General features: G+C 50.8%; 7 protein-coding genes across 14 annotated transcripts in view; 2 read left to right on the top strand and 5 right to left on the bottom strand.

Annotated features, from left to right (window-relative positions):
• Positions 1–108932: 108932 nt before the first annotated feature.
• Positions 108933–132508, bottom strand: MICALL2 (MICAL like 2). Its single transcript, XM_082064361.1, has 17 exons — positions 132266–132508; positions 126012–126060; positions 122637–122778; positions 120470–120630; positions 119885–120006; positions 118839–119516; positions 118460–118635; positions 117552–117627; positions 117118–117233; positions 116455–116604; positions 113678–113733; positions 113050–113173; positions 112370–112460; positions 111916–111989; positions 111580–111694; positions 110521–110567; positions 108933–110429 (listed from the first exon to the last, which is right to left on the bottom strand). Exons 1-17 carry the CDS (start codon positions 132406–132408, stop codon positions 110350–110352), a joined length of 2400 nt encoding a protein of 799 aa, XP_081920487.1. The 5' UTR covers positions 132409–132508; the 3' UTR covers positions 108933–110349.
• Positions 132509–141709: 9201 nt separating this feature from the next.
• On the bottom strand, positions 141710–170702 carry INTS1 (integrator complex subunit 1). Of its 2 annotated transcripts, none has more exons than XM_082064877.1 (47): positions 170606–170702; positions 169699–169989; positions 168923–169119; positions 168545–168682; positions 167679–167838; positions 167214–167319; positions 166755–166941; positions 166471–166616; positions 166024–166165; positions 165495–165671; positions 165132–165240; positions 164486–164606; positions 163748–163825; positions 163071–163228; positions 161795–161891; positions 161286–161377; positions 160929–160989; positions 160352–160549; positions 159965–160094; positions 159601–159780; positions 159360–159509; positions 158613–158792; positions 158325–158429; positions 157321–157488; positions 156850–156961; positions 156240–156398; positions 155010–155156; positions 154489–154587; positions 153991–154115; positions 153039–153293; positions 152194–152353; positions 151446–151586; positions 150870–151050; positions 150663–150786; positions 150005–150123; positions 148862–148949; positions 148050–148276; positions 147075–147198; positions 146443–146576; positions 145870–146062; positions 145478–145605; positions 144881–144993; positions 144189–144302; positions 143238–143308; positions 142626–142717; positions 142400–142509; positions 141710–142317 (listed from the first exon to the last, which is right to left on the bottom strand). In XM_082064877.1, the coding sequence occupies exons 1-47, from the start codon at positions 170661–170663 to the stop codon at positions 142202–142204; spliced, it is 6561 nt and encodes a 2186-aa protein (XP_081921003.1). In that variant the 5' UTR covers positions 170664–170702; the 3' UTR covers positions 141710–142201. The 2 variants fall into 2 exon arrangements, with proteins under 2 accessions (XP_081921003.1, XP_081921002.1); XM_082064876.1 differs by having other exon boundaries at positions 156240–156401.
• A 614-nt stretch (positions 170703–171316) lies between these two features.
• Positions 171317–186669, bottom strand: LOC309445815 (lysosomal alpha-glucosidase-like). 2 transcript variants are annotated; one of them, XM_082064935.1, is made up of 20 exons: positions 186542–186669; positions 180094–180631; positions 179748–179893; positions 178661–178826; positions 178063–178159; positions 176907–177026; positions 176543–176661; positions 176343–176474; positions 175448–175558; positions 174552–174665; positions 174301–174385; positions 173841–173958; positions 173355–173488; positions 173080–173231; positions 172761–172909; positions 172529–172670; positions 172298–172396; positions 172008–172172; positions 171782–171928; positions 171317–171561 (listed from the first exon to the last, which is right to left on the bottom strand). In XM_082064935.1, the coding sequence occupies exons 2-20, from the start codon at positions 180619–180621 to the stop codon at positions 171499–171501; spliced, it is 2787 nt and encodes a 928-aa protein (XP_081921061.1). In that variant the 5' UTR covers positions 180622–180631; positions 186542–186669; the 3' UTR covers positions 171317–171498. The 2 variants fall into 2 exon arrangements, with proteins under 2 accessions (XP_081921061.1, XP_081921060.1); XM_082064934.1 differs by lacking the exon at positions 186542–186669 and adding an exon at positions 182301–182407.
• On the top strand, positions 184772–199073 carry MAFK (MAF bZIP transcription factor K). 5 transcript variants are annotated; one of them, XM_082064936.1, is made up of 3 exons: positions 184772–184906; positions 193039–193118; positions 194179–199073. In XM_082064936.1, the coding sequence occupies exons 2-3, from the start codon at positions 193083–193085 to the stop codon at positions 194611–194613; spliced, it is 471 nt and encodes a 156-aa protein (XP_081921062.1). In that variant the 5' UTR covers positions 184772–184906; positions 193039–193082; the 3' UTR covers positions 194614–199073. The 5 variants fall into 5 exon arrangements, with proteins under 5 accessions (XP_081921062.1, XP_081921063.1, XP_081921065.1 ...); XM_082064937.1 differs by lacking the exon at positions 184772–184906 and adding an exon at positions 185791–185839; XM_082064939.1 differs by lacking the exon at positions 184772–184906 and adding an exon at positions 186770–186903.
• A 2518-nt stretch (positions 199074–201591) lies between these two features.
• Positions 201592–207304, bottom strand: TMEM184A (transmembrane protein 184A; the record flags this gene model as incomplete). The annotated part of the gene is made up of 8 exons (XM_082064818.1): positions 201592–203229; positions 203647–203844; positions 203941–204110; positions 204509–204600; positions 205200–205275; positions 205364–205454; positions 206255–206420; positions 207080–207304. 8 exons carry the CDS (start codon positions 207302–207304, stop codon positions 202979–202981), a joined length of 1269 nt encoding a protein of 422 aa, XP_081920944.1. The 3' UTR covers positions 201592–202978.
• Positions 207305–211940: 4636 nt separating this feature from the next.
• On the bottom strand, positions 211941–215725 carry PSMG3 (proteasome assembly chaperone 3). 2 transcript variants are annotated; one of them, XM_082064326.1, is made up of 3 exons: positions 215670–215725; positions 214760–214977; positions 211941–212485 (listed from the first exon to the last, which is right to left on the bottom strand). In XM_082064326.1, the coding sequence occupies exons 2-3, from the start codon at positions 214973–214975 to the stop codon at positions 212333–212335; spliced, it is 369 nt and encodes a 122-aa protein (XP_081920452.1). In that variant the 5' UTR covers positions 214976–214977; positions 215670–215725; the 3' UTR covers positions 211941–212332. The 2 variants fall into 2 exon arrangements, with proteins under 2 accessions (XP_081920452.1, XP_081920453.1); XM_082064327.1 differs by lacking the exon at positions 215670–215725 and adding an exon at positions 215395–215567.
• A 40889-nt stretch (positions 215726–256614) lies between these two features.
• Positions 256615–283142, top strand: part of ELFN1 (extracellular leucine rich repeat and fibronectin type III domain containing 1) — a 103871-nt gene continuing 77343 nt past the window's right edge. The window contains exons 1-2 of the mRNA XM_082064595.1: positions 256615–256753; positions 278112–278224. The gene's annotated coding sequence lies outside the window, so the exon portion shown is untranslated. The remainder of the gene's footprint in view (positions 256754–278111; positions 278225–283142) is intronic.

Here is a 283142-nt window from a genome sequence, read left to right on the forward strand (position 1 = left end):
CACAGCAGCTTTACTCACAGCCACTGTTTTCTGGGAGCAGAACCAGCACATACGAGTCTCTCTTCTCTTCATGACAGAGGCAACAAAGAGAGAGGGATGATACTTGCATGGGGTCTAGACCCCAAATGTGTCTAAACCCCTTTCATCTGGGACCAGTGGCAAATTCTAGTTTTCAGACCTGGATGTAAGACAGACCCTTCCCCAAGGGCGGGGAGGTAGAGATGAGTTGCCGGACATGAACATTTGTGCTCAAGGGAATTTTCCTCTCTAAAAGGTCATTAGGTCTTATTCCTACTGCAATTGGGGACAAAACTCCACTTTGACTTCAGGAGGGTCTGAGGGACGTTCAGGAGCTGAGCAAGTAGCAGAGGGACCTGGGCAGCTGGAAAGGATCAGTGATGGGGTCCAGGGCTTGGGGGAAACCAGAATTAACCAAGTACAACCCAACCTCTGTAATAAACCCTAAAAGCCAAAACCCAAATCCCTCAAACCTTACAGGAGAGAAAGTGCCATCAGGACTAGCTCCCCACTAGCAACTTGGTTGGACAAGGAGATATATATGTGCGAAAACTGAACTAATTTTCAGCCTCTCGGAGGAAACAAAATGACTGTTGCTATCATGGTGTAGCGTGAAAGCCTGGGTCACGGGGGGACGGGAGACAATCCTTTGTTCCAGCAGTCCCAGGTGCATCATGTACTGGGCAGAACTTTAGCTTACAATTTGGGATTAAAGTAAATCCTAGTATTTTTCTGCATGCCTGCCCGCTCCCTGGCTCCCGGAGACTGCTGGGTAACTGCCTATTATCCCGTGGTTCCACTTCAGTGCCCTCCCCAATAAAACTTTTCATATCCTTATAAACGAACTAGATTGCCGTGTTATAAACATTTACACTGTGCTAACAGATCATCTCCGCACATCAGAATTGGCTAAATTCCCTTTTCCAGATGAATATATTGAAGGAGATTAGAGATATGATAGCTTTTCAGATTGCTGAACCCAGAGAAATTAGTTTAGTGAGCATTTACAGAGGCTAAATTGGAACCATTAAATAGTGGATTAAATTGATGGTACTTTCATTGTCTGTCCTTCGGTACTGCTGTAAAATCAATTAGCCGTCACTATTCCATTCTCCATATAGTGAGATTGTCAGCCTGGCTAGGAGCTGCAGAGCCTCACAGCAGTAGCAAGCAGTGTGAAAATACACCTATTAGGTGATGTGGCATGAAATAACATCATAGGGCAGAATGTCCCAGTGAGATTTATCCCAGCCTTATCTCTACTTTAACAGAGAGGGGACAGACAATAGACTCTGGTGACACTCTTATCCTCCGAACATGTGCACCAGGATGCTCTCTGGACTGACAATTATTACATCGCCTCTCGACTGTCCTGAATTTTGCATTGGAAATCCCTGCTTTGCCCCCCTCTTAAACTGGCAGTGTCCCACATTAAGAGCGGAGGATTTGAGCAGAGTAGGTTTGCATCTGATTTGGAGGAGAAAAGAAGAAATACCAACTTTCTCCCGTTTACTTTTGTTACGGCGGCTCTAAGTCCTGTTAGCTCACTGATTTATTCGCACGTCTCCAGCCTGTTTCAGGGATCAGCACAGCTCTGCCACAGACAAAGAAACTGAGGCACAGATACAAGTGTCCCATCACGACACAGTGCGGAGTTTTGCTGCTGAGGACCACACCAAGTCCTTGCCAGCCCTTTTCAGGTGCTGTTACTTGTTTTACGCTGTTTCTCACGTGGGGAAAAAAACAGAAAAGGGTAGATAACTTGGTCCCAGGTCAGGGGGTGAGTCAGTGCAGATGAGGTCTCTTCATCCTCAACCCAGTGCCTTCCCACCACCCCTGCCAGGAGCAGAGTAAAACCCTGGGGCGTCGTTTGCACCCGCTGCATGCAACTACCTCCTAACGGGAAAATGGAACTATTCCCCAAATTTGTGCTATTAAACTCCTCTCTTAAAGTGTGAAATTAAAAAGTAATGAGTCGCCTATATTTAAGCTTTAACCTTTTGACCTTGCTCCTGCAGTTTTTCCTCCCAGGGGAGGTCTCAGCCCTGTTTTGAAAAGCTATCGTCCCTATCGTCAGCCGTGGGGTGAACTGGAGGAGGTTTTCCATCCCCAGAGAGCTTTCCTTTCAATCTTTAAGTTTTCTATTGAACCTGGAAATGGAAAAAAAAACCCCACATTTCCAATAAAACTGCATCCAGTTCCAATTTCTTGCCTTGACGTGGCAAAGTTTTTAAATCCCTTGTCAACGTCTTAGTTATGCTTCACGAAGGAACCATCTGGAGCTGCTGGCCTTCGTATTAAAGGTTTGCTAGGCTTGTAATACGGACACTCCTCTGGTTTTAATAGTGCTCCTCTTTTCAGGGGCGAGATGGGACCTCAAGTGCTCCTCACTTAGTTGAGTGTCCTAAACTTGGAGGATGTTCAAACTTCTCCTTATCCTGAGCAGGATGTGGGTGAAGTGGTGATTTCAGTGCAGTTGTGTTTTATGTAGCACTCCTTTGCCTTTCTCTTTCCTGGCTGAAGTGGATGCACAGCAGTATTCCCATCGAGATCTGTAAAACACCATGCACACTCATACAAGTGCATATTCCCCAAATCTCCATCTCCTGAGTCCAAAAAGATGTCCTCTCTGTGAAGACCATGCAGCAAATGTGGGCTAATGTTCCCACACGTTCTCAGCTCATGGAAGTGGGGGGAGATGTGGAGGGTGACGGGTAATTTCAGCCCAAAACTGTCGCCCAAGGTTTGGCCATGTTTACAGAGACACCCTCCACTAATTCTCTAATGGGTCTCACTCTCCTCCAGCCCAGGCAGCAATCAGTGCTTCGTTATCACTGGAATCTCATTGCTAATTGAGGTCTGAGAGCCTTTATTTCCTGGGCATCTCATGCATGGTGAGGGCATCACCTTTCAGCAATAAATCATGTCGTCATCGTTTGGCATCACCCCCCTTTGCAGAGGGCTGGGATCACAGTAAAAATACTTGTTTCCTTGAAACCATGCTTAGAGCTTCCCCCCTTCCACTGCTTGGCCCTCCACAGCTACCTTGGGGTTTCCAGCACCTCTCTGTGGACAGAGCTGCCACAGTGGGTCTCCATTTTCAGTCCTGGAGTGAGTTTGTCATGCAATGGGTAGCTGCATACATGCAACAGCAATTTCCTTACCTAAATCCATGTATAACTAGCTTGTTTTTGTTTTTGTTTTTGTTTTTTATTTAATGCACAGCACCTTCTGCTGTTCGTCTTCTTCTTGTAATTACTACGTCTCTCTTTCTGTAGGAAACATCTTGCCTCTTCTAAAATCCTGCTGCTCTGACTTTTCAGTGATTCCTGGCTGCAGCTGCTGTAGGGACAGATTTAGTGAGTGCGGGGCAGCCTCAGGATGGTGCAACACATGCTGGTGCCAATCGCACGTTTCCATCTTTTCCCAGGGAAGGAAGAACTGATGTGACCATGAGAAAGTCAAGCTGCCCAGCTGAACCATCTACTGGGATGTACATCAGGTACCTCAGAGAAAGGTCTCTCCTGCCTGCAAACAGTTTCTTCTTCTCTTCCTCCTTTGAAGTTGTCTTTGCTTCTCCTAAAATTTTTAATTGCATGTGAAATCCTCTAAGACTCTCTGTCTAAGTTCACGTTATTTCTTATCTACCTTAAAACTTCCACCCCGCGGCTTTGTCAGTCCCTCGTGTCCCCCCAGCCCAGCTGCATCACTGCCCAGCTTCAGCCTTGCCTGTGTTGCTCACCCTGACATGCAAAGGAGACACAGCAGAGCAACAACTTTACCTTGGAAAAGTATAGTTTGGCAAACTACTTTCTTAAAATTGCTCAGCCTGGTGACTGCCGTGGATCCCATAGCAAATTGTTGCAAGTCACACTTTCTGACTCACAAATTCACCCCTTGCCGCTGACGGAGGGTGCTGTTCCTCAGCCAACAGAGAGCTCCAGCAATCAGCCTGCGAGATAGATCTAACTGCTTCTGCCATTGCCCCATTTATCTTCATTTCCATTTTTGCGTTGATGGGTATCATACACCACAAAGAGCCAGCCCAGCCGTGAAATGACACCGGACTGGCAACCTTATAATTATCTGGGCTCACGTATCAATTCTCTTCAATCCCTTCGTGACACTCCATTGCTTCCTCATAACTTCCTCATCTGACAGATCAGCACTGTGCACCCGAACCGCCTGAGAGCCCCTGGCTAATAGCCTCAGGGACAGAGTTAGCCCTGGCAGAAGTGGGCAGACGCTTGTTGGCTTCAGCGGGAGTTTTGCTCACTTTGTGCCAAGCCTGAATATTGTCCAGCCTCTCTTCCATGCACACAAAGAACCTCAGCTCCCTCATCTACTGTAGGGGAAAAGTGTTGTGGGCTATGATAGCATACAGGGAAATCCCTGGCTCATGCAGAATCTTGCAGATGGCTCCTTCTCCACGTTTACTGTGACGTAGTCTGTCTTAAGGTATTCTTGTCTCTAGGCATATTAATATTTTTCTTCCATATTTTGTGCTAAGACAACACTGAAAGGTCTCCTGGGGCAGGACAGGGTTGGTGCTGGTGCAGTGCACACCAGCTTATTGATAAAGTGCAGAAAGCCTGAGCTCCCCTCTCTGCACCCACCTCCAGAAGGTGGTAAAGGAGAAGAGGGTTGTCTGCCTTGGAGAGCAAAGGCCACCAACCCCCAGGCTGGAGCAGCACCTGGACCTTGGCCCAAGGCTCATCAGGGAGCTGCTGTGGATCTGTGTAGTTTCATACTCTTAATGCTGGGTGAAAAGGCAGAACCGGGGCCTTTTATATCTGCTCGTGGTCCTCGCTGGTTCAGGGGGTGCTCCTCTCAGGTTCAAGGTTGAGCACTGCAGGGACCCACCTGGTCCGGAGCTGAGACCCCGCTTGCTCAGTGAGCCCCAGGGATGGTTTACCCTGACTCTTTCTTTTTCCTCTCTTTGGGATGCACTTAAAACTCCCCTGGCCATCCAAAGGGATTGTACAATAGGTTTGGACGTGACACAGCCTGGCTGCATCTCCTAGAACATCTCCCCTGTTTTGGGGCACAGTGATTGCAGGATGAGCCACAACTGAGAGCACTGGGGTGAGCTCTGCAAGAGGAGACTCGCTCCATCCCCTTCAAAGAAACTGCAGTGCCCAGCAGCAAAATTCAGCCCCAAAACCTCCTCAGAGATGCTCCCCCTTCACAGCACCCAGGCAAAATGCAACCCGTGGACCTGCCGTGAGCCAGAGGAGAAGGGGTGCTGGGCAGAAAGCTGGCAGCAAACCCTTGGAGAACGGGGGACTTTGACTCCCGCTGCTGCTCGCGTCCTGGGGGCAGGAGAGGAAGCCGTGCTGGCTCCCGCGGTGCTGGCAGAGCCGCGCAGGCAAGCTGGGCAGTGGGTGTTGTGCTGCCCGAGCCCCCGCTGCTCCAGGCAACTGCCTTCTGCATCCTGGGCCCCTTCTGCCCGTCAGATAGGCACAGCATGTGTCCCCAGCAAGGGGGGGACGAATCCTGCCATCGGGGGAAGAGGATGGCTTGTACAAGGCTGCGCTCAGCCCGGTGCAGGGCTGCTGAAGTCAGGGAGAGCCTCACCACTGGTTTTTAATTTGCTTTGGATTGTGGCCATTATCATTAGAATAATCTCAAGCAGGTGATAGGCAGGAGTAAATTAATTCTGAATAAAAGCGTTTGGGGGTGGGTGCCAAGGAAGGGCAGGGGTGGGTGCTGGGTACTGCCTTCGTGGGGCAGTCATGGAGGGTGTTCGGTGACTAAGTGGACTTGGACTCATCTTGGAAGGAGTGTATTTCTCCTCCAACGCTACATTTGTTTCTGCTTAAGATTCCCAGATCCAAAATGCACAAGCTGGTGCTTAACAATGGATGCAGAGGGTGGTGGGAGCAGGGTTATTTATATGATTTTTTTTTAATTTGCCTTGTCCACTGAAATCATGTGCATGAAAACAATTGAAAATAAATTATCTCCCATCTCCAGAATGAACCTTTCACTGTTGTTCCTGGAGCCACCCGGACACATGAACAATTAATCCTCGACTCCAGACCCAAGTGACTCAACCAATAAAACAGCTGTCAGCTGCCGATCCTGGGGAGGTGCTGCCTAATATCCCAGGAGAGGATAATTATTCTTATCTGATTTGGCTCTGGAATGAAATCATAAAAAGCCTCGTCCCATTCTGTAAATTCAGTTCTTCTTAGCAGGTTAAGCAGAGCCCAAATGACTAACATTTCTGTCAGCACCGGCTCTGGCTAAGGGCTAATATACCATGAAGAATAACCCAATAATAAATCTTATTACAGGGAAGGAAGGGGGAAAAAAAAAGAGAGAGAGAGAGAGAGCATGCAAGAGTGTGAAACCTCAGAGACGACCTGGGAGGGTGCGAGGCAATTTCAGTGGCTGACAAAAATGGTTTCAGGTTGCTGTTCAGAGGGAAATTTCAGAGTCATTTTATTAAAAATACCTCAGGATATTGACCCAAATCTGAATGTTTTGAGTGGAAGTGTTTCTGGAGCCAGACACTTATTTTCTTGTTCTTTGGGTGTCTTTTTGCTACAAGTGATGCCTCTTGGTGTGCGATGACCAGATATTTTAAAGATCCGCCTGCACAACAGAGAGAGACGCTTCCTTTAAACGTGGCAGTGATTTAGAAACACTGATGCCCCACCAAGCCTACAATGCTCCCTGGCATGGAAAATCCCCCTGGAGCCCAGAGATGGAGAAAAACAACGCTGCATCCCACGTCTCCCTGGCTTTGAGGTCGCAGGTAGACCCAGGTCCCCTGGGCTCAGATGCTGAAGTCGGTGTCTGGGAAGGACCTGCTCTTTGGGAACGGCGAGCTCCCGCTCCCTCATTGCAGCAAGATTTACTGCAGGAGTCTAAAGTGCTTTGTTGGGGGGATGGGGCATGGTGTTGAGTTTAAAGTTCAGGACGACCTTTGTTGTTGCCTTTCATACCACCAGTCAAGAGGCTCCTGGAAATAATGACCGTGCAACTCAATCTGATGTCCCTGGGTCTCTATTTCCACCGGTCCCCTTGGCAGGCAGTTTCCCAGGCGAACAGGTTGGATGCCGTCTGAAGCATCGTATGCGGGACCCCAGCAGGGTGTGGGGTGGCTGGGAACAGAGATCGAGGGGCGCGCGGGGGATCTTGAGTTTGGGAAACCGCCAAGAGGTCTGGCGAGGAGGAGCTCTGCAGAAGATTGATGGCAGAGCTCTGATGCCACCAAAGTATTCCTGCAGCGCCTGGGAAGGACGTTAAGGAAAAGGGGGGACCTGGTGGCCAGGATGAGCTGGAGAGGAGCCTCAGACGTCAGCAGGGAAATGCTGGTCGAAGCCAAAAGAATCATGTGCACTTTTGCCTTTGGTTTATTGCTCCTTCGCAAGGAACTGGCAGTGGCTGGACACTTGCGGGATCACAGGGACAGGGACAAAGAGCGGTGAGAAGGGTCAGGAGATGCCCCCAGTGCCAGAGGGACTTAAGACCCATCTCAGCTTTCCAGGTCTGCCCGGGGCTGCTGCACCATGACATTGCCATTGCGAGGCATGTGATTCTCCCACGCCTGGCTGGAGGGGCAGCCAGATACAATTTCAAGGAGACGTAAAGCCGGGGCTGGGGGTACCAGCGGGTCAGCAATGCTGTCCCTGGGCTGAGGAGGAGCGAGGAAGAGCACCACGATACAACTGCACGGGGAGGGCGGTGTGTGCCCAAAGCAAGAGGGGCTGCAGTGGGGGTTTCTCATGAACCGGCATGACCGGCGCTGTCCCTACAGCACGAGGTGTTTCGGCCAGGAACAGAGCAGCTGTGCTGATGAACAGCAGATATTTACAGCAAGAGGGACAGAGCCCACAGATGTCACCCAGATGTGAGGTTGTCTTCAATCCCTCCTGGGCAGAGACTTCAGCTTTTATGGCTCTTTCCTCTTTGGAGCTGCCTACGACCATTGCACAGGGACCAAGGGTGCAGCAAAAGGCAATATAAATACCACACATCACTTGCATCCAGAGCGTCTCTGAGTCAGGCTAACCAAATCTCTAAAAAGGTGGACAAATAATTACTGAGAAAGGCTCTTCCAGGCCTGGCTTGGATTCAGGCTGGTGGCTGAATTGTATGTATAATCTAGAGAAGCAAGGCCTGGGATCTGGATTATTTTAAAAGAGAGATTTATCTGTTTATGGAAGAAATATTAGGACTGCTAGAATGTGCTACAATCCCTCAGAAATGAACATAAATCTGGGGTGGAAACATAGTATATAAATTTCGATAAATCACATAGTCTTTACTACAATTTGGGTGCAGTTACATAATATTGCACTAATAAAGCTTTATACAACTAATTTTAATCCTTAAAAACCCTCTGACATCCTGTTTCTGGAACAGATTTGATTTACACCTCGTTTTACTTTCCAGTGATTGTATCTCCATCTGGTGGGAGTGAAGGACTGGTAAGACTGACCTGCACAGATCAGCTAAGAGCCGTGTGGGAACAACAGCTTCAGCCAGAGGTGAGCTTTACTGTTTACTATATGAAGATCTAAAGAGAAAGACACAACTGGTGATATCACCCTAGGACAATAAATTAAGCCACCTCAGAGATGGGAAAGCAAAACCAAAACAAACAAAAAGGAGGAGAGAATTGTGACCACATCAGGGATCTGGTCTCCATCAGGGGAGGCAGAGAGGGGTCCAGTAGTGCTGATAAAATCAAATGCCCCTTGGAAACTGACGTTTCTATGATGAGGAAGCTGTGAAGATTCAGGAATGGGCTCAGGTGGCCCAAAGGCAACTGTGGGTTGCCCTGGTCCGATGGAGGGAGAGGATGGCCAAGGATGGGAGAGGCTCAGCAAGCCCTGCTGAGATGGGCAGGGCCTGTTTGGACACGGAGATCAAGACAAAGAAACAAGGCCCGAGAAAGTGATGGATTGACAGCAGTTGTATGGGGAGCAGGACAGCAGAAATTGCCTCCACTGTGAGTTGCAATGCAAGGCAAACACCTTTTACAGCTGAATACCTAACCTGATGGTCATGTACAGCTGCTGCTTGGAAGAATATTCCAACTTCTCCTCTCCGCAAAGGCAGATATTTGCATGTTCATCCATTAAATTTACCCATGGGAGATCTCGGTCCTGTGTAGCTTTGAAAGTGTTCAGACCTGATTACCTTATTAAGTCCAATGCTCGTTTTTAAGCCACTATCTGTAGAAGACATCATGCTCCAAATTGTACCTGGCTTAGCTTTTATCTCAGATGCCTGCTTACCATAAAAGCCTGGAAAGGCAGTACAGTAACTTCTCCCAATGAAAAAATTAAAAGCTGAGATTTCTCTGGCCGAGGGAAGCAATCAGTCAGCGATACTGAAAGATCCGTCATCAAAGTATAAGGCAAGGAATGAATAGACTTCTAAATCAGTCAAACACTTTAAACATCCCTTTAGTAATTGACAATTTTGTAATATTTATTCACAACAGATCTGATTGCTGGATTCCCACTGGCTCCCCTCAGGAGGGTTTGCGTGAAATCAGTTTGAAATGGTGTGTCAATTTTTTTCTGAAGTCACCATCTGGCTGATAGACTTGAGTCTGTTCTAATACACTGACCCAGTGAATCGCTGCTAAACAATTCCCAGGGGTCTCCCCTCCTCTCACAGGCAATCCGGGAGAACGCTGTGAGGAGAGAGCGGGCCAGACAGGCGTATTTTAATGCGTTACGTTGAAGGATTGTAAAAGAATTTGATTTATGTAAAGAAACAGAAATCTCGGGATGGTCTCATACGCTCTTGCGCCCTCGTGCTGGTTTCAAATATGACGGGAGGTGCAGGAGCAGCACTAATGACCTGAAACTACCTGAAATTGTGCTGGGGCCGGGGGAGGAAATCACAGCAAATAAAAACCCACGAGAGGCCCCGTCCCCAGTGAATAGCAAGGAACCCAAATGTTTGATAGCAGCAACCTAGCCCAGCTGGCAAAAATAGATATTGGACCAAATACATCACACATCTATTTCAAATATGTGACAGTATATAGATGACACTGGAGTCCCGCAAAATCAGCCTCATTCTGTATCACCAGAAATCCCTGGGATGAAATACGGTCAAATTGTCCGTGCTTAAAAACAGATCAGTTTAACTTACGGTGTGAAGTGAGGCCTCAGCGTATGTGTTCTGTATGTTTTTCCGTGTACCAGCCATGAGTTCATATGACACATGTTGATAATTAGATGTTTCCTCTCATCATCCCTGTGCACAGTATGGCTACCACCCTGGTGAATTATATTTTCTACTGTGCAAGAGACTCTTTGACATTGTGTTCCCCAGCCCCCGAGCATTTGTACACACTCCTGTCACGGATGCAGCATTACATATATACCTATACATGTGTGTTTGTGTACATATCCACATAAGCTTGACATAGTTCTAGGATGACTAATTTTTTTTGACAGGCGAGTAAATCACCATTACAGCATTTGTTTTTTTCCATTACCATCAATCATTATTGTATGTGTGATCAAGTAGAATTTGTCTTTGGCTGCTTAAAATTTTCCTGATTGTTTTTCAAGGCTAAATATCATCTCTAGATAAATAACACTCACTGTACTAATGTGCATGCTAAAGAGCTGCTCCAAACCCCACTGAAATCACGAGCAGGGTATTGGCTCAATGGACATTGATTTAAGTTCTAAAGAATAATTTGTTTCTCAATAGAACCCCAGTAAGAGACTGAACGTGGAGAATGTTTGAGAGGGTTTGATTAATTCCCTCTTCTACCAATGGAGTAAGGCCACAGCATGTAACTACTGATCAAGGTAGAAGCACAAGTGGATATCTAAAGCATGTGAAAATATCTAAAGCATCACAAGCTGGTGAAACATGCAGAGAAGTTTTCTGCAAATCTGTTCAATTTTTAGATGAATTTGCTTCAGCTATGCTGGGGTCCATTCCATGGGAACTTGGAGAAATGAAGTGTTTGGAAGGATGGTCACGGAACAGCAGGAAAGAAGGCTAAATGGAGACCAGGAAAAACACTGAAGTGTTCATCCAAACCCACAGAACAAGGTACCAGAAACAGCGAAACAAGTGTCGACGGGGTCAGGACACCTCCAGGATACCTTTCCTTATTGCCACGTTTGAAAGACCTTGCCTGGGGGCATCCTGGGATGCTCTCAGACACCTTGGTGTCTCTACACCCAGCATCCATCAGGGGTTTCTATCATCAGAGGGCATAAAACTCCCCCAAGAATACATCCCACCATTAAAAATGTGGAGAGAATCAGAGCTTGCCAGGACTTGACGGCAAGCACTCTCTGCAAGCATTGTAATTAACAGTAAGAGTAATTACACTTTTAACACCGGCTAAGCTCAATATCTAAGATCTGGGGGTTAATGTAGCAGTTTTCAAAAGGACAGGAAAATAAAGTAGTAATAAAATAAAATTAACACTGCAAGGACTCTGAAGAATGTTTGTCCTCTGCACAACCCAGTGATGAGCGTGTCCTGGGCTTTTTGGGCTGCAGGAAGCCCTTTGTGCTCCCTGCCTGCCCGTTAATTATTCTGTGACCGTGGGGCCGTGCAGGTTTGGTCACTGTGTGGATCACAGACCCGGTACCGACCGCCTGAACGACAGGAACACAAGCTCTGAAGCAGCTGCAGAAGAAAAGTGTTTGCATACCGCTTTCTCTCCCCGTTTCTGGCCTTGCAAACCAGGGAGAAACAGATGGGAGGGAAATAAAATTGACAGATGAACGTTCAAAGTTTATCCTCATTTTTAGTGGGTCGTAGTGGAGACCATTGTGGCAATGCTGTGCAAGATGTTCTTGTGATTCTTTTTTCCTTCTTCTTCCAAGAAAGTTCAGTGACTCTTGGGTTATATATAAAAAAAAAGAGAGAAACAGAACTAAAACTGTCCTGTGCGGCTTGGGTGGGTTTGGGGGTGATTTACCCTCGTCAGGCTTGTGGGGCTGGTATGAAGGAGCCCTGATTAAGGGAGTGGAGCATCTCCCTTATGAGGAAAGGCTGAGGGAGCTGGGGCTCTTTACCTTGGAGGAGACTGAGGGGGGACCTTGTTAATGTTTACAGGTATATAAAGGGGGAGTGTCAGGAGGATGGAGCCAGGCTCTTCTCGGTGACAACCAGTGACAGGACAAGGGGCAATGGGTTCAAACTGGAACACAAGAGGTTCCATTAAAATTTGAGAAGAAACTTCTTCCCGGTGAGGGTGGCAGAGCCTGGCCCAGGCTGCCCAGGGGGGTTGTGGAGTCTCCTTCTCTGCAGACATTCCAACCCGCCTGGACACCTTCCTGTGTAACCTCAGCTGGGTGTTCCTGCTCCATGGGGGGATTGCACTGGATGAGCTTTCCAGGGCCCTTCAACCCCTGACACTCTGGGATTCTGTGATTCTGTGCAGAGTCCTGGGTGCTGCTGGGCAGGAGCGGGGCAGCAGCACCCATGCTGGGGAGCTTCCCTCTCTGCACCTCGAGTGCCAACAGGTTTAGGAGATCATGTCTTCCTGGGCTCCCTCCTCCCACCCCCTGTCACCTGTCTCTGTGGCAAGGTGCCCTGGCTGGCACAGGTAACTCTCAGTGCAAGGCCGTGTAGGTGAGGGACACACATCTGTCTAGTCTTTGTCACATCAGGTCACTTTGCCTGTTTTTTTTACCATTTTTTTCCCAGGTTGGATCTAAAGAGAAAAGCATTTTTCTCAGGAATAGGCTTTTTGTCCTTGAAGGATTCTGCTCGTGGCTCCTTATTTCTCTTAATTGTGTAACCCTAAGGTATGCCTCAGATTTACACAGCCTAAATCCGGCCTTATTTGACTATATTTGTCATTATTCCAATTAATTGTGCATCAACTAATTGTGTAACATGGCTATTTGCATGTCAAATCGGGGTCCTCATGCTGTTCTTTGCAGTGTAATTGCTCTGGCTAAGTGAATACCAGGAATATTCCTGAGGTTTCAGCCATTAATCAAGGTCTGTTGAAAGGAATATTAGCACCCTGGGAAATAATAAAAAAAAGATGCAAAATATCAATGAGATTTTTTAAATTACAAGGAAGCCTTAAACGCAACAACAAGATGAGTATGAAGGCCAAGAAGCTCCGGCCAGGCTTACAAAGACCATGTCCTCTGGAGGTCTGGAGGGTCGGCATGTGCTTACTGTCAAATGAAGGGGCAATGGTTGGGCTTTGTTTTCTTGGTGCCCATTTTGGGGGTTTTTGACCAATGGTGGTAGGACTCGAACAGTGTGTAAGCAGGGAGGCCAGATGTCAGTGGGAAGGTCTTTGGATGTCTTGAAGAAGCAAAGTAAGGGGCTGTTTAGGGCAATCCCATGAAAGTGGGGAAATCGTGGGCTATTCTGGATGTGGAAAGACGAGGTGCTGCTGCAGGAGACGAGACTGGGATGGGGGGAAGGAACCTGCCACCGAGTGGAGCGTGGTGGGGTCGTTCCTGTGCAGAGACATCCCAGTGAGCAGTTCCCTCCTGGGTTGAACACATTGCTCCCTGAACTCTTTACTCACTACCCTGGCTGAAGAAAACACCCGGAGGGTTGAAGCTCCCACCAAAGCTCTCCAGGTAACCAGTTCTGAGACAAATCCAGGCCTGGGATCGTTCTCCTTAAAGCATCCTCAGGAATATTTTGGGAGAAATGAAAGAGATGAACCATGGCCTGCTTCCAGTCACCAACGTGTGTCCCCAGAACAGCAGAGGCACCCAGTGACGAATGGTCCCTTCCCTTTGGGGAAGGATGGATTTCCATTGTCAACCCTGTTTGCCCTGGTGATGTATATAAGGTTGCTGTGGGAGAAACCAACTGAAGGCTGCAATGATGGAAAAGACTATTAATATCCTTGATGAACTACCTCTAACTTAGCCAATGGGTTAGTGACAGATCCAGTACTGAAACTCAACCGCTCCTGGATCCCAGACCAGCAACTGGTCCATTGCATTTTGCTGCTCCACATTACATGGCTTAGGTGTCCCAGAAAAAAAAAGGAGAGCATCAAGGATGCTGCTCAAGGATTTCCAAGGATAATCAGGATCCTCTTGCCCATTCACAAAGCATGGAGTCGGCAGTGAGGACACAGTTTTGGCCACATTTCAACACGTTTTCCAAGCTGGAGGGGAGGCTTGTGAACGGCTGTGGGTCCCGCGCTCGGCTTGTTTAACCCGGGCTCCTTGGGGGTTCAGGGCTCTCCCCACTCAGCTGTTTCCCATCCCTCATGCTGCTGGTTGGGCTGCAGCTCTGGTTTCTGCGGCTCTGTCCACCACTGAGGATAAAGTGAAAGCAAAGCTGGCCCTGGGCTGCTGTTTGCAAACAGAGATGAAGACAAACAGATGAGTTCAAGCTGCTGGAAGGAAAACAACCCTGGCAGCTCCCCGGCTTAATGGTGGGAACCTGGAAGTGTAAACAAAACCCTGGGCAAGTCCTCCTCATTCCCACCGGCCCTTGGATTCCACTGGTGTTTTTCAGTCTTTACCTTCTAGAACCAATTGATTTCGTGCCAGCCTGTAACTTTTTACTGATGTTGTGGCTGTTTCAGTTAAAGACAACCAGGTGCTGCATCCCTTCCCCCTGCCCAGCGCTGGGACCTCTCCTGCCCCCGTGGTCTCGGACCCGGAGGGGTCCCTGGCTGCTTTTTCACCACTGGGTCCACGGCCATCCCGCAATCACAGCTCTGTGCCTGCTGGACACGGCCAAGGAGGGGGCGTGCTGAGAGTTTTACCATCCTCCTGAGTTCCTGACACTTTTTGCTCTCTATTGAGTGACTGTCCACTCCCTTTAAAACTCAGAGAAAGGCAACTTGCTGGTTTTCTGAGTAGCAAGCAACAGGGCAAGGAGGTGCAAGTCCTCAAGGCATTTGCTCCTCGAGCCCCATCAGCAGTGTCACAGCTATGGGGACATCCTCTGAGCATTCATGGCTCAGCCACCACCACAGAACCACACGTGGCAGAGCCCAGGGATGGACAGAGAGCAGACAGATCAGTTTGGGCAGAGAAACAGAGACGCACCTGGGTGCAGAGCAAAGTCCAGCAGCGCTTTTGGGGAAAGCGCCATCAGGCAGCGCTGCAAAGCCGACCCGACGCTGGTGACCAGCACAGCTCCCCTGGAATTGCGGGAGGTTTAACTCGTCAGGCTGCTGCGTTTTTCCCTGTGTGTCAAGTCAGAGAAGTGAACGCAGTATCTCAATTCCCTCTGGTTTTTTTTTTTTTGCCTTCCTTTTTTCTGACAGTTCCTTAATTAGCATGAGATTTCACAAAATCCGCCCAGGCAGCCATCCATCTGTTTTGCTGACTTCCAGTAACAATATTTATCATTGCGGAAGTGTCAAAACAATAAAACCAGATGACATTTATGCAAAGGGCTCCTAACTACTTCAAAAAAAGGCCCAAACCTCGAAAGCCTCCTGCAGGATTTTGCTGGGAACTGTTTGCAGACACAAAGCTGAGAGTAATTCCTTCTGTACCAGCATCAATATTTTCAATAAGCCACAGAAGAGTTTTCCAAGGGAGGTGCAAGAATGGCACGTGCTTCTCCGGAGCAACTTTGTTCCAAGCAGCTGGAGAAGAAGAAAAGAAATCTCACGCTTTTTCCTGGTTTCACCCCCCAAAATATCAATTTTGGTGAATACTTTTCACATTTCAAAAGAGTGCTATATAAATTAGTTCATGCCAGTGACTCTTCTTAAGAATTTTAACCTGATCTGCCATGCAGTAAGACGGGGGAATTAAAAAAAAATCTGCTTATTTAACTTTATGGTATTTAAACCAACACATAAATGAGAATTAATAAATCTGCATTTCCCATTGTCAGCATTAGTTGATTACAGCACTGTGGAGCCCTATCAAAGGGTGCATACGGCACGCTAACTTCTGCAGCGTATTTAAATTATCCATAATAAATTTACCTAACAAATTCAAGTGTAGCTGCTTTTTCCCCTTGTCAGAAGCTGGGAACACTCTTTACACTCTGGCTTAATGGATCCCTGCGCACGTGAGAGAGAACAAGCCCCTATAACCCTGGTTTTGATGGATTTTTGCAGGGAAAGTGGCTTTGTTCAGCTGAGAGATGCCCTCAACTCGATCTCTGAACGCTGCTCCCCCCTCTATCTGATCTCTGGCAACACGAGGTTTTAAAGCCATTTTGTGCTCACAGCATAATTTCTGGAGATTTTTCTCCTGCAGCTCTTGGGTGCGTGGTGTTAAGGGTTGCTGAAGGATCTGCAGGGGCCAACACCAAAACGGAGTGGGATTCTGGGGTATGGATAAGGTACCACAATAGATTGGGGTTTGTATGTGAGCATCCCAGCAAAGGGCCAGCAAAGACATGGGGTAGATCCGCTCCTGGAGGAGCTTCCAGACATGGTGTTCTGGAACAAGTTGGTGGTTTCTTCCTGGAGCTGGGGACAGGGAGGCTGGACGCGGCGGGGCCGGGCTGAGCTCCACGGTGATCGCACGCATCTGTCTTCTCCTGACAGCTCCGCCTGTTAGTGGAGCGAGTATCCTGTTTAATTTACCTGACTTGTTAACAGCTCCCTGTTTTGAAGTTGTAGGAAGTAGTTCATTTCACGTTTACAGTTGGAGCATTGAATTCCCATTGGGTGGCTAAAATTCACAAATAATCTGGTAATTTGTCCGCTGCCTCGGGAGCCTGTGGGGATGCTGGTCAGGGTATATCGCAGTGTATATCACCACATTTTGGTGAAAAGATTGATGAGCAAAGAGGAGCATGGAGCTGACTGGCTGCATTCCAGGAGGAGCTATCGAAACCGAAAGGCTCAGGGAAAATTCTGCCAAGGAAAGAGTGATGGAGGGTTGCACAGCCCCCCTTGCAGACCGGTTGTAGAGGAGGGCGGTGAGGGGGTCACTGGCTCAGACCATGCAACATGGGGGCAAGAGAGAGCCAGTGCAGAGCTGATCTCTTGGAGGGGAAATTGGCTCTCAGGATCATCACTGCAGACAAATATCACACCCGATAGCCACAAGTGGAACAATGAATCTTTGGATTCTCTCATCATTAATTACTCACCTTCTCCATCATTCAACATATCAATAATTGGCAGCCCCAGGAACTGAAGGAGAGGAAAACACTGCGTGAGGAGCCTGGGGCGTCTCAAGACTGCACAAAGGTGGATTTTGACAGTCAAACTCTCACCGAGCACATTCAGCATCCTTTGCATGACCCATCAAGGATCCTGCAGGGAGCTCTGGGAAGGGGCAGAACCTCTGCTATGCCCAAGTCCCTTCTCCAGCTGCTACAGCAAATGCAGAGCAAGCAGCCTCCAGGCTCAGACCCTGACTGTCTTCTCGTGGAGCACAGACCACTGCATGCCTGAGCTATGGAAAGTGCTGCAGCCCCCCCTGAAATCGGGCATGCTGGATTTGTAAACGAGTTTGGAGTTAGGGAAGGCAGGCTGCAGCCATCCCAGCAGAGCAGCAGGTAATCAGTAGGCTGTCCTCTACGGGGAAGGTGTTAAATCCTTCTTGGAGTGCTGACAAAAAGAGTTACAGCCCATATGCTTATTGCCAGAAAAATAATAAAAAAAGAGCATTGGTTTAACCAAGTCTAACTGCCATCAAAAGGTTTAGACATGTGCTCTGCCCTGGAGGGTCTGTGAGCAGGGGAGGGGCGGGAAATGTTTTACCTTAGCATTGCCATCGAACGACCGAAGTCAAACCAACAACAGCCACCAGCCCAAACTCCCAGTGATCCCAATGGGAAAAGGGTAAGGTGGGAAAACTGAATGTGGGGAAATCCCCGCTGCAAACCTTGGTGGCTCATGAGCTCCGTCCCAGGTGATAGGTGTCTCTGCCTTCCTCCAGCGACGCTCCTGCTGCGCCTCCATCCCTGGCTGTCACCTGCTGCCAGCTGTCCCTGCGCTGGGATGCTGCTGTGGGGCTGGTGGTGACGTGGGGTCTCTGCGAGCCAGGTCCTGCATCAGGCTGGGCTTTGTTCCAGTGGCTGCTCAACGCTGCTGCCCTCTGGCAACACCAGCCCTGCTTTGGTAGGTTCTCCTGGGGCTTTGGGGCAGCAGTTGGGTGCAAATGGCTGGAAAATTTTACTATTAGAAATGGACACATTAATCTCTTGAAGTCCGGGCATGATGAGAGGGGAAGATCCATCTTAAAATTATTAGACTTATGAGACCTCTCTAACTGAAAGAATAGGAAGGACTTTGTTAAAAGATGAACAAGTGCATGAAATCAGAGCAAAGGGGAGGAAAACCAAACTGCAAAGTGGCCCAGGCAGCGCGGCTCAGCCAGGCTGGTGGTGCGGGGCAGCCGGTGCCAGGCTCGGCTGCAGCGTGTTCTCGTTTGTTTTAACTAATGCTGCTTGGCATCACGTAATGCGTTATTGTTTTTATTGTTCTTGTTGTAAATACACCTAGAGGCATTTTATAAATAGAATTAATTATAGTTGTTTAATTCATTAGCTAAGTACACAGCACATTCTGCTCGCTGGAGAGGCATGGGTGGCTGCGGTCAGGGCACACAACATACAAATCAATGTACGGTCATGTTCGTTGTGCCTGGCCCTGTAGAACCAGCTCTCCAGATGTTCCGAGCTTCCTTCTCAATACTGTCCTTTTTTCCCAAAAGCTCATGTCAAAATTCAACAGTTGCAAGGAAAGTCTGGAAAGATTGGCCTACAGGGGACAGCACAAAGGGCAGCAAATGTGGGTGAAAAGCGCTTGAAACCTTTTCAGAGTTGTGTGTCCTTCCTGGGGATGAGTCTCACTGGAGCCAGCGGTGGTCCCACAGAGCTTGGGCCACCACAGTGAAGGAGGCACCCATGAGGACACATGCATGTGCAGCAGCCCCGTGAAGGGGCACTTTGTGGCAAGCGGATGAGTTTCCCAGTGTAGGGACAACGCAGGCAGCAGCATTAGAGTGAGGATATTCAGGTCATCCTCTGTCCTGCCTCTCCAGTCCAGCTGGGTGAAAACCCAGCCCTTGGGGAGCATTGGAGAGAGGAAGAAGTGGCTTGCAACCAGGTCACCGGCTACCCTGTGACTTGTGCCTGTTCAACTTGGCAGCAATGGAACCCAGCTTCCCACTCCTCCGGTGCCGTGGAGACTTCTGTCCTCCCTTTCCATCTCTCACGGCTCACAGCGGAGTTCTATGAGCTCACCCTGCCCAGGTTGCCCCAGCCCGGAGCTGCCTTGCTTGCAGGAGCAGACCTGCTTTTCTCTAAATCACAACACAACTGAAAAAACACAGCGGGTCAATACATCACAGGGCACACACTTGAAAGGGAAGAGGCATAAAATTCATGTCATTGATGCAGAGCAAACCCTGCTCCCTATTCCCTGATGCTTGGGACATCCCCAGGGCTGGGAACTTTCCTGGCCTGAAGATGCTGATGGGTGCTCAGACACTTGCTAAAGCGTGGAGAGAGGTGAAGGAAAAGCTGCTGAATAACCCCATGCAGAGCAATGGTTATGACCATTGGACTCAGGAGGAGCTGGGATCCAGTGTTGGCTCTGACACTGCTTCACTGAGTGACATCGGGCAATTCACCTCCTTCCCTCTTCGTTGCCTTTGCCCCAAGGCCTCCCTGGCACCACCAGCTCCATGCCACGTGTTTACAGAACACAGTGCGATGGTCCCCAGCCTCTGCCAGAACCCATGGTCACGACTGGACCTCAGAGCTGCTGGCAGGTGTCTGTCCCTGCCCCACTGAGTCCCTGACAGACTGAGTGGGCAATGTGATGCTCTTCTTCTCCTCCTCCTGCAGAACCGGTACCAGCCACAGTCCCAGCACACCACGTGGGCTGCAGCATCCCTATCACCCTCCCGAGGAGCCAAGTCATCCACAGTGGGCACAAAGCCCAGGCCAGGACCTGAGCACCTTGCAAACAGGCCAAGAGAAGTTCATCTCTGGCAAAATAGCAGGATGGTGGAGATTTAAACTCCAGCAGGAAGGAGGTCAAGGCCGGTTTTGGTCACCAGGCCTTGTTCTGCACTAATCTCACCTGGAAGGAGCAGAGATGCTGAAGAGCTGGGTCGTGTAACTCAGGCAGCACTGCCATATCTGGGACCAGAGTAGTTGTTAAGAACACATCCCACTTCTCGCTCGCATTAAGGCCACTGCAAGGATCTTCGAAAGGTGTTGTTGCGTCCTTCTGCAGGCAACAGCCTCTAATTAGTGCAGAATGGGAGACATTCACAACAAGATGGAAGAAAAATAATAATAAAAGAAAACCCAGTGAAGCCCCATGTGATAATAAAGGCTGACTCTAACTAACAGTTGTTATTCCGACATTGTTAATGATATTATAAGCACTACCATGTGCTAGACAAGCTGTGACACGCACCCCGGTGGACATATGGATAATAAGATCACATGCCTATTTCAATCAAAGCCATAAGTACGAACTCGATCTGAATCGGAAGAAAGCCCAAGCTAGCGGTAGCTGGGGATGTGCTTTGGGAAAGCAAGCTCATACAGTTAAGAAAATAAATAAAAGAGGGAATCACAGGCCAGAGCACCCTCACTGTGCATGAGACAGCCCAGCACAAATACGCTCAGCACCGCTCAGCATCCCGGGGGCAGAGCCTGGCCCTGAGCATCCGCAGCGAGGGGCTTCCAGCTCCGGGGCATCGCTGCCATCTCAAGAGCTAAACGCACCCATAGCCGTCTCCAGCAGGATGTTCCCCCTGTGCTGACACACCAGGGCATTGCTCTAGCTCAGGGACAAGACTTTTGCCAGAGTTGCTAAGGACAGAGGTGCGTGAGATGCTTCACCTTGACTCCCCTCCTCCAAAGAGCCGGTTGCACACCGCAGTGCGGTGCAGACACGGCTCCCTCCAGCCCACACCTGAGCACAGCCAGTCAAGCCACAGGCAGCTCACTGTCATTAGAAACACTGAACATAATCACCAATTTTAATGCCTTTATCATTGCTCAATGGATCAGTGAACAGAGGAGCTAAAAGAAAGACAATTAGAAGCATCAGTCTATGCTAAAATTTTTTCCATTGCCTTGCTTTTGTCTAAGGAGTTATTCATTCCCTAATTGTGAAATGTAATTTTGTTTGGAGGATTTTGTTATATTTGTTTTGTTGTGTGGCTAATGCAGTTATTTGCCGCACACAGCCTCTTTTCTCCCGCTCAGCGTGTTTAATGGAATTCTTCAGCAGCTTTGATTTAAAACCATTTTGGTTTAGTGACCAGGACACTTCTGGAAGGGGAATCAGATTGTTTCCCGGATTTCTGAGTCATATTTTGCTCAGCAAGATTCACTTTTTTAAAACGCCTGTTTTCATGAAGGCCTTTAATCTGGCATTTTTGGCTTCAGTGGAGACAAATGTCAGCAAGAAACAGCATCCCCCCCTCCTAAAGCCCTCACCCTGGGTTGGGACACGAGGGGCTCACACACAAATGCTCCTCGCACCCTTGTTATGAGAAAACCCCAAGAAGCGACCCCCTTTTGTGCCCTCCCTCCCCTGCACACACATTCCCACTAAAGCCCAGGCTTTTCCTTCCCATGAAGGAGATCCAAATGATCGCTGGTGCCACCTCGGCCCCAGTGAGGCTCTGGGTGCCCAGGACCCTTCGTTATCTCTTGGAAATGGATGTGCACCATGCAGATCTGTTTTCGGTACGTCAAAAACCACACCTGAAAGTTGTTTTTTTCCACTCTAAGTGTTTAACTAGAAGACCTCCTACAGCTCTAGAGCCCTGCTGAGCATGGATGGCAATGCAGGGAGTGAGTAAATTGCCCTTTTAGCACGTTTTTCTCCGAGAAGAGGATTTTCAGTCCCAGCCCCACCCTCCCATGAAATCCAGAGCAAAGGAAGACTGATTTAAAAGCAATCACTAACACTTATACACAACTCCTTATTCGAGCATCCCAAGCTTCGTCTTAGACTATTGAATCAATCCTGTCTTCACTGTCGCCTTTTCTAAGTAACAAACCAAATCAGATGATGGCACGCTCTCCTCTAATTGAGCTGCATAAGTGTATCCACGTCTCAGGATGTGGGCATCAGCCATGCTATGCTGGGGGAGACAAAGCGCTTGAGGATATCAATAAATCCCAGGCCGAGGGAGAGAAGAAGCAGGACCGGACCTGGGCATCACGGTCCAGCGCTCACAAGGCTGGGGGCTTCTGCAGGGGGAGTACAGCTTGTGGGGGGCACCCAGGTTCAGGCGTGAGAAAGTTGGGTGTCTCCTCCATGCCAAGATCATGCATGGCTTGTGGAGACATGATCTGCCAGACCGTGACTCAGTACGTGTGGATTTAAGACCATGCACAGGACAGGGCAGCTGGCCTTTTGGCTGCATCTTTTTCACCACAAACATTGGGATTCAGTTGGTTTTGCAATATATTTTCACCACAAAGCCACAGTTCTAATGATTTTTCTGCCGAATGGAATTTCCAGCTCAGTTCTGCTGGACTCACCGAAAACACCTCCATACCCTGTCTGTTCCCCTTTGGGTGCTCATCTGTTTCTCCCAGAGTCAGCTCTTGGATCACGTTATTTCCAAGGTGGACAAACCCAAGACATTTCCACACCAGGGCTATCCTGGGCTCCAGAGGTGCGGTTACCAAGGGACGCCCTTCTCCTCTTCCCTCCCCACTACTTGTGCAGGTGACATGGACATCAGCATGGTCACCTCTCTCCCACCCTTATCCCCTCCCACGGACCGGGAGGTGAAACCTGCAGCACCCACAGTTGGCAGCTGATGTATGGGATGGGACTTTTCACCAGCTTTGTGGAGTTCCATCCAAGTTTTGGGCCCAAATTGAGAAGACTGAGGACCCTCAGTCCTGCCTTTGAACAGAGCATCATTATTAGTTAAACAAAAGCCCCGGTTCCTCGCACCCCTACCTCCTGCATGGCTCTCCCGTTGTCCCCACGCCCCAGCTTCCTCTTGCCCCTTTTGTCTTGTGAAGATGGGCTTTCAAGCTCCCAAACATGTGTTGAAGACATGCCTGTTAATAAGCGTCTTCAGAAAGAAGAGGGGGTAGGGAGGAGAGATAATGAGGAGGGAGGAGGAGAAGCTAAACAGAGCAGGCATCCTCATAAATGAATTTCCCTCGCAGAGCCTAAATTATGCAGCAGTTGCTGCTGGTCACGAAATCCAGGGGCAGTCTAGCCCTTGGTTCCCCGCGTCCTGGGAGGGAGCTGTGCTGTGTGGGGCTGGGGAGGGGGACCACTGGTGGGGGGGTGCCCATCACCGTGCTTTCGGGGCTGTGCATGGGCTGGCTTGGGGAGAAGGGTGAGGGACCAGGTATGAATGTGCCCTGATCGGGAGATTTACCATGAGGGGCTGAGCAATGGGCTTTAACCCTTGTGGGGTTGTGCTCTTCAGAGAGGAGCGATGTTTGCCTGTCTGCCAGGGCTGGTATTTGATGACCTCTTAGTGGCAATGCCGGGGCCTGGGATGCTGTTGGAGTGAAACATTCCTCGTTTACCCCTTCAGAAACCTTTCCCGTTTCTGCAGAGGTGTGCGCATTACCGCCAGCTCTTCCCCCATCGCCCTGACTTGGATGGAGCTTATCGCATTGATGCCCTTGCAAAGAAAAATCCCAGCCCCACCAGGAACTGCCAGCTTCAAACCAAGCCTGGGCTCTGCAAAGCCTTCAACAACCTGCCCGCTCAGCCCGTGCCCTGAAGCGCCCGGTCCCCGCGGGCAGCACCACGGTGATTTAAAGTCTCGATTCCACGAGGCGCCACTGGAGAAGTGAACTCACCGATTCGTGAGGCTGGGCCAGGAACAGGTGTGTGAAAATCAGCACCCAGGCACCCGCTCGAACAACGTTGTTTTTTCCTTGCGTGCCATAAATCAGTGCACTAATCTTTCACCGTCCGGCGAGATCTCTCACTGGGAGGGTGATAAATTGCCCTCCAGCCCCTGACAGCTGCTGGGAAATCACTCATGGCCCGAGACAAACCTCTAAATCTGACATTATAGAGTGTTGAAAGGAAGAATGTCTGTTTTTATAACCTACCTCAGTTATAATAAATATTTAAAATCCACATTAACATCCTCTTATAGTTACAATCTGCCCTCTATGGAACAGTGTCCAACTTAGATTTAATTAGCAACTGAACCTTTCCAGCCCAAGCTCCTAGTTAGGCTGAAGATCCAAATCTCCAGTGAAATGTCTCTGTTTTCTTAAACTACCTGCACTGTAATAAATATTAGCCATGTCGCCAGGCAGCCCTGTTGGAGACAGTGCTCTTTTTGTCTTCTCAAAGGCTAACATTTAATTTAAATGATTGGGTCTTTCCAGACTTGGGGGGGAATTTCTTTCCTGCTCTCCAGAAATTCTGCCGTGTTTCACCTCCAAGTGCTGGTGTATTCCTTTGGCACCAGGAGGACACAGGAATGGAAACACCCCAATGCAGGTATGGGACTGGAGGGACAAAAGTACAATCCAGGTACAACTGTTTTGGCTTCTGGTTGTGGACCCGTGATAGAAACATGGAGCAGAGACCTCACCTTCTGTCAGACTCGGAGAATTTGGGAGCTGGATCCCAAACTCCTGCAGTTGGCTTCTCTTGGAGAGAGGGAAGAAAAGAATCCTATCCAGAAGTTTTTGCACGTTCACTCTCTTCCCACTTGCTTTTACAGTTGCCTTGTTTTCTCATTTATTATTTTACGCCAATTGTTTTTCAGAAGGCAGCATTCATACTTGCTTCTATCTTCTGTTCTGACCAGTGTTTAATCAGTTGTTTTATTTTGTTTGTTTGTTTGTTTTTCCAAAACATCACAGGAATAAACGCAGGCGAGGCGTTGGAAAGAACAAAGTTTCCTTCATCTCCCGTGACTAAAAATCCTACACCCATCTGGTTTGAATTTTGGTGGTTTCCTCCCTGTCCTGCCAACCTGCCACTGCTGCACGGCTGTGCCAGCCCATGGCAGAGGGACGAGCGTTACAGCCAGAAACCAGCCTGGCCCATGTCTGCACCCCCCAGCTCCAGAGGTGCCCTGGAGCTGCTCCACCAGCCCATCGGGCGCTCTCCTCCGGGTGGGCTCTGGGGCCAAGGCAGGAGAGAGGTTTGCTAAAGAGCCTGGAGGTGGCAGCCACCTTGCCAGCACTCTGCTCCGGGGCTGTGGTTGATGGGTCAGGAGGCTGCAGGCAGGATGGGGGGGCAGGACAGCCGTGGTCTGCGCACACGCTCCCCCTCAGTTTTGTAATTGGGCGCCCTGCATCCAGCCCAGCTGCCACTTGAATCAATAGCGGCATATCAGTCAAGGCATCCCAGAGGAAACCCGCTGCTCACGCAGAAATAAACAGACATTTTCCTTCTGCATGTCACAGAAAGCCACGGACGTCTCCTGGTATTGTCTCAACTAAGGGTAAATGGGACGCCGCATCTTCAGCTGCACCATCAGAGAGAAGGTTATGGAAGCCAGAGTGTATGTTATGTGCATTGGATATGAATAAATATGCAGACACAGCTTGGCCTGTGTTAAACAGACAGACATGGACTTCTGTTTCATTTCCAACTCTCCAAATGATGGCAGACACCCAAAAGCGTACGCAGCTTTTAAAAGAGCATCCTCCAAGCCCTAATATTTTGCCTCCTGTGTATTCCCAGCACTGGGAACTTAATCCAGATGACCCCAGCAAATACAGTCTTTGTGAAAGCAACACCATGGCCATCCTGGTGGCACCTGGGTGACCTAATGCCCTGATTGGGAGCTTCTTATGTCTGCTCTTGCAAAGTGCATTGGGTTTCCCTTTTTCTTTCCAGTTTGCTTCTGGCTGTATCAAAGGATGCTCTTGGTCAGGGGCACAGCAGATCTCAGCAGGCAGTTCAGGTGAGTCTCAGCTCTGGTTGGGGGTTGTCAAGCCATTGCTAAGTCATTGCTGTCCTGCCATCCTCCAAGGATGGCAGGAGATGAAAGTGTGGCTGATTGTCTCCTCACCCACCATCCCAGGCAAAAGCAGAGCTGGCTTTGTACCTCTCTTCACCCCAAATCACTGCCGTCCTGCCATCTGTTTGCATAGCTGCCTGCTGTGCATCTTGCTTGAGTTTGTAGAGACAATGTCACCCCCCCTGGGAGACAGCCGCTGTGTTTTACCAGGAAACCTGCTGTTTTACAAAAAGGGTTTACCACCACTGGGTCCTACCTCTGAGAAAAGTTACATTCTCGGGCATTCAAGGTTTTTTTTGGATTATGTGGGAAGTGGTGTGAATGGAAGTCACAGAGCCCTCAAGGGAGAGAGGTAACATGAATCCCCAGCAGCTTTCTTAACCTTCACTTTTGCAGATGTTTTCAGCTTTGCACAAGGAGCTCCCAAGAAGCCTCTGATGCAGAGCACGGGGAAGGAAAGATACTAAGACGTTCATGCTTCAGTCAGTGTTTGCACCGTGCTGAGGTGGCAAAGACATTAGAGTCTTCCTCCTCTGCCCACCCAAAGGAGCAGAGAGGGGCTGCACAGCGCTGCTGGGGTGAGCAGGGAAAAACGTCTGGAGGAAACTGCTCTCAAAGCTGTGGTCTCTTCCTACGGGAACAGAAGGGTTTGCCAGCTCTTCCTAGACACCAAACTACTATTTCTTACAAAACTGATGTCTGAGAACATACACCATAGGATAACCCCAGTCCCAGTCAAGCAGAAAGCAGCAGCCTCCCCCAGAGACAGCACAGCGTGGTGCATGGACCTTCATCATGCACATACTGGGGGGTGGGTGGGAGAACAGACTCCTCAAGGACCACATCCAGGCAGCCTCAACTCCAACTAAGCTGCTGTGCTGAGCATTTGTCATGCACAGCTCAGAGACCCCCAAGAAGGGCTGCTTGGAGCTACATGTCAGATGTGTCCTGTATTGTCCACTGAGGACGAAAAAGGACTCAAGGTTGAGCTCAAGTCTCCAAGCCATGTTCAGGTTTCCTTAGGATGACAGATGTGAAGAGTTAGACCACAGAAAGAACTGGGTCCTGCAGCCTTCCCTCAACCTCCTTGCCCATGTGTCTGCAGTTGCTGTTATGCAGAAGGGTGGACTAGATCAACTCATGGTCTCTTCTAGCCTCAGTCATCACCTGTGGAAGCCCAGGAAGGAGCTAAAACAACAAAGAGAAGAAGGAAAATCATCTTTCCTGGCAGAAGCAGTGCTTCAGTTCCCTAAGAGATGGTGCTTTGCTTGGTCCAAAGCAGAGCCAGCTTGGAAAGAGGTTGGTCCCCAAGGAGTAGGGCGTCTGGGTAGGCTGTCCAGAGGCTGAAGCCAAAATGCCAAGTGACAACAGGCGAGCGGGTGGCAAGAGCAGGCGGAGCCGAGGTGTAGCTTTGAAACTGCTACAAGCTGCTTGCCAATTTTATGTCTGAAAGCCTCTTGCGGACAGTGGGCGACTGACTCATTGTGAACACTGGTGCTCAGTTCCTTTATATACAGCTATTCCCCGCAGATTGCGCCCACCGAGCCGCTTGCCAGCGGGACAGAGCTGTGTACCATCATTAATCAACGTCATCCTTCCAGAGAAATGCTGAGTTCATTCTCAGTGTCTCCTCAGACCTCTGGGGACTGACTTGTCTCTAGCAGAGGCTGGTAGTCACCTGGAACAGTTTTCCAGCCCCCCTAAGCAGCAGGAGTGTCCATTAACTACCACGGATCGGTGGGGACGGTTTGTAAACTCCGGATGCATACGGAGGGGCCCGGGCGCTTATTGGCTGGTGCTTTCCGCTCTCAGAAATGGGTCATTTAAACAGAAAACTGTAAAGTGTTCATGCCTCTGAATGCAGAGAAACTATCAAAACAAGCTCCCGTCTCCGTGCCACAGACCCGGCATTCAAACAGAGACTCAGGGCATGTTGTATGGGAATGATCCAAGTGGTCCCAGCAGATTCCTTTCCTTTTTCTGATATTTCACACAATAAACATTTCAACTCTCTGGCATGAGAGCAGACCTACCCTAATTACCAGGACAGCTTGTTTTGTTTGGAGTAATAGTTAAGGGTCCCATCCTGCATCCCCGAGAAAACTCTCCTTGCCCCCAGTGGGCCTGAATCCAAGGGAGCCCCATGGTACATTAGAGACACCAGTGTTACTAGGAGGGCATTTTTGCCTTTCCTTACGGAAGCAAAACCAGTTCAAGCAACTTCTGCTACGGCTCCACCTACACAAAGGTGGAGACATCGTGGCTTCCCAATGAAATGCAAGACAGAAGCTGGCATCACTGAATGATGCTGCTATAGGCTGATCAGCGATGGCAGGCCACCACAGTTTCACAGTGTCCTACAGCTGACTGACCTTTTGTCCATGTCACTTGGACATCTGCAAGCCAGAGAGCACTACTGCAGTCCCTGGGGTCTCGGAAATCTCAGCTCTGCAGGGCTACAGCTCAGAAAGGTGGAGAGGAGTTAGAAAGAGACTGGAAACCTTTAATATTTGGAAATTAATGCACACTAAGAGAAAAAAAATGTATTTGATTTAGTCAATGAGATCTGAACAAAACCAGCTTGCTAGTAGTTGTTACGTTCGGTATGGGCATTATACAAATGTGGGCTGTTTTTCCCAGCATGGGTAGAGGTGCATGTCTGGGAAGTTCAATGATGGAGAAGTGAGCTGCAAAAGCACCAGAGAACAAGGCTGCGGTGGTTCAAGGAAGTCAGGGTGCTCAGCCAGGAGCCACTGTCCGGCCTGAGGAGGCAGCCGGGGGCAAGGAGCGTGTGATGGGAACTGAACCATAGGACAGGAACCCAACCATAAGATAGGAACCCAACCATAGGACAGGAACCCAACCATAGGACAGGAACCCAGCCACAAAACACATCTTGGTGAGTCACCATCCAGTCCTCCTGGGGCACATGGTAATAGAGGCGCTATTCTTGGCCCACAACGGCAAATAGCGAAAAGTCTTGGAGGGCCTGAAAAGAGGAAATATGCAGCTATAGCTGCTCCGAACCCAGATGTGCCATTTGAGCAGGTACAGTGAGAGCTCTTCTGTGAGTAATGTCTAGATCATTCAAACTCCAGGGATACACAAACTCCATCTCTGCCTTGTCTGAAGGCTCCAGTGAAGCCCATCAGCTCACTCATTTACCTTGTTAAATGCCATCTGTGCGTTATCAACCGCGTGTCACATCCAGTTATTCCTACCAGCTCCATCACTGCACTCGGCAAAGGTACATCTATATCTGAGTATTCACGAGTGAGATGAAGTCCATCTGCCCATACTACGAACATATAGCTTGTCAAGGCAGCTCCTGTATAATCCCACCTTCATGGGAATACCCTCTGAAATATTTGGAGTTACCCCCAAGCAATCCAATCTACCTTGTTATGGACTTGAGAAGGCAACACCCCTTCAAGAGGAACAGTATCAAAAGAGAGTATAGAGGTCTATGCTGTCAGAGCGTCTCAGTGCAGAGGGACTTCAGGACTTTCCTCCTGTCTTTTCAGCCCTGAGAGTATCCCAAAAATACAAAATGTACCCCTTGCAATATCCCATCTAGCTGGGCAGAGAACCCACTGGCTGTGACGTGGAAATAATCTACCATTGAACTTCTCTCTGATCCCGTTCTGGTTTCACATTGGATGGGTAAATAAATGTCATGAAGACCCGGCGCACCCGAAAACTGACCGATGTCTTTCACAACCTGCTAAAAGGAGAAGAGCTGGTGGCTTCTTGAGCCTCCAAGCAATTTAATTGCTACCATGGGGCTGACCCTTCCTCAGGCAGGAGCACAACTCCCATGCTGCCTTCAGATTCTTCAGAATCTGTTCTCAAAAATGGAGGGGCCAGTATATTTTCAAAGGGAAAAATGTATAGCAAAATAATTTTTAAAATAATAAAAATATTTCCACCTTTCCCCAATGTTTTCTTTTAATTTTTTTTTTACAGGCAAGAACTATTGTAAAAATTTGTCCCAAAGCCTTGAGTGTTTCTAAACACCCCCCAGCAACATTCTTTACGGAGTCTGTTATTGCTAGGAAAACACCTGTCTCTGTAGAGGTTGGGTGAATGGCAGGACCTGTCTGGTTCCCACCATCCGTGCTGAACAGGGAAGAAGTGGGGAGCCCGATGCGAAATGCCTCGCTCGGCCTTACCTGGAGGGAATCACACCGCTTGGCTTTGTCACACGAGCTTTGGGTTTAACATAAAACTCCTCTGTGGCAGTGGCCGGAGCAGATGCCATATGTGGGATTCAATCTGTGCATGGCCTTCACCCTCTGATCCTTGGCAAGATGTCAAGCTGGTCACCAGCGCTGGTCCTAAAAATCTTGGAAAGGATGAACCCATGGTGTCCTAAACTGACATAAACCCCACTGCATGCAGGCTCTGGGGCCATTTCTGCTTATTCTCCATTGCAAAGCAATTCTCCCAGCAGTCTGACCTGCAGCTCGCTGCTGTTTCCTTTCACCACGTGTGTTTTTGCACAGGGCTGGAGCTGCTAGGTACCCGGGAACCCCAGGGCTGAGCACCCTCCCCAGCACCTCTCTGCCAGCACTGTGCTGGATGATGGCGTGTTGATGAGCTCCGCAGCCCCGGTGGTCACAGGCGAGCGGGACGGGGACAGGGACTGATGGTTTGGACGTGTCCTGAAGCCCATCACCTGCTCACCCACACCTTTCCCCACCACTGGCACTGATGGAACAAGGGGGCCGAGGGCTGCGCTCCCCAGCACGAGCTGTCAGTCCTTCTGTCCGCCCAGATCCGTCTGCCTTTGTGCACCTTTCCTTGCAAGCAGCAATTCCTGACAGCTAATATTTCACAGAAACCAGAGCCAGCTCTCTCCCTCCCTCCTTTTTTTTCTCTCTCTCTCTCTTCTGTTTATGAAGCTGAGGGTAAGTGTTTAATTAGTTGCCTAATTGCCTGGGTAATTGGTAGACATACTCAGCTCTCCAAGTAATCAGTCTGAACAGGCCTTGAAAATATCTGGCCCAATATTCATTAGTGCAGTTAAATCGTTAAACAGTTACTGTGTTTGGTTCCTGACAAAGCCCCACGAACGGCTGTGTTGGCTCTTGCAGGGTGGGGGACAGAGACTGGGAGACCCCGCGCCCCATGAAAATGGCTCCAGCTGGGGAGGGGGCTGATGGAGGGGAGGAAATAAACAACAAATGCAGAGGATGGTGGAAGTGGGAGGTCTGTTCTCTTTTCAGGGGCTATTGGCGATGGGATGAGACACCTCCTTTCCTCTCCATCCTCTTGCTCCAGCCTTCCCTTTTCCCCTCACCGGCAGTGCTGGTCTCCCCTGCACGCAGGCGGCCGCCCCTCTGCCTCTGTTGGCCACCGAGGGTTTGGAAGCCGGTTTTACCATTAGTCTGAGCATCAATGTGAATATTGTCTCGGCAGGCTGCCCTGGCCAGAATAACTCATTAAAAGGGCATCGGTCGGTCCTGCTCTGGCTCAGTACAAAGGCACCGTTCTGCCAAGTGCTGCCAACCCACTGCCTGCCCATCCGTCCGTCTGTCCGTCTGATCTCCCACTCCAGTAAGGAGCCCAAGCCTTGAAGGTGGTCTCCAAAGGGCTCCTCTTCCCCACAGCTGAGCTTCAGTCAGGGTCTAACAGTAACTTCAGCCTCATAGGAAACTCCAGATGCAAATTCCAGCACAGCCATCCAAGAGGCCATACTGCAGCAAGGAAGACGGCATCGATCTGGCTGGCTTTGGGGGCAAAAGACTTGAGACTTGAGCAAAGCCAGAGGAGGAACCGGCTTCCCTCTACCTGCTGCCTTGGTTCCTGTGGGGGATTTTTTGGACAACATAAGGTACCACAGAAGATGCAATTAAAAGCAAGTGAAATGCAGTTGTAGCACGATGTAGCTAGACAGGACTGCTGGCCAGGGAGCTACTCCACATCTCCCATATGGCTCCAAAACACGTTAAATAGCTGAGCCCCCAAACACTACACCCAGCTCAGCAGGAGGTTGGCCAGGATATATAACCTCAAAGTTATTTCTAGCAGTGATTCAAGGAAAATGCTCGTGTTATGAATCGGACCCTCGTTAAACGGTTGCTTGGCTGCAGATCCTGGTGCAATTAAGTGCAGCGGGGATGGGAGCCGGCGCTGCCTTCCCGGCCGAACCTCTCCAGCCAACGCACTCCTCCTTCCCCTCGGTGCTGCCAGAAGATTGTTCCCAGCAGCTCTGCGTGCTCCATTTTCCACTGAGCTGCCTCATCTCTCTTGCCAGTGCTATTTTGAGTTCACCTGCTTGGGGTGTGAGTTCATGAGTTATTGCTCCTTACCAGCTCCTGAAGCTCCCCAGAAACCTCCTGTGGGACAACCTGAAGAAGGTACCAAGGTCCCAGGCAGTGGCAGAGGGGGAGATGGCAGCATCCAGGCAAGCAAATTCCTAATCAGATACCACACCTTGTTTTTTGCCAGGAGAACAGTTGGGTTCCTGGCAGATGGGATGTCGACCTGAGAACAAGGACAGGACGTGCTCCACCAGACTCCGGGTCAGCTGGGCAGCCCCGTGCCAGCACTGCCAAGTACCAGCCTCCCCACACAGAAGGTGGGTGGGATTTGGGGCAGGGCAAAAAGGGAATTGGAGAAAGGCACAGAAAAAGTCCAGGGGCAGTAAAAGGGAAAGAAGGGAGAATTTGGGTGGGCTTTGACCCAGGGGTGAAGAGGAAATTGGAGATGGTGAGTTAAAAAAGGGAAAGGATGCTGAAGAGATCAGAGAAGCTTTTTTTTTCTGTGCAGGAGACATTGAAAACTGGAGGAGAAAACTTGAGATGGTAATATAAGGATTTAGGGGAAGGTGAAACACCCTGATGTGCAGGAAAGTCAGGAGATGTGCATATACTGTTCTGGTGCTACCTGAACTTGAAGGCCCAGGAGACGTGGCAGGGAGCACCTTGGGGTGGCTGTGCCTCTTGCAGGAGCCGCATGCAGGGACATCTTCCTCCTGTGCTCTTCATCACTTGCCCATGTGGCTTCTGGGGTTTCCAGGAGAACATTCCATCCCTTTGGGGGAGGGTGGACAGTTTCTTGAGACTCCCCCTGCTAGGAATGGGGGTGACTCCCTGCCCGAGGGAAGGTTTTTGGGCACCGGGAAGCACCGGGCGAGCCCCAATGAGCCTCCTGGGGAAGAGGGAGAGTGTGTAGGGGGAGGAATGTCAGAGGTGACTCAGAAATAGGTCTCCATCCATTACTCTGCCGGGCGGTCCTTTCGAGTCACTGGCGGGCTTTGTTCTCGCCAACATCTGTAAGAGATTATGGATGCCTTCCTAGCCGAGGACATGGATGGGATCTATAAATACCGTGAGGCGGTGGTTGCTGCTGTCGGGGACAGCTCTGCCTGGGTGGCCAGGCGGCCAGCCGCAGGCAGCGGCCATGGGAAGGCACCCTGGGGAGAGGTGACCAGTGCGAGGTGGGGACACCACAGGCAGGGTGTTCCCAGGGCTGTACTGGTGCTCGGCCAGCAGCAGCTGGAGACGTGGCCGGGCAATGGGAGTACAGGGCGTGCGGGTCCTCAGCATCAGCCTCAGCATTGATAGCAGCTCCTCCCGGGCCTTGAGCAGCTTATATAATTTTCCAATGAAAACCAGACTAACTCCTGCAAGAGGACAGGGGTTATTCAGTTTTGTTGTTGTTTTTTGTTGGCAAGGACCTCAAATAGCAGTCCCCTGTAAAGCTGAGATAATACATGCCCAGACACCACGGTGATGGGCACCCTTTAAGGAACACAAACAGAGCAGAGCTGTTAATGCCTGATCCTCCCGACTTCGCTGTGTCAACACCACTCCCCTGAGACCATCCTCTGATTCCTGACTCCATCCCAGGCTCTCGCTCTGAATGTCGCGAGACTTTGTGTGGTTCACGCAACCCTAACGCTGTCCGGCAGGAGCTGAATTCTCCAGTGACTAATTGCTTGGGAATGTCTTTGTTTGCTCAGCTTTTCCCGCCGAAAAAAATACTGATTTTATAAGCTGCTAGAAGCCTGGAGATCCAGCACTACACTAACATGTTGTTAGCCACAATTATCCGCTCTCCGACAAAGGATTCCTGATTAGGGCTGTTACATATTCATCCATAGACTGCGCCAAGCCTGGCTTTGTTTCTCAAGGTCGAGGATTGCATTTCTCTGGATTCAATTCCCATCCTAGACGTAGATTACAAGGCAGGCGAGAAAGAGGCAGCTGAGGTTGCTGGAAGCGTTGAATCCTTCTGGTATTGCTCAAAACATTGACAAGATGTGTGTCAGACATGCCATGAGAACTACCCGTCCTCACAACCTTTCTGGGCTTAGTTAGGCCAGACAAGCTCAAAGGCTGTACCTGGTTGCAGGTCTGTCACATTGAAGGCAAAGGGTGGGGAATCCCCCGGTGTCTCTGGTGCAGAAGGTGGGTGCTGGGCAGGGATTTCAACTGAAAATACGCTTCCAGCAGTCGAGACCTCCTGAGCTCCTGTTTCACATCCTCCCTGGGGCCCTGTCCCATCGTCACCATGGGAGAAGGGACAAAAGCAGGAGTTAGCCAGGAGGGAACATTTCACAGAGGAACTTTGGCTGCTCTCCCCTGCTGATTCCTCCACTTAAAAAAAAATAGAAAAAGGGAAGAAAAGGAAAAAATAATTACTTCTCAGCCTCTAACCTTTCCAGCAAGTGACTTTGTAATAAATAATCCACATGTCTCTCCAGTGCAATCCATCAGCAGGAGCGCCTAATTACTTTAGACTCACTTTGAAAACCCTTCCAGTGCCACTTTCAGATAAATAAAAAATTAATGTGGAATTAAAGCAGTGACCTGGAGGAAGTTTCCCTGCCCTCCCCCAGTTCTCTCCAAGTCTGGGCTGATGCCTGGAAGGCTCAATGCCCAAAGATGCTTCCCCTGTCATTGAAAGGTGAGCTTGGGCTGCAGTTCAGGCAGCAGGGAACTCAGCCACGGAGTGTCCATAGGGACATCCATCCTCCAGACACGCAGCGGCTTAGAGAAATAGCTGGAGACGGACCCAGTGCAACCACTGTGTATGAAGAATTTTTTTGCTCAATCCCCTTCCTTGGGAAGTTTCTGCTATTTGTTTCTAAGAGTGTCTTTTGGAGGCAAGTAGGCTCCAATTTCCCTCTTGGAGTAGTTCATTGCTCCCCAGTTGCTCTGTCTTCGGCAACACCCCTTTCCTTCTGTTCCCAAGATTACAGATGTGAGAAAGGCACCTAAAGGCTGAGAAAACTTGCCCCTTTTGTACTCCGTGTCATCCCCACCAAGTCTAAGGGGCACCAACCGTGCGTTTTCGCAGGCACAGCTGCCCCAAGCGCTGCGCTCCTGCTCAGCATGCGGGGCACGCTGCAGCACGAGGGCTGGGACAGACACCGCAGAGGTCACTCGAGAAATCATTCCTGTCATGGGTCTGTCCTCTGGCAGGGACAGGAGGAATTCCCAGTCTTCCTTGCCTGTTTCCAGCTGCTGCATCCAGCGCGGTTGTGGTGCGGAGGGATGCAGGCATGGACACAAATGCCGTGTTCATCGCTGGAGTGCACCAGGAGTGTTCAAAACAGAGCTGGACACCAACAGGCAGCACTTCTAGAGAGTTTCTTTGGAAGGGAGTAGAATAACACTAAGCAAGCCAGTTACACACCCACAATAAGGGTGGTGGGCACAGGAGACAGCAGGAGCAGCATCTCCAGAGCCATGTAAGGATGTGCTTTAATGGAGATATTACCAAAGCAAATGGGGTCTTGCTGTAGGACTGTTAGAACAAACAGAGATCATTAATCAAATGGATATTGTTACACTGGAAGTGAACTTGTTCTGGTGAAAGACCAATCCAATCACCAAAACAGATGTTGAAAGCATCCCGTCGCAGTTATCCTTAAGGGAACTGATAGTGAGAAGGGACACGCTCATGTGTGGTTGCATGAAGAGGTTCAGTAGTTGCGGGTGCTCACAGCACCCAGAGGCACAGGGGCTCTCCCCTACCATGCTGGAGCTGGTGACAAGGAAGCAAGGGATGACTAAGGACTGGAGGGCACAGGGTGCTGGGGATGCTGTTATGGGCACCAGAACTGAGTCCCTGCACGTTCTGGATATGCTGGTGCTTTTACTTGTAAACTGCACCTATTTGTCACAGATACCATTCATCCAGGCAACCCAGATCGTGGTGGTACAGCTGCTTCTATTGGCAGCCCAAATTGCTATTGGATCCTATTAATCTCTGCAAGGTTTTTTTCACCTAGAAATAAGAAAAATACCCATTTCTTGGTATTTCTAGAAATAGAATTAATATAAAAAAAACTGCCCAAGTTTTGTTTTGCAAAGACTAAGAGCATCTCATGCCTTTAGCATGTGAAAGTCAAGATATTCTAAGACAACATTGTCCACCTCTTCTTCCTCATCTTTGCACCCCATTTCTGCATTCTCTTCTTTCTCTTCTCCTGTCTGTGTGCTTAGGGCCCTGGGCAGGGGCCGACGAGCATTCAGAAACATTCAGAAACAAGAACAACAAAAAGAAGCAAAATTAAATATCTGAGCAAAGCGGGTCCAGAACCAATAAGGTCTGATTTCACTGCAGGTTACGGCAGCCGAGGCAGCAGCGTGTCAGGGGAGGAAGATGCTTGAAAAACCTCCACAGGAGAATTAATTAAACGAATTTCACTCTGCCAATTGTTTGTTATTTTTGCTGACCTCACCTAGCGGATTAATATTTAATTAGCCTTTAGGAGAAGTGGAAAGCACTTATTAACCTGTTATGTCAATCTGTCAGGCCTGGGGTCTCAGGACAGGCACCGTTACCATGAAACATTAGAAATATCAAGGTCTGTTTCTCTCCATCTTGGCTGTTATTTCTGTTGCAAAGGGGGGAGATGAAGAGAGGGACCCACTACAGCTATCTGAGGAGTGTCTAAAAGTGAGTGCCCCACATCTAAGTGTCTTTTAGAGGCCAGAGCAAGAGCTTGGGAAGCCATATGTGATGTTCCAGGCACAGGTGGGAAGCACATATGGATATATGATCCCCTTGGATGTATTTTAGAGCTCAGCCTAGATCTTGCCTGATGTGATGCTGGTGCCTAGGGAAAGGTTTGGGCTTTCCTTCATTTTTCTTGTTTAAAACCACCGCTTCCTTTGTGTTGTGTTTACAGTTATCATAGTTCAAGGAGTGCTAAACTTGGTGTTGACACATCCTCATCAGTGGGGAGATGCAATGGGGCCCTGCAAATCCCCACTGAGTCTCCATTAAAGAAAAACTCTCAAACAGAAAAAAAGACGAACACAGATGGCAGAACAAGAAAGCTGTCCCCACTGGTGACAAAGACCAGAAGGACCCCAGCCAGTGCCTGAGCTCACATAAAGCTGGTGAGTCTCACCCGGGATGACGACCACGTCTGCTTGCTGCAGGGCTGGATCTGGCCCAAAAGAAATAAAACCTCAAGCACAATTGAACCCGTAGGAAACATCCTCAGCAAAACAGTGCGGTGAATATGGTGTGCAAGTTAGTGAGGCTGGGAGGAGCTTGGAAAGAGATTGCAGCTAAAGTGCTGAAGTGGATGAGTATCTTCTTTGGTGGAAATTCTCCCAGACTCTGGGCATGCCTGCTAGCTGACAACCGACTGCTCAGAGGGGAGCCGAAGTAAAGTGTCTTCTCCAAACATCCCCAAATCCTGATGGTTCTGAGCATCACACATGGGTGGGCATCTGCACTTTGACTTCAGCTTAGTGAGTCAAAACTAAACCTCAGGTTAAAATAACCCACTGGGTCTCTCTGAGGGTATTCGAAACCCCACCAGCAAACCCAACCAGCATCCACACCCTGGTTTTGTAGTCTAACAAGGATACTGTAGAGACCCCAAACCACATTAAGAGCCAACCTCCCATCACAGGCAGAAAGCTTCAGCAGACGGCAAAAATGACAAACCATACCCAGGAAAATATGGGGCTGTTGGCATCAGCTGCAGGCTCACGAGTCCCTTGCAATCCCTGCACAAAAGAGGTAAATGAGCAAATCAGAGAGGAGCAGGAGAACGCAGAGACAAGCCCTGAGCACACAGCTTCATGCCGCCTGCCCAGGAGGGTCATGCCCCCCCAGCAATCTGTGCCAGCTCTTGCAACCCCTGCCCCATCCCAACCCAAGCCTGGCCACCTCCTGCCACCTCCTGCTGCCCTCAACGGACCAGGTGCCGTTACCACCGCTCTGTGACAGGCCATATCATTTATTATTATTATTTTTTTTAAATTAAAATCCTCCTGAGCTTTATTAAATAGGGATGCTGATAGGTAATTAAATCGCAACTTAATTAAATCTGTCTGCTCAATCCAACCGCGGCACGCTGGCTACTCTGCAATCCCTGCGAGAGGTGCTGTCGGTGGAGAAAGGCAACGTGGATTAAACAGGATCACGTTTGTCACGGCCACCTCCCCACCAGGCACAGCCGGGAATGGGACTCGTGGGTTCTTTCACCCATACAGCAACCTACAGTAATAGGAGGAGCTGGGGAGACTCCATGGGGGACCTGACCTGACTTCATAAGATCTTTTTGGGTACAGGTTGACTCCCTCCAGTATGGCAGGACCAAACCAAGGTGCTGGAGGCAGGCTGGAGGGTTTATGACTAGCTGCTTAACACAACATGATAGTGTTGGGCATGAAATGGTGGGCAGGACTTCTTCTTCTCCAAAAAAAAAAAGCCCAAATGGCAGCAGCATCTAAGGAAAGTCAAAACCCCAAAGAGATGGATAAGCTACAGGGAGCCTGTTCAAAGGCAACTTTCCCGCAGAAATCTTGGGAGATCAAATTCCTAATCTGCTTCCACCTCAGAGGTGGAGGAGTGAGAGTCCTACTGGGATTAGTGTTTAATGCTTGAGTTGGCAGGTGATGCCCTGTGTTGGGATGCTTGGGTTCCCTGCACTGCAGCTGAATGAGACCAGTACATGAGCTCAACCACCATCCATTCCGGATATTGAGGATGACCCTACACTCAGGCAAAGGTCAAAGAAGGGTTGCCAGTCCAGGATTCCCCACATCATTTCAAAGTGTTGTGCGGTGGGGCTGCAATAACAGATGAGTTGTCCTGTCTGTATCTACCGGGGCGTGTGAAACTTCAAACCTCCTAATTGTTTTAGAGCCACTGAGGTGAGCTGCTGGAACACAGCATCGGGGAGGGTGGCTGAGAGAGAAGGCAGCTCATTCCCACCGCTGGCCTGGCATTTCTGCTCCTGGTGAGGGCACATGTGGCAGGGAATTGCTCTGCTGGAAGCCCATACATGGCAGCCTCAGCTCCCATGCTCCCCACCGAGAAGAGACAGGGATGGAAGGAGAGATGGGTCAGCTGCAGAGGGACAGAGAAACACAGCTTGGGAGATGAGAAAAGGCCCTAACGAAGATAAAAACTTAGGCAGACCCCAGGACACACAGACAAGTAGTTATAAAGCATGACTAACTCTCTGAAATAAAGGTCATGTTAACAGTGCCACCTGTGGAGAAGGCTTTATTTTATCTGCTCCTCTGCTACTAGAAGACTTTCTCAGTTGGCAGTAAATGGCTTTAATTGTGAGGGGCTGCTTTGAAGGCCAGACAATGGCAGAGAGATGGGGACAGGAGCATCTATGACTAGGAAAGGCTTTTTGCTCTCAGAAAGGGGGAAAAAAATGAACTGCTCATGCTCTGGGACTCCTCCACGCATGCTGCAGCATGTGCAGACATCCCGTTTGTGCTTCCTCTTGAAAGAGGTCTGTTGGGAGTGAAACGATGCAAATGTGGGTGGCCACTCACATTTACACTCGATCTCCTTTTGTATTGCACACCTGCCTCCTTCCCATAGAAGTTTCCCAGATCTCTCCCTGCTTTCTGAAAGTGGCCTGTCCACTGCTGTTTTTTGCATTTCCCTAGACAGCTCTTTAAAAGTCACCCAAGCTTCCACACATCCACAGATCATGGGAAGGTTTCCAAAAACATTTTACATAGGTTCCCAAACCCTTGACTCTGGGGCAACTACTCACCTCCAGGTGATGAACGGCCAGTGGGTTCTCAGCAGGTTCTATTGGCAGTTTCTTCAGGAAAGCAATGGCAAGTACCAGGAGCTCTGCTCTGAGCAGGTGTCCTACTGTGCTCCGAAGCTCTGGGAGATACTGGTGATGAACTTTCTTCTTCTGTCTCTTGAGAACAGATGTGTGCAGAATAGCTTGGACCTCTACGTGGGAAGACAGAGAGGCAGTTGATAGGCAGTAGATGTTTGCTGAACTGCACAGCCAAAAGCTTCTTGAAAACAGGGTGCTCAAGTCACACTTTTGGAATAACAAAGTTCTGATCTGCATGTATATGTCACTATTGTCCTATCGTGAGAGGGCAAATCTATTAAATCCTGACCCAAGAGTGTGGACAATTAGGGTTTTGGTCCAGAAAAGAATCTAAATTTGCAGTGCAACCCTTGTCTTCTTTGACAGATTGATAGTTTTTTGTTCTTTCATGTGTCCCAGGTGGTGGTGGGACATGTCAGACCACAGGGCAGTTTGAAGTTATGGGATAAACCATAGGTAATTTGGCAGGAGAACATTAAAAAGCAAGAGGAGGAAACTATAAATTCAGAGTGTAACCACCATAAAACATTCCCTTAATTCCCAGCCAACCTCTTAAAAGCACAGATAGCTCTTTTCCCTACCCACAGGATGCCTTTCCCTCCCTGTAGGGTGTCGTGTTATGACTCGGACAACAGAACACCATGGGAATGGTGACCCTGATGGATTTCACATGTGTTGTAAGACCTAGTGGTGGATCTGCCCTTTCACATGCTGGACTTCTATGCAATATCAAAGGTTTGGCATCTCATGGCCCTGTTTCATTCCTCACCCTCTGCTGAAGGGCTTCATCTCATCCCTCCCCTTCTGATTCGTGAAGATGAGCCATCTGCCTTTAGAGGTGGGAACGAACCATAACCCCGAGTCCTGAATTGGCTGTAACTCCCATGGCAACATCTAAGAACATTTACAAGGCTCCTTTCTGGAAAAATAACTCAGATGAGCCATCAAACCTTTTCTCATGTCCTACTCGTGTCCTCCCTTGGTTATGGGCCCTGAAGAAGTTGCAGATGAGGCTGAGATTTGCTTTTCAGTAAGTTGTGACTGCCAAAATGTCCTAACAAGTAGTTAATGGAATTGCTTCATTTCTGTGTTCCTTCTTAACCAGAAATTAATTTCTTGCACCCAAAAAGCTCTAAAGTGCTTAAATCACATTTTCAAGAGTCACAAGCATTTATGAACCCAAATCTCATAGATTTTCCTTCCAAATTGTTGCCCTAACAATACCCTTTTCTCCCAGCTAGCCCAGTCTCTCTCCTCATTTGCACTTTCTCTCCATTTACCCCCTTTCTGGTTATCTTTTAACCACAGATCGTTGGCCAGTTCTCATTCTTGGTCATGCTTTAAGGGCCAGTGTTCGCTCCATGAGGAGGAACAGGAAACACTTAGTCCTTGTCCCCACTTAGCTGGTCACTGCCCAGTGCCCAGCTGAGCCAAACCAGTGCTCTCCTGTCCTGCAGGCACATCTGCCTGCTCCTGTGACCATACGGTCAAGTGCATGGGAAATCAGGAGTATTTCTTGTGAACTTCAGAGTATGAAAAAGAAAACAGGTTTCTGAAGGAAATTTCTCATGGAAATCTGTTTCTGGTTTTGCCTCAAAAATAAATGATGAGTGCTAACTAAAAAACAAAACCAAACCTGCAGTGGGATTCATTAAAAGAAGGTTAATTTTTAGGGAAATTTGACAGTTTTTTTCAAGAAAACACTCCACTGACCTGGCCATCCTGTCTCACTACTGAATACTACTGGTGAGCCTTTCATTTCTGCTTCAGAGCCTGTTTATCTCCACAGCTGCTCTTATGGGCAAGCACCTCTGATGAGGATTTAGTTCTAGTGTACAGATTGTGGAAAACTCACGTTCAAAGTTTTCTTGTAAATGTATAGTTGTTTTAAACCTACTCGTACAGCTGAGAGGACGTTTTCAGATATCAGGTATCAGCTCACATTACAGAATTGAGCATCTACACAGGGAACACCAGAGGAATGAACAAAGTCAGGGAAGAGTAAACTGAGGGGGTCTCTTCGAAAGCCAGAAATAGCTGGGGCCAAGCACAGAAGAGCAGAAGGACACTGGTGCAGGGAAAATAGAGCACAATGTGAGAAACGGCGATGGGAAAATGAAAAAGGGACCTGGCAGACTAAGGGGAGACTAAGAGAACAAACGGATAGAGTAGCCAGAAACAAGAAAATAGAGAGTAAGTCTGATCTTTGTTATCTGTGGAGAAAAACAAAGAATTTGCTCCCTGCAAAGCTATTTTTGAGTGTGGGCATGTTGCAGAAGGAAAGGCAATATGCCTGAGTAGCACTAGTAGAGTGACGGAGTGGTAGATGAGTGTTATCCACATAGGGGCTGCTAGATCTTGAGGTCCCAAAGCACGTCAGGATCTCGGATCTCCTGTTTAGCTTGTGTTACCTGCGGCCATCAATGGTTTTGGCATTGCCGAGCCCCTGAACCAGCTGCTGGCAGCAGGGACTGCCGTGTGTGTAGAGCACAATGTCTCACAAACCATGAAAAACCACAGTGGCCTCCCAGCTGTCCACGTGCACAAAGCATGGTCCTTCTCCAGCACCGATCCCAAGGGAAACAGCCAAGAGGAGCTCCGGAAGGTCAAAATGCAATTAAAACCAATGAGATTTTCTGCTACTTAATGGGTGCAAAGGAAAGAGGGTCTGCCTCTTGGGTCATGCATCTCCCACCCATGCTGGCTACCCCAAGCGCTCTCCTCAGTCTCTTTACCCGTTGCACCTCTTATGGCCCTTCTGATGCCCACATCCAACAACTGGGGGACAATTAGGTAAATGTGTAAGTTTGGAGGGGAAGGGGTTTACACCTCCTGTTACCCTTGCAATGAATTACCAGGGCTGTTAATGGGCTGGTGCCCCAGTGCCTCGTAAATCGTGTGACTGAGGCCGAGCAGTGACGGGTGGCTTTGATCTGGACACGCTGCCCTGCCATGAACAGGAAAAGGAAGAGGTGATTTTTCATGGGTTACTACTCGCTCCAGCCTCCAAGTTTTCCACTCTGCTGAAACTTTGACAGTGCCTAATAATACATCAGTGAGGCTTTCCTTGCTCTGCTTCCACTCCATTACCACCTTCATGCTCCCATTTAGCTTCTTTCACACGGACCCCGGAAAGGTTGACCGTCTCCCACTCTTCCAAAGCAGGCTGGAGGACGGGAGCAAAGGCTGGGGTCACTCCACTTGTTTTCCCTGAGGAGAGGAGTCAAAAAGTAGATGTTGAGATGAAGGGAAGGAGCTAGCTCATGTCTACAAAGCTGGGAACAAACGTTCAGATGGAATCTAATGCCCCATTACCTGCAGGGATAAAGGCATCACCTTCAACTCCTGAACCAGGTTGATTCTTAACCCGGTGCCATTTTCCCAACCCTTAACAACTTGCCCTTCACACCAGTAGATCTTTGGACAGGGGTTGTATTTTCCCCATGTATAGCAACAAATGCAGTGCAGCCTGCGCCCTTTGCTCGCAGGACTGGGCTGCCTTTGTGCTTCCGAGAGGAAAGGGCGTCATAAAGATTGGCCCCACGGGCTCTTCTGAGAGCTGCATGGACAGAGACAGGGGGCTTCCCATCTTCTGGAGCTCCACCATCTGCAGCTCCTACTCCTGAGCAGTCCTTGTTGTCCTCCATTCCCTGGAGAAAGCTCTCCTCTTTTCTTGCATCTTGCTGCTTTGGAGATGCCAGTATTTCAATTAAAAAATACTGGAATCTGGGTGGTAAACATCACAGAAAAAAATAGCATCACTGATTCACTGACTGACAGTGGATGTGTCTCTAGACCGCCATGCCTAATGGGGAGCAGTAATGTTCACACCTTCTGAAGAGGGACCACCTGGGTTGTCAAAGCAGTTGGAGTTGGTAAAACCCTGAAGCGCCTCAGAGGAAAAGCAAATAAGAGGCTATCATCTTCGCCGCTGAGATGTCACCTGATGAGAGAGGGCTAGATCTCTTAGAATCCATTTGAGATAGTATCTGCCATGCTGGAAGAGCACGGGTTTTCTACAGGTCTCTTGTCACTTCTTCCAGCCACGCCTGGTGTCTCAGGTACTTTAAGATGTCTCAAATAGTGCAATACATTTGGGTACCTGAGCAGAGTCTCCTGTCACCACGTTTTTTCACAAAGAGCTGCTGCTTAGATTTATTCTCCAGGCTCATATTTTCTCTTGGCAGGTCCTTCCTTCTAACTCCTGTCTATTAGACCAATACATCGCATGCGTTCAATTCTGCACCTTCCGCCTTCTGAATGGAACCAAATCCTTGGAACTGCACTGTTTTCTTAGACTAATGAATTCTTTGAGAGGGGTAAAAACCACCTCAGTAATAAATCCAAACTGTGAAGCCTTGATGTATCTGTTTTTCTGTTCGCCTCCACTGCTGCTAGACACAATTAGCCCTCACCTAATACACAGCGCAGACTTGATACAACCTTGTTTAGCACAATTGGTTTGAATCCATTATATTGACAATATCAATTTGTGTAATTCCTGCATTAGGATTTTGTACTAAACTGTATTTGAAAGGAGCTGTTGACCTTGATTAGCTCTTTAATTGTGGTTAAAATCCAAACTAATTCAGATATCAGCCTTGACTGTGGAAGGAAAGGGCCACGCCATGTGACAATGCAGTCAATAACTGCCACGGTCCCCACGGAGGCAGCTCCCGTGTTTTATAGGCTCTGGGTCTCACCACTACTTTAGTGCATCCATTTCCCTTCATTTTGACGAGAACCCTGGGGCTTCACCTCGTGGGGTGTGTTGTAACAGCAGGCACTCAGGGTATGGTCTCCTGGACACATTCCAGCTGAGCCATCCTTCTGGCTCACACCACCTCTGCTTTTGCTTTTGTGGGGTTTTTCTTTGCTTTCCATCCTAAGCAGAGCCGGGACAGTGCTCAGAAAGGGATAGGAAGGGACCTCTCTATCTGCAAAGCTAAATCTCAGTTGCAAATGCTGCCTTACTCACTTTGTGGTCTCTTAGCAGCAGAAAGAAGAGTGTTGCTATAGCCCATTAAGAAGCCCACATCTGCCTGTGGGTGCCCGGATACCTGCAGGGGATGTGTAATAGCATCATGAGCACCACAGAGAACCTAAGCTAAGCTGAAACTCACTGAAACTCACCAGGAGCTGGGTGCCTGGTTCTCCCAGATCTTCAGGAAAACGCCAGCTGTGCGCCTCAAGGTCTGCGCTGCTGCGGCTGCTCTGGGTGAAAAACGGCAGCAGGAGAAACGGCCATTTCCAGGACTCCCGTGCGCCAAAGGGGAAAATGGACGGGATGAAGCCTGGGGTGGGGAGGACCCTTGTAAGTCAATGAGGAATTCTGCCAGAAAACAGCAGAAGGAGCAGTTCAGCAGGAGTTACAGAGAAGAAAAAAAAATCTGGCAAGAGATATTGCTTGAAAGATGGAGCACTTCATTTTGGGCAAATTGAACGTTTCAATTAAAAATGACAGAGCTGCGATCCTTTAAGAGCAGTCAGATTTTAATAAAATTTTCATGACTGGAAGCAGCCTGGATCCCAAAGACCTGACAAAGTCTATGCTCTTTGGGCATCATGTGTTCTCCTGGATCTGTGTCTTCCTGGCATCAGATGGGATTGCCAGTCACGGATCAAAGACAGAAAGCAGAAAAAGGCTCGCCGGGCATCTTGTGCTACATATGTGTGCAGAATATAATGTGCAGGGGGGAGACGGATGCCTGGTGCTACGGCAGGGAAGGAGAGGGATGGGAAGGGAGAGTAAACCAACAGCCGAGAAGAAGACACACAGAAGGAAGAACAGGCTGTGAAGAAAACTAATATCAAGGAGAGGATTTGTGAAAGACGAGAGTAGAGCAGTGAAAGAGGAGACAGGAGGGAGGGAGAGGGGGAGGAGGAAATGTACCCTCTGCGCCTGGGAAAAAGACAATAAAAGCTGTGGACTCCTGTCACGCAGGACAAGCCCAGCACTATTTACTGTTTGCTCATTTAACCTGGTTAATTTTTAATAATGTTGAAATTTTCATTTTAATAATTTAGGTAAATTATTTATTAAACCACAGGATAAAGGGATCATAGCAATTATGAATTGACAGTGTTACCTGAGGCTCATGAAAAGGTAAGGGGTTTTGCAAAGTCCTTGTTATTGGATAAACATTAAATGAGTAACAACTTCACATCCAATTCAAATTACCTTCTTTCAAGTCTAAGATTGCTCTTGGTTTCTCCTGGGAAAGAGTCCCGCGGGCAAAGAGGGCTGTGGGGAGCCAGGGACGTCCTGTGGAGAGCTGGAGATGCTTCTCCTAGATGTCCCCAAGGCAGGGCTGAGGCAGCCTTTCCATCAGAGGATGGCAACAAGGTGACATTCACTATTCTGATAACGTAGAGCACGTAATGATTAAAAAACCCCAATATGTTAATAGGGAAAGATGGCTGGGTGGGTCTTGCCTGGCCATGACTATCAGAATGGTGGTAGCTTTCCTGGTACAAAAAATGTCAACAATAGTGCTCAGGCACTTCCTACCTATTGCAGAGCTCCTTGTTGTATTTTGGCGCTGCAGCCTCCCAAACCAGCTCACCAACCACAGGAACCGACGGTCTGATGAAGGGTTCCTGAGGAAACACAGACCCGGTCCTGGAAGATCTCAGGGATGTTCTGGAGATGCTCGTGTAGGAAACTACAGGCTGCCCCTTGAGGAAAGCGGCCTCTGTTGAGCAGGAATCGGCGCCCTACAGAGAGACACGGCTCTTCACTTAGAGTGACTGTATCGGGATTGCAAAATAAAGCCTTGCATAGTTCAAAAGGTGGAACTGATGAGCTTTAAAAACAACCAGGGAATGTAGCATGCAGGTGAGGGAGCAAGAAGTTTTGCTTTGGAGTAGAAATTTCAATGGAAGATGGTGAGAGATGGAAAAGGGGAGGTTAAGGACAGGGTCTGTTGTCCTCGGTCAGTGAAGTGCTGAAGCACTTGCCCAGCTTTCAGCATCAACATAGACCTGCAAAACTCAAAGCAACCATCTCCAATGTAATAGCGATCCCGGATTTTAAGTGTTATAATGAATCAGAGCCAAGTTTGCATTTTCATATTTTGTGATGTTTAATTTCCAAGCATTTTGTTTTAATTACCAGTTTCCAATCATTTTTATGTTAGCTTTGAGTGCCTTTCCTACATTTTCTTCTCAATAATTAAAACTTTTTAATAACGTTACTTTCAATCAAAGGATTTCAATTTATCTTCTAACTTAGCTCTATCCTAATAAGGATTTTTTTTTCCATGGGAATTTCCTCACTTTCAGTAAAGGAAATAAGCATTTCTAAAGAGTTATTTTTTTCCTTCTAACATATTGAGAGCTCAGTTGTCTTGAAAAAATTCTTTGGAAAAGCATCAAGACACACAGAGTTCTAAATATTTGTACATAAGATGTCTCAGATACAAATCTGTCTGTCCTTTCTGGCTTAAATAGCAATAGCCAATGACCAGCACATGAAACAAGTTGATGAAGAAACACATCCCATAGATTTGTAAAAACACCCTCTGAGGTTTTAAAATCTGTTTTCGATCACATTTTTGAATCGTGACTAACAGGTGAGAAAAATAGAACCTATTCACTGAGAAAATAATATTGAATGAAGTGTACAACAATGAACAAACCTGTAGTGCAACTGGAAGGCCTGCCCAGGTCGTAATCAAATAAAACAGCCTCATTAAAATAAACTGAAAACAAGTGAAAATACAATTCTTCAGAGTCTCTAAGTCCCACATGAGTCTAAACTTGCCCATCTCCAGGGTTTATAAATTGTCAGAGTTTCTAAACTCGGGAGAGCTCAGCGAAACCTCCCAAGGGATGCAGATACTTCACAAATGAAGTCACAGAGAAACCTTAGAAATTCATAGCTAGAGAAGACCTAGGAAATAAATATGAATCACTGAGATCTCACTAATATGCTAAAACACCATTTGGCATTGTGGACAGTCTATTACACCTGGATCAGCATGTTCCTGAGAATATCATAGTATCTAAAAGCAAACAAAACCACCAAAGCACCTGCTGTGGGTGTCTCAGCTCTCCTTCCTTCGCCCTCACCTCTGCCTCAGATTCTTCCACCAGGAGATCAAGTGATAGATTTCAAGTGTAAAAACATCTTTTTCCTTGTGAGTCAATGATAACAAAAAGATACCAGAGCTGATCAGCTTTTCACCAGAAAATGCAGACTCTACAAAGACCTGCAGTTTGCTAGGAATCCATCAATGTGCTGAATTTTTAAATGAAAACTAGTCAGAATCCTTCATTCCAGTAAGGTCCAAATGCATGTTTCAAATTAAGCAATTGTTTTAAATTCTTCTAGTGCATAAGAACACTAATGCACAAGCTCTTTTAAATGTCTTCTGAGATCATGATACTACAGGTTACGTTAAATCTGTTCCTTTCATAGTAAGCTTTTAAATTTTAGCCTTTTGTTCCAATATGAAAACTTCCTACAGCAAGTCTGAACTTCTATTTCAAAACCCAAGTCCACAATGGGAATGACATGACAAGCTGCCAATGGAGCTCCAGCCTCTGGAAGCTCCTCATGATCCAAGGAGCACCCAACAACCGACCCTCTGAAACCACAACTGATTCGGCGTAGGTTATTTACAGCTTCTTTAACTTCTTTTGTCGAAAACTTCAATCTAAATAAAGACAATTTGGCACCTTCAGGTGTTCCCCAGCGTCTGGGTGGTTAACAAGCCAGGATGGAACGAGGTGCCCCTTGGGTGGAGGTGCCCATTGGCTCCCAGTGGGATGGATGAGCTCCTCTCCCCCCAAACCACCACTGTCTCATGTGCTTTTTCACAGGCAGTGTTTTCCCTGCAAGGCTGGAAGATTTTGCAGGCTCACAGCTTTGACTGAGTACATTGCATTATCTGACATCCTTTCTGCCACCAAGCAGAGACCATCAGCTGTTCGGTGGAGCCCACACTAGGATGAACACGCCAGGGCAGGAAGCAATTAATAACAACAACTGATTACTTAGAGCAGCTCTTCCCAAACTCCTCCTTGGCCAGAAATAACAGAGGCCTCTACCTGCACTCATCCATCTCCCGTCAGTGCTGCCATCGCTCTCAGATACCCAAGTTAACAGTTATTATTTTTCAGGGATGAGGTCTGCTCTGCAGCCTGATTGAAGACAAGAGGAAGCCTTTGATGGACACCGCTTGGCTTTGGACCACTCCTGTTGGTAGGAGCACGGACACACAGAGGAATGCAGATGCTTGGAGTCCACGTTCAGGAAGAGCACACCCTGCAACCAGCCCATGCCTTTGCCGCAAGGAGCTGCCGAAAAGCCCAGCGTGGCCAAAGCTGTTGTCTCCTGGGCAAGGGGCCCTGTTCTCCCGCATCTTCCACCATCCCTCCCATCCGTTGCTCGGGCAGGCCAGCAGAGCCAGGCAGGGACACTGCTCATGTTTGTCTTTATTTTAAGTTACCAACCGTTTCCCTCTGCCTTTATTTTTTTTGTTATTAAAATTTTTCAAAAAGGAAAATAAAAAATCCCTCCCCCTTCCCTGTCCCTCCCTGCCATGTTCCCAAGGTGCCAACTAATCTCCGATGCCCAGCTTGTACACAGCCACCTCTAATTGCTCCTGCATTTTCATCTGGTGTAAGTTCAGCCATCGCTACAGCTGCCCCTCCTCCCCCCGGGAATTCACACCTTCATTATCACTCTTTACTGCAGAGCCGTCCACAGGCTCCCGGCTCCCAACAGCAGCTCCGATAAAAAATAGAGCAGCTTTTCAGTGGTTTCAATTTTAATTACCAGCATCAAGGCAGCTAGCATTCTCGCCAGGCTGTTTCGCACTAATTAAAGTGAGGAGGAGTTTATGGAAGGGACACCAACTCCACTTCGCTCCCTCATCTATTATTTACAGACAGTAATACAAATAATTTCCAATTTAAACAGTCTGAGCTGGCCAGCAAAGAGGAGGGAGAGATGGGGAGAACGCTAAGCAAGGAGAAACTCAACTAAAGAGCAGAAACTAAGAGGAGGGGACGGAAAATCAACTCCCAGTGCCCTCTAGTGGGATGATTTCCTGACAGGTCCCGGGGTTGGAAGTGTGAACATGCCCAGGGGGCACAGTGAGGTGGCAGACATTGGTTTCTCCTTGCACGGCCTCACCAGTGACCTTCAAGATGTGACCAAGCAGCAGCAAAAGACAGTTTGGACAAGGGTCCAGTTTGCTCCAGCTCTGCAGCCGTGCACCGCGTATGGTCCCATGCTGTTCATCACTGGTGGTGCTTCGTCTTTGCCATGGCAAAGTGCTGGTGGAAACGGGCTCTGAAAAGCCAGAGGCACCGGCCCTGGTGGGGTGTGAACCTGGGGTAACCTTGAGCTGCAGGTCATGAACTGTTTTTTCTGGGTGTCATGGGAAAATCCCCCCATCCAGAAGATGGGCTCTCCACATGGATGACCAGCTGTCAGTAGATATGGTTTCCCAAGGCCAGGATTGTTTTTCCTGCTCATTCTCTCTCTTCCTGGATGGGAAATATTCTCTGCCCCTCAAACTGCCTCAAATCGATCTCTCCCAGTGCAGCATTTGCCAAGCCTGGAAGTTTTATGGATTTGGAGGAGAAACCCTGAGGATGGGCCAGCATGGGGGTAGGTGGTTCCCACCCCCATGAAAACAATGCTTATAAACAAGGAAGGCTGAAGACCCCACTGCGTAACAGATTTTACCATGTCAAGGAACTGAAACACAACCGTGTCTCAGCCACATTGCTGTGTTTGTTCCCATTGGCATGGGTGAGGTGATCAATACCAGTGAACTTGTGCTATAGCTCTGATCTTTACAGGGCCCCGAAATGACGTCATGTGTGGGTCACATTCAGATTTCATTTAAACCAGCGCTGATCAGGAATAACTCCAATAAGAACAGGGTTACCCTGGATTTACACCAGGCTAAGGCAGATAAGCCTGAAGATCAGTAACTGAAAGAGAAGAAGTTTCAGCATAAATGATATTACTACAGAAAAGTAGCTTGATTGAAGCATAGGTGTTGAATGTTAATCACTGTAGGCTTGATCCAGCATCTATGTAAGTCAAAAGCAATATCCCATTTACTGCAGCATCTCAGGATTAGATCAACAGCAGGTAAATACTCAGAGACTAATCCATCTTTCTCTTGTACCATCTCTAGACAGTGTGAAGTGCCTGGGACTTCAGTGAGGACATTGCTGATTTGTGCCAGGATGCAAAAGAGAATCAGGCCCTACCTTCTGCTTTTTGGGTGCTTCCAGGGAACAATGATGGCATTTTGAGCAATTTTACCTTGAGGTCATCTATTCAGACCCAGGCCAGTTTGGCTGCCAGCAAAAGTCATTACCAAAGGACAGCCTCCAAAATGGGTGGTGGTCTTGGGTGTGATAACAATTTCCACTGGTACAAGAACAGCAGATATTTCACAGGTCCTCTTAACAAAAACAAACGCCAGATTGCAGCTCAGGGTACACTGCTGCCTCCCCTTTGGTGAAGATGAGCCTTGGCATGGATGCTTGACTTTTGTTAGAAATGTGTGAGCTCAGCCCTGGTGAAGTCTCTTTCCTTCCAGGGTGGGGACTGCGGAGGCTGTGTCTGCAGCCACAGGCAGGGGCTTTGGCCAGGGTGGACAAGGAATCATTTTCTTCCAAACTTTGCAATTCCTTTGTGGCATTGACTTCCAGTGTCTTTGCTGTTGGCCTGGACTGACAGTCTCACTTGCTCCACAAGGGAGATGCCGAGGGGGTATCAACACGAAGACACAACCTCTTTCACCTGAGGGATGGTTTGCAGGGGCTGAGCTATGCCACACCAATCGACAGGAGCCAGAACGTGTGCTGAACCCAAAAGGACTTCACCTTCCAGACCTGTCACCCTCTTCAGGCCTAGTAACCATTAAAGATTTTGGATAATCTACATGACTTTTAACCATGAGCTTAGTGCAAGTACTCCGATAGCATCGTGTTGGACACCGACTCCAGCCGTCATAATTTCTTTGCTGTCACTGCCTCACCCATGCCCCTGCACCAGCACAAAAGACCCTGGTATGGACCAGAACTGGACCTAACCACCCACCTCCATGATACGCAGGTGTGCTGCATCCCAGTCCCTTGAGCACTTCAGAGCATCTTAGCCAGAGTAACACGTATGGCAAAAAGAACCAGCCAAGCTCAGTCTCTCATTCACGTGTGTGGGTTGTTAATGGGAACACTGGCAGGACTTAGACCCCGTTGCAGTCTCCCTGCAAGGCTGAGCAGCTTTCGTGCTGGCAGGGGCTCCTGTGACTGGGTCGGTGGGTGTCCCTGGGGCCTCAGGGTCAGCCTCCATCTATCTTTTGCTCCGTGTCTGACTGTGCCTGTCTAAAGAGAGGGGAACGGGCTTGCTCACGTGCCATAAGCAGGTCAGACCCTACACGACGCTCGCTCCACGCACGCTGGCAGAGCCCAGCTCGGCTCCAGCACCTGCCAAATGCAGCTGGAAGCACAAATCATTTCATAACTGCTGGTGTTTGTACGGCTGCGCCTGGGTACTCCTGTGGCCAGGCCTGTACATCTTTGTTACGGGTAACTATTTACACTTAAAAAAAAATATACAATGTCATATTTGCTCTCATCTGGATTCATGAGATGGATTTTCTTACGTTCCCTGTGGTGAAAACTGGTCATTCGTGTCTGCAAATAAACACTGCCGTTCTGGCCTCCACCAGCTCATCTCCAACAGCATTAGTTAATTGTACTTCAAAATCCTTTTTTTTCTGTCCTAAAATGTGCTTTCTGATCATCCTCTCAGTGCAAATATGGTAAATAACTAACCAATACAAACAGCCACAAAGCCATAAACATTTTACAGCTGTTAAGCCAATGTCCGTGAACACAGACAAACGTTCCTCCTCTGTTCCCAAACTCCAGCCCCGTGCAAGCAGCCTGGGGAACAAGCAGCCTGGGGAACAAGCAGCCTGGGGAACAAGCAGCCTGGGGAACAAGCAGCCAAGCAGATGGGTGCACCACAAATGTGCCCGGTTGGTAAGAAAGGGCTTTTCACCACAGATCACAGGGAGCCCCTTCGTGGAGCTCAAACGCCTTTGCACCAGGTCGCTCGCTCCCAGCCAGAAAGTATCTCTCTCTCTGATGAGAAAAGGGGTTTTTCTAATTTATTGCTTTTATGGGATTGTTCCTCCACAGAGGCACAAATAGCAGCATATCAATAAAGCCAGTCGTTTGAAGTTGGATATTTCCACCTCTGTCACAGCAAAATAATTAAAAAAGGATTCACAAGATCATAAATTGCATGTCACCAAGGACACAGCCTCCTTAACCCTTTAAAAGCCAGGCCGTGCCCACGCCTGGCCCGTGTTCCTCAAGGCATGAAGGCACATTTGTTATTTTTAGCATCTCAACCACAAAGGTTTTCTTGTCTGGAAAGAGATACACTAAGGACCCGTCTACTCTGGGAATGAGCTGGTGGGATCGCAGCCCAGCTCTGGTACACAAATGAACATATAGATTTGATTTTGAGCCAGGCAAATGAGAAGCTGTGCTGCAGACTCTGCAATAGCCAAGCATTTAGTCACATCTAAGTTAAAACACGTTGCAAACACATCAGGCGTTGGGGAAAACACTTTCAAATCTATTTGAAGAGTGGCAGCATGGAGAGGGCCTGAAAACATTTGTTCTCAGTTAAAAGCTTCTCTGACTCCAGGTAGATAATAGAAAAGGATGGAACCCATCCGGGTCAGAAACTCGGGTTATCCTGCTGATCCCTCCCCAGCACAGACACAGCCAGAATGTATCCCAGCTCACTGGAAAAATATACATTAATGCAAGAGAAGAGAACGCATGTTATTTTCTAGGCAGGTTGCAACTTAACTCCCGATCCAACAGCCAGCTTGAGCTCCAGCCTAATTTGATCACAGTCAAGGTTAACAACCATTGTTAAACTCTGCAGGTCGAATCCTGCCCTCTTATAAATCCAGGACAACTCCAGGGAAAGGGCTGGAGGTGTAAATCTCCAGGCGCGAGTCCTGCTGGCACGGGGGGGCTGGACGCCCCGGTGGGGCAGGACTGGGCAGGGGGCACAGAGGGAATGGCGGGTGTGCTGGGCTGCGGGCAGAGGAACGAACCGGGCCAGCGAGCCCCTGTTTCTGGGGAGTAACCCAAACCCCAGACAGGCGGCAGGTCATCGTTTTGCTTTCAAAAACACCACTTTCTGAAGCATGCGGGGGTCTGCAGCGTTAGGAGAAGTCCCTCTGGAGGTGGATTAGTGAGAAGAATGGAGCTGAGATAAGTATGTTTTATCACAGGGCAGTGTATTATATTACACATATCCCATGGCTACATCCCCTATAAACAGCACGTGAGGGAGGGGTGTGCGTTTGCCTCCTTATGCTCTCCTGACGCAAGACAAAACCCCTGGAAAATAGGGCTTTTTCCTCTTCGTTACCCCAGGAAGAGGATGGTGGAGCAGGTCAGGGCTGGACATATTTTTGCCCAACCTGAGGTTTCTTGCGTAAGCTCCTTAGAAAAAGATGTAACGAAAATCACCCTTCTGGTAACATAACCAAAGAGTTTAGTTGGGAAGGACGCTTCAGGAAGAGACAGATGCGGGGCATGATCCCCCATTATCAGAAGCTCAGGCAGAAGTGACACCCAGCACCCAAGTGACACCAGCGGCACTCCTGGCCACGGAGCCCATGTGCGGCTCTGCAGTGCAGCTCCACATCTCCCAGTCCCGAGGCAGCGATAACTGGGACCATAAAGAGACATAAAATCGGACAGAGAGGCGTGATTCCCCTTTGCCCGCGCTCTGCACCAGCACAAGCGATAGCAAGGCTGGCTGCAACGGGCAGGAAAAGAATAAATATTGTGCTGAAGAACCAAACACACTTAAATGTTCTCCTTAGACACAACAAGGCTTTACTAGCCACGGGAGATAAAAATACATAGCACATAGGATAATACATGGTGCAGAGGGTCTAAAGCTAATTTTTTCCGAGTACAAGGTTGCTTGCCCTATTACAGATCCAGAAAGTCAAAGTGTTTACAACAAAACAGCATCAGTTTAGTACTGGCCAGCAACAAAGGAAATAAAATGAAAACCTTAAGCCTGGATGTCAGGAGCAGGAAAGCAGATGTAGAGTAACAGCGAGACTGGCGGGCACTCGGTTTCACTGAGCTCACCCTTTGCATGGGTGTAAAATCAGGAGCAGACCCGAAGTCCCTGGAGCCCTTCCCTGCCTCCCAGTCCTCTCTCTACATGACACCGAATTAGGACCCTTCAGTGGCGGAGCCGCAAACCAGGCAGACAGGGCTAAACGGCCCCTGGGTGTGGGATTACCAGCGCTTTACAGCTCCCTTCCTATCAGGACCAGGCAGAAAGGGCCTGAGGAAGAGGGAGAGCATATGGAGAAGGGCAGCAGCTGAGCCCTGGCTGGACATCCCGGGGGATGTGCCGGAGCGGGGTGGGAAAAGCAAAGGCTGAACAGCAGCGTCCGGAGCGGGACTGGTAAATTGATGCCTGTCAGGGAGGGAGAAGGTGGCTCTGGTTAAACAGGAGGAATAAAGGAGACAGAAGAGAGGACTTCTCTTCGGATTGATGCCAAGTATCTTCAGGAACAGCTATTTTTGCTGACCCTGCCTGATGCCACCATGGGAGGGTGGTGAGAGAAACCCTGCGGGTTTATGAAGGCATTAGGAGTCCTCCAGAGACACCAAACCCCTTTCCCGCTCCTGTCCTCGTGGCCTCCAGACTCCCGTGGGCTGCAAGGGGAGGTCTGCAGCAGCCCACGAAATAAAGCAAGATCCTTTATGCTCCAGAGCATCACATAAATAGACCTGTGCCTCAGCTGGAAAACTTCATTCAGGGACCCACAAACCAGAATAATTTAAAATCACAGTTTTATTCCTAAATGATAGGAATAAATTGCTGCCCTTCTAGATAATTTTTCTATTATCTATCCAAAATAAAGCATATAGATAAATAATGAGATCTTACAGTACCTATCAGACTAGCTATAATAAGCATTTTGAGCGGGGTGAAATACTGTCTTATTAAGAGAGCTGAAGGTGTGAAGTTTGCCACCAGCTCCAAAGTGTAGAGATGCTCATACGACATCTGTCTCTTAATATTCGTTAGAAAACTGACGGCTAATGTAACAGGGACCTTCACATTATCACTAATCTGTCAATAGTACTTGTGTGGCTCCCATCACCATAACACCAAGTGTCTCTAACATCCCTGCAGCATGCCTGTGAGGACCAGCAAGGTGATTATCCACAGAGAACCCATATAATCCATACCTGAGCACCTGAGCAAGTGGTGAGGAGGTCTGAGGGAGGGGAAAATCCTTCTTCTCTATGCGGGGGGGAACAGCCTCGATGGGGTCAGCTGGTCTGACTGCTTGGTGGCCTTCAAGCTGGATCTCAGCACCACCTAAAGTGGTTGTCCCAGGAGAGGGTTATCGGTGCTTCTGCTGCAACACCAACAGCCAGACCACGTTGGAACAGAGGGGTCTGAGAAAACCTGTGAGGAGATAAATGAAAAGAAAATGGAGTCAATATGTCTCTCCACCAGCTTTGACTCAGAGTGGTCCTATTTGGCCTTGGCATGAGCCAGGGGTGAGGGTGTTTTGCTTTGACCTTCCCATCACGAGACTTGAGACGACCACTGGTCGCTGTCTCGTGGCACACGGAAACCTCAATCAGAGCAGAAGTGGAGGAGCTGTAGCACCTGCCCTGTGCACCAGCAATGGGACCAGAGGGCCAAATCCTCGCCCATGATTTCACGACCCATGGACTCCCCAGCGGGGATTTCTCCAGGCTGGCGGGGGCCCTGCCAGCGGGACAGTGACATCTGCGCAAGCCAGAGAGCTCAGGAGAAGTGAAGTGGGATTCAGACATGGCCAGGAGCGTTGTCCTTGCCATCCTTGCCTGGCCACCAGAGGTGACAGCCCCTTCCTTCCCTCCAGGCACACCACAAGCACGGGTGATGGTCTACCTTTTAATTTAAAAATTAGCAAATTCTGTTGTACTGCAGCAAATCTCAACCGGCCTCTTCCATCAACCTGCCCTCCAGGAGCAAGGAGGGGGCGACACGAAAAGGCTTTAAAACATAATTCTAAGCTCCTTTCCCCACCTGCATCCACGGGAGGCAGTGCCAGGTCCCTGAAGGGGCCCACAGTAGATCTCCCCATACCAGGTCCCAGGAGGAGACAGCAAAACATCCTTTTCTCCCTCCAACCCTTTGAACTCTGCTCCTGAGTTGAGAGGAGACAAAGGAGAAGGAAAGGGGGGGAATTAATTCCAGGCAGTTGAGCGTGTTCCCTGCTCTAGCTCAGTTTGGAGTAGGTACACATAATAATAACTTTTTAATAATAATTTAATTTATAATGCGCCCCCCTGCCAAGGCACTCAAGGCACTACACAAACAATTAAAATATGATTATAATAAATAAACAACAATAATTAAAACATCATAAACCAGACAATATTAGAGCTAAACCAAATGCTAAAAAGCAAAACAAAGCAGCATCTTTGGAGGAAGGAGATCCTTGTACAATTCATCTTCCAAATCTCCTGTTGATGTTAGATTGAAATTCTCCTGCGAAGCTGTTTCTGCATCTGCAAAGATTTTGGCAGTGTCACAGTCATTAAAAAATGGATTTTATACCACCATAAATTAACTGGAGTTTTGCAAAGCTATAATAACGCAACATTTTGAATAAATTCAAAACTCTGTTTTCTCAGGAAACGCAGTTTATGGCGCTGGATTTGCATTGACTGCCTTGAGTTTGGGAAAAACGTACGTTCATTTTGTTTGCAGTCTGTAAAATGTGCCTCATTACAGAAACCAGAATGTTTCTATAGACACAAGGGTGGCGCGTTAAAGATGGAAAACCAAACCCCGAAACTGAAGAGCAGACCAGCCTTCTCCTGGCCGTCAGCTCCTTGAAGCCAATGGGACCGGCTTGTCCCAGTTTACATAACTGGAATCGAAAGATCTGAACTAACAAAAGCAGCAATCTTCCCCCAACACAAATGAAATTGCAACTCGTGCCAGGCACGAGCCGTGCACTGAGCTCTAATGATTAAAGGAGACAGGCGGAGGTGGGACTGAAACACGGCCAGTCGGACCCTGCTCTGGGTAGACCTGGCCCCCGGCCCTCAGACGTCACCTCCAGGAGCCGTCCACTCGAGCGCCTCTGCTGATCTCAGTGCTTGTGGCAGCGCATGAAGGGAAAATCCTCCTCACAAACCCGAACCGCGCAGGGATTGCTCCGTCCTAGGGAAAAAAGAAAACAAAACGCGTTGGGAAGATGAAGTTCAGTGGTTTTCTTCCAGCACAGGGAACCAGGGGGACGTTTTCCAGCTCATCCCCCTGAGGTTTTGTTCTCGCGGGTTTTAGTTTGAGCCTCAAATCCAAGCAACTCTTGAAAATCAAGGGAATGGCAAAAGAGACCATGTGGGTCTCACACACAAAGCCATCTTTTGGCCCAGGTTCATTCAAAAAGAGCCTTTAAAAGGGTTCGGGAACCTTAGCGTATTGTGTCCCATTTTCAAAGCAGGTAAGATGTCTGCAGCTGGAGAAATCACTGCAGATTTTGGGCACAGAGAGGGTGCTTTCATTTATTTCTATATTCTCCTATCAGCACTCTCACACTTAAAAATGAACCGAACTGCAGATTGCTGGTTCCCTGCATAGCCACCTCCGGGAACAGCCCCAAATTTTGCTCTAAGCATGTGCTGCAATGGGACCTCTTTGTGTCTGCAGGGGAAAAGGTGCTTTCAAGAAGAGGGCCACATTACCAGGGTCGGGATTTGATTGTTTTTCACCTCTCTTGAATGCAATTTGCTCCTCTTCAAGATCTCCTTCCTGTATGAAAGCTCTACTGTTTTTGTAGAGCTGGTCCTTCTGGATGCCCTTCTCTTGCAAAGGACTTTCCAAGGGTAAGGGAGCCCCATCACAAGCTCATGTTCTGGCAACTCCCTTTGTCTGGGCACCAAGGACCATTCGTGAATCAAGATTCCTACAGTTTTCCCAAATCTTTCACCCTGCATAGAAGTTGTTGAGCAAATTTCAAATTTGCATTCCATGGAGGTAACTAGAAATCTGTGCTTGTGGGGCTGCTCAATGGATACGGTGGGTCTACCTCCTCCTCCAGGAGATGTACCAGCAGATAACAGCGTTTGGACTCCAGCTCCCCACCAATAGTTCCTGTTTTCCTTGGAGATGGAGTGTGCTGAAACACAAAGAACATCAAAGTCTTCTGCTCTCCCTCATGCTGGGCCACATTTCACCAAAAAGATTCAGGTTTTGGGATGAATCACAGAAAAATTGCATTCAGTTTTCCGTGTCACCTTCCTACGAGTGTCCTGTGTGACCTTGAACAAGTGAATCAGACACAAACTGTCAAAAAAATGTCAGATGCCTTCTTTCCATTTGTTTCAGAGAGAGCCAAGCACCTAAACACTTTGAAGGATCTGGATTAGAGCTCTGTGCCTCAGTTTCCCCATGTGCTTTCTTGATCTGGATTAGAGCTCTGTGCCTCAGTTTCCCCATGTGTTCTCTTGATCTGGATTAGAGCTCTGTGCCTCAGTTTCCCCGTGTGCTTTCTTGATCTGGATTAGAGCTCTGTGCCTCAGTTTCCCCATGTGCTTTCTTGATCTGGATTAGAGCTCTGTGCCTCAGTTTCCCCATGTGCTTTCCTACCTTCCAAGACAGACTGGACACCAGTACATCAGCAGTTTTTCTCCTCAGCTTCCTTATTCACTTAGTCATCAGTATTTGCATTTTCAACTCAGATTTGGGCAATCGCACGATGACGATTCTGCCTGTGTCAGCATTTCACCCCAGCAAAAAAGCCCTGGCTGGAGCTTCACCCTGAATTTATACTCCAGATGTCGCTCAGGGTGCTGATTCATTTGGAAAGGCCCTTCTGAAGCGGAGGTCACTTCCAACAGCTCCCCCAAGGCTGGGGCAGCTCCAGCACAGGGGCTCGGAAGGCTCCGGGAGCGCTGGAGGAGAGCGCAGGCTGCCGCTCCAGAGCAGAAAGGAGAAGGCAGAGGTGGCAGAATTTATTTTATGACAAATCCTAAAAGGAAATTATGCAAAGTGATAAAATAAAGAAGAATTATAAATGAGGACGAGAAATGGGTGAAATATAGCATAAATTATGGGAAGATAGGAGGGTACAGGAGGAGAATTGAAGGCAGAAGTGCTGAGTTAAAGCATAATTGTTAGAAACTGGCTGGTAGATTGAAGAGAGTATCTGGATAGGGGGATTGGTACCTAAGGAAGCTCCACGATTTTGTGCACACTTGCATTAGTGAAGCATCTCCCTGTTCAATACACCCTAGGGGATGGTGTGGGGTGACAGCCACCATTTGCTACTGGGGTGAAAGCCCATAAATCTGTGCACAAGGTTGTTCCCACTTGGACCTACAAGTTAAAATAAGCCCAAACCCAGGAATAAAAGGATTGGGTGGTCATGGCCCAGACGGCATCGCATCCTCCCCTCCTCACAGCTCTGCCTCGGTCCCTTCCCCCAGCCCCACAGCACCCACTGGGGAGGGGGCTGCATGGGAGACACCCCCTGCAAAGCTCCCACCGCAGGTTACCCACCGAGAGCAGGAGGAGGACAGGGCGATCGGGCTGCTGGGGGGTTTCTGGGGAATCCTTTGGAGAGTTGGCGAGCCCCAGGTGCGGGGAGGGGGCGAGGGAAGCCCCTGCTCCGGCCAGGGACCCTCTCTGGGTGCAGCGATGGCAGGAGGAGCTGGTCCCAGGCCCACAGCCCCAGCTGTCAGTCTGAGCGATGAATTACATGCTATAAGAAGGTGTTGACAGGAGCAGCTGGACATCAGAGAGTGATGAAAAGGGAGCAAAATTCATTCCGAGTTCAGACAGACTGGCTCGTTAGGGACACAGGCGGCAGAGGCCACAGAAACACTGCTCCATCTCCTGGACATCTGCTGAACCGGCTCCCGAAAAAGCAGGGAGCCCCCAAAGCCCCTTCCCCATCCCGGGGTGCTCCAGGGGAGAGAATGGGGGTCCCCCCATCCCTGCACAGCCCGGGGCTAAATCTGCTTCACCCGGGGGGGTCTGAGGTGTCCCCAGCTCTAGCAATTTGGCTATCTTCGAAAGAAACCAAATCTTCTTGTCCCTCTTGTTTAAGGATGGAATTTGTATGAATTGTATGATGAGGAACAGAGGGAGGGGGCACGGACGGGACCATTTGGCATCAAAATAATTATCTCCATTTTAATGCAAACTAAATGACATGCTGAAGGGGAATTGTTTTGTACATATGTACAGCAAGTGAACATTAAACCATACGGCTAATAATTAACCGGCTTGACATTACCCTTGCTGTATTAAATACAAGGGTGTCCCCTTACATTTAATGTACGGGGAAGTTTGAGGACACGGAGGTCCCGTATGAGATTATTCCTAAAGCTGTGAAAATAACAAAGAGATTTTTTTCTAAGCCAAGCTACTTCTTGGCATTCAGAGAAGTTGGCAGAGAGAAAAAAGTGTCAGTCCTTCCCCCACCCCTTTCCTCCATCTCTCCCTCCGACTCTCCTCCCTTTCCCGACTTCCACTTCTTTCTGCTGCTGGAGAAAAAGAATAGCAAATTCAGAGAAAATTTCATTGAGGTTATTCAAAGAGTTTTTCATGGATTATTTACACAAGTGCTGTTCAAACAGCCTTTGTCTGAACATCCCTTGAAATCTGCACCCAATCCTTTCAGATTCAAAGCAATAGCTCAGGGGAGACAAAGGGGAGCGCCTGACATGGGTTTCCTCTGCAAGTGAATGAGAGGTCTGGCTAAACACAGAAGGGCTTTGGGATCACAGGCTTCCTTTCAGCCTGGAAAATAAACAGTAATCTGAAGGCGGGCAGCTGTACCTCCGCCTGGCCTGGCCCATCCGCCCTGCGCGGAGCGGGACACGCACCGCGCTGCTCACCGAGGGGCGCACAGCACCCCGTCCCCACCGCCACGGCAGCACCCCGTGCCGTGCCCCGCTGTGCCGCGTGTGCCACCACGGGGATCCTGCCTCCGTGATGGGGACTGGGACACCCAGCATCCCGAGCCACCGCACGCCCCGAGCTCCAGCCAAGGGACACGTTGGAGCCCCCGTTGGCCTCCTGGCTGTGATGGTGGCAAAGCCACCCCCGGTTGAGGGTGGGGTGGGCTCCCGCAAAGGCCGTGAGTGTAAGGAAAAAGATTCTCTCGGCAAAGAAAAGAAGGAGGGATGGTGTAGGGAAAGGGAGGGTGAACCGAGGCAGGCAAAGCAGCAACAGAAATATTACAGGGTGGACCCATGCTCAATGTCAATTCACAGCCTGCCCTCTATCCCAAAGCTCACGCACAGACAACATGCCCTTCCCCTCCAGCAGAGGAGCAGAACTTAACCTCCCTCTGACCTGCGAAAGCAGGCACTACAGGCAGACAAAATGTTGAAATGCACATAACGGGATGAATTACAATCAAGGGAGTAAAGTGAAATATGTAACAAAGTCCAAATTCTGCCTTAAATTATACCCCGGCGATGACTTGCCATGAGATGGGGGAGGCAGCACGGTGGCTGCTGCTGAGCAGTGAAGTCCCTGTTCCTGCCACACTTGCCCGTCCTCACTGTGCTGGAAGGAAACACACCAGTAAGCACGTCCTCTTCAAGTTTTCACAACTTTCAGTTGCAACTTCTTTTATACTAAAATGCAAAAAACAACCTACACAGATAGTCGGATCAGCCCCTCTATGTGATCTATACAGCTCTCCTTTGCTTACATCAAATTCTTCTCTAACTAATTTCCTGCACGACTGCTTCACAACTTATATTTGCCTGTTTCTGGTTTTCCATCCCAGAACCAAACACTATTTTTTTCCAGCCAAAAGAACCCATTTTTCTGCTTTGTTCAATATGTTGTCAAAGACTTGCCCCAAGTAACTGCCATTGGATTTCCGTGAGAGTTTCCCATCTACTGGCATTGACCCCCCACTACCTGTAGAAATAAATCCTTCTTCCTTCTCCATGTATTTCTTCTCCCATTGAGATCTTCTCCTTCCTCCCCTCTGGCTTTCCCACTGCCATTGTAAGAACAATATTTTCATCCCCTGTCGTATTCTCTTCCTTTCTCACTTCCATCTTTTCACTCTATTCTGGATGTCTCCACAGAAGTATATGAATGGGAACACATCACTCAGATGCCAACTCCGGATATAATAGCCCCATTTCCAGGTGCCCCAGCAGCCTCAGGCTCCACCTCTGCTCCATCACTGGAGGCAACAGAAGCTGATGCAAGAAACCCTGGTTTGGGTGTAACTTACCACCACATGAAGTCTCTTCCTAACATCAATGGTTGAGGGTTAGCAGAGTCCTGGTGCAGGCACCCGGAGATGCGCTCCAGACCCTTTCAAAGAGTGTTATTTGTTTGATTTTTAATAATAATAATAATAATAATAATAATAATAATAATAATAATAATAATAATAATAATAATAATAATAATAATAATAATAACAATTATTATTATTATTATTATTATTATTATTATTATTATTATTGTTATTATTATTGTTATTATTATTATTCTAACAACTCTGAGTATAGTTATCCATAAAAATGCTGAACATCCTTTTGAACTCTGTTGAGCTTTCAGCCTTCATGGCACCGTGGGGCAGTAGTTTCCAGCCTACCTGGGTGCTCATGAAGACATGATCATGTTTTAATTTTCAGCAGCTCTGAATTGATGAGATTTTCCAGTTTCTTTCATCACTAAGAGATGGAGGAAGGAGAGCCCCCTGCAAGGCTGTTTTATCCCTCTTTCAGTCCCACACAATCCTTGAGTCTCATCGAATTATCACTCTTAACTTTCCTGGAGTGATGCTGCTTGTGAGTCACCTTTAGTGCTGAAGAAGTAGCCTCTCCTAGCAAGAAGATTAAAATCCCATTACTTGTTATTCATGTGTTATTTAATGATATTTTTTCCATTATGTATTTATTTATTTTTAAGTTGCTTGCTTTGAATCTCGAGTTGGTGTTTTTAATATTAAGTGTAGTTTCTAGTTTGTTTTTCTAATTGGAACGAAATAAAAATAGAATGGAATTTTTCAGTGGGTACCTTTATATTTATTAAAGGAATGACAAAAGCGAGCTCCAACAACCGATGACCAAACCGCTATGCCAGTAGTGCAGATATAATGGTTAAGGGCAAAAAGGCAGCCCTTTGACTGCCAGGAGCAGAGCAAATTACATTAAACACAGCCCTGCAGTGCAACCAAAAGCCCCCAAAATCAAAAGTGTCCCTTGCAGAAGCCCATTACCTCTCTTAAAATGATTTGGCATCCAAGTGGTGATCATATAGACACTGTCTCAAGGACAGGATCCTCTTCTTACACAGGTATCGCTCCATCCATGGCGAGGGTGGGATGAAAAGAGACTTGCATGTTCCACATGTTTTTCTGAGGATGCCGCTCTCTGCTTTGGCGCAGGACACACCTTCTCAGTGACCGGACAGCTCTGAAGATGCAACGTCACAATCTCATCCAACAGAGATCTCACACCAGCAAGGAGATCCCTCTAAGACAATGATTTCAGGGTCTGAAAGGAAACCTGAGAAAAATGGCTGTTATTGGCGAGATGAAGAGCCAAATGGAAGAAAGGCAAAGAAAGATGGACTGGGAAGAGAAATAAGAAGGAGGAGGCTTCAGGAGGAAAATAAATAGTCAAAATAGATAGCCATGAAGGTAGATCCAGGCAGAGGAGTGGGAGGGAGTCAAATGGGAAATCGCTGCAGAAAAGAGAAGATATGGTCAGGAGCAAAAGGAAAAGAGAGATGAGGAGGGAACAGCAGGAGGGATGGACGAGGGTGGGAAGAGGCTGGGAGAGATGGGGGAAGCAGGGAGAGGATAGAAGAGATGAACAAAACTTTCCGCTAACTGCGGTGCAGGACTCCTGCATCTCTTGGATGCACTTAACAGGAGCCTGGAAGAATCTTCATTTATCAGGAATTCAATTAAGTGAAATAGTCGTTATTAATTTTGTAGGAATTATTTGTACAGGAGAGCCTGGAGCGAGGAAAGGCCTCCTGGAGCCATTTCTCCTGTCAACGCCCCGGGTCAGGTAGGCACTGGCAGCACAGTCTCACCAGTTGAGATATTAATGAGATGCCTCTAGGTGCAAATGATAGTTTAATAGGTGTTACTTAACGGGAGCGCCTCTCGCCTGCGCACGCGGCTCCTGACGAGGCTGCCTCCTTGTTAGAATAAGTAATTAGAATGTAGGAACACTCACTTTGACACTTTAATAAAGTGTCAGCCATCATCAATTTAGTATTTAATAAAAATAAAATTAAACATTTACTACATTTTTATAACATCATATTTAAAATACATATTCCTCAAATTTGGGGCATATAAAATGAGGTCCTGCTAGGATGCTGGTCTCAAAAAATAAGGCACACAATTTCTTGGGTTTTGTTTGCCATGGGGAGAAGGGACTTTGTTATAGACACCAAAACCCAGCAGCACATGGAGGGAAGTGTTCTCTTATGGAAGAAAAGGTTCCTTCCTCCATCTTCTGAGCCTCCCTGTGCTGTCTGGAGACTAAGGATGAACTGGACAGGTCTACCCCCAAGTGCCACTGCCAACGAGTTGGGAAAAGCACAACTTTATTCCTACTTTGTTGGTAAAAGAGCCTTGCAAACCAGATGTTGGAAAGAAAACAGAAGAAAATGCTGAAAATTAAAGTGTGCTTTAAGCCTGCAGGGAATGTAAAAGCTAAATAGCTGGAGTGAGTTTATTCCCTCCAGTTTCACCATCCCGTGTTTGCCATCCCTCCAGGCACCCACCTGGCCGAGGGGGCCCCACACTCATCTGCCGTGCTGGGACCCCAGGATGCAGATGACATCCCGGTCACAAAGCAGAACAGGCTGACCCACAAGATGCTCGGTGGTCCAGCAAAACAGCCGCTCCCCTCATCTCTGTTAAAACAAAGCAGAGACACGCGAGCCCGGATGCCGCGGCAGAGCAAAGCCCTTTTGGGGTGCAGACAGCGCACCCCCATGCACACGCACCCCGTCTGCACCCACAGAGCTGAGATGCACAGGGGGGATCTGCCGACCCGGGATGAGTGTTTTGGAAAAGAAAAGGCAAGGGGAAGGAGCAGAAGGAGGTGCAGAAAGTCCCTCCGGTCAAGGTGCCTTGGCAACAAGGGGAGGGAGGGTGTTCCCCAGATAGCCCCCTGCTAACGAGGGATCCTGTCTTGGAGACTAATGAATCACCAATGAAACCCTGGCAACAATTATTTAAATTGAAGCTGCTTGAGGATCCCTCTTGCTGTGGGAGCAGGGAGAGCAGCACTGTCCGCTGCCTTTGGGGGGGTCCCAGCTGGGCTACCTGAACGCTGTTTGCAGCCAGGTGTTGCTCTTTGGGGGCTGTGAGTGTTGTTGCACCCACCTTAAAGTCCTGGGAGACTTATCCAACATCACCAGCCACCTTGGGCCACGGCCAAGCTCAGCTCCTTTGTTTTTTCTAGGCTAAGAAAGCTCTTCCCCCTGGGCACAAGGCAGATTTTACCCCGGGCACCAGGCAGGGTTTGCTTGGGAAGGTGGCTGGGTGGCTCATGCTCCTGCAGTAGTTCGGTTGCATACCCATCTCCTGGACCCACAGCTGTCACATTTGGGTCCTCATCCAGTTTAGGGCCACATCCACCCAGAAAGAGCAGATTATATCCCCCCCAAAAGCAAGATAAAGCAACATACCTTCAAGTCACATATAGACAGTTCTCCTAGGATTAAAAATAAGGACTTTTACTTCCCTGGAAACTATTTTCTGGTTGGTCTATCCACAAAACATTGGTGGTGTGCAGGCGCACACACCCTGACACATGCTCTGAGCAGCTCTAAAGCATCCTCTGAACACTTCTGTGGGGCTGAGCCCTGGGATGGCTCTGGCGCTTGCAGGTCTGGATCACGATGCTCAGCAAAGCACCAGCTTTAGGTTGGAGGGTCGGCAGCCGGGGTGGCTGGAGCGGGGTGTGCAGGGGGGCGAGTGGGGCTGGGGGAGCACCGGGAGGACTGCAGCTGCTGGTAAGGCCAGGGACGGGGACAGGCATGGGGACAGGCATGGGGACAGGCTCGCACGGACACCTGGCACAGTGGTCTGGAAAAGAGTGCCACGCTGCGTCTGCATGGGGCCTTACAGCACACACAGCTCTGTGGGGACACGCAGCTCCATGGGGACATGCAGCTCCACAGGGAAACGCGGCTCCATGGGGACACGCAGCTCCACAGGGACACGGGGCTCCATGGGGACACGTGGCTCCACGGGGACACGCAGCTCAGAGGAACTGTATGTAAAACCAGCATATTTCCGCTCAAAGATATAAGAAATAAAATTAGTAAAATAAAATAAAATAAAGAAGGGTGGTTGTGGATCAGCAACAAATCCTCCTGTCATCTCATTGTCACCAATACAAGTGGGTTCAAACTGACATCTGCTTGTACCCTGCCTGAGGATCCCCAGGTCACATTTATTTTCAAGCTGCCCAGCGTTTCCCGTGCAGTCACTCATATGAGCTGCTTCCTTATCATCCCGTTGCACAGGGGCTACCTGTGGCTTCCTTGGGTCCTATTGACAATAGCTTGCCCCTACTCAAATTAAAACAAAACCATATTCTTGTTAAGGACTCAGCAAGCCCTGTTCCACCAGCAGCGTCTGTCATGGCAGCAGATGCGGCCGCTCTGCTGCCTCAGACACCTCAGTGCAGTTCATTGAAAGGTCTGTCTGATAGACAGGACACAACTAGGGAATAGCTTAGAGCTTAATTTGATGTTCTACTCCACCAAAGGCTTCCTGTGAAGCCTCTGAGCGGGCAGCAACACCCAGAGCCTCTAAGAAAACTAGATCTGCAAACAAGCCCTTGCTGGAATCCTTCATTCCCCACCAGCAAAGTGAGACCCACAGCACTCCTGGTTTGCAGGACACAGCCGAAATGTAACTCCCTGTGCTGTCTACAAGGTGTCACTGCCGTGCAGAAGCGAAATAAGGTCTGTTGAAGCCGGGTGGGACGGCAGAGGAGGGCAGGAGGGCGGTGGGTTTGAGCGGCCGTGGGCAGGTGATGGTGAGCGCTCAGCCCCTGGTCCCGTGCAGGAGGAGGATTCACATGGGAGAGCAGCTCTGCGCCCAAACAGCTCCGCAGCTGCACACGCGTGACTCGCAAACTAACACCACGTCACTTGTCACCGAGAAAAGCACCCGGTTGGTGAATGGGTAACGCTGGCAGCCTCAGCATCAATGTTTTCACAGGCGAATTCATACGCTGACCTCCTTGGTGCAACACAAAGCAAATGCCTGGAGTCTGGTTTACATCTGCCGTGGGATCCTGTTACATTCAGAACAACCCCTGTCAACACTGAATCTGTAACAATCAATAAAGACAGAGGGGTTTGTTTGTTCATGCCTTTTAAAAAAATGGTTTTGTGTTTGTAATTGTGTTATTTTGCCACTCCGAGTTTTGTAAGTTTTGTGATCACCTCCCCCCTTCCCTTCTTGTTTTCTTTTAGGACAAGCTGTCATCTTTTCGCATCTTTTCACCAGGCCACTGCAAATGTAAAACTGTAAATTGCAGGATTGTGCAAATAACACTAATAGCATTTGCATAAAAATTGGTTGCAAAGAGCAATTAGCACTTCATTAATAATCAATGAAGGGCCAATTTACACATTGCCCAAAAGCAAATTGTAAATTCAATTTTGTCTATAATTGAGCATTTGGTGCTGGGCAACTCTACAATGATGCCAGAAGAGACAGGCACAGCAGTTTCGGAGTCAAATCTCCAGTGACTTCAGGTTTCGAGTGATTCTCAACGTGGCCTTTGCGGAGGCCAAGCCAGCACCTCCTTCCCAATGGAAGGAAGCTCCAGGAGGTATCACAGTATCACAGCATGTTTGGGATTGGAAGGGACCTCAAAAGATCATCTAGTGCTACATCCATGTCAGAGAAAACCCTCCAATGTCTGCCTGCTACCAGCCTGGCTCAGATACAACCCCCTTGCCAAGAACACGCATGCTGCTTATATGGCAGAGGTCTCTGCCCTGTCCAAACATACCGTGTAGTGATGCTGTGAAAAGAGGAGACGCAAAAGGACATCAGGGAAGACATATCGCCACCTCGATACTCAGACCTGAACATCCTCCCATTGCAGTATCTGCTAATGCTCTACAAGTGACACCAGAGCTCTTCACCTCTAGGTAAAGCCTTGTGGGTTGAGTATTCCTACCAAGCCAATGCATCCAATCTCCCCATTGCCACCTCCATCTGCACATGACCCTTCTGGGTTATCCCAAACTTGTATACAGCCCTGGGGATCGGAAATAAAAAATACAGCCCTGCTTTACCCCTTCGACTTCAGTGTTACTGGGTCCTGGGTCCTGATTTGGGCATTGGGTGTTGTATCCCTCAGGCTTCCCCTCTAGATGAATGGTGGCATCCAGTAAACCAGGGCAGCTTAACCGCGGCAACAACTTTCCAAGCCCCAAATTCTTCGCTATCTCATCCTCCGCTTAAAAGGCACAGTCAGCTCCGTTTCATGAGCAGAGCCTGACTCTAAACCACTTGACATCTGAGGTTTTCTTATCACATTTTGCGTGGATCTCATGAATCTGGGGAAAAGCTAGACGATCATTTAGCAGGGCTTGGTCGCTTTATCTATTTTCCATAATAATTTGAATATTATTACAATGGCACCTTTCATCTGGGGATATACATGCACTTTACATATGTTACATTAATTTCACCGATGAGCTGGGGAAGCACTTTTTATCCCTATTGTGCAGATGAGGAAATGGAAGCACAGAGATGATATACCGCTTGCCCAGTATCACACGGGAAGTCTCTGACAGAGCCAGGAATAGAAATCACATCTCCCATGTCTTATGCAGAAGAATATCTTCATGTCCCTGCCCAGTAACTGAGCCCTTAATCCAGACTAAGACGCCCACACAGGACCCACTTTGCGAAGAGCAGCACAGACACGCAGCAATGGCAAGGGGACTTGAGTGACCCCAAATTTTCCCCACCAGGAAGGCTGAAGTTCCCTTTGCAAGCAGTGACTTTGGGAGCCCAAGGGGAGGGAGGCCGGCTCCGCGAGCCCTTTCCATCTGAAGTGGATGTTATTAGTTGGTGTAACCAGATGCTTAACATGGGATGCCCAGGACTTCTCAGTTTTCACCCAGCAACCTCCCTGCTCCCTTTTTCCTGCCTGTTCAATCCACCTTTACCAAGAGATTGAATTTACAATGGACTCGAACACATTTAAATCCATTTATTGCAAAATTACTTTTCAATAATTACATCACTGTGCTGACTGTGTTGCATAATGAAATTAGCATGAGAGATATTAGAAAGAATATAAAATTATAAGAAATATTGAAATACCTCTTTCCCTGTCTGCCTTAGCGCAGCCCATAGCTTAACTGGAAAACGAGCACTACTCCTAGATGGGATTTAAATGCATCAAGTGTAATTTTATAACGTCTTTTATATAAATTAATTATAATGGTTATTGCTGCTTTACATTATTAGATTGAAATTTGCCTCCACTTCAGTGCATTATAAGAAAGCTGCACCCATTTTGCTCAGCGATGCCCTGGAAGTTCTCGTGGCACAGAGCCATTCTCCCCACATCGACACCACCGACACGGCTCAAGTTAAAAGCTTTGGGGTCATGTTGGCATGTTGGTCCCAAACCCACAGCCAGGCCCTCAGGGGCAGGTGCTGGGACCCCCAAGGAAGTCTTTGCCTGGGATGGGACATTGCACCCTTTCCAACGCTTGCCTTTCCGTTTCACCTCTGTAGCAACAATAGGGATGCCTGGGCTGGTTTAAGCAATTCCACCCAAATTTTGTATCTGCAGGGAAGCAGAGGTGACAAAACGCATTGCAAATTCCATGCAGATGACACCGGTGAAGTGTTTAACTTGGAGCAAGTCCAGCCCACCAGATGACCACAGGCTGCTGTGGACAGAGCACGGCTGGGTGTTTGCAGGAGAATTGTAGAGGAGCTGGGGCCATCCTCATGCAAAGCTCTTCTTTAAATAAGAGTTCGGACACGGTGTAGTGCTAACAGGGAGATCCATTTTGCTTACCCTCGCTTTACATGCACAGTTGTTGTTTTTCTCTTCTAATAGGAGGGCTATTACGTGAAGAACCAGCACGGGAAAGCAGGCAGCGAGCTATCGGATACTTAACTAACCACTCGCTACGCTGGACAAACCACAGTCGTCCAAAGCAAAATGAAGACACAGCGATATGCTTTTACTGCTGCTTAATCCTCAATAGAAGTCTACTAATATTCAATTTGTGACATTATTTGCACATCGAATTAATCCAGAAACTAAAGGGCTAATGAGTTATGGAAAGTAGTACATGGTTTAATTGTAACAACAAGGGCCTGCTGGGCTCCATTCGGGCAGGAGAGCCTGGTTAACAATGCACTGATACACAGCAGATGGGCAGGGGAGCAGCGAACTCAACTATGCAAACTACCCCAAAGACTGTTCTTTTAAATGCCCTAAGTTTTGCTATTTTTTCACCCATGCTCCTCATAAAACACCACAACATTCATTAAGCACAGCACAGAAGGGCCAGCATGACCAAGAGAAAAAAGAGAGGTAAGAATTACCTCCAGAATTGTTTTCATTGAAAATAATTGTGCAGTTTCCTTAGACAGCCAACAGATCTTCAAGAGGAGCTGGTGAAAACAAGCAAAGACTCTTGAACAACTTCAAGAATGAAAAGGACAGTAGATATTTTCAGTGTGTGACACGCCGGCCCTCGACATGAGATGCTATTTTGCTGAGCGCGCTCAACCCTCAGTACATCACTCATCCTGGAGCGGGACCCCAGCCTTGCTCCTCTCCCATATGATTAAGAATTACAGCTTAAAAGTCTGGCTACTAAAAGGAAACAACCATAAAACTTTCCACCTTCATCAAGTACCTTCTCAACCAGCTCTGCAGGCAAACGTGGCTCCAACATTTCTCATCTTTCCGATGCCCTGGAACACCTGTATATCCCAAAGCTGTCCCAGCTTCCAAACAGAAGCACCGAGCACCACCACATTTCTGTCTATGCACACACCTGGTTTTGGGCCAAATAAACTGAAGGAAGAGGTTGCAATCAGTAATGAATCTGATGGAAAACAGGAGGAGGAAAAAGAGAGGACCAGCCCTTGATCCCACCCCACTTGTTCGCAGTGAGGTGACGGCTGGCAGCTCTGCTTCCTGCCCCCTCTGGTACCATGGCAGGAGACGTCAAGCTCTCCTCAAAGCCCTTTCCTGGGCAGAAAAGCCAGGATGAGCCTCATCTTCTGCATGGTCCCATAGATCCTGCCCCTTCCTCAAACAAGAGCGAGATGGAGCTGCCAGCAAAGAGGTTGGAGCCCCTCATCTCAGATACAGCCAGGCCAGGGTCAGGAGCTCAGGAGTTTCCACCATTTAATAGAAAAAGCGAATAAATCTAACCAGCACTTAATTTATTGATGAAGTAAGAAAGACTGTTTAATGTGGAAAACATAAGCAAGATCAATAGCACAGAGCACAAATAACTAAAGCTATTGACACGTTAGTATTTTAAGTCTAATTGTAGGCATATGCACTTTCTAAGGGTATCTCACCTTCTAATAGCACCCTCGAGATTATGGGGTTAATTGATGCAGCTGTTTACTCCTGGCTCACGTGGTCCAGACTGGGATTCCCTGGAGGATGCTATTAAACTGAAGTGTTTAATGAAGTGCTAAAGAGTAGAGTTTCTAATATTCTTCCCCTGAATGAAATTGAATAGAAATCTGAGCAAAGTTCTCTTCCTCAGGTAGAAACCACAGCTCAGTGTTGGAATAAATCGTCCCACGCTCCTCACATGGAGAACCTTGTGGTGCAGAGGAGAAAGATTTGTTTGGGGTTAGTTGGTAGATTGAGGATGTGGGGATACTCTTGAGTATTACAGAAATTAGCAGACACCTACAAAAATGCTCCATTTTAGCACCTCTGTTGGACAAGGAATCCCAGGATGCCAATGCAATTCACATCTGTGGCTTGTCAGATTGACTGTGCATTCAGCATGATACTGTGCTTCTCTCTTTTGGGGTGGGCTGAAAGGAGGATTTGGGCTCTGCCTGGGAAGGAGAACAGGTAACAATCCAATTGTGTCGTCAGCCTGGGTATTTCAGTTTGATGGCAGTGGGACAAACCAAGACAGCCAGAAAAGAAACACTTAAAACCAGGCTTATCCATTTATAATTTGGCCCTGGTCTGGTTTGGTACCTTTGAAAACCAGGTAGATGCCTAAGAACAACACGTTTCCAAGACTGACAGTCCTGGTAAGAACGCGCAGCCTCCCCGTACCCATCCTCCAGTGTACAACACAAACCTCAACTACCTTTATCTCTGTAATGGGAAGGTCTTGGCTCTCCTTCACCTCCATCCACCACCACGAGCTTCTCCCAAGAGAGGTCTGAGTGAAGCAAAGAAAGTAATGATGGAGATTTCACCTCTGCAACCCCTCACTACCACCTGGACCCTGCCTGGAGAGACCTCGGGGGCTGCTCTCCCAAGGTCCAGCCCTCCTGCCTAACATTTCCCCAGCCTCTCACTCTCAGCAAGGCTTGTAATTGCTGTGAGGAAGGAACTGCTTTCTCCGTTTGGCTTTTCCAGTCTGAGAGGGCACATGGACAATGAATCTGATGAGGACAAGGATGTCCCTGGTGTGAGGGACATGGTGCTGGGCTGCCCGGGTTTGGCAAGTGGGTCATGGCACTGATCTCACAATCTCCAAGGTCCACCTATGGAACCAAGTGCAATGCATAGACTCTTTAAAATCATCCTCTCCCTCCACAAGGGCCTTCCTACTGCAACTTGAGATTTTTCTTCTCTTTTAAAATCAATTAATTTGAAGTCACTTTACAGAATCTTGCCTGTGAGATAGCTATTCCCAGTGAAAATGCCCCTTCTGTTGCCTCCATCCAATCTGCACCTCCTTTGAGAGGGGCAGAGGGATGGTGGGAAGGGAAGGTTATGTTTGAAGCCCAGATAATGTTACTAACTCTACAGAATATGCTCCCAGAAACAAGCCATTCTGGTTGACACATCCAGGACGCAGTTGGGAGTGCACTGAGTTAACTAGATTGGTCGTTTCAATGTGTTGCCTACAGACTCCAGAGGGACCCATCGGGGTTGTGGGAGGTAACTGAGAAAAGCTGGTTGGTTGTCAGTCAGCATAAATTTTAAGCCTATGGAGGGGTCTGCACATGCACCTTGAAAACCTGGGTGTTCTGTGAATCCAAAAAGGCTAAAACCATGGGAAAAGTGGGTTTTGGGGCTGTTTCTCCTGTTTCTGTCCCACTCGTAACACAGAACTTGGAATGGCAAGAGGTTGTGTCTTCTGCAGTTGGATGGGGGTGATCTACAGGATAGAACCATAATCAGCCTCAAAAACGTACCTGTGTGTGCTCCCTCCTCCCTCGCGTCTGGGACCTCCATGGTTTTGGGAAGAGGCGTCCGGAGCTGGAGGACAGGAGAGCAGCGTGGGACACGGGCTGCCAGCACCCAGCTCTGCGCCGCGCCGAGCCGGCACTTCTGCGCAAACCTGGGCGGAAAGGAGAAATAATATGAGAACAGAGAAAACCCAAAGGGCTGGAGAGTTCAGCTGCGTGCTGAGGGACGTGCTTTGGGCTCAGTGCTTTGCAGAGGTGGACATCGAAGGGCTAAAGAGAAAGGAAAGGGGCTGTGTCCACAGTGTTTCCCCATCTGTTCCTTGAGTGTTGCCTCATCTTTTAGTAGATATTTCTAACACCAGGAACCCCCCAGTTCTCACTTCTCACACAAGAACTCCTCCGTGCCTTTCTGCTTTTACTCTACCTGCGATATTTCTGTCCTTTGTGCAAGATTTCCACCACCCCTTCACCCCCACCTTGTTTGTCTTTAGCCAGCTGTGCTCCCCAATCCCTTCCCTTGCACATCAACCCTCTAAATTTGGATCCTGGAGTCAGAAAAGCTCTTCTGGGTCATCTTAAGCACGTGCTGTACCCTTATTAACCTGTGTCACGGAGCAAAGTCAGTGTCAGCTCCTCTTCTCTCCCTGCTCTCTTGCAGCCCACCCCTGCCAAGGGACAGTCCCCAGCCCCGCCACCACCCAGCCCCAGGACACTACACCCCAAAATGGGCTGTGAGTCTGTGCCCTGGGCATGGGCGCCCACCCTCGCCTAGGGGAAGGCTTTATTTGCCTCCTTGCTGCCAGCCACATTTTGCTGGGTTTGCTCACACTGGCTCCCACACAGACCATTTTCCAACCTCCAGCATCGTCCCACACTCTTGCTGTGACTTTCCACTTGGACCAGCAAACCACAACTGCCCCTCCAAACACGCACGACATTTCTCTTCTGCTGGCTAAACCACCATAAAGCCAGGCTTAAGCTAAGCTGTTTTATTTCCCAAATGCAGCCGGGCCAGCATACAGCCAGACACTGAGGCTCTGCTGATATGTGCTAATTCATTAAATGGGGGTAATTTAATTGCCTGCAGTTGTCCATCCATCCTCTGAACTCGGGTGATCTCCCATCCCCAGCAGAGCAGGACCCGCAGCGGCAGGAGCGGCATCGCGCGGCCCCCAGCCCCATCAGCCCATCAGAGCCCCCGCGCTGCTGTTACAAAATCATTGGTGGTGCAGGAAAAACCAGCCAAAAGGCCACAACGGAAAACCAGGGAGAGAGGAAAATTAACTAAGAAATATTCAGCCTTGATGTCGATTTGGTAAAGAATATTTATTGTCCTCTCCTGCGTCGCTTGCTCTCCTAACAAATATATTTTTGAAGGGACTAGTCTCCCTTTCACGTTGCTGCCTCTCTCATGCCCTTTCTCTGTCTCGCTAGCTCCGTCCCTGCCTCTCTGATACCAACTCTGACAAACCGTGCGATTCTGATGGAAAATTCATTAGTCGTCCCTTTTTTTTCCTCTTCCCCATTTTCCCAGTCAGCTTCGCGCCTGATCTGTCAGCCTCTTCCATCCTGATTATCTGGAGACGCCAATTTCAAAGAGACATCTTAATAGTGATGTCAACGAATTAATTAGATGTGTTAATGAGCTAAAAGCAACCCAAATTAAATTAATGCAGTAATAAGCACAGACAGCAAAATTAGCTCCAATTTCTGTAAATGATTCTGAACTGTACACAACATCTCATCCTGCTAGAACATTACCATCCCCCAAAGCTAATCAAGAACTCCAGTGCAATTAACTGCTTAATTACAAAACACACACACAGCTCATAGATCCAGCAGCAGGAGGGGTGCGCCAGGCTGCGGAGCGAGCGGGGAAATTCTCTGCAACAAACACTGTGCGTTGGACCCCAGGAGAGGCTGCGCCCCCCACCAAAAGCATCCGCCAGGCTCCTAAAATGGGGTGATCCTGAGCGAGAGGAGAGGGAAGGTGGGTGGGTGGGCTCCTCAGGACACCTCTTGTGCCAGCTCCCACCATGGGACAACCAGGGATGCTCATGGGGCCATGGCCAGCGCGGTCCCACCACCAGCAGGGACGTGCCCATTGCCCAGTGCTGGTTATTGTGTTCATCAGACTGGGGGGCTGCGACTGCCCAGCTCTGCTCACCTCCCCAGGGGATGAGCGGGAAGGCACGGCCAGCTTTGCAGAGCTGCTCAGGTATCTGATTAGCTCTAATTGCAGCTGGGGAGACAGAGGAAAGGAGCAGGATAGCGCTGTGGATGGAGGGAAGGGGAAGACAGTGGTGGAAATGGGAAGAAAGAAAGGGCTGGAGGGGACGGGTGGGAATCACTGGGATGGGGTGGGGGCACACACGAAGAAGTAAACAGGTGAAAGGCCAATGGAGGAATGATGGATGCAAACAAGAAAGAACTAAAAGGAAAAAACAGGCAGACAAAGAACTGGAGCCAGAAACAAAGGGAAGGAAGGCGAGACAAAGAGGGCCGGCTGCTGCCAGGCCCGGCGGAGCGCGAGCGGGTCCGGCCACCAGCCCCGCAGAGCCGGGATGTGCTGGGCTTGGTGGGAAACGCAGCCACCACATCATGGGATGACAGCACTGATTTGCAGGTTGTGGAGTCATTAGTCCACCTAGCAAATGAGGGATATTTGCAATAAAGATGAGGGCAGAGATTCGCTGTGACAAATAGCATCTCCGCGTCTCTCTTTTTTTCCACCTTTTTATTGCAATTAGTTCGCTCTGTTAATAAGCAAAGGGTATTTTTAGTTAATTTCAGTTCCAGTTAATTGATTCAAAAGCGAAACCCAGCAACTAAGTTAATTGATCCATGTGTGTTATGGTGCAGTGGCGAGGTACTCTCCGGGCAGCTGCCATCGCCGCGGCTCAAACAGCACGGGAGGGTGGAGAGCAGGGCTGTGACGGAGCGGGGACAGCAGGGGAGGGGTGAACCCCACACCAGCAGCTGTGCCACTTGCCCCGGGATGCAGAATAAGCTGCAGGGCGACGGCCTTTGCACGCCCGGCGTGGGAACCGTGCCAGCCCCCGTGCGGGTTGGCGTTTGCGCAGTGCAGCAGAAACGCCCAGGCCAAAAAGCTTGGTCAATGGGACACTCACAGTATCACAGTATGTTTGGGATTGGAAGGGACCTCAAAAGCTCATCCAGTCCAATCCCCCTGCTGGAGCAGGAACACCCAGGTGAGGTCGCACAGGAACATGTCCAGGCGGGTTTTGAATGTCTGCAGAGAAGGAGACTCCACAACCCCCCTGGGCAGCCTGTTCCAGTGTCTGTCACCCTTACTGAGAAGAAGTTTTTTCTCAAATTTAAGTGGAACCTCTTGTGTTCCAGCTTGATCCCATTACCCCTTGTCCTATCATTGTTTGCCACCGAGAAGAGCCTGGCTCCATCCTCGTGGCACTCACCCTTTGTATATTTATAAACGTTAATAAGGTCACCCCTCAGTCTCCTCTTCTCCAAACTAAAGAGACCCAGCTCCCTCAGCCTTTCTTCATAAGGGAGATGCTCCACCCCTTAATCATCTTTGTTGCCCTACGCTGGACTCTCTCCGGCAGTTCCCTGTCCTTCTGGAACTGAGGGGCCCAGAACTGGACACAATATTCCAGATGTGGTCTCACCAGGGCGGAGTAGAGGGGAAGGAGAACCTCTCTGACCTACTGACCACCCCCTTCTAATACACTCCGGCTGACTCAGCCAGCGGCACGTCCAGCTTGGCAGAGCAGGAGAAGGGGTTTAAGGAGAGCATCCTACCCTGGCCACTTTCCATCCTCCTCACGCTCTCCAACACCCCAAGCTGTCTTGGCAGGGATGCTGGAGGGTGCATCCCTGCCCGGTGATTTTAGCTACTATTTATAAAGATGAGTTTGTCTAATCCCTTTTTCCTCCTGTAGCAACAGGTTTCCAAAGTTCCCTACCTGCTGTGTCCAGAAGTGCTTTCCTTTATCTATCTCAAACTTAGTCTCTCACTGTTTTCAATCAAGTGCCCCTTGTTCTTCTATTGCAGGATTTGGTGAATGACTGTTCTGTGTCCAGCTTATCCGCTGCCTTCAGGATTTCCTAAACCTCAGACTCTATGTCCTCAGCCTTTTCCACGCCTGCCTGGCAGGCAGCACCATTCCCTACCCACTTGATGTGTCTGCATCTTGTCACAAGGGACTGGTCCTTCTTTTTCACTGGAAAAAAGGATCTTCTTACGTGTTGATTTAAGTCACAGTCATACATACGTGGATCATACGTGACTTTGTAAGCTGGGTTCAAGCCCAGTGGCAATCAAGCTGATAACTTTGCAAGTTGTTTCCTCTAGCAAGGCCTGAGAATAACTCCCCAAATGCCTTTCTGAACCACCTCTTGGTATAGGTCTCCTGTGTTAATGTTCTTCTTGCCTATTCCTCCTGACAGCTCCCCATGTCAATTCACAACCACCTAATCATTTCCAGGGGAAAACCAAAACTCCTGGGGCAGATAAACCAGGTCTGTCAAACACTTGAAGAGCACAAGCCATAAACCGGATCTCACTGTAACAGGTACTATGCAAATGGAAGAACACATGGGCTGTGATCTGCAAAACTGGGTTTGAAACAAGATGCAAAAAGTGACAGTGATAAATGGAGAGGGACTTGGCTTTCTCTGCACTGGCTTGGGGACCAAAGAGCAAGGCTACAGAATCAGACCACATCAGCATCTCTCGCAGTACACGATGGCCGTGCCATGTACGGGCGCTCCACAGCAACTCACTTCAAGTAGACAAAATTTTTCTGGCAGCTCCAGGGCTTCAGAAAGAGATCAAACTGCCCAGCAACCCATCTTGAAGGCTACAGCAGAGGGTTTCTGAACATTAATTGCTTATGGCATAGAGAAATGTGGTTGTAAGGTACGAGCAGACAGCAAGAATGTGCTCTCGAAGCAGCCCTGCACCAGCCACCTCCAGCTGTCACCACTCCTGCTTGGTGGCCCAAAGTGACTACAAACTGAGCAACTCCATGCAACAGGGACACATCTCTGCTCCTCTCATGGCTCTGCCTTCGCACTATTTTCCAATCACCCTTCCGAAGCGATGGTGCAACATGTCACCCTCCCCAGGCTTTGGCGCGACTGTACCCTCACCTCCCTGAGAAGAAGCACAAAAGTTGTTGTTTTTCCTGTTGATGAGAAGAGCTGATGTTGGGATAAAAATGGCACATCACTGAACACACGATTTTGCACCTGGCCACTTCTTTACTGCTCTCTCACTTTGACTTCAATAATAGGAGTTACATTTTAAGACAAATAATGCACTTTCAGAGGGATGTTAAGGATGCTATTTCATTCTTTAAAGGCTACATACCACAGCAATGAGAACTAGTGACAGACAAATTGCTGGGTCTCTGCAGCTGCAGTATAACTAAGGATGTACCCAATGAAAGACCTGATAAAAATAAGATTTTTAAGAAAGTGCATGCTTAATCTATCTTTTGGAATAGAGCCTAATAACAAGCCCTGTGTGCCAGGAATATGTAGCTCATTATGATGTAGTTTCCTCTTTTCCTGTCTTTTAAAATGGGGTATTATGATGCACTATCCACACAGAAAAACCAATAGATGCAAAGTTGGGCAAGGAGCTGAACTACTTCAATGCGTTTGGCTCTGAGAGCGCTCAGCATCCCGCAGGACCAAGGTGCAGCTCGGCCAGCACTCCAATGAGGGTAAATCCTTCCCTGGTGAGAAGTGACGGGCACGGTTTGCTTTTAGTGCTTGTTGGGAAAAGTTGGAGGGACAGAGTGCTTTTCAATAATGCTGCAAACTACCCACACTTTAAAACACTAGTCCTTGATTTTTCTGCGTATTTTTGAATAATTTACAGGGGATTTGGCAGCTTGCTGTGATATACAGCGTAATATGCAGGTGGAGCACTTTAGAAACAGAAGTTCATACTTTTCAGGAGAATAAGGAAATAATTGTGTCACAACAAGCCTTAACCACTGAGGTTTACCTGTTTCTCAATACACATGAGTTTGCAGACATGATTCCCATTAAAGCAAATGAGAAACACGCGTATGAGTCTGTGCGCCTTGAGAAGAAAATACTCTTCACAAGTGCCTTTCTTGGTGGTGTATGATCAATCCACCATCTGCTTTTATTTATTCATGATTTCTCAGACTACTACAACAATATTGACATTAAATACAGCTTTGGCTTATTAATTTTTGTTCATTCATATGTATTTTAAGTAAATTCTATTGACTTCCCCTTGGCTTGCTCTTTTAGCTGTTTGCATGTTTTCCCGGCCTGTTACTTTGTGCCTTCCCTTACACCCATTTCCCACGTGTTCTTTCCAGCTCCTTGCTTCTGTTCCAGGTAGAGAGTAATTCTCTGTTCCAGGTGCTGTGGATAAGCTGATTTAAGATCTTGTTGACCAATTTTTCCCATCTCGAGCTGCAGGTTTGGGGCCGTCCTGCTTGTCCCAGGATCACTGATGCTCCACAAAGCTGCTCCCAGACCCTGTAGCTATTCCAAGGTGGTGGAGACCAGACATGCACATCCCAAAGAGACCATCAATCTCCCCCTCACCGAGCGCATACAGATGTGTCACTTGTTCTCAGCAGCTATTGTGAAACTCAGAACAATTCCCAGCAATATTTGTCTCCGTTCCTATCTCGTTGCCTCCCCAGATCCCAGGCCTGGCTGGGACTGCACATCTTCTGACAAACCACCTCTAACATAGACCTGGGACTTCACAGCTCGTCCAGCTCATCTCCACATCCCCTCCCTTCACCTCTTCACTGCCTCGTCCCAGGTTCAAGCCACACAGACCACATCAAAGCCACAGATGGCTCCCAGCTGAGATCCAAGTCTCCATTCAGACCCAAGCCATTAATTTCAAGGAAGATTTTGCCTGCAAACACACTTTTAGGTTTTGGATCTTGCTCCAAATGCACCATTGCTGTGAAAAAGGACAAGTCTTGTCCTACAGCACAGAAGTGATTCACAATCCTATACTCCCAAAAACCTCCATGCCCATTTTAGGGGGTATTACCAAGGAGTGTGCCGCTGTTTTCTGCACGATGTTTCCCCTGCCTCTCCAGTAATCTTCCTTTTCCTCTTTTTCCGCAGCTTTATCTTGCCCGTGTTCCCGGGCGCCTGTGCTCGTTCCTCTTTGTGCTCTGCTCTCTGATCACCGCTTCCCTCTCTTGTCATATTCTGCACTTGTGGAGTAACAACCTGTCATATTCATAACCTCTTTGCACCAAAAATGTTCTTTGATCTGTGTAAACTACATTTGATGCTGAAATCCTTGATATTAATATCTTTTGTTTGTGTGTCAATGTTCTCTAGAATCTAATTAAGCAATGTTTTGAGAGCATTATATATGTTTGAACAATTTGGCAGAGCAGACAATATGAGCTATTGACCTGCAAGAATAAATTGTGCTTGCAGATTCTAGGAATTCACACGTGCCTGCTTCTTTATGCTATTTCTTCTGAAATATGTGCATTCAGAAAGAGGCCTTGCTTTGTAATAATCTCTGCAAGGCTTAATCAAGTATCTGCTCAGACTCCTTACTGTAATTGCAGTGGCAGTTACAGCAGGGCAAAACAGAAGCAGGTTTAAGCTAGCCAACAAAAACAATAATAAAATAAAACAAACAGCAAGCTCTACCCAAACGCTAATAACAGAGATTATTCAATCAATAGCCTCTTGTTATGAATGAATAGGCTAAATTGCCTTTGAATGATGTAAAGATTGACGAGCCGTAGGTCAGCCTAATATAGCTACTTACCCTAATTTGACATCAGCACTTTGAAAGGCGGCGGCGGGGTCAAGGCGGCGTGCGCGGGGGCGGCCGGGGCAGCGGCGGCGCTGAGCGCGTCCCGGAGGGTGCGCGGGGAGCCTGCGGGAGACGGGGACGCTCAGGACCTGGCGGCAAGCGCTGTGAGGCTCTGCTGGACCGGACCTTGAGAGGGGTTTTAGAAGGGGGAGGGAGGAAAAAAGAGCGATGGCAAATTGTGGGAAGGCGAGGCGGGGAGACGGCCCGGCGGGGTGCGCGGCTGTGGGGGCACTCACCGCTGGCCCCGCGCGCTAGAAAAGCTCTTGCGGCTTCAGAAAATCGGGCCGTACTTCTGAGTTCCCCCCACCTTGAGAGCTGAGCCCGTGCAGAGGCAGCTATGGGGAAGAGCAGCTCCCAGCGCTGCGGTTTCTCCATCCCCATCACAGGTATTTGCTGTTGGATGGAGGATGCGACACTGTTACGGGAAGGAGAAGAGGTCTCGGGGCAGGCAGGCTCATTATGGAGCTGGAAACAAGAGAGCCCAGCACATCAATGATGACGGTGATACCCACCAAGTAGGACTGGGAACACGGGGGAACGGTGCCACACGACGTCGCAATACTGGACTGGAAACAAGTTAGAGATTCGGCTTGGAAACGATTTTGAGCTGTGGGAATAACTCACTCCAAACCACCCACCCAACCCTGCTGCGAGGCACAGATCTATGGCTGGAGCCATGAACGTGACTCTGCTCCTCGAGCAGCAAGTACAAACCTGCAGGACATATAAAATGAAGGGCACTCATGCACAGGAGAAGCTTAATAAAAAGAACAGACAGGATTTTACTGCCAGGAAGCACCCCCAGCATCACCCCATCCCTCACCTCTGCTGGTCCAGAAGGGCAGGAGCGCCTGGGCTACAGTCAAACTCCAGATGAGGATCAGTGGCTGACCAAGCTGCTCTCCTGGACAACCCTGCGCCTCCTGACCAAATAATCTGCTCCCCACAATTGATCTCCTCAGCCATGTACTGGCATAGTGCAAAGGGGTCTGATTTGCTTGCGCCTACCACAGAGGATACTGGGGAAAAAATATTCTTGATGAGAATTCAAGCTTTCCTATCACTGATCTGATCTGCAGGATGGTTTTGCACCCTTTTTCCTGTTAACAGATGATGTCCTGAGGTTGTGTACAAACACATCCACTGTGCACCAGGCCAAAGCAGCAGCACGGTGGGTGACGTGCTACAGGGAGACTTTGCCTGTGCTTTTGCATGGGGAGAAACTCCCCTGGAGCGCAAAGGCTTTTCCAGCATTTGGGCAGCCTGTGTCTGGCCTCCAGCGAGGCTGGGCTCCTCCAGAAACAGCACAGTGCCATCTGTTGGCTTCCTCACCCAGTGATGGAGAAAAACCCTCCAAAGTCCTGGGAAATGGGTAAAAACTGGGTGCAAACAGAAAAACGCTTGGGTTTACCCAAGCTGCTGCCTGCTGTCCTCTCTAACTCCTGCAGGCAGCGATCACGGGGCTGGCAGCACAGACGCTTTGCTTTCCCATCCGATGCCGGGCATTGCGTGTGAGCAGGGTCACAGCGCTGCTCCTCCAGCATTAACAGCGATGGTGACAGCTCAGTCCCACCGGGACACTGGATCATTAACCACCACCGCCACGTGCCGTGGCTCTTCCAACACACCTTCCTGGAATTTTATTTTTCTAGGTGGAAAAAAGGGATTTTTCAGGGATATGCAGATGTTGCGTGACCTTGCTGCAACTGTCGATGTCCAGAAACCGTGGACAGATGGACAGCACAGGCAAAATGTGCCTGGGACTCACCTACCTGCACAGTAAATCCTGCACGTCCGACTTCAGCACAGCAAAGTGAGCAGAAATAGGCATCTTCCAAAAAGGCTTCAGTTTGATGTGCCTCTGGGTAAAGGAACGAGAGTCCCCGTCCCACACCCGGGCTGTCTCGCTGTGTCCCCGTCCCGGGCTGTCTCGCTGTGTCCCCATCCCATGCCTGGGCTGTCTCGCTGTGTCCCCATCCCACACCCGGGCTGTCTCGCTGTGTCCCCATCCCGCGCCCGGGCTGTCTCGCTGTGTCCCCATCCCACGCCCGGGCTGTCTCGCTGTGTCCCCATCCCACGCCCGGGCTGTCTCCCTGTGTCCCCATCCTGGGCTGTCTCGCTGTGTCCCCATCCCACACCCGGGCTGTCTCGCTGTGTCCCCATCCCACACCCGGGCTGTCTCGCTGTGTCCCCATCCCACACCCGGGCTGTCCTGCTGTGTCCCCATCCCACACCCAGGCTGTCCCGCTGTGTCCCCATCCCGGGCTGTCTCGCTGTGTCCCCATCCCGGGCTGTCTCGCTGTGTCCCCATCCCACGCCCGGGCTGTCTCCCTGTGTCCCCATCCCGGGCTGTCTCGCTGTGTCCCCATCCCACGCCCGGGCTGTCTCGCTGTGTCCCCGTCCCACGCCCGGGCTGTCTCGCTGTGTCCCCGTCCCACGCCCGGGCTGTCTCGCTGTGTCCCCATCCCACGCCCGGGCTGTCTCCCTGTGTCCCCATCCCGGGCTGTCTCGCTGTGTCCCCATCCCACGCCCGGGCTGTCTCGCTGTGTCCCCATCCCACGCCCGGGCTGTCTCGCTGTGTCCCCGTCCCACACCCGGGCTGTCTCGCTGTGTCCCCGTCCCACACCCGGGCTGTCTCGCTGTGTCCCCGTCCCACGCCCGGGCTGTCTCGCTGTGTCCCCATCCCACGCCCGGGCTGTCTCGCTGTGTCCCCGTCCCACGCCCGGGCTGTCTCGCTGTGTCCCCGTCCTGGGCTGTCTCGCTGTGTCCCCGTCCCGGGCTGTCTCGCTGTGTTTGAACCGGAGGCGCCTACGCTGGGTGGTGGGTGGATTAATCCCCTTGCATTCCCTGCGTGTCACCTTCAGCATTCCGGGATGATTCAGGTTGAATGGCTCTGAACAAATGCAGATTATATTACCGCTGTACAGGATTAAGGAACATGGCTTTGCTTTGGAACATTTTTCATTGCATTAAAGAAATAATGCAAAAAAAAACCCCGCTAAAATTCCTAATGGAGGGAAAAAAATGTTTTTCCTTTTTGTTTTTTAAATCCACTTTTGTTCCTGGAGGTGAACACTTGGCAAGCGAATTCAGAGGTGGTGTGACGCAGCGAGGCAGTGAGGGACGCTGCCAGGGGCCGGCATGGCCAGGCTGCGGTCCTGGTCCCTCCCTCCTTCCATTCCTGCCTTGACTTTTCCACCTGCAAATGCAGATAGAGCTGCCGTGCCCTCCACCTCACAGGAGCAGCCCAAGGCTTCATTAGCTAATACCTGCAAATGGACTTGGAAGATTTAAAGTGCTCCATAAATGTTAAATATTATTATTCTTGCTACAAAGCAAGGAGTGGAAAGAGAGAGGGATAAAGTTCAGCCAAAGAGCTCTCTCATTACAGATAAAATAGTGTCCTGAATGGGGTATGGATAGCAAGCTTACACCACCTCCACAGAAGAATGCAATTATCACCTGGAGTAGTTTCACTCTCTAAATTACAGTAAGTTCACACATGTCCATAACAACCACGTTTAGTTTGCATGTGGCCTAAAGAGCATAGAGGACAAGAGAGGGTGACACTGAGGTGTCCCCATTTACATCTGTCCATCCCAGGAGCAGGGCTGGGGGCTCTCCCCCCATTCCCGGTGTGTTTCAGTAGCAGGTATGTGCTGCTCTCTACCCAGAAACGGTGTTATTCCACTCTGGAAAGTGTGACTGAGGGGATCCCTGTGAAGTGGCGCCGCGTTATTTAATAAGCACGGACTTAAGGATGCACGTCCCACAGATGTCAGCCCCGCCACCGCTGCTGAGGATGGAGATGACGGTTTGGGGGTCTCCGTCACCATAGGCTGGACACCAGGGAGCCGGTCTGAGGGAAATCAAAGGCTTCTGCAGTTTTCTACTTCCCTTACATTAAAACTAAGCGGAGGAAATGTTTGAGTCGCTATTCCTGAGCTGAGATGCTGCGGTTGTTTCCATGCTCTCCCAGGGGACGAGCTGGAGCAAACGGGGACAATCCGCGCATCAGCTCCAGCCAACACGGCGTGGCAAGGGCTGTTTCTTCCTGGAGTTTTCTTAATGATTTTTTGAACCCAAATAGACCCCAATTTTAAAGAAAATAATTTCCTGATCTACTCCTTCGCCACTACTAAACCCACAAATATTTTAGAAATACACAAAGGGCAGCAGCATCCAGTGGTCCAAGCTGTATTTTGGGAGCAAGGATGCTGCAAGCCAGGGTGAGCCTAAGCAAGGTAGCGGGCAAATCTGTGCCTCAGTTTCCCTTCCCATGAGATGCAGCATGACCCATGTGCAAAAAGCTTTCTAAACCTCGCATGAAAGGCCTTACACAAGTAGTTATTAATATTAATAATAATAATTGTTGTTGTTACTAAGCCAACTATAAAAATAATTTTTCAGAGGAACAAAGTGCCCCGTCTCCTGGTGATAGATTACAGCGATGCTAGAAATTACTCACAGTATGAAGCTGGTTTCCAGTCTGGTTCCTTTCAATAAATTATAGACCCAAGCCCTGTGTGCATGCAGTTTACCAAAGTAAATTCAAAGTAGGCAGAAAGTACATTCTCCCATCAATTTTGCTCATGATCACTTGGGGTTTTCTCCTGAGAAGGAGAAGTTAAATATCCCCCAGCGGTTTCCCAGCGCCTATTTCAGGGACTGGTGGGACGCGGCAGGACAGCTGGCCCTGGGCTGAGCACAAGGAAAGAGGGGTCCCGGTGCAAATGGGGGTCCCCATGCACAGGAGACGTGTTCCAGCCACCACATGCATCGCCACCCCTGGGTGCTGCTCGTCCTTCACGCGCTGCGCCCCACGTCCTTACCAGGGTGGCTGCGGCTCCCCCTGCGCCGTCTTCTGTTTATTTCGGATTTTTTAAAATTATTTTTTCATTTTCAGGTTTCGCCACCCTTATTTATCCGCTAAATTCCTTCCAGATGGGGCTGCCGCTTTTCCTCCTTCCTTCACGAGCGGCGCGCGGGGGCTGCCCGTGGGCAGGTGTAGGGCAGAGCGCAGCATATGCCGCGGGTTTGGCAGCGCCGGCTGCGGCGGCAGCTTCTGCGCGTGTCTCACCGGGCACCGCTCAGCTGGGACCTGGCGCCGCTCGCAAACACCATCTGGCCTTGGCAGGCCGGCCGCCCGAGGAGCCGCTCCCCGCGCGGACGGTGCCAGCGCCCGGCACGGCCGAGGGGCCGCGACGCTGCTGCGGACGGAGCTGGGAGAAGGGAGCGGGGGGGTTATTGCCGGGAGCCTGGCCCCGTGCAAAGAGGAGCCTTCAGCAACCCCCAGCTGTATTAAAACAGCTCAGGCATCATCTCCGTGGCCCCCGGGAGCCCCCCAGCATCAGGCAGTGGGGAGGTGGCTCCCCGGCAAAACGTGCTGGGTTCCGGCACATCGCGGTGAGGCGGCGGCCTCTGCTTCCAGCACCTGAACCAGCTCAGTGCAGGCAGGAGAAAACCACAAACAGGAATGATCTGCGGCAGAATGAATCCTCTGCTCAGGGGGGTTTCAGCCCTGAAAGCTGCTCTGTGCCTCGCACCAGTGTGATGCAGCCGGGACCGTGCGTTATTTGTGCAGCGCCCTGTCCCCTCCTTCCTCCCATGACATGTACCAGCACTAAGACCATTCTTGGATGTCTGGAGTAATGTGAAGGCACAAATTTAAAAAAGAGACATCTGAAGCCTGCACGACAGTCTGACAAACTCCACCATGCAGAGTCTATGGCTGCTACAAACACGTGCAGGACATGTCCCACTGTAGGATTTCAGGATGACACGAGTCCGTTTGGTTTGTTCTTCATGATGCTCATACATTTTGATTGCATCTTGATTGCAGCCTCCACCTCCCACGCACCCTCCAGAACCGCCCTGCTCCTACCAGCGCTTGCACAACCCTCCCCTCTGAAAGCAGCCAGGAAAAGGCTTCCACGGTCCACGTGATGGTCACACGGGATACACAGGAGACAAATTTTTCTAGAACAAGCTGGGATTGCAAACACTCTTCCCATGGAAAAACAAGAGTTTCCCCCCCTTGCCTCAGCTATAGCATCATCAGAAAGAGCAGCTGTTGTGAGTCAGCAGGGCGATGCATATTTTGGCTCCCGGTGGGATTCTTTTCAACTTGCTTACCCACATGAAGCCCACGTGAACGGCTGCACCAGGACCTCTCCTGTTCAGCAGTCATCAGCCTACTGCTTGCCCAGGGTGGGCAGCCTGTGCTGCAAGGGTTTATCCCACGTGCCCTACGTTACATCTTCTTGGAGGACACAGTTATCATGCTCCTTTCCATCTTCAATGAGCGGTGACTGCTCAGACAAAGGCTTGGATTGCAAATCTGGATCCATAACTAATACTAGGAAATCACCCACTGATGCCGTCGTGGCTTTCCCGTGCTGTGGGTCTGCGTCAGCTGGACCAGACGCTGCCTCCTCTGCCAGGAGGGCATCTGAACCCCTCTGCCATCCCTGCTAACAGCAGAGGAGCTGCACCACTCCTGTAGCAGCCCTGATGCCTTTCAGAGGATGAAAACATCCCCAGGAGCTGCATCCAGCTGACAGCACGAGCACGGACCGCGTTGGTTGTGAGCTCTCGCATGGAGAACGCACAGGGACCAGCTCCTTACAGCACCCCGTTTTTGCACGCATCAGTGATCTGATGATCCAGCAGATCAACACCAAGTGCTTCTGAGAGGACACAGTGAGCACATACCCTTCTCTACACAAGTTTCATGTCCAGTCACCCTGGCAATGAGCTTTCCTGCCTGCTTAGGCCCCGTAGGAGCTGTGGTGTTCTTTCCTCTTGAAGTTCCCCATGTCCACAGATCAAACTGCAGCTAATATTCTCAGGGCTGTCACTGGGCATCATCTGAACTACGTTCCTCCAGGCAGCAGCCACCCAGAGATTACCAAAAGATCTGCTTTTCAGTCCATTTGTGTGGATGAGGAGCTGTTCTGTGTCCAGAGCTGAGCAGATGGGGGTCTAGTCCCCTCTGTTAAGTCCCCTTCTGTTCTGCTCTTGGCTGCTCCTGGTCCATATCCCAGGCAGGTCCTCAGTGTTACCCACCCAAACCTGGACTCCCCTACAGCTGACCCAGCACGGGTGAACAAACTCCCTGTACAGGACTGCTGTGATGAACTATGGCTTTGAGATGGTGGAGCAGCTCCAGAGAGCTCAAGGCAAGGTGGGAAGAGGCAGGAGAGACGGCACCTAGACGAGGAGATGTAAAACAAGTGGTGACGAATCCATAAAGACCTGCAAAGCTCTGAGAAAAATGAAGGCAAAGTCAGAGTCTCCCCCTGCTGACACCCCCAGGAGATGAAATCACTCAAGTTGCTCTCACCTACCACCCAGCTGGAGCCCAGCAGGGAGGTGAAGCTCTGAAACTCTGTCTGTCTGTCTGTACGGAGGAGACGAAGTGGCTGCAGCTCCCACCGCAGTAATACAATGAAATGGCTCAGACCTCGGGACCTGCAGTCCTAGGCAAAGCAGCGCATAATCTGGGCCACTGAACAAGAAAGATGCAGGTAAAGTCCCAGCTGCAGTGGAGCAGAGCAGCTCACAGGGTCCATTGCTGCTATTTGCCAGCAAATTCTGGTTGCAATTACAATGACACAAAGCCACAAAATCAGTGATGTGACACCAGACCTCCCCGGTGCATCCATCAGGATCCATCAGTCTAACAAACCCAGAGCTGATTTCTCTTTCCCTTGCTCTTGAAAACTGTCTGATTTCCTCCTTGCCAGATCCTGCTCGCCAAACTCAAAGCAAATCAAGTTTCACCAGACCCTCATGTGCCAGACGCTGCAAACTCACAACAGCAAGGCAGGGCCTGCCCTGCAGATCACTCTGTGCAGCACAGCTTTATATATATATATATGTACACACACACACAGATCTGTGCTACACAACTGGTCATTTTGCATGTAGAGCAGCTTAAAGACAGGCTGACCTCAAACTTAACTTGCAGCACTGTAGCTCCCAGGCCTTTCCACCAGCGCGGCCGCCCCTCTGGGTCCGTCCAGCCTGGGAGGACGCTGACAAAGGAGAAAGAAGAATGACAGATGCTGCACGGAGGCAAATAGAGACGGGATGAGGGGAGAATGGGAGCCTAAAGGGGAAGAAAATGAGTGTGCATGCACACACACACACAAAGACAGGCGAGACAAAGGAAAGGGGGACAAGTGAAAGGAGCAGAGCTGGAGAAAACCACCCTTCGTGCTTGGCCAGGGCTGTTTGCAGCAGCATCTCGTGCTGCTTTGTGAGATCCATGCGGGATGCGTCTGCGCTGGTGAACCAGAATCCTGACACCAGTCCCTTTGATAAATATTTATCGCGCCTGGCTCTCTATCACTTCAGTTTCCACCAGATTAACCTCGATTCTTCCAACAGAAAAACGCGCTGATGTTCTGCCTGACACACACACGCCGCGCTGACCTTCCCTTCCTTCTCCAGCCTCCCCGCGGCCCTCGCTCCTGCTCAGCTACGGGGAGAACTCGCCCTCATCAATCAGAACCGGATTTCTCCCGTGCCATGTAAATAATTTAGACACACAAGCATCCATGGCACCGCTTCTGTGCAGCCCAAACCCAGTGCCAGGAATCTTGGGAAAAGGGCCCAATAATATTGTACCAGTCCAAAGTAATTAAAGTGCATCATTACATATAAATTTGTAATTAAACACTTTAACGTAATCATCCCGCACAGCACGATTCCTGATGAATTAATTAAAAGAACTCCAGAAATTAATGTTTTACTTGTCACCATTGTTGTGCTAGCTGTAGCCGTCTCCCCGACTATTCCTGCAGCATGTTGTGAAGTAATTATATAATTACTGGGGAACGGGAAGGCCCAAAGTCCCAACAGAGGAGAAAAACCTGAAACAAAGTGGAAATAGCAACCACAAAAGGCAGAAGCAGAGCTGGTCTCCCCACCTTCAGCCGCAGCAGAGGGGAGGTTATGAGGGAAGGGGAAGGACGGGGTTTCCACCGGCTCCATATCACAGATACGTTCGCCCAGGTGGGAACATCTTGTGTGTGCACGTGTGGGGGTGGCTCCTGTACCCCCCTGCAGTTTGTCCTTCACCCCATGCAAGTGTCATCACACTGACACCTTGTCCTTGTCCCTGAGAAGGAGGGTGGTCACACCAACAACGGCCCCTCTCCATATGTCTCCAGCTATTTCCCTGCCTCAGTTTCCCACACCTTCCGCACCCTCTTCCTACAGCTCTGGGTTTGCTGCCTGGAAGGGGGATCCTGCCGGCCCCACTCTTCATCCAACCCTCCTTCCACCCAGACCTCCTCAGATTCCCCCTTTGTGCCCTACATCACACTGACCTTCAGCTTCCTTTCTCTGTCTCCTACCTCCAGACACAGGTGAACCGTTTGGTCCCCCCAGGGCCAGCTCCATCCTTCCCATCTCGGTGCAGCTCCATCCAAATGCCACCAGCAGTGTGTCCCCTCCTCCCGATGGGCCCGAGTCCCAGGACGTGCCTCCTGCAGCGGAGAAGAGGTTACGGCTGGACTCAAATTGACTCGTTGGATGCAGCGGGTGTTGGTGCCCGTCCATCCATCCATGCGTGTGTGCATGCATATATCTACACACAGCGTGAGGCTTGCCGGCCGAAAAACACTCCCGGAGTTGTGCAGTGTGATGCACACAGGGTATTCCCACAACACCAGAGCCCCGGCTCTAAATTGCTGTTGCAAGGAAAATGTATAGATATACGTATATACAGACCCAAAGGTGCAGCCGTGCTGCTGCGGGAGCTGGGCGCCCATCAGGACGTGTGCGAGGAAGGGCTGATCAGCCGGTGAACATGGACGAGCCCCCGCAGGACCCAGCCAAGGGGGCAGGTGTCACCGAGCTGCCTTCGGTGTCCCTCAGCAGGGTGCCCTTGTTTTAACAGGATTTCCAGCAGCATCCAGACACGTGGGCTTCGCGTCCTGCTTTGCTGTTGGGGCTGCCCACAGTTCTGGCCATGGGGACTGTCAGATGGGGTCCATGCAAGAGGGGACCCCAAGGCGAATGTCTCCTCTGCTGCCCCACGAGCCAGGTAGGGAGCAGAAGGGGTGTCAGGGTGACCACGGTGGGTGCTGGGCCACATGCTCCATAACAGCATTACCTCTCCTTAAAAAATCCTGTGGCTGCAGCACCCTGTCTATAGGGTCTTATTGTCTCTCCTGTTGTGTATTTCCCATAAATGACATTCCCAATACTGGTTCCTACTGCTCCTGTGCCCCAGGAATATCCCTTATTCTCCTGGGCACCATCTCCATCTTACCTGGATGTGCCAAAGCTGCCATATCACGAGAAGTCCCTGCTTCCAGTCTGCACCTTGGCAGTCGATGGCTTTGGGTTTTCTCTTCCTGCTATTTTCTGCCCAGCTCAAAAACATGAAATACAGCTCGGTTCCACAGCATCAAGGGGACAGGGACCCAGAAGCTCCCTCACCCAGGCTCAGGGACTCATGCAGCATGTGACTCTGTTCCCTGTCTAGAGATCACACTTAACTGGGGCTGTATTAGTTAACATTTGTACAGCTCTTTGAAAAAGAAAAGTGTTGGAGGCTTTAAATACTGCCAGTGGGAACAGATCAACAAGATTTCTAACCCTTCTGAAAAATTAAAGCTTTTGCCAATTAAGCTGGCAAACGCATGGATGTGAATCTAAAAACCTCTTGAGCTCGAGACCAAGACCGAAGCCTCCTGAGAACGGCCTCTCCTGGCTGCTCCTCGCACTCCTCCCTCTCACCCTTGTCAGCAATATATCAAATAAGCGAGCTATAAGCTGTATCGGCAGACACATACTTGAAACGTAACCAGGCTACAGCTACAACTGCAGTGGAGCTACGGCTCGGACATTTAAATGGACACCATTAATGTGCAGATTACGTCTTCTCCTAGATTGCTTGAGCCGGTATTGCAAAAATGTCATAGTAAAGTGTAATTTCCCTTTAATTTTGCAATTAGCCCTGTAGTTTGAGTTGCAGCTTTGATGCCATAAGCTATCAGTGATCTCCATACGCACACCCATTGCCTGCGCCAGGGGACATTTGCTGCTTCGGGGGTTAAGTCACCGCTCTGGGCTGCGTCTCTAGTGAATGCGTGAGGTTTCACTCACCCCAGTGACTTGGAGAGGGACGTGGGCTTCTCTGGAGCCATGCAAGCCAAAGGAAAACAACATGGGGCAGTGGCAAAGCAGGCCAACAGCACAACGATGGATGGTGAAGCAAATCACTCAATACTTTCACATCCCCTTCACTTCCAGGCTCACGTCCACCCTGGGATGGCCCCACTGAGTTGGGTTCAGCCACAAACAGCTCCTGGGGGTTCATGTCCAGAAAACAAACACCCCGTACGTGCCCGGCGTGTCTCCGTCTGCGCGGGACGCAGCCCTGCGCCGGTCCCTTGGGCGGTGCTGGGGGAGATGTGCAGCACAGACACTGGTCCGCGGGCCCTGGGAGGAGCGCTGGCCCAGCTCTGCAGCGTGTTCGTCTCCAGAGTGTGGATGAAGGTGTTAAGGATACACTGGGAATGGTGGAAACCATGTATGTGCAAGCACAGAAAGCACGTGCGGTTTTGCTCACATGCCCAGCTCTTGGATAGACGTGGACAAGAGGGGACACCCACATTAGTATATGAATCACAAAAAGGAGAAGCCACTGATGACACTTGCATGCATGCAGTGGCATGGATGGATGGATGGATGGATGGATGGACGGACGGATACAAAACAGGCACACGTGCTCAAGCAGAGGTATCCGAAGCAAAGCCAAGGGGCACTTGAGCAGCAGTTTCTGGTGAAGCTGTTTAACCTATGCACTTAGACCTTGGTGCACACCCAGCATTGGTGCCACCGAGAAACGCAGCAGAGCACCCGTCAGAGGGTGGCACTGGGGACACACCGGAGTTTGGAGGTGCCAGCTCAAACCTCCACTCTCCGACCCACCTACGCAACCTGAAATAAGTCACCTGGTGTTCCCGTGGGGATAAAAACAACCCTGACATGGTTCTCCCTGCGTGGCGGGGCTGGGGTGCAGCCTGGAGGGGCTGCCCTGTCCCCTCACACACAGTGACCCCGGGAAGGGTCCGGCTCATGGAGCTGGGGGCTCCTTCTTCACCCTTCCCTGGTCCACAGTGGAACAATTTACCTTTCGGAGCAAGTCCAAGATATTAATTAAGATAAATCTACCTCAATTTTGAGATTCTCTTATCATGTAATTTATCAAAATTATGTTAATTATTTCTGTAGGGCAGCAAAATTATTACCTCTTCCATGTCTGATTTGTATTAATATTCATAATTTAATAATTCAGCATCCAAGCCATCTGGTTTGGGGAGCCACGCTCCTTCCCCTCCCTCTGCCAGAGCCAGAACGCTCCCATCTCCCCGCTCCTGCACCCATCCACGCAGCCCCCGACGGCTCCAACCAAAACTGCGCCACCGGCTCCTGTCGGCACCATCGGCGTCCCCCCCGGTCCCGCCGAGGGGTCCCGATCCCCGGGGGGGAGCAGCCCCTTCCCCCGCGCCCGGCTGAGCCTCTGTCACCAGCACTGTCTCAGCCCGGCAGGTGAGCACAGCTGAATTGACATTTTCCACACTTTGTGATTTTTACACTGTAATTTGACATAATTAATGCCTACATTACTGCTGATAATTTAGCTAGTTAATTAAACTCGGAGGAGATAATTAAGGAGAGGCTACTGCTTGGACTGCTAATTGTTTTTGTCATTATTTTAGGGGCCGACAGCTGCCAGCTGAGTCATCCTCCCCATCAGCTGATGGCCGCACGTGACCGCGGTGCCGTGGGGGCCGTGGGGCGCCGGGGGAAGGGGTTGGGGTGCCGCGGTTTGACCCGCCGTGGCCTGGCTGGGAGCCAGCGGCCGCCGGCTCTGCACCGCGCAGATGGCGAGGGGGGATCTGCAAACGCATGGGCCCGGTGCTGCTCCGGCCAACGGCAAGTGCCCCCCGGTTTGGGGCTAAAAGAGAAGCGGAGAGATGGCGAGAGGTGTTTGTCGAGGAAGAATTGGGTGGTGGGTGGCAGCGTGGCATCGGGTGTGCAGAGAGCAAGGATGCTCAGGGCATCAGTCCCTGAAACACCCCAGGTGCTGCCAGGTCGTGCTGCAAAAGGGTCATGTGGAAGTGGGGACACCGGCCACCCAGGCAGATAGCAGGGTCAAGACCTGCAATTCCCTGTGCAGCAGCGCCAAGTGCTCGCCCTGGCTCTGGGGAAAGCCCACCTGCCTGCAAGCCCAGGGGCAGGCAGGAGTCCCTCGTCCCCATATGGGTGGCTTCCCTCTTAGCCCCGTAGTGTTCAATTCAGCCGTGGTTACCCCACGCTGTGCTGCTGCAGCACGTGCCTTCTCCTTCTCGAGGCTTCACCTTTAACCGTGGATAAATCCAAGCATTCACTGAACGCAACAGCAGATGGGCAACAGACCTATCTGGTCCCCCAAAAGCACATCATCAGAGGGCGAGTCCCTGCTCCCCACCGTGTTCCTGGTCTCACAGAGCTCTGCCAACCCCCCAGCACAGCCCCACACTGTCCACCCAGAGACATCCCCTGCAAGATTTCAATCAAAGCTCCAGCTCCTCCAAGCGCCTGACACTGGCCCCAAATTCAAAATGACTTTGTCTTTGTGTCTCTTCCAAGCCAGGGCACTTTTTCCTCCATCCTGCTCAGCAAAGACCCAAAATCGGGGCGGGAGCAGAGGAGCCCAAGCCGGTTGGGAGCTGCAGCCCATCCCAGCCATTCCCCTCCCTCCCTGCAGCCCTGCAGGCAGCTTGAGGCACAACCATCACCTTATTTCTGCTCTGTAGCAGCTCGAGAAGCTTTGTCTGGCCTTCCTGATGTGCAAAGCCCCCACAGCTTCACGCGCCAGCCCCCGGCCGCAGTGCCGAGCACCCTCCCCATGGGCAGCCACTCCAGCCTGTTCGCCGCCGGGGTTTCTTTCCACCCTCCGGCTCCTGGCGAGCTCAGCGCTCTGAGCTGGAGGCTGGCTTGACATCTCAATCCAGAGATTAGGATGGAGACCGGTCACTTCCCAGTTCTGGCGAACACCCTTCAAATAATTTGATTAATCATCTTAGCCCCACTCAGCGCAGTTGGCATCCTCCAGAATCAAAGCCTCTCCTGAAATGCTGTGTCAAAAAAACCCCATAAAGCTGCTGTAAAGGTTCAACCAAGCATGGACCAAAGCAGAAGCCGGTACTCCAGAGGCTGTGCGCTGGGTTGGTTAAATACTCCCTCTAAATATCTCTACAGCTAGCAGTCAGAGACATATGAGATGTGTAACAAATTGCACAGGGACTGCTTTCCTTCTCTCACTGTTAGGAGATTTTTTTTTTCCTCCTCCATTTCTATTTATCACAATGCAAAAAAGAAACGTGCCAAAAGGATTTAAAATGTTCACTCGGAACAACATTTGGACAGCCCCAAGGAGAATCATGAAAGAGTAATATTTTTGCGCTTCTGTAGTCCCTTTCACCCAAGTAGCTCGCAAACATTGGCGTGGTCCTGCGGGGGCCCATGCACGTGGATCATCCCGCACAGGAATTGATTCCGCTGGGTTCAGCACATCAGGACCGCGGGGTTGTGGGGTTGTTCACCTTCACACTTGCCGAATCAGATGCTCCACCAGCACTTACCGGCACATCCTGAGCTATTCGTTGTTACTTCAGTCTGAGCTCCTGGAGTCAGGGGGTTGCGTCTCCATTCTTCAAACCCTTCTGCTTTGGCATCGCGGTGTAATCCTGTTGTGGTTTAACCCCAGCCGGCAACTCAGCACCACGCGACCGCTCACTTGGGAAAAGAGACGCCATAACTCCGAACGTCCCCCGCTTCCTCCTTCTTCTCCCAAAATATATACTGACCATGACGTCATACGGTATGGAATATCCCTCTGGCCAGTTTGGGTCAGCTGCCCTGGCTCTGTCCCCTCCCAGCTTCTTGTGCATCTCCAGCCTCTGGCTGAGCAGTCCTTGACTTGGTATAAACATTGCTTGGAGACAACCAAAACATCAGTGTATTATCAACATTCGTCTCATTTTAAATCCAAAGCACAGCCCTATACCAGCTACCAGGAAGAAAATTAACTCTATCCCAGCTGAAACCAAGACAAATCCCTATAACAGGAAGCCTAAAAGCCCAGAAAAATAAGACGAGCTAAACATACTCTTTCCAGCATGGTGCTTGTTTGCTGGTTCGTGTCTCTTTGGAGTAGTGCTTCAGGATTTCTGTATTGATTTTCACCAGAAGAGAGGAATTTCTGCACTCCAGTACTCATAAAAGAATAAACCCAGCTGATCTCAAACTGCTCAGGGAAAACTATGGCAGCGAGAGGCGTTTGCCAAGATCTGCAGCAGTGAAAAGAATAAACCACAAATGTCCTTGTTCCCAGTGCCTCCCCTTGCCAGAAAGACAATCACGGTCCAGACAATTGAGGATTTGGGTGGAGTTTCTGCTGTCATTTTTTTCTTGCTTAAAACCAAAAGGTTTTGGTTCTTGCTCCATCCAACGCCCCAAAGCCCCAGCAGGGCTGCGAGGCCAAGAGCCCCATGGGCAGCACCCACTCCTGCCCAGCGCCAGGCAGCACCAACGCTGAGGACAAAGCTCAAGCCCCAGCCCTCTTGCAGGGCTCCTGGGGGTCATCTCCCCTCAAATGGACACCTTGAGTGTCCCCCCCTTTGGCCTTGAGCTCAGCACCTCCATGGAGGACATACCATCGCTAAGAGTGAGGCAGCAGAGGACAATGAGCATCTGCAGCCCTGTGAGGTTATCGCTATGAGAGCATTTTTCTCTAAGCATGAAGAGATGACCCATTCACCTTCGCACAACACACCTGGCCTCATCGGGACACCACGTTCAGCGTAAGTGTAGGAACGGTGGGTTTGCAGAGAGCCCTCGATAAGCCTTTTAGCAAAAGGTTCTTCCCCCAGAGGTGCTGGACACTGAACAGGCTCCCCAGGGAGGTGTCACGGCCCCAACCTGACAGTGTTCAAGAACAGACTAGACACCGTCCTCAGACACACGGGGTGAATTTTGGTGTTGTCCTGTGCAGGGACAGGAGTTGGACTCCATGATCCTTGTGGGTCCTTCCAGCTCCGGACATTCTATGATATTCTGTAAGTTGTGCGCCACCGGGAGAGCTGGGCTGAGCAGGGGATGCCATCCACAGCGGCCCCAGACAGCACCGGGACTGCACTGGGCAACTGGGAGGTGTTTACAGCTGCCCTAAGGAGGGTGGTCCGAATTGCAACCAGGGCTGATGGCCCCTTGGGGCTCTTTTCTGCTCCTGGTGGGGCTTCCAGCAAACCACACGGCACCTCTGTGCCGCCGTTCCTTCCTCTGCAAGGAAGGACAGATCCGACACACTCGCAGATCCACAGCTGAGCAGCACGGCGGTTAAAATCCATCAGAGTTTCAAACCGCCCTCTAACCTCTCTTACCTCTGTGCTATCTTGCAGTGAAATGAATCTCTCATATCTGCCCAGTCCAGCATCTTCCTTCCAACAGAGACCTTCTCAGCCCCGCCGTCCCCGGCCCCGTTCCCTCGTGTAGGCACATTCGCGTGTGAAGAGCACCCTGAGCACGGGAGGGAGCGAGATGCAAAGGAAGAGCATTAGGTGGAATGAGAGATAGCAAAAGCACAGGCATATCAGACGTCTCCAGGCAAGATAACACGATAAATAATCAATCAATCCCTACAAAATCCTTAAGTGCTTGATGTATCCTCCTGCAAATTGAATCACTTCTCCTACCAGGAAGTTCTCTCTTGTAAATAAATGAGAGCAGAAATGGCCCATATTGAAAAATAATGTTGTTAAAACCACTGATTAAGTTTTACACAAGCATATGAGAGCAAACTAAAAGGTTTTAGCTTTTTAATTTAAGAAATGAGGAATATGATATAATTTCAATTTGTGATGAGATAAGATGTTCTCGATATTGTGGCTTCAATTGGATTATATCCTAATGTACTTTTATAAAGTGTCAGGCTAGCTGCAGATTAAGGTATGTGTGTAATATTCTTTATTAACAATTTAATGGACTTGCTTTCACTCTATCCATCTTAATCAGTGTTTCCAGTCCACCTGGGAGATCTAGTTAGTGCAGAACCTGAAACTCCAACCTGATGAAAGAGGGAACTCAGTGATCCGTCAGTGTCAAAATCAAGAGGGGAGCACTGATAAAAGACTGTTGAGGATCATCTTTAACCTCCTGTCATCAGCACCACTCCAAAAGCTCTCAACCACTGCTCTTGGAGTCACTCAACGAGACATATGCCCTCCTCGAATCTGCGCCCTTCCCCTGCCAAAATATTAAAGGGGCTTTTGGCAACGGGCAGAACTTCCCAGATCACACAACGCAGTCGCCTGGTCTCGAGAGACTTGCTCCTATAATCCTGTTTTACAGCCAAACGCCAGCGCAAGAGCAGCCTGGTTGTGAGGACTCTCCAGCGCTCACCTGCGTCTCCGCTCTGGCGCTCAGACGCTTCCATCTCATTTCCCTCTGAAATTTATTCATGACTAGTTTGTATCTGCATGTTCCGGTATCAACATTGGCCTTTAGCTTAACCAGCTCGCCTCCCTCCCTCGTGCTTATCTGCCTGTGCAATCACATCTCCTCTCTAGCCTTCATTTTGTCGGGCTAAATAAGCCGTGCTTGTTTAGACCCCTCTCATCAAGGGGCTTCCCAATACCTCCCCTCTCTCGTGACCCCTCTCTGCACCTCTTCCAGTTCTCCGGACTGTACAGAGCTCGCTAAGTCCCACCGTGCTTCTAGAGGAAATGCTTTTCCATCTCTCCTGGCAATGCCACCTCCCCAGATGGCTCCAACCACCCTTTGACTGGAGCAGCCGCTGCCCCCGCGGGCTCCTGCTCTCCAAGCACCCACCTCTCCCACCCTTGGACACCCCAGGAGGGGTAGGTCCACCACCCCAATCAAGGCCTTTCACGCTGCAGGGCTTGGTGAGAAATCGCTATTTCACACAGATGTTGACCCACCACGGGGTGACCAGGATGGCTCGTGATGCACAATGTGCTGCACCACGAGCCGGTCACCCAGCTCCCCCTTCCCTGCTGTGTCCGTGCACAAACAGCGACTCGGTGCACGAAACCGGGAGCAGCAGCCTTGTAAATAATGGCCAATCAGGGGGAAAAAAAAAAACAAAACATAAAAAATTGTATATACATCTCATCTCCTTTAATTCCCTTGCAATGCAATGATTCTGCAAGGGTGGATCGGTCGTAGCTGCAGGTGCTCCCGGACGGGGAAGAAGCACAAAAATGAAGTTGTTTGCGGCTTTTGATTCCATCCCTGGAATTATTTACAGCTGCAGGCAATATTAAACTATGTAGAGCAAGTGTCCTCATTTACATGCTAATTCATTTATACCCTCTGGATTGATTTCTCCAATTCATTTTCAGCCCACTAACTCTTCTGATATGAATTATATTATCACCTCCAGAACGGCAGCAGGGAAATGTGACGAAGCCACCCCAGTTCTTCTGATCTCTAATTGCCCTCGCCGCTCGGAGCCGGCGTGGCCAGCTGCAGCTTTGCCTCCCGGCTACCGGCACCCAGATCCTTCCAGCTCCCGGAGAAAAACCAGCCGTGCGGCTCGGAGAGAGAACCATCCCACCTCCACCGCTCCGTCCTGCTCTGGGAAGACCCAGCCGAGCAGACCCTGGGTTTGCTGCCTTTGGAAATCATCCCCTCTGTCTGCCCAGCTGGAGGAACCACCTCATTTCAGAGAGCAAAACTCAAGTCCATCTGTGTTCTATAGCGGGAAGTCCTGGAGCCGTAAGGAAATTGAATTAATCCTCGAATTCCCAAGGGCCTTTCACAGAATTGTAGGACGGTTGGGTTGAAGGGACCTTCAAAGCTCATCCAGTGCCCCCCCTGCCATGAGCAGGGACACCTTCACCAGCTCAGGGTGCTCAGAGCCCCGTCCAGCCTGGCCTGGGATGTCTCCAGGGATGGTTCATCCACCACCTCTCTGGCCAACCTGGGCCAGGCTCTCACCACCCTCAGGGCCAACAATTTCTTCCGCATATCCAGCCTGAATCTCCCTATTTTAGTCTAAAACCATTAACCCTTGTTCTACCGTAACAGGCCCTCCTAAAAAGTCTGTCCTCATCTTTCTTATAAGCCACTTTTAAGTACTGAAAGGCTTCAACAAGGTGTCCCCAGATCCTTCTCCAGGCTGCACAACCCCAACTCTCTCAGCCTGTCCTTCCTGAAGCTCTTCAGCTTTTCACAGCAGCCTCACACCGTACCTGGCAGACACACAACACATCCCCAGTTCTCCCTGCCTTGGGAATGAAGCACTCGCTGATGGAAACAACACGGTATCCAGGGGGTGGAGAAGACACCTGCCCATAAGCAGCAGCTGGAAGCAGTAGGGCTTTTCTCCCACCACTGTCACTGATGGATGAACAAGGTTTAGGGAAGGATTCCAGAAGGCATACCCGAACGCATTGGCCTCTCTGGAAGACCTGGCTGGTCTGCCAAGGTACCAGAGGAGAAAGGAGCCACCTCCTGCACTGACTCTGCCTAAGCAGAGGGTGAGTCTGCAGGGCCGCCGGTGGCCACGGAGGAGGGGAGAGAAGCCAGCGGCAATGGGGGGAGCGCACACGCAGCCATGGAGGGTGCACCCTTAAAATAGCTGCCAAGTTGTGCAGGCTGAACCTCAGCTTCCATAACGAGGTGCATTTCATCAGACAAATACCTCATTGACCAGCCATGACACCATTTTTAGTCCTAGACCAAATACACAGGCCAGATTTTGCTCAGAAATTCCATTAAAACCCTACCCCTCTGCAGAACGGGCCTTTCACTGTTATTCCTAATGACGTTTCAACATTTGACTTCTCTTTTCTTTTTTTACAAACATTGACAAAATAAAGAAACATCTGACTTCATATAACTCTGTATTTCTGGGTTGTTTGTCCCTTGATCCATCCCCTTTAGCATCTGCCCTCTGACCCAGCGTTTCAGCATGGACTTCATCACTGGCTATGAGTAAATTCAAAGTAAGGGATTGGGATATTCTCACTGCAGAGCACTCACACCTCTGCCCTCCCTGCAGCCACATTCAGGTGCATCGGTCCTCTAACAGCGGCGAATCCACCTCCTTGAGCTTGAGTGAGTTGTGGCAGGACACCAGGCAGGTATGTCCTCAATGTTCTATAGTTAATCAAGGTGCAAACCCAACTCCGGCACCCGTGCGAGTCCGCAGCTGAGGAACCCATCAAGATGAGGATGCTCAGCTGGACAAAGTATTTGAGCCTGGACCACTGTGGTTCATGCTGGCCAGATGTTTCCCTCTCCATTTGGCCCAAAGAGTCCTTCAGCCCAGAAACCCAACTTGGGAGATAGACACCAACACTGTGGTACGTACAGACACATCCAAACTGGAGAAACACACATGGCGTTTGGAATTTTAAAGACTTCCAGAAGCCTTTCTACAGCTTAACTCCCTCCATGCTCTCATACCCAGCGTCTTGTTTGAACATCACACAGCCAGGCAGACCTGCCAAAGGGACCAAAAGGCCCAGGACCGCTGCAAGTGAAACAGGAAAGGACAGCCCTCTGTTCCTGATTGACACCATCTGAAACAATTAACTGTGAAAGCCGAGATACCGTTCCCCTTGGCATCCAGTGATTATTATGCTTCAGAACCTTTCAAATGAGCACTTGAAAAGAAGAGGGAGCCCCTCTGCCTCCTGATCACTGGAGGGAGGGAGAAAGTTGTCCTAAATGGAACAACAGCCTGTCCCTTCTTAATGCCACTTCAAAGCTCCTCGGACAGGAAAATTGATAATTGCGTCAAGTGCAGTTTTTCTAAACTTCATCATTTAGCGCTGAAAACTGGGCTATTGAATTCATATAGTTCTTTGATCAAGACCAGTTAATTAAGTTATCCCCTTGATATGACTCTTATCACTTTAGTGCCAGACCTACATCACACTTATGCAATTCACATACGTGCTGTGATACACATCATATAAGCTTCCCAGCCCATAATCACGGGGTTTCTGTACATTCGCTGCTACCTTACCAGTTTCAGCAACAGGACGGGCTGCAGGTCAGCTATTGAGAGCCTGTGCAGCCCAGGAGGCTCCCGGACAAACCACAACAAGGGAAGTCACGGACACACTGAAACTAGACCAGCGATTTCTTCCAGAGCTCGTAATTTCCAGTTACAAACTCGCAGTGCCCTCCCCTATCTCCTTTTTGAAATATACCCAGCAATATTGATGAAAAGAATGTGGCTACATGTTTATTTTACTCTCATCAGCACGACAATGGAACCTGATCTGTCCTTTTGCTATTCTGTCGCAACAACATCACACAGTAAGAAAAGATGGTAAAATTGAGCATGAATTCTGAAATACAGCAAACCCTTCCGTGCACTAAGTCAGAGACATCTCTGTTGAAGCGTGTTTTCCGTGTTTTCCCCCATCCATTCCCCTCCTACACCCCCAAATCCCCTCCTGCCCTGGCCACCCCTCACACAGCTGTCCCATGGCCTCTCCTTGCCGCAGTGATTCGTTTCTCCACCCCATGAAGCTTTGGTGACCCCGGTCATTGCTTCCCACCCGACACCTCCTGACCCTCCATCTTCACAGGCCTCCTCCGGCCACCCTGGTTCTGACCAGCCATCCAGGGGCTCTTCCCGTCCATCCTCCTCCTCCACACTTCTGCTTTGCACAGGAGAGTGACAAGCTCCAATTTAGGTCTCCACAGTTCTTCTCGGGCTTATCCCCTTAAACCGGATTAGCGAACGTCTTAATGCCAGTGACACCAGTCACAGCTCACCATCTGATCCTGCCTTTCAGGATTTGCTGCATCTCTGCACTTCCCATTGCTGAACCAGATCCTGTGATCTTTCCTTCCAAGCCCTCCAGCTCCCATCACCATCACCCTGCTAGACTCTTCATGTCTCGGAGATGGCCAGATCTCCTCCACCTTTGCTCATCCAACACCTCTAGGGTCTGAACTCTTCCAACCTGCTGGCAGCTTTTGTGTTTGCCCTTTTTGACACCTACAAGTTTCTCTTTCAGGTTGTCTCCTTCACTTTGAGATACAGCCCCCCTGGAAAACTCACGGCACCCCTTCCTTGGGCCTCCTTTTTCTTCGGGATCAGATACAAAATCTTGAGGCAAACAATTCAAGGCCTCATTTCCACTCCTCTGACGCATTCTCACGTTGAACCTGCCTGCAGTCTCCATCCCACCAGTTTGACGAGGCCCAGCCCAACACCCTTGTGCTCTGGACTTTGTCCACTCTTCCCATCTCAGAGCTTCCTTCCCGACTGCCTTTTACACACGAACCAGCCCACGTGGTGACTCCTCTCGCCTCTTCTAAACCCCCTTAACAGACCCATGTCCTTCCCAAGCCTGCTGCTCACGCATTCCCTCATTCTTCACCCGTCTCCATCACAAGGTGGAGCCGCCGCTGCCGGAGCGCTCTCTGTTGAGCAGCACTGAGCGGCTGCATCATGAAGTTGTCTTCCTGCCATCTCCATCCCTTTCCTCAAAACCAGCTCATAAACACCTCAGGGTCAAACCAAGCGCTTCAAACTGTCTGTCCTGATCACCTCTGTGTTCCTGACTTTCAGCTGGTCCCCTGCTCTCCGGGTGGAGGTGAGGGACCCTCCTTAGCCCAGGAACACGAGCATTACAGGGCAAGGACCCGCCTGCAGCTCCTGACGAGGTTCTGTACCTGGCACCCACTCGCAAACAAGGGGAAGAGATGGTGTGAGCTGCAACTTTCCATCATGGCCCTTCCTTGCTGGGATGAGATGGAGGAACCATTGAGAGGAAAGGCCGGCAATGGTGGGCTCCATCTCCTTGCCCATTCACCACCATCACACCTCTAGGTGCCCCCAGCATCCCCACCACAACTTGCTCTGGTCCCCAGCTCATTGCACAATGCAAAAAACCATCATGTTCTTTGTATCGATCAGGCTGCCCCTCCCCACACATGTTCCCTTTGTCACCCCCTAAAATAAAACCCCAACCGAGAAGAGTCACCAGCTGGAGTTTAATTTCAGACTCCAAGGCGTATCTGGAGCCAATTTGCAATGCGCTTACTCCGAAAATCGCCCTCCCCTGTGACGCTTGACAGCTCCAGACCACAGTCCTGCTCTCAGCTCCGAAGGAAAAATGTTTTAATTTGTCACAAACCAATTATAGCGTCTCATCTATCCCTGAATTACTCATCTTGGCTACAGTCTAGGACAAAGGGCCCCTCTGAGAGGAGATTAGACATGGATATTAACAAGAGAAAAAGTGTCCACTGTCTCACCTTGCTGGGGACGCGGCTTCCAACGAGACAGGAAAAGGAAACCCCTCCTGCCTGACAGCCGGAGGGAGGGCCCCGTCCCGCAGCAAATCCCTCGCTTCGCGCGGAAGAATAGTCACGACAAACTCCGTATTCAAATAATATTCATGCATGGCAGATAACACAGTCACGGCTGGCAGAGCCGCAACATGAATATAAATAACCTTTCGCTCCCGTGGTTGCTGCTGCGGCCGTTTTGTCGCCACGCCGGGGTGCAGGTGAAGGGGCCGCCGGCGCGGTGCACGGGGCAGGGAGCGGGGTGGGTGCTCCAACGGGTGCAATGGTCTGGTCTGATCTCCATGTGCCACCCCGATAACAAAGCTCCTTTACCTCGGGCCCTGCTCTAGGCTGGGACGCCCTCCCATGGGCTCCAGCAGAGAGGTCTCTCCAGCCACCCCCTCCCGCCCCAGCTGCCAGGCGGAGTTGCTGCTCTCACAGGGCGCACCAGCATCCCTCTGAGTTCTTGCTTTGGACCAAACCTGGTTCACCAGGCCCCAAGTCCCTCCATATCATTGCTCCTTCCTTCCCAACCCTACGCTGGCCTCAGGTATCACCCTTCACCCCAAGAGCCAAGGATCGGGGTGTCACCTTCCATGCTGAGGATGCCTTGAGGATGCTTTTGGTCTGTCCTGTCTCCTGAGCAGCTCGGGTACCGATTCATCCAGCTGGAACGGAGAGGTGAACACTCAAAAGCAGCACCCAAACCTCTCACAGGCAAGAAGCACATTGCAGTGACAGTCACAAGCCCCAAGTCCCTTTGCTCAGCAGCAGTGACAAAGAGCTGCAGCTCTGCTGGCCTCCCAGCCAGCCGGGTATACTGGATGGGCCGCTGCTCCATCTCAAGTTGACTGGAGGCATCCCATGGCAGCCCCGACGCTCCCTTCCTCCCCGCGCCTGCTGCACATCAGCGTCTTCCTTGGATGAAGAGGGAGACAATGAAAGCCAATTTCCCTTTGTGCTCATGGCGAATAATTTGGAGAATTCCCCTTGTTTACTCAGAACTGTTAATGATGCGTCAGAAATTACCTCTGAGATGGTAATTAAAGAAAACGGCAGAAGAGAGAGAGACATACACACGCACACACTGCCTCATCACAGATTCCTCGGCAAGTTGTGAAGTGCTGGAGCAGACAGCAGCCTCCCCGTCACCCCAAGGTGACAGAAGGACCCCCGAGAGCATCCTAAGCAGCAGAGGCTCAGGGGTGCAGCCCCCAAGCCCCGTCCACCCTCTGTTCTCCTCTCCAGCTACAAAGCAAGTGGCAGCAGCACTCCGGGCATCCAGGAGCTGGAGGGGCCACGAACCTGAGCGGAGGCCATCAGGAAATGAGCAGGAAGCTCAGCCCCCTTCAAACCGTTTTGGAAGTGGAGCAGCTGACCTAGAGGAGTAATTAAGCTCTCAGTCATCACCAAAAAGCAGACACCCACATGCAGAAGGCAACCGATCAGTCAGCCCCCCGCCAGCCTGACCTCGGGGTTTGGCGTCTGGTGGGGCTGGAGCAGAGCACAAACAGCCCTTTCCCGCAGAGAACAAAGAGGAATTTGATTCCTGCTCGGTTACAGGAGGATGCCCCATCGCCCAGTTCCTCAGGGTGACTGCTATGGAGAGGCAGACAAGGGCCAGTTTCCCAACGCCTCCCTCCCTGCTCAGTCCCAAGGCCAAATCCTCCTGCTTTGCCTCCTGGAGCAGTTCCACGGGGTGAGCAAAGCTGCTTGTGCCCAGAGAGCAAATGGGGATGGGGGGGGAAAATCGGCTCAGCCAAAAGCAGCCAGCTGGAAAAAAGCCGTCCCCTCTCTCCACCTTAGCCAACGGCTCCGTTTGTCTAGGGCTCGTTTCAAGCCTTGGATTAGGAGAATGGTGGAAATGGAAATCCTTGGAGTCCCAAATTCAAGGTAGAGGAAGCAGGAACAAGCTGGCCTGTCCTCATGTTCACAACCAGCAGCCGTCCGGGTGTGCAGGAGCTGTGGGGCTGCGCAGGCTGGGCCGTGGCCATGACCGGACTGTGCTCCATCAGCACAGAGAAGTTTGGGTCCATGGGCAGGGTGGTTTGGATCACCACTCCACTATTTATCTGCTCATCTTTAGTGCAGCATTGAGGTCAGTCTTGAAGTTAGTCTCACACCAGTCCAGAACCTCCTGCTCCTGGCAGCACTCCTGTTCTCCACCTAGAGACCACTTAAACCTTTCAAACCCACACAGCATTTCCAGGTGAGCCTCATACCCCCCAGACCACAGTTACCATCTCCAACAGGCTCCAGATGGGAGAAGCAGCAGAGTTTTCCCTTCAAGACCTCATCTTGGAGGCAGGTGAGCATGCAGCAGCTTGCAGGTGTAACCAGCGTCTGCTTTCTGACAGCACTGTCTTCTCAGGAAAGCCAACCCTACAGCAGATCAAACCACACACTCATTGCCATCGCAGGGCCCTGGGGTTGTTGTTCAAGCACCTTGCGATCATGTTTCTGTGGAGACCCATCGCCCGTTTGCCTTCAAGATGGGAGAACGCTGAACTGCCCTGTGCCTCTTGGAGATGGAAGGATTGGATGAGTCTGGACGATGCTGCCACCCCCAAATCCATACAGACTAAACATTTTGTGGTTGGAGAATCTGAGCCTGAAAAGATGAAAGCCCAGCAATAACGACAGCCTGGGACAGCTGTAGGAGGGGAACCCACTCATCAGGAAGGGTATTTCTCTCCTTCAGCAGAGGTGGTTTCAGCTCCCTCTCAGCTGGCAGCCCATGCAGGCAGGTTTAATTCTGGGCATTTGCTGCTAATACCCAGGTTTGGAAGAAAAGAGCTTCCCGACAAGCAGACCGAGATGGCGAGGCATGGGACGTCAGCCCCTGTGGTCAGCATGTGCCCCAAAAACAGCTCGTCTTGCCCTCTGGGTGAGCACAGGCCAACACAGCGCTCCCATCAGTGTTTTACCTGATGAGACCACGGTTCAGCCACTTGGGTCACCAATGCCACAGAATAACCATGGCAGAACAGTCTCTGCCTCTCATCTTCTGCCCCAGGCTGCTGGCTCAGCTGGGAGCCCACAGGGCACGTGGATGTGTGTGATGCTAAATCAGAAAGGTGAAAAATGCACTTACCTGAGAGATGAGGGGAATTTGACACATAAATCACCGTTAAACCCCTTGGTGCTGCTGCTCTCTCAGGACCTGCAGCCGGTCTGCAAGCTCTGGCAGGTGAGCCTCTCCGTCCCAGCTACATCAAGCTCTTGTTACCACTCAGAAATCCAGAGAGGGATCATGAGCACCCACAGTGACCAGGGCAGCCCGCACCAGGAACCCACATCCAAACTCACGCTGGGACTTTGAGATTTGGTCCAGCAATTCTTTATTGGACAAAAGCGTACGCAGGTACAGGGTGTCCCACCACACGCACACACACACGGCACAGCCGGGAGGCACCAGGAACCCCCTCGGGCGCTTGGTACGTCATGGCGCACACCCCTGCGGTGCCCAGGGCGGCTGCCGGGGACAGAGAGTCCCACTGCCACCTCGTGGGTAAGGGACGCATCGCCTCCGCTTTGCCACCAGGCACAGCGGGCAGCAAGCCCCCTCCCCGCAAAATCCCAGGTCCTGCTGGAGAACAGGACGCAGAGAAACCTCAAAGTACCCGGTTTGAAGGGAGGAGGGAAGCCCACACATACCAGAGCCAGAGGTATCACAAACGAATCTGATCTTTCCCTGCCTGTCTCCATCCCTGCTCCCCAGGCTGACTGGGAAAAGAAGGACTCGCTGCCAACAGCCCAGGACCTGCTGGTACTCTCCTGGTCTCACCAAGGAGAATTGCAGCACCCTTGAGGGTACAGGCTGTGAGGGATGGAGCCTCAGGAACTGAAATATCAGTCCCACGCAGAAGACTCATGGGTGAGGCAAACCTGTTAATTCCCTTCTGCTCCCAGTTAGCACCAGGTTGTTAAAAGAAAACTCCTGTTTTCAGTAGAATGGGCCACAGACAACGAAAACCATGCTTCACTGTGCAGTCAGAAAAAAGAAAGAAGCTACAAATGTCCCCCATAGAGGGAATAAAGCAGTGAGCAACCTCTCATGGCTTTGAGAAACCAGCCTACAGCAACTCCCCAAAGGAGGTCTGGAAACAGAGCACTATTGCTGGAACCGCTCTGGTCTAGGCCATTCCACCCCGTAGATCAGAGGTGGTTCTGCTCTCTGCCTCCCCCAGCCTGCGGGGCCCACAGCTCCAGTCTGCACTGGAGTAATAAGATCTTCAACATCTCCTGCCCCATAGCACCTCCCTCTCTGCATCTCTGACCCTGGTCAAAGAGCCACAGCACATGCTGGGGGGAGGAAAGGAGGGAGAACAGCCCTTTCGCAGAGCAGCGCAGTGTCCTTGCTGAGTCCTGGCCGACAGGAGTGGGGCACCGTGGGGTGACACACAGTGACAGGCTCGTTCCGGACTCTAATGACTCAAGCAGTGGCTGGGCAAATGGAGATCTGCCCTCCTGAGCTGCCAACGAGGCTGGAGCCAGCTCTGAGCTAGATCCAAAGAAGTGAAACAGTCTCAAAAGTCCATCTTCTGGAAAAGGTATCCTGGGGCCCCACAGCAGGGCCAGAGGGGATTCACACTGTTCCTTTGGTCCACAAACCTGCAGCCTCCATGGCAGGGAGCAGAGAAGCCTCATGACAGTCCGCACGACTCCAGGAAAGCAGCAGTGAGGAAGGAACATACCTTTGACAGCCCTCCCTTGGCCTCTGTGCAAACATCACTCCTGAGTTTACTCTTATTTCTTCTGCTTCCATATTTTGGACAAGCGGAACTTGGTCTTCTTCCTCTCTGTCTCCTGGCTCTCTCGAGATCCATCTGTGGGAGAGGGAGCAGATACAGAGCAAGTTGAGACCCACAGCCCCAGTGCCACCCAGTGCTGCTCCATAAGAGCAGAAAGGGCCCTTACCCAACCTCTGGATCATGTCTGCCAACATCTGGTCCTCCTCTTGCTCTCTGCAATGGAACAGCACGACATTAGAACACTTTGACATGTTTCATGACAAGGTGGTGGACACCGAAAACCATGCAAAGACTACTTCGATTTTCCCAGTCAGAAATGACCACGCTCCAAAGCACACCCTGAGAAGGGTACAGGAAAAACAAACAGACAAAACAAAAACAACCCCAAAACCAACAGAAAAACCCCACAAAACAGAGGAGTCCTGGACATTAGCAAATCCCATGTGGTTCTCTCAAAATCAAGGGCCTGTGTGGGGATTTCCAGAGCGTGGCAGTCCAGCACTGCGGCCGTCCCCCAGCTGGCCTATGAATCATCCAACTTCAACATGTTGTAAGACACCACCACAGCCCAGGAGATGAATCAAGGTTCAGACAGCAGTAGCCTGGGGAGCTGCAGAGGTGCTGATGGCAGTGAGGGACAAACATGCCGCCATCTCCTTGGGCCTGGGCAAGGCCAGAGCCCAAAGCCTGTGCATTCCTAGAATCCTAGAGTCAGTGCCCTGAAGTCAAGAAATGGAGGCTGCTCTCAGCAAGAGGGGGCACAAATCCAGCTACTTGACACAGCGGTCCTCCTTTGAACTTGGGAAGAATCCCCCTCCCGGCTGGAGCTGTTCTTTCACTTGCTGCAGCAGATGAACACATTCCTGGCTCCATGTTCCCAGAGTCCTCCTGCAGCTCCCACACTGCCTCCATCCTCCCCATCTCCAGCCTCTCCCCCTCTTTCTCTGCTTTCCACATTTTCACAACCCTTGTCCTCAGAGCAGCATTAGTGTGAGAGAGCACTGACCACAGCTGAAGTCCTGATCTTGGTTTCTAACGGCTGCCAAGGAAGCAACGGCAGCAGCATTTAGGACAAGATGGTTGGTGACAGGTCACCACCCACTTCTCGTGGAGCAGAAGTCTGGATTACAGCCATTCATCCACCCCTACAGCCTGGGCAGTGGAGGAGGTTCAACAGAAATCATTCCTGGTGTTGGCTCATCTCCCACCACCTGAGGCCCCTCACCTGAGCCTGTCCTCATCCAGGCACTCCACAATACTATTCCGATCGTTGACCGTGTTCAGGTACGACTCCAGCAGCTCCTTCTCTCGCTCCTTCTCCCTGCGTGTCTTCAGTTCCTCTGCACGAGACAAGGGAAGCTCACCTAAGGTGCGTATCTTACATCCCCTCAGAAAGCGCAGGTGGGCTGGATGTTAACTGGAGTCTGAACCTGACAGCTCGACACCGCAGCCGGGAGATGCCCCGAGCGAAGCTGCAGTCCTTGGCAGCATCACTCAGATCTGAGGGACACCCCAGGGCTGGTGCGCAGAGCTGGAGGCTCCACACAGCGAGGGACGTTACCTGGTTTGTTCATGAGGTGTCGCAGCTCTGTCTCAATGTTCCACTGCTGCTCCTCCAGCTTCTGCTGCTTCATCCTGGGAGGAACCACAGAAGTGACGAGTTACTGTCCCTCCATGCCCCAGGGCTGGACCCTTCTCATATTGTGCTAAAGCCTCATCTCTGCATTGCTGACCACCTGAGTATGGGTGAGTTGAGGGAAACCTTCCTCCACCATGTCTGTAAGGTTTCCCTCCACACAAACTCATCAAAGAACCTGGGTGCCCATCAGTGCTCCAAGGCCCCCCAGTTCATACCTCAGGATGCTGGCAGTTCTCCCAGAGATGTCCTCAAGCCCTCCCTCATCCCAGCAATTGGCACATCATTTCTTTTGGGCTGCCATGTTCCCTATCCTTCCCTGCTTACTGCTCACAGGTGGAGCGCACCAGCAGACAGGTGAATTTCTGGTTGTACTTACTTGTACATCAACTCCGACTCCTGTCTGAGCAGCAGCTGTTTCTCATGGATCAGTTTGAACCAATCCACCATGAGGGCATCCTCGGACTCATCTGCAAAGGAGACAAAGGGTGAGACTCCAGAAGCTGCATCAGTTCAGTCTCCCTGGCTTAAACACACAAGTACTTGAGGGAGAGCCTAGAATATCTTCTATGAGGCACAGGCAACCTCAAGCAAAAACAGCTCATCCTTGGTACTTTGGTGTACAAGGGAAAGGATGAAGACCACTCCAGATTCAAGGAAGCTGCTCACAGATACTCTGCCACAAGGCACCCAGCTCATCTTTCATGTGGCCAACCCAAATCAGCCATTCTGAATGAACTCATTAAGTCCTGCAAAACTGGAGCCGGCTATGACAGCCAGTCTGGCTTACGATCCAAAAGCCAGATTAATAGTGGCCTTCTACTCCCAAAATAGCTTGATCTTCAGCAAAACAAGCACAAGACCTTGCTCAAATAATAGGGTAGGAAATAGAGTGGGTTCAAAATTCCCAGGGCTTTACCCTGCTTTACCAGGTACCTTTGGCAACCTGGTATTGCACATGTAGCATGAGCTCCTAGAAATGGAGCCAAGAATGCCCGGGGTAGGAGATGAGCCTCCCACCTTCCCACCATCACAGAGCTGGCCCCCAGTCTCCTTTACCTCCCTCGCAGCCACGCAGCTGCTTCTCCAGATCCACTCCTTTCAATTCCAGCTCATCCAGCTGCTTCTCGATGTCACGCACCTTCTCCTGGATCTGCTCCTCGGGGAGGTAGTCTGGGTGTAGCTAGGAAAACAAATGTAGGATCAAATACAGGTCAGTGCCCTCAGACTGTCTACTGAGGTCACAGCCCTAACAGAGATAGGAAATGATATCAGGAGCCCAACTGTGGAGCCGTATCCTGGAAGGGCCAACTCAGCCAAGATGTAGAGCTGGCTGCTCACAACAGAGCAGCAGCCACTGCGGTGTTACGGTGCCACGAGACATTCGCTGGGAGGGGTAACATCTACCCACACTTGTCAATCCACAGACATTCTTCCTTTGTCGAGGAGGGATATGTCTACCAGAATTTGGTTTGGTTCTGTCTCGTTCCCACCTCTATTGCCCCCCTGCATGGGAGATAACCGGCAGTCTCTCTATCTTGTCTTTGCCCCAGAACATTTCACCCTTTCCCTGGGAATTCAAATAAACATTCCCAATAAGACAAACTGAGATATATCTGGGCAGGCACCCCAGCAGGATACCAAACAACCCCAGCCTGTTCTCCTTACACCTGATTCCCAGGCATACCTTGGTTGGTGACACCGCCTCAGGGATCTGGATGCTTTTCGCAACAGAGGGTTTAACTAGAAGGATGAAAAAACAAACAAAGAACACCACAACAGGCTTTAAATAACTTTGTGGTGTGGGACAGTGCCTACACTACTAGAGAGCACAACAGGTCCCTGCCACCCAACAGAGTGCACTAATGACACACATTGGCACACCTGGCAAAGGCAAGAGATGTGTCCTCAGGGAACATCAGCCTGGTTTCCCCCTGGTGGCTGGACACTCGGCCACGCTCGGTTGACAGGGTGCTGTTTTCATCCCCAGGGCACAGGCACTCACCTAACTCAGGTGTGACTCGGGAGCTTGCAACCGAGAATATTGACTTCTATGTTCATTATTGTGTTAAAACTCAAAGATATTTATTGTGGCAAAAGTCACCCCTTATAAAGCTTCCAAAGGATCGAACAGAAATACTGGGTTACTGTCACAGGAAACACCAAGATATACTTAAAAATGCCCCTCTAAGTGCTCTTGTACAAAGAAGTATCAGTAAATACTGATGAAACAAAGATGATCTAGGGGACCTTAGCACAGGCCTCGGGAAACTAAGGTTCAATTCCTTCCACAAAACACTTCCTAGGTGAGAAGTCCCTTAGGCCCCACTATACAACATTATTTAGGCCCTGGACACCTATTAAAATCAATCCTTAAGTAATGTGTGTTTGTTCCACTGCGCCTCAGCTTCCTCTGCCCAACTGTGCTGCAAGGATAACTACAGAAGAGTGTGAGGTATTCAGGTACCCAAGGGGCTGGGCTGGATAATTACCACAGAGAGAGAACAGAGGCGTACGTGGATGATGTGAGAGGAAGGAAAACTCTAGTATCAAAAGAGCACGGCTGTAAGAAATGCAGCAGCGGTGCAGGCTCACACACAAGGAGAAAGACAGGACAGACAGACCAGGGAGCCTCCCAAGAGTCTCTGGCAACCGGTGCTCCTCGAAGAGGAGCTCAAGGACAGATCTTCAGTTGCCCAGTCCTTGCCCTATTGCATTTTCTAGGAAGAGTGCAAAAGGAGAAGCTGGTGGATGTGGCAATCAGCTGTGTTGTCCCCGCACTGCTTGGACTCCACCAGGTTCCTCATCCCCCTGGATGCTGCCGGTTTGCTGCCCCATCACTACCAGCGACTCGCACTTCTCTTAGAAGCTCCTCCAAGAGGGACCTGGGCTGCCACGGGCAACAGCTCCTGCTCAGCCCTGCAGCTCCAGGCTCCTCCTGGCTGAGCTCTGCAGCATCTCCGACCAAGGCAGGAGGCTGCACCACGCATCAGGAGGGACCAAGGTCACTGGAGGGGAACAGCGAGTAAAACAACGCTCTCCTGACCAGCTCAGGGCCTGAGATCCCCAGATACCCTCAAGTTCTGTCTTGACAGACACAAGATGCGTTGGCTGCTTGCCTGCAAACTGGAAGTAGGACAGCTGGCGAGAAAACCCTGCAAGTCTCCTTTCTCACCAGAAAACACTACCTACGCCAAAGAAAACTAACAATCTACAGAAACGCTCACCATCCACAGCCCCACGCAGCACCCGGGATTAAGGGCAGGAGTGGCAGCTGACTGTTCACAGCGGCTCTCTGAGTGCGGTAAAGACCTGTACAGAGGAGCAGCAAGTCTGTCCTTAATCCTCAGGCTGCCAAGCAACAGCAGCAAGAGAAGAGCCGGTTCGGATGGCAGACCTGCACCAACGTGAAAAATGGGGGGAGACTGCTGGGAAAGTTTCCTGTAGTGGGCACTCCCCAACAGCAATCATTAAGCTTCAGAAAGACGGATATAAAACCAGTCTCCCTTATCTTAACAGCTTGCTTCCTGGGGAAGATGTAATGCTGAATCTTGTGGCTGAATCGGAGGAAAAAGGAGCTGGAAAGTTTTGGGAAAATGATGGCAGTGGAGGCACACTAAGCTTTTAAAATAGACAACACAAGTGGAGTTTGAATGCTTCATATCTGTCAGAGGTGCAGGGTAAGGACAATGCTAACAAATATGAAAGCACGAGGCCACCAAGCCATCGGGATCCATCCTGCTTGCTCTGAGACAAACATCAGAGCCAAGGCTGAGCCCTCCTGTGAGGACCTTCTAGTCCAAACGGGTAAGACAGAGCCAGATGAGGCAAGGAAAGGGGAGAACAAACAAGCCAAGAAAACAGGAAAGCAGCAAACATCAGGTTAGTTCTAGGAAATTTCATATCCATTGTGGTGGGCTATGCAGGAGCAAGGACAACTGGGCAAAGGAAGAGAGGTACATGGTAAAGCTGTGGTTGAACATACAGGAGTAGGAAACCAGACTAAGGGTTGGGACAAACTGGTCAGAACTGGTCAGGACATCCTTGGAAGTCCAAGAAGCAGCAGCCTTGGCTGCTCCTGCCAGCTGGAGTCCCTGGCTGACAGTTCTGTGCATTCCTTTCATTTCCCAAAGCCACTCGACTGCAGAGGAACAGACACATCAACTAGATCCCAGTTCCCCAAATTAGGAGAGGGTCCTCTTCATAGCTTTGAGTCTAAAGAATGACAGGGCAGTGACCCTGTCAAATGCTTATTTTAATTTCTTCCCTTCCCACTGAATTCCCTGGCCTGGCTGGTTCCTGCTTAGGCCAAGCAATTCTTGTTAGCCAAACAAGGATTAATGACACGGATTTTTTCCCCTGTGACACGAGCCCCAGAACACTCAGGGACACATCTCCCATACTGACCACCCAGGCTGTTCCCGGACAGTGCAGAGAGGGCCCTTTAGGCAGAAGAGACCTTACATGTGATAGTGCTTTTCTTCAACTGGTTGCCCTCTTCCTCCTTCTTGGCTGAGCCCCCAGGGTCTTCCCAGCCTTGCTGTGAATTCTGACAGCTCCTGATAAGATCTGAGCTGGGGATCAACTTCTTCTTCATGAATCCACCAGATGAGGCTGGATTAAGAAGCACAGACAGGTTTTAGGTAAGAAATTTCAACCCTTATCTCATAAAAATCCCTTTATTGCCCAGCATCATTGGAACTCACCACTAGCCACTTAAAATTCTAGTCCTAGTTCTCCTCTCTTGATGACAGCGAGGGACACAAGCCCAAAGCAAACAAGGAGAAACCACCAATTACAAGGCCAGAGTATGGAGGGTGGAGGAGAAGAACAAATGGTCAGGATCCAACACCAAGATTTCTCACCATTACACATTTATGCAAGAGAGAGTAAGCAAAATCTTGCTGGCTGTCTTGCAGAGGGCACCTGTGAAGACCGACTCCCTCTCCTTGGGGAAGGATGGGTCTCCAAATAAAGGCACCACAGGGTCAAAGCAGGTGCAGAGAGCAAAAATCCCTGAAAGTGAGGCACAATCTCCACCAACATGTTCCTCACATGTGCCTTGCAGCACTAAAACCTGTCCCCTGCCTGACTAGCAAAATGAAGGCAAAGCTTAATCCTTCATACCAGAATCCTGCTTTGCTGATGGGACAACTAACGGACTTGGCTTTGTCTCCTTGTGTGCTGGGCTCCCTGTTCCCACCTGGGAGTTATCAGTAGGTTTCTTAGAGCCACCTTGGTCTCTGCAAAGAAGAAAGACAAAGGTAGGAAACCATCCCTCTCGCAGAATGGTCCCAAGGAAGAGTTCTGAACATTCTGGGCTGGAACTCCATCTGGGATGGTCACACTTTTCTAATCAGAGTCCAGCAATTTGAAATATGCTTTCCCTCCCCAGAAATGAAGGTCTTTGCCTTTGCCATCAAATTGCTGAAAACAGAAGTATTAAAACACAGGAGCTCTTCCCTCCTGTGTGCACACAGACCTGCAGCAGCAAACACAGGTGCAAGCACAGACATCCCTGTTCACTTGTCATGGAGACCCACCAGCTCCAAGACACTCACTTGTTGGCCACAGGTTTCAACCGAGATCTCCACTCTGCTGGGCTCTCAGTCTTGTCTTCACCAACATTCATGCTTCCTAAAGAAAGGGACATAGCAAGATAATATCAGACCAAATAAAAAGAAACAAGCCAGATTTGAGTCTCAGGAGAATCTTAGGAGAAAATCCATGCACTGGGGCAGATACTACAATGCTGTTGCAGCAAACCAGGACCAGTTCAACAAGTTTAACATGGACAGAATCACATACAATAGGCAGGAAATAACCTTCATGGCATTTTGCCCCTTTCAGTTCCAATGTTTTCAAACCTATGCAGCTACAGAAACACAGCCACAGTGTAAATGAACAGGCGTGTTCAACAGCAATAGAACAGTAAGAACTCAGATCTCAAACCAAAGGATGGGACAGGAAGCGGGGAGAGACAGAAAAAGGACAAACTTGTAGCAAACTGCAGACAGACACTGCTCCTGGCCCAAAAATAGGCCATCCAGAGGTGGTTGAGACACTGGGTGTCCCCAGAACACCATCCCCACTGCTCAGTCACCATGGTGGAACTGACACGGAGGCTGAGTGAGCCCCAGCTGCAATCACAAAATCATCCTGAAGTTGTGGCAAGGTCTCCCACCTAGGAAAGTCTACCTAAGCCTCTGAAACCCACCACAATCCCAACATTTGACGACGGCTCGTACAACTTCAAATACCTGCAGATCATGGGAGAAGAAAAACTCCCTGTGCTAGAGGGAGCAAGTGCACAGGGACAAATGGAGGCGTGTTGAGCCCAGAACTCAGAAAACTCTTATATGGTGGTACAGACAGAAAGCACAGGAGCCACTGACATGTTCATACTGGTCCAAGAGAAAGGCGCACAGCTGTGTCCCGGCAGAGCTGCGTGTGGATCCGTCATCCTCACCTTTCACGCCTTTCGACTCTGGCTTGTGCACAGAGTCACCGGGTTTGCTGGCAGCCGGGCTCTTGGGCAGAGGGTCTGTCACCTTCTCCTGTTTTAGTGCTGTGTTCCCTGTTTTACTGGACGGCGCTTTTGGAGCTGGACTCTGCCACTGAGAACCGGTGGGAGGAAGCTTGTCACTGCAAAAAAAGAACAAAGTATTTTTGAAAGAACAGAACCTTTTACTGGCCTCTGTTCCAAAGATTTGGATGAGTCCCTCTACATGTCTCTAAATCTCAGCCAAAAAAGCAATCAGGAAAAAGGGAAGAAAGATGCAGGGACTTTTCCAAGTTATCCCAAGGATCATCCTGGGAGTAAAAAGGGAAAGAGATACAGTATTTACCTGCTGGACGTTGAGAGGCCAGTGGAACTGAGTCCTCCTGGCTTGTTCAGAGAGGTGTTTGATCCAGCCAGAGCCTGTATAATACGGTTACGTGCCTGGTCCTTCTCAGCAGTCGCTGAACTGACCTCAACAGTGGCCCTGGCAGAAGCAGTTTTACCAGGGCCATTAGAAGAAGGAGGAGGATCTTGGTTCTTAGTGTCAGAGGATTTATTGCTGGAGGATTCTAATGACCGAAAAAAATCTTCTCGGGCTTGCCGTGTTTTTGTTGCAGAGGTTGTCCGAAGAGGCCCTGATGAGGTACCTTCATGGTGACCCGTTTTATTTCCCAACGGGGCTCCTTTGCAGTCATCTGATTTATTTACCACTGAAGAGGACCATGGAGTATTTACACTTCTGAAGACAGAGCTTCCGGAAGATGAAACAGATGGCTTGGTTGAACTAGCAGGGCTCTCCTGGCTGGGTTTCTTCAACACCTGCTCTGGTTTCTTGGGTTCTGCCACTTTCTGGAACGCCCTGGCAGCAGTAGGGGCTGGGGTACTCTCAGGTTTGTTCCCAGCGCTGCGGAGACCAGAGATCTGGACATTGTCTGGTTGCTGGTGGCTGGTACAGATGAACGTACCGGGCTCAGGCCCAGCTTTGTAGCTTCCAGGAAGAAGCACATTCCAACACTGCCTGCACCTGTGGATACAGAAGTCTCAGAAAACATCGTCCAGAACCCTGGGAGTCCATTGACACACAGCTGAGAGTGCAGGCACAATTCCACCACCAGCACAGGGAAGGTGACGGTACCACACAGGCAGTGAGCAGACCCCGTGTGAACGTTCCTCAGGCACCAAAACTGGAGCTGCCGCCAGCACGGCCTGAAGTAGGAGAGGTGTGGATGAAAACACGCCTGTGCAGAGAGTTTCCCCTGGGCAGACCCAGGCTGCTGCCACTCTGACAAAAATGTCCTCCATCACCTCAAATCCCACCATCCCTCCAGTCCCGAGGGAACCGGGCTGCCCCTCTGCGACCCACAGACCCGTACACCCCCATATGATCTGTACCTGAAGCAGTTCCTGTGGTAGAGCTTCCCGTCAACCAAGTAGCGCTGCACCAGGTGCACGTGGTTCCCGCAGACCCCGCAGCTGCTGCTGGGGATATTCCCGGTCTCTGCCAGGACCCCTTTCTGTGGGGAGAAGCAGTGGGTGAGCAGGGGAGGTTTAGAGTGGATGTCAGGAAAATATTCTTCACAGAAAGGGCTGTCAGGTATTGGAACAGGCTGCCCAGGGCAGTGGTGGAGTCACCATCCCTGGTGGTGTTTAAAAGGCGTTTAGATGAGGTTCTTATGGACATGGTTTAATGCCAGAGTTAGGTTATGGTTGGACTCGATGATCCCGATGGTCTATTCCAACCGAAATGATTCTGTGATTCTATGTCCTATTCACCGCTGGATAAATTCCAGCTGACTGATGGATTTCCAATGACTCCCACCTGAATCTGTTCAGTAACCAGACCTCTGGATTAAATGCCCTGTACTAAGCAGAAAATTTAAAGACTAAGTCCCTACCATTAGGAGCCTTGAACTAGCATAACACTCACTCACTGAAGAGATTTAAGGTTTAAAGAACACCCGAAAACACATTTCTTACTGTGCTGGCTGGAGTGGTTTCTTTTGGCTTAGCTCTGGCCGGTGGGTGGGCAGGAGGCAGTTTTGGTGGCACCGGCTTAGGAGGTTCCGAAATAGTTTTCTTCCCAAGAGGCTGCTCCTGAGGTTCGGAGGAAGGACGTTTGATTCCAGCCATGCCTCCAACTAGAAGAAAGAAAGAAGATTTTAAGATAACATAAGGATAATCCACGGGCTTAGGAGTCATTTACAATACAAGCAGATCCAGAGAAGCCTGATGGATAACATGAAATGCATACAAGGAGACGCATACAGGCTTCCAACATGACCTGCCACAGAAGCCTGCAAACGCCCAATCCTCTTTGCTTTGCAGATCAAAGAAAAGCCTCTAAATTCACAAGAAGTGGAGAAAAGAGAATCCCCAACACGCTTCAGCCAAGCAAGGAATGATGCTGCGTGCCCTGGGAAGTGCAGGGAGACCGCCCTGTGAAATAAGGCTTCATGCACAGGTTTTACAGATGAGACCCCTCATCTCACAGGGATGTTATTTTTGTGCTACTTTCTATTCTGAATGTCTCTGTGCTCCTTGTGGGATATTTGAGCCACAGACTCGCCTTAAGAGAGACCAATTAAATGACCACCCATCTGAAAAGAGATTATACCCTTCTCAGTAAATACAGAGGGAGCGTGGGCAGGGTGCAGGGAGCAGAGAGGACCCTGTTCCCAGCAGTCTTCTCTCAGAAAAGCTGCCTATCCAAATAAACACCCAGGGCTCTTTACCACAGCAACCAGAGCACTGGTAACAGCCAACCCAGCAAACAGTTTGCACTCAGGCTGCCCCCTCACCTCCCCAACTTGTGCCACTCTCTGAATTCCCGAAGCCCAGCACAAAGATGGGTGGATTCAGCTCTGCTCTTCTGTAAACCCCTGACCTCAATAAAATACTGGCTGCTCGCCCTCTGTGGCCTTCTGCCTCCTGCTTATTTCGTGGTCCTGCTGGAGCCTGTTTGGAGGGCACGACTGTGATATCAGGAGTCTGCTCGGTGTCAGAGGGCACATTCCTGGCTGGGCTCATTTTCAGACCCGCACGTTCCCCCCAGCAACAGAAATGCAACCAGAGCGTTTTGTGGGACACCAGAGAGTATAAAAATGTGCTGTGCTTGATGACGTGGTGGGCAAGATGCTGAGGGGAGGGGGTAAAGGCCCCAAACCGACCCAGATTCCCACGGCTTGGCACACACGTGATGGAATTTGCTTGACTCCAATCAGAACGGTTTTAAAACAAGAAATTAAAAAATGAAGAGGGGGGAGGGAAGAGGTTGTGGAAGGAGAGAACAAACATGCTTAAATGTGTAAAGAGGTGGAGAATAAGGAAGAGTTTAAACATTGAAGGCAGTTATCTGAGAGTGAATTTTGCTTTCTTTCCAAGATGTAGGACATTTTCAATACATATCTGTCTTCTCCATCTAGATTCACCTTAACCAGTTAAGTCATTCATGTCCTACTTTCTAAAGTTTCCTCTGGAGGAACCTGTGAAATTGGTTTATCGTATTATTTCATTTTGTATGAGCTTAAAGCCAAATATAAACCAAGTCTACAATAATGCTCCTATGAGCCCAGATAAACTCTCCGGTATGTGAATATAATGCCTTGGCAACCCTGTAGCTTGTTTTATGTTTGAAAGAATTGCTATCACAATTATGCCAGTTATAGGGGGTGTTTTCTTCTTCTTCCTTATATGAGTACTGCTGTTCTGTACAAGCCCTACCATAGATGCCGCTACGTGGCACAGCCTCACAGACAAGCTCAGCCTTGTTAGACTCCGTGTTCTCAGCAGCCCTCCAGTGCAGGAAGGGCTGGAATGGGGATGGAGGTGCTTGAGAAAGGAAAGTTGAGGTGGGGACACAGAGGGGAACCTTCACTGCTCCTGTCTGGCTGAACCATAAGAAATTCTAGACTGCATATTACATTTTAAGGCACTAGTTTTAAACACAAGGCATGGCCCTGTGCCCTTCCAAAGCACTGGTGGTACTGTAGGTCAGTGTGTAAAGAGTTCAAATCCTCCATTGAAACAGTTTTGGTATCAAAAGGTCTCTGTGCAGTCTGTTTTGCTTTTCCAAGCTTAGGAAGGCAAAGGAAAGCACAAAATTAAGGCCAAATCCTTCTCACCCCTCGGGGAATATGGTACTTACTAGGAGACCGTCCATGGAAGTAGTTGTAATACTGAGAAACATAGGTGAGGATGCTCAGCCTGTCTGGTACCCTCAGAGCAACCATATCCTCTGCATCCAGCAAGGCTGGGATCCCCAGCTCCTGCTCTGCCACTCGGAATGCCTAGAGAAGGGGGGAAAAAAACAGAGAGCGTCTTAGAGCTGCTCCTCATCAGAAGCAAGAAACTCCGCTGCAAACAGCCCCACTTGAATGGTAACTCTACAGGGGAACAGCTGCACCAGTTTAACTCCTACATCCTACGGCCGTTACAGGAACCGACGGAGTCATGGCTTCCAGCCACCGCGTTGAGAAACTCAGGCAGGGAGCCAAAAATCTGGCCTGGCAAGCTGGCCATAGCTCAGCGCACAGGAACTCACCTGGGCTTCCCCTGCTCTGCCTCGATCTGCCCGTGCACAGCTGCGGAGAGCCGGGCCTGGCAGGAGGGGATGTGTCGGTGTGGGCTGGCAGCCGCCTTTCCAGGCTTCCAGCCGCCTTTCCAGGCTTCCAGCCGCCTTTCCAGGCTTCCAGCCCAACCTGGAGCGCTCCCCAGCTAACGGTGCGCCGGTAGGTGCTTGCGGGCAGCTTTTCATCTCTGAGCGCTGTGCAAATGTTAATGCATCCTGCCTGCTAAAAACCGGGCAAAGCTGGGGCTGCAGGAGGGAGCAGCTCTCCCAGACTAGACGGGGGAAGAGAGGAGTAATGCAGAAGAACTCCCGATACCTAGCGCCCCTTCCAGCTTAACCATTTCCATGCTGCCTAACACGTATTTGGGGCAAACAGTCTCTTCTGCAGTCCGCTCTGCTTTGAAACTGCAGTATAAAAGACGAGTAAAGGAGGGAAAAGTCGCCTTCTTTCGCCCCTGAACAACAGCCTTTCTAGAGGACAAAAAATTGCAACATCCATAAACTGATTTTGCCCTTGCTCAACTCAGTGTAGGGCTTTTACTAGGGACGTTCTCCAGCCCTATTCCTTCCTGGCTTATGGGAAAAATCCTTTCCCTCCCACTTTGGAGCATCCCCTTTGAAATGCCAACACAGCAAGGGAAAACAGCACTTACAGGAGCAGTGGCACAGGGAAAACTACTGCCAAACCCCACAGTGAAAGGGTTAAAGAAAGACTTGAACATATTAAAACCCTCCACATCTGACCTCTGGCACAGACACGCAACAGTGTTGGTGTACAAGCCAACTATTCCTACTTAGAAGAAACAAACAGCCATTATTTTTTAGCAGGATAATTACCATTTTTTTCCATTGGGTATCCCAGTAAAAATGTAGCTGAGCTGACATTAAGCGCGCCTTCAGCCAGTTACCTCCGGCTGCGTCATTCTGGTTGCCAGGCCAGCCTGGCGCTCGCACGTCTTATAACCTGGTACTTAATATATTCTTTGGAGTGTCTCCCCATCGCACTGGCTGCACAACTGGTCTGACCAGCGGGGTTTTGTTGCTGGACATTCCAGTGTGCGGTGTAGCGGGAACACAGGCCATGGCACCTCTGGGCAGAGGGTGACACAGCTGAGACTGGTGTGACAGGCACAGAACAAGCGCGAGGGGCTGCCTGGACCACTGAGAGGAGGATGTTCTATGCACACACCTGGTTCGGCCAGAACCAGGTGAGCAACGCAGAGAAGCAGCGTTAGGATGTAGCGTTCCCTGTGCCTCCAGCATCCTCGTGCTCCTGGGATCAGCTCTTGCCCAGAGATCCCACCAGATCACCACTGAACACAGCCCTGTTGCCCTTCTCCTCTACCTGCCCGTCCAGGCTGGCCTTTAAAGAGGCAGCTTATTATTTCCGCATAACATCTTTCATCAGTGCAGCTCCAAGTGCTTTACGAAGGAGCTAAGCGTCACTGCTCCCGTTCTGCATAGAGGAGGCAAAGCGATGCGCTCCAGGCCATGTGAGCCGGCCAGGCACAGCTCTCTTCTGACACAAGCCACACTGTACCTGCCAGCCAGAGGAAGAGGAGCAGGAGCTGGGATGGAGAGCAGGGAGAGGGGGGTCACCCTCACAGCACAGCCAGAGCAGCAGGACACCAGCAGCCAAAGGGCAACACAGACAAGTTGTCCTACAGCAGGTGGAATAAGGATGAGAATGCAAAACAAAGGACATAAAAGAAGCCAAGAAATGGAGGGAACAGAGCGGGGGAAACACGGGTTGTGACAAAGGAGGGGAGCAACTCTTTTTATGAGATGCACAAAGAAGCTTTTCATTAATGAAAGCAGCGGAGGCGGCTCGTACAGCTCATTTCCCAGAGACAAGCAAAGCTGCCAGCAGAGCAGAGACCGTCAGCCCAGCCGAAGGAGGAGCAACACTCGCGGCTTCACAGCGCTCCTGCCACAACGACCGTCCATAGCAAAAAGGCCGTGATGCCTCCAAATACCAAACCTCAAGGGCAAAAATGCCTGGTGTGAGTCTCATCCAGAGGAGAGGAACACGCAGGGCTGAACCCCAGAGGTTGTGAATAACAACTGCTCACATGCTGCAGCCCCAGCCTGGGGAGTGGGGCTCTGTCACAGGCACTGTAAGCACGGCTGGGGCCGAAGGGGAGCGGAAGCTAAGGAGCGTGGGGGTGAGTTCAGGTCAGGACCACCTCAGACGGGTCGCTGTGTCAGAGGATGTCACTCCTCCAGTCCAGAGAAGAGTAAGTTGCTGCAGTTCATTCACATCCCCAGCTCCTGCCAAGCAGCCACGAAGCTGCGTGGAGTGATGCCAAGGGTAAAAAAGCATTTTAATCCACTGCCTCTCTCTTTGCGAGGGAGAGATAGAGGAAAATATCCTTCCTTGGAGCACTAAGCCATGACTTGAATTCAGTGCAAGAGGGGGCTGGCCTGCCCAACCTCTCCTTTCGTCATGGAGAGAACAAGAGAAACTCAAATCCCACCCTGATGTAAAGTGTCCAGGCAGGATGAGGTTTTAGGACATCTCCACCTCTCAGCAGCCTTCATTTGCTGCACAGGGAACGAGCAGAAGTGCGGGGAGACCAACTGCGCTTCCCCCCTCACATCAGCTACCTCCCAGCTCTTGCCTCGTCTCTCAGGAGCATCACATACTCAACATGTCCACGTCTTGACCTCCAGCTTCTCTGTCCAAGTTCCTGCTGCCACAGGACACAGCTGCTCGGAGGCATCGCTGTACAGCCAGCGAAGAAGCGCGAGCAGTCTGAGGGTGTTTCCAGGAGCCAGCGAGCCTGGACATGGCCGTTCAAATCAGAAGGTTGGACACATGCAGAATAAGACAAAGGATTTGAAAATGGTATGCTCAGCACGCTGCATCTGCAGGGCTTCTGTCGCTAAACCACATAAGCAAGGTGCCAGGTCATAGAGTAGACCAAAAATAAAACATTAAAAGTCACTTACCAACTTGTTGTTCTCATACACATTTTCTTTACTGAGGGAGTCAAAGTTTCTGAAATATAGAAAGAAGAGAAAAATCTCGGGTTGGTGATGTAGAGCAAGCTGCTTCACTTGCAGCCTCTCAAACCCCTCTGAGCCTCACAGGCTGAGGGGACCCAGCGCCACCTCCAACCCTGCCTGCTCGGGGATGCTCGTGGGGAGCAGCGTTGCAGATCCTGTTGGAGACAGTCACAGACCTGCTGTCCCTCCCAGGACAGAGACGCGCAGGTGACCGGCACAGCCATCTGCCCACAGGCAGCACAACACATTTTTGGCACATCTACCCATGCAGGGCTGACTCCCCGCACCACCCACGGATGGGACGTGCTGATGCTAAAACATCCCTTGCAGATTGAGGGGTTTTGCTGAGACAGGCAAAAGCAAACTCTAACTCATGGGGTGAGTTTTTTTCCTCCAAAAATTTTTGCTCCTGTCCCACCTCAAATAGATACACGGATGCCTGCCAGCCAGATTTGCAACACCCTCTCCCTGGAATTACTTTTCAAACAGTCACATCCATTCTCTTCTCCTGTCTTCAAGTTTTCCCAACACCGAGAGACCTCAGCTCCAAGGAGATGTGGATTCCTCAGACGCCACATGCATCACACGCTTCACCAACACACCCGTATCCTCTGATCTCAGAAACTACCGGTTCCACCAGCACACAAGTTCTGGTTTCAGCTCCTCTTTTCTCCTCTGGCGGAGCTCCACAAAACCAGCACTAGGAATCTGCCTGGGAAATACCTCTGCCCACAACACAGTCCTGCAGCTGATAACACCTCAGTTGCCTGTAGAAATCTCATCCTTCTTTCCCTAGGGCTGTCACCTTTGATTTGAAATCATAACTGAAAAGGAAGAGACAATTACTATTTGCAGTTACAAGCCAAAGTCAACAATCCTTCTTCCTTTCTGCTGCCCCTGGACATCACCTTCCTTTTCTGCTCTCCCCAGATTTGCTCTTCATCTCTCTGGTCCAACCCAGATGCCACCTCTCTCTGCACCGCGCTGGGAACTCAGAAACTGGAGAACAAGCAGGAAAAGCACAAGAAGAGGGAGTTTGTGCTATTGGAAGCAGAGCCAGAGCGCAGTGTGCTTTCTCTCCCCTAGCGGAGCAGAAACAGCCACCACCAGCTTCATTTAAAACTGACTGTTGCTTGCTAAACTGGGAATACAAACCCAAGTGCTGGTTGGCAGCCGTGTTCTCTAACACCGCTGCCTTCTGCCCGGGCAAGCGGGCAGGGTCAGTTCTGATAATCCAGTCTCACTTTACAATCCTTGTACCTGCTGGCACACAGCTAAGCGAAAAGGCTGATATTAGAGAGGAAATTCTTACCGATAAACAAAAAAGGCTACAGCACCAACTTGGCGTTTTCGTATGTACCTTTCTAGAGGCCGCAGACCTGCTCTTTGTTAGCCGGCCCCTCACCTCTGAAAGGAGCCGGGATAACCGCGCGAAAGCCAGGGCAACGCTGGCTCGCAGTGACCTATTCATGAGACACACACACGATCTGTATCGCAGCGGGGGAACTTTTTCCATGACTTGTAACAGCACGGAGCAAGCCAGGTCCTTTATCTGCTCAGCACAGAAAGTGGAGCATTACGTTATAAATAAGAGAGGTGCTTTCAAATAGGTTTGTCCATCGTGCCACAGCCTGCACCTCCTCCCTGCTTCCCACATCTGGCATTGCTGTGTGGGATATGGAGAGAACGAAGAGGAAGCAAGAGATAAGACCCAAAGGTCAAACTCCCCCAAGAAGCACATAAAGTCAAGGCACATCCCACCTCTAAATCACGTACTTTTGCCTGTGCAAAATCAAAGGGACTTGCAGAGGTTTTCCTCCAAGCAGTGCTCCTGCCCAGGAAGATTTCAGGGAGATTTCCCTTCCCTGAGACAATGGATTAAAAAGAGCAACAAAAATAATCACAAGCCAAAAAAGTTTCAGTGAAACAATAGCTACAATTATCCTGTTTTGTGTTAGGCAAGAAAATCAGCTTTTTTAAGAGTGAGCTGAAGGAGGTGATTGCAGCTCTCCGCGTCCCTCCCGGTTCTGCTCCCAATAAAGTCTCTGTAGAAGGGACATCCTGAGCAGAGTAAAACACCTGCAAGAGCAAAGGGGAGCACCAGCTTCCTCGGTCGCTCTGACACGTAAAACATAACGTACTGGAGTTACCTGTTTATTGTCAGCAAGTACCTTTTGCTCCCACGCTGAACGCTGTTTGCTATGGCGGTGTGTGAGCAGCTTCGCGCTGCGAGGCACGTAACAGAGATGTAAAAATCCGAATCTCTGACGGTGAATGTCTGAAATCCCCTTCTATTCCCTGATGGGGAGCGCAAACACCCAGGTTACGTGGTCATTTTGAGAGCCTCCTGCCCTCGCAGCATCTCTCCTTCCCTGGTTAGTCAGGTGAACTGCTTACGTATAATATTTCTTTTGGAAATTTATCTTGCTGGTGCATCTCCTACCTCAGAATATCAAAGCTCTCTGCGCCAGTGTAATCCTAAGAAAGCAAAGCTAATACAAATGAAGAAGTAGGAGTTCTCCACTGAGAAAACACAGGAAACTGAATTAATTGGAAGAGGTGAGAAATATAAATCTGACCCAAGAGAGGGCCTCCAGTGCTAGAAACAAATCAGAGCGGAGTTCACTAGCGCAGGAAGAGAAGTTTTTAGCCCCCCAAAAAACCCTTCTCTTAGCAAAAAGTGGCCAAGCATTTCTCACACCCTCAAATCCCCCTGAGCACCCACTGGTCCGGCCGCACAGACCCAGCGCCCCGGTCCTTTGCTTCCCTAGGAGGAATCTCTGCTGCTGCAAACTTGACCTTGGAGCAGACAGAGCAAAAACAAACCCCGTGCCGTGATGGCACCAAAAAAACCTTCTGCTTCTTGGTACTTTCATACTATTTTCTCTCGAGACAATAAGGTACGTGCAGTCAAGAGGATCACTGAAAAAGAGTGAAGTGCCCTTTGCCAGCTCACAGTCTGCGAATGGAGGGTTCAGATGCGGTGTGGTCTGCTGGGAACAGGACCCTGCGGCTGTGCTCTTTTTGGAGCTGCCAGCAACATGGGGAGAAGGGACAGGGCTGGGAATCCCAGGTGGATGACGTACCCCACGTGCTCCTCCTCCTCTCAGCAATGCCTGCTCCACACTGCTCTGGTCTCGCTGCTGGGGGTGACCCACAACAGACAAGACTCCCTAACCCCCAAAACACCTTCACCTACCCCTGTCACACAAACCACAACACCCTGGAAGCCGAGGAGGCAGCAGCTCTGCTTCACCCTGACATTTTGCTAAGGGGATGGAGGCTGCGGGCGACTCGTCCTCAGCACAGCCAGGGCCCACGCTGTGTGTATCGACAACCATGAGGCTCATCCTGCCCCTCTGAGCTGACAGTGGCCCAGGAGATGCTGCTGCAGGAGTGGACGCTCGCTGCTGCTCAGATGTCAGGGGGGATTTCACAACCAGTCAATTCCCAGAACGCTGAGCTGAACACCAGCTGGGAAAGAGCAAGATCCCGGACGAAGAGAAGGAGCTTAATCAAAACCTTCCCTTGACATCTGGTGTTAATCTCCGAGCGAATGTGCACGGCTCCCCTGCTGCTTCTAACTCACTGATCGGTCCAAGGCCACTAAAACAGTGGCCGGAGCTTGCGCAACCATCGCCACCTCACCCTCCCACCACGCTGCCGTGAGGTTTCATGTCCCTCGGATGAGGAGCCTCAAGGCTCTGCAGTCAGCCCAGAAAATGGGCTGGGACCTGCACGACCCAGCGTGCGTGCCTGGCTGGCGCTGGCCATGAAGAACGCTGCAGCTGGGACAAAAGAGAACTGAATTTCCATGGTAATTCAGCATGTGTCTCCGCTCTGCCAGAGCATCCTTGGGTGAGTGGGAAGTTGAGTGGGAAATGCATTTCTAATTTTACACAGCCTGCCCTGTTCACCAATAACATATGCAGCCAAGTTTGAGAGAAGTTATCATTTTTTCCATGTTTTCCAGCAAGAAAACAGGAAGGGGGGAGAGACCCCCACCAGCCTGTCCTCTGAACCACATACCCCACAAGAGGAGCCCAGGGTCATGATCATGTTTTGCAATTGCTTTAAGTTTTCCTGGGAATTTCTCAGGCTCCTACAAGGAGAAATCCCCTGCTCTCCTCAGCCCAAGAATGCCGTTTGTGTAAACCAAGACGGAAAACATACTGTTGCAAAACTCTGATGCCGTGACTGAATCATCTTCTGCAAGTGATTTACGCAGCAGAGCTGCTGCAAACACACCGAGCGCTCCAAACACCAATTATCCTTTTCTAGGGCTATTTTCAGTGGGATGCTTTTAATCTTCAACTAGGATCTTTCCTGGAAGCAAGGGGAGGAGCCCAGGACAAACCACTTCTAGCCCCCGGGAAAAAGGAGTCACAGCCACATGTGCACCAAGATGCACTTCTCTGCACTGTCAACACTCAAGAGAAGCTTTTACAGATTCATGGAAAATTTGCACCAGTATTCAGCATCAGGATCCAACATATGTGTTCCAGCAGCCCTGGCCACCAGCCACTTGAGAGCATAATCTCCTTCCAGCAGGACTTTGCCCAGCCAAGAATACACCTGGTGTTTCCTGCATTACACCAGTGACACCGATGAGGGAGGTGACTGATAAAAACTTCCCTGACTTTAACCTTCAGGCAGTCTTTGCTGAGCTGGTCCAAGTCACAAAGAGCTTCTGTGAGGTCCTGAATTAAGTCAGGAATTAAGTCCATCATAAAAGAAAACGAATGGGAACAGAGAGGTGCCACAAGGAACATCTTCACTTTTCAACACAGGGGAATTTATTTTAGATATGCTTATCCACAGCTCCTAACGCACAATTCAAGGATTCTAAACAACCCACTAAACTGGTCAACAGAATTATTCCAGCTCTCAAGTCGCCGTGCACACCCACGCTCCGGACGGGCCAGCTGCGGAGTTGGCCAGGAAGCCACCGCAGTCCCTCTACCAGCACCTCCTGGTCACGTCAGCCCTTCTGCCTCGGTACTTTCTATCTTTGGGACTGTGAATCAAAGGAAGGAAAGGAAATATCTGGAGTCATGTGCACATGACAGCATGTCAGGAAGCCATACAGAGAAACACCATGGTGACTGCCCAAGCACTGGGGACTACGGAGAACTGTGCGCCTGAAGCTCCTGCACGGACCTCCCGCTGCCCTGCTCCTGCCTTTTCCACATTCAAGACAACAGAGGGACAGAGAGCAAGAGGAGATCTTCTCCTCGGGCTTCCAGCAGAAGCAAGACACCCGTAAGAGGGATCTCCACACACAAACTCAAGCATCAGGCTCTCTTGGGAACATGAGAAAAGAGGCAGAATTCAAGGAAAAGGAGAAAAAATACAGTGGAGAAACCTGGTCCTCTACCAGCTGGACTGATCTGACTGGGAAAGTCCTACTGCCTGAATCAATACCAGGCAATCTTTGCACTGGTTCCTTGCCATGACCTCCCACCTCAACCCCCCGACATCCAAGTCCAAAGAGCCCAGAAGTAAAAGAGAAACCAACCAACAAACCAAAAAGAACTAGGAAGCAGGATCTATGTCTCCCTTCAGCAATTCACCTTCCGAGACGTTAACATTTGAGCATGGAGGGGTCAAAACCCAGAGGGCACCAGCAATGGCACAAGCAAGGGGTGAAAAGCACTTTGCCTCCCACAGCCAGAGCTCTAGATGGAAGAAATGAGCCATGTGCAGGAATCCAGCGACTGCCAGGCCCTGCCCTTCTATTGTATTGTGTTTAAATAGCCCTCGCCTCCCAAGCCATGAGCGGCTGAGCTGCCGTCGGGCTGAGCGAGGGAAGCCCAGCCTAAGCAAACACGAGCAGCAAAGAAGGAAACGCTTCCCTAAAATTCAGTGCCTGAACTTGTTTTGCAATGGAAAGGATGCATTTAAAACATTCGTAATTCAGCCACGGAGAGGAAAAAAGGGGGAAAAATGTCGAAATACAGGGGGAACAAAAAGCGCGTCGGCAGTGAGAGCGGAGCTCTTCACCTGGAGATGTCCAGCGTGGTGCCAGCTGAGCTCCCACCGCAGCATCTCCCGAGGAGCAGCTGGGATTTCTGGTGGGGCTGTGTCCCCGGGAAAGGGGAGAGCCCAGCGAGGGCCCCCGGCCGCCGGCGGAGGGTCCCGGCCCGGCCGAGCCGGCCGCCCCCGCCGGGGCTTCGACGCCGGGCGCGGGTACTCACATGAGGTCGGGCCGGTGGCGGTGCAGGATGGCGCAGAAGGCGAGGCCGTCGCGGAAAGAGGTGGTCATGTTGGTGATGCTGACATCGCGGTAGCCCTCGCACTGCTGCTTGCACCACAGCTGCAGGTTCTGGATGGCCGCCATGGGCTCGACGGGCCGGGGGACGCGGCGGGAGGCCCCGCGGGAGGCCCCGGGGCGGCGCGGCGGGAGCCCCTCGCTGCGCCGCACGGAGCCGAGCCCGGCCGGAGGCAGCCGGCGTGTGGCGGGGAGGAGGCGGGGAAAGGGGCGGGCGAGGGGCGGGCGGCGGCCCCTCAGGGCCGAGCTGCGCGGGGGCGGGAGGCGGGAGCGGCGGCTCCCCCGGCGTGACCCTGTCGCGATATGGGACCCCGCACGTTGTGCTTATGCCCAGGGGACACGGGAAACTTCCTCCACGCCCTTGCGCAAATCGGGCTGCCTTCGTGGAGGTGTGAGGAGGAGGAGGGAGGAAAGGCTGAGGGAGCTGGGGCTCTTCACCTTGGAGGAGACTGAGGGGGATCAATATGGAAAGGGGCAGTGTCAGGAGGATGGAGCCAGGCTCTTCTGGTGACAACCAGTGACAGGACAAGGGGCAGTGGGTGCAAACTGGAACACAGGAGGCTCCATTTAGATTTTAGAAGAAACTTGTTCGGGGTGAGGGTGTCAGAGCCTGGCCCAGGCTGCCCAGGGGGGTTGTGGAGTCTCCTTCTGTGCAGACATTCCAACCCGCCTGGACACCTTCCTGTGTAACCTCAGCTGGGTGTTCCTGCTCCATGGGGGGATTGCACTGGATGAGCTTTCCAGGTCCTGACACTCTGGGATTCTGTGAGGGAGGTGAAGCGCAGCTGCCTGGAGGCTTCATCCTGGCTGGGGACATGGAGCAGCCGGGTCTGCTGCCATGGGGCACGAGCACCCTCACCCATCGCCCGTGGCCACCTCTGCTCCCTGTCCCCACAGAGGGGGCCGGGTGGCCAAGGGCAGCTCCACCATGGCAGGTTCATACAACCGCGTCACATAAAACAACTCACCAGATCTCGTGCGGCTGACAAAGCTGCCGAAGAGCCGCGGTAACACTTGAAGAGCTGCCTATAAATTAGGGAAAAATAATTAATAATACATATAACATAATATATTAATGGCATTTCTATGACATGATATGGATAATATACATTAATATATAAATACCTCACAAATAATTCAGTGTGCTCCCATTTCATCAACAATCACTGGCCAATGTATTTACTTTATGGTAAGGATTATACATTTCATTATAAATGGCTTGCTGGGCATGTCAGCAACTTTTACATCTCCATTCACTTTATTATTAATGGTTTCCTGAACAGTAACGGCATAATAATGCACACAATGCAGCATGAATATTTTATGTGGCATCTATAGTCTCCCATTTATCATTTATAACAGGCTACAAAAACATTATAAAACATTTATTACAAATTTATAGATCACTTTACACTAAAACAAAGTTGTGTTATAAATACATTATTAATCCTTTATGCCATTTATAGGAATCCCTTGTAATAAGGCCTTAGCGTATGTTGCTGCACAACCATAACAAGAACGGCGTGGCAAGGAGGAAATACGGCACGGTGAGCCTGCTCCCGAGCACTGGGTGTGTTCTGTGAAGGAAAACATGCACATCTGCCCTCAAAATTAATCAGACTGCCAAGGGACCGATCAAAAGAAATGCTGGATTAACTCAAAGTTGTGTTGTTTGGGGTTTTTTTCCCTTCCTTCAAAAAACATGCTGCCTTTCTTGCAAGTTGGAAACTTGCAGGGCTCAGCCCTGAAAGCTTAGCTCTCTGGCTTTGTTTCCACACCACCTTTTCATTAGCTTGATAAAATTTGCATAATTTACGAAAAGCCATTCACCTAATGATGGGCAGCCCTTCCCCTCCTCTGTCAGCAGGTAACTTAGGGTTTGGTGAGAAACAAAGAGGATGCAATGGGTTTAGGAAAAGCATTTGTTTCCTTTTCTGAGTCCCAAAGACTGCTGTGTTGAGCAGTGTGCATCTCCCCGCCGTGCTTACCATCTACGTAGTACAGCGCTGGGAAATGAGAAGAAAATTATGTTTGAAAATGGAGTTGTTGCCAGTTGCTAGCAGTACAAATAGTGAAAAAAATCAGTGTCTGAGCTCGGCTTTGACACAGCTGTAGTTACCCCTTTCAGATTTAATGGCCCAGATGGGGCACAGCCCAGGGAACGATATTTAGTTTTTTAAAAATATATTTGTTTAACATGACAATCTGTCCTCTAACAAACCCGGCTTAATGAGTCGATGCGGTTAGTCCCTTCTCATTACCTCGCGTGTTGGGAAGGGACAGCTGGGGCTGGGTGGCAGGGGACACAGACCCATGGAGCAGAAAGCCAGGCTGCCCTCAGAGAGCAGCTGTGATTTTCTGTGTGTCACAGGCCACTCCATGTCACCTCGTCCCTCCCTGTGCTCAGCCCAGTCACCTGTGTTTGACTGAGACGGTTGTATCAAAGGCGTCCAGGCTTGCAGGCACCAGAATAATAAACTACTAGTTGCTGGCTCCAAGCTGCACATCCCGAGAGAAGGTTAGGTTGGAATCATAGAAATACTTCAGTTGGAAGAGACCCTTAAGATCATCGAGTCCAACCATAACCTAAATATAGCCCTAAACCATGTCCCTAAGAGCCTCATCTATGCGTCTTTTAAACCCCTACAAGGATGGTGACTCCACCACTGCCCTGGGCAGCCTGTTCCAGTGCTTCACAATCCTTTCCGTAAAGAAATCTTTCCTAATCTAAACCTCCCCTGGCAACTTGAAGCCATTTCCTCTTGTCCTATCACTTGCTACTTGGGAGAAGAGACCAACCCCCTCCATGCTCCAAGCTCCTTTCAAGAAGAATCAGGTCCACAGTAGACGCAAAGGTGATTAAAACGACATCACTGAAGGAGTTTGCTAATGCAGCATTACGGCCGGCGCAATAATGGCTTTTCCAAATACAGGCATCAGCCACTTGTGCTGTGTTCTTAGTTGGTGATTAAGGAGAGCTCCATGGGAGTTTACAGCTATGATGGGTCTTTAATGCACCCACAGGTAAATCAACCCACACCAGAGGGAGGAAGGGGGTGGGCAGGGAGCCTGTGAGGCTGCCCGCGTTACCCGCAACCACTGTTCTCCCAGAGGTTCCTCGTGGGATGATGCCAGCAAAGCCTTGCTCTGGATTGTATTTTTCCTTTTTACATCTTTTCCATAGAGAAGCCTCATACGTCCTCAGCCCATTTCATGGACCTTCCCTGCGCTCAGTGCTGCCGGGGAAAATTCGCAGCCGTGAGGCACCGCCGGCTCACGGAGCAGAGCGTGTCCTGCGAGTGCAGAGCCTGCTCCTCTAGCCCCCTTCCCGAGGTGTGTTTGGGAGCTTGTTGGAGCACAGCAGTCCACAGACATGGACTGATTTCTTCTTCTCTGCTTCCAGACACTTCTTTCACTTCCACAGTCCTTTTCAGCTCTCTTTCCTAGCTACCAAACTGGAAAGGAGGAATGCGGAGTGCTTCCTGACGGTTGCTATGACTATGACTAGTAGGGATCACTGCCATTATCTCTTAAATTTATCCTGGTTCCCATGTGCAGCAGCCTGGACTTTACTGCTAGTAGAAAAAACTTAAATACATAACTAGGACAACCCTAAAGCCCAAAGAAAAACAACCAGTGTTTGTTAGCTTGAAGACCTGAGGGAGGGAGAAAGGGTCAATCCTTACATCAGACAACATCCAGCCTCATGAAGCTGAGAATCAAGTGATGCAGTTTTTCTCATAAGGCAGTGTGACATAATAAAGATCACATCTTTTAACTATTGTGGGAAATCAGCTGATCAAATTGAGCTAGTCCGTAATTTCGCTGCAGGCCGTACGCAGGGCTGTTCACTCCCAACAGTAGGAAGTGTGTGTCATAGCCAAGAGCTCTCATACACCCCATGCCAATGGCTTGTATTAAACCGAGGGATTCAAAACGAGAAGGAAAAATGAGGCGCCTCATCAGTAACATGCCTGATCAGCTCACTATTCCCAGAGGGCAGCCAGGCTGACTCCACAGAGACGGAAAGGGGAAAGAAAACCCCAGCAAGTTCACAGCTACTCACACAGAAACGCTTCCGCATGGTGCCCGCCCCTCCTCGGCGTCCGGCTCGTTGGACCTGCAAAGTAGCAGAGAAAACGCTATTAAAAAATTCAAGTCTGAACATGAGTTTCCACTGAAAGCAGATGAAAGTGAAATGTGAAGCTACAGAAAGAGGCGCTTCGGTAAATCTGTCCATGACACATGCCTCTGAGCAGCTCATAAATGGTAAAACTATTATCCTAAAGCCTCAAAGGACCAAAAGCAGTGAGCATCAGAGCAAAGTGTGTCCTGTCACCCCAGGTATAACACATGTCACATCAAAAAAGAAACAAGTTTCTGTCTCTTGTTGTCCCTCCTGCCTGCTGGCAAGATCACCCGCCAGCTTTCCTGTCCCCAGAGCACTGAGGTGAGGGACAGGCTGGAGGTGAATGTCAACGTTATTTCTAGGCAGCAAGGATGGGAAAACGCTCACGTGCTGCATCCTACACCCCAGGTGAGAAGGAAAAAATGAAGAGGCCACAAAGAGCTGCTTGGTGGGTGACCAGAGAGTCTCAGAGAGCTAAAAGCAGCTCTCCAAGGGGACCGGGTTTGTTTCAGAAGATGACCTGCCCTCCTCTTCCAAGGAAGCTGAAGAGGTGGTGATGTCCGATCTGTGCACTACCATGGCAGAACTCTCCCTCTGGGAGCCACAGACTTCACCGCTCTTATCAGAAAGTAAAAGTGAAGGTGAATTTTGCCAATCAAAACCTGTTTGGATCACGAGATGAGGTGAAGTGACCCGTATCTCACACGGCATCACCATGGGAGCAGGACCCACCCTGGAGCAGGAGCTGCTTTGAAATGCTGCGTGTTATCAGCGGAGCAGAGTTTAAAGCCTGGAAACACAGTAATATCTGTTAGTGATTAACTATGGTAACGTGCTGAAGCAAAGAAGCACTTCTCCTCCTCCAAGCTCATTGTGGACATGAATAAGTCCTGCCGGTGGGTGTAAACGAGGTCTTGTTCTCATTTCACAGGAACACGAAGACACTTGCTTGGCCTTCAGCTTAATGCTGATCTCTGAAATCCAGCTGGAACCTCACCCAGAAGAGAGCCTGGCTCGTACCTCAAGTTACTGACTTGATAGTAATAAAGTCTTTGAACTGCATACCTTTAAAAGCCAGAACTCTCCTCTTTTGTGCTGAACTGATGTGAAAAACCACAAATTGCCTTGTTGTCAGCCAGACCAAAGGAGAAGCACCACATGGTTTATTTGGGGGAGAATGGGGGCTCCCATAGTAAATCTATGATAGTACAAAATTCAAACTCTCTCTGCAGTCCTGGCCCAGCAGTGTGACCACTGCGTGGTGCTCCAAAGCCACCAGCACCCGTGTGTCCCCGTGGGTGCAGGACAGGGGGACAGTTTGGTGTGCTGGCACTACACACCCTGCAAGATGATTCGTGGTGAATGGGGTTCAAGGTGTCCTACTCACCCTGTGCTGAGCACCCTTAGAGGTCTCGCTCGTCTTCAAAGAGCTCCCAATAAACCCTGGAGAGCAAAACCATAAGCATCATTTTAGATTTTAAATCTCATGATTGGTTAAAATAAGAGAGAAAGAGAAAGGGAGTTAATTTTATTACTCTTATGGTATGTTTTCCATTATTTGCATAATTGTTTTAGTGCTAATAAGACAATTAGCAATTTAAAAGCTTAATAATTACCCAGCGATGACTCGCCTATTGTAGCTGAATGAATTTTTTAATTGTTGCTGGGGGTCTTGACATTCTTTTGCCCACTATCTTCTTGTGTTAGAGATGCTGTCCATGCAAACACGGTAATGCCAAAGGCAAGACACCACCAGCTACAGAGGACAGGAAGATATATTATAATAAAGGTCTCTTGAATTTAAAAGAGGGAGAAAGTACAAGCCCTATATTATCTAAATGCATGGAGAGGCAATACAGAGATTTATAAACCCGTCTGCCTTAGGCAAAGGGGAGTTGGACTCGATGATCCTTGTGGGTCCCTTCCAACTTGGGATGCTCTATGATTCTATAAAATGCTGTCTCTATAGAAGCCAAGCTATTCAGCTGGTGTGAGGCTGGCTTTAATACGCCCAAAGCTAACAAAAGTCTTACTGTTTTTAGTTTTAGCAAAGGACTCGAGTTCAGCATGAATCACCGTGTCCTGAACTGCGGAATGGCCAGAAGAGAGTTAACTGAGGGCAGGCAGGGCTGGGATTGTGTTTGTCGCCGACCGAGGTCACCGGTGAGGGTGGCTGGAGGAAGAGGATGGTGGGGCCCAGTGAACAGTCCCAGGAATAGACTCCACATCCCACACTTACACAAAGACAATAAGTAATGGAGATGGAGGTTTCCTCTCCCTTTATCGCGTGAGATTTCTTGCATGCTGCTCCTTGCAAAGGCTGGCTTCTCCTTCTCTACCTTTCCTCTTTTCTAGTGGCTGGCAAAACATTGATGCCTTTAACCATGAAATCCCGTTTGTTGGCTGTTACCTGTGGACCTCTCCCAGCGTTTCCGCTGTTGACGTAGTGGGTCGGGCAGATTTGCCTCTGAGCTCAGGTGCTGGGGCTTTTACAGCTCCCCAACATCAGGCATGGCCGGAGGCAGCTGCTGCTGAGTCAGGACACGCAGGCACCTCCCCGGTTAGTCACGTCCTGCTCAGCACCAAACGCGTGTGGTGCTCCAGGACAGCCCTCGCCGTTCCCAGGATGCACAACGCTGCCCTGAGCTGGGTCAAACAGCCGCATCCCTGCTCCAGGGCATCGGTACATGTGGGAGGTCACATTCCCAGCCACACCAGGCCTGGTGGAACGTGGTACGGTCAGGGTAGAGATGCCCACTTGTGCACAGCCATGGCAGAGAAGGTCCATCATGTGCATGCTGGACAAGTGTCCATCTCCCTCCTGAGGCTGCCACATCTGTGCCATAAAAACATGTTTTGATCATGGGTCATAAAAACATTTGATCTTTGTAGCAAAGAGAAATAATTTGCAGTGGGAAACCATCACAAGAGGTGCTTGCAGGGGATTTGTGACCCTTGATGCTTGCAGGGAACGGAGGTGGGACTTGGTCACCTCTGTGGGGAAGCAGCTGGGCTTTGAGAGGAGCAGTGAGTCCGCACCACGTTGGGATGTGTTGTCTGGAACGCGGATGAGAGAAGTGATTTCCACTGGGTGAGTCATGGGGGCACCACAGGCTTGGCCAGGAATGACCCTGCAAACCTCCTCACTGCTCCTCTTCTGAGCAAGGCACCAGCTCTCCTTGAAGACAGAGGAGATGGCCCCAGGCCTCAGGAAGAGCCCAGGAGACCCGTGAAGGAGAACGCTGTCAGCTCAGCAGCGATGGGAGGAGAGAAGGTGCTCAGCCAGGCAGAGATGAAAGCTACAGAGCCCGGATTAGAAGGCGGGCGGGTGTCAGGGCATCAGTAACGCTGCTGCTGTTTTAGAGCTGTCACGCTGCCTTTGCAGACAGGAGGGACGGGCTCCTGCCCCCAGCTGTCTCTGCACAGCTGGGCGCCCTGTGACAGTCCCCTTTCTCAGCCCTGATCTGGTTTCGGTGACGTGCTTCAAGCCAGGGCAACCTGCTCAGCTCCACTGGGTCCGAGCAGAGGGTGACAGCAGAGCAAATGTGTCGTAGGAACCTTCAACACAGCAAAAAGGAGAGAGATCAACAAATCATAAATGGTGGGTTTTGTACTGGGAGATCTATGAGAAGGCCCAGTAACTTCCACCCACATTCCCTCCCTCTGAATCCATTTCCTTATCTCCCAAAAGATGCTGCTGCTGCTAAAGAGGTGCTCCTTCCACCTTCTAAGGCACGTCTCTTCACACTGCCCTGCCGAGCCTGGCCCTCCTGGTCTGAGGTCATTAGGTAGTTCTGCCAACATCCAAGCACCCCCTGTACCTCCAAACGCGGCCTCCTGGAGCTGCTCTGCTCACAGCAGGCATGGACACAGCAGAATCTGGGCCAACCATACAACTTGTTTTGCCTGTAAATGTTTCTAGCTGCAGCCCTGATGCGGGATTTCCGGAAAGACCCACCTGCAGGGAGGATCTTCACCAAAGCACCGCTCTGTTGTTTTGACCCGCTGCCTTTGCATGGTAACAGTCGTGAGACACGTTCCTCGCTCCTTGATTCAAAGTCCTGTGCAAAGCCCTTTCCTGGCCAGTCCAACAAGTTCCCAGTTGTGCTCAGCCCACAGCAGCACCGAAAGAACCACGTCCCTGCTCTGACACACTGAGCAGTTACCTTAATGATGTCTGATAAGAGACTAAGGTAAGAGGAGTCAGTAATCTCACTGGGAAGCCCTTAGACCAGCATTAATCCTGCTGTCACTGAGCCCCTCAGGAAAACCATTTCCTTGACTTGATCTTTGTCAGCTGTTCCTCCACAGAATTTATATGTAGCTAATTGCTGGCTCCAGATACAAAGCAGATGCTGCCAAGGAAAAGCGCATGTTGCACCCTTAAGTGATGGCTCTAATCTCTTTATTTAAGGGCAAGGCTACTTACAGCTGATGGGAGATTCAGATCGCTCCCTTTTCTCCTCCCTCTCCAAAGCCAGCCAGCCATTCATTCGCATTTTGACCCATTAGCAGAAGCGCTCGGCTGTGGCGCTCCGCGTTGGCCAGAACGGATCATCTCTCTCCACCCGGCCACCCAGGAGGTCACAACCACCCCTGCCACCAGCAAGGACATGCAGACTTATTTACAACTATCTATAAAATTCCTCCAGGATTGTTGTCCTTAGAGTACAAGTGGAGTGCCAGAGGAATAGAGACAAATGATGTAGAAGCGAACTGGTGACTAGAATTAAGTGAGACTGGAGAATGAGTACATGCAGCAGCTATTTCTCTGGAGTAGAGGGAAGGAAGATGCCTCCTTTTTTGTCCTCAAACGACAGTTGGCAAATAAGCCATCACCCCTATCAGCAGATAAGGACCAGAGAGCAGTGGTCAGAAGAGGGAGGAACCGGCAGATCCCAAAGAGGAAACCCAGCTGCTTGTTCGGAGACTCCACTGACAGCGGCCAGCTGCTGGGATCTTTGCAGATGTACCAAGCAGTTCACTTTATATTTTTTTAAAGAAAAGTTTCCTAAGGAACCTCTTAGAAGTTGTCCTGGTGCTGACCAAACTCATCTATTACACCCCACTGACCCTTCGAAACCTCTTCCATTTCCTGCACATCCTGTAAAAGGCCACGATGGCGTTTGGCCATGCCAGGTCTTCCAGGCATGTTTTGTCTAGAATTACAAGAGGCCAAAGAACGGGAAGAGAGGGATGTCAAGCTACACCCAAGGCAGCACAGAGCAGAGAAAGGCACAATGGAAACAAAGACAATTTTAATTAAAAAACAAAAATCCCACCCACCTCCAGCAAACAAAGTGGAGTCTCCCCCTGCCCAGATCTGCATGTTCCCTCCAACACAGAGAGTGCAGAGACCCAAGCACAAGGGTCAGCGCTCCCTTCGTCTCTCCCAGCAGCTCTGCCTTCTTGGAGAGACAAAGAAACACCCCGAACAGACAACAAACCGACAGCCACTGCCCCAAGACCCCACAAAGGAAGTGGTCCCTGTTTGGCACAATGTTCAGGAGATTTTTCTCCCACAATAATGGCGTCTTAGCCAGACAGATCAATCCTTGCCCCTTTCTGATCTTCAGTCATCTCTCCTTTTCCAACACAGTCTGGCCTGCTACATCACCTCTTTGATCCACCAGCACACAGGATGAAATACACATCATCTTCCAGGGCTTCAATGCAGCCAATAAGTCCAGTCAAATGAATTCCTCTGGAAGTGGAGCTCCCAGAAGCACACGCTCATATCGTGGCCTCCATGTGCAGAACCTTCAAGGCCTCTGAAATCTGAGAGCTGGTGTCGATCTGGCCGTACATCCCCACCAGGAAGGCTCTGTGCAGTAACACCGCTGCGTGCTCTGGGAAAGGGAAAGACGGCTGAGCCCAGCTCTGACCTTCGCGAGGCCAAACATGCACCAAAGGTGGCAAATACCACCGTACCTTGGCAAAGGAGGGTGTATTCAGGCAGGTTCCTCAGCGCTGTCTGCACCACCTCAAAGTCTCGGCTGCCAAGGCAGTACATGAAGGTGGGAAGGAAATCTGCAGCAATGCTGGGAGTAAAACACAACAGTGTCAGTAGCGTCCAGATCACCATCAACAGGCGTGCAAGACAGGCAGCCAGCACCCATGAGTGACTCGGGACAGCCTGCGTTCCGGCAGTTCTCACCTGGGGTTGTTCTGGATGGAGCGCAAAGCCAGGCTGAAGGCCAGATTTCGGCAGGACTCCTCTGATGAACTCATCAGCTTCTGTAGGTTTGTCTGGGAGAAGATGCACAGATTAGGATCCGAGTGCCATCCAGGGAGCACAAACTCCTCAGACTTATATTACTGCCCCTCAGCACCAATCCAGCCCAGCACACGTCCCGCAGGTACTGGCTGAGCCAGGAAATCCCTGTCTGTAAGAAGGATTATTCTTGTTTTGAATACTTTAAAGTACCCTTCTGTAACCTTATTCCACATGGGACAGCTGAGTTTCCCCTTAGGCTCCACTGCTTTCAGAGCTGTTCTGCTCTCTCCTCGCCCCAACACTGGGAAGAGGGCAGAGGGTTAATTCTTCCTCTGACAGACAGAGAAGTGGATGATGATCCAGTATGCAATGAAGAGAAGATGGTAGGGGAGTAGATACTGCTGTCAGAGGGACTAACTGAAGTTAAATTTCTCCTGAAATGCTGCAACAACCACACAAAAAGCAGAGGAAGGGCAGTACTTCAGCTGGCTGTGCGACACTGGTATAAAGAATTTCTTCCTTCCAGTGGCACTTTGAGACATTAATACTCACAGCGAAAAAGGAGAGAATTTCTGGCCTCCGTCTGGACATCTCATCAATGTCTGTGAGCACCTCCAGGATGTCTGGGGGAAGACACAGGTTGAAAGGCGTGGCTAAAATTCACTAATCCAGCAAAGGATCTTTTTCCCTACGAATCCCACCTCCCAAGCAGTCAAGTTTTTCCACCTGCACACAGAGCAAGGGCAACAAAGGCATCCTTCAAAAAGGATGAGAACAGGTAGGTCACGTGCCAGATCAGCACATCGCACCCTGCCCAGGCAGAGGTCACCAGCACTGTCGTGCCATAGGCAGGGGAGGGAGTGGGGTGTGAGGTTGCAATTCCAGAACATCATCTTCTATATCTGAAAGATCTTCACAGAAAGCCTCCTTAAAAATAGTGTCGAGGCAATTCTTCCACCTATTTCTAGTGTGGAAGGAAACCTGTCACCCCAATACCTTGACTTCAGGCTGAACACAGGACACCTATGGTATCAGAAGACCTTTGGAGAGGAAAGATGTTGTTCCCATATGCCAGGTTAACATGTTTTTCTTCCATGAAAGCCACTTAAGGATTTCTGATGAAATCCTGCTTCTCATCTGTTTGGTTTTTTTATATCATTAAAAAAATGACATTCCTATCAGCACTCCAGACCTGGATTGATGAGAACCACAGTGCTCCTTGAATTACTCAAACTATCTCCCAGAGCACTTGCAAGATCCTTGAAGAGCCCCAAAGCAGAGGCATTTGCAGCACTACTGAGCTAAATGATAACAGCATCATAGGAAGCCTCTGTCACAGAATCACAGAAGGTTGTAGACAAATTCATCCAAAACAAAACCACATCCTAACTGCTGGAGGCTTCCAAACACAAGACTGAAACAGGAAACTACCCTGTAGCTGTCAGATAAGTAACAGTGTTGGCATCTGTCTGCATTTGTACAGCTCTGCAGGTCCTCACTTACCCTCAACCGTTTGGCCTCTAGAAAGCCTCTTCATATATGGGGCCATTTCAGCTGGTGTGAGAGGAGTGAAGAGAGACACGCTGACAAGGGGGAGAGAGCCAGCTGCTGCTTCATCTGGGAGGCAGAGAAAGAACAGGTCACTCTTGACAGTCCGTGTGGTTTTAACATGGAGACAGGTCCAGTGTTCCCTACCAGTCCAGTGGTGTATCACGAGCTGACCAGAAAAATTATAATACAATTCCTGGCTCTCATATTGTCTCTAGTCTCACCACAACTTCTGGTACCCCTCAGATACAAAGGGAAGGAACTTTCCTGAGCTGTTTTAATACTGAGTAACTTTCCCATGCAAGTTGTAAAGAAAACAGTGGAGAAGTGGATGTACCCTTAGGGTCTCTCGACAGGTCAGTCCTGAAGTGTGGCTGAGGAAGACAGAATCCACAACGAGACTCGCCCTTCTTAAGAGCTGCTCTTCTGCTCCAGTAGTGATATCACTGACAGGAAAACAAATTAACCCATCCCAGATACTGGTTCCAAACTGCTGAGTAGACAAGCGCTACTCTCAACTCTAAATACCCTTTCTTTGGGCTGTTAAGAGAAGAATGAGCACAGCGTAGAGCCCATAAAAGCATCTGTGCTCCAAAACATACAGCAGGTTCACCAGCTGGGATAACTCTTACTCCACTCAGACTCACCATCCTTCTCTTCATCAGAGCCCCTGTCCAAGATGCCGGTCTTACTAGGCAGGCTCAGCCCAGCCAGGAGGGACTTCAGCATTGCGAGGTCACTGTTGTCTGCCGACAGGTCACTGGGGAAGAGACGGCATGTTTAGCTTTCAATAAGAGCACAACGACAAGCAACAGCGCATATGTATATACGCTAAAACAAATAGTTTCTCAGAAGCAGAAACAAGATTTTTTTCCTTTCATCATAACTGGAACTCAAATGCATTTTTCCCCATATCTGCAGGTGGGACCTTGCAGCCACTGCTCAGGGACAAGCCCCTCCCGCTGGCCTCTGGAAATGACAGCAGGGCACTACAATACCTCAATAGGAGATTTAGACCATTATGTGAGTTAAAATCATCATCTCACTTCCTTGGGCTCAGTTTTCACCTATAAAAAGCGATATGCTGCTCATCTCAATAAAGATTTAAAGCAGCTAAAGGTGAAAAAGTGCCACATTAATTGCTATTTTGTCACATCCTCGTGATGTCTTTGGTCAGATTAGCTCATGGCAGCCTGACTGTGCAAGCTCTCCATGAGCTGACCATGGGGTAACAGGACGCTTACTGGAGTGGATCCGAGTGCTTCTGCAGGAAGGAGACAGCTGCCTGGGCATTGCATGTGATGTACTTGTGGATAAACTGGACGAACTTGCTGATGAAGGCAGCCAAGTGCCGTGAGGATTTTCTGTAGTTCTGAGAAAGGATCAAGAAAGATGAGAGTTAACAATAAAAGCAGTGATGCGCTGCACCGTCCTGCACCTCTGCGAATCAGGGAGTAGCTTTTTGATCTCCTGCCTTCTCTTTAAGCTCTCCAAGGTACCTGATACTTTCTTGTTCTCGGTTATATGAAGGTTTTCCCTTCAAATGGGAGAGAGCTGGGCTAGCCCTGCGCTACATGAGTTTCTCCCTCTGTCTGCTGGCAGCCCACACATTGATGGAGAGCAGGGACTTTCCTACCAGCAGCAGCCGGATGAAGGACAGGAGACAGTCCCATAGTGCCGCCTGGTGCTCATTCTGGAAGACCTGCGGCTGGAGCAGCTCCAAGATCCCCAGGACGTGGATGAAGAAGGTCAAGTGGTTCTGTTGCCTGAACTCCTGGAAATTGAGGTGAACACGGCCATGCAGCAGTGCCGCAATCATTGGCAAGTGCCTGAAATACCAAACAGAAGAAAATCCAGATCTAGCCTCTTCCTAGAAACACACCTCAGTTCCTGGAAGGAAGCATCCCTTCTCCTCTCCCAGGGTTCTGGATTTGACCCCTGTACCCATAGAATCAGCAGCTGCCAATTCCCACCCATATTCTGTTCTCTGGTCTCCACGAGGACTGTTTCCAGACAGGCACGGAGCCAGAAGAGGTGTTGCCTCATTATAAGAGATATGACTTAGCTGCATTTTTAATTTACTTTCGTACATGAATGTGGATTCTGTCACAATCACCATGACCGCTGAAATTTGTTCCCCTTCTAGGAGAAGGGCAGATGCTTTTCCATGAACGGCAGCCAAACAGAGGGTGAAAGGCGAGAGCGGTACCTAAGCAGCAGGATGGGATGAGCCACAGCCAGCTTCCTGCAGGCCATGTTGGCGTCCCACACGCGGCTTTCTGATGACTTGGAGTCACTGGTGTCTGCGAGGAGGTTAATGAATCTGTGAACCAGGGCATCCAGCTAGAAGAAAAGTAATGAGCAACAGTTAAGAAGTTTAAAGCGCAATCAAGCCCCTGGCTCTTCAGCAGCATTTCTCAATTCCTTTCCAGCTACAGATGGGGTTAATAGGAATTATTTTCAGGTAGAATCTGCGAGCAGAAGCAACATTCCAGCTGGCAGAAGATCTGAAGTCCACAGTCCCTACAGACATCAAAGCAGGATCAGACGCCTGCACACTTGTGCTTTACAGAAGCTTTTGGCACACAGAAGCTTGTGGAGCTTATACTATTTTACAGAAGGACATTGCAAAATAAACTACACCTGAGCACTCTGCTCCTGAGACTGCAGACAGGGAAGCGGCAATAGAAGAGTAAGGTAAATAAACCAAAATGAGCCAGGAAGCTTCTGCCATTCCTCTCCTTTTAGACTGGGCATGAAGGCGGCATCCACCGCCTCCACCATCCACCATCCATCCAGGCACACAACTAGAAAGTGGCTTTCCTATGCCGCTAACTTTACCTTGCAAGTGCTGCTGTCTCTGGCTCCTTCACTGGTGAGAAGCATCTCAGGCAAAGGCACAAGGAGCTCAGGTAGCTGCAGGTACATCTGAAGCAGAAGGTCCTGGCAGCATTTTCCCACAGAGCTGAAGGAAAAAGGGAGAGGTCAGCCACTGGTTACCATGTTAGTTCAACCAGCAAATATCCCAGACCCATCAGATCAGTAGCAGATTGTGTAAAAGAGCAGCTACCACTAATGTGAATCAGTGTTTTTTCAGGCTTTGCTTCTTTTGAGCTATTCAAATTATTCAGAGTCTACAGGGGTCCATCGTTAGGCCATTTGGAGTCGGAAAACTGCAGTTACAAAGGGGCACAGGAGAAGAAAGCTCAGCTTACATCTCCAGTGAAGAGTTCCTGCACGTGGTACTCACAGTCATCCCCATCCCAACTGGAAGAGCAGCCTGAAGCACAACTGCTCAGACTAACCAGCCTGTTCTCTACACACCTGCCCTCCCCGGGCCCCTGGCACAGGCTGTGCTGGGAGGCCCTGCAGTGAAACGGCAGTGGAGATCACTCAATATCTTTTCTAACACCACCACAAGCAAGGTTAGGATTAGGTCAGTTTGTTTCACTGCCACAAATGCACCTTCTTCCTGTTCTTCTCACAGTGCTAACACAGCTGTTAGGAAACAATCTAGTCTCCATTCAGCTTTAAAACAAAATCATAATGGTTGGAAGAAGAATGTGTTATAAACAGTAATTCAAAGGACGAGTAGGCAAGAAATCCCACATTAGGAACTAGTAATTTAAAATAAACACTGACTTAAAAAAAACAATCAAAAAAACCCCCACACATGGCAAGCATTTTGTCCTGAAGATCTAAAAGCAAAAGAGCCTTGAGATGCCCCCTTTAAAGTCCCCTTCCTAGTCCAAGTACCACTTAAAATGACAAGTAACTACAGTTAGAGTAGATAGTGCTCCCCATTTTCAACCCCACCTGCTTCCCCACTGCTGGATACAGCCGGTCAGATACTCCGTTACTTTTTTGATGCTCTCAACGTCCCCATGAGAACAACTGAGCAACAAAGGCAGTCGAGACTGGATGAGTGTGCACGAGGCCTCTTCTGTGTTCTGGTATCTGGTTTCTGCTTCAGCCAGGATCAGCTCCACCATGCTGATCAATTCTGATGCCTTTAGGTGGAGCACGAATTCCTCACGGCGCTTCTGTAAATGCAAGAGAACACTCAAAATGAATCCAAGCTGAATCCCCAGATCCTTAGTTCCTCCTAGTCACACCTTCCCCAACTGGAACAGAGCATTTCTTAGGAGTAGACTTAAGAATAGTCCCAGATCTAGAGCTCTGAAAGCAGGCACCACAGCCCCAAATGAAATCTCTTTACCCCTCTTCTGCTTCTGAACTCATTTACTTCCAACTCAGAAACCATAATTCAAGGAAGAGATGTAAACTCCTTTTATTGGTGAAATGGGAATTATCCCCCACTGGGTTCTACCTTGCTCACCACTGTAGCCTGTGCCTAGACATTTATCAAATATTGTGGCAACTGCTGCAGAGGAAATGCCAAGTGGGAAAACTTCTGTGCGTTCATGTCAGCTTTTTGGACTCCAGATTGCCACTGTAATACATAACACAGAGCAGCGAAGTAACCAGCTGAGGTACAGGCAGCAAACTTGGCATGTTGCGCCTGTGTCACTCCAGCCACCTCTTGGGCCAGGGGAACAATCAGGCAGTGTGAAAGCATCGCCTCTCACTCCAACCAGAGAGGAATCTTGGAAGAACTGAACCACTACCTGAGGAGTCCTTTGATCCCTTCCCTGCCAGATCCGAGGAATGTGAATACAGGCCCACAAGAAATCCAAGGATGCAGTTGGGTCAAACCTGCAAGATGACAAAAGAAGACAGATTCACAATTAGAGTCAACGCAGCCCTCAGGCAGCACGCAAACACAAGGTAGTGTCTCTAAACATCACAAGTACTGTGAAGAAACATCTGCAAATATAAAAATAGGATCCATTAAGTCCCAAGAAGGGGTTTGGTTCTGTTCCCAGATTGTGACTAAATATTTGTTGCAATAAGCATGGCACAGGGTACAGAGCTGAACAAGTGCCATTCAGCAGGAGTGTGGCAGCTACGTGGAGTCTTGCACCACAAGACCAGAAGTTTGTCGTCAACACAAATAATTGGTACAATCAGACCAGTGATCTTACTGGCCCATTGTACAGAAGATCCTGGCTGTTATCCTGGATTGCAGAGACTAATGAATTGTTAGTGAGCAATAGATCAATAATAAAATAATAAGCAAGCTGAAATACTGCCAGCTTTAGAAGTATTGCTAATTTAGTCATGTCTTGCGTTACACCTATTAGGTGTTAGCATTTCCTGGTCCATAAGTGTAATGAGTTTAAGCAAGATACTGCTATAGTGGTGCTTCAGTATTTGAGAGCAATGTATAGAAGTTGAGAGCCAGGGCTGCTCCAGAGATCAGAACTGGAAGCCTGATGCCAGGAAGGGGGTTAGAGAAAGATTGGTAACGGCATTTAGTAGAAGCAAAAGATCCAGCAGAGCCTGCCCAGGTACAGACACCGCCGCCAGTTTGCTATCCAAGCCATCTTTCAAACCCCACGTTCATAAAGATTATTAACAAGGACAATGCTAGATGGATTACCCAGCGATTAGCACTTCCTATTCAAACACAGCCAAATCTTTATGTGCTGCTTCCATCAAACAGCAGGTAATATTTATATCAAGGTACACAAATCAGCATGACTGAAATTAGCATCCTTCTCACAAAGCCTGGTTTTGGCTGGGTTACATCTCCTGGCAGACACACCACGGAATGTGGCAGCTCTTGTTCTCAGCTTCTGGTTGTTCTCTCAGACATGATGAGTTGGCCAACCCAAAACTCCTTGCTAGGCCCTAAAAACAAGACTCACCTTTGCTCCCGGTTTCTGCCAAGCAGGAGCCTGATGCACTGGTGCAGCGTGTTCCAGCTGGACTGGTGAGTGAGAAGAGCCAAGAGATATGGGCGGAAGGACGGCACCTGGGACCCTGCCTGAAAGGACCGAGCAAGGAAGAGATGTAATACACAAGTCCTTGCTGTAAGGTGGATACAGAAGATCTTGTGTATGGTAGAGAAGGATGACAGTCCAGGCAGACAGACAGCACAGAAGACAACATGTGGATTTAGGATGTGAATTGCAGTACTTTCTAACAGAACATGGCATCAGCCGTGAAATCCAGTTTTCGTCTTAGCTTTGGCACAGTACTTCTGGGCAATCTATTAATCTGTGTGCAAAAATACCAAGGAAAACACAGCTGTCTGGGCTGTTATGGGACTGTGTTGTGTCTGTAATGCGCTTTGAAGTCCTGAAAAGAACAGAGCTGAGGAAATAGAAATATGAGATGAAACATAAGCCTTGCACTGAGGAGGATGCACCAAAATCCCCCTCCTAGTCAGCCAGAACTGATTTAAAATTGCTATAGGAACACATGGCAAAACATAAAACTACGCCTTGTCCTGTTTCCAGGTGCAGGTCTGTGCCCTGGAAAGGTGGCTTCAGCCTGGCGGTGCCTCTACTCAACAACTCTTACTTTGTTCCAGGAGAACAGTAGCTTCTGCTGCAAGTCAGGGCAGCTGCTGATCACCTCTGGGTCCAGCATCTCCAGCCAGTCGTTGAGAAGGCCAGAGGAAGGCCCCAGCCAAGCTGCTTCATTACTGAGGAGAAAAACAAGCCAGTGTCAGTGGAGATGTCACAAACACAGACCTCCCAGTGAATTCCCATCATTGCCTAAGCTCACCTGCAACTGTCCGGCTCCTTCTTCACCGGTGTTTCTTCTTTATCCTGGAGCAACAAGGAGCTCACCACAGCAATTGGTTTCATGGCAGGAAACCTGGCAGTGGTCTCAACAGTAGCTGAGAAGAGGACAGTCAGGAGTTCCTCCAGGTACGGAGAGTGAGTTTCGATTAGACCTTGGAGGACTAGCAGGGGAAGAAAGATGTCACTCATTAACTTCAGGATATGGTGAAAGCTATGGAACCTTAGAGTATCATGAAGGCAATCAGGCCAGCATTCCTGAGAGCCTGACTCAGTAAGGAAGAGTGAAGCCATTTTTATGTGGGATAGTAGGCTTCTATTTCTCATTTTGTTAGTGGAAGCCAATGGTTTGCTGAGAGACTTAATCCCAACTCCGAATCACAGTTTATAAAGCCACATACCAGTGCAGGGGAAGGAGTGATACAAGACAGGACCAAGTTTAGATCAGTTCACATTTTCTGATCCAGGCGGAAGGCAGCGTCCCACAGCCTGCACAGTTCAGGGTTGGAAGTTCAACCTGATGCTGCAAAAGGGCAGGAGAGCAGAGGGATGGCCATACCTTTGTTGATGAGCTCTGGCTCCACATTACACTTCTCGCCCGATTTCAGGGTTGCGATGATGGCACGTACTGTGGAGCTGATCAAGTCAGGGTCACGACGGAAATTCAGAGCTTCTGTGAGGTGCAAGAAGCCACCACGAACTGCAAAGAAATCACAGCACTGGCATCACAGGGCCGAGCCAGCCCCCACATCAGGCTTCCCTTCTACAGATGCCCCATGTGGATCCAGGACACAAGTACTCAAACACACAAACACACTACACTCTACTGCCATTTTACTCCCACCAAACCCCTTGGCAGCTCTTCTGCATGTTACAGGCATGTGGCTAAGAGAAAACCCTATAATCACAAACTCATTTCCATGCCTAAGCTCTTGGTTATAGACTCCACTTCCCCACAGATGGCAGATGATAAACAACTCTACAAATCACGATGTGACCTTGTTACAGAGGCATTCTTGCATGCTCATCTTCCAGGACCACAGCTAACTCAGAATTCCTGGCCTGAGCAATTGGAAGCTTTCCCCAAATGATCTGCTATGCTTGATGAGACGCTACCAGGTGTTTACAGCAAATTCCCAGACCTGAATCACTTCTCTGCATCCTCATGGGGTTTACACAGCACGGTACAAAACCTCTTTGCTACTCTGTAAAACCAGCCCACCGAACTTTCTGCTCTGTTTTGTTCCTGTTCCTTTCTTGTCCCACTTAGTCCGGTCTGGGTCCCGTAAGCTGCGCAATGCCAATACCGTCACTGATCCTGTGCCTCGAGGAGTACTGCACAGCTAAGGCCTTCAGCTGAGCACGCAGGGGCCCATCTTCCACCGCAGGGTTCTCCAGCCACTGCAGCATCTGCATGAGGACTTTGAAGAAGAGCGAGGAGAAGGCGGTGTCTTGTGGCATGCAGCGCTGGGGAGAACGGCAAAAGAGAGTTGCTTGTACACAGTTCAAGAATACAACAAAGATAGCAGGAAAGATGCAGACAGTGGCACATACTGACAAGAATACCTGGAGCACACCCACTCTCTTGGACCATAGCTCACTGAAGCAGCAGCAGCAGCTTCTAGTGTACAAATGCAAGGCAGAAGGCTCAGTCACACAAACAATACCACTCCCAGCGTAACTAAGGGTAACTCTGTGCCTTCTTTCATTGTGATTAAAAGAATGAGATATTTCATTGGATAAATCTCAGCCTGCTCTGAAGATTTCTTTAAAGAATTAAGGACTTCAGCTCTCAAGTTGTCTGCAAATGCCCTGGATTGCAAGACATGTCCATGCTACAGAACAGTACAGATTAGAGATCCCAATCCCAACAAAGAGCCACAGTCACAAATCCACAGTGCTGCACAGTTACCAGACTAGGTAAGGTCCACCTAACCCTGTATGTAGGCCCAGATTCTCCACAGCGCCAGGTTCATGTGCTCAGCCTACAACCCAACGTTTGTGTCCCTCTGTGTCATGCTGCCCAGGCTCCATTTCCAGCACTACACACGTAGAGGGTCTGCACACAGCAGACCACATGCGCTGCAGACTTTGTGTCCTCCTCACCTCTCTTTGTTAAATGCTACAAAGATTCTCGTTTTACATCTCTCACCTGATACTGGTACAACTGGCGCATCAGCGGGCAGGAGATGAAGTGGTTACGATGCATCGCCATCACCAGCGTACCGCTGTGCGGAGAATTCATCAGCGCAGCTACTGCCTGGAGAAGCCGCGCTGTGATCCCCGTCACCTGCTTGTTCCCTTGGCGGACGCGGGCCAGCTCCTGCGCCAGGGCCTGCTGCAGCGCCAGGGCGAGCGGGCGCAGGTTTGAACTCTGCCATCGCGGGTCCGGATTTAATGGGAAGAGCTGGTAGGATACAGGAGGGAATAAGTTTATGAGAGCAAATGAAAAGAACTGCTATACCATAGATATCCTGAGGCAGATAACTGATTTAACTTGTGCTAATACATTACAGTGATTATGGGCTAACTGGAACCTTCTGATGCAGCTTTCTCAATATTTTAGTGCCTGGTACAGGAGTCTATGTAACCCCAACATGCCTATCAACACTGACACTGTGAGGGAATCACCATAATACCCAAATACACGCAACCAACTTAGCCAATTAATTCCCTGTAGGCTCCTTCTGGAGTCAGTGGAGAGAGGGAAGCTCTGCAAGCAGACAAGCCAGAGTACAAATGCTGTTTGCACAGAGATTTGCTGCCAAGGCCCTGCGAGCATTTCACAAATCCTCCATCCACTGCTGAGAGGAAAGGCACTATACACAGAACAAACAAGGTGCAGAGACAGTAACACCCTAGGAGGCACTGACAGTATTAGGCACGATCAAAAGCCACATCATGTTCAAACTACAAGAAAAAAACCCTTCCAGTATCAATTCAACCAGGCTGTGATGGCAAAGCCTCGCTGCATGCAGGGCTTTCATCCTTAGTGCCTACAAACCCTGCAGAAGGAAGGGGTCAGAAGATGCAAGTGTAAGGAAAACAAATTTTGTAAAGCTGCTGCAAGAAAGTAGCTGATCAGCTAGAGGTTATACCAGTACCTGCAGAAAGATGCCTGCTAAATCATCTTCTGGGCCCAGAACCCGGACCTGGCTTAAGGCATGGATCCGGTTCTGGCCTTGAGTGTTCTCAGGACTAGATTTTGACCTTGCAGTCTCAGCACTGTCTGCAAGAGGAATAAAAGAAAAGAAAAATGCTGTTACAGTAGCTCGCATCTGGAGCCCCAATGCTGGATCACATTCACCTTCATGGTCTCTAACTACCAAGGAATTCAATAGGCTTTCTGTCACGGCCAAGCAAGACCTATTTTTCCATATCACTCAGAACAACTCATTGTAGTAAATTCCACGAATATTGGAATTTCTCTCTTTGCCAGGAGCAAAAAACCCTAGCAAGGACTGGTGTCTAACTGTAGCTTGCTGATATATTGCAGCACAACCCATTTTGAAGGCAACTTTTCATGTCCCTCTCAACCACAACAGAGGAAGGGAGGCTGGAAGACTTTGCTATTCGGAAGCTTAGGCTACCCCAGGCAGTACCTCGGCGGGCTGGTAAGGATGCAGTGAGCAAGGAGTGGAAAGTCTGGCCTCCCGTCGCTCCTCTCTCATGTTGAACTTCCACAAGGTGAGCCATGTAGTCTGAAAAAGGACAAGATACGAACACATCATCATCTCTCCCTCTTTGGCAAAGCAGAACAGAACTGGTTGCTGTTTGTACAGCTCCCGCAATGAAGGGAATTGGCTGTTCTCATGGACTTTGTGAACATGATGCTTTTAAGCCCTGTTGGCTTTTTTTTTTTTTACAAGTTAGCCTCTCAACTACTTTTTAGACTCTCTGCAATACAACCTAGAAAATCCTTCTCTATTTCTGGAAACACAGCCAAAGGCCATCCAGAAAAGCTCTAGGGAGGTGCCTACGGTGACAACAGGCTGCCAAAGCAAACTGTGCACAGAGTGCGCTGAACTAGTTTGGGGTTTTCCAAGGAAGTCACAGGAGATACTTGTGAAAACTGTTCAAGGAAAATGAAAATGTCTACTCAGCCTCATATGAAAGCTCTTACTCTTGTCCATGATGTTCTGCTCCAGCGTCTGCGGGTCATGAGACACAGCCTGATCCAGGTACTGCAGAAGTTTGCTCATGCTGGAAACTGGGATTCCAAAGGACTGAACAAAGAGAAGCAGCTGCTGCGGCTCCAGGTCCTGCAGGGCTGAAATACACACACACGGAGTCTTCAGCCCTCTGAATTGCTCACAGAGGGTCATCTTTATTACCTGATCTTTGTGCTGTTGGCTGGACCACAGTGACACTTTAATGACAGGGCTGCAGAGAGCCTAAAGCCAGAAGTCTGACAGCTGCCTACTATGTTTTCTTTGCTCTGCAAATCATTGCCTACTTATTGCATCTTCCAGTTAATTCACTCACTAGTTAATTTGATCTGTTTAATTTGATCAAAACCTCAGGAACCCAATCATTCGTATTAAAAAATAACTTCTACCCTATCTGTTGATGGCTGCAGGCAGGAATTATTGAATAATTCAATCACTGGCTATAGAGAGCTGTCATTTAATTACTAAGAAAGGGACAAAAGCTGAATACCAAGAAGAAAAAGAGCACTGACGAGCTGTGCAAGGACAAAAGTAACTACCGGTGTAGCTTACATCTTTCAGACGCTGCTCCCCACGTTGCAAGCACACCATGCACTATGGAAACAATGCTGTGCCCGTTGTCTGGTGACCGTATAGCTTAGTTCAGTCTGAACTGTAACAAAGATGAGACTCCAATTCAGAGTCCTCCATTTCCTTTAAATTACACAGAAACCATAATATCTATACAGATTCACTACCCTACTTTAAAAGTAATAGTGCCTGCATATAAAAGCCAGCAAGATTCAGCCCTTGGATCAGAGTGGGAGCAAACACCTTCCATTAACCTGTGGGATCTGACAGTTAGTGAGGTTGTAGCTGTTCTCAAACACTTGTTACGCATCATGGCTGAGTAGGGAATCACCCTGGGACATCCCATAATATTCCCCGCCCAGAACCAGCTCATATTCTGTACATCTGTTTGACAGCCCTAATCTATTGTTTTGTTTAGACTGCGAATGTCGCAACATCCAGAGCCACACTGCTTTCTAAATGTGAGCTCCCTGCTCAGCTGCAGGGTCTGCAGTGACTGGTGTCGCCACCCAAAGGAATCCAAGCAGGACTGGGCACACAGAGGACTTGAGCAGAAGCCTCTCCCTTTGCTTTCAGGAGGGTCTGAAACACTGACCAACGCCCCCCAGGCTCACCTGCATCCACGAGACGCGGGACCTCAGAGCGGATCATCCGCAGCTTTAGCCAGTCGGGGAGCAGCAGAGCCTCCTCTGAGGTGTCAACCAGAAAAGCAGTAGGAAGGGGCTTCTTCTCCGGAAACCATATATCCAGCAAGGTGTAAAAATCGCCATCCCCTGCTTGAGAGTGAATACAAAATTATTTTCTATGTTCATAAGCACGTAGAACACCTTAGCCTTTTCTATACAAATCAATATATCAAAACACTTTATTGTTCAAAGGTTTGAGACAACTTGGGAATAAACATTGTAAAGTGGAAATAAATGTGAACTACATATTGAGTGCCCTGTTCTCACACTACAAAAACTCTCGAGTACTCCTTGTTTAGCAGGGAGAGACACACCATCATTCTAATATTTCCTGCTGTCTGCCGAAGGAAAAAATAAACCTGCAAATCCTTCACTCTGTGCAGCAATATTCCAACAGATCTTACAGCTACAAACAAATATTGCAAGGGACAAGCCTGTGAGTAGAGGATTAACACCAGCCTGACCTGTTAGGAGACGGCAGATAGAGGGAAGGTTCTCAGTATTGTCCATGACCCCTTGAATAAATCTCAGCACTAACCTTGAGGCGGCCCTAGTGTCAGGAGAATAACCATGGCGTGAACCACGAGGATGTGCATAGTGGCTGTTTCCCCACTAGTCCAGCGAAGAAACACCTGATCCTGAGACTCTGACTGGAAAAAGGCAGAAAACAAAACCAAACCAGTATGAACAATGTTGGGGAGAGAAAGGAGAATGAGATCTGTGAGATGCAGATGAAAGGAAAACATGAGAACAAATTTGTCAAACCAAAGTTCAGCCCAGCCCAGTATATCCAACAGTGGCCACAAAAGATACTCAAGGAAAAGTTAAATAAGTTTTTTATGTACACATACACTTGGCTCTGATACTATGCCAACTCCCAGTTATTTTTGGATCAGGGAATTCTTGAAACAGACGTGATTTATACATACTCAGCAACCCACAATGGGCTTCTCTTTTGTTACCTTGCCCACTTCATTCCAGCTGCTTTAGCAAGGCGGGGGGCACTCACCCAGCTGTACACCTCCTCGCCCTCCTTGCTCTGGCGCATGCGTTTGATGTAGCGAGAAAAGATGGAGAGAAGAGCAACAAGCACTGCATCTGATTCAGCAGAGTACGAGAGCTTGGAGAAGAGGTGAGACATGATGGTAGAGCGTTCCACTATGAGTCGGGCCACATCCTGCAAGGGGAAAAGTTCCATGAGGTCTTTACTGAATGACACAGTCAGGTCCTCCTGCTTCATTGCATCACATTCTCGAGTCTCCATCATCAGCCCAGTTAACACCACTCTGGAGATTAATGTGTAGAGTCAAGAGTAAAACCATCACAACAGGGAAAACACCAGTGTTTTCATGCACCTTGTGACACCTTAGTGTCCCTAGTTGTAGCACACTTGCATTCTGATGCCTCCCATTACAAAGTGAACATGTACCTAGTAAAAATCTGTGTTTCTCTGAAGAAACAGATATACTGACTTACCATTTAACTTTCTCCACATATCTAAACAGATCTGTGGAGGTAGAAAGAGCATAAGGGCCTTAAAAAACAATGAAAAAAAGGCAACCAGAGATAGAACTATGAAAAAATCATTGTTAAAAAAAAAATCTTAACAAATCAGAAATCCAGTTTTGGTTATAGGAGAGTACATATCCCATCACTATGGTTCCTGACTTCCCATTCTCTCCCCATATACATGTGACTGCAGTTTTAGCATCTTCTTAATTGTGAAACATTACCAGGTGGTGGGATTTTTTTCAAACCAGTATTCAGTCTCACACTCCCCATAGCACCTGAGATGGGATGCTAGACTGGAGGTTATTGCTCTGATACCATTTCATGATATGAAAGCAAAGACACAGGTTACTTTCCAACATATCCGCAGAAACACAAACACAGAGTTAGCAGATTCACATGCTCCTCCAAAACTCATCCTGCTGGTACAGCAGTAATGTGTCTGCCACTGTCCTGAGCCACAGCAGCGGTCCCCTGTGCAGCCCAAGCAACCCGGCCTCTCACCAGAGCGAGGTCATTGTGCTGCCCCTGCTCCTCCACGGGCGCGTGCTGGGAGAGGTACACTAGGTAGGCACTGATGGTCTGGGGATCTGTCTCCATGTGGATGGCCTAGAATGAGAATTTTTCTCATTAGAAATCAGGATTTAATGAAAATGACCACCAGCATAAGAAAACTTGTTTTCCAAGCATGTGCATGTCAATAGTGCACCCACACAGAGTTTGCTCAGATTTGTTTTAGCACGAGCACAACAAAACATAAACTTGTCCCCCCTTCCAGCTACTAACACCCACCTGTTGCAAGGCAAGAGCTGTTGTTGCTCGAACGCTGTCAAACAGCGGCAGCCTCGGGAGGTCTCTCAGAAGCCACTGGTACCCCTGCAGCAGTTCAGAATCGCCAGAGTCTTCCTCCATGGGGTGATCTTTCTCCTCTCCGTCACGCAGTCCTCCTTCCGACAGCACCAAGGACAGGCCCTGCAGAAGTCACAGGGACACAGCTGTTGCATTTGAAGCCACAGCCAGACCACTAGTTTCATACCAGTAAACAGAAACAAGCTTCAAACATCATGGAATGATCCAAACACAGCACACAACAGGTTTCATATCTCATACAATGCGTTTGCTTGACAGCTACCCTGCGGGAAGTTTCAGTCCTCTGGAAGCATAACCTGTTGGAGCTCTCTGCCATGTTGCTTGCCTTGACTATGCTCTAGAGTACCAGACACTCACTCATTTACATTCCCCACAGACAACAGCTGCTGCCAGTTATTCCATGTAGCACAGGATCTGCTTGAGTCTACACCTGAACTTCACAGGAAACAGCAAAACCCAGCTCTATCTTAAGAAAAGTGCTACTTGGCTGTTGAACAAAGAAGGCTTCTGAGCGGCAGGGAGTAGGAGTGCATTTGATGGGGTGTGGAGATTGAGACAAGTTACTGAAGGATGACATGAAACAGTTTCACTGTGCTGGCTCTGGACACGTGAAAATCTAGGACTCTGCCCTCAGCGTCTGACAAACCCTAGTCAAGACTTTTGTTTTACCTTCATGGCCAAGACCCGTGAGGCCACCTGGGAGGAACTCAGGCGTCGCAGGAAATAGTCAAGCACCTCGCAGGTTGTCTGTTCATCTGCTTTCGGACCCAACAGCAAGTCTTGCAACCGTCCAAGCAACTGCCTTTGTTTCTGTTGTCTCTGTGGAGCAAGAAATTGGCCTTTCCAATTAAATCAAATTCGAGATGCACAGAAAGCAGGTAACAGAACTGATCCTCATGAGACTACTCACCTGGCGTTTCTTGGCACGCTGCTCCTTACTCTCGCCCTCCTCTTCTTCTTCACCTGAGGTCGACTCATCAGCAGCATCGTGAAGCAGGAACTCACAGAGGCATTGCACAGGTAGGACATCCAAGGAGCCTTCGCTGGACTGAACTAGATCTGCCAGCCATGGCATTGACTGCGATGAGGCCTAGGAAGCGGGAGAATGACAACATAAGATCAGGAGAACACAGATGCAGCACCCTCATCATTTAACTCCTGAGCAGTAAACCACCTTCCCCTGCATCTTTAGCTTCCTTTTGCCCCTCGCTCTGCTCAAGATCCAGAGACAAGGGATCAGATCCCAACGTAGTCAAGCCATTGAAGGAGCCCACCTGTCTTTGAATGATGTTGAGAAGAAAGTCGGGATGCCGACTGCGACACAGGAGGTGGCCTAAGCGAAGCGACTGGTTCAGGCTTTTCACCTGCTCCAGGACGTGCGGGGGAGGCCTGCGTGGGGGGCCCCTGCCAGAGAAACAAGAAGTTATCCACAGGCAGAAAAACCTTCACTCATGTCTCGATGAGGATCAGGCAGCTCAGTAGTGCATGAGGGCCACATGCAGGTGGCAACAGAAAGATACGAGCAAAATGTGACACATATCTCATGGGGTGCCCAATCTCAGGGCTCTTCTTGCCCCCATCAACCACCCCACAAGCAGCAGGGTTTCCTGATGGCTTATCTGGGATTTCATTATAGCACCAGCCTGTGGGAGGCTACTTACTGAGGGTCCAGGCTGGTCAGCTGGGACAGCAAGAGGCTGCTGCTTTCTGTAATTGTTTGTTTCGTGGATGCAGCAGCCAGATGACCCTCAAATGCAAGAATCTCCTGTTTTTCTCTCTGGGAGATTTGAAGTTCACGATTAATCATCTCTGTACGTGTCTCCTCATCCGTCAAGGTACATTGAGGATAGGAATAATTACTGAGAAAATAAGTTAAAAAAGAAAATTGTTACCTTGGTCTATTCAAAACTCATGAACCGCAGCCAGAAAGTCCCTAGGACCTTGACACCCGCAGGCAACATAGGAAAAGCAAGGCAGCTTCCCAATGGGGCCAGGGAGACCAAGACCTTTTCAGTAAGGCCACAGTCACCCTTCCCTTTTTCTCAGTTTTATTCCCTTGCTCATAATTTTTCTGTTGAGTGGGACAGATGCCTTCCCCCAAACTGCAGTGCTGCTGCCAGACAGCTTCTTTTACACCAGTTCCACTGGAAAGGAAGGAGCCAGCTGGCACAAAATTCATTCAGAAATACATGTTTTTGTTGGTGTGTTTGATTTATGTAGGGATTTAAATATACAAACTTCGTCATGACCATTTCCATGAGCATCTTCAGAGACGGGTACTCCTCCCAAGCAGCCAGACCTGCAGCAGAGAAGGACAATCAGGGATAGAGGAAAAAAAGTGAGGGTCTTTATACATATTCTAACACACTCCAAGGCGGGGAGACACACTACAAATTCACTTCGGAACAACTCACCACACTTAGACAATGTAATTCCAGCCACACACTGGCTCAAACCCCAATGCTGTATTTTTGCACACACAGCAAATATGCAATTAGTTAACTGTGGTTATCTCACCACCCCAGCACATGCCTTGAACACAGGCAACCAGACGTCAGCAAACAGCACCTTGGCATGAGAAGTGTCCACACTCACCTATGTTTTCAGGATTGAATGCAGCCACTACAAGCAGGAGAGGCCAGGCTTTCCAGTAGAGGGTAGAAATAGCCAGATTTGGAGGCTGGTACCTGCAAAAGCCAGCAACAGATACAAGTGGTTCAATTTGGTTACTTAAGCCCATCTGGGACTGCTTTTCTCCTTAATCATGCACTGTTTAGACTCAGCCACACCACTTCTGTGGCTTTAAAAATCAAAAAACAGAATAAAAAGTAAAAAGACTCTCTGAGGAAGGACAGCAGTATTCAGCTAAAAATTTCCAGAGCAGAGAGGTCAGAGTGCTTGCAGGGGAAAGTCCATTCCATGACTCAGGCCTAACTTGCCCTAGAGAAACTCCCACCCAAACATGACATTTGAAAAGGCTTCCTCATGATTTTGTCATTAGAAACTGTAAAAGGGAAAAGCATCTTAAAATCTGTGAGCTAGTACTGTTAGTCACAAGATGAAAATGAGCCAGATCACAAGACTGTCCATGTGATGAGCCTTACCCTGGGGGCAGCTGGATATTCTCTGGATGGTGGTAAGTGCACAGATTTAAGACTGCATCGATCAGCTGGATTCTCTCTACCCTCAGGACCTCGACATCTGGAGGAGGAGAAAAGACTAGGCAAGTTATTGACCCGTCTACCTGGCTGAAAGTACTTCAAGAAAAGCATCACAGTATAACAGAAATTTTACTTCAAGCAACTATGTTATTGTGGGCTGCTTCTCATATTACAGGAACAAAAAAAGAACACCACCACTTAAAAAGCAGCAACACTTTAAAAAGCTGTAAGTCAATATATAAGGATATCGAGCTTTTCAGCTGCAATTTGGTTTAAGTTCTTAAGGGCAGGTTTTTTTCCCAAATGCATCCAACATGATACCTGTATCTTTTTCAGAACTCAGATTCGCTGCTGACCTGAAGGAATGAGTGTATCTGCTCAGAACTTCTGGGGCTCAGAGGAACTAAAAATGCATTTTAACTTTGCTGCAAGTTTTCAGACTGGCTGTAACTTAACTTCACCTCTTTCAGTATTTGAAATGGTGCAGCATACAAAATGCTACACTGAGAGCCCAGACACATTTCCACACCACAATCAACAGCAAAGTCTGATGAGGCCTGGATTAGACTTTGCTATTAACCAGTCAGCACTAAGAGCATGTAAGATCCTTTAGAATCAAACTCTGACAACCCACTCAACTCTGACACAAACACCTATAGCTCAGCTGAACAGACAAACTCTCCGCAGATTCAGGAATTTGGACAAATGCTGAATGAATTCATAGAAGGGGAAGAGCTAAGGCTGCTTTTGTAACTGCTATTCTGTAACAGTGTTTGAATAACAGCATTGGGAGGAGCACACAATACATGGGTTAATTACTTTAACTTCCAACTCTTTCATTTTTGCATGGCCTAAAAACTTCTATTTATTTTAGAGCATGTATAAAGGACTACATTGAATTTAGAAATGTTAACTCAAAACTTCACGTGGTTATTCATGGTTCCTCTTCCTCAACACAATGAATCATTTCCCAAACACTCCATGACAGAAAATTAGTAACAGGGAGAAACGGCAGGAGAAAATGAGAAGCTTTTCCAGTGAGAAAGCAACAGCAATACGCCTGGATTTGAGCCAAATGCTAAGCCATCACAACTAAAACATGCTTTAAGTGATGTAAAGGCTCTTTGGTACGTGGTAGGAGCCACCTCAGCCTTGGGTGGCGGTAAGGACGTGCAGACAGAGGTAACCACCTGCTGGCTGGAGCTTTGTGCAGTCTTACCATCCGCCTGCACAGCCGCAGCCCGCTTCACCAAGTGGTCAGCGAGCTCCATGGCGTCCGCAGGGCCCAGAGGAAGGTCCCGCGACAAACCGATCACGAGGATCCGCATCAGGGTGTCTTCAAGGATGGGCACTTCAGAGCAGAGGCGAAGGAAGAAGCTGCATGAGACATGACACATCAATCACGCTTCTCTTGACAGCAGCATGAGGGTTCATGAAACCCTCCACAGACCCTAGACCTCATCTGAGCAGAAGATAAAACACAGTTTAGTTTACAACCCCTTCCCCAGTCTCCAGCTCCAAATGCAACTACCCGAAACAAATTGTTTTGCGGAATATTGCTTGCACAGCCTTGTACCTCTGCACTTCGGCCTGCTTGACTCTGAGCTCCCCAACGTTACTGCAGTAAACCACACAGTGCAGGGCTGCCCTTCATACAATTAAAGCATCAAGATACAGAACAGCTTGGCACAGGGAATGGAAATGAAGGAGGAAGAGGAACAGATGGAGAATGGAGCAACATCCCTCAATTTTAAGACAGATAAAGAAAATCTAAGCACAGTTCCAAGCCTTTCCATGACAGAGCTATATAAGGAACACCAGAAAACACCCATTCCTTTGCCTCCAGCTACAGCAGCTCCGCGCCTGCACCCAGCTTTGGGTAGAGCACACACTCACTTGCGGTCACTCTCAGGCGGCCAGTTGTCCCATTTGTAATAGGTTTCTGGCTGTTCTGTGAAGAGCACCTTGTGGAGGCTGTGGAAATGAAGAGTAAACACCACACCTGTGTGAGATTCACAAACATATTCAACACTCCAGTCTCCCCAAACTCCTACTAATGCTTCCCAGCCTACACATGAAGGAGCCTCCTCAGATAAGCTCCTCTAACAAAAGTAACAACATGAATCACAACAGAGAGGACTACATGGAATGGGCACTGGGCTTTTATACTCTCAGTAACATATCTTTCTTACTATTAATTCTGGCTTGATCTGTCTCAGTAACACCTTGAGCCAGACCCCAGGACACGACCAGAAGCAGGCAGAGAAAACAGCACCATGTATAGATCCCTCAACCACACAGCCTGAAAAAGCACGTCAGACGGAAGAACAACAAGGGGTCCACATGGGTCATGCTCAGTCAAGGAACCGGAAATTTTCTGTTGGGTGGACCCAAATAATACAAGTCAGAAATATCTTCCATTATCATATATTTCCAGTAAGAGGATGCATCTGCATAAATTCCTGAGAGGGAGATAGTCCCAGCCTGAATTCTGCTAAAACACTGTCTCTGCTCTCTGTCTAAGGGGAGAGAAGTCTAACCAAACTGCAATATTCATGTTTTTTCAGAACTTATCATACACTATTGAAAAAGCAACTGGCTATGCACAGCAGATCACCAGGTTGACTCTCTTACCAGTGCACATAGTCCTTTGGAGCCAGCTTGCTGATAGACGGAACAACTGTGTGAAGCCACCAGACAGCATCTCGCTGGATAGCAGCAATTTGGTTCTGGAAAGAGCGCAGCACTTCCAGGTCTGCAAAACAGTAAGGTTACAAACTGCGTGTGTATCAGAGCCCATTAGGAGCCAAGTAGGAGAGGATGGCTGTCCCAATAGATGGTAGGAACAAGGGCTCCAAAGCATCAACAGAAAACTGGGGAGATGCACATCAGACAGGCAGCATGGATGAATTAGTGTTCTGAGAAGATGACATCTGGGCAGCCACACCAGTGCCACCCCAAAGGCCTGTCTTTGCAGCATTAGGTACTTACAGCTGCCCCTCCAGGCATGACCCAGCTTCTCAGTCCTCTCCACACACAGTTTCCCATTCCCCAGCCTCTCACCCTCTGCTTCCACAGATATTAAAAACTCCTGGACATTCACTCAGCCACACAAACAACACATCTGCCAACCTCAGGATAACAGCAAGCACCTCTCTGCCTCTGTTCAGAATGGAGGCTTACACCCCCTCCTAACTCTTGCCACAATGTTACCCAGCACTGCCAGAGGGTATCTACCAAGCATCCCATCTTCAGAGGGACCCTAGGTTGTTCTGCTTACTCTTTTTCTCTCCTTTGTCCCAAGCAATTCCAGCTTCCTTCACCTGGGCTGTGATGCCAAGCATCATGGAGACAGCTAGCAGATCAGTTATATGGATGACAAACCGCTCCTTAAAAAAACAAAACAAAACCAAGTGAGTTGAACCAGCAACACCCAGAGCTGCCTTCTGGAAGACTGTTTCATCAAAAATGACAATCACAGATGTTTGGAAATAGGATGTGGGAGCACTGCTATGAAATGTGAGACACAAATACTAACTCAGATAGCAAAGACAATAGGAAAAAACGGCCAGAAAAAACAATACAGAAGAGCCCAGTATCCCCCTGGTACACTCAGCAGCACAAGGGTCAAGGAAAGTGGTACCTTGAATTCCATCTCTGCATACTGGGCCTCCTTCCGTTCCTGCATAAGACCCAGGCAGAAGGCCTGGAAGTTGATCTCGTGTTTCGTCTGTTTGATGATCTCTCGCAGCAGAGCCCGTGAGGCCCGCAGGTAATCATCCTTCGTAGTCAAAAGATCCTGGAACACCATTGCTAGGTACTGAGGCCACAGAGAGAGAGAAAAATTTCAGTGCATTGTAATGTATCTGTATCTACAAAACGAAAAGACAAAAGGAAACAATGCTGGTGGTAGATCTGTCCTTCAGAGCGCCAGGGAGCTGCAATAACACTTCTCTCATGAAACTCCATTACCACAAGGTGGGTCAACCAGAATGCAGGAGTTAGGAAACACCCACGTACATTCATTCCTAACAAGCGCAATAATATTTCAACACAGTATGAGGCAGATCACAGAGCTGTCTCTGGAAAGATTTAATTTTAGCCTCATATCAACTAAATCTCTTGGGTGGGGTTCTGGGATCACTGGCAGTCACGCAAGACATTTCACCTACCTTCGGAGCTTGCTCTGAGCTATGCTGGAGCACAGTGTACAGGATCTGCATGTTGTTGGGATTTCTTGCATTTGATAGTTCATTGAAAATCACAAATTTAATTGTGGTGCCCAGGTTATCCCTGTGCGCATTCAGCAGCTCCCTGCAAGAGAAGACCAGAAGTATCAGAGTTGAAGTTTCATTGCGGCTAGATCCACTGTTTCGATTTCTCTTCAAAGTATTAACACACAAAAATTAAGAAGATAGAGCCACACATATGTCTGGCAATATCAAAAGATTATTGAAAGACTTCCAGGCCAACTAAATTCATTTAAATATTACAGAGAACACTCACTGGTCCAAGCTGGTATTTAAAACCACTGTGCAGAGACACTGAGACCATCAAGGTCCTGGCCACAACTTCCAGAGGGCTTTCTCTTCCCATCACAGACACGGTCACTCGCTCACCTGACACACAGCATGTAGTGGTTAAGAAGGACTTTCGGCTTGAGACGAATTTTGATCAGGTTGGAGATAACTTCCATGTCCTCTGCTGTGTGGGTGTTGCAGTTCATACAGACTGACATCAGCAAGTCCTGAGCTGGCTTGGTCAACTGCAGGGGAAGAACAGAAAGCCTACAGCCACCTGCCATCACAGATCAGAAATGTAACTGGCACGGAGTATGCCACCCTCCTGGCTGGATTCCAGACCTGGTCCAGAACAGTTGTACTTCAGCAGCTTCTGTTCTTACCTTTGGATTCTGCAGCCACATCTCCAGCCTCTGCACAGCCATCTGCCGCACCTCCTTATAGCCACAGGTTGCTGTCAGCAGTCGAAGGAGGTTCCTGGAGACATTGTCCATTGGCTGGCGCCGGTTGAGTTGGTCCCGCAGCATGTCCAGAACATATTCCTCCACGCTCTCTGCAAGGTCATCATACCTGGGCCACACAAACGGCATTTTATTCATTTCCATGCAAGCCAGCTTGGTCACACATCACTGTGTCCAGAGATCAGTATCCTTTCTTGTTTGTGGTACAGATTACAAACAAACAAACAAAATCTACTCTTTTCTCCCAGAACCAGTTGTATCTGATGTTTAACATCCTCCAGCAAATGCCACAGGATAGCAAGTGCAGAGAGGAAGCTCCCTGCTGCAGCATTGCACAGACAGATCTGCCTCATGGCTACATCAGGAGAAGACACACTGTACCTGGACATGAGCTGGCCCTCCTGCTCTGGGCTCATTTTCTCCTCTGCAATCAGCAGCTCACTCTGGCTGTCTTCCTCCTCCGTCATGGAAGGGTGTGGACTACTCCCTAAGAGAGACCAGCACACAGCACACTCCATGAGACAACTCTTCTTTCTAGAGATCACTCACTCATGCTTCTGTATGTTCGGTTTCTTTCACGGATCTCCTTCAGCAACACTGAGCTAGTTAATTCCTCACACTGTACCACATATGGGCACATTCTCCACGCCTCTTTCACTGCCTGCCCTCAAACATCCCCTTGATGTTCTCCTCTTTTTTCCCAAAGAGAGGAAAAGCAATGACTGGAACTCAAACTCTGGTCTGTGTGACTCCATCCAGCAACAAACTATTCTCACCACTCAATAAGCTCACCACGCTCCAGCCTCTCCCCACCCCTTTGCTCCCGCTTTCCAAACATCTTCTTACCAGCACTAAGATCCCCTCCGCTACGTCCAACTTCCCCATGCAACAGCATGCTCTTAGGAGGCATCTTTGTGTTAAAAGCTGTTTGGATGTTCTCCACAAACGTCTTGCAGTGAGGGCTGTCCACCCAGATGCGCTCCCCAAGGGAGTCCTCAATGTAAACCTGCAGAACAGAACACAAGCCACCCTCAAGCCTTTTTTTTCCTGGAGTATTTCTGAGCTTCCCCAGTTTTTACTTATTTTCAACATAGAGCTCCAAAGTAGGAAACTACCAGAGCCATGGCATGGATAAAAAACAGACCAGATGAGTGCAGGCAAGTCACATAAGAGCAAAAAACCCAGAGCAGCACACCCCAACCTCTTTTGGGCACAGACCCTCTCAAGCAGCAAAGCTGATTTTACAACTTTTACCACCATAGAAGCTGGTCTTTTAAAAGATTAGGCTTTTAAAACCACAGTGGTGGGTTGTGTTAATCCCTATAGACAAACTAGAGAATAAGAAGTCTTTGGGATGCTTATATCAGTACAGATTGTCAAAGGCATCTCAGAAAGCAGCCAAGATAAGGCACCAAAAGGCAAAGGAGACCACAGCATTTCAAAAACCGGTGGAGATTTTCCTTTTAAAAAAACCAAAACAAACCAAGGACTCTGATTTTTTCTCGTCATTACAGCATAGGCCCAGCCTCTAATTTCTGCTCCCTGCAGCTGCATTGCCCACGCTGGGCAACTGACCACTGAATAACACCTTCCCCTGCAGCAGGAATAAACCCTCTGCTTCTGTCCTGCTCCAACACCCGCAGCCTTCCCAGCATTGGGCAGTTTTACTCAGTCCAGCCCCATTCTGGCAGAAGCCTCCATGGTTCAACAACCTTGACAAAGATCTCTGGCCAGTTCTCATCCTCTTCGTAAGCCGCCATGAGAAGGTTGCAGGCCAAGACAGACACGAGGCTGTTCCCTTTGGCTTTGAAGTTGATGGAGGCATCTCTTCGGAGCAGGCTGCACAGTGCCTGAAGGATCATCCATAAAAATAAAATCAAATACAAAAAATAATCAAGCCATCTCGCAACAAACATACAGAAAAGCTTTAGAAAAAGAAAAGGGAGTGGCAGCAGCTTGCCACAGAGCTACAGTATTTATAAAGACACTCAGGTTACACTCTGGCTTGAGAGCAACCACAACTATACCCGCAAGCTGGCAGCAACGATACGTCAATAAGCCCAAGAGTCACGATGCAGCACAGCCCTCACCTCGATAACCCCTTCAGTGGCAAATATGTTAGGTTTGATTTTTGCCAGGTACATGAGGCTCAGGTACAGTGTGGTATCAGGTTTGGCTCTGTTCATTTTCAGCTGCTTCACGGCTCCACACAGCACCCCCTCGATACGGTCATCGTTGCCTTCTGCCTCCGCTGCCTCAATTTCATCCAGCAGCACCGTGGGGACAACTGCAATCATCAACACGTGGACATCAGTATTCACCCTCACACAAAACAACCTGCTGCGAGGTGCTGGCAGGGCCAGTCACCAGGAAAGCAAAGCACAGACCTGCTCACCTTTAGCCCCTACAATGTTTTGTCCCTACCTAGTTGATATTAAAAGTTCTGTCTCACACCTGACAATACTCCTTGATTATTTTTTGGTTGGTCCATGCTAGAATACTCCTCTGTAAATGTATCAAACACAAGAAAACAGAATAACACTTCAAAAAGCAAGCAATATGCAGATGCAGAGTCTACTAAAGAAACATGTTAATAAAATACCACAATCTGGACTCAAAGATCTCCTCAGGGAGTCTTTCAGGTGCTGCTACTAAGCAGCTAACAGACAGGATGAACACAACCCAATGCAAACCAGAGAGGAGACAAAACTGTGACTATATCCAGCAGGGGAAACCCTTAAGGACAGCACACAAATGTTAGTGTTTGAATTTAGATAAAGGCTTCCAGACTGAAGCTCTAGGAAATGGTAAATTGAAGTTTGCATCCTCGCTTGCCTGTCACAGCAGAAGCGCAGCGAGACCTCACCTTCGATCGGGATGACAGACGGCTCCTTGATGGAGGGTGAAATGGCTCGTTTCTCTGCCACAGCCGCCTCTGCCAGGCGTCCCAGGGCACTGAGGGGAGGCGTGGAGGGGAGCTTGGGGCGCTTGGTCAGGCCGGTCAGCCCCGCTGGGCCCGCTAAGGCAGCCGCCGCATCCCGCTTGCGCTCCGAGGGCAGCCCGGGGGGCGCCGGCTTCAGCAGAGTGACGGCGGTTTTGCCCTCACCACTCTGCCCTTTGGAGCCCAGTGCGATGAAGTCTCCCGGCGGCGGGTGTGCTGCAAGGGAACAGGCATTTCAAAAAATTACAGCATGTCCTGAGCTGGAAGAGACCCACAAGGATCATGGAGTCCAACTCCTGTCCCTGCACAGGACACCCCACAGGTCACCCCGTGTGTCTGAGGACGGTGTCCAATCTCTTCTTGAACACTGTCAGGTTGGGGCCGTGACACCTCCCTGGGGAGCCTGTTCAGTGTCCAGCACCTCTGGGGAAGAACCTTTTCCTCCTGTCCCACTGGCCCTCCCTGGCACATCTTCTGCCGTTCCCTGGGCTCTGTCACTGTCACAGAGCAGAGTTTGGCGCCTGCCCCTCCTGCTCCCCTGGTGAGGAAGCTGCGGACAATGAGGTCTCCCCTCAGTCTCCTCTTCTCCAGGCTGAACAAACCAAGTGACTGCAGCTGCTCCTCATACAGCTTCCCCGCCAAACCTTCACCAGTTTCACAGTCCCAGTCCTCTGGACACTCTCCAGTAGCTTTATACCCTTTCCATCCTGCGGCGCCCAGCACCGCACACAGCGCTCCCGAGGAGGCCGCACCAGGAGACGTGACCGGAGCCCCCCACCCGCCCGGACGCGCCCCCCTCCCCGAGCAACGCGACCGCGGCTCCAGGACGCACCGGAGGGCTTGGGCACGGCGCTGGGCCGCCGCACGGCGGCCGCCTTGGGCCGGTTCATGGAGCCGCCGAGCACGGACCCCACGACGGGCCGCCGCCACCCGGAAGCGGAAGTTCTTATGCACGCCCCCGCCCCCGAGGTGCAAGCTCCACCCGCAACATCGGCCCCGCCCCCAGTGACAGCGCCGCCTGCTGGCGGGAGGGCGCGCCGCGGGGTGTGGGCGGGGCAGTGACGCCGCCCAGCGGGCTGGAGGGGGAACTGCACACCGGGGTGGGGATGAGAGGGAAGGGGGTGCGGGGTCAGGGATGGGGTGCGGGGTCAGAGCGGGGGTCGGGCGGATTTGGGGAGGGTGAGGACACAGAGGGACGGAGATAGGCGGTGCAGGGGCTGGGAGGCTGAGACTGGGGATGTTGGGGGGACTGGGACCAGAGTGGGGAGTCAGGGGTTTGGGACAGGGGGGACTGGAACCAGGGGGCTTGGGCTGGTGCTGGAATTGAACAGCTGAGTTTAGGGGCATCAGGGACTGAAAGTGGGTGGCTCCGCAGCAACCAGCTGCCCCCCACCCCTTCCCCCCCGCCATGTCACCACCCCATCCCCACACCACACTCCAGGACAAGCTCTCCAGGTGACTTTATTGCAGCAGGGACCGCAGGCACGCACACCCCGACCCACACCTTGACCCCCACCACCCACTCGGGACCGCGTGGGGTCACCCAGCCAAACCCCTGCCCCGCGCCCCCCCTGTCCCCAAGTCGTGCTGAGTGGGGCCCCCACGGCAGCAGGTGACAGTCCCCAGCGCCTCCTCCGTGGCAGCATCCTGGCCCCAGGGCTGGAGTGTTGAGCATCTTCTGCCCTGGTGGTCTGGGCGAGGCGGGGGTGACGCCGCGGCCCCCACTCACAGCCACCGCAGGGAGAAGCCCTGGCTGAGGCTGAGGCCGAGGTCGCTCACGGTGAGAACCTGCATGAGGACAGCAGACATCTTGGGAGCACAGGGATCCTTTCCCCCGCCCAGCTCAGCTGAGCTCTGCTCCCCCCGAACCCCGACATGGCGGGAGAGAGACCCCGGAGTCCTCACCCACCTCCTCCGCCATGGACCCTGCAACAGGGGCTGGGGAGGAGGGATGGACACCCCCAAGAGGAAGACCCCCAGGACAGGGCATCCCAAGCTGGGCCCATACCTGGTTGTCCAGGTAGGAAAAGGGCTTCTCCTGCCCATTCAGAAGGACCTTGCTGGGTGGTTCCCGCACCCCAAAGATGCTCAGCGTGTCAATGGTGACCTCAGTGGCCTCGGTGCTGGCGTGGAGAACGGTGGAGGTGAAGATGTTCTGCAGGAGGGGACAGAGTGAGCTTGGGGGGGCTGGGTGTCACAGGACCGCCCACCCTACCCTCCCCACCATGTCCCACCTGTGTGACGTTGAACACCAGGTAGGAGTAGCTGCCTCGCTCAAAGGTGTCCAGGCTCTCGCCATCATCCCAGAAGAGGTCCCCCCAGGCGGTGCCACTCGAGGATAAGGCCACAATGAGGCGCAGAGGGTTCCCCTGAGTCGCCTTGCTGGTGGTCCCTGGTTTCTGGGGTTCAAAGAGATGGGTGCTGTAGGGCTGCAAGCACCCGAGATAGGGTTTGGGAGCTGAGGCTCTGGTGGGGACACACAAGCTGTAGACAAGTCCCGGAGAGGTAAGAGGTGGGTGCTCACCTGTGTGGGCAGGATGGCACCCTCCCGCACATGCAGGTTGAGGTGCTCCAGGGGAGCTGACATCTTCAGCATCTCCCCACTGCTGTTCACTGAGGAGCCCTGGGCAGGCAGTGAGAGAGACACGGGTGTGAGGGGGCTATGGGCATGGCGGGGGGCTTGGGCACCCATGGGGGGTCGCTGGACTCAGCCATGTCTTCCCATCCACATCCACAAGACGGTCGAGCTCCTCACCGTGTAGAAGTCGTACCACACGCCTCGAGGGAGGTAGCCTGTGACCGAGTCCACCTCGGGCTCCAGCACCGGTGTCACCAGCAGGCTCCTGCCCCACAGAAACTGCCTGTCCAGCCCCAAGGTGGCCACATCCCGGGGGAACCTGTGGTGGGACGGAGACACCACTCGGATCAGCTGCTTCTCTGTGATCCAGCCAAGGCATCTCCCCAGCTCCTGGCAGGGATGCTCTTACTCAAAGAACAAAGGCCGGGCCACAGTGTCCCCTTGCAGGTGGGCACGGTGAAACAGGGTGTAGAGGAAGGGCAGGAGGGAGTAGCGGATCAGCAGCACGTCCTTCATGGCCGTCCTTGCTGCAGGGCTGAACACCGTCGGGTCCTGGGCCTGAGGTAGACAAGGGGAGTCGGTGGCCACCCCATCCCCATCCCTGCTGGGCATTCCCACTGCTCCTGAGCCCCCGCATCCCCCGTCCCACATCCTGTATCACCCATCTCACATCCCACATCCCACATTCCATCCCTGGGATGCCTCCCACCAGGCTTGCTGCCCTCGACCTTCTCGTTCTGGGTGTTGTGGTTACGGGCGAAGGGGTAGAAGGCGCCGAGCTGCATCCAGCGGGTGCACAGCTCCTCCGAGGTGCTGCCTGAGAAGCCGCAGATGTCCGCGCCCACCAGCGGGATGCCGAAGAGGCTGAAGCTCAGCAGCCCTGAGGGCAGGGACAGTCAGCAGGGTGCAGCAAGTTTTGGAGATGTCTCCAAACAAGCAGAAAGCTCGACGGAGCTGAGGGTGCTGGCAGCGGGGGGATCTGCATGCAGCCCGTGCCCCCCACCTGGGATGGAGTAATACATGTCCTTCCACTGGCTCCGGTTGTCGCCCAGCCAGTGCCCCGAGTACCGGCCCTGGCTGGGGAAGGTGGAGCGGGAGATGACGAGCGGGCGCTTCCCCCGGATCTGGATCAGTGCGCTGGAAGGCAACGGGGAGAGCTGGGGGCAGGAGGTGCGAGCAGCCCACCAGGAGTTTGTGTTATCCCCCAGCAGTGGAGGGGGAGGTCTGGCCCCACCGCAGCCCGGCATTGCCAGAGGGTTGGCCCAGGAGATACAAAGGTTCAGCACCAGGACCGGCCTCATCCACCCATTGCTCCCGGAGCAGCGCTGGCTCCCCTCCTCCCTCGGTTATTCCCATCCTGCAGGCTGTGACCAGCCAGAGCACCTTCTCTTCAGGTCTGGCACTCAAATCCTTTTCCAACACAGCCCCGAGCAGCAGGATTTTGTCCTGTCTCACCCCTAGGCTGGCAGGAAGCGGGATGCTTGGGTACCTCGCTGTGGCTTTGGCTTCCATCAGCCCATAGAGGTTGTGGAGGTTGTAGTGCACCGAGGCTTTCTGCTTGGCCGAGGCACACACCGTCTTTGCAGAGAGGGAATCGCCCAGCACGGCTGCCAGGAGGGAGCGGCGCGTTGGCACGGGGTGCTGGCGGGGTGCAGGGGGCATGAACCCCCACATTTGCTGGCTCCGAGCCAGCCCTCCCGCACCAGACCCAGCCATCACTGCCAACCCAGCGCTGAAAGCTCAGGCAGGTGGTCCCATTCTACACCCTGACATGGCCCTGACCAGTGTGCGAGGCTTGGGCATGGATACCGGCACACACAAGTAGGGATGGAGATATTCAGGGTATAAAACAGAGACACGATGGCTCTTACATATTGTTTTCTCCCACAACATTTGGCTGTCAGTAATCTCAAAGCACGTGGTACCTCCCGGCACATCTCCCTCCTCACCTGGGGTGTATGGGGGACTGTCAAGCTCTCCTGGCGGGCAGCCTTCTTCAGACCCATCCATGAAGTTGGATGGCTCATTCATGTCCTAAGCAAAGAAAATCATGGAGCGTTTTCAAAGGGGAGGTTTTGGGGATTAGCAGATAAGCCTGGAAAAGCTGCATTTGAGGGACAGACAGTCCTGCCAGGACACACATACTGGGTACAAGCCAAGCTGCTGGCAGGAGTGACCCAGGGGACAAGGAGGGACTTACGATCCAGAGGCCATCGAAAGGCACGTGGGCATGGAAGCGCTGCAGGTTCTCCAGCCACCACTGGTGTGTGTCTGGGTTGGAGAAGTCTGCGAAGGCTGTCAAGCCAGGCCAGACCTGTGGGGACACCACAAAACCATGGGTTGGGCACGGGAGGTTGGTGGGGGGCTACCAGGAAGAGCAGGGTGCACAGGGCTGAGTGTGCCAAAGGACCTGGGGGTGAAATGGGCAATAAGACAGAAGATAAACCCAGGCTGACTGCTTTGAGTCCCGGATGCTGCACGCACAGCATCCCTCCAGCCTTCCCGGTACACGGGAGCCTCAGGATGCTCGGGACCCCCCGCGGCCGGTGAAGCAGCTGCTCTGCCTCCGCCTGCACGACCACCACCACCACCCAGTCCAGGGCACGCCAGGGAAGAGCTGTGATTTCTCTGCACTTTGCCTCATTCCAGAAATGTTGGCCAATTCATTTTCCCCCATGTTTTCAGGCTATATTAAAAGCCCCCTCCTTGTAGATGCCAAGGGAGAGACGGTGGGAGCAAATGGGGGACAAACTGGGAGGCAACTGCTGCAGAGCAGACCTGGAGGAGTGTGCCCATCATGGACAAACCTCCCCTTGCTCCAGAAACGGGAAGGCAGAGAAATCAGATGACCGTCCTCGGGCAGCACCGCCGACTCCGCTAAACTCATATGACTTCCACGGGTGCCTCAGGGGCTGGTTGTGGGGCCGGCAGAGCAGCCGGGAGGTGACACGCGAGGCTGGGGCTGAGCCAGGCTCTGGCAACCATCCTGGAGAGGCTCCTCGGCCGCTTGGCTTTCCCTCCACCCCGAGGGATGAAATCTCAACCCTGCTATTGCACAACCCCATGCAGCTGAGATTTCCCCCCGGAGCTCCTCACCTGCCCGATGAGTGGCTGCCCTTTGGTGGTGTTGAGGAACAAGCCCCGTCTCAAGGCTTCATCAAAAGGCCAGTAGGAGCCGTTAGGGCTGGTTCTGCTGATTCCAGGATCCTGGAGATGGAGCAGAGGGTTAGTTAGTGCCTTTCCCGGCTGACCATGGCCCCTTCACCCTGCCGGGCCGGTGTGATTCAGGGAAGATGACAACCCAGATGGAGTCAGCCAGAGCCACACACGGCGGCTGGTTCCCCCATGGGGAACAGAAACTTGCTTCAACACTCCCAGGCATGTTTTCTAAAATGCCACTTCTGCAAGTCCCTGGGACCTGTCTGGGTGTTTTGGGGAGGAGGGGGACAAATACAGGAAATCTTGTGCTTATGCAAGAAACATCAGGTCACAGATAGGCTTGGGTTACAACAGGGAGTTCAACAGGGAGGGCCCCCAACCTTTCCCTCCCCAGGAGGGCCCCCAGTCCCCACTGCCCCCAGCAAGCAGAACCTGCATCCCCTTTCCTTGCAGAGGGAAGAAGGGAGATCACAGCCGGGTCACAAGATCCCAGCACCCGTGGGGATGTGGGGGCACCCGAGCCCAGCACCCACAAGTTGGACAGCCTGACCCACAGTTCCCCAGTTCTCTTGCCCACAGGGGACAGGGACATCCTTGAACTCCTGCAGCAGGCAGGAGCACAGCATGAGAACCTGGCTTGTGCTCCACAGTTCCTGCGTTAGGAGGACTTCCAGTGGCAGTTTACAGCTGCCCATCCAGCACTGGGGACCAACCTCAGATAAAAACCTCCCAGGCCAGGGATGCTCAGCCAGGGCAGCTAGCATCCCTTACACCTCTGCTTTGCATCCCAGCTCTGAAGTAACGACAACACAGGGGAAAGGATGGGGAGTACCAAGATCATAACGTAGCGCTGCCCGTGTTTGTGGAGGTCTTCCACCAGTGACGGGAGAGAGGCAAAGTTCTGGGGATCGAAGGTGAAGTCCCGGTACCCGTCCATGTAATCGATGTCATTCCACTGCGCATCCTGCAGGACAGAGGCTCAGGGATGGGGGACAGAGCCCGGACCCCCCCTCCACGGCTCTGCGGTGTTACCTGGGGGATCTGGTAGTTCCTCATGGCTCTCACGGTCTGCCAGGTCTCGTTGCTGGATCTGTAGCCCCAGCGGCAGAGGTGGAAGCCGAGCGCCCAGAGGGGCGGCATGGCCGGGAAACCTACAGCGGGAGAGACGGAGCATGGATGGGGTGTCCCAAGATGACAGCAGCAGCTTGAAAGGACAGGAGGGGAAGGGGGAAAGGAGGTGACTGTTGACCCCTGATGTGCTGCAAGGGCTGGGGATGGGAAGGCTGGGGACTGCTGACTACTCCCCAGCTGAGAGGACTGGGGATGGTGGTGGAGACAGGGATGGGCATGTGGGGAAGGTGCCCACAGATGGCCATACTGGGGTGCAGGCACTTACCTATCACCTGCTGGTACTGCTGGATGACCATGTTGGGGTCAGGCCCCAGGAAGATGTAAAAATCCAGCACCCCCCCGATGGTCCTCCAGGTCAGGCCTGGAGCGGGCTGCAGGGCCACCTCTTTGCAAGGGGGAGGGAGAGAAAAACATGGTGAGAACTAGGGAGCATCCCCCAGACCCTGATCCCCACCGTAGGGACCAGGCAGCAATCCAGGTAACACTCATCTGACAACAGGGGAACAGAGAAATCCCTGCCTTGCACTCAGCGGATGTTAAATGGGTATCTGGGCGCTTAAATCATCACACCTAGGGATATCTCTGCTTCACATGGGAAGAAAGCTCACTGTCTTAAAAATGTGCTCTTTAAACCTAAAGCTGTGCTGTTTTCCCAGCTCCTACTTAAAGACCAAATACATGCAGGGAGTTCCTTTGTGTCCTCCACAAAAAAATCCCCTCCAAAGTGAATCAAGAACTACTTGTACAAGTAAGCGTGGGGTAGGAAGGGCTTTCTTGTGTAGGGCTTTTCACACCAACAAGCCCCCAACCCTCAGCTCAGGAGGTTGCATCTCCCCCATGCTCTCCCATGAGCTCCTCCTCAGGAGCATCAATGCATAAAGCTGAGAGCAGCTGGAGCTACAACTGCACAGCATCGTCCCAGCTGGCTGCAAACAGGGACAGGTGGTCACTGGTACTGTCCCCAACATGACAAGGGGCCCGCGGGAGCTGTTGTGTCATCAGCTGGCACACACGGGAGGATCCCACGGGCACAGCTGGCGGAGCACAGCTGGGCAGAGCGCGGGCAGCAGTCGGCACCCCCGGCTGCACCCCCGCCGTGCCACGCTGCCAGGCCTGGGGGCAACGCCGTTTCGGGTGGAGGGAGAACAGGCACGGACCTGCATGTGAGGGACTTGCTTTTCCAAAGGCAACTCGGCAGCTGGGCGTGTGGTTAAACTGCTCAGCAGTTGCTAAAGAGCCTCACCGTAGCCAGGAAACAGATGGCTATGCTCAATAACGGAGCCATCAAACCACATCTTTCCCTTTTATGGCTTCCTCTGGCCCCAAGTTCCTGAACCGGATGCTCCAGCAGCTCCCATCTGTCCCCATCTGCTGGGTCATCATCCAGGGACGAGCCCACCAGGGTCCCCTGGGACACCTACCCATCGCATTGCTGTTGAGGAGGAAAACGCCGTGAGCATCTCCACCCTCCTCCATCAGCAGGTAGAAGGGGTGAGCGCCGTAGAGGTTGAACGATTCCTGCAAAGAGAAGGTGCCGGGTGAGAGAGCAGCTCCCAGGCAAAGCGACAGTCCTGTTTCACTGCAAGCAAATAAATGTTCCTGTGTTTCATCTGCTGCCACCACCTAATCAGGCATCTGTGTCCCTCCGTGGAGGACAAGGCGAGGGATGAGGACCATTTTGGAGCTGTGCTGAAGGCCATGGAGGCTGCTTCTTCCTCACAGCTCGGGGTCTGCTTTGAGCTGGGCAAGGGGGAAACCTCCTGCCTCGCCACAACCTGTTGCATGAGCAGCAGGGTGGAGCGGAAAACACCCGAGGCCCTCGGAGTGCCAAGAGCGTTTTGTAATTGCTCTGAAATCCTCCCTGGCACATATCTGCTCATCGGCCTCGACCAACCCCGGCCTCTCCCAGCGCTGCTGCCCACCCTCCTGCCATGTTTTCCCAGGGCTTGTCTGATGCACGGGAGAGCTGCACCCCCATCCTCGCCCCCTGCACCCCTGCGGGGATGGGGGAGATGGTACCGTGGGGGGGACGTCGCGTGCCCACAGGGTGAGGGTGTTCCAGTCCAGGCTGTGCAGGAGGCTGCCACGGTGCTCGCCCAGCCCGTACAGGAACCTGGATGGGAGCGACGTGGCTATTTGGAGAAACTGGTCAGCGAAGATCAAGGGGGCCACGGTGGTGTTGAGCCTGCCAGTGCGACATCAAGGGAGAGACTGCGTCAAGAGAGCATGCTGGGATCCATCTGGATCCATTTTCCTACCAACAGCTAACCCCTTCCCTCTCGAAGCATCCCAAGGGCCAGTACGGCAGCATGTCCCACCTCGCATCCAGCCCAAACACCTTGGCCCAGGTGGCAAATTTGGGTCTGGGCGGACGCAAGGCACAGCCCAAGCCTGAACCAGCCTGACCCAGCACGGCGCAGCCGTGCCTTTGACACCAGAAGTTTCCACCCAGGTTATTATTAACCACCCAGGCATTGTGGCAGTGGGGTTTCTCAACCTGGTGTCACTGATAAGAAGCTCCTAAGTAAAGTACAGACCACAGGTATGAGCGAATGGGAAGGAGGAGGAAAGGATGGGATATCAAACCATCTGGTCATACAGCAAGCAGCCACTGGTGCTCACCAACAGCTTAGTATAGGCAAAGCCATGGAGGTGGCTAAGAGCAGGGCAGCAAAGCCACCTGCAGTCCTTTTCCACAAAAAGCCTGGAGCCATGGGTGTCCCTATAACTTGGACAGCTGGGGAAACCCAAAAGTGAGGTGAAACAGGGTAATCCACAACCCTTCAGTGGCCCTTTCCCCAGGCCACCAGGTCCCTTATTGGTGACAATGTTTGGCTGCTGTAGAACCTGTCAAGGAATTGGGGCATCAGGAGGTTTTTGGAGAGGTGCTGATCCCACCCAGCCCCGCCATGGCCACAACACGCACATGGCCAGCCCATGGGGCCAGGAAGCGACGTGCTGTCACATCCCCAAGGGAGCACTGCTGGAAGGATGAAGACAAAAAGTAATTATCAGCTGGAGATCCTGCAGTGTGCTTTTCCCTAAGGAAAAAGCTCTGGGAAGAGTGTGGAGCCTGCCTAGGGATGCGGAGGAGATGAGTTCTTACAGCACCGTCCCTGTCGCCCTGCGCCGCAGCAGCAGCCCAAAGGGGTCCCGGGAGAAGTCCAGGCTGTAGATGGGGTTTTCTGCTCTCTTCATCGCCCGGGGAACCTCAAGGGGAACCTCGTACCGTGGGCTGGCTGCATCTGTTATCTGCAAAAGGGAGAAAACGTGCTAAAAAGACCAGCAAAGCAAGAGGCCAAAGGGTTGGAGATGCTCATTGAGGCCACATTCAGCCATGCCTGGAGCACAGGAGCTTCCAGACTTGGTCTGAGCAGAGGATGGTCACCTATGGGATGGAGGGTGCAGGAACACAGTCATGAGCTTCGGGAGGCCACCAGTGGGGAGCTCACCTTGACGTGGAGCCGCGTGTCTGTCTCAAACTCCACGTCCAGCCTCAGCATTTTGATGTCCCGTGGGTAATAGGCCTTCTCCCTCCGCACCAGCAGCCCCACCATGCCCAGCGCCGTCTGGTTGAGGCTCTCCAGGGTGTAACTGGGGAAATCAGGGGGGTAGAAGCACCAGGGCACCCCCCGCTTGCCCCCCGCGGGTGGGGGGCTCTCGATGAAGCAGCATCCCCGACTTTCACAGAGCTCCTGGGTCACCACCACATGCTGCTCTGGGTAGCAGTCAAAGCGGTGGCTTTCGGGTACCAGCAGACATTCGGGGGGCAGCGCAGGTCCAGGCCAGCCCCTCGATACTTGCCGCAGCACCCAGACGGTGACGGCGCTCAGCAGCACGGCGGCCAGCAGCAGCCCGCTGCCCACCCAGCACGGGGCCAGCTTCCCGCGGCCGGGGGGCGCTGGGGCGGACCCTTCCTCCTCCAGCTGGCACGACGCTGGCTGCGGCACCGCCGTGGTCAGCTTCTGGTACGACTTCATCGTCCTGGTGCTGGAGCGAGGGGGAGATGGAGGCAGGTGTGAGGCAGTCATAGAATCATTTTGGTTGGAAGAGACCCTCAAGATCATCAAGTCCAGCCGTTAACCTAACTCTAGCACCAAACCATGTCCCTAAGAACCTCATCTCCACATCTTTTAAACTGGGATGGTGACTCCACCACTGCCCTGGGCAGCCTGTTCAATGCCTGACAGCCCTCCCCGGGAATAAATTTTTCCTGATATCAACTAAACCTCCCCTGGCACAACTTGAAGCTGTTTCCTCTCATCCTATCACTTGCTACTTGGGAGAAGAGACCAACCCCTCCAAGCTCCTTTCAGGTAGTTGCAGAGAGTGATAAGGTCTCCCCTCTACCTCCTTTCCTTCAGGCTAAACTCCCCCAGGTCCCTCAGCTGCTCCTCATGAGACTTGTGCTCCAGACTCTTCACCTGCTTCATCACCCTCCTCCGAACTCTTTCCAGCACCTCAATGTCTTTCTTGTAGTGAGGGGCCCAAAACCAAACACAGTATTCAAGGTGGGGCCTCACCAGTGCCGAGTACAGGGGGATGATCGCTGTCCTAGTTGGAGGGGGAGAGCTTGCCCAAGCCTTGAGTCCAGCTTCCCCACTCCCAATGCCCGCAGTTCAGGCAGAGCCTACCTGCCTCTGCCTGCCTCGGCACCCTGCACCCCTGGCTGAGATGCAGGCAGCAAACGCAGCAAAGCATGGCTTTGCCATCGTTGGGTGGTCCTGACCCTGTCGGAGTGCGGGGCGATGCTGCCACACAACTCTGTGGCAGCCCCGAGACAAAGCACCATCTGCCTGAACCCCATCTGCTCTTGGGGGGTGGCAGAGCAGCCCCTCAAGGAGTTTTTCCTGAGTCTGAACGTATGGGCTGCAGCGTTTCTGGAAGCTGCAAGGAAAACCGAGCTCCCTCTGCCCGTCAGAGCAGAGCCGTGGCACTGGGAACCACGGCTCCAAGGTGCAGAGCATCTTCTGCTCTGAGCATCCTCCGCCAGCACACAAATCCCTGAGTCAGAGGTTTTAGCCCCAGGGACGGCAGAGGATCTGCTGTCAGTTTTTGCCTCCCACTAATAAAATCTGATTTTAGCAACATCTCAGGCAAACATCTCCCAGACTGTAAGTAAAGGAGACTCCCACGCTTAGGAGATCCCAGCACCTTGAACAAGAGACACAACTTTCTTCTCTCCCTCGCAAACCACAGGCACTCAGACCCTGCTCTCCTCCGCCCTGCAAACTGCAAAGGCTCAGCAAAACGGCTCGCCCCGAAAAGCAGATTTTATTCCCCGGCAGCCTTCCCCCAGCTGCAGCACTAAAATAGCTCAACCTGCCAGGGCCTGGCTCCAGAGCCACCCCAGTGCCTGCCCCACGCAGCTCCTCCGCCTTATGCAACCGCCAGTCGCTCCCCCACGCATGGGGCGCTCCGGGGGCGGCAGCACCCACCCGCCGCGGCCGGCGGGCACCGTCGCACCCGGTATGCGACCTCTCGGCATGCCAGCAGCCCATGCACCCCTGCTCATGCCAGGCCACCCCGCGGGGCCACCCTGCAGCGGTGGCATTTGCGGGAGGGGGACACCGCCAGCGCCTGCAGCCGGGAGGTCCCCAGCCCGGGGTCCCTCTGCCCGGCCGGCCTGGGCCCCGCTCCGGCCGTGCCATGGGCTTACATTCACGTGTCTCCTCTTGACATTGTGGCTGCGGGCAGGCAGGGGGCAGGCGGGCAGCGGGCGGGCAGGCGGCAGGCAGCGCTACCAGCCGCTGCGGCTCTGCCTGCTGCACCGTAAAAACCCCACAAGACGCGCGGCTCCTACCGCTGCTCTCTAGTAGCAGCGCCTCCCCGCACGGCTCACCACTTACTCCTTTGGTCTGTGTGCTTTGGGTTTATTTGTTTGTTTGTTTGCTTTGTGTGTGTGTGTTTTTTAAATAAATGTATCTACACTTAATGCTGTTCGAAAGGCCCAGGGTGGAGAATATGGGAGATTAGCAATTTTTTAGGTTTTCCCCAGCCTGAATGCACACAGGGTCTCAAAACTCATCATCTTCTAGGGCGAGAGCACTTTACCCAAAGCAGCGTCAAAGACGTGCCTGTGCTGAATCCTGCATTGTGGCTTCAGGAAATTGTGATGCTGGGTGTGTTTTGAGCACATAGTGGGTGGGCTAGAGCCACAAAACCCCACACTTCCCAAAGCAAAGCTCTTTTTTCATCCAGGCTTTCACCAGAGGTCCTCTCTCCCATGCGCTCCTTTTAATCTGTTTGATGAGTGTATATAATTGCACACTCCCTGCCCAGGCTTTCCCTCTCTTGGGGGACTGGAGAGCTGCTTGTTGTTTACTATCAAAGGCCACTGCGGTCTAAAGGTCAGCAGCAAAGGACAACAGACCTTTGGAGCAGAGTAGCTTTCCCCAGGGAATGAAAACAAAAAGTTAAGAGCTGTTGTGAACAGAACAATTCACCCAGAAACAGTATTTTGGGTAACACAGCCACCTTCTTTCTCCATGCCATATGTGACCTGTCAAATCCATGTTGTTGCAAAGTCGAGGGAAAATACCTCAATTCTTGTGAGCCCCACAGAGCTGTCACCATAGAGGATGAGACCCTTAGCCGGGACACAGTCAGCCCATCCCTCCTGCCCTTAGGGATGTCTCGGCCTTGGATGATGCAGGATGGCTCTGACCACTCCCGATTATTACCAACCGGACAGCGCACAGGGGCAAGTGGCCATGCTGGGGACAAAAGTGGCCAAAAGGCTCCCAACTCCACATCCCTCTCCCTGCTTGTCTTGGATCTCTGAGCCACCAGAACCCACCATGGATGTAAAGGAGACCTGCAGACACACCTCAGAGGCATCAGTGGGGACCACAGGGATGGTTGAAATCAACTTTCCAGCCCCGAGCTCCCCCCATCCCCATGCTGAGGGCAGGTTTTCAACCAGAGTCTGCAAATCCGGGAGAGGTGGAGGCCAACGCTGTTGCAGTCACACTGGGCGGCAGCTTTGTGCCAGTGCCTGGGAGGTGTAAGCAACCTCATTAGCTCAGTTCCAAAAAAGAACAGGGGTTTCTTAACAACAGGGAGGTGCGTGTCCCTGAGCTTCACTTCAGCCAGGGCTCACTCTGGCTGCACAGACCTGTGGGGCTGTGGCAGGTGGGCAGGTCACCATGTTTTGCAACTCACATTGTGCAAAGGGAGCAGCGAAAGACGGGATCTTACTTAAAGCCTCAACTATGGCCCCTAGGTCTGCTCCAATTAGGATATTTGGGCCCAAGGCTGGAAAGCATGAATTGCACAGGGCTGACACAGACTTTCTAATATAGTTATGAACACAAAAAAAATCAAAGAGAGCCCAGTTTTAATGGAGGCCATTGGGTTGGGTCAGCCACCTGTGTTATTACATTTTTGGATGCATTTTCATCACTGTTGGGTGCTCCCAAGGTCTGTAACGTCTCTCACCCCATTGGGGTCAGGTGTTGTGTTAGCATGTCTCACAATTGCACAAGCAAAGAGTGAGCGTTGGGCACAAGATCTGGCCCCGGGGCAGGATTTGGCCCTGCAGCATTGTCGGGGGGGGGAAGTCTGGGACCCGGGTGGGCTCTGGGACCCGGCGATGCCAGGGCAAAGCTGGTCCGGTGCCCGGTGGAGGAGCGCAAACCCTGCCAGCGGCCGCCTCGTGGAGCCCGAGAACCAAAACAGCCTCTGAGCACCCCCGAGAGCCTCCCGGTGTCCAGGACACGCTCCCCCACCGCCGCCTGCCCCGGCCCCCTGCAAACCCACTCACGTGAAGGTACAAAACCCCACGACCACACCGCGCCCCGCTCCACCGGGGCCACTCCGGGCTAAACGGGAGCTTTCGGAGAGGGGCCCCCAAGGGCCCGGGGAGACCACGGCCTCCCGGGGCCGGTGCTGGGCGCCGCACACCCCGCACCGGGGCGGGAGGCGCCTCCGTGACGGCGCCATGCACGCCCCGCCCCCTTCCCCGCGCCCTTCCCCATGAATGAACCGCGCGGGCGTGGCCGGGGGAGGTGACGCGTCGCCGCCGGGGCGGGGCCGGGCCGGGTGACGCGCGGCCGTGACGCGCCATGCCGGAAGCGGCGGGGGCGCTGGTTGGTCGGCGGCGCGGCGGGGGGGAGGGGGCCGCCCCGCGCTTGTTGTTGTCCGCGGGACTCGCTGGCAGGGAGGGAGGGAGCCGCGCAGCGCCCCCGCCGCCGCCCCTGCCGCCCCCCCCGCCGCCCCCCGCCGCCGCCCCCGCCCCGGGCGCGCGTTCCCGCCGGCACGCAGGTGAGGAGCCGCCCGGGCGCGGCGGGGCGGGGGGGTGGAGCTGGGGAGGGGGGGGTGGAGGGGGGCGTGCGGCCGCGCGCTGCCGCCGATTTGGGGAGGGAGGCGGGGGGGGGCGCGGGTCGGTCTGCTCTGGCTCGGTCCGGTGGGGTCCGGTAGGGCGCGGGCGGGCGGGGCGGCGGAGGTAAAAGTGCTGAGTCACCACCGCGCCGGGCACGTGGTGCCGCCGCCCCTCGCACCGGGCCGGGCGCACACGTGGGGCGCGGCGGTGAGGGGCGCGGGGCGGGGGGAGCGGGGTCGCGCTGCCGAGCGGCACCTCGGCCCGGCCGCCTCCGAGCACCTTGGGAGCCGCGGCGGGGCGGGGGCTCGGCGGGACCCGCGGTCACACCTTCCCCACCGCTCCGCACCCCGCGCGGGGCCAGCGGCGCTCAGCCGCCACGGGACGGGCCCGACGGGGCTCCCCCCGCACCCGTGGGGACACGGGGCTTAGGGACCCCTCGGGAAGGGACGGCGGGTCCGCGCCTGGGCGGTGCGTTCCTCTCCTTGTTATTATTTTTATTCCCCCCCCCGCCCCGGGGTTGAGCGCGCTGCCTGCCTCTCAATGGTTCTTAAAATACATGTGAGGAAACCTGTTGTGACGCCGCGCGCTCCGCTGTCTAAAAATAGCAGCTTTTGTAGTACGGAGGGAGCCGGTGCGGTGGCCCCGGTGCGGTGGCCCCGGTGCGGTGGCCCCGGTGCGGTGGCCCCGGTGCGGTGGCGGCCGCGCTGAGCCGCTCCCCGCCCCGCCTTATCGGGCGGGAGCAGCCACCGGTGGCAAACGCCGGCTGGGCTCCTCGCTCCCCGGCGGATGGGCTGTGGAGGCGGGGGGGTTAAGGGCTGAACGGGGGGTTATCTCTCTGGAGCACGGCTTCTTTTTTTGGGTCGAAAGAGGGAGAGGTACGTGGTGCGTTCGGGCTGGTCCCGGAGCTGGCGGGAGGGGTGTGTGTATGGGGTAAGCCCTGAAAGTGGGGTGTTGTGGGGCAGCCTGGGGACATGCTGGTGGGAGGAAAGGCGACGGGGACATTCTGGGAGCGGGTGCTACCGTGTGACTGGTGGGCGCGGGGCAGTTTGGGGATTTAGTCAGAAATGGGGTGGGTGGGGGAAGCCTCGTCTGAGCGCCCGGCGAAGGCAGCGGGGGAACATCCAGGCCACGAGCGAGGGGAACTGAGATCTCCAAACTCTCCCAGTGTGGCCGGGTCTGTTTGAGAAAGACTTTCCTCCTCTTCTTCCTCAGGCTGAGCGCCCGCTCCCCTCCCTCGTGGGCTGCTCCGCAGAGGATTTACTTTACAGATTCTGCCAAAAGCAGGCCATGAGGTCTCAAATTAGGAACGAGCCCCACTTCGGGCAAAGTTGTTACAGAAAAGGGAAAGGCCTCCATTTTCACTTTCACTTGGCTGCCCCCTCCGTCACCAGCATAGTCCTAAAGCTGAGCTGGGACTGCGGAGGCAGAGGGAGGAAAGTGTTTCCCCGGAAAGCCGCACGCCTTTTTCTTACACTTTCAGACTTAATAATCCCTGTCGGTGGCCGCGCTCAGCCCCGCGCCCCAGCCCGGCGCGTCGCACCGCAGTGCCGTCGGGGTTTAGCAGCGAGTGAGATTACCTTGTGGTTCTTATTTATTTTTGCCCACTGGTGAAACGGGTGCGCGTTCCTCCGCGTTCCCACTCTCCTTCCGTGTGTCCGCGGTGCTGCCTGCGGAGAAGCCGTCCTCGTGCAGTCACTTCCTCGGGCTGACGGACGCCGCGGCCGCCCAATGGCAGCGCGCAGGGCTGCGCGGCGCCGCCGCTAACTCTGCTCCTTCTCGGCCGAGGTGCCGGTCCGGCGATCCAGGGCGACGGGGCGATTCCCGCAAGGTTGGGGCGCGCAGTGATTCTCTGTCAGGACACCCCGCTTGCTTCAGCAGCTCTGAGCTTGTCAGGGCTTTGCACCTGAGCTATTAGATGTTCCAGGCTATATTGCGCCAGGTTTGTACCCTGCTTGGCAAGTGTTTCTGAATCAGAAATTTGTTAGCTCTTTTCCCTTTGCTCGCCTGTCAAGGACAGCGTGACTTGTCATATTTTATCTCATTTCTGTGCCGTCGCCCGTCTTGGCAATCTGTTGCAGCAAAGGAGTTCAGTACCGCTGTGTGCCTCCTGAAAGGGAAAAATACAGATCGGCTCGATACACTCTGATTTCCATCAACGTTGGAAGATGATTAATGGCATGGAATGCGCCGCAGAAGTTGGTATTGAAAATCTCTAGCTGTGTGAGATGTTTGGGAAGCAAAGAAAGGACAGCTGGGAGCACTGGCCCCCGCAGCAGTCGGGATTTGTGGGATAAGCTCACTCGCTGATCATCTTTGTAAACATCCAGCTGTGAAATACTTGAGTGGTGCTCGCACTTTCAATTATCAGGAAGTTTCAGGCTCAGCACCCTGTAGAGATGAGCAGGCAGTTTCCACTTCTGTGTGAGCTGTTGTTTCGGGCTGTCTCCAAACTCGGGCACAGAGTCTCTGGACATGAAGCAAGCGCAGGCAGCGCGGAGCTCTGTGACCGTCCACACACGGACTTGGTGGGGGGAAAAGGCAGGAACGAGAGCGATTGCCCTGCTGCTGAGCTCCTGAGTGAGGGGCAGGTTGTGTAGCGAATCTCAGTGCCTTGCAATATTTAAGGACCCTGAATAGCGATGCCAATATGTTCCATTATTAGCAGTCGGTGAAGATGCCCGATGCGTTGGCTGGCATGTGGGGTCGGGAGCAGTCAAGTTGGGAATCCCAGCTCTGCCCCAAGGTCCATCTGAGCAAGTTATTTGCTACGCTGTGGCTCAGCCTGGCTCTCTGTAGGAGCTGCATCTCTGGGCTAGTGATGCTGAGGTGTAATTCTGGTGTAGCTCCGTCACTGCACTTCTGAGTGCCTGATGGAAAAAGCGCTGTGTGCTGGTCAGCGCCGGGGCCGTCTGCCACATACCTTTCCCTTCCAGCCACCTACTCCATGAAGTTTCTGAGGTGACACGCAAGCGTACCCTCCTGGTGCTGCGTATCCTCCTCTCCCAAACCACAGGCTCTCTGCAGCATCTGACTAGGTTGTTTACCAAACCACTGAAGACTGTCTGATCCATGTCCAGGCTTCCCCAGAGAGCGCCTCAGAGAGCTGTGTCCTGGCAGCTCTCAGATGCTCTCTGAAGGTTCCTGAGTCTCCTCTTTGCTGCTGGATGCTGGTTCCGATCCATAAGGGAAATGGAAAACTGGCCAGCTGGGCGAGGGCTGTGTGGAGCTCCTCTAGAACAGTAAACAGTGACTCACCCCCTCCTTGTGTCTTCTCTCTCTTCATGTCAAATATATTGCCTCGCATATGCTTCTGCTCTCTGATTCACACCATCAGCCTGTCCCTCCCTGTTCTCCTTACAAATGAGTGACAAGCGTCAGTCTGCCTCGCAGGATGTGTGAAGATTGTCAGAGCAGGAGAAGGGCTTTCTGAATGATGGGGAGAGGGAGGGCGCTCTGCCTACCACGCTGCAATGTGCCGGGAACCCGCGCCGTTCCTCCGAGCGGCACAGGCACGGTGATGAAGATTTAAGCATCTGTAGTTGCCTTCACCTGTCAGCTCTGACGTTATCCTTGGTATGCACATCTGTTTGGCTAGCGCTCTGGAGCTGGGAATAACTTTTGGATGAATGAGAAATTTGGGGAACTTTACTAAAACGACTGCCTGGGATTTATATCGCTGCGTTTGGGAATGAGTAGAGTATTCCCTGTGTAACTGCCAGTGCTGGATTGAGACGCGATGGCAGAGATCCCCATCGCTGCTTGAACCTTACTCTGTTTTTCTGCCCTCTGGAAGTCGTCGCTGGCCTGGCTGAAGGTGAGGGTTGCATGTTTTCAGCTTGCTGTACGTGTCTGAGGATGAAAGCTAAACACCAGCAGGGCTGGCTGCCAGGCACTCATGTTCTGGCCTGGGTTGTCTTTCAGTGTAGAAAGAGTTCTAAAATTCGAGTTCGTCCGCAGTTGTCGGGTGTCGGCAGTGACTTTATAGTAATTCCTTAATGCGTAATGCGCTTTGAAAGCCCTGTAGCGTGGAAAGTCTGAAATCTCATTCTGGCATGTTTTTCTTTCTTAATTGCAAGCCTTGCGTGGAAAGCTCTGTCCTACCTCTGCCTGAGTCAGGCTTTCTGCCCGCTTCCCCTTTCAAAGTAAAGGAGCTGGGGATCTCTAGATGGTCCAAGCTGAGACCATCAGGCTTGGGATGTCAGCTGGAGACCTCCAGGTTTTTGGGAGGATGTTGCAAGGGGCATAGGAGTGGTCTGAGAGAGGGAGATGGTGTTGGCAAGGCTCTCAATGGGTAACTTCATTGCAGAATTACAAGGGCTCTTTATGCAACCCACAGTCAAAACACTTGCTTTAAATACAAGCATGGAGCTGCGCTGGAAAAGCCTTTGCCCCTTACAGTTGGTGTATTACTACTCGCCGCTTTATTTATGCAGCGTTCGAAGTGTGTTGTACAGCTTAGAGAACAGAGATGTAATGCGGTCCTTGTTCCAAAAAGCTGAGCTCCTAATTTTAGCTGTGATGCAGCAAATACAATTAAGAAAAGAAGGGCAGGAATAGGGTAAAGACTAAAAGGGTTCTAGTAATCAAATCGCAGGCAGGGTCCCAGAAGACCCCTCTGCAGCATGTTTAGGGGATGCTGCTGGGTATGGCACGTTTGCAGGATGGTTTATGATTTGTGTTGCGGGGTTTTGCCTTCTAACCACGGGAGATGCTGTGCTGATATTAGTTGGTTTTTTTGGTAGCTGAGCAGTCCCAGATAGTCCTGACGAGAAGTATTTTGCAAGCGGGGAGATGCGGTCGGGGCCCGGAGGACTGTTGGTGAGGGTTGCGAGTGTTGTGTTGGTTTCAAGCGCAGCCTGGACCACACCTGAGGGTTCACCTGGTGCGGAGATAAGACGCGCCCTGGCACTCGTGTCTGACTGCATCACTGAAGCCTGTTTGCTTCTGCTTGCGCTACCAAATCCTGCCCTTAGGGTCAGGGCAGACCCCCATCTCCCACCCCTGTTTGAAGGGGGTCCCGCATCACGATTCCTGACAGTGCCCCGGATCTCCTTGCTCATCTCTGTGCCAGCAGCAGCTCTGGCACGTTGTCCCTGGTGCAACAGAATCATAAAATGGTTTGGGTTGGAAGGGACTTTCAAAGCTCATCTAATCAAACCCTCTGCCGCGAGCAGGGACATCTTCGGGTTGCTCAGGGCCCGGTCCAGCCTGGCCTGGGATGTCTCCAGGGATGGGGCATCCACCACCTCTCTGGGCAACCTGGGCCAGTGTTTCAGCACCCTCGACAGGACGGGTCTCAGCCCGTCTCAGAGGGGTGCCGGCCCATCCGGGGTGCTGCTGCGTGCGGGGCGGGACGAGTGCGGCACGAGACCCTGCATCGAGCACAGGGGTGTCTGTGCCTTCCCCCAGGAGTGTGCGGGGTCAGATGTTCCTCTGACGACACGGAGCAACAGGTGACCAGAAGGGGTTTGGTCAGGTGGAGCTGGAGCATTGCTGGGGGTGGCAGATAAGCCCACACGCTGACCCCCACCAGAGACAACCTCACCTCTGCTTTTCCATGATATCTTACATTTCTTTCCATCTGTGTGCAGCCGAGCGGCCCTGTTCAGTTTTTCCATCGGCTGGCGTAGAAAGCGCTTTGAAGCCGGGCTGGGTGAGGATCAAAAGGCTTTTTGTGTAATCGGTGGGTGTGACGGGTCTGTCGTCGGCCTCCCCCTCCTTTTTGACTTTCCTTTTCCGCTTTTAGCAGCGCGGAGCGCGCCAGCGGGACGGCAGCGCGCCCCTTTCCTTGTAGGGATGGGGGCGGCCGGGGAGGGAGGGGGATGCCGAGGGAAGGAAGAGTTTCTGATGCTGTGGGAATGTGAGCTCTCAAACTCTGTAAACAGCTGGTGACTCACTGCATAACTATGGCACCAACTGCCTGCGCGGCCCGACGCGCTCTGCGTCTGCAGGGAGGGGGCTGCCGGCCCTTTCCTTTATGCACTGGCAGCCTCTCTGCTCTCCCGAACTCGCCAGGACGAGGAGCTTTTTCCTTCCTCCTCTGTGCTAACACCTCCGCCTGCGCCTCCGGCCTGGAGGTAGGGGTGGGCGGCGGAGGGGAAGCGATGGACGGCGAAAGGGAGACGCCTGCGCTCGCAGGAGATCCTGCCCGCAGCCAGCGCTCGTGCAAAACACGCAGGGTGGCATCAGCCAGAGGTCAGGAGCGTCCCCGTCCCTCCGAGGTGGCTGCTGGGGACTGGGACTCGCTGCCTTTCCCCACGTCCAGCCCTGGTGATGAGGAGGCAGGGGCTGCTGGATTTGTGCCCAGGGTGGGGTTTGGCGCTGGAGGAGAGGAGGGAAGGACTCGGGGATGCTCTAGAAAATGCAGCACGCACCAGTTGCTGTAAGTGGTCCATTCATCACGGAGCATCTTGGCTTGTGTGCTGTGCGACTGTCCTTGTCCCTCCTCCAGACATGGAGAGCTGTGCTGTCTGGAGCTTAAAAATAGAGGAGGCACCTAAATGTACTCCCTAATATATCTAGGATAGTATCTCACGGCTTTGCACTTACGGGATTGTTTTTTTCTTTTATTCCTCCGTGCTCTTCATCTTGTTTTTTTACGTAAGTCGTGTGACGATGAGGTGTCTTGACTGATAAAATTCAAGTGACAGCAGCGCGGGCTGAGCCGGCACCTTCACCCGCATGGCTCCCGCTGGCCCCGCACCCCACCTTTGTGTCCCCCCCAAATCCCGCCTCCCCCTGTTTGCAGATATGAATGAGTTTGTTTACTCTCCGACGACCTCGTGATGTCTTTGCACAGACATGACCTGAAGTCATTATTGCTTTTGGGCTTCTCTGTTTCCATGGCGACTGTCTCCGGGTTGGCTACTTTCCCAAGGTCACCATGGCAACTATCAGAAGGGAATCATGCTTGGGATGCTTTGGCTGGATTTTTCATGAATGATTAGGATGTGTGACACGATGCAGACGTGGAAATGGGGAGGGTTTGGGCTGGGCTGGAGAGGCGGGGGAAGAGAGAGGACTCCCGCCAGACGGGCTCTGCGGTGCCGGGGTGCGCAGCCCTCGAAGCCGCCCTGCGTTCGGGGGGGACCAGCGCCTCGCACCCTCCCCGCTGGGGAGCGATAGGCAGAGGCTGTGATGGTGGCACGGCTGCGGTCGCCTCTCTGGCGGTAGGTACCCGACGGACCCGCGTGCTGCCGTCACCGCGGGGCCAAGGGCTTGCGTGGAGGCGCGGGCAGGTGGATTCTCTGCGAGGCGTTGATGTTAGAGGTGCAGTCGCTGGGTAAGGTGAGAGTGAAGGGCAGCGTCTCAGCAGGGGATGGTCTGTGTCAGCGTGGACACGCTTCCACGTCACTGGAAGCATCGGGCAGGTCAGCTCTCGCAGCCTGGGGCCGAGAGGATCCCTCTCGGGAAGCAACAGTCTTGGTGGGTTGGGAGAAGCGAACTCCTGCCTTGCTTTGTTGTCAGGGGGGCTTTTGTTTCTGTTGTTTGGCTTTTCTGGTGGCGTCTCCTCTGGGTGGGGATGGCGCTGAAAGCAGGTTACAAACCAGGCAGCTCCTTTCTGGGTTGCTGATTCAATTTTGAGCCGGGTTAATAATAATCAAAATAAGAACGAAGGGAGTTGTTGTCTTGTGGCTTTCCAGCGCCTTTTATGAGCGGAGGTAACTCTTAATTCAGTCCCTCGTAGGCCATTTGGAGCGTCTGGGATTCCTGCGGAGGGTGGTGAGCGAGGTCCTGGGCTCCCCTTGGGAAGGGCTGCACGTCGCAAGGCAGAGGATGGTGTTGGCAAACGAGAGCTGCTGTCCTTCCCCCATCCCTGCCCTGTTTTCCCTGCTGCATCTTGCTGTAGTTAACAGCAAAATTCGAAGTCTTTAGCATTAGAAAGTCATGCACTCGTCAATGCAAATTTCTTTTCACTGTATGGGGTAAACACTGGGATGGATTCAGAGGTGGGTTTTAAACAATTGTGTGGCTGTTTCTTTTAATGGTGGCTGAGTTGGGGGTTTGGACGGTGTGTTGGGTGCCTTCGTCTCTGAGGTGACTATAACCTGAAAATCTTGTTTTCTTTTTCCAGTTGCAATTTCTGAGCGGTTTTGTCCGGAAGACTGTGCTCAGGTTATGACGACTAATCCCAAACCGAACAAGGCGTTAAAGGTAGGGAAGCGGGCGGTGCTGGGTGGCGGGGAGGCTGTCACAGAGCCATACATGACTGTCCTTCTTCATCCTTAGACTCACAAGAGGATGTCCATACAACTTCCCACTATCGACATATAAAGTTAGGGTAGAACAAAACCGACAATACGCAGAGAGAAGGGTAAAGTCTCGAGGATGGTGTGAAGGCTAGTGCATCCTGGTTACTATCCAAGAGACTTTTTACTATAGCAGGTCTTGGCAGCATCCTGAAACCAGTGCTCCCAGGCCCTTAGGACTGGGAGGCACTGGGGAAAAGGACACGTCCAGCTGGTGTCTTTCATATCCATGAAAAATACCTCAGACACACCATATTGATGGCAGTCTGTGCAGGTGTTGTTGCAATTTCTTTTCAGTGTCTTGGCTCTTCATTCCAGGCGTCCTGCAGTCTCTGAAGAGACAAAAGGATGATGTCTCAAAGGTTCTGAAAAATGGTTGTGGCAGCAAACCTGCTGGAGAAAAAGGCCTTGGTGTCTCTCATGTAATTTCAGAGCCTGGCCTGTGCTCCAGGAAAACCAAATCAGACTGTGGTCCTTTAGCCAAGCAGTTCTGGTTTTGTTCAGTACTTGAATGAACAGTCTTCAACAAAAAGCCACAAAATGCTGAATTAAACCCTGTGTACAAGTGGCTATTCTGCTTTTGAGGTACTGCACTGGTTTCCCAGCATAATCCCGGGAAAAAGTGTCATCGTTAGCATTCAGTTTGAATTCTGGGTCCTGACAAAGGAACACAAAGGGCTTCAGTCTGCTTCACATGTATCTCCTTAAAAAAAATCATGCTGGGTGTGTAAGGCTCAGTGCTTTCTCTGACTCAAGAGGGTGACCCAAACCCAGATGACAGCAGCGCTTGGGTCTCTGCTGTGTTCAACCCAGATGTCTCAGTGGAGCACGTGCCCTCTACAGTGCTTTGGGGGTGTGTTCCAGGTAGGGGTGTCACACTGCTGAGGGGTGGCCGGTCTCTTTGCTGTCCAGAGCATCCCGTCCACGCCGGGCTGCTGCTACCCCTGTGCTGTTGGTATTTACAGGTAAAGGAGGAGTCAGGAGAGAATGCCCCAGTGCTGAGTGATGATGAACTCGTGTCAATGTCCGTACGGGAGCTGAACCAGCACCTGAGGGGTCTCACCAAAGAGGAGGTCATCCGTCTGAAGCAGCGGAGGCGCACGCTGAAGAACCGGGGCTACGCTGCCAGCTGCCGCATCAAGCGTGTGACTCAGAAAGAGGAGCTGGAGAGACAGCGGGTCGAGCTGCAGCAAGAGGTGGAGAAGCTGGCCAGAGAAAACAGCAGCATGAAGCTAGAGCTGGACGCCTTGCGCTCCAAGTACGAAGCACTCCAGACCTTTGCTCGTACTGTGGCGCGAGGGCCTATTACCCCGACCAAAGTTGCCACCACCAGTGTCATCACCATCGTGAAATCAGCCGAAATCTCATCCAGTTCTGTGCCGTTTTCAGCAGCGTCCTAGTGCCCTCGGTGGGGGGGGAACTAGCAGCCTTTCAGAGGGGAGGGGAGAAGGCTCTTATGCATTGTTCCGGAGTCCTTGGTCACGGCAAGAATTGGCATTTTAACGATTCTCTTCCAAAAGTGCAAAAAAATTAAGAAAAGAGAAGGAAAAAAAACAAACAAACAAACAAACCCACCAAACCTACAAAGAGAACTGAACTGGCTGCTTCTGTCTGGACTCAGTGGCTCCACCGAGCTCTCGTGTCCAGGATTTGAGCTCTGTACGCAGCACAATTGCAAGATCTGCTTCCTCCTTCCCCTGCCTCCCCAAACCCCTCTCGGCCGTGGGGCAGCTTTCCAGCTGGGAGAAGATACCTGAGGAGCCTTCGGAGTCTTTGTGAATGATGCTCAAGAGCCAGGAACACATGGACCGTAGAAATCATCGTGTGAGATGAATGTATGGGGAAAAAAGAGTTTCCTTTAGTGGCGTCCTACTCCCCGTAAGAAGGGTCTCCCCCACCTTCCCCTCTTCCATCTGGTGTTACAAGGGCAGGGCTATAGGCTCCTTGGATTAGATTTCATCCTGCTATGAATGGATGGGAGCGGGAGGACGTTGGAGACTAATGCTTGGGTCTGACCACACCCGTTAGGAGTAACCTTTTGTTTTCAATCTATGCTGTTAAAATATGGAAAAATATATATTTTACATATTTTAATATGCCCCATTACCTGTGTGGCCTATAAACTACATCGCAGCTTCCTTTATTCCAAGCCCAAGTTTCCCGATAGCTCCTTCCCTAAGGTGTGCCTGTGAATTGGGTATATTTATGCAGTTTATTTCTTCCAAATGATCCGCGATCTTGAAATGGTGACTTTTTTTTTTTTGGTTTTTGTTGTTTTTTTTTCTGGATTCACTGAAGCTTAAGGGAAGGAGGCACAGTAAATGCTGTGAAGAGCCGTGTGGTGGGGAGGAGAAGGGGAGACGAGGAGGAAAAATGCTGCAAGTGCGAGCAGGTGGAGGCAGAACTGTCGGCGAGAAGGTGGCCAGTTCTGCTGGGATCAGCACTATGAGAAGGGGCTTTGTGCAGAGCATTTCGGGAAGATGTTTTTAAAGCACTGAAGCGTAACTAGAGGGCAAATAGCGTTCAGACGGGAGGAGAGAAGTTGCAGAACCTCCTCCTTGACAAAAGCATTGGTAGCGTAGCGATGGACATCCCAGCCGGAGCGCTGGGCTCACCAGTCTTGGACCAGGGAAGGGCTGTGGGGAGGTGGGACAGGAGCTGGAAGAGTCTGTTCCTCTCTGTAGCACATCAGGCGCTGGAGTTGGGATCCAAAGAGCACAGTGGACAGCCCTCGGTGTTCAGCCTGTGTGAACGTGACCCTGAAACTTGACGCTTTCTCTCGGGGATGGGTGAATTATCCCCAGAGGCGCGCGGAAGGCAGGACGGGAGATCGGTGTGTGTAGGGGGTGGAAGGGTTGGGATGGAGAAGTCGTTCGTGTGGCTCTGAGCAATGGTTTGGGAGAAGGATTCTGGCTCGGCAATGGGCAGGAAGTGGGAAGCCAAAAGGAGAGATGATGAAAAGATGAATGTTTCCAGGTCACTGTAAAAAAACAAAAAAAAAAAAAAAAGAAAAAAGAAAAAAAAAGAAAAAAGAAAAAAATAGCTATGTTGGTGTTTGTGTGTTTTGTTGTTGTTCGTTTGTTTTTCTTTTTGAAGTAGGAAGGAAAAGGGACTGTGAGTTTCGCAGGGCAGGTCAGAGACTTGTGGGATGGACGATGCCTGTTCTCACACAGGTGAGATGAGGTTGCTGAGGTTTGAGATGAGGAGCAGAGCTTAGAGGATTTGGGCTCCAGAACAGAAAGCAAAGATCACGGAGAACTCGTGAGCGTTTTGAACTGAAAAAGCATAATCAAGTGCCACAGTTGTTGCAAAGGGGACAGTGAATTGGCATCCGACACCCAGTATAATTTGTTGTTTGAGGCTTTGTCTTGCCTTGAATGGCAGTAAGTTTGTAGAAATGTAGTGAAGCCCTACTTGTCATTGGAAGAAGTTGTTAGCTTGCTTTTTTAATTCTATTCTTTTTTTTTTTTTTTTCACCTTGTCATTGGAGTCTCTGGATTTCCCAGGAGGGTCCTTTGAGAAATAGGTTAATGAAAAGAGAAACCTCAGCCTTGGTTCTCGTTCAGTCCTCGACATCCGTGACCTTAGTGAGCCAGAAAGGGTGTCGCTGCCAGGCTTCCCGGTGGCTCGTTCCCCCGCCGGCTCCACGCGCCGGGGAGGGGAGCAGGGACTTTCCTTCAAGTGATTTTTCCAACACGTAGAGTGTGGGTGACACTTGGCGTTACCTCATTTCTCCTCCGCTCCCTCCCCGTCTCCGAGCGGGCAGATTGATGTCCTGTCTATCAGTACCAGTTATCGACTCCCACAGCAGAAGCTGAGGAAGAGAAAGATGTTACTGTCATTTCCTGGTCCTCTCATGTTCTCCAGCTCACAAACATTGGAAACTTTTCCCAGACCTTACAGGTGCCTCCGAAAACAGGCGAAATGGAGCCTCCTGGCACTGTTGGGGCTTGAGATGAAAACCTTGATGAAAAAAAGGCCAGTTGACTTGAAAATGCCCAAATGCTTCCAGTCTTTAAAACAGCTCCAGAGCTCCGTAACATTCCTGGCTAGATAGGAACACCCTTGGCTGCCCTTGACCCCCCCGGCCGGGGAGATCAGACCAGTCGCACTGAGGGGGACGGAGGTCGAACTTTGTTCCGTGAGGTCTTCTTGCTGTTGGAATGAGTTGAGAAACATATCTTTACGTGGCACTTCCCTTGTGGCCAAGTATTTCTCTTATTTTTTGGGGTTTTTTTCCAGTTCTTGGAAGGGTGCCAAAGGCTTGTCCAAGTGATTGCTAGTTCAGTGCCGCTAGGCACTTAAATCTCTGGTCACTCGATAAAGAACAAGAGGCCTGGGTGTTGTTAAAGCTGTTGATACCATAGCCATGGTAGGTAATCCATATTGGATATCCATAAGGACCACATGGAAATATTTAAAGAGAGAGAAATATATATATATAAATATATAATTATATACATTTTATCGTACAGATTTTTCGTAAAAAAAGCAACAAAAATAATAATAATAATAATTTTTTTTTGTTCCAAGTTTGATACTGTAAATCTTTATTAAAAGAAATTGCCAGTCCAGGGCTCCCTGGGTGGTGACCTGGAGGGGAATGAAATGTCCTGGCTAAACTTCCACAGAGGGATCAGAATCGCAAGGTAACGTGGAGGGAGGAATGACCCGAAAAGCTGTTGTCCGCATTGGGGGCCCAGCTCCTCCACCCTGGAGGACCCTGCAGCTTGGGGTTGGTGCATTGCATTCCTCTGGAGTTCGGTTTGTTGCTGTTTGGTTGTTTTATTTTCTTATATTATTATTTTGTTTTGTTTTCCGTCCCGCACTCGCCAGCCCGACCCGTGGGGCGGGAGCTGCCCCAGCCCTGCCCCTCGCGTGGCTCTTGGATGCCGCGGTCCCTTCTCTGCCCTTCTTTAATGTGTCCCCCACCCTGCCGAGGAGCGGGGGGCTGTGGGTTTGAGCGCTGGGATCCCCTCCGCCGGGCCTGGGGTGGTTTTGTGTTGTGCTTCGTTTCTTTGTTATTGCTCCCCATGCGCAGCGTGACCTGGGCGGGAGGCAGGAGAGGAACCAAGCGGGGAGCGGGGGGGACAGGGCTGTCCTCGTCGCCTTGCGTGCGCCGTGCTGGGCGCTCTGGGCATCTCCGCGTCCCTTAGGAGCGAGTCAGCTCTCCGCTCTTGCCCAACCGTACAGACCGCACAGAGCGAGCTTGGAGACCCGGGTGACAGCGCAGCCCCGGAGGGGACAGGCGGGCGCGACGCCACGGGGCGGTCAGGCCGTGGGGTGGCTCAGACCCGGGGAGGACAAGAAGGTGGCATTTTACTTTTTGTTTGGTTTTGTTTGTTGTTTTTTTTTTTGTTTTGTTTTGTTTTTTTCTCTCTCGAATCATTTAAATTCATTGTCATGATTGTTTTTATTTAAAAAAAAGAAAAAAAAGGAAAAAAAAGAAAAAAAAAAAAGAAACAAAACAAAACCGAAAAACTTTTGTAATGTGGATTTGTTTTCCTTCGTCTGTATTTCAGTCTGCTGGGGTGTTTCCGTAGATGGTGGATACTTGCTTTCATTTTTTTAATGATAGAAGTCTTCTGTTTTAAGTTGTTTTTTATCACCAGCTCATTCTATCCTCTGTGGTTACTCAGTAATTTCATTTCAATATTTATTTTTGTGCTGCTTTTTTATTATAAAATAAATTATTGATATACCAAGCAATGTGGATTCCTGTTTGTAAGGCGAATAGCCCTGTGTATGTGTCCATTACTTTCTCTTGACAGCCACAACGTAATTTATTGCTGTAAATTTAGCTGCAGTGACTGGTTTTTTTGTACCTTTCCAATAAAGCATTTTCTGGTTTCAGAACTTGCCCTGGTCTATGGTCAGCGTTTTGGAGCTTGAATTGATCTTCAGTGGAGGGATTTCCTTGGGATTTTGTGTAGGAGACAGCTGGAGGAGGAGACAGCTGAGGCAGTAGGTTGGAGGCAGACGGGTGCGTTGGCCCAAGTTGGAATTACAGGTAGGATTATATATGGTCGGAGTGGAAAGAAGCAGGGCTGGAAATGCTTTGTGTGTCAGCAGGTAATGGATGGTCATTAGGCGGCAGGGCTGGGGCTGGGCTGGCTCGGCTGAGCAGGGACGCGGGTGAAGCCCGGGGGCCATCGCAGTCACTGCGCCGAGCAGGAAAATCACCGTTCAGGTCCTGCTTGGAGAGGCTGCGACGGGGAGAAGAGAGGGAGGCGGGCAGGGGATGGAGGGGTGATTTTAGTTCAGGAGGAACAGAGCATTGGGAATGGGCCATGTGGAAGTTCAATGAAAGGAAACTCAACCTGCAGCACGCATAGGGGAGGAGAAGGTCCTAGAGCTGGGGGAGAGGAGTGTCTGAGAACGGGGCTGCGGGCACACAAATCCTGCTCTCTGGTGCAGGGCTGGCAGCAGCTGGGACGTGGGACTCGCTGGTAGGTGCCAGCACCCAAAAAAGGTCTCTAGCTCTGGGTGCCGTGAGGCAGGCAGCGGTGCCTGAGAGCTCTGGCTCTTCTTCCTTCCCTTCGCTCTCAGGGTGCGATGGCGGCGTGTGCCCTACGAGGATGCACCCCCTGCAGCAGCAGGTTGTAAATCTGCCTGACCCGAGCCCCAAAAAGCACCGGGAGGACCGATCGCCGCAGCCCAGCCTTGTCCTTGGGGAAAGCCCGAGGACAAGTGACGGCCGGAGAACAAATCTGCTGAGCACCGGAGCCGCTGCTGGCAGCCACGGGAGCCTGTTCCTGCCGAGCCGCCTGCTGGCGCGGCTCCAGGCGCTGTGGGCTCTCTGTAGGTCACCCGTGTGCTCGCCGCCAGCTTTTCCCCGCGTCCTTGCCGAGGAGGTGGAGGAGACGCGTTAGCAGAGGAGCACAGGACCGTGTCTGCCGGGGGACGCGTCCGGCCCGCAGCGCCGCTGGTGTTTCTGTTCTCCGTGGATGCGTTTTGACAGCATAATGGTTTGGGGGCAGCACCCAGCCTGAGCCGCGGGCTCTTGCCGCTCCCCATTCTCCAGGAAAAAGGCCGAGCGGGAGGCCGAGCTCGTGCCTGCTGTTCAGGGCGCCGCAGCCAGCTGGTGTCCAGCCCAGCACGGCTCCTTCAGGCTGCTATCGCACCACTGGCTTGGATGAGTCACAGCTGATTTTTCTCCCCCTCCTCCTCCCCTTGTTTTCCTTGCAAGAAAGACCTGCTTTACATATGACACAGTAATCAGGGCTTGACATAAATAGGCAAATGTTATTGTCTGCAGTGGGAATTGCACCTGCTGGCAAGAGCAATGAGTGCAGCCCATTATGCACCGGAGTCGATCATTTGTGCAATGAAGTACAACTACATTTCTTGCTGTGTTCTTGCGCAAGTCTGTATCTCAGTGGCCACGAGCGTGCCAACAGATGTGCCATCGTCACCTTTGCAGTCTGTCCTCGCCCCGGGAGCTGGAGCAGATTCTGTTCCTGCAGCTGTGACCGGCGCTCACCCGAGGGGCCGCAGACCAGGATGTTCAGCTCACCCAAGGGATCTGCAGACCAAGATGTTCAGCTCCCCCAAGGGGATGCAGACCAAGATGTTCAGCTCCCCCAAGGGGATGCAGACCAGGATGTTCAGCTCACCCAAGGGGATGCAAACCAGGATGTTCAGCTCACCCAAGGGATCTGCAGACCAAGATGTTCAGCGGGGAGATGTCCCTGCTTTGGTGCTGGCTGCCTTACCGAGCCCAGCAGCCTCGTCCCTGAGCATCGAGGCTGCACTTTGCAAGCAAGAGGATCCTGCTCCCAGGGTGTTCGGGGTCCTGGATGGATGCCTGGGTGCACAGAGCATATGGCTCTCATTTAGGGACCTTGTTGCAGGAAAAGTGGCGGAGGTCTCACCGGCTGAGCAGGTATGAGCAGTGGTGCTTCGGAGCAGAGGGACTTGCAAGACTGGCTTAGCTACAGGCTGCTCGTGTAGAGTCTGGGCTACCAATGAGATAAGATTCCTCCAATGATGATAAATAAAGGTTGTCTTGTCGCTGCTGGTCTGGGCTTAGCTTGGCTAAAGCGGCTCCGGCAGCTCTGAACTGCTGCAGCCACGCAAGGGTTGGAAGAGGTGCATTGTAAGGAGAGGAATCGGGGGACACACACGCTCTTTGTGGAGTGAAAAAGATGAGCGCAAATCCTGCGGGAATGTCAGAGTGTGCAGGATGCTGCGTGTGCAGGATGCTGCGTGTGCAAGATGCTGCGTGTGCAGGTATTTCTGCTGGGCCAGCATCGAGGGGCAGGGAGGACCTTGAGCTTCAGAGCATCAGCATTAGAGCAGGAACGTGGGCTTTGCTTGCTGAGCTAAGGGAAAACACTTGCTCACTCCATGGTAGAAATTGCTGTTTATTAGAAAAAAAAATCATAAATAAAATAATTTCATGTTACGATTTACATTTTGCAGCTTAAGAGCAGGGAAAAAAGAAACCTGCTAGGAGTTGTGTGTAAAACGGCTCTCGGCCTTACCCGGCGGTTTGTTTGCCACGCGACTACAAATCTGAGGCTGTAGACTTGCCCTCGTCCTTTCGCTGCTCAGCTCCCACCACCAAACAACAGCCCTGCCAGTGCCTCAGTGAGCTCCCAGGGATCCTCTGATTAACAGGGGAATAGAAATTGGGCTAAAAATTGGGAAAACAAAAATGAACTAAACCAACAAAAAAACAACAGAGAGGAAGTTTAACGGATGGGTGTGCGCTCTCCGTCACTGGTATGGGGAAAATCCCTCCGTGCAGTATCTTCCTCTGCCAGCGGTCCTGCCCGAGCAGCAGCCACCCCAGCACCGCTCCATCGTCACCGTCACCCGGCTGGGCTCAGCTCCCTCCTGCCTTCCACAGGTCGAGCAAAGCCCGGGGACAGTAAATAGCGAGGGGTCGGGAGGAACAGACAGTTCCCAATAAGCACATTCCTACCCCCACCAGTCACAGTCTGGTTCCCTAATAAAGACTCCGATAAGGAAGCTGGAATCCCTTTCAACTTCTGATCCATTCAGAGATAAGTGGGTTTAGCCGTAAACAAGCCCTTCTGTCACCGGCAGCCTCAGAAACGCAGCTGGAGCCCTCCCCGCCGCTCCCCGGGGAGCCGCTCAGGCAGCTGCGTGCCCATCTGGAGGGACAAGAGGATGACTTACTCTTCCTCCCCAGCAAAGGTCTTCTGCACCACTCCATAGGCTTTTCTGGGAGAATATGTAAAAATAAGGAATGACGTCTTTGAACCGTTACCGGGTTTTGAGGTGAAGTGAAGTCACCTTCCTGGGCTGTTTTCTCCATGGGGCCCTTTGAGAGAGGTTTTTTTTTTTTTTGCTCAAATTGGGAGAAACTAGAGCAGAACTGTGCTGAGAAAAGCGCTTCTCCCAGGCCCCAGCGCTGCTCGGAGCTCAGAGGAGGGCGAGGGCAGCCGGGCCGGCCTGCAGCCCGTTCCCCCCCTGGCTGGTGTCCCCAGCATGGGCAGGGACACGGGGGGGGCACCGAGACACTGGCTGTGGAGCAGCAGAGCCCGGACAGCAACGCGGGGCTGCTGAATCACAGGAGCAGAGTCAGCCCAGCCCCTAACACCCGTAGAGATGGGACAGCAGAAGCTGGCACTATTTGATTTAACCTTTCCATGGGCTATTGCATCTTCCCTTCAAGAGACTGGCTTTTTGAGTTGAGTTCCTGTCTTCTTGGGACTCAGAGCATCTCAGCCTTGAGACAGTTCCCACTTGCATGGGTTTAAACCTCTCCAGTGTGACTGTCCCCTCCGATGTCTCCTACAGCTCCTCGTCCGACACGATCAGCACTCTCTTCTCAATGTTTTTGCTCTTTCTGCCGGTTGGTCCCTCCACCTTGGAGGCCACGTGCCCGTTCTCCCCCGGCGCTTGGCGCTCTGCCTCCTGCATGGCCTGCTGCGTGTACTGCTGGTACGCGGGCGAGAAGTTGTGGATCGCATCCTGCACGATGTCCTGGGGGCTCATGGTCTCCTTCAGCCCGCTCGAGATGCTCTGCATCGGGGCGAGGTTTGCTGGAAAACAGCGAGAGCGGGAGGGCGGTGGGACATCAGCCAAGGAGCCCCAGCACTCCCAAACGGGACAGATGCCTTTCCTTAGAAATTCAAGACCAGGGCCGCATTGTGGGCCACGTCAGCTTGCAGTGGTGAAAAAAGGCAACCCCAGCTCCATGTTTCAAAGAGGATGGAACCTCTCCAGCAGCATGTGCCTTAGCACCACAATCCCCTAATGCTGCCCATCCACACCGAGGATTTTTCCTATCTGCTCGCTGTGGCTCGTGGGTATCACAAGGGAAGAGGGAGAAGGAACCCATGGAGCACAGGAGAAGACGACTCTTCTCATGGCTTTTAGCATCCCATTGTTAATGCTCTAAGGGCAGGTCTCCTCTTTCTTTATTCACTTATAAGGAAGGCAGAAGAGAGGAAAGTTACCTGTTGAGTTTTCTTTCTTTTCCCTGTACACCTGGCAGGTGAACGCGTAGCGCAGGGCAATGGAAGCAAAGAACATCTCAATGCAGATGATGAAGTTCTGGTAGCCGGCAGCCACCGTCCCAGCTCCCACCTCCTTCCCATCGATGATCTGAACTTCGGGGATCACCCCACATTTCTCCAGGATTGCAAGCAGCGTTCCTGTGCAGGGGAAGGGAGAGGGATCAGCTCTGATCCTGCGTCCCCAGGTCAGCTGGGGCTACAGGAGGAGAACTGGGCACCTGTGGTGGGACCCACCTTGCCAGAAGGAGAGGAAAATTACTGCCTTGATAGTGATGAACTTGAGGACTGGCTCAAATGGGCGCAGCAGGTCCATGGTGGCGAAGTAGAAGAGGAAGAGGGCGTAAAGCGCCAGGCTCACAGAGAAGTTGTAGATGATGGTGATGTAGAGGTAGCCGCTTTGGACACTGTGGGGGAAGAGAGAGCAGCTGCCCTGGGCTGCAGGACACAAAGTGAGCACAGTGGGGGCAGAAAAGGATGAAATGGGGAGGGGAGACGTGTAGCTGTGCCACAGGGGAGAGCACAGCCCCACCAGGGACGGTGAGGTGGGCAGAAGACGGGGCAGGGGGCTGCTCTCAGCTTTTCTTCTGTTGGTCCATGTTTATTATTACAGCCCACGGGAGTTCGGTCCCTTTCTCATTTTGAGGGCAGTGAGTCCCCGTTCCCAGGTGCTTTGGGCTCCTTATACTCTTGCTACCTGCAGAGCAGCGCCCCAGGGAGGGCTGGCAGGACACCCTGTCCCTTGTGACAGAGCAGGGACCCATCCTGTCCCCTCCACCCTCCCCAGCCCCATCCAGCATCTCACTTGAAATCCCCATCGTGGTACTTCCCAAATGCCTGCAGGATGATGGTGACGATGGCCATGAGGGGTTTCACGATGCAGAACTGCAGCGTAGCCTGCAGAGAGGAGAGACACGGTGCACCCCAGGCAGCAAGGACATCCCACCGCCCCCTTGCAGCTCCAGCCACCCCCAGCCCCTCCGCAGGAGCCAACCCCTCTGCTCCCAGGACAGACACACAGAGGAAAGGACAGTTCTCCATGGCAGGGGTGACCAGCGCTGCGGGGTGAAATATGAACCAGCACAAGGTTTGCAGATGGGAGGGAGCAGGGCTCCCCAAAGGCAGCTCCTGAAATGCAGCATAGCCACTCTGAGAGGGGGGACCGGGTGGTTTGAGGACAGACCAGCACCAGGATTCAGCCCCGGGGATTGAGTGAGCATCCAGCTCAGCTGGGTCTGGACAGAGATGGCAATCTGGGCTCTGCAGTGGGAGGAGACCCTGACTCAGCAGTGAGTCAGAGCAAGGACAGCGAGTGCGGCACCCTGCTGCTGGCCAGGTGCCGGAGCTGCCTCCCTCCCAGGAAAACTAAACCAAAGAGAGCATCTCAGGAGAACAGCTCAGCAGAGACCTCCTGGCAGGGCAGTGGGGACGGGCCCTGCTGCCCAGAGAGCCCCATCAGAGGGGAGCAGAGCCGACGCGCTCCGTCGGGTACCCACCTGCTTGCAGAAGCGCAGGAAGCCAATGGAGTAGGACATGCCCTGAAGGCAGCAGGTCCCGTAAATGCAGCTGGATCTGGAAGTAGAAGCAAAGATGCCACTGAGGCTGTTAAATGGGGAAAGCGGGTGGAGGGACGAGGTACTCATGGGACGCTGCGACTTACGCAATGGGCTTCCCCCGGATCTCTGCCATGATGGTGCTCTCCCCTCCGAGGTACTCGAAGCAAAGGCTCAGGAAGCTGTAAATCACGAAAGCTGTCGAGGCAAGGGCAGATACTATCAGCAGGGCTGATGGAGATGCAGGTTGGGGGTGGAGGTTATTACATTTCACATTCCTTGCTGCTCAGGTGCCTTCTCATCCACCCCCGCACAGCACCAGGATTTGGGACTCCGGTGGGTGGGAGCCCAGCGAGAGAAGCAGCAGGTTGAATGCACCATGTGCAGAGGGTTTGTTGCGGGTGCAGCAGCTCCTCTGTGCACACACGGGCCCTGGGTGCCCGTGGTGACAGTCACACCTCCCAGCAGCGCTGCTGGACACCAGGCAAGGCCAGGCAGGAGCGCAATGGCCAGAGACCGTCTGCGTGGAAGGATCTCAGCAATGCCAAGGGGCACTCCAAACCCAAAGTAATACACACATCCACATCCCTCCCTTCTCCAGGGGGAGGGCAACAAGGTGGAAGAGCAACCTCAACACTCATGAGCTTCCCCTGCACCTTGAAACATCCCAACTCCCCAATTTCTTAGGTAAGTCTGCCTTTAGAAAAGCTGCATTTCTACCACAAAGGCAGCCAGGAAACCTCTTTCCCCAGGAGCAGGACACTGTGGTCCCTCTGAGCCTGCAGGCAGGTGGCGGACAGGTGGCTGCCCATGGGGCAACCCCTCCCTGCTACTGATGGAGAAGGAGGGAAAACCTCCGTACGGAGGAAGGGAGAGTGGGGAGTGGAAGAGATGGAGATTCGCCACTTTGTGCAATGCAGGGCACTCCAGAGACAGGTGAGCGGGATGGGAGCCCTGCTTTGCCATCGGCCTCCCTGCCAAGGACAGGCTGTGCTCACCTTCATAGCAGTCGCGCACCGAGTCGAAGTAGACGTAGTACTGGTGGCTGCCGAGGAGGAGGAGGCTGAGCCAGGAGTCGAAGGCATAGATGGGCACGATGAAGAGGATGCGGATGATGTAGCGCTGCTCCTTGGGGACGGTGTAATTCTTCAGGTGCGTGTAGATCTGCAAAGTGCCCAGTGCAGAGCTGTGGGTACCACCGCTCGGGAGGGGAACCAGAGGTGCCCTCAGCCCGGGGGCATGCCAGAGGCTTGTCCCATGTCACCCCTCCTCCCAGGGGTGACAGCACCTCTGGCTTTCCAGCACAGACCCATTGCCATGAACAGACACATGAGACAGGCTCCATCCCAGGGCAATCCCTTCCACAAAAACACATGGAAATGGGGTCCGTTCCCCGGGGCTGTGCGAGGAGCATTCCCTCCTCTACACCGGCCCCCATGGAGTCGTGTCCCAGCGCTCAGAGCTGCCAGCTTGCCCCAGGGCTGCTTTCAGCACCACAAATTCCATGTAGCACGCACAGACATGCCCACTGGCCATATGTTTCAGGGCAGCCGGTGATGTGCACCCCAAAGGCACAGACCCCGGGGTGTCAGAAGAGAAACCCCGCTGGGTGTTGCCTACGAGTAGTGCCAATGTCCTACAGCCTCTCCTGGCTCCGGCAGCCATCCGCGGAGCGTGTGGGCAAAGTCCACCCTCCCGAGATATCCCCTCCAGGCAGCAACAGGAGGAAATACGCACCCAGAGCTGAGTGATTTGCAATGAATCAATATGTTTGCCCTTGCGTTAACCCCAGCCCCGAGCCTCGCTTCCGCTCCAGCCCGTACCTGGTGAAAGGTGACGATGAGCGCTGACCACACGAAGATGCCGGAGACGACCTGCGCTGCCGTCGTGGTCAGGAAAAGCTGCCGGGCGTCCTCAGAGGTGTTGTGGGCAGCTGTGAGCAGGATGAGGGCCGGGGATGGGGGAGCCGAGGCCAGCGTGGCCACCATGCCGGGCCCCGGGGTGCTGGGCGCCGCGGGAGGTGACAAGGCACGGGTGACATTGCTCATCTGCAGGAAGGGAGAGGCAGCGGGAGTGGTGCAGGAAGGCAGGACTGGGGCAAGCTGGTGAAGGGGAAGGTCCCAGCAGGTTTCCCAGCCCACATGGTGTGACAAACGTCCTGTGAGGTTTATCTCCTCCCCAGCGTTTTTCCAGGGTGTCCTTCACCCAATCCAGCCTATTCACTGTGTTTGGACCTGCCTCTCCCACCAGGAAAATGCGAAATGTCCTTCAAAAAGCAGGAGTTCTTTTCTCTGATAAGGTGCATGAGGTTCTCGTGTCCCCAAAGCACATGCTTCCCCTTCCCAGCCTTGCTCCTGCTTGTTTTCTCAGGGGTCACTATCCTGTTTGAAAGGGAAATATCTGCCTGCACTTGTGCCCGTATGAGTTCACACTTGTGGCTCAGGACCTGTTGCCATCAGGAACCTGAGACTTAAGGGTTAAACTCATCCCTCACCCATAATAATAATGAGTCCCTTACTGAAGAGTCATCAGGACAATGATGTCCTCCTTGGACATCCTCTTTGTGGTCCCCCCAACATTTGGCTCCTTTCCTCGTGTGTGGCCTGCTGGGGGCAAACCCCAGGGCTGCTGCGTTTTGGGGACACCGAAGGGCTCTCACACCTCCCCGGTAGGTCTGTCCCCCTCAAAGCCACAAGGCTCTGAGTGTTCCTGGCACAGAGGGTGGCCTGGGCGTACGGCACCATGTACCCTGTGGCTCCAGACAGCAAGGACCAACCTAATAATATGCTCTTATTTATAGGGCAGCTTCGTATCTCAAGGCCAACAGATGCATAAACTGCCATGTTTGGTCTTTCTGCTAATCTGTGGGAAGCTGCTTTTTCCCCAAGTATAACAATAGCTTGTTTTTTGTGTTTTTTTAAGCAACCACCTGTGAGCAGAGCTCTAACAATATAGATTCTTCTCAGCATATTGTTAACAAACAAAGATTTTAGCTGCTGGTAACTACTGCCTGGGGTAAAACTGTAAGCATGAACTGGTGAGAAGCAAGAAAACATCTGCCACAGATAAGAGTGGTAGGGAATGCCCTCAGTCCAATTAAACACAGAAAACAGATCAAACCAAGAGCTCACTCAGCAGCTTCCTCTCCTGCCCTGTTCCCGAACGCCAACCTCGCAGGAGAGGAAACTCAGCTGGTGTCAGATCAACAGCCCTAAAAATACCTTCCCCCCCCTCCGCCTGTAAGCGGAGAAGCCCAGGGCCGGGCGTGCTGGCTGGGTCCCAGAGCTCATACCTGCGCCCGCGAGCGGGGAAGCGGAGCCGGGGCAGCACGGGGGAGAACGGGGCTGGTGGGGCTACCGAGGCAGCGGGGAGCCGGCTCTTCCTCCCCGTGACCGGCAGGAGCCCGGGGAGGGAGCTGCTCTTTGGACAGACCACGACGACGCTGGACCTGCCTTGTAAACATTAACAGGAGGCCAGAGATAGCTCACGGTGCGGGGAGGGAGGGAGAACCAGCTGTGCACCGTTCCACACCGCTCCTTGCTCTTTCTGGGGCTGCCCTGCTGCAAGTTGGGGCCGTACAGATTGCATTTCCCTCTGCACAAGCATCACGATAGGGAAGGATGCAGTCCAGCTTGCTTCCCAGCACACAGCGGAGAGCTGCGCTCATCACTAGACCCACTCATTCTGGTTTTGACCCAGTGCTGTGCCATGGATGCTTGGCCCAAGACATCCCAGCTCATATTAGCTTTCCCAGCCCGGCTGCGGGCATCACGGTACGAGCACGGTGGCACCAGCAGCTGGTCCTGGCAGGCTCCCCAGCATTGTCACCCTCCAAACACGGCAGAGCAAGTCACTGAGAACAAAAGCCTCGGTGCTGCTCGGAGACAGGGCTCCCAGCTCCTGAGGTAATTAGATCCCGGCTGTGCAAGGTAGCCAGGCAATCCAATGCAGATATAGGGCTGTTTGCTTCCAAAACAAAGGCGGTGAAGAGACACAAAGAGTATTATTAGCTGCAAAACTCAGCTCCTGGATGGGACCGCGCCAGCGCCACGTCCAGTCTGGCTGTTTGTAGGCACCTTGTGGGTACTTGCAACACACACAGTTTACCTGTTACGCTCACTCCCTGGGATATTGGAGATGTTAAGTGAGCGCTGAGCAGAAAATAAACTGAGCAGTGACACCTGTGGTCAGGCGGCCACCTGCAAACGGGGCTTTGCAATTTGCCAGGGATTCCCCTCCAAGCACAGGTGTGAGCTCCCAGCTCACATCGCTGCCATTGTCCTGAAACACCAGGGGACAAATCCCCAGCTCAACAGCGGCCTCCGCGGGGCTGGGGCGGTCAGAAAGGAGCGCTGGGCCCCCGCAGCCCCCAGCAGTGCCTCTGTGGGGCTGGCTGTGTGCTCCGGTAAGGGGGAGTGATCCCTGACCCCATCCCTGGAGGGAGAGCGGCCAAGCTCAGCCCCACCGGCCCCGGAGACGCGCCTTTCCCCCACCTGCTTCCAGATAGAGCTGAGACACGGGGGTTATTCACCCTCTGTACGCCACCCCCAAGGCACCCAGGAGGAAGCACCTATAGCACACAGCTATAAATAGAGGCAGGGCAGCACCGAGCCCTCCTTAAAGCCCATCCCGAGGGGTGTGTGACGCACGCACATGGCTCCAGCAGCAGCCTCTGCCCTTGCTGCAGCTCCCACGGGTGCTCAGGACCGATGGCTGGAGCAACAACCCCTGTTCTGTGGGGGCACCCCCTGCTGCTGCACCCCAGGACCCCACTTACCCTGCGGGGCTCCTCCGGGAGCGGGTCTGGCTGCTCGGGACACCTTCCTCCGCATCCCCTGCGCCCTCCTCCACCTGCACCCGTGGGAGACTCCTCCTCCGGGCACCCCCCCGGCCCTGCCCGCGCCTGGCAGCGGCCCTGCCTGCTCCCCATGGCCCTGCCCGCTCCCCATGGCCCTGCCCGCTCCCCATGGCCCTGCCCGCTCCCCATCGCCCGTGGGAGCCGGAGCAGCAGGTCGGGCTTCACCTCCTGCAGAAAAGCCACCCAACCCACCTTGCCAGTCCGCCGCGCTCAGCACCCACGCCCCGAAAGCAAACACGGGTGGAAAACCACGGTGCAGCCCGGCCGTGGGTGAAAGCTCTGCCTGGGTGGCAAAAGGCTGGTTTTCTTGCAGTTGGGAGTTAATTCTCACCTGGAGGACAGCGATGATTAAAAGGCAGGCAGCTGGGGGGGCGACCGGCAGACTTGTGCCTGTTTTTCGGTGCAGGCCTTTCCCTTGGTTTACTGCAGAGCAGAGGGGAGCAAAGTCGAAGGAGCAATTGCTCGAGGTCTAATTTATCGCCATGGAAAGGCAACAAGATACATCTGTCCAGGCTCCGAGCACCAAATGGGAGAGATCTCCACGTCCTTACCTGCCACCCCGCGCACACCTGCTGGCACACACAACCAGGAAATCAAGGTGGTTAACTTGGGGTTGGCTCTTAGGTAGCAACACTCAGGTGTTCGGGGCATGGCAATGGTGTGGACCATACCACTGCGGTGGAAGATGCGATTTACATTCAATTTGCTAATTAATGTACTGTTTCCACAAGTTGCTGGAGCTATGGACACCATAAAAGCACCGAGATTTAGGAAATACATTGAATTTTGTGTTGGGAAAGAATCCCTACTAACAAACCAGGACCAACAGTAACAAGTTCCACATGCCTCTGTCAGCCCTCCTAGACAAAAAAAAGTGTAAAAGAGGGAAAATTTGGAGTTCTGGCAGATGCAAATCTTTGATTTTTGGAAGCACAGTTTGGAAAATTATTTTTAGATGAAGTTTCTTGTCAAGGGCAGCTGCAAGCCCGCAGTGTCTGGACGTACTTGTAAAAAAGAGTTTCATTTCTTGTAATCCCTTAAATACCGTAAATAATCCTTACTTCAGAGAAAGGAGTCCTTTCGAAATGCGCTTTCTGCTTTTCTACTTGTAGGGGATTTTTTTAGCAAGAGAAACAAAGCAGCAACTGGATCTATGTGGGGCAGGCACAGCGTCTGTGCCGGTATCAATGGGCCTTAACACAGCACCAGTCTCCCCAGCCCAGAATTCAAGGCCCAGTCAAGTTCATCAGTGATAAAAGTCTTTAACAGCCCCCTTAAAAATTTACTACGTGGTGGTGTTACAAGAAGAGGTAAAAACAAATGTGCTGGCCGAGCAAATGGCAGAATTTTGGCTATTAGGCATTGCAGCAACTCATATAACTTCACTCAACACTTTTTTGACAGACTCAGAAGAAACACCCCTGTGTGCCCCCCAAACCCTCGTGTCCCCACGACTCCTGTGACAGGTCCTTGGTGCAGGTGGCCCGAGCTACGTATGTGCTGCCTCTCTCACCTGCTGGTACCATGTAATCCATAAGCAGCTGTTACTTTGTCTTTTTCCTCACCACTAATTTGGGTTCCCATCTTCCACCCTGATGTCAACTTTCATGACATTTGCAGAGCATAATTATCTGCCCCTCTCGAAGTGAAAGTGGAAAATGAATGCAGACTGACATACGGACAAACGCGGTCATATAGGACTCACTTCCTTAAAAACAGGCAAGAAAATCTTTCCTATTATGCAATTGCTGTTGATTTGTTACTGAGGCTTGTATTTCGATTGAAGTGACTTTCACGGAGCAAAAAAGAAAACAGGTAAAATTAGATTCGTCAATGTTTCTTTTATTCACTCTGCACTGGGTGTTCCCCCTTTGCGGTTCAGCGTAGCGACAGAGCTTGGCATCTACTGCTCCTCAGGACACAAGCGCAGAGCAGCGCCGCTTCCCAAACACACATCCCACCCAATGGGATAAAAATAATACTTCTCTCGTATGTTGAGGCAATTGTTCTTGTCTCACCACTGACTATACAGACTGCAAACCTGTCACAGTAACCAAACCCGCAAATGTTCTACACAGTAGAGAAAAAGTAATGAAATTCCTCAGCGTGTCCAAAACCAGCACAAAGACATTCCATCATTTTCACTTCTTGTCCTTTTAAATAAGTGGTGATGACTCATGGACTCAAGATCATTTCCTTGAATCCAGATGGCACAACTTCACCACACTTGGCAACTTCGGATCACTTCCCGGAGAGCTTGTATTCCTTCCATGGTCTTGTCCTTTAAAGCCATGGCCAGAAGAACGGGTTTGTTCCCGGCTTCCTGAGACACGAACGCCACCAGGTTTTTGGCACAAACATGGGCGAGGGGCTGAAAAGCAAAAATATACAGATGTACACACTCAGAGCTCGGAGAGCCCTTCCCCTCGAGTTAGGAGAGGAACAGTGACGTGCAGCACGTCAAGAACTTGTCAATAGTGGACTCGGAGCGAGTGTGCAGTTTGCTGAGCGGTTCCAGCGTGACTGGGAGCAGATAGTATGGTCAGCACAGCCAGGCCACAGCACGGGGAACTTCAGGAAACGCTTTCTCAATCAGCTTAAAAGGGAAGAGTTTAGGCCTGTGAGTGACAGCTGCTCAAACCGCTCCAAAACAACTGAACCAGAGCTGCACTTGAATTGAGTTTTGAGCTGGTCTGGAAAACCTGGAAAGCTGGTACAGAGAATCTTTCCTTCTGCTAATCCTCCCACCCAAACTACAACCCCAAATATCACATTATGTGAAATGCCACTGATCAAAATGCCTCTATTTCCACCACAACCAGATTTCTGAAGAAGTTCGCAAGTACAGTTTTCTTTAAAAAACCTGTTGCTGAAGAGGGTATGTTCTGTTGACAAGGTCAGGAAAAAAACATGTTATTTTTGCAATTCCTACAGACCCCAAAATGCTGTTATATACACAGTCTTCGCACGCCATGTGTAAAAGACTTGGTTTTGATTTTAATAGAACAATGAAGAACAGAACCAAGTAGTGAGGCTGAAGGAGGGAGGAAAAGGGGTATAATCTTCTTAATGAGTTTTTTTTAACAAGAACATGCAGCTCAGTTTCATTTACATTCACATTTGTGTATTTATCAGAAGGATGAGTTTGCTTGATTTTAGCTACCAGTGTGGTTTGGAAGTATACACCATCCCAAAGCGGGATGTTAACAGTCATAAGCAGAAAGGTAGCAAACTAGTGAAAGCCTTTTCTTAAAGTTTATATTGATTAAGCTGGTAAAATGCTTTAAAAGTGCTATGCAACAAAGTAAACACAGGCGTTTTCCATTCCTAAATAAAACACAAAAACAGCTTGGGGGTGGAGGTGGTCAGAATTACCAAACGTCACATCAAGGAGAGCAAAGCATCTCGCACCCAGAGAAGGAAAAGCTACTGCTGAAGAACGAGAACTCCGTATGGGGAAGCCATGCACAGAATCAGGAACTTGTGCTGCTGGAGTTTTCCTAGTTAAGGTTAGCAAGTAATATTTGATAGCTGCAACCCTGATGGAAAGCCTCATAATCTTGTAGCTCTGTAACTTTCTGTTTTAATGGTTGACTAGTTGACGCTTTGCGAAATATATTTTCTTCTGCTTTCTCTCCAGCTTTGTGAAATGGTCGATAAAAACTCATTTTGTTGAGGCAAAACAAATTAAACTTTATCAAGGGTAGGTGCTGGCAGGCACACTTGGGAGAGAGCAACTAAAGTCCATTATGGGGCTGGCATAGAGTGGGGCTGTGGGGGCGAGAAAAGGGACTTGAAAAGTAAAACAAACTCACTGGAACGGGAACTAAAAAAAAGGTTATCAAAGGCTGCATGTTTGATCTCACAACCCTTAAATCAACAGGAGCTTTATCAAACCTTCCATAAACACGGCAAAGCAATCCATATCCTGTAGGACACAAAATAACAGATCCCCAAACCACTCGCGGTCAGTTAAACCTTTTATGTCAAAAAGAGCAGATGAGCAAGCATACTTTTCTGATAAACCCCTCTTCCCTCAGAAGAGATTTAAAAATTAACCTCACCCCTATGCAAACATCGCTTAACTGCTGTGATTCATCAACTCCCCAGCAACTTGCACAGCCTCACCTACCACATTTCCCCCTTGTCCTCGCTGCCTGTGCACCTGCTCTCATAGAATCACAGAATGTCCTGAGCTGGAAGGGACCCACAGGATCATGGAGTCCAACTCCTGTCCCTGCACAGGACACCCCACAGGTCACCCCGTGTGTCTGAGGATGTTGTCCAGTCTCTTCTTGAACATTCTCAGGCTTGGGGCTGCGACACCTCCCTGGGGAGCCTGTTCAGTGTCCAGCACCTCTGGGTGAAGAAATGTCCAGGCTGACCATCCCTTGGCACATCTTCTGCCATTCCCTCAGGTTCTGTCACTGGTCACTAAAGAGAAGAGTTTGGCACCTGCCCCTCCTGCTTCCCTTGTGAGGAAGCTGTAACTGCAATGAGGTCTCCTCTCTGCCTCCTCCAGGCTGAACAAACCAAGTGACTTTAGCTGCTCCTCATACAGCTTCCCCTCCAAACCCCTCACCAACTTCCCAGCCTCTTCTGGACAATCTCTGACAGCTTAATATCTTGGTGCACCCACTCTCACCTCATCCTTGCCCAGCAGCACCTTTGTGGTGAGCGAGGGTCTGCCCACGCTGTCCCCGACCGTGCTGGGGTCCACGTAGATGATCGTCCCCATCTTGCCGTACTGCGTGACCACCACGAGGATGGCGTTGGAGAAGGCCGTGCACACCACCTCGGTGGGCACCCCGCACACCACCGCCTCGCGCTGCTTGGACGTCACGATGGGACCCGCTTCCATCGCTGCGGAAAAGGAACAATAAAACAACAAGAGCAATAAAATAGCGTTAGATTAAAGGCACAGACCGTGGGCTATAAAAAGCCCGGTTCCTTCCCTTTGTTTGAAATACCCATGTTGGTTTCAGGGCACAAAAGTACCCCGGGGTGCGCATCTGGAGGAACAGCATCGCAGAGCCCTGACTGCGAGGGGAAATCTGACGGCCCCGCAGCACCGCCCTGCGCTCCCCAGCAAGAACGAATAGAATAGAATAGAATAGAATAGAATAGAATAGAATAGAATAGAATAGAATAGAATAGAATAGAATAGAATAGAATAGAATAGAATAGAATAGATTCATAGAATCATTTCAGTTGGAAGAGACCCTCAGGATCGAGTCCAACCACAACCTAACTCCAGCACTAAACCATGTCCATAAGCACCTCGTCTAAACGCCTTTTCAACCCCTGCAGGGATGGTGACTCCACCGCTGCCCCGGGCAGCCTGTTCAATGCCCGACAGCCCTTCCTGTGAACAGGTTTTCGTGCCGATCACCGTTTAACAGCGATCGCACCCGCAGCCCGGGCCGCCTCCGAGCCCCACCCGATCCGCCGCGCTCTCCCTCGCTGGCACCGAGGAGGCGACCCCCGCGTTCCCCCCGCAGGCCCCGGCGCTCCCCGAGGGAGCCGAGGCTGAGGCGAGACCCCGCCGGCCCTACCGCGCCCGGCGCCGCCGCTGCAGGCCCAGGCCCAGGCCAACCCCGCGCGGCGGAAGCGGCGCCTTCCCCCTCCCTCCCTCCCTCCATCCGCCGGGCCGCGGCGCGGGGAGATGGCGCAGGGCGGTGGGGCTGCCCCCCCCAGCGCCGCCATTACTCGCGGCCGGGGAGGCGCCGCTTCCCGCTCTCCTCAGGGGCGTATCGGCGGCCCCGGGGCTGGGCCTTTTCCCCGGCACGGCCTTCTCGGCTGTGTTCTGCCCGCGTTACACGGGCTCCCGTCATTGGGGATGTCACACGGCCTGTGCCCTGAGGGGAGACGGTGAACCGGCGGCTGATGATCACAGCGTGTCAGGGGTTGAAGGGCCCTGGAAAGCTCATCCAGTGCAATCCCCCCATGGAGCAGGAACACCCAGCTGAGGTTACACAGGAAGGTGTCCAGGCGGGTTGGAATGTCTGCACAGAAGGAGACTCCACAACCCCCTGGGCAGCCTGGGCCAGGCTCTGCCACCCTCACCACGAACAAGTTGCTTGTATTTAAGTGGAACCTCCTGTGTTCCAGTTTGCACCCATTGCCCCTTGTCCTGTCACTGGTTGTCACCAGAAGAGCCTGGCTCCATCCTCCTTTCCATATTGATCCCCAGGAATGAGTCCCCCCTCAGTGTCCTCTTGTCCAGCTCCAGAGCCCCAGCTCCCTCAGCCTTTCCTCACACGGGAGATGCTCCACTCCCTGCAGCATCTTGGTGGCTGCGCTGGACTCTCTGCAGCAGTTCCCTGTCCTGCTGGAACTGAGGGGCCACAACTGGACACAATATTCCAGGTGTGGTCTCCCCAGGGCAGAGCAGAGGGGCAGGAGAACCTCTCTGACCTACTGACCACCCCCTTCTAACCCACCCCAGGTACCATTGGCCTTCTTTTCCTTCAAAATAAGGCGGGTGTGGGGCCATCAGAGCGGCCTTGGCCTGGCCCAGCCTCGCTGGCACAAGGGGTGGCACGTCTGGCACCGAGATGTTCCATGTGTGGTCCAGGTGCTTCTTGAGCCAAGTGTGGGGCTTGGGGAACAGTGGAAGCTGCTCAGGGCTGCTGTAATGGGAGAGCAGGACACCTGCATCTAGAGTGCAAAAAGAAATGTTTACATCCCACGGACAATATGTGTAAACATTCGGTTTATTGCATACAGTTAATTCAGTGCTACTTTTTGTTTCTTCTTTGAAATAGTGGCACTCGTGAATATCAACTTCGTATAAAGTCATACAAAGCTCTGTAAACTGGGATTTCTCAGAGGTTTGCAACTTTGTAGATTGCTGCAATTGCTACTGGAAACTGTCATTTGTGTGTTAGGTCTCTCCAGTCATTTCCACCGCACACAAAATGTTTGACCTGTGGCTGGTGCATTAGCAACTTGATTTCTGGGTTATCTATTTAGGTAACGTCTCTTAAGAACCTCATATATATTTTGTACCAAAAGTTTTAACAAAAACTGACTCCAGGAAGAGCACGTAAACTTTGTGCTGAGAATCCTTTAAGGCACCGTTAGAGAGCAGCAGAGGTCCATGGAAAAGCTTTTAGTGCAGCAGGTTATTCTTGTGGTGAATTCAAACAGAGAGGGTTGATACCTTTTTGGTACTCCTTGCAATCTGGCAAATAGTCTGTTTTCTAGCACTGAAAAAAAACAACATTCCTCTTCCTTGCTTACCACAATCACTTGAGGCTTTGCCTGTTTGACGGAGATAATAGCGGCTCTTGTCAGTAAAGCCTCCTGACTCATAAAGTTTATTCCTGCTCTGCCTTCTCCGGAGAATAATTGTACTTCAGGAAACACAACAGATCGGATGCTTTCTGCCATCCTTGCTAGCCTCCATTTTAGTTTTTACATGACAGGAGGATAGAGTCCACTCTAATTCAGCCTTACATGGAAATGCCATACTTAACTCTTTTGTCCCAAACTGATAAAAAACAGTGATCTTTAACAGTTTCAATCAACTGGATACCTCATTTTGGCATGTAGCTGAGACTGGATATAGCAAACTCAAGAAACAGATGGCAGGAGGTGACCGAGCACTGAAACTTCATCACTGAAAGTAAATACATTAAAAATAAAGGAAAAAAAAAAAGCTAAAGCTAAGGAGAAGGCTTCTGTTTTCCAGGTGAGTGAGGCAGGGGATGGAGATTTGAGAACACACATTGTGGAGACAACGGGGCCTTTCCAAAGGGGTCTTGTCTGCTGCCACCTGCTTCCCAGCGCTTTCTGGCTTAGAGGACATGTGTCCATACTTACGCTTCTCTTACTTATAGCACTGTTCCTCCAAAAGATCCCTAATCACATTGCAAACATTATTGCATTTAGCTTCATAAACTCTCTGTCGACATAACAGATTATTAATATACGGCATTTTATGGTCCAAGGGAAATAAATAATTGAGACAGACAGCAGTTCAGAGCCATCAAATCCTCAGCTGGAGATTCTGCAGGATTTCAGGATCCCATCTTACATGCACTCGCTGCTGAAGAAACATAAGTCAAGCATGTCACTGTCTCAATTACCAGGGAAAATCAATGACTGCGCAGCCCCCTACTTTGACAAGAAAAACTACCCATAATATTGCAGTATTATACCTTTATTACTATTTATTTGAGCAGTTTCTTACTACTCTTCTTTTTAAGTGCGTCTGTGTTTGTAGACTGGAAGGAGGCTGCTTTTTATAATAGCCTTTGCATTTATCTGAGCTGGTTTTATAGAGCAAATGCTTAAGATCCACGGAGCATCAGAAATGTTTCCCACTTCTCTCGAAAACTAGACACACAGTGTTTCAGGACAGCCATTAATAATCCCTGCTCGTGGGAGCACCTAGCTATCAAAGTACTGGGTTGGTTTATTAGTTTACAGGTTATTACTTCTGTAGTTTAGATTTCTCTCTTGTATCTTTTATGATGCAGAATATAGACTGTGAGCTGGAACCTCAGGTGCAGCTGGGCTCTGGGCTGCGCAGCCAAGGACAGAGGGAAGGAATTAGTTTGCTCCCTGATGTGGGAGCTGCTTGGGGATTATTCTGACCCTTGTTATAAATCAGAGCTGCCTTTAAGTGTGTTCCTCTGGCCAGACAATATCTGAACGCTCGTCTTCCCCTTATTGCTGTCAGCACAAGGTCGGGGGGTGTGGGCGGTGCGGGGTTGTGTGAGCACTCTCTCCGTGGGGCCGTGGTGTTGAAGGGGTAGGAGGGATGGCAGAAATCCACCTCCCGGTGCTTGCGCGCAGTTCCCGTTGCATGTAAAGAGTCTGGCAGAAAATACTGCAGAATTGAGGCCCCTGGGGAAACAGGCAGAGCTGGAGCTGTTCTCAAAGACCAGCTTTAGCCCCAGAAGTGGCGTCTCCCTGGCTGGCTCCCTCTGCAGTCAGTGCAAAGAGGCTTTGCCGCTGCTGGGTGCAGAGTGGAAACACAACCTGAGACCTGGCTGTGCGCAGTCAGGAGTTCCACCCGCTGTGGATGAAGTTGGCTGGTTTATCTCCTGATTTCTAGATCTCAGCCTGCCATAGGTATGGACTTGCCAAACAAGACCAAAACTCAACGGCTTCTGCACATGGACAGAAATGGGGCATCAGGTTTGCAGGGAAGCCTGAGCTTAAAGTGTGAGCAGCTGAGGAGTTCAAACATGCCCAGGGTTGGGTGAGAGCTGAACAGCATTCTCAGAGTTAAAGCTCTGGGGCTCTCATTTTATGTGCTCATATTTTGAAGGAAGGTGAGGGGATTCTGGCTCTTGTGCATTGGTCCCTTTTCTGTGCTTCCAAGGATAACCAGTATAATTTCTTATTCTGAGAGACAGGTCTAAGAGGTTTGCTCTGTTCTCAAGTTGTCCGCACAGCTCTTATTGTATGGGACATCTCTTATTTGTCGCATGAGTAAGAGGGAGGCAAGGCCAATCAATCAGGCATTGCAGAACCACTCTAAGCTATTAAGTTGTTGATTAAATATTTTTTTCTTCCTTCTTATTTTTTCTTTCCCCAGTGTAGAATTCAGCCAGAAATAACACAGTCTTGTAAGAAAAAATAAACTATAAAGCTCAAGCCCAAATTGTTCTCTTTCTGTGTGAGCTGCACTTGGCTACACATCTGAAATGGAAATCCTGGGTGTCTTTGCATGCCTGAGACTGTCAAGTCATGCTGTTGTCTTGTTTTCTTGCATTTGCTACTTAGTAAGAAAACAGTATGGGAATTTTTATTAATGTCTGTGTAAATAGTAACTGCCCACATATGAGCACTAGGATATTTTCCTGCGAAAGCTCAGCGTGCAGGGTAGGATTTAAAAAGGTGGCAGTAAGCCAGCACACTCTGGCTGGGCCTGGAAACATCTAGGTAGCAATTTGACTGGAGCAATTTGGAAAATTTTTTGGAGTCATATTTAGCGACCTATAAATAGAGGAGTACTCCAGCCCTTGTAGGTCTTTGTTATGCTGTGTCATTTGTGTTTTCTGAGCTGCTGTGCAGGCTGGGGAAGGACGACTTCAGGTCCGTGGGGCTGCCATGAGAGAGGAGCTCACTTGGTGCTGGGGGAATTTGTGCGAAGGGGGCGGCTGCTGAGATTGCAGAGCAACAGTGAGACATGTCACACATACAGAAGGACATTGCTGAAAACAGTTTCTGGGGTGCTTGGTCTCAAACAGCAGTAATTTGAATGTATTCAGTACCTTTCAAATCAGCAGATCCTACATTTCTTTACAAAAACTATCCAAAATTTATTTCAACAACCACTGAAATGAAAATGTGTGAAATACTCCGGAATAGCTCCAGACTACCCAAGAGAGCTAAAAATTCTCTGGCTACCTAAAAGAGTCAGGATTACATCATGCGGCCAACCTAGTGCTGTCTAATGATAATTTTATCCCTGATATTTATCATGAGATAACAGCTGGCTGTACTGGACACTGTAGCCAGGGGGTATGGAGCAGACAGAGTCATCATGAGGCAGGATTGAGTTTGAGTACTGTTTACATAATTTTCATTTGTCAAATAACAGCCCTGCATAGATCACGACCATGACAGCGCCTGTGGATGGGATCATCCATCACCAGATCCACCCTGCGAACAGCAGAAGCTTTGCATTACTGGAATGGCTGGAGAAATGATTTCCATGGATCAGTAAAGACAGCGGTAATTGCCATAAAGCTCGCTGGAGTTTATGCCGGAGTTTTCCAGCTGCTCGGGGTGGTCTGTCAAATGAAAGACAGCGTGCAAAAGGGGCAGATCATAAAAGTAATTGCAACGTAGCTTCTAAGAACAAAACTCGTACCGCTCCGTTCCTAAGAAGTGCAAAAGCACAGCAAATAACAACATGGCACTTGCAGAAGCAACAAGAGAGTGTCAGAGTATTAGGATGATACTAATAGTATAGGCAGTTGTATAAATCACTTAATTGTGACAGCGAATTAAATAGTGTTGTTGTCTAGAATTCACCCGTAGTTAAAATGATATATCTTGATGAGACAAATGCTTTGTGTGCTGCCAGTAATAAATTAGTTCCTCTTTCAAGTGAGAAAACAATTAAAAACTTGGTTGAAAAGGGCATATTTTCTCTGTGGCCACTGATCCCTCAAACTCAGGAAATAATAAAATGTTTCTAATAGCTGTTCGTTATTACACAGTTGAAAGAGGAAAAATCCATTGTTTCATTTTGTTCGAGACAGTCGTGAAATTGCATTTGGAGCATTTGAAAATGTAAGAGGCATCACCGAATGGGTTCAGCTCTGACAGTGTATCATGATTTGCAGCTCATAATGCTGCTCTTAACTTCAGGAGGTATCAGTCAGAGCACACAGTGGAAAATGAGAATAAATATTTGCTTTTTATTTATATACTGCATAAATAACAGCAAAGTACACAGCAGACAGGGCATGATTTGATTTTGAGGGTTGTTTAACAAAAGTTTCAGAATTACAGGAGGTATTCGTTTTGCAAAACTTAAATATGTGGAAACATCGTGGCATTTGCTGACAAAGTGGGCAACGCTGTGTCTTGCCAATGAAACGATAACAAAATGATTTCTGCTTATTACAAATTACTCTGGAATATTAGGTGAAGATTCACCTTGTTTGATTTTTAAGCTCTTTATAGGTGTTGATGATGGCGATGGTGGAAATTCCTGCTGTCTGAATGCCTCCTCTTTCGTAGTATATTACATTTTTTTGCCGTCTAGTCAAAATTAAAATCCTCTCTGATGCTGAAGTTTAGCACATAAAACATTTGTTATGCTGTAGATCACAATAAAGAATCAGAGCCAGACCTGTACAAAGACATAGTGTGACGAAGCAAAATCATGTAGGGACCTTCAATGGGCTGGGGGGACTCAGCTCCTGGTCTCCATCTTCCTCCATTAACCTGGTTCACTTGCTGTCTCTGAAAAAACATGAGATGTTAGGAAACTGGAGGCCATCTATCGAAGGACTTAGAAATACATTTATGAGGAGTATTCTGATTTGAAAGATTTTGTAAGGCACGTGTATGTGCTGCAGGAATTGGTGTTTAGAAGTGTTTCAAATCCTGGTTATCTCAATTTCAGAAAACTTGCAGAGTTTTCTGCATCCTCTCCAGTCTCTAGAGAGTAATAGAATAAATATTTTCTCTTGGAAGCAGATTTAACGTTTCAGAAACCTGCATAATGTTGAGTCTATTAAAGCTGGAGTTTAAAGTTAGTTTTAACTGGCCACATAAATTATTTTATGAATCAACATAAAAAGAAATAAGCACTGAAATTGTTTGTTAGTGCCATTCTAAGTAATGAACTGAAGTTTGTGATAATTGAATTGTGCACTTGATGGACAGTACAAATATACTCTTAGGAGAACAATACAACTATATACTGGGGAAAATAGCATTAAAATGTCCCTTATTTCTCAGATGCTTATATGCTGTTTCTGTGTAAGAAACTTGATAATCAAGAAAAGCAGATGTGCTATCACCTCTTAAAGTTTCATCCTGGAAATGAGGATATCAGTGTCATTTTCCCACTCTCTCTCCTGTCCCCATAAGAAATGCTCTGCCTTAGTCTTCCTCTGCTCTGCACTTGAAATTCTTCTTCCATTTCTCTAGGCGACTCCAGGCTGAGCTCATGTTCTTGCTCTTAACTTCATGTGAGCCTCCTTTCCTATCTCTTCCAAGAGCATTTTGGAACCAGTGTGCCCTGAAACCCTGAGATCAGGGAACACTGGGGGATTAGGTTTAAACTTGTCAAGCCGAATTAACACTCCTGCCACATGATTCTGGCCTGTGCCAGTCGTTCTAATCTTGTTCAGAGTTTAGGATAATTTGTTTAGTAGTGCTGATCAGCTGGAGGTTAATTCAATTGGACTTTGGTTATTTATTCATGCCCGGATTTGCTAAGTGTCCCAGCAGATACATGAGGTCTCTGTTACAGTTATGAGACGGCTTCATTAGTGTGACGGAGAGTCCATCTGGATCACTTCCCCTCCTCACTGCAATAAATGGCTGTCAGGGCTCTCTCCAGTGGAAAAAAACAATCCTTATATAACATTTCCCTTTCACTTGTGTCATAAGTGTATTGATTACAACTTAAAATGCGCTTCTCTCTTCTGATTGCTGGGATTGCCAATACTCTTTCTCGAAGATCTCAGTAGTAATCCAGCTCTACATTTGAAATTGAGACCAGAATTTCAAAGAAAAGTACAAATGTGTTTTAAAAGCCGTGTATGATTAATAATGTGTTTTCAAGCAGTATTCTGGCCCTGCTCACTTCAGGGTTCCCTTTCCCCATCAGTGAAATGCGTCCAGCGCTGGGGTACAGCACGGTCAGTCTTTTGCACTGTCCAGAATTAACTCCTCAGAAACGCAAGGCAAAAAGGAAGAAGAAAATTGTGTCCTGCTGAAGCCTCTGGAGGAATTTAGGTTGGCAGAATGTTGTTACTCGAACTGGAATGTGGCCAGGACACCAGGATTAATGTTAGCACAAAATGCCACTTGATTGCAAGTGTTCGGATAACCTTGGATGAAAGTCTTATCTAAAAAGAGGCTCTTCTAACAGAATAGGGCTCCCTGATATTGGCTGCGACTTTGGTTCAGGGTTGACTCAGAGCATTTTTTGCTATTTGCTTCAGCAGTTTTCGCATGGGGCAGCTCTTGAGTGGTACCAGATCTCCCCTTCACAGCCTGCAGCACAGCAGATCATTTCCCAGGGAGGATTCCGCGCCATGGGCTGATGTCTCTTTTTAGAGATGTTGCCTGATATATCATGCAAACATTACAAATAGGAGCCTGAGGGGATGCTTGTTGGGAAAAGCTCCTAAAGATTAGAAGGCAGGAAAGGTGTTCAGCACTGAGAAGGCACCGGGCCAGGCTGAGCTTCTGCGGCCACATAAATGTGGAGTAGCTACTTATGTCACGGAGTTACTCTGTTTGCCTTATTTTTGTTTTATTCTCTTCTCTGAATGCTTCTGCTGTCAGTCCTCTAATGGATGTTATAGATTGGGCTGGCAGAACCAGGTGGTACCCAGTGAAAGCTTCAATGATTAAGAGCAGCATTAATCAAATTTTCTTCTCTTTCTCTCAGTTTTTCAATTAAATTGAAGTTTGTGCTGAGGAACAACCATTAACTTCCAGGGAGTGAGAAATGTTCCCACATGTTTGGCCTTCTTCAGAAAACTCTGTCACAGTTACATACCGTGAAATATGATTTCCAACAGAACAATGTTCCCAAAAACCAGCTGGGACCCACATAACAACTCAACGTTCTTTGCAGAAGTTTATTTGTTGTTGACTTGGAAGCCAAGTCAGAGCTTTTGAGAGGAATCTCTGCTTATCTACACAACAATGCAACCTGGGTCCTGCAGCATCAGCTCCCTGCTGGAGACAGCAGGACTAAGAGAAACCTGTGCCAATACCCATCTTTGCCACCAGATGAGTGACCTGCTGGTGGGTCTGATGCTTTTCGCCGTGGTCCTGGGTCCCACACGCCTTCATGGGTGAAAGGAAACCATCCAGGGACCATGTTGAGGCAGCCTGCCTTAAATTCTGAAGGGGGCTGTACCTGCAAAAAGCCTGCGTGTGTTCCCAAAAGGCAGAATAGAAGGAGCAGTGTGCAACTCCATCTCAGTGGGAGCTTTCCCGATGCTCCAGCCTCTTCTTTACAACAAGGCAGGAGCTCCCTGCAAAGGCAACAGCTCTTACGGGGCTGCGTGTGTGATCGAGCTGTATGTGAGCGTGGGACTTGCTCTGCGATTTGTTTTTGAGGGCAAACCCCACCACTGTTGTTATGTGGGGTGACCATGACTTAGACTGTTTTGTATGTGGAGCTATTTTCCATCCTACCTGAGCCTCACCGAGGTTTTCCCTTGTTTTCCATGGAAAGACACTGACTGTCCCCTCTCTGGCAGCCCAGCCTTCCCATTCCTCTCCTGCAGCAGCTCAGACTTGTGTAAGAGCCAAGACACGATTCTCCGAAGAATTCACTTCATTTAATATTTCTCTTCCCTGTCTTCATTATTTTTCATTTATAGATTAACCAGTACCTGAGATGCTCAGTGCTTTCCCTAACTTTACTTTGACTAGATAAACTTCTAAATTAAATATTTTCATCCCCCTCTCCTTCTGTTTGAGGGTTACTGTATAATTCTGTATTTTAAAAACTCCAGCAAACAGAGAAGTAATCACAAATGCATTTTGCTGAGAAGAGATAGATGGCCTGACATAAAGGATTGAACGTACTATTCCACAGAATATCCCTGCATCTGACAAAATAGGCCAAACTCATTCTTGAGGTTGCTCCACCAGGGATGAACAAGACCCAGGGGCTGTGAGGGAGACCACGTGCTGACATTTTGTTTCATCGAGTCCCTGGAACGTTGAATATGCTCTTGATATGCAAGAGTAGGCTGAAATCTGCAATCAGCTCCACGAGTGTAATTGAATCTGAGTCAGGAGAAGTGACACCTGCGTGATGAAGAGGGGCACTCATTACGCTCTGTTCAGGTCCGTACCGTCCCACTTGTGTGGACGGAGTTGAGCACGTACCATCTCGAGCTGAGGGATCACGCAGTCATGCTCCAACTAACATTTCCTATATATATTTCTGCTACGTGCCGGACATCTCAATGCTATGCTGACAAGTGCATAAGCACACCCCACCCTATCTAAATATCTGTTCTATACATGCGCATCAGTAACAGATGCACGTGAGACTTATGAATATGAATGGGGCAAAACATGTAGTGTGACCACATCAGGCTCGTTTTCCTTCGTGTGCCTGCGCTTCTGATAATTCACTGCTTGGGGACATCTGTGTCTGTTCAGACCCAGCACGATACAGCTGTGAAGTCCGCAATGATCTGTAATGTTGTGTATCTCACATGCGTGCTCCCTGTGGCCAGCAATAATAACAAAACTTCTGTACAAAAGACTAAAAGTCCCATAGATTTTGTCTCAAAGGCGGTACAGGAAAGAGAAGAAGCCACTGGACAGTACTGCTGCTGTAAAAAGAAGTATAAGAGAAGAAAATTCCTGGATCTCTTCATGCTATCACCAAGAATGGTCCTTCTGGGAACGGTGCAATGAAGAGCTTTTGAGAAAATGTTGTTAAAGCAATTTTTGTTGGAAAAGTTGTTTTGACACATCAGGCCATATTGTTTTGATCACTCCCTTTTCAAAAGTAACTTTTAGTTTACAGTGTTCTGCTTGGATGATTTTTCAAACGAAGTTGCAGTCATTTCACTTCATGTCAATTTTTCATCCACATTTTATCTTACGTGGGGAAAGAGAGCAAAAAACCCACATTTGATTGACCCAAACTACCTGTAGGAAATACTGGTCTTGTGAAAACTTTAAAAATATTGCTTCCTTTTTCCCTGTTTGGAAGGAAATGCCAGGACTTCTCACCCTTTGAAGAAAGGAGATTGCACCATGTTGAGGGCATCTAGTACAGAGGCCAAAACCAAGGTGCTAAACCAGGTACCGAATCGCCGCGTTGTCCATCTGATGGGTCTCTTTGGTCCCATGTCTCAGCCATGCCACCACGTGAGCACTGTTCCTGGGGGAAGCTGGGCCCAGTGCTTGGCCAGCAGACCTTTGGGACCATGAAATTTAACAAGGGAAAGTGCAGAGTCCTGCATCTGGGCAGGAACAACCCCAGGTTCCAGTATAGGTTGGGAAATTACATATTAGAGAGCAGTGTAGGGGAAAGGGACCTGGGGGTCCTGGTGGACAACAGGATGACCATGAGCCAGCACTGTGCCCTTGTGGCCAGGAAGGCCAATGGCATCCTGGGGTGTATTAGAAGGGGGGTGGTCGGTAGATCGAGAGAGGTTCTCCTTCCCCTCTACTCCGCCCTGGTGAGACCACATCTGGAATATTGTGTCCAGTTCTGGGCCCCTCAGTTCCAGAAGGACAGGGAACTGCTGGAGAGGGTCCAGCGTAGGGCAACGAAGATGATTAAGGGAGTGGAGCATCTCCCTTATGAAGAAAGGCTGAGGGAGCTCGGTCTCTTTATTTTGGAGAAGAGGAGACTGAGGGGTGACCTTATTAATGTTTATAAATATATAAAGGGTGAGTGCCACAAGGATGGAGCCAGGCTCTTCTCGGTGGCAAACAATGATAGGACAAGGGGTAATGGGATCAAGCTGGAACACTAGAGGTTCCACTTAAATTTGAGAAAAAACTTCTTCATGGTAAGGGTGACAGACACTGGCCCAGGCTGCCCAGGGGGTTGTGGAGTCTCCTTCTCTGCAGACATTCCAACCCGCCTGGACATGTTCCTGTGCGACCTCACGTAGGCGTTCCTGCTCCAGCAGGGGGATTGGACTGGATGAGCTTTTGAGGTCCCTTCCAATCCCAAACATACTGTGAAACTGTGTGAAACCATGCACTGAAGACTTCACACCCCCTGAAACACCACCCGAGGCTCCTTGGCAGGGAGCACTTGTGGGAGGAGCACGTCTTGGCGTTTCGCCTTCAGGGAACCTGGCACTTCTTGCAATCAGGCCTCAGAGAAAGCACTTGGGTGCCCTTGACAGGTGGCTTAAATGGAGAAAGCGTCACATCTTGGTGGGGAGCCAGAAGGAAAAGCAGCTTTGGCCGGTAGCCCTCGTGCAAGGCAGGCGCTTTGCAGTTCTCTTTTAGAGAGAGAGCGGGATGCAGTAACAGATAGAAGGGTCAGACCCACTCCAGCCCCTTTGGCGTTGCACTCAAAGCTGGAATTCCATGTTCCCTCCCTGTGTCAAGTGGGAAACACCTATTATTTCTCCATATTTGGAGGAATTCTTACCAAAACCCCCTCTGTGTAACATATATGTATATACGTGCGTGTATAGAATCGGTTACTGAAAGCAAAAGAACAAAAACATTGTGGAAGTCAGCTGGATCCTCCAGAGAGAGGGATGCAAAATATGTATCCAATAAAGCTTTTCTGATGATGCCCATAAATACAGAGCTGAAGTGCTGGCCCTGCTGTCCTCTCCAGTGCCATTCCACCAGAAACGTGTAGCTCACGTCCTGAGTCATCCCCAAGGAGAGCAATAGATGTTATACGCTTGAAATAGTTTAATTTCTAACTGGCCCGAGCACAGTTCATCCCTCCTTCATCAGGCAAGAGGAAGATGGAGAATTTTAATATCTTGTGGTGTGATCATGGGACCCCTGAGCCTTACTCAATGCAGTCAGTGCATTTTGCCAGTTTCATGCAAGAAACTGCAGGTGTGAGAGAAGTTGGGTTCCCTGATTGCACTGCAAGGACAGGGGGGTGATGGTGCTTGTGTAGAAAGTTGGACCTCTCTGGTTGCTCTGAGCTGCAGGACCTTGAGATCTCCATTTCAGCTGCAGGAGACCCTGTTTAAGCTCATCACTTTATAGCAAGGTACTCAAATGGTTTTATTTCCAGAGGCAGAGGTGATGAATTCCCACTTGAAGAAACAGTTCTGCAGGCAAATGCGTTCAGTGAGGATCCAACACTTTATTTATCCTGGAAGACATTAGCTTGCCTCATCCATTCCTTAGCAGCAGTCTGTGTGTTTTATGTGTAGACTGAGGTAGGGAGCTCACAGGCTCTGCTGTCCCCTCCAAAAGAGTCATCCCAGCGCAGGGAGAGGGGCTGGCTCCCCAGAACCTGCCACACACCGGTGCCTCAGGCACGAATTTCCCTGGGAAGGAGATAAGTGACTGATGGCCGCTGTTACAGGAGGAGATCTTTGGAACGCATCCAGGCTGCTCTGCGGTGGAGTCGAAGGGCAAGAAAAATCAGCCAGGCAGCCAGCTGCTGCGAGGCGGCTTTGCTTTGAACACAAACGAGAAATGCATTTCCAGAGACCGTGGAATCCACAAGCAAAAAGGACCAAAAAGGAAATCAGATGGCTGAATTACTAACTCATCAGAGGCCAGTAGGGACTGCGGTAATACGAGCTATATTATATCATCAATTTGTGTTGCACATTTGGAACAGCAACAATCATGTTGTTTTGAAATTAAGAGTAACCTGGAGGGGGCAAATAAACTAACTGTACCACATAGTCGAGCGAGAGAGAGAATTTGTATTTGGTGATAATCAATACTTGTGTATGTCTTCTAATTGAGTCAGCTCAGCCTTCCTCCGGGATGTGACAGTGACAACCGAACTCCTCTTCCCGTTTGATGGATTTGATTGTGCTGCAGCTGTAAATAAAGAATACATCAAAAATGGCTTTGGTTTGTCCTCAGTGCCTGAGCACCAACCCTGCTCGGTCCAGAGCATCGATCAGCCACGCAGGATGGGGCCACCAATGCTGTTGGTTGGAGGACACAACTGAGGATAGGACCTGAGGGCCTCGTTTCCCCAGCATTCATTTCCCTTGCAAACATGTAGAACAAGCATCTTCTAAAGAATCAAATGACCAATTCTGGTGGCTTTCTTAACAATTTGGTCCTTGTCCTGTCTCCTAAAACAGTCTTTTAAAAACCCCTCGCTGCCAGAGGCACTGAGTGGGCTGGTTGCTGAGCGTGACCCGGTGCCTCGGGAGCTGAAGCGTGTGTTGTTCCCGTTCAGTCTGAGGTCCTTGCTCCACCACGCGCGTTTGCAACAGTCGCTGCATTCAGGACTGGGAAAGTGTTGATCGTGGGGACCCGGGGCTTTCATCTGGCAGGTGTCCAGGCCAGACCACAAGCACCCTTGGCTTGCGTCTCTGCATCTGGGCATTTCCTGACTTGTATTTCTTCCTCTGAGCCTCCGCTATGGCTGGAGGCACGTCCAGATGGAGCTGAAAGGTTTTCCTTTTCCCTCTTCAAATTGCTACTTGTGTTGCCAACTCAAGCTCTTCACTTGGTTTGTATTGGGGGATGAATCAAAACCCCGGCCTATTCATATTTCACATCGTGTGCACATTAATTGGTGCTTTACATCCCAGGGACTTCCTAAGGAAGCACCAGTTTGGTCTCTTAACAATTTGACTACAATTCAATTTTTCCCCCCTTTATTCCTTCTTGTCGTAGATAAGATTCATTTTTTTTTCCTGGACATGAATCTATTGCCTGAGGTTTCTCAAATCGCTGCTCTGGGACACTGAAATCTTATCTCTGAGGCAGAACGGGAAAGGAAAAGTGGTACATGAGGGGAACTGTGACTCATGCAGGAGCTGATATGATGAAGCAGGCGCAGCTATTATGGAGACCCAGAGGTGTTCAAAGACCTACTGGTGGAAAGGCAAAAGCCTGGGCTTTTCAGCCTTGAAAGCCTTCTGCTTATGGAAGCTTTGAGCGCGGGATGAGGACCGGGGACTGGTGAGCTCTCCACTAGTCCCTTCCATGTCCGCAGAGCAGCAGAGAGCTCGGCAGGACGCAGCGCACGGCAGATTTAAGCCAGATCAATAGAAGTTCTGTTAAAACTTGAAACGGTGCTGCCGCCTTCCCCCAGACAGAAACTTTAATGATTTATTTTTTTCCCCTGGAGGGGCTGAATCTGAATGAAAGAAAATGAGGAGAAAATGTGCCTGATTTCTCTGTTTGAATGAATGAGCTGAAGGAGGCACCTATGTGCCTGTCATCCTGAAAAGATCCTTGTTTCGATGGAGCCTTAATGGATTTTTCAAAAGACTCTCTGAATGCCTCGCCCAGCTCTATTGGAAACAGTTATGTTTTGAAGCTGGCACCTTGCCATGTCTATTTATGTCCAATATTGCCTTCAAAAATAGCATCACTTCTATCTTGTCTCAATATCCAGAGCAGTATTAGCACATAGGACAATGAGCTGGCCTTGCTGCCCCCATTCTAGGGAAAATGCTTCAGGGGAGCCCAGACCTGCGCCTCTCCTTGAGGATGGGTAAAATTCCCAAACTCTTCTTGCCACACAGATGGCATTTTAGACACCACAGAAGGGAGAAAAGACCTTTACACTAACAGGAGAGGAAAGTTTACAGCTCTCATGCTATTAAGTCCCTTGACATGGAGACTCCCCAGCGCCCCGAGGTTATCTGCTCCAGAGACCCTGTTAGACCGTGCTCTGTGTCCAACCTGATTTGCTCTTCCTGCAAGTTAAACCCGTGACATCTTGTCCTGTCTGCCACAGCTATGGAGAACAGACCGCTCCCTTGCTCCTGAAGGTTATCTTTTAAAAGGCCATAAAGACTTAGTAGTTAATCTGGGGGAGAGACGAGGCTGACATCCCCCCACTGCTATTTCTTTGGCTGTGTAAGGAGAGGGACCACGGTATAGAGCTATAAGGCTCCGTGCCTTCCCATAGCAGATCTCATGGCAGACTCTTGCCCTGTGTCTCCTTTCTGGAAGAACAGCTGTGCCTCCATTCCTTCCCCCTTGGATGTGCAGCCTGTGCCTCCTGCTGAAGCGCAGCACTTGGCTGTTGTCCCCGCTTCACGTTTCACCTCAGTATTTGGGGCCATTTCATCCAACTTGTCTAAATCATTTTGATTTCTAGCCTTGTCCCCAAAGTGTCCTTGCCATCCCTCCTTGATTGCTTTTGTCTGCATGCATAATAAACCTGCTCCTGCATCCCTCACCCGTGTCTTCGATGCAAACTCAGGGTGGAGCGGGAACCAGAGGGATGTGCAGCCCCACCATCCATACAGATGTGGAACCACTGGAAACAGCAGCTCCCCAGGGATCTGCCATCCTGCTGTGTGTGTGCCTGGGGCCACAGCCTTTTCACTGCGTGCTGTCTAACCAAGGAGCCCTGAAACCCAAAATTGCAGTAGGGATGCAGCACCATCACAGCATGTGGCAGAGAAGGTGGCAAGGCGAGCGGGCCCTTTCCCAGGAAGATCTCCCCTCCTCTGTGTCTAGTTGGCTGCAGGATGAGTAAGGTGCCCAGTCATGTCCCTACTCGTGAGAAATCCATTATCACAACCCATTTTTCCCTTTGAAGTATCCTGAACCCAGTGAGTGTGCAGCCTTGTCTTTCCCAGTGCCAAATTCTCCTTAATGAGGTTTATCCAGCTTTTCCAGCATGGCTTAACATTGTCCACCCAGGCCAGCCAGAAAGGATCCTTTATTTCGCTAACATAATTAATGGCCATAAGCTGTCCATGGTGTGTGGTGATAATGGTATTGATACTGTAATGCCCCGCAGACAGAGGTTGGGATTTAGAGAAAGTTTCATTCTGTGTGCAGCGTTAGCAATTTCCCCAGCTCCCTTCCTGAACAATTTCTCTTTCTATTTCACATCCTATGCTGGAATTATGCCTCCCGCTGTTTACATTAAAAATGCATTATACATGTGTTGAAAACATTGAGTTCTGTGTTGCTGGCAAGGAAGGAAGCTGTTATGTTTAAGAAGCACTCTCTTATATTATTATCACTTTTGTTTAATTTAGTAGGATTATTTTTCTCTAATTCCAAAGCCGGGAAAAGACTCCTGTAAATATTCTTCCCACTAGCCAATTTCTTTATCGTCCAAACCCACGTATAAGCTTGCTTATGAACTGCCACATCACCAAGTTAAAATGCTGATTTCCCTCTGTTAGCTTTCTCCTGTGCTTTGGATCAAAAATATATGAGGAAAAGGTAATGTCATTGAAAAGAGCTCTAAATGGCTTGCTGGAGCACAGGGGAGCCAGGATTTATGCTACCAACATAGCAGTGTCAGGCTGGAGAGATACCGAGGTTTCTAAACTCCTGAGAAGAGCCACATGGTCTAGGAAAATGTGGGATTGAGCAACTCTGCACCTGTAGGGATGAGATGTTCAAATGCACCGTACCATCCTCTATAAATAAGCCTCGGAGGGATTTTGTCTGGGACTCACTACTGTCATATCTAAGCACCTTACTGTACAAACAGAATTTGGCAGGGCTGGCAGTTAAACCCATATCTCTCAGACCCAGAGCTTTAACTACATGGACATTTTTATTTTCAATAATATAACTTGACCCAGGTAAATTAGAGGCCTAAAGGGAGGCAATAGGACAACAGGACGTAGAGGAAGAGGAGGAGGAGAGGAGAGGAGAGGAGAGGAGAGGAGAGGAGAGGAGAGGAGAGGAGAGGAGAGGAGAGGAGAGGAGAGGAGAGGAGAGGAGAGGAGAGGAGAGGAGAGGAGAGGAGAGGAGAGGAGAGGAGAGGAGAGGAGGAAGGGAAGGGAAGGGAAGGGAAGGGAAGGGAAGGGAAGGGAAGGGAAGGGAAGGGAAGGGAAGGGAAGGGAAGGGAAGGGAAGGGAAGGGAAGGGAAGGGAAGGGAAGGGAAGGGAAGGGAGAAGGGAAGGGAGAAGGGAAGGGAAGGGAAGAGAAGGGAAGGGAGAAGGGAAGGGAAGGGAAGGGAGAAGGGAAGGGAAGAGAAGGGAAGGGAGAAGGGAAGGGAAGAGAAGGGAAGGGAGGAGAAGGGAAGGGAGAAGGGAAGGGAAGGGAGAAGGGAAGGGAAGGGAGAAGGGAAGGGAGAAGGGAGAAGGGAGAAGGGAGAAGGGAGAAGGGAGAAGGGAGAAGAGAAGAGAAAGAAGAAGAGAGAGAAGAGAAGAGAAGAGAAGAGAAGAGAAGAGAAGAGAAGAGAAGAGAAGAGAAGAGAAGAGAAGAGAAGAGAAGAGAAGAGAAGAGAAGAGAAGAGAAGAGAAGAGAAGAGAAGAGAAGAGAAGAGAAGAGAAGAGAAGAGAAGAGAAAGAAGAGAAGAGGGGAAGAGGGGAAAGAGAGAGAAGGAAGGAAGGAAAGAACAGAAGATGTCCTGTGGCAGGTCCTGTGCCCACTTGGAGGTTCTGCGTGTCAGGCCCAGGAGCTGTTTCGTGTTGTACAGCACAGGGGGGTCCCAGGGGAATCCCACCCAGCTCGGAGTGCAGCAATAAGACACCAGAGTGCGGAGTTGAAGTGAGGAGTTACAGGATGAAAGATTAAGAAAAACAAATTTGTGGAGGAGAGTAGGGGAGATTCAGGCTAAGATGTAATGCTGTAAGGAGCTTTGCCTAAAGGAAGGAAAGACATGATTTTCCTTAATTAGTGACTGACAAAAGTACCTCGTGGGCTTGAGATGGAAGAGAAAAAAAAGTCCATTTGCATAACTGAAAACCACTTTTTTAGCAGGCTGGGGTTTGAGACCCCTGGTGTCAGGGAGCAGCAGATCGCTGGGTGCCCAGTGCAGGGGGTGCTCAGCACAGGGGGTGCTCAGCACAGGGGGTGCTCAGTGCAGGGGGTGCTCAGTGCAGGGGGTGCTCAGTGCAGGGGGAGCTCAGTGCAGGGGGTGCTCAGCAGGTCTCTGGCGTGGGCAAGAGGGGTTGCTGCAGGTGACCAGCGGATGCTGTTTGTATTACTTGTGTTTGTTCCCGCAGCACTTTGCAAAGCAAGGGAGTATTTGTTGCCAGCTTTAGGAAACAGAGCTCCCAGGGGGTGAGTGGCAGCTGTTCGACGGCAGCTGGTGACAGCACATTGGGAGCCCAGTGGAGCCGTGTGCCTGCGCAGGTGAGTGGGGAGAGGAATGCCAAATATCGGTGAATGGCCCAGGAATGGGGTCCCTTCCTCCCCGGGACAAAGGCAGGGCTTGGGGTGACTTGCTTGAGCTAAGACCTCCAGTTTATCTCATTGTAAATGCAGCTGCCAAACAGCACAAAGGCAATTAGAGAGCAGCATGGGTCGTTGGTGATCCCTCAGCCTTCAGGAATGCAATAACTTGTCTGTTAGATCTCCTTAAGCATTCGCCGAGTCACCGCTCTATCCTAGAGGGAAATAACCTTGTGCTGAACGGTTTGATTGTCTAGTGCTAATATAACAGGAGAGAGCCTATTAAATCTTGTGCTGGAAGGGTCCTTTGGGTCTGCAATAGCTTTTCTCTTTCTTCTTCTCTTTTTCTCTTTCCTTCTTTTCTTATTTTCTCCCTTCCTTTCTCCTTCTTTCCCCTTCCTTCCCTTCCTCACAGACCAGACACGAGCAACAGCAATGAAGGCAGGCAAAACTGTGTCTATACGAAATGAGATTGCAAACCAGCCGGCAGCATTACCTGTGGCAGTTTTGAGACCCATGCAACTGTAAAGCCATTGATTTGCCCTGCAAACAGTGATGACAGGAGGCACCTTCACCCCACAGTTGGACCTTGGTGCAGGGCACCCACAGTGATCCTTGGAGAGTAAGGAATGAGCAAGGCCATTGCATCAACCTGCTTACTGCAATACGAAGGCGAAATAGGCTGCGGTACAAACTAATGCAATTGGTGCTGTGAAACACAAGCCACTGTGGAGAGCACAGACCATGCAGTAAGGTGGTGACCTTAGTGTAAAGGTGGCTTTTTGAAGTGGTGATGCTTTAAATCAACTAATCTCTGGGTCCCTGACTGTTCATGAGTCTTTGCACATCTTCCAGAGCAGTGAGAGATGCCTGTTGACCCTCTGCAATTAGTACCGCTGGCTTAATCGACTTTGGAATTCTCCCCAGCTCCTTTGAGATGAATGGCTCCATCTGCTAATCCAGGGCAACGGCCTGAGATGCTGTTACAGCTGAGGTGAGAAGCAGACGAGAAGCAGACATGGGGAAAACCTCACACTCTTATCACAGCATGTGAGGGAGAGCTTTGTGGCTGCTGCTGAGGGCTGAGCGGCTCCTGAGAACACGCCATGGCCATGGCCCGTGCCCACATCGATCCCAGTCATCCAGCCCCCCCGGCAGCGATGTGGGGTGCCAGAGCCCTCGTGGTGAGTGCAGCCCCCATGGGATGCTCGGCCGCAGCGACAGCGCTGCAGCCCCGTCTCCGCCAGCTCAGCCCATCTCGCGAGCTGCTGGGGCAGAGGCACTAGCGCTCGCTGCTCCGCTTGCGTAACTGCATTGTTCACGTCTCAGTGACTTGCTCAGGGTCTGGGCAGGCGCACGTGAGCTGAGCTGCGTTGGCTGCTGGAGCCTTGGGGGGAACCGGGGACATCCATGCATGTAAAGCCATCAGCTCCCGAGTGAAACCTCCGCCTGACCCAGTAATCATTGGCAAGAGTGAGTGGAGAAACCACTCCTGACAGGCTTTGCCAACCTGGCTGTCTGCAAGGGATGCATTCAGAGACCTTAAAGACCCAACAGCTGGGCTCTGGCTTCAAATAAATTATTCTCCTGCCTTTGCTGTCATCAGGGGATGTGATGAAGTCACTGCAGTGGCCGCACCCCAGATGCTGAGTCTTGTTTCATCCCACGTAAATCCTGCTGATACGCTATGCCTCATATCCCTAAATGATGTTGTCCCAGCCCCTGGTTTGGGCAAAAGGGATAAGAACTCCCTGTATCTTGCCAAAGGCCTGAGATGCTGCTTGGGTTTTTTGGGGTTGGCTTTGTGCCTGCTTTGAGCCTGCCCTTGCAGGAGAGCTGCCAAGAGGACCGCCGGCCGCTGCTTCTGCACATGCCACACATGCAGCCTGGCCAGGGCTGATGGAGGGGCAGCATGGCTGGGAGGAGATACTGAATCCAGCCGGTCAGTGGCACCCTTGGCATGGGCACAGCAACACCCCACTGAGTTGGTCTGTGCTGGCATCTGTGGCCCGTGTCCCCTGTTATGGTGTCCCAGTGTTTCAGGGATCCCTGGTTTCCCTGGGCACAGAAAGAGCTCAGCCTGGCCTCGAATGTTTCAGCTCTTGTCACTCAACGCCACAAACTGTGTTGGTGTATAGTGCCCACGCTGCCTGCCTCGCTTCTATAGGCTGATGTTCACCATATGTGCTCCTCCAGCAAGCCCGGGCTATGCCTGGGGCGACCAGAAGAAGCTCTTGGCTCTCACTCTGCTCCCTTCCTGAAATCAAGGGACTTTAAACTTCAAAAGCAGCAGGCTTGGGGCTGGCTGGGGAGGATCCGGTGGGAGCACATCCTGGGAGCAGGTTCTCTGGCTGCTGGAGGAGCCGTAGGGCTTGTCCTGGTGCTGTTCTTCCAGGTGTGAGAGAAGCCTGGAGTGACCCTCAACAACTGTGTCTGCTCCAGCCCGCCCCACTGTAACACCCTGGAGCAGGGGCGCGATGGGGGATGCTCATCCCCGATCCCCCTTGAGGACTGAGCTAACCGACCACTGGATGTCATTATTGCTCCAAACAAATACGTTGAATAATCTATTCCAGACCTCCAACAAAAAAGTGTCTTTTCAGTATGGAAAGCTCAAAACATGCTTCCTGAGGACACAAAACCGTTCACCTCTCCTGCTGCAGCTCTTCCCTTCCCTGGCACTCCTCTGCGTGCTGAGGGACCGGGTGCCGGGGGTTTGGCATGGGGAGGACACCATCCCCCCTCGACCTCTCTGCCCTTCCCGGGAGCTCCTGCGCTATCTCTGCGTCCCTGGGGGTGGCATCATGGCTCTTCCTGTAGCAATAGAAAAGGGCACGGCAATTCCAGAAGGATGACACTGAAGCAGGATGGAGCAGGAGGGGGACAGTCTCCCAGCAGAGTCCCAGGGGTGCCCCTGACATGACAGCAGAGCTGGCGAGTCAGGGGCTTTTGCCTGGTATCTGATCCAATAGATCAGGGGGGAAGAATTTTGATCAGGTCCCTCTCCTCTCCTCTCCTCTCCTCTCCTCTCCTCTCCTCTCCTCTCCTCTCCTCTCCTCTCCTCTCCTCTCCTCTCCTCTCCTCTCCTCTCCTCTCCTCTCCTCTCCTCTCCTCTCCTCTCCTCTCCTCTCCTCTCCTCTCCTCTCCTCTCCTCTCCTCTCCTCTCCTCTCCTCTCCTCTCCCATCATCTTTTGGCTGGGGACCACAGCTGTCTCACCAGACCTGAATTGAAATGTTCTGTCTGGTCTTAAAAGTCCTGCCCTTTGAAACCACGATGGAAAGTTTCATTTACAAAAGGGCAACGTGTTCCCTCTGCCTCACTCCGCCAGGGATTTTCATTGCAGTTTTCCCAAATTCAGCCTGATTTCACTGATTATTTTACTTCTTGGGTTGTCTATTTACTGACCGGGTTGATATTTACTGAAAACAGTGTGCCCAGTTCGATGGGAGAGCCGATGGAAGGGGGGAACGGGGGGCTCCGCTGTCCCCGAGCTGCTCGGGGGCCCTGTCCCAGCGCTCCGGACGTACCTGTGCTGTCATGGCCTCCCATGAGCTCTGCCTTTACCAAACAGGGACAGGCTTTTCCCAGCACGCTGGGGCATCTTGGGCATCCCATTTGCTGCGGGTAGGATCAGCGCTTTGCGGGGGAGTGCAGAGCAGCTGCAGAGGAGGACCAGAGTTAGCACCGCAGTGCAGCGGGGGGAGAAGGAGCCGACAATCCCTGGGGAAATCCTGGCACGATGCTTGCTGGGGAGAGCTTCCATATAGCCTCGCTGATCTGTACTCTTTCATCTTTATGTGTCTGCTTCTGACTCGCCCTATTTCAGTTACATCCCTTTCATTGGCTTTTCTTCTTCCACCACAGCCATAAAACAAGCTGGGGAAACACCAGCTGCTGCAAGCCTGATGTTAAAGAAATAATCTTGAAAGAGCAGCGCTGGGTGCACGTGGGCTGTGCCTCATCTCTAGCACTGCCTTGGGTCCCACAAGCAGCTCTGGCCAGCGTCAGCATCTTCTGCTCTGGCTGCAAACCATTGCAAGGAGCCACAGCCCACGGGGAAAGAAAAGAAATCCTTCTGCTCATCCTTAAGCTCTTGCAAAGCAGAGCTCGGGATAGGCCTCGGGTGGTGGCGGCAGAGGGGGAGCCGTCTCACAGCCCTGCTAATAGCGTTCTGCATATGCCTGCGCTCCTTGCTTGTTTTGACTTGCGTGGGAATCTTTGCAATCAAAATGATACAACAATTCCAATCACTGTTGATGGCTTTAGGCAGGTGCAATTCAAGCTCTGGCTGCAGATGGTTGTCATTTAAGTAACAAGGGAAGAGCCAAAATTCTGCATAAGACTGGAGGAGGCAAAGAGAAGAGCCTGAGGGGGACTTGTGGTAGTAGAGAGCAGAGGGTGCCAGCAGATGCATTCAGAGTTTCTCTGTTCACACAACTGGGTAACACCGACATGATTCCCTGCATCCCGGGCAGAGACATGCTCAGCAAGCTGCGGTAGGCAGCACAATTATCCACTTATTTCGGTCCGAATCACGGGGAATGACTTGAGGACAACACAGAGGGAAGCCCTGCGCAAATCTCCTCTTGGTATTGTTACCAGCTCTAGGAATCCACAGGCTCTTAACCCTCTTATCTCTTCTCTTGCCGTTTTACTGCTTTGATTTCATCCCAGCCCAAGCAGCACTTGCTCTCAGCCCTCGAGGGCCAAGCTCAGCTGGGGTTCAAATGGCTGCAGCTCTTTTTGGTTGGTGGAGCAGAGCTTGCCCTTCAACAGGGCAGAATTTGTCCCTGTGGTGCTCACTTTGCAGCTGCTGCCTTGCCAAGGGTGGTATTCCTCGCAGTTGGCTGTGTACCGTGTGTGCCTCTGCTTTCCCTGCTTCCGACCCTGATTTCAATTTTCTGCATCTAAATGAAATTAATAGGTACTGCTGCTGCAGTGGGGAAAGTGGTGGGCAGCAAAAAAAGACCTTCAGTCCCACTTATTGTGGGCAAATTGAGCATGTTTTGCCATTCTCAGTAACTCACGTCCCGATGCTGCGATGCTTCACCTTCTGCAGCAGCTGCTGTACACGGCCAAGAGGCACCAGCACCGCCACGGGATGTGTGTCCGGAATCACAGAATGATAGAAACATATAGAAAAGACCTTTAAGATCATCAAGTCTAACCACCTTCATGGAAGGGAACCTGAGGAGGGATGAAGATGAGCTCAGAAATCAGTTCTGGGCTGTTTCAGCCCTTGGACCATCCCATTACAGAATAACTAAGTGGAGGGGAAAAGTCAATCTGTAAATACATAGTTAAGCCAGATCATGTGGAGAGATATTGGAAGAGTTTTGTGTCCAGAACTGTGGCACTGTCCCATCCCTCACACAGCCTCTCCACCAGGATCCTGCCCACGCTGCCATGCACGGATGCTGCCGCTCTCAAGTGAGGGACCAAGCAAAACGCCTCCTGTGCTGGGAGGTCTGGAGCTGATGGGGGGATTTCCAGTCGCAGGAATGGCAAGGAATGTCACTCTGCTGTCCCTTGGCCTGGGGAAGCGCCTGTGTGCATTGGTACAACCTCGCACTTGCGTGATTTGGAGCAGGACATCCAGCTCGACAAAACCACCCTCGGTGTCCCACTTGGTGCGAGGACAGCAGAGCTTTGTAGTCTTTTAATTTAGTCTTGTCTCAGCAAATGGCTGAGAAACTGAGAACCAAATTTTGAAGAGAAAGGAGATGAAAATTCAGAGGAAATTGCTGGTTTCCCACAGTGCTGACTCTGAGCTGTTTGATATTCTCTCTTTTTTAAGGTTTGCTTGTTTTAAAGCAACATTAATTGGAAAGATGCTGGAGTGTCAAATAGAAACCACTCCCTGAATAACCTCGCTAATGAGCATGTTATTAAAGCAGGGTTAGGAGCTCCCTAGAGGGCTCTCGCTGGATAGGATTAAATTAAAAAAAAAAAAAATCATCTAAACTAGAGAGAAAATCTCTGTTAGTCTGCAGTGATGAATATAGAAAAGTCCAATGAAAAATGGCTTTGAAAGGTTTAAGCGTATGTCTTCCTATCTGGGACTAGACTTCTCTGTCCCTCCGGGCTGGCTCAGGCAGGGAAGAAGGTTTTAATGAAGCAGAAGGTGAAGTTGCAGCTCAGAGCCCTGCAGGCCGGGTGGTCACATCTCCACGCTCCCGACGCTTTCCCGTGTGGTCAGCAAGGGCAGCCCCTGTGCGCCACCAGGATGGATGGTGTCTCTGCCCAAGCAACGTGGCTTGTAGGGTGCAGGAGACAGTGGAAATGGGGCTGCCGAGACCTTGTGTCAGGAGGTGAGAGGGGGCCTGTCCTCTCTGCAAAACGTAGCTTTCATCCAAAAGGTTTGCACTGACTCTGTTGCAGCATTTTCCAGACAAAGCCACGTGGTGTTCTGACCACCTCGATCCTTTGAGGTGGTGGCACCTCTGGTTCCCTGTTCATCTGCCTCTCCCAGAGGTCTGGAGGCATCTGTGAGAACAAGGAGACCATGGTATTTCTGGGACAGATGGTCCGTGGGATGGGGTTACACGTCCTCCCGTGACAGCAGTGTGGGGGTGCTGGTCCTCACCCCATCTCCACACCAGCCAGCAGCTCTGGTCACTGGGGCAGCTGTGGGCAGGGACAGGCAAGAAGAGGTTTTATTGTCCCCCATCCCTTGGCTCCTGCTGGAAAGGCTGTGGAAGGATTTAGGGCAGGAAAACTGTTCTCATACCATCTGAAGACAGGCATGAAATGCTTTAGCAAAGCTTCCCTGCAGGCAACAACCACTTCCAGAGCAATTCCAGCTTTTTTTCGGTGCTTGGCCTGGCTTCCCATGGGTGGTGGGCAGGTCAGCCCTGCCCCAGCCGCAGCGGGGGCTGCCTGGGGGCTGATTTACTGCACCTGCAGCCAAGAAGCTTCACAGCTTAAGCCCATTGTTTGCCTGCATTGCCACGGAGTGTATTTTTAGGGGAAGCTTGGCTGCCTGAGCTGCTCCTGCCCAGATATTTGGGCTTTGCAGGCAGGAGCATCTCTTTGGAGAGGATTTTGTCCATGTGGAGAAGAAGGTGTATTGCCTGCCTTTGCAAAGCACTGGCTGACAGGCTGATGCAAAACATGCCAGCACCAAGCTGTGACTCTGTTTAAACAAAGAGAGGGAAAACACTATATTTTTATTTTCTCTGCTGCTGCGGTGAGTTGGGAATGTTTTTCCTTCCTTCTTGTTTGTTTTTTTCATTGCTTTTTCTTTGCCTGAGACAGGTATTTGGATGCTCTGTGCTCCCCAAACTCTTCCCCAGGCTGTCTCCAGCAATCAGACAGAGTGACAGCTCTGAAACTCTCCAAGTTAACAAGTTCAAGTGCTGATGATTAACTAGATTCACAAAGTTGATTGGGAAAAAATAGGGATATAAATAAATATTCCTGGAGATATTCCACCCCCTGTAGTCATGAACTTTGAATAATTGGAGGGAATTATGCTGAGTACTAATCAAAAGGGTTGTTTTTTTTTTTTAATTTGCTAATTACTGCTGGGTTTCATCAGTGTCAGACTCTAATCATCTCAAGACATGTTAATTGACCCTTGGGAGTTGTTTATCTGATGCCGAAAGTTTTAGATGGGGTCATACAAAGAAGTGCAATCACTGAGGTTACTTCTTGCCTGCCACTCAGCCGGAGGGAAGAGTTAAGGAGACTTTGGGCCTCGAGGACGTGTGCGCTGCCCTTCCCATCGGCTGAGCTCCAGGACGGCTCCTGGTGGGCACCATGGCTTCCTCCATCCATTGGGGACCTTCTTGTTCCTTGTGCTTCAGTATCCTCTTTGAAGGCCTCATTTTTGTTACAGGCACAGTTATGAACTTTGGCGGTCCACATCCACTGGGTGCTAATAGTGACATCCCTCTAGGATGTGACAATGCCATAATGCTGCTCCTTTCCGTGGTAAACTCTGCTGGGATGGGTTTGTGGTGCTCCAGGCTGAGGGTCCTGCTGTGCACAGGCATCGTTGTGGAAGGGGGTGTGCAAAGAGGAAGATTTCAGGGTGTTTCCTAAGCAAATTCAGATTCAGACCTTTAAATCCAGACATTGCTTCCAGCTCCTGAGAAGGCAGTGAGCAGCGGGAGGTGGGAATGGAGAGTCACACTGTGCCAGGCCATTGCTGGGACCGCAGGTGGCTTCGATCTGTCCCTGTGAGCATCTGCATGATGCCCTCCTCCCCACAGAGACACGGCTGCCGAGATCCACGCTTCAGAGCTGCGTCACCTCTGCGAGATGTGTGTGTGCAGACCAGCATCTTCCCTAAGCCGTGTCATCTTTTTCCGTTATTGGCCCAAAATTCACTTTCCAGGCAGTTTCACAGCCTGGCTGCCTCACCTATCTCACATTCTATTAATTAAACTAGAGGAGGTGGGAATTACTGGGGTAAAAGGTGGGGCAGTATGGAGCAGTGAAGCACTGAGCACTTTACCAAGTTTCTCAAGGACAGCTTTCAGGAATGACAATTTTTTCATCATATAATGTTTTAATTAATGACCTTGGTATAAAAATTAGCCTTATGCTAATGAAATGCTCTGGAGGTGCAATGCTGGGAAGTATCCTCAATACAGAAGCACGTAATGTCATACCAGAAAACCTGGGTGATTTCAACATGAGTAGAAGAGAAGTGATTAAATCTAAGAGTGCCGGCAGCGCAAGGTCACACATGTAAGGGCAGATGACGAGAACTTCTGCTACCAGCTGGGAACTGAGCAGCAGCTGAGGACAAATGCCTGAGTCACCTGTTTAATGACGGGTGACTACACTGCGGAGATGCAACCCGGCCCCGGGACAGGTCTGTTATGCCCATCACGGTGTCACAGCAAGAAGTGGATGTACGTCAAAGTAGGAGGCAGAGGAATATTCCCAGGTGGTGTGTTACCCCCCTGGCTTGGGGGGGCACCTCCAGGAGCTGTACCAGCCTCACAAAGAGGGCTGAAGCCTTGACATCAGTACCATCAAGAGTGTGGGGTAATGGGGCAGTGGCCAGCTGTTGGAAATACTCAGAAATGCTCTGTTGGTGCTTTGTTAGTGATGTCTTGGCGTGGCTGCAATGGTGTTACCTTGAAGGGCTTCCTACTGATCTGGTTCTTTGGCATCACCCCGTGGAAGGTGCAGAGCTGGTACAAAGCACCTCTGATGGGCGCCTGTGCTGTGTGCGTCTGTGGGAGGAGGAGCTCTTAGGCAGGATCACGCTTCTGGAAGACAAAAAATGGTGTTTCTGATTTCCAAATGCTTGCTGATGGGAGGTTGGGGAGCAGGGCCAAGGCGCCTTGTGAAAGCTGGGAGCTGGATTTGCCCCAACTCCCAAATGAGTCTTTAAAATGCATCATTGTGAAGGATGGGGATTTGCCCCATGCCTGGTGGGAGCGGAGGGCACAGCCAGGGATGGTACCCAGGCGGGTTTGGAGACATGGAGGGGAGACCATCTCCCCTCCATCTCCTGGGGCTCCTGGTACCAGCACGACCCCTCGCGATGGAGCAGCAGCCCCAGGGCTGAGCCCTGCGCATCCGCTGGAGCCGCAACCTCCCGGTGACAGTGATGGAAGGACCCATGTTCCCATTCCTGACTGATAATATTTCACCACCTCTTTTGTACCCATTTTCATTTTGATTCCAGGATAATTTGTTTCAGTTTATGAAACGTGGCCTTTCTTTCATTGCAGAAAAACACAAACCCAACCGGGACATCTAGGTGTTATTGACTTAAGGCTTATATATGCGTGTGTTTTTATTTGATCATCTTCATTATTCTAATTTTCCCCTTACCATCCTCTTTTTCCTCTTTATTACATTACTGGCTGTTGGAGGCCCTTGGAATAGAAATAAACTTTCTAGGTAATATTTCTTAATAAAAACCATCATTTATTATTGTTTCTCCCTACTGGTAAATGGCAAGCTCCTTCTCTCATTTGTTATAAGCCTAGTTTAATATCTTTTTTGGCAAGGCTGGGATAGATGCCTGAGTACGGTGGCACTTGTGCCCCGTCCTGGCTGTCCCCAGCCACAGGTGTGCTGACAGAGGTCAGGTCTCAGTCACTGACTGTGTGTCGCATGTGAAGATGCGGCAAGTCTTTGCTGCCACAGCAGGACATTAAGTGTGGAAGAGATTCTTTCAGGTTCCTGCACTTACCCTGTAGCAGTGAGAGACTGATCCTGCACCCCTTGCCAAGCTGCTGCTTGTTTAATCTCTGCTCAGATCCTTCCCCACCCATTCACTTCAACAGTTCACCTGAAAGAAGAGCTAGAGGTGTCTCTGGAAGACACCTGACCTGTTGTTTACTATATCGCCGTTTCAAGGAAAAGCCTTTTCTGTAAAATACACAAATAACTAATGACATTAATATAAACATATGCTTTAACTACTGTTTAAAGCTGTCACTGGGTTAAAAAAATACTGGTGCTGCATCCCAAATGCACAGTAATTAGGTGGCGAATCTCTTTATTACAGGGTGTCAATCAGGCGACGATGTAGCTGCGAGTGGAATTGCTTTGTGTCCCAATGATATTCCCAGCACGGAGCTGCAGGCTCTCGCCTCTCCACGATGCGTCTCGAGGTCTGTGTGCCTGTGCCCAGCACATCTGATTAAAAAGTGGCTGTAGGAAGGAGAATTGCCATCCCCACGCCAAGGCTGGGGAGCGGGGGTCAGGGCAACCTGGGTTAGTTCTGTAGAGTCAGGGCCTCTGGACCCGGTTGAGGTAAATTATTTGGGTTTTGGCCCAGAGGCTGTGAGGTTTGAGCTCCTCCATCAGTTGCTTTGGGAGACAGCTGCTCAGTTTTGTGTCTAAACACAGTAGTGAGCTTGTGCTTTCATTTGGAGATCTGCAACCCCATCGATCCTCCCTTGGCTGGGCTGGGAGCTGGAGAACAGCTGCCAACACCTGAGCCTCTTGGAGTTGATGGGAGGGTGAGAAACGCAGGCATTTCCTCACCTGGCAAAGGGCTTTCGCTTCATTTTCTCCTGCTGCCGCTGCTATCGGCTGCTGGGATCTTGTCTGCAGCTTCTGCAGGGAGAGAAATCCTCAGGGAGAGACATGGCACGTGTCCTCTGGGTCACACGGCATCAAGAGCTGTGTGGCTGCAATGAGTCTCTCCTTCTCCCACCCTTCCTGGGTGTTACCAAGGGTAAATCCCTTTCCTTTTCCTCTCCTAATCTCACTCCTTCTCCCCTCCTGCTTCCCTGCCCCTCCACCTTTCATCTCCTTTTCCTTCTGACACCACCTTCCCATTGTCCATGCTCCAATATTGATGGGTCAGGCAATTTCTTGAGCAGAAAGAACTCAGGAGCTTCTGATCCAAACTTGGCCAAAGTCAGAGTTTGCTCTGTCACCCCCCCAAGCCAGATGGACAGAGTGGACTTTGTTTTACACAGATCTTTTGAGTAGGACCGTAAATCCCACATCCTTGCTGGTTTGCGAGGGTCTGAGGGACCAAGGATGTGGTTTTCTTCGTCTAAACTCCCTCTTTCCTCCACCTATGTGGTGGCTGCTCTGCTGCCGCTTCCCAGCAGGGCCTGTGTTTCAGCATCTCTTGGAGGACACGACAGCGAATCACTTTGGGAACCGTTTGTGATAAAAAGTGCAATACAAACAGATAATATCATTGTACTCCACTATTAACAGGCTTAAATCCCAAGGATAGGGAGAAGCTCCTGTGGAGAGCAGAGCTATCTCTTGAACACTTCTGCTGCAATTTAAATGCACTCCCTAGCCTGGCAAGGCTAATTTCACATCTTTTTTTCTCCGGGGAATATCTCTGGGTTTCTCCCTGCTCGAGGCCAGAGCTCTCCTTGCTGATCAGATTCAGTGTGGGGTTTTGGTTATCGCTCCCCATGGGTCCCAATGGAGCGTGTTGGAGGTGCCTGCACGCTGACCTGTCCGTGCATCCCCTTGGTGAGGACAGACCCTGGTGTGGCAACTTGTCTCCTTTGACTGGTCACCGCTCAGCTCCTGGCACGAGGTGTCTTTGCAGGCACGTCCCCCTCCCCGGGCGAAAACAGCTCTGGGTTCCCACACAGGATTAATCCTGGGCTGTGGCGAAGTGTTGCTGTACAAGGAGGACACGCTGGATAGTGGCAACAACCCCACTGCTGCCAAATGGGGACAGCCGGGCAATCATCGCCTGTTTTTATTTATTGCTGCCACTATGGTCTTTGGCTGGTCCTTATGGGGGAGTCTCAAGGGTGAGACAGGAGAGTCAGTAAAACAGAAAAGGAGAAAAGCACGAAAAGCAAAATCCTTTTCCTAGTTAAGCCAAATGTCCCACCCTTTCAGTTTGCATTGAGGGATGGAAATTGCTTTCTCTTGGCTGGAAAGGAGGCTTTTATATCCAGGTGTTGCTGGTGTGGACGGTGTCTTGAAGAGCCACATTTTCACGCATTAGGTTTGGTTTCTGCTGTGAACGGTGACTCACTGAGCATTACCCCGGGTCCTCCCTGGTGCTGCCTGTGGAGGCAGCGGGGGTGCTGGGGACGGAGGGTGGTGCAGGGATGTCCTCGGCAGGAGGAATAGGAGTAGTAAGTATTGAGGAGTTGTGCTACAGCCCCGTAGTACCGTTAGGAGAGCATCTCCAATCCCCGTTGCTTGCTCTCCCGCCAAGGCATGACTGGGCCCCAGTTCAGACACTGCTTAATTCTGACTGCTTTTAAGTCACTAAGTTTAAAGCCTTTCCTTTCATCATTTACAGTGGGGGCTCGTCCCCCACTCGGCATCACTTCCCTGCTCCTCTCTGTCTCAGACAAGGCAGGAAACGTATTTTCAATGTATTAATTAAAATGTCTTTGCAGCAGAACATCTGCATGGAGAGCGATAGATCGCCAAAGTGTGTGCGCGCGTGTGCGTGCACGTTGCAGGCTGCCAGATAACGCATTGCTTTGCATAATTTATTCCAGCCAGCACAGCAATAATTTTCATAGCCTGTGATCTTCAAGTGTGTGATTATCAATCTGTGACCTGGCTCCACGTGACCCAAACGTTAGATTATTCCCAGATAAACCTATAGGAGATGCAGGACATTTGGATCTCCATCACCTCCGGCTGAATGGGTTGTCTGGGATGAGATCAAATGCTGTTTTGTTAGATCCCACCGTACCGAAGCGATGGGTCATCTCAGATATTCATCAGTGTCTGTTATTTGGGGAGAGGTTGGTCTTTGCCAATGATGCTATTCAGTTTCCCGATTGTTCACCTTATATCGGTTTAGCTTGAAAGATAATAAGATGAGAAACAGCGACTTCCCAGTCAATGAAAGGAAACCTCAGAGGCTTTTTCCGTCTTGTGTCTGTCATACTTTGTTGATATTTTAGCTGCAGAGCATTTGACAGCTGGTTGTAAAGCTCTTATTTCCTCCCTTAAGAGAATTAAATGAGGAACATTTAATTTATCCCACGGCGGTTTCCCCAGGTGACCCGTGGAACAGGTCCCTTCCCGTCAGCTGGACCAAAACTGGAGGAATTTTAAGCTTTCTCCACAAGAGGGAGAAAAAAAGAAATAAAGTGATTTCATTACCTCTTCCCTTTCTTTTTTTCATCATCAAACCAACTCTGTGCTTTCCAGCATTGGTCCTACCTGCCCTGAGGACCACAAACCATCGCTGGCATCTGTAGGGCCAACCTGTCCCTGCTGGTGACAACCAGCATCTCCCGAGTGGAGATATTAGTGCAGGATTGCGCTGGGGCCCCTCCATCTCCAGGCACTGGTGCAACTGGGAATGGCAACTGGGAGCGTTTCTCCTGCAATGGGCACGTGGTGCCCCCGCTTGGGGTAGGCAGACACAGGGGGGGTGCCCGGCTACATCACCTACTGCATCCCAGCCCATTCAGTGGGTCAGGACGTTAACGGGCTAATGGTTAATGTCATTAACCAATACCAGGCTAAGGTTCCCTTAACTGTGCCAAGGGCAGGCGGCTGCTCAAAGCAGCACAATAATTATGTATAGCTCAAGTAATTATTTTTGTCACATCTTCCTGGCAGGAGAAGACCATTTGTGGGATGGGTTTAGCTACCTTCCGCAACACGCCTATGTCTTATTTATCCAGAACAATACGCTCAGCGTGATTTTTCTGTCTCCTTTTTCCTTTTAACGTCGTTTCCAGCCCACACTGCTTTTAATTCGGTGCGGTAAATTGAGATTGGGAGGGGAAGCTGCAGAAATCCTCTGAACTCCCATTCTCCTGGCAAAATATTTCCTTTTGGATCTGAACAGCAGGTCCTTCCTTTCCTAAGGGTCTTGTGAACCTCAGCAGATACAATTGCTATTTTGGATGGCTGTAGTCACTGCGTGGCCGGGTCTCATCATGGGATCTGCAGCTTTGCAACCCCCCCGGCGGTTCCTTCCTTACCTGGGCACCTCTGAGTCAGCGGCCCCACATGCTGGGTTATTTTGAATGTCGTGTCAATAAAAGGGAAATTACCCCAGCGCTGCCTCCGGAGTCCTGTTGCTGTGGGTTGGTGTGGATGGAGGAGAGATGCTCCCCACGCTCTGATTTCAAGGAGATGAAGGACTCGGAGTTCTCTGCTCCTGGAATCCTGGGGAAAAGAAGATGCGCTGTGTGGCTCATTCTGAACCCATTTCCAAATCTCTTCCTGGATATGCTCGTGGTGTCCTGGATCTCTGGACAGCTGAGATAGGTGTCATTAATCCCAGATTTGGTGTGTTGGATAGCTGGATTCCCATCTGAATTTCTAGTTTGTCTACTGATTTCACCCATCTTGGGTTTCTTTATGCTTTTTAGAGCAGAAGGGTTTAAGTGGCCACAGCTGTGCCCCAACCAATCCTGTCTTGTAGCTTCACCTACACATCTCAGCTGTTGTCTCATTTCTCCCCATCTCCCTTTGTCCCACTCAACTGACCCTTAAACAGCGCAGGAACCAGTAGCCGGTCCCCATGGTGGACCTGCCATTGAACTGCCATTTCCCCTTGTTGTGGACATCTTGAAAATGCAGCTTGAAGGTCCTGCTGAGGTTTCCCTGCCTGTGTTTAGCATCCCTCATCTGTCGTATCCGCTGTGGAGTTACACAGCCTTGAAAGACACACTGTTTTGCACGGGGACAACCTCCAAGACTGTTTAATACATGAGTGCTCACTCAAAGGTGTCCTTTCATTTACTGCTTTCACCATCAGCAATCTATAAAAGTTTAAGGTGCCTTAGGGAGTCGCTTGCTTTAACATATTTGCTTCAGTAATAGAGCGGCTGCTCCTGATGCAAACAGGCATCTCCCGGCCCCCTACTCGCCATGTCAGAGCATCCCCCATCCTCTCTGTCTTGTATTTCTCTCTCCTCCTTCCTCTTCCTCTGGGTCTACTTGCAAAGTGTTTGCTATAACTATTGAAATGGATATAGTAGCAGTTTGGGAAGAAGATGCTGTTTAAAGCTCTTTAATTTAAAGGATGCTAATTCACTCTGCTCCAGCCTCGGGTGAGTTATCCAGCTATGTGGAAGCCTTCTTTTTTCCAGGTGTCAAATGGGAGGATGATTTTCCTTGGTCAATATTTGAGACTTCGCTGAGCCCATGGCCCGCAGGGCATCCCACCAAGGATGGCGGGGGGGAGAGGGGGGTTCACGGGAGGCAGAGACACTTTGGGGCACCATCCCCATGGTGATGCTGCTGTGGATGCTGCAGCCCTGGCTGGGGGTTCCCTGGAGCCAACCCCTTCTCCTGCAAATTCTCCCTTGTCTGCCCTGTTTGGGACAACGCAGCAGCAGGAACCTGAGGCAGGGCTGTGTTTGGCAGCCAGCGATCGGTGTGAAGGCAGCTGCTGGGAATAATAATAATAAACTTGGCTACAGATCTCCATCCCACAGCCACCGCGGGCCTCCAGCACGTCAGGTGCCCCGAGGGCTGTAGCTGACCCATGTGAAAAATTGGCTGGAGACCTCCCTGCAAACCAGGTGCTGCCTGCAAGACAAGCTGGATAAATGGCTTTTCAAGCCAGGGGTGTGCAGCTCCAGTGAGAAGCTGCAGGGTAATTCCCTGTGTTTAAAAGACCCCCCGCAAGCCACCATCCCAAATGATTCCTGTCCTGTGCCTGGGTGCACTCTGTTATCCCTCAGGCTGCTCCATGTGCCCCTGCGCAATTGCTCTGCAATCTCCCCCTGTGCGATATTGCGGGATATTCCACCGCATTAGCAAGTTGAACTTGTTTTTACTGCCCAATGTCTCTATATGCAATATTTCACTGTCTCGCTGGCTATTATCCTGGCGGCACAAAGTCCCATTGAAATTCATGGTGCAAGTCGCCCATTTGTTTCCTTTGAGCTTTGCAGGGTTGTTCTATGCAGCTTTATGCATATCATTTTTGCTATGCAAAGTGAGGGTAATGACTTTACCTGCTTTTTTCAAAGCACTGAACAAAGCCTGTCCCCATGCTGTAGACTGATTTTGGAGTATTTGTTCTAGGGTTTGGGAGGGATGAATCAGAGCTCTTAGAGAATGTGCAATCTGATGCTCTGTAAATAAAAAGAAAGCCATGCTGCATCTACGTGTCTTGGAGGCAGGCGTGTGCTCCCTGTCAACCTTTCTTGCTAGGGATCAGCTTCAGGGATGGCTTTGGCAAAGCTGAGTAGCTTCATCTCAATGACAGCCCTGGAATAGCGTTGCTTGGTCTGGCCAGTGCCACTGACAAGCCGTGAACCAGCTCTGCCTTTTGAGGGACAGATGTGGTCCCTCGTGCATGACAAAGTGAGACTTCTCAAGCAAAGGGTCACTGGAGTCATCCTCAGATGGACACCAGGTGTGTAGGAGAACTGAAGGCACAGCAGCAAAGTGAAGGTTTTGCTGTGAAGACCTGCAGACGCAGGTTGACTTGCCTCCATCACCACCCCAAAGGAGTCTAAGCCTTGGGTATCACCATTGTGCCTGTAACGTCTTAAGTGAGGCCCCCAAATCAGTGGCCACTTGTAAAAACTGGGGTCATAATGTCCATGCTTGGGTCTGTGCAGGGCCAAGGAAGGCAAAGACAAGTCTTTTCTCTCCATCCACTGGTGTTTGGAGGTGGCAAAGCACACGGGATGGATTTTGGAATGCATGGTTTGAAATGTATGTTTTGTTGGGCCATGACCCGAATTGCAACTTGAAGATTTGATGGCCGACTCCTTGGTTTGAAAGCGCATACAAGCTCAGAGTTATTCACGAAAGACACTTGTGAATAACACCAAACAACTGCACTGGAGAATTCATCATTCTCTTCATGGACAATATGTGTATGGAAAAGGGAAAAAGACAAAAATCTTTAAATAGATTACTCATTGTGAATTATTCACTCTGTTTAGGTGCTTGGAGGTCCTCAGGTGGAAGGTGCTATGTAATCTGCACTACAATGGCACCTCAGGGTATCCAAAGCGAACAAAAGAAACCATCAACAGTGGGATGAGTCCCCTGGGGCCTTTGTGAAGGACACCCAGCCTTTGCTGCACCAAACCCAAAGCTGTGGGATCCCTTATGCTCTACAGGGGTGCAAGCATGATAGGGAGACAGCAATCAGCGTCAACGAGGAGGAATAGGACCAAATCAAGCCAATTTTTAAACTTTGGTGGTCAATCCAAGCAGCATGTGGTGTAGGGATGTGTCTCCACTTTGAGATGTGGTTGAGCAGTTGAGTGTCTGCATGGTAGCTCCACTGTCCTCATGGGCACCACCTTAGCTGCCAGGCCCAGCAAGGAAAGGCAGATCTAGAGATCAAACCGGTCCTGGATGTCCCCACCAGCTCCAGTTGGGAGGCCCTAGAAAGAGCAATTCACAGTGCACAACCACTCTGCACCGGGGCTGTGGGCTGGCAGAAGTCCCTCGTCCCCACCACCGATACCTTTTGCTGACCTAAGATTGACTTCTTCAGAGTTTCAAAGGCAAAGATGAAAAAGAAAATCAGAACAAATGGGAATCTATAAAAACATATCTAAGCTGCCAAGGCCACAGCAGATGTGATTTGCAATGGATGAGGTATTAGCACCCTGAAAAATTGGGGTAATGATGTGCAGTAATATTTGTCATCACCAAGGCTGAGTATGTTAAACAAAAATGTCCTGAAATGCAGCTTCTGCTGGAGCCCGGTAACTCTTTCCCAGATATAAATATCGTGGTTGTTTTCCAACCATTCTTTAAATACCATAAGGCCTTAGTCCACTTACAGCACTAACAGCCCATAAAATGTCATTTTTCGTTTTCTAATTAGTCTGGTGATTTTTGGATAGTATTTGACAACAACAGCAAAGAAGCATCTCAGGCTGTGAAAAAAACGTCCCTCGGATGGCGAGTCACCCGCAGCCGCATTGGTGCATCCCCGGGAACCGCACGGCAGCATCCTCTGGTATTGCTGTGTGGTGACTCGGCAGTGGGGCAGATCTACTCGCCCTCCCAGCTGGGGGACGCCAGCCAGTCCTGTAGTGATGTGGAGGTGGATATCACGCCCTTCCCTCGAGGATCGTTCTCCCTTTTTGCTGGTGAGAGCTCCCTGTCATGGCACATTTTGCACGTGCCTGGGGCAGGAGCAGGAGCCACAGGCACAGAGCCCTGGATGGAGCGAGGCTGGTGGGACTTTCGCTCTCTCTGCATGGTGGGTCGTTGCTGTTATGGGTCTCACTGCGGGGATGCAGGTGCTTATGATTTTTAAGACACTTGAAGCCATTGGTTTGGGGGGGGAGAGAAATGGTGTTATTGAGCAAAGGACCCCAGACCTCCATCCCTCACCCCATGGGGTCCCATGAAGGTAGGGTGGGGACATCTGGCTGTCACCCAGGTTCTGCGCAGAGGCAGCCACAAGGTTGTCATGTTGCCACCTTTTCCTCCAGATTCTCCTGTTTTGGGGAGCTCTTTCCTCTCTGGGAGGACACCAGATTGTCACAATCACTGTGACACAAAGAGAATCCAGAGTCCAACCCTGCTGCTGTGGGCACTGCAGGGGGGACAACTCGGTCCCTGCCCTGGGCAAGGCCAGAAGGGATGTCACTCACCCAAGGTCACACTGCATTTCAGAGCCATCGATGCCCTTGTCTAATTTAACACCTCCCTGTTCTGCACAGACAAACGGAGCCCTGCCCAGCCAGTGCTCCATCCTTCGACCAGCATTCCCCTCCCAGGTGAAGCTACGAAAGGCAGCAAAAGAGCTCTCGTTCCTGTACCACCTCCACATCGCTGGGAGAAGCGGCCGATGTTTTATTAACCACCTCTCCCTCTCGTACCGCTTGTTAAACTGGGTTAGTACTGCTCGAACCTGCTGTGTCAGATGTGTTCTGCTGCTGGTCGAGGGGAAGGGCCTGCAGAGGCTCTCCTGACCCGAGACACCTTTCTCCCAGCGCTCCTCCCGCCGTCTCACGTAAATAGATCAGTCATCCCAGCAACGCTACGTTCTTCTTTTACTCCTTCCTGTCTTTAATAATATTATCAATGTCTGGTTTAGACTTTTACTAAATATAGGGCCACAGGCTGGGCTGGCGTCACTTCCTCCCAGACGAACTGGAACAGTTCGCTCAGAAGTGCTTCTTTTATTAATTTACCTTGGTTTGCGAAGTGGTTTGATTGAACCAAGTCTTTCCACACCTCCCAACTGCGCTGCTCTGGCAATTGGTAAGAATGATGCTGCTTTAAAGCCTGTCCTTGATGCATGGGTGAGGCTGGAGGTTTGTGAGAGCTCCCTCTCCCGAAACAGCCCCATGGAGTTGGGCACCGCGTGCCAGGGGGCAGCAAATTCACCATGAGCCTTTTGCAAACCTTCCCTCTCCTCGCTGCTGATTTCCATGGGTGAAGACCTGCAATGGAGCACAGTGCCCGTGCCATCCCTGTCCCTCCAGGCAAGTCCTCTTGCAGCTGCCAGGGGCCAGACGCATCTCCAGGGCTTGCACAAACCTGCAGCATTCCTGGCTTCCTTGGGGACTGTGTGGCACCAAGGAGGGGACTGTGCCCTGCACCCCAGGACACCCTGTTCTTGGCACCGGGAGGGATGTGGCAGTGCCCCTTCCCTGCCCTGTGAGACGTGGCCACTCACCGGTACAAGCACTGGGCTCAAGAGCCTTCTCCAGCCAAGGCAGAGGAGGGATGTGACCTCTCATCTTCAGCCTCCCCAGGAAAACATATGACCCCAGAGCCACCCATGGCAGCCCTTTTCCTATGTTGTGTCCTTGCCTGCTCATTTATTAGTCCAAAGCAATTTTAATGAGAGCTCCTTGACTTCATGGCATCCCATAGGACATGGGAGAAATGGGACATCTCTGCTCCAGGGATGGAGGAGTCTTCCGTGCTTCAAGGGCATGAGCCCAGGTGCTGGTGGAGAAGGGCACAGAGAAGGGGAAGAGAAGAACACCAGAGCAACCAGCTCACACAAACACCAAGCCCCACAGCCTCCCCAGCATGTCAGGGGCCAGATCAGGGCTGCGGAGCAGAGGATGCTGGAGCCCTGTCCTCTCCATCACACAGAGGTGTCTCTGCGTCTCCCTGGGGCTCTGTGTCTAATGCAGCTGAGCGCTGTGCCAGGTTGCCAGCTGCTGTTTGGAGAGGGGCCACAGCTTGCCTGTTCCCAGGCTGTCGCCCAGCTCTATTACTCAATGCTTCAGGGTTTTTGGCTGTGATGGTGGTGTTGCTATCAAACTGAGAAGAGTGACAATTTTTTCCTGCACCCCACCTTCTCTGTCTCCCCTGCCACCTCCTTGCAGGGCTGCAAAAGGAACTCACAAGCTCGGAGGTGGTTTTGGAGATGGCTTTGAGACACCTTGGGCTATCACAAGAAATGCACTGGCCAGTCCTTACCTCAAATGACAGTGTCTGTGGAGAGAGAATAGCACTTTTATTCCAAGAGCCGGCTCAGTGCCAGCCACACTTTAATCACCCTGAAGTTCTGTGTTGTGTTGCTAAAACAGCATTAAAAAAAAAAAAAGACCAAAAGAAGCGGGGAGGCAGGATGGCAGTCTCTGGATCAGCCAAGGGGTGGTCTGGGGCGGGAGGATGCCTGGGAAAGGCTGAGGGACCCTGGGGGGCTGTAGGAGGGTGTTCTGGCCCAGTCCCATCCCTGTCCTGGCTCTCCCAGCTGGGTCACCCCAGCCCCTGTGCTTCCAACTTCCCAGCTGCCCAGTTGGGCCCAGTTTGACCCATAGAGGTTTGGGGTGAGGGGTTGGGGAATCTGTCATGCACACACAGGGACACACAGACATGTTCACATGGTCTCACAGAGACAGGGACATGTGCATAAATACAGACACAACCAGGCTCCTGCACCCCCCACGGCCTGTCACACACACAGACCCCCCAACATACACAAGCACACTGCAGCAGATTCATCCCTGCACCCCCCAGGTTGTCACCACATGCACACCCCCAAGCACAGTGTCACACACACAGGGAGATACCCCAACATGCGCACTCACACCTTCACAAACCCCAACACGCTCATCCCCCCTCTCTCACAATGTGTCACACACGCAGTACCACACACAGTGTCACACAGGGTCACACAGTGTCAGATAGTGTCTCACACACAGTGTCACACAAATGCAGGTGTCACACCAATGCAAGTGTCACACACATGGTTTCTCACATGCACAGTGTCACACACGCAGTGTCACACACGCACACAGTGTCACACATGCACACAGTGTCACACATACACACGCCCCCCCCGCAGCTCCCCCGGTGCCAACCCGGCTCTCCCGGCCAAGCCGCTTATCGCTCTGTGCTGTGACAGCGTGCCCGGACCCAGCCGGGTCGCTCCAAGCCCAAGCGAGCCGGGCTTAACCGAATCGGGTCGTGCCGAGCAGAGCCGTACCGAGCCGTGCCGAACCGGACCGTGCTAGGCCGAGCCGAGCCGAGCCGCACCACACACCTCCGCCCCACACTGCCGCTCCGAGCCGAGCCCATCCCAGCCGAGCCGCGCCGAGCCGAGCCCATCCCAGCCGAGCCGTGCCGAGCCGAGCCGATGGGAGCCCCCCAGGCCTGGCAGCGCTGCCCGGCGCCGCCTGCACGGGCAGGGCTCTCCGCCTGACGCAGTGAGGAGCTGCAGCCCTTCTCTTCTCGGAGGCCGGTTCCAGCGCTGGGATTTGCTCGGCTCCGGCTGCGTTTCCCTGCCCGCCTCCTGCCCCCGGTTCGCCCGCCTGGAGGGGCGCGGGGAGCCGCAGCTGCGGGTGCGCCCGTCGCCCATCACCGCGCCTCGGGGCTGGGCGCGCCGCCGAGCGCCGGGAGCCGCCGCCGAAGCAGGTAGGTGCGCCCGCAGCCCCCGCCGCAGCCCGCCCGGCCCCCCCTGGCTCCGACCTCGGGCCCAGCCCCGTGCCCGGTGCCAGCTCGCCCCGGTCCCGCGGCCCCCGCCCGGTGTCTCCCCGCCGCGGCGGCGCTCGGCGCTGCCGGGGGAGCCCCGGGTACCCGGTGAGCCCCGCGCAGCCCCCGGTGGCCACTCCGTGTCGCCAAACTTTTCGTGGCTACAACCCAGGATGGGACTTCGGCGGGGGGGGGGACCGCGGGGCAGGTGGCGGGAGGAGCGGGGTACCCTCCCATCCGCGGGCGGGGGGTCCTCAAGCTCGGCTGGAGCCGCTCCTGCTCCCCTGTTCCCCCAGGTGCGAGGAGGGTCGGGCCCGGAGCGGCTCCCCCCGGGCGGCTTGGGAGCGCGAAGCCCAGGGAGCCCTGCCGGCCGCCCGTCCCGTGTTCCCCCCTCGCCCATGGGGGATCCCCATTTCGGGGTCTCCCCACCTCCTGAGGGGTGCGACCGAGCCGAAGCAGCCTTGGGGAGACCCTGCGTGCCGCCGCTGCAACTGCTCCTGCGGGAAACCCCTGTGCTCTGGGGGAAGAGCCGGTGCCGCGGGCAACGGTGTTCCCCAGGGGCAGGGGGCGTCCACCCGCAGCCCCTCTCCACCCCACGGAGCGCTCGGAGCGGAGGGGTTGGGTCTCACCCACCACCCCAAATACCCTCGGCGATTCCGGGCCTTGGAGTGGGGGCTGTGGTAGAGCCGCTCCCTGGCTCTGCTTCCCCTGCCCCCCCCAATCCCTTCTGCATTCCCACGCTTGGACCAGCCTCCCCTCCATGTGCTCCTTCAGCGGCTATTTCTGTCCTCGCGAAACATGCCGCACATAGAGCTTTAATTAAAGAAAATTAGTGGAGGGCGGCCGTAGCTGGGGAGGGGGAGGTGTCCGTGCTCCGGGGAGGGGACATCGCATCCAGCTGGGGGCCGGTCCCCGGGACGGCGCCGGCCCCGCATCCTCGTCCGGTGCGGCTGCAGCCGCGCTGGTGGCTCGGGGAGACGGGGGCAGGTGTCTGTCTCTGAGTCTGAGCCGCTTTCGCCTTTTTTTTTTGTTTTTTAAAAAGAGAAAGGTGGAGGGGACGGACAGGAGCGGGTTCCTGCCCGGTGGGTGTGTTGCAGTTTAAATTATGAAGACAGATGTTGCTGTGAAGTTCCGTCTCAGCTCCCGAATTCAGGCTGAGCCCGGAGGACCGGAGCCGGTGTTAAACCGCGGCCGGAGTTGCCAAAGAATTTTCTTGATTGCATTTTAATGAAGCGCTGCCGGTGCTGGGAGCCCGCGGGGCGGTGTGAGGAGGGGTGTCCCGTCCGCTCCCCGGCCTGGGCCGCTCGCCTCCTTCCCTGGGGGAGCCCCTGTGCAGGACCCCCCCGCCCGGGGACCCGCCTGACATTGCGGGTGAAGTGATGCTTTTTGTGCCCGGAGATGCCAGGGCGGTGGGGGGCAATCCCCCCCGGGCAGGACCCCTCTGACCAGCCGAAATCCTTGGGGGTCCCCAGCCCCCGTCCCGCTCGATGTGGAGCGGAGCTGCTCAACCCGTGCGCAGCGGGACCCGCCGGGCAGCAGCGTCCCGGTGCTGGGGACATGCCGGCCCATCGGGGTGTGTGTTCCTCTCCACCCGCACCCTTCTCTCCTCCTCCAGCTCTTCCCGGTAAGAAACCTCCGCATCTCCGCTCATCCCTGCCTTCCCCGGGCCGGGCAGCCCGGGGGAACCGCGATGCTGCCCACGTCCACGCTGTGATTTGCAGCCCCGGGAAAGCCCAGCGGAGGGAGTGGAAGTGGTGGGGGGGCACACACACACACACTGATATCAACAGGCTCCCCCGGGGCAGAGGAAGCGGGGCCGCCGGGCTCAGCCGCGGGCAGCCGCTCACGCCTTCCCCAGCCGGGGACTCGCCTCCCCGCATCAGCTCCGTGCGTTTCGGTGCCGGTTTGCACTGTATTAAATATTTAGAAGTTTGCAGTGGTGAATAAAGCGATCGTTAATCGAAATTGATGGCATCGTTGCAAAGGGGGTGGCACCGCTTGTAAGGAAACGGCATGGCTCGCCGGGGAGCGGGCGGGGTCCTTCGGGGAATATTTTTAAGGGTTTTCAGCCGAAATTAATGGTTTATCGCTCTGAAGGCTCCGCCAGTGCCCAAATCCAAACGCTCTTCTTCAAGTTTCCCACCGCTTCTTCAAGAGAAAAAGCGGATTTCTCTGTCCTGGCTGTCCGGAATGAATAACCCCGTGTAGTGCAGGGAGGAGGCAGTGCCCCTGAAGTTTAGCACCTAAAATTGCTCCCCCTCAGCACCTCGCCCGTTGCTGCCCGGCACCTCGCGGGTCTTACACCCCCCCAGACACCCCGGGTTTGCCCCGGCTTGGCGGGGTGTGCGGGCGGCGGCGGGCAATGGGCAGAGGGATGCTGTCGAGGGGGACCGGGAGTGTGTCCCCAGCACCCCGCGAAGTGCAGCGGGAGGGCAGGCAGCGCTGGGCAGCGGAGGGACCCTGGTCCTGGGGAAAGCTGGGGCAGGGATGGACTTGGCTCGGTGACCTGGAGCAGCGAGCAGCCCCCGAGATGGAGGTGTCCTCCCCAGGGCACAGAGGGAGGAACTGGCCGGGGGGGGCAGTTTCCGTCTGGCCAGGGAGCCCCGGCTCCCCACGCCGGAGTCAGGCGCTCCTCTCCGGGCTTGAGTCAGCGCTTTTGTAAGCTGCGCGGATGGGGCAGCGCTCCGCGGGGCGAGATGCGGTTCTGCCGCGGATGCGGAGGCAGCGGGAGACGGGGAGGAAGGACGGACTCGGTTGGGGTGGAGGGGGCGAGCAGAGAGGGAAAGAGGGAGCGAGGGTTGCCCGGGGGCTGGCCGGGGGTGCGGCTGCGAGCCCCCCCCGGGTAGCCGCTGCTTTGTGGCGACCGGCGATGGGCAGCGGCGTGGCGCCGGATGGGGCGGGCGGAGGGCAGCGCAGAGAGCCCTGGGGGCGGCCCGACGCCCCAGCGACGGGTGCCAGAGACCGTCTGTACGCCCCCTCCCAGCGCCCACGCCCGCCCACCCCTTCCGCCCCGCGCTGGGGGACGCTCCCCCGGCCCGTCGCTTCCCACGCGTGTCCCAGCCCGGCCGCCCCTCCGGGCTGGGGCAGCGCCGCTGTGTGACAGCAGAAAGTGGCTGGAAAGGGGCGAGGCGTCACACGCTCTGCCTCCGGGAGGCAGGGAAACGCTGAGGGACCGATGGGAAGGCATGAATGAATGAATCTCCATAAAGAGCCCCAAGCAGCAGGGAGAGGGAGAGAGGAGGAGGAAGGAGGAGAGGAGGAGGAAGAGCAAGAGCAAGAGGCAGCAGGGCAGGCAGCAGCAGACGTGACGCCGGCAGGTAAGGAGATGCCGGTGGCCTCACGGTCCCGCGGTGCCTGGGCTGGCAGGCTGGGGAGCGCTGCCCGAGGCGGGGGGGAGGACAGGAGCCGACAGGACCCTGCGTGGTTTTTTTAAATTTTATTTTTATTTCTTGAAGGGAGATGCTTCCCTCCTGCCTCCCTGCAAAACGTGCGATTCCCCAAACTTACCAGGACTTTCCCCCGGAGCTGCCGCCCCACGTCCCCTGGCTCCGGGGAGGTTCCGAGGCGCCGGGCTGAGCCCCTTCCCCGGGGCATCCCCGGCCGGGCAGGGTGGCAGCCAGCTGGGCCCGTCGGGTGTGCTGGGCGCTGCACGCCGCGGCGGGAGCCGTGTCCTCGCCCTGCCGAGCGCGGCGGTAACTCCCCGGTGGGAACCGGCACCGGCCGCCGGACCTGCTCCGCATCGGGGCAGCCCCGAGCCGCGCCCAGCCCAGCCGGTGGCAATGCAGCTGCCTCGGCCTTCTGGCTGGATTTACCCCCGCGGCGGCGTGCGGCTTCTGCTCCGGCCCCCTTTGCTTTGGAGGGGGTTGCAGTGGGGAGCTCCTCTCCGCCCGGTCTCGGACCCCCATTCGCTGCTACATCCCTGCTGCAGTTACATAAGGCAGAGGAGCGCGCAGCCAGCGCTAACGCGGGCCAAAGCACCGGGATCCTCACCCAGGGATGTCCAGAGCTGTGCCCAGCCCCGTCCGGCTGCTCCCCATCCTCTGCCACACTTGCCCCGCTGCCTGGGGTGAGCCACCCCACTGCCTGCCCCTGCCCGCTGCAGGGATTGTGCTTGCGGGTCACGCAGGCAGCTGGTGGGGGACAGGTACACACATGCATACACATGCACACCCCCTTCGCTGCCCTGCAGCCTGCGCTTTGGCTCTCGCGCAGAGCAGCCCCGCACTGACACTGCTTAAATGCATGTAGCCCCCGCTGTGCACGCACACGCACGCGGATGTAGCAGCCTTGCTCTCGCAGATGGGTCCACTCCAACGCGGTGCCCACTGGAAGTGTTTGCACACAAACACACCGCGGTAGGCAGCACACAGGTCACGCTCTCGCACGCACGTGGGGTAGCGCATGCCATGGGCTACTGCACACCGTGGCCTGTGCTCTGCTTGCACGGGCAGGGAACTTGTGCAGGACGGGGCTGGCTCCCCCGTCACAGCAGCTCCCAGCCCGGGCGAGCGCTGGGAGAGCTGCAGGCCTGGCAGGGCAGCCCCGTCTGGCCGTGGGGGGCAGCTCTGCGGCTGCCCGTGGCTTTCCCCTCCCTGACCGAGGTGCTCTGAGGAGGGATCAATAATGCCTTTCTGATTGGCTTCAATTCCCCATTCAAAGTAGTCACTGCATTAGGACTTGATTTTTCTCCCCTTTGACTCCCGGCCAGATTAGATTGTGAATTTGGCTGATTTCAAGCAACTGGGGGAGGGAAGAGTCATACAGAGAGTGCGAGAGAACTGAAATATCCTACAGGATCCCCTGGAGGGGAGAGAAATCAGGTCTAGATAAGAGCTTGTTCTCCCTGTCTGGCTAATGCTTTCCTGTTTGATGATCAGAAAACACAAGATCTAACCTCTCACCAGGATAGCTTAACTATAAAGGTCAGGTTTTTGGCTTGTTCAAGATGCAACATTCATTATTATGAGCTGTGGATCATTTATTTTGGTTTTCCCATCATATGCTAAATATAGGGTTACGCAATACATGAGAACAGAAGGACATGGCCAGTGCTTCGGAGGTTTCCGAGTCAAGCTCTGGATGCAGCGCTGAGGTTGGAGAAGCTGCGACAGGGACAAGACACGCAGTCTGTGCCCTGGAGAGCCCGGTGCTGTCCCGCCTGTTTAGAGTCTTAACCTCATCCTTGGGCAATATTTTCTGATGCTTATTTTCTTGTGTATGTGCTGGGAACAAGTGAGCGTGTTATGCCAGTGAAGCCGTGTGTCCCAGAGGGACACAGAAAGCAGCAGCATTGGTCCAGGTGGAGTTTCCCTGCTGGCTGCTCCAGGGCTGGGATTTCACACCAAGAAAAGCCAACAGCAGCACAGCAACACCCGCAGCATCCCAGCTGCTGGCACTCGGCTGTGAATTGGTGTTAACTCCAGGTGTAGCAAAAGCCTGGGATTACATGGTTTCTCAGCAAAGGGTGCTGGGAAGTCTGCTGGAGCAGAGGGGCTTAAGAAGGAGCTGCTGTGGGGCAGTGAGGAGTCTCAGGAAGAGAGGATGGGGTTGTGCTGCAGGTAGGCTGTGCCTTTCTGAGTGCTCTGTGATGGGGAGTAAGCAGCAAAGCTTTGAGAGGAAGGGTGGAAGAGGGAAGAAGCTATTGCAGGGATTTCAAGGGGGTATGAGCTGGGGGCACAGCCTTGAGCTGTGTTTTGCATGATCCGATATGGTTGCTGGATTTTTTTGGTGTGTGTTATGCGCCTGGGGTCTGCAGAGAGTGTGAGCGAGCCCGATGGCAGGACAGCACTGGGGTGGGGGTGGTGAGGTGGGGGTGTGATGGTGAGCAGCTCATTGGGCCCAGAGGAGGCTGGTGGGTAGGAGGAGACCTGGATGGGGCTCAGTGGGACAACTGTGGAGCCATGCACGGCCCCAAACTGCAGGTGAGGAAGGAGGCAGAACTGTGAAAGCAGTAGAGCTGTGGGGACCTTGGGGTGAAGGGGCTGAAGACCCTGAGCCTTGGTCCTGTGTCTGCTACACCCCCAGGAGACTGGGGCAGCCCGGGTGGCAAGGGCTTGGTGGGGAGGAAGAGTACGAAGTGATATGGGAGGTGTAGTTTGGCTGCTGGAGTGGTGTGAGTATAGATACTACCAGTAGTACAAGGGTTGTCTGGGTCCCTGAGGCATCACTGTAATAGAAGCAAATAATAATAAATATCTAAGAAAGCAGCTGTGAGAGTTCTCTCCAGGTGAGAGGGACCTGGAGCCTCTGTGCACCATGAGGATCTGGGGCAGGAGTGTCTGAGGAGGGGGCACGGAGGGAGCGGGGTGCCTGTCAGCCTGGCTGAGGGAGATGCAGGGATGTAGGAGGAGATGGGAGCTGGTGTGGTTGTGACAGCAATCTGAGAGAAAGATGAGTGAATTACCAAAAAAACCCGAAACCTCAACAAACAAACAAAACCCATATCAGGTGAGGCTTGTAATCTGTCATTTGGGTCTGGGGTCTGTATCACCTGGTGTGGCCCCCCTGCCATGTGGGTGTCCCAGGATGGGGTCCAGACCTGTGACCCCTGTTCCTGCTGGGTGGGGTCCTGCCCAACCTGGGCACCAAGCCATTGGGCATTTAGTTCAAACACACGTTGTCTCCATTCAGGGCTCTCTGTGGAAAAGCCAAATGAACACAAGGTTTTCCCCCAGCCCTCTCTCCTTTGTGCTTAGAGGGAACCAGAGAGCTCCAAGGTTTGGATTATTTTTCCTCCCCCATTTCAGCATTTCTTTGGGAGCTGGACAAGGGCAATCTGTAGCTCGCTTGTATTTTTAAATCAGCAGGAATAAGTGTATGGAAATGTATGTGTTTTACTGTATCAGCTACTATCAGCTTTTAGCTTTATTACAGTAAGTGCAGAGTTTTTTGTGGGCCAAACTCATTCATTGGATTTAATGGAGTTAAACTGCAGGCAGATTTGGCAACTTGTTTGTGTAGATCTTTGTAAAATGGACAGGCAGAGATAATAAAATTTTATACTTTATATGGCATCTTTTAGGGAAAAGTCTTCCAATATGTTTTATAAACAGCATGCATATTTTGCTACAGTGTATGCTAATACCTAAATACAAGATGCTTTAAAGCTGATTTTTTTCTTTTCCTCTTTCCTAGAGCTGTATGCGTGTGTGTGAACTTGGATCTGCCCGTGTTATTTTCTCATGCTGCTTTCCTTACAAGTGCCTTGAGTGGTTTTAAACAGTTCCACTGGATTTCTTTCTCTCCTTTTGGTGTATTTGTATCTTTTCCTGGAAATGCAGGTGTAGTAAGAACCGTAAGCCTCACTGCTAAGGGCTCAAAAGGAGGGGAGAATAATGTATGTAAAGCCTCTTGCTGAATACCCAAAGCACTATGAAACGGTCCCAGCTGCAAATGCATTATCTTGGGACCTTTCACAGGTACAAATGTCTGCTGTGAAACCTTGGAGGGGCTGACTTAGCCCCCCTGCCCCAAGGTGCTGTTTTGTTCTGTTTCCAGGGTGTGATGATATTGGTTTCTCGACCTATTCTGGTTTCCCCATGTAGGTGGAACAAACTGACACTTGAAGCTGTAGGAAAAAGACACGCGTTTTTAGAAGATGGATTTGTTTTTTGATGAGGTGTTTGATGTTTTTCCAGGCTCTAAACAAATTAGGCCCAGACCTGTGGCTACTGGGCACAGGGAAGTGGTTGGTGCACTGAGCTAATTTATTGCACAGCTTTGACTTATCGAATGGTCATCACTGCCCCGTATGGAGCACTTGGATATGTGGAACTGAGGAGAGAGGATATAGATATATGGGATAAATGCGAAACAATGGTGAATGACAAGGACATAAATCTGGAGATTCTGGTGACATTAAAATAAATTGCAGGTAGTGAGGCGTGAGATATATGTGATGTCAAAGGAAACCTATAATGCATTTATATCCCAGCTCAGGATTTGCTGGAGTTTCTAAATAATACATTAATTCAATTACACTTTCTTAATTAGTGTTTGCTCAAATTGGAGCAGCATCATTAATTTACTTTTACTACCTCTTATTTTTATTTTGCTGGCGTGTGGGTTTCATTTTTCGACTCTTGCCCCTCTGCGCTTTGTGAGACGCGAACACTCAGCTGTGACACCCGCACCACAAACTGCAGCTTCTTTGGTAACATACCAGTTTTCTATATTGTGAATATTTTTATGCTCACAGACTGCACAGCACTGACCCCGTAATTGGAAAAAGAGGGAGAAAAGAGCCCTGAAGTTGCTCCTTTTAAATGCTGCACAGCATCCTTTCTGGGTAGAGCAGAGTGACTGGCAGCATGCTGGAGCGGGATTAGGTCCTATGGACTCCCCTAAATGAGGATTTTTTACATGCATTTGTGTTTTTCCTCCCTGGAAGCTCCCGGTAGTTGCAGGGATGGATGCTCCCATCCCTCTGGGGTGGCTGTGAGCGCTCAGGGCTGCTCATCTCTGCTGCTGGTACCCGGAGCTGCTCAGGGATGGGCGGCACAGGGTGCTGCGTGTCATCCCGTGAGGCTTGTGTCTGTCTGCGTCTACACAGCAGGAATTGAGGCATAACGCTTATAACACCATGTCCTTTATTGCGTTGTCCCAAGGGAAGGCATCCTCTCAAGACCTGCTCTCGGGTGTCTGCTCCTCCTGGGAAGGAAAGTTTGGGTCTGGGGCACACATGGAGGCTCTGGTCTTCTGCACAGGCCAGGTTTGGCATTAGCACTTGTTTGTAGTAAATATATTAGCTGGTTTATTTAAGATATAGGATGATAACAGATCAGGGAGACTAACGCAAGCCAAGACAGTTCCCTCCAAGCTGTGCCTTCCAGGAGCGGAGGAACACTCGCCCCAAGTTTGCAGTGAGGAGGTTGGGTTTTCCTACCCCCCCGCCCCATTTCTTCCTTTTAATTCTTGTTTCTGGCTTTGTTTCTCTTCCCCACCCTCTGCCCCCGCTCCTCTCGCTCGGAGGTGAGCAATGCCGCCTCGAAAGCCCCATTCATCACCGCCTGCTCGCGAGGCACCAGCAGCCGCCGCCGCTCCATTGATTGACTGTGGCGGTGAGTGAATTTAAAGTCATTACGCTCCTGAGACAGCTTTTAAATATGACAAGGTGGAAATCAAATCTGTAAGAAGCCTTGTGGAAAAAAGGGGTATCTCCAGCTAGGGAATCCCATGTGGCTTCAAAACGCTGTTGGGGGAGACCCTGCTGCTCCGGACCTCGTGGGTGTCCCTGCGCGAGCTGGGGCCGCTCGGTGCCGCTGAGCCAGGACCAGGCAGCTGCTGCCGGAGAATTACGTAGAAATATTTCACTGTACAAAAGACTGTTGTGTAAAACCATCCATCTGCTGTCTATCTCATGCTTTGCATGAATTAATGAGCTGATTGATTAGGAGAACCTTGCAGCAGCCAGGTGAGGTAGATGATTCTTTCCTCATGTTACAGGTGCGGGGGACTTGGAGGCACAGAGGTTAAGATTAAGGTTTCCAAGGTACAGGCGTGTGTGTGGTTTATTTTTCCTCCATTAGTGTATGCTATGGTCAAGCCACGTTTCTGCGTTGTTTTACTGATTGATCAATCTGATTTTTTGGTTGCTTTTTGGCTTCGAGAGCAGCTGTGGGAGCTCGGTACGGCTGCAGCTCGGCCCTGGAGAGTCTCAGCTCGGGATCTGATTTTGCCAGCGTGTTTGTGGCAAAACAGCCCAGTCTGCTGCGGCTCTCGGCTGTGATGCTTGTAACCAACAATCTCTTTCCATGGGATAAAACAAACTGGCTGTTTTAACGCACCTTCCTCTCATCCTGCACCCTTTGCTAGGCAAGGTTTTCCCTAAGCATCCCTGTATTTCTCCAAGTAATTCTCTGGCCACCTGCAGCTTGTAGAGAACCTGGATGCATGGAGCATCTCTCTCCTCTCTACTTCTATGAGTGCAGCTTTTCAAGAACAGTGCATTGAGCAACTGTCACTCCACAGCCCCAAAATCTATCAGAGGGAATGACAGCGGCTGTGAGCATCAGTCTTTCAGTATCATCAAAATGAAGTTGTTGCAATAGAGCATTGTTGAAGGATAAATGCCTCTACTTGAGCTCAGTGCTGGTTCTGTTCATGCTGGTGGTTCACCAAGGTGTTCTAGCAGGAGGTGATAATTGCGTGGCCCAAGTGCTCATCTTGTGACATTAATTAACTCTTCCCTCACCAGCCTGAGCAGCTGGTCAGTCTGATCAGAAGGAAAAAGCCTCGGACAGTTAAAGAGTTGAAGTAGTTTCTTTTCATCACTGTGCTGAGAAGTTTGTGCCTGGCCCTGCCTGAGTAAAAGCAGGAGTGTGTGTGGAGCAGCCCTGAAAGGGCATTTTCCACCTACCCTTCTGGGCTCTTATTGCAAAAAGCATAAAGTTGTTAAGGCAATGACAAAAGGGCAATTATTAAAAACCAAAAAAGGTATTGAACATCTGATTTAGGTTATAAAAATACTTCTGTTTTACTCCTGCCCCAGGATGTGGCCTGGAAACAAACCCTATAACCCTTGTGCTGGTCCTGCCCCTGCTCAGGGTGACAGACAGGGCATCCATCAGGGCCGGCGGGACGAGGGATGTCACCGAGCCGATTAACTGCTGGGGGTGGAGGGGGACACTGCAGTAATGTCACTTCCAGCCACCTTCTCCTGGGAAGGCGTTGCTGAGCAGTGAACAGCAAGGTCTGGCGTGTGGCCAAAGGGGATGGAGAGCTGCTGGAAGCGGCTTTCTGTTTAAAATGCAGGAGTTCAAACCTGCCTCGTGTTTTATGGCACCACTGAACTTCTATACCGTCTGTGTTTGAGTCTCTTTCCCTAGAAGCTGTGAGGACCTGGCCTATGCTAGGGCAAGGCTGAGCTTTGCAAACTGCAGCTGAGTGGGACTTGGATGTGGGAATGGGATTGAGCTGTGCATTGTATTTGGTAGAAAATGTGTTTCTTGGTTGCAGGAATCACACGCAATTATCTCTTCATTTATTTTGGGGGGTTGGAACTAGATGAACTTTAAGGTCCCTTCCAAAGCATTTTATGGTCTGCCCAGCTTGGCCGTGCAGGCTGGTGGGACTGAACGGCGGGATGCAAACCGGCTGGGTGGGGATGGACGCCCAGCTGAGCCCATCCTGTGTTGCTCACTTGGCCTGGCTCCTGTTTACCTTGTTCAGGGAAACGCTGAAGCACAGGAATGAAGCAACTGCTCCTGGAGGGACATCTGCCACAGAGGAGTAAAAGGAAAACTTCGATAAACCAACATGTTTCAGCAGCTGTCCCAATTCACAAAGGAGCAGAAATTGGGCTGTGGATTTCGTGTAACTGCTTCATGCTTCAAGAAAGAAAGGGAAGTAAATCTATGGGATGTGATTCTTGAAGCTCCCTAAGAAATCATAGAATCACTTAGGTTGGAAAAGACCCTTAAGATCATTGATGCCACCAGTAATGCTTACAAGCAAATTGTCACCACCCCATCGAAGTTCAGAGGAGTTTGTTGCATTATTTACTGTGTGGGTCAGTTGATCTTCCGCAAATGGTTTTGCAGGGAAGTCCTCTTCTGTATATAATCCTTTCAGGTTGTGAACTTGGTTATAAGTTCTCTAATTTCATGTTGGCTTTAAGAAAAGTCCTCAAACTTCCTGCATGGCTTTTTCCCCTCTTAATGAAGAATTACTAGTTCTTGTTCTGAATTCAACCCCCCCCACCCCGTCCCTGCCTTACTAATGAAACAGCCATAAAGCAGCATCATATCCTATAGCCCTTAGGATGATGCATTCTCTTTTACACTGGAACTCTCACTTGTGATGGTGAACAGATTAACACTCTTCATTTTAATTAGGCTGGGCTGGAAAATAAGTTGTTCGCTTATTGATCTTACTGTTCCCCCCATTTATTTTGAAATGCTGTTGTCTTTATTTTCAGCAGGCAAAATCTGTAGTATTGTTGCAAATCCCGCCTTTCTTCTGTGGTTTAGATTAGAAGCAGCTCCTCAGAGCCAGGGCTTGGGGGGGTTCCTTGCTGCTGCTGAGTTATAGGTGAGCTGCTCTTCTGCAAACAGTGCGTGAAGAGCTGGCCATGGGCACCAGATGGGAAATAGCCTTCAAAGCTGTTCTGTGACCATCTGAGAGCCTCTTATAGCTGTAAGGGGAAGACCTGGCAGCTGCATCCAGTGGCTAAACCCAGAGGTGAGGTGAGATGCCCAGGGTTACCTGGGGTGCTGGAACCTGTGCTGGGACCAAGTGCTTTGGCACCTGCTTCTGCTCTAACCACAAGATATATTTCCTCTCTTGGTCCTTAGTTTTGCAGCGCAAGGAAATTTTTGCTTAATTTTAAGTGTTCTCCTAAATCTTGGTGATGGCAGATTGACGTAAGCGTGTGCTGGATCAGGGCCTGTTCTCTTATGCATATGGATGTGTACACAGCTGTAAGCGTTTTCCATCTTTAGGCTCCTGCAGTCCAAGGGAGAGATCTTCCCTCCCTGCCCACGGATGTGTCCTCCTCACCTTGCACCACAAGCAGCATTGGGCCTCCTGGCCTCCAGGATGAGAACATGAGTGTGAATGTGGATAGAATTGCTGGTTGCTTTGATCATTCATCGTCTATCGAGTTTGCTAATGAAGCCGGTGTGTGCACGGCCTCCTGGGCATGGCAGTGGGGTGGGAGCCTGGGTGTTGCTGTAGGATCTCCCCTGGACCACGTGAGCTCAGATTCCTCCCAGCCTGATCTCTGGGAGGTTTTGGGTTGTGCCTGAGCGCAATGGCAGAGAATTACGTGTTGGTCATGTCTCATCTTCCAGAGCTTGCCCTGGGTTGTGCTTTTACTGATGCCACCAGCAGCTAAAATGTGGCTGCTGCCTTGGAGGGGAGAGCAGCAGCTCCCAAAAAGGGTGATGCAAACAGGTTGGGCTGGGTGGCAAAGCAAGTGGTGCTCATCCCAGCCGGGAAAATGCACATGGGAAGTCCAGGCTCTGCATCCCTTTTGATATGTGGTATCCCTTCAGCCATGCTATAGCTCAGATGCTTGAGAGAGCGAAAGGTGCTTCCTCATCACTGTGCAGCGTCTGAGCTTTCCTAGAGGTCTCCATCCATTTACCAGTGCGGATTGTGCTCGTGAAGCTCTGAGATGATGCTGGATGGCAGCCTGATGAAACTGCAGGTGCAAGATTAAATCAAAATAAAAGTGGTGGGGGAAGCAAGTCAGTCCAAGTCAGTTTATAGCAATTCCATCTTATTTAAATTAAAAGGGATAGTAATGTATAAATCATTTAAATATTTAATCTGTGGAAGAGCCCTGAACGAGCTCATACTACATGCACATGGGTAATGAGCAAGCGGCTGTGGCAGGAGGAGCAGGGGTGGCAGCGGGGACACCAGCTCTGCTCAGGTCTGTGTTCATATAGGGGAGGCAGCTGTACCCCCCCACTTTGTCTCTGGGCGGGCCAGAGGGTTATGGTCAAAGTGTTTTATTTAAACAGGGGATTCATTTTACTCTCTAGTTGGTGAAAATTATTTGTCTCTTAACAGGTTTGGTCTATCTGGAGGTGAGGGCCTCATCCTGCCCCTCTGTGCATTCTGCCTGCTGGGTGCCTAGTGGCTCTGGAGGATGCTCAAAATAGCCCCAAATCAGAGCTGTGCTTGCCCAACCTTGTGGAGAGTCACAAGGTCACTGGTGTAACTGGGAGGAGAATTTGTCCTTCTAGCTTTAAAAATAGCTGTATTTTCTTTAATGGCATTTTCCTTGGGGCAGCCCAGGAGCCTGCAGGAGTGCGCAGCCCAGTCGAGGTGACGCTGAGCGGGAAGGGCTGCCAGGGTGCTCCAGTTAATCCCATTTCTAAAACACATTTGTCTCTAAAAATGCACCAAAACAAGCAAAACTTCTTCCTCCTCCCCAAATATTTAATTTTCCTGGCTTGCTATAGCCACATTGAAGAGATTTCCTCTGCAGAAAATGCTCCCTCTGGTATTGCTAAACAGGATTCTGTGATCTCCAGCGGCTAAAGTGTTTAGTTAAGGTCCAAGGGGTGTGCTGCGTTTTCCATACTGACTCTGTCTGTCCTTACCGAAGTGTGGGATTTCTAGCAATGAGCCATTTGGGGCTTATCGCTGGGAAGTGCTGCAAATGCCAGACCTGTGCTTACACGAGAAGAGAAATTCATGAATTTTTCCACATCAGTAGGAGCTGAAGATTTTGCTAAAGGTGTCTCTGGCTGCAAGTAATGAGATACGGCTCTGCCAGAGAGCTCTGAAGAGGCAGACACCTGCGTAGAACATTTAAATGTGGATTTCATGCCTCGGAAAGCCATCTATAAGGAAAGATGCAGGTGCTGGTTGGTTCTCAGCCATGCAACAGGTAACTTGGGCTCCACAATAGTGATGTTGTTGAAGCGCAGATGTGTCTGTCTTTAATCTGACTCCAGAGATGTGTGTGTTAGGGAGCCCAGGGCTGATGCTGGGTGGGTTGTCTCAAGGGCTGCAGCACAGCATGTGGGGCCATGTCAGCCCCTGGGGTCAGTGCTGTCCCCATGGGTGCCTCCCCATGCGCTGGTTGCACAGGATCCTGCCGGTTCAGCTGCTTCTGTCTTGATTTTGATGTGTAAAAGCTCCGTTAAAGGTTGTCACGGCCTGAGATGCAGATGGACTTGAGGCAGGTTTACCGCAGCCAGGGTGGTCAGGGCAGAGTTACCTTCCCAATTACCGCCTCTGGTGGCACATGCTGCAGGAAAAACAAGAAGTAAATTGAACCTCTGTTTGTTGTCCTTAAGGTCTGTCTGTTAGCTAATGAGGCAGATGGCTGAACCTCTTATTAAATAATACCACCTAGCACTTTTTTTTTTAGAGTTACAGGTAGTAACTTGGTTAAACCCAAGCTCTGCGTTGACAAGGGGCTGAAAACAGGACCTCCTCCTGCTGCTGGTGATTTTGGTGTGGAGGCTGCGCTGGGTGGCTCTGGTGAGGAGGGCAGGTCTGTGTCTGGGTGAGCTCTGCAGAGCAAACTCACCCTGGGAGGAGGGAGCGTCAGCTCTGCTGGGCTCAGCCCTGCAGGGCTTGGGCCCTGCAAGCACAATGCTGAGCATCGCCTGCGCTCGCCCAGCTGTGCGCAATGGTCATGGCCATGGTCACGGTCTGTTATGACCCCTCAGCACAGCAGTGCCTTGTTTGTGGGGTCCTTGACAGCCTCCTGTGCCCCCAGATTTACCTCCATGTGCTCCCGTGCAGCATCATGTTGGTGAACTCCTCACCCTTTGCCTTGCCCCCCTCCTCACACCCCATGGAGCTGCTGTGTGGTTTTTGTGCCCGGCACGTAGATAATGTCTATTTGTAAAACAATACTTCAGCATTACTTAGTGAAAACACAGGCAGCATTATACAGCTGGTAGCAACATTGATTGAAATGATATTTAATCCAAGGAAAATACATGATACATAGTCTAGGATTTCTTGCTTATCCATCATACAATGCGGTTCATGGGGATTAAATATCCCTCCTGTAAAGTTGCTTGAGATCAGTGTTGTTATTTGTTTTGCAAATGATCCTGACAGGGATGCTGAGTGCTATTGATTACCAATGGTTCTTTAAAAATTACTATTATACTGCAAAATATGAACCTTGGGGGTATCCAGTTATATGATAATGGAAAGGCACTGGTGTGTAATGACACATGCATCATAATAAATTTGCTCTTCTTATATAATGGAGATTGAAAGGGGCGTGATTTATGACCAATAGCATTAGCTGCCTGCCATGGTACGTCCAAGGTAACGTGATGAAATTGCCTGGTTGTTCATTGTGGCAAGAAGTACTAATGATTAGGAAAGCAATTTAGGAAAAAAAAATGAGGGGGGAAAAAAGTGCCCTTATTCTGAGCAAAATCTCCTCTATCTTCCTGTTTAAAATAGGTAAACCGCTCTTCTAATTCATAAATAGCTAAAATCTCTCCATCGCTCTCCCGTGCTGTGCTCCAGGAGCACCCACAAAGCGCTGCACAGATGGAGATGGAAGCTGCCAGTCCTAGAGGAACTCCTGGGTTTGCTGGGAAAGCCTTCACGGAGCTCCTGGCCACGGCTGTGATGAAAGTGCAAATGAGAGCCCCGAACCAGCTGGGAATTTCAATGTGGTGATGCCCTTGAAGCCAATGGAGGACACTCATGTTGAGTTGTGTGCTCTCATTCCTGATGATGAACGTATGACAATGCAACCGCTTATCTTCCAGGCTTTCTGGGTGTTTCCCAGCTCTGTAGCTGAGGACTGAACTCTTGATGCGTTTTGAGTGGAGCCAAAGGGCTGCTTCAGGCTATTGGTGGCTTGAGCAGTGTCTCAGGGACCTTCACCACCTTGGGGACAATGCTGGGTGCTGTGACCTTGCCCTGGCCACGTGCTCTGGGTGGCTGAGAAGTGCTTTTGATTGCCTTTCCATCATGGAATGGCACAGAGGGCTGGTAGGGAGGACTCGACACCAGGTCTGCAAGGGGTGATGTGTTGAGGAAGGTGTCTGGTATGAAGGTTAAATCAGATGCTCCTTGCCGTGGCCATTCTGTGCTCTTGGCATCCTGCTGCATATACTAAGTGACAGCAATGCAAATAAGCCTTTTCCTCATCACGCTGCCGATCTACAGTGGAATCCACAGACAGTGAGTACCTGACTCTGTGCTTCTGTATTATCGCACTCAACAGTAGTTGGGCATGGAGAAATAAGCGTCCAGGAGCCAGTGCCAGCAGAAGCATGTGTAAATCAAAAGGAAGGGAAAAACAGTTTCCTTTCTTCCTCTGGCACCTTCTCAGCATCTTTTGTCATGAAGTCATGTATTGCACTGAGAGTTATCTGGCTGCCAATGTGGAGAAATACCCTTATTCTCCCTGAAATGCCCATGGGCAGGAGACCTCCTCCACAGATACTGATTTATTTTCACCCTGTGTTCATTTATTTCGCTGCACTGCAGTAGGGACACTTGAACAGTAATTTCTTTAAAGAGACTCAGCACTTGATAATGTGGCGCTTCAGATGAGGGAAGAGGAAGGTGTGTGCTTGTTCAGATATTATTCTGTGAGCTGTACAACGGCTAAAGATGCAGCTTCAGTCTCCCGTGAATCCTCCTAGCTCACTTGGAAATGGGATGGAGGAAGGTTGAAATAGCTTAAGAGAACTCTGAGCCCACAGGTACCATGGTTGGTGGAAGCTGCGTGCAGGGCTCTACTCTTACCCACCTTATCCAGAGGAATTATTTCCCCTGCCTGAAGTAGAAATAGCGCCCTGGGATGAGGCTGCCAGGCTGGCTCCTTGGTGGAGGCTGGGATGGCTGAACACATCCCGGAGCAAAGAGGAGCAAAGGCTCCTTGAGATAGCACCATGGAAGCAATTTGCAATATAAACACCAGCGCAGGGTAAAATTCTCCCCATTGTGAGCAGTGGAAATGTTGGCCCTTGGCTTGCAATAAAGTAATTATTTATCGTGCTGTTTTCTGAGTCCAAGTCCTCTGCAGGTCACCGTGTGCTCTGCCCCATCTTGCAACCTGTTCATAACTGTGTTGTGATCCAGGAGTAATTGACAGCTACAGAGATGCTGCTGCTTGTTAGGGAAGGGCCATGTGTGTGGGGGAGCTTTGGTTTTGCAATAAAAATTAAATCCCAGGGTTTTGTCAATGCTTCAGATATGAGATTCTCTGCTTATAGTGACAGAGATCTTGTCAAAAAGGAATTGAAATGTCAAGATTGTGGAGGGGGAGGGGGAGGGGGGATCACAAGGTGGGACTCAGAAATACCAGCATAAGGGACCTCTGGGACTCTGAGATCCAGTTTCTGCATTGAAGCAGGATGTTTGCCAGTGGTGTATCAGGTTAGTGTTGACTTTGTCCTAAAACACCTGTCAGGATGGGTATAGCTGGTGGGTTGATGCTCGGGTCCCTGCCTCCCTGGGGGAGCAGGGGTATTTGGGGGCACAGGTCACAGGTTTCATCCTGTGGCTACATAGACCCAATGCAAGATCCTCTGGCACTTCAGAAAGGCAGGGCAGGACCTGAGCTGGAGAAGCTTTAGGAGATGGAGGGAAAGGCTGTGTCGGGCTGTTTATTCATGTTTATCATGCCCAGCTGAAGATGGGTCAACATACAGAACTGGTCAGGAGATGCCCTTATCAGGAGTGTGCTTGATCTCTGCAGAGATGTGCATGGATGTGAATATGCTGGAGAACGAGGTTTTTCCCACCATTACCATTCTCGGTGTCCTAACCTGATGTCTCTGATCCAAACCATTCCAGGAGAGAGAGCTCTCTTGCAAGAACTCTTTGAGTAGCAAACACTTCACAGTGACTCAGGGGAGGCTGGAGTGGGAGGAAAAGAGCCCTTGTCTCTCTTGGCTGTCAGGTGGACCTAAAAGTAGCAGGTATGAATGGTATTGACACTGTCATTACTGTAAAGCTTTGTGGGATGCTGTCACATGTATGGATTCTGAGAGGTCTTTTGATCCAGCATTATATCATATTGTATGATAAAAATCAATGTAAAATGGTTGTGATTGGAGCTGTGTCCTTCAGCCCAGTAACTGGCTGCATAAGTAAGTCACCAAGTCAGTCTGCACAGCAACAAATACATAATTCAGGAGGGATCTCTGACTGACAGAGGAAGGACGTATGGGCTGCACAGCTGTCACTGCATTGTGCAAAGCAAGTTGGCTGGGGTGAAGGTGGGGAGTACTCTCTGTCCCCCTGAATGCCATAGGCAGAACTGGACTGTGACAGGTCACTGTGCAAACCCGGGCTCTTGGGGTGATGATATGGGTGCAGACTGGGACGCAAGAAGTGAACTTGGTGTTTCAGAGCTGGGAGGTTGGTGCAAGTTCTCATTTCCAAAGACAAGGATAATGGAGAGTTGTTCTTCTGCCACTTCTGGCTTTTTATGGTCCTTCGTGTTAGAAGACCTTTGAGGTTACTCACTAGTTGCAGAAAGCGCCTGTGGCCTGGGCTGCGGAGCTGGGCTCTGGATTGCGGCAGCCTCTTGCTAAAGACGCTCTGAGCTGGAGTTTGCTCTTTCATTATAGCTCTCAGGCTTTCAGGGTGAAGTGAGGAACAGCTGATGATTATTGGTAGCTTTAAAATTAATAATGCTCTTTATAACATTTAATCTTTCATTAATAATAAATAAAACACATGCTGTGTTGTATCTAGACCAAGGTTCCTGCAGTGCTGCAGCTTGGGCAGCTGGGAGCTCTATGTCGAAGTGAGCAAGGGGTTCCCCAAATCAGGCCTGTAGGGCAGAGGGTGTGGGGAAGGGCTCAGTTTGATTTCCACAAGCCTCACCTGCATAAATCCCGGTGCAGGGGATGGGCAGGATCCTGTGCCAGTGCCATGTGCCTTTGAAGAAGCTTCAGGTCCCTCCTTGTATCACAGACCAAGAGCCCAATGTGGCCCTGTGATTTATTTATAATATTTGTAGGGGGAAGGGGAGGGCACATGAAGGTCTCTGGACTGCAGGCAGAGGTGAAGAGCGCAATGTGGATAGAAATCACAGAGTGATGGTGCAAATTGTGGCCGTGCAATGAGGAGATTGGACAGGCACATGTGCATCTTGAACCGCCCCCCCTGGCTGTTTGGGGTGCACAAGGGAGGAGGGGGATTCCTCAGGTTGTCTCCTCACCTCTCCCAAGTGAATCCCTGCTGGGTGATGTGGTTGGCACATGCAGAACAGCTTGGCTGGATGCTTCGGTGGATGGTGTCCAGCCGGTGTAACCGTCTGCTCCGAGCTGGGAGATGGGGAGCATTAAGGAAGCTGGGGGGCAAAATGTCTTTCCATGATCTTCAAGAAGCAGTGATGAAGAGCACTTTGTGGTATTGTTTGTACTGCAGGAAATTTTCCCCTTTTCAATTAATAACCATTGAGGGAAGAGACTTTCTAGCTTGCAGGGGAACAAAACTGAGGAAGCCAGTTGCAGTCATGTTGTTGGAGAGTGCCCGGCTCCACTTGAGTTGTTTTTCCACTATTTGGGTAAATAAGTTAAGACAATAAGAAGGGCTGCTGAGATGGTTGGCAGTGAAATGAATCCCCCGGGAGATCGGGGCAGTGGCGTTTATTGATGGGGAGCTGCCTGTGCATGGAGGGTCAATCTTGCAGTTATGTAGAGAGAAGGGAAACAAACAGTCTCTGTTTTAGCACCGGATTCATTGCAAGGAGAAATGCCAAGGATCATTAGTGCCACAGCCATCATTATCTTTTGCTTGGATTAGCTTTTTCCATTTTTCTTTTTAAGGCAAAAATAATGGCTGGTTCATGTTAGATCAGATACAGAAGAAATAATAGCGGTATCACAAAGATTGAGGTCTGCAAGATTAAATTTGAAAGGGAGGAGAAATGATAGCTTTGGCCCTGCTTGCTGTTACAGCAGCCGTACGGATAAATGACTCTGTATGCAGATAAGCGGGGCAAAAATAAAAGGGATGCTCGGGAAGAGATGGCAAGAAAAATAGGAACTAATCAGCAGATTCAACCACTGTAATAATGCAGTAAACATGGAAAATTACATTATACTAGCTCCTCTGCTTTTCACTGTATATATTAGCCACAAAGTCATCGATAGGCAGTTCGCTGTGAAGATGTGGTGCTGCAGATATCGGAGCTCCCCCATCCTGGGGGAAGGTGTTAGTGATGCTGGAGAGGAAAGTTTCTTTTGAACTGAGGAAGAAGAGGCTCAAGTTGAGCTGGAGAAACACTTGCAGCTCTCAGAGTTAAAAATCTGCTCTTGGGAAAAGGGCGGGCGGTCTGTTTGTGCCCAGTGGTATCAGTACGTGCTGAGCCATGGCTTCATTGCAGTCCTGGGATGTTCCCCTGCTGTGGGAGAAGCTGGTCTGCTGCAGATATACATAGATATAGATAGATATAGATATACATATATAGAGAGATAGATATCTCTCTCTATGTATATATCTCTATATATAAAAATATGTTTTGCTAGTGAACTCGATTTCCTTTTTGTTCAATTTCTCACCAAGAATGACAAGTAGCCAGTGCAGCTTTTTCCCTCGAGTTCAAGTAAAACCAGCATGTAACATTATTTGCAAATTAGCTTCATCCCTCTGGCTCCCAGTTAAAGTAGGAACTACTCAGTCTGGGGTCCCTCTCAAAATATCCATTTAAGCCATGTAATGATTCTGACTCACTCATGCATAGTAGATGAAAGAAGATCTGTGATTTATTTTTAAAGCTTTGAACCCCAAACATGGTCAATCATAGGAAAAAAAAAAGAAGTCATAATGCAAAGCTGGAAGAAAAGCAGCCCTACACTTCACAGTAAACCCCTTTTTTGTGCTTTTTTATTAACAGCTCCAACTATGATCAGTGCATAAATCTACCTGAAACACGGGATGTTGGAAAATTACCGAAAGACAGCGACGTCCTCCCTGCTGCTTGGTGAGGAAGGAAGGATGCACCTTCAGGTATGGGCTGGTACATTGTTTTATCCTCTGTTACCCGTTTGTCTTGCACTAAACCTGCTTGTTGCATTGGCCAAAGAGGGGGAAATAAGGTGTTTGTGAGAGGCGGAAGCTTCAGAAGTGATTTTCTAAACTCGTCTCAAGCTGCAGATAAGTTGTCTGCCTGGGACCCACTCTGCAGACTCAATCTGGTTAACGGTGGTGTTTTGTCCTGAGTTTGCTCTTGATCTTAATCTGCCCCACGGAATTTAATTGTCCGACTCCTCTGGATGCTACCAGGGTCCGAGCAGCGCTGGGTGCTCCTGCAGCAGCACTAGAAAGCAGAGCACATGCTTTGCAATTACCTCCCCGGGTCAAGTTGAACACAGCATATGAAATTGCTGCTTCCCCAGCACCGTAGCGGCTTCTTAGGGATTGCACGATGGGCTGAGCAGGATCAAGCTGCATTGGCTGCTGCTGCTGCTGAGCAGCCTTTTTAGCGTGGGAGCTGAGCTAGACACTCCTCCTGGGTTTTCTTAATCCAGCCTCAATCCATGCGCTTCAAACAGGAGCCTTGTTTTAGGACTGCGCTGAGCACTTGAGTCTCCCAATAAGCTGCTCTCACGCCTGTGAGGGCCGGCAACAAACCAAAAAAGCCAGTTTGACTTTGTTTTGAAGAGGATGGAGGTTGTTTCCCCTGAGCAGGGGAGGACAGAGGGGAGCAGCGGTTCCCAGGACAGGGAAAGGAAGGGCTGGTGACTTCAGAACGTGGGTTTCTCTGACAGTTTTCTGACACTTTGGCTTCAACCCTGACAAGCCACTGTCCCTGAAACACTGGCCCAGCATGGCAACTGGATTATAGCCATCACCTCCATCTCCCTAGAGAGGAAAAGGTGTTTCTAGCCACAGAGGCCAGTTTAAAATAAGCTTTCTTCTGCATGTAAAGTGATGTACTTGCCTAAATATGTGGTCCTGGAGCAAACAAGGACCTAAGAACTACTGAGGTCAGCACTGCCATGTTGCACGTTGGGGTTTCTCATTTATCTGGGCTGGCTGGCTGCTTGTTTTGTCTCCTGAGCAAGTGGTTTGAGGCAATAACATTGAATTAGCCTACCTATCATTTCAGTGTTTATAAATGGATTTCCAATGGGATTAACTCCTTTCAGTAAAACCACTTCTTTTTATGGCATCCGTCACTCCAGTTTGCATTTCCCTGTTGCTGTGCTTGCATTTGGTCCTTGCAGTGGCCGTTTGGGATTGGCAGTGGACAGACTGCTCTTGCTGGGGCTGGATTTCACCCAGAGGTGGCCATGTGTGACCATTGGGGTCCCCAGCATGTAATGTGGGCTGCAGGGGAAACCTGTGGTGGGACCTGGTGTCCTGACATCTGTGCTGGAGTGTGACTGTGCTAGTGGGTAAATGGAGTGGAGCGAGATGTGTTGGGGATTGGAAAGGAGCTGTGGATTTTGTTGCTTGAGTGGGTCTTAATTTCATGGATGTGTTGGTCAGCACCAAGGTTTCCTCCACTGTGGGAAATGATGGGTGTCTTAAAGAAGCCACTTAGATCAAATTGTGACCACTGAGGACTCTTGGTGTCGTGTTGAGTCCTGTCCGGGTCTGGATTAGTTATACAGGTACTTCTATCCATATTTTTCCAAAGAAAAAGATGAAGCAGCAAAATGTGGGATAGGTGTTGGAGGGGGAGTGGGTCACAGAGCTGCTTTAGTGCAGGGTAACCATTGCACTGACCTTTCAGCTGGTTTTCCAGCTTTCTGCCACTTTTTCCTCAGCCGTGGTGCTTCATCAGCGCGTGTTTCACCAGGATTTAGTTTACCTTTTTCCCTTTGGCCTCCTCTGCACTGAAATGCATCAAACACAAGCATCAGAGGCTGACACCATGGGCCAAGGGATGCTGCGGAGGTGGCGTTTGCTCCCTGCAAGCTGCCGTTCCCACCCTGTGTTTCTGGGAGAGCTCCAGCATCCTGCCAGCCCATGGGGAAGATGCTTTTTCACCCCTTCCCATCCCATATGTGAGCCCTCCTGCTGCAGCACATCCATGAGTTAGTCCCTTGCCTCAGGGAACCCCACGTTAGCACAGGGAAACATCGGATGATGCTGCACATTCACTCTCTCGCTCCTCCAGAGCAAGACAAGGGCTGAGTGTAATGCCTTTTAATGTTCCTTCTCTTAATTATCCTCTTAATTACTCAATGAAATGCCCAATAAAACAAACCACTGTAATTTCTATTTTATTCTCTGCATTTTGTGGTTTACATAAGAGCGCAGGATCCATTAAGGAGGCACTTTCTCATGAGGGAATACTTTCCAATAGATCATACTTACAAAATGGTTTTATGTTCCTATCCTGTGTTTCATCCTTGTTTTCTGTGCCAGTTTGCTAATTACTGGAGACACCGGTGTTTGGGAAGTACTTGCCTCCTTTGTTGCCCGTCCCCACCGTGGTGAAGTCACAGCGTTGAGTTTGTGACATCCCCATGGCAATGAGTTTGTGACATCCCCATGGCAATGAGTTTGTGACATCCCCATGGCAATGAGTTTGTGACATCCCCATGGCAACAGCCCGTGATGTCACTAGCGGGGATTACAACTTTGTGAAGCATCCAGGCACAGGCAGCAGGGCTGCAAGTCTTGGGCTCTCTCATCTCTTTAGAGAGGAATTTAAATGCAGCCAAGTCTTCAAGAATGCTTGAGGCTTCCCTTTTTTAAATTTAATTTAATTTTTTTTTTTCCTGAAAGAAGGGAATGGTGGTGAAGGAGGGGCTGCCACCAGTAGTCCCATCCATCCACCTGCAGCAAGCCCAGCTCCCTTATTCAAATTTAGGGTTAGCTTGGGTGGCGCTGAGCCCGGCAGTGGCCCCGGTGTGGGAGCCTGTGGCCCAATGCTCCTGCATTGGGTGACCCCACAATGTCCCTGGGGCTATGGGTGTCCCCCACCCATGCAACTACCCCCGGCTCCGCACCTCTTGGTGATACAGTGAACCTAAAGCAAACCTGGGGCCATAGCCTCTTGCAGACCCCCCCTCCCTGCTATTCCCCCGGTCCAAAATGCTGTCTCTATAGGTTTTCTTCAGTGCTGTTTGTCTAATACTCATAGTATTAGCATAATAACTTGCTGTTCGTGTGCAGACAGTGAGGGAAGGAGATTCATGTGCATACTGCTCTAGCAACGGGAGAATCACGTAATAACAATTTATTTTGCACTCGGGTAGGAAATCCAGCTCGCATGGCCCATACCACAAACTGCGCAAGGTGTTTAAACTGACAGCCCCAAAACTTACACAGGGAAGCCACCTGACTGATATTTATGTACCTTATTCAGCCAGCAGAAGCAAATCAAGCAGGCAGAAGAATCAATCTCTTTATTTTAGCTTTTCTAAGGTAGGAATAAAAATGATATTTCAAAGGCTGCCATGTCTCAGCTGGGCGGTGGTGGGGAAAAGCAGGCGCCGCGGAACATACTGTCCTGTCTCTGGGTTTCTCAGATCATAACTTCTAAGCTGGATTCAATAGAAATAAATGTTCAGTAGTTCCAGTGGTGGCCTTTGGAAACGGAGCTAATGGAACAAGACAAAAAAATCGTTACAACATTTTGACAAGTGTTTAAATATTTAATGCTATGCAGGGCGCAGCCCAATCACGGGGAGATGTTAACGCACCTGCAGGAATCTGTGCCCTTTACTAGCAAGAGATGAAGTCCTCCTGCAGATGAGGGGAAATGAAGCAAATACTATTTGAGCTGTGCGTTAATAAACAAGCGGAGGGTGGTTGTGGCATTGGCAGCCCCGTGCCTTGGGGTAGGTGATGGGCTTGGTGGCTTTTCCTGAGCTGGGGACCCATGGAGGAAGAGGAAGGTGGCCAGTTCTTGGAGAGAGCTGGTGGAGGAGAACATGTACTGTTACCCTGAGCAGAGACGGGGAGATGAAGAGGCTGCGGTGATTAAATAGGATCTGCTGAAATCCTTCCAAAGCAGGCTTAAGAATTAAGAGCCATCAATGTCACATTGAGGGTCACTTGCTGCAGGACACCTCCGGCCAGTGCCTGGCCTCCCCCTGGGCCTCTGTTTAGCCCCATCCAAGCGTGGGCTAATGCATCCTTTGTTTTGGAGCCCACACGGCCGTTCCCCTCTGCCACAGAATGGCTAGTCTCTAAAAAGCAAACATGTCTGGAGGGGAAGGATTGGACTGTGCATGCCGAGACTTGTTTTAAATTCGAGTGTCATTGGGAAGCTAACGACAGGGGAAGGTGGTGGGGAAAGAAGGCAGTGAACGTACCTGCTGGGTTCACATCACCTTTGTGCAGAAGGCTGATGGTGGGTCCTCTGTCAGCAGCAGCGATGGAGAGTAACCTGAAGAGATGTCAGACATGTGTTGGGGATAGCGTGGTTTGCTTGCTCAGATCCTTCTTCCCACCCACATTGTGCCGTGGCAACCTGTGCAATCCTGCAACACCCCAGTCTCAGGTAACATATCCCCCCAACACCAGCATGGGCATCCTGGTGGGCCAGCCGGAGCCAGGACTGAGCCCACCATGAAACCTGTGGGCGTTCCCTGCCTGGGAATGAGCTTCCAACGTGGCTCAGCTGCTTCACTCACACCAACCTGCGCCAGAGCGGACCCTGATTCATCTACTGCGGAGCAGAAAGCCACTGGTGCCACATACACACACATCCCTGGTAGTGCTGCAAATGAAGCAGGGCTGCCTCTCCCAGCCACATCAGGCAGCAAGTGGAGCTCTGGAGGGACTGTCCTGAGTGACAAAACTCTGATCTGGGACTCCCACTAGAGGACATTTTTAAATTTTTAAAGATTTTTTTTTTTTTTTTCCCCTCTGCCTTTCTCCTTATTTTCCACAGCTGGGAGTGACTGGTCACAGCAGGGAGGTTTTCACACATCATTAGAGCCAAGTGTCCAACTCCATACAG

This window comes from Streptopelia decaocto (assembly GCF_964273445.1).
Source record: "Streptopelia decaocto genome assembly, chromosome: 13".
NCBI lineage: Eukaryota > Metazoa > Chordata > Aves > Columbiformes > Columbidae > Streptopelia > Streptopelia decaocto.

Bases quoted from the DNA above. Each gene is read 5' to 3' on its own strand.
- MICALL2 (XM_082064361.1), bottom strand. From the start codon at position 132,408: ATGGCGGCCATCCAGAACCTGCAGCTGTGGTGCAAGCAGCAGTGCGAG. The intron at 120,631-122,636 runs GTAAGTACCATA...TCTTTCTTCTAG, and splicing joins CTTCCATGGACGGTCTCCTA to TTGGAGGCATGGCTGGAATC. The intron at 112,461-113,049 runs GTAAAGGAGACT...TCTCCTTTGCAG, and splicing joins GCTGCGTGGCTGCGAGGGAG to ATGAGTCCGAGGATGCCCTC.
- INTS1 (XM_082064876.1), bottom strand. From the start codon at position 170,663: ATGAACCGGCCCAAGGCGGCCGCCGTGCGGCGGCCCAGCGCCGTGCCC. The intron at 166,166-166,470 runs GTGAGCGAGTGA...CTTCTCTTGCAG, and splicing joins CACTACATGCTGTGTGTCAG to GGAGCTGCTGAATGCGCACA. The intron at 146,577-147,074 runs GTAAAGTTAGCG...CTTTTCTTCTAG, and splicing joins GAGACAGCAGCACTTGCAAG to CTGGATGCCCTGGTTCACAG.
- LOC309445815 (XM_082064935.1), bottom strand. From the start codon at position 180,621: ATGAAGTCGTACCAGAAGCTGACCACGGCGGTGCCGCAGCCAGCGTCG. The intron at 173,959-174,300 runs GTGAGGAGGGAG...CCCTCCTGGCAG, and splicing joins CAGTCCCCCATACACCCCAG to CCGTGCTGGGCGATTCCCTC. The intron at 171,562-171,781 runs GTATGGGCCCAG...GTCCTCATGCAG, and splicing joins TTTCCTACCTGGACAACCAG to GTTCTCACCGTGAGCGACCT.
- MAFK (XM_082064936.1), top strand. From the start codon at position 193,083: ATGACGACTAATCCCAAACCGAACAAGGCGTTAAAG. The intron at 193,119-194,178 runs GTAGGGAAGCGG...TGGTATTTACAG, and splicing joins AACCGAACAAGGCGTTAAAG to GTAAAGGAGGAGTCAGGAGA.
- PSMG3 (XM_082064326.1), bottom strand. From the start codon at position 214,975: ATGGAAGCGGGTCCCATCGTGACGTCCAAGCAGCGCGAGGCGGTGGTG. The intron at 212,486-214,759 runs GTGAGAGTGGGT...TTTGCTTTTCAG, and splicing joins TGCTGCTGGGCAAGGATGAG to CCCCTCGCCCATGTTTGTGC.